The sequence below is a fragment of the Pelophylax lessonae genome (genome assembly GCF_965119305.1).
Source record: "Pelophylax lessonae genome assembly, chromosome: 8".
Classification (NCBI taxonomy): domain Eukaryota; kingdom Metazoa; phylum Chordata; class Amphibia; order Anura; family Ranidae; genus Pelophylax; species Pelophylax lessonae.
The window spans coordinates 182,216,532-182,473,205 of NC_138775.1; the positions used below are offsets into that span (position 1 = coordinate 182,216,532).

At 43.3% G+C, this 256,674-nt stretch overlaps 1 protein-coding gene across 1 annotated transcript; it reads left to right on the top strand.

The window, feature by feature from the left end:
• The first annotated feature begins 42,742 nt into the window (after positions 1-42,742).
• Positions 42,743-233,244, top strand: SLC44A3 (solute carrier family 44 member 3). Its single transcript, XM_082265861.1, has 16 exons — positions 42,743-42,923; positions 43,023-43,103; positions 77,288-77,392; positions 91,123-91,265; positions 101,198-101,334; positions 108,522-108,615; positions 117,058-117,227; positions 123,704-123,793; positions 130,096-130,220; positions 137,771-137,957; positions 151,923-152,088; positions 155,149-155,302; positions 173,798-173,881; positions 216,504-216,641; positions 224,042-224,278; positions 233,105-233,244. Exons 2-16 carry the CDS (start codon positions 43,080-43,082, stop codon positions 233,207-233,209), a joined length of 1,959 nt encoding a protein of 652 aa, XP_082121987.1. The 5' UTR covers positions 42,743-42,923; positions 43,023-43,079; the 3' UTR covers positions 233,210-233,244.
• Positions 233,245-256,674: the final 23,430 nt, after the last annotated feature.

Here is a 256,674-nt window from a genome sequence, read left to right on the forward strand (position 1 = left end):
GGAGGTAATGTGATTCCTCTTAAGGGATTTCCTCGGATCAAATGCACAAAGATCTGTTGAAACAAATCTTCCTCTCCGTCAACAAGAATCTGTGGCGTCTCGCAGCTTGATTCCTGAAGAGGGATCCGATTCAATGAGGGGTTTCGTTCTGAGCTGGGCTTTAAGGAGAGATGACCCATCCGATCACTGTGTCTTTGGCAAACATCATCGTCTGTACCAATCAACGACCTGGCATGGAAGGTTAATCTCTTCCTATTGGATGAAACATACAGTATGAATATACATTCTTATCAATTGACATTTCAATGCGATGTTGGTACCCGAAGCTTTCTCAGAGTTCTCCTTTAATCCACCATGTGATCAGTCTTATTATATAATTACCACAGAAGGTGAGACTATATATGCGACCTTTCCTAAGGCGACTGACTTCTAGGGCTTATTAACATGGGAATGTATTTATCGCCATGGATACTACACATTGGATAATAATATAATGATACAATATTTTGTTAAAAATTTACCTATGTGACAGGAAGTCAGGTAAATCTGTGAATGTAGTCACAGACAGGAGCTACACTTCCACCTGGGTTAGACAAATCACCAATTACTATAGGGTGTCGGCTGCAGAGGTAGCCAGAACTGTCTAAGGAAGTTGAAAGGCCTTCAGCTGTTCAGAATGAGGAAATGAAGGCCTCTATAATTTGTCCAAAAGAAGTCTAATGGTTTGCTGCCTCCTGTCGCCGTGTGGGCTGGGAGAAGGAGGACAGTCAAATGAGTGCCTCCCGAAAAGCTGTGTGGGCATGGGAGAAGACCCCCTGAAGTGATGTGTGCTAAGGAGGGTAACCAAGTGTGAAGACGTCTCAAAGGTGAGAAAACAAACTATTTCTATGTGAAAGAAATAAAGGAATGTTTGCCCTGTGAAGAGACAAGCCAAGAGACATTCTCATTGTGATGAGTTAAGAGACATGTTCAATGGACATTTGTGCTGTGTGAAGAGATTATAAATGGACTATTGAGTGTCCGCTGTAGGACCAGAAAGTCTGCCCAACAGTAGGTTGGAGACAGACTCTTAGGTAGGTTCCAGAGTGAGAAGGTAGCCGCCCACAGAGGCAAGGATTTATTTTTTGTTTTAGTTTATTTTGGATGTTTTTGCTGCCTGCAGTCTGGTGAAGAAAACCCCATTAATAAACCAAACTGTTGTTTGCAAGCACTTGTCGGTTATCTCTCTGGGAAAACGCACCCCCCCCCCCCCCCCCAAGGGGTCATCTACGCCTACCACCGAGCTAATCCCTTACACCTACTACTTAGGAAAAAAAATATGATATATCTCCCCCTATGGGGCATCAATGCAATTTATTGTAGGCAATAAAACTACCTGGCATTGAGGATTCCTTCTTGGTTACCGTATAAAACCTTTAACCTCTTGACATCATTACGTCATTAGGGTTTGATCCTCCTTGGTATCACCGTCATTGGCGATTTTCAAAATGTGTCCGCTTTAAGCGACCTGTTTGAGTCAGAGGGATGAAGTGACCACTGAAAAATAGGAGGGTAGTTAGTATCTAACAACCAAGATCCCCCTGGCAGGGATTTCAGGATCCTCAATGCTGTGACCTGGGATAAAATGGTGTTAGAACCTCTGTATCCTATGCCTTTATTCAGTGTATCCCTTTGATTCCTGCCATTTGGGCATTTAAGGATTTTGTGGCCCTTGGCTGGCCATAGGATTTGTTCCTAAAGAGGAATTTTAATTGTGGGCTGCAGTGCCCTGAGTGAACCATGTGATCAGCTGATCAATTTGGCATCAATTTTTACAGAATTGAATTATTGGCTCCGCCTCCTGCGGTGCCTATGTCTCTCGGGATCAGACAGATGGGACAGATCCCTATCAGAACCATTTACTCGGTTCCTGGCGTGAGGTCTGGGCCTTAATGTCAGTTGATCTTCCCGAGAATTTTGGGGAACCTTAAGATGGTGCAAATCCCTATTTATTTGTGGGTGTCCCCCCCTTGTTGATGGGATGTCCGGTGTCTTCCTTAAGGTATCCGGTGTCCCCTTTGGGGCCTAGGTGGCATATCTTGCTCCTTTGCCAAACTTATTATTATGTACATGGGCAATGCCTCAAAGCACAGGGATTTAAATTCCTGATGGTTGTACTCAGCTCCTTCATTGAAGGGTGTTAGGCACTTTTGAGTACAGCAAAAAAAAAAAATTAATTCAATGGGGCTTTTATGCTGTGTACATTTTAAATTGTAAATAACAGCTCTAGCAGCAGTAACGTTTTTGTATGGGCTGACTTTTAAATGACATCCTGCAGGCACAACACAGAAAGTTGTTTTCATAGGCCTTTTCATGACAAAAATCAGGACAGTACTCTTTTTAAAACTTTTTAAATTCAGGAGGTGTATGGTATCTTTTTAGGGGTGCTAGTCTTTTTGCAGTGACCTGATATGACTCATACCTATTTATGCATGGCTGCCCAATTTCTGCACTCCTATATTTAGAAGATGGCTGGGGTAGGATGTGGACTCTTTGCCTGATTCCCCCCCTCTTTTGTCTGGGTCATAACCAACAGACTGGGAATCATATCTGGGTCTATGAATAATTATTATTTCATATTTAAAATGCAGGACTAATTAAGCATTACCCTTTTTGCACGGACACCATGACACTTATGGAACTCTCCTATGTATTTACTGATGAGTTCCTGTCATGAATTGAACGGTTACATTTTTATTTTATTTTATTTTTATTTTTTTTCCACTGCTGGTTACTCGGCAACTTTTTGCTAGAAACATTTTTCCTTGCTCAAAACTTCCTAATTATTGCATTAATCATTTACATTTCTCTTTCAAATGGTTACTTTCATTACAGCTTCCTTGATAAGACTTCTGCCACAATTCAACTTTATTTTGCAGTTTCACGCTACATTCTCTTGACTGATGTGTCCCAATAGAGGTTACTTTCACCTGCTCAAGGAGGTTCCTTATCTTATTCTCTCATTTATTTGGAGTGGAGATTGGAACTTTACTAAACTCCTTTTTGCTGAGCCTTCTGTTGCAGTTCCTCACAAAAATACAGTAAGATTAGCCATGACTCAAAATGTATGTGATCACGCTTCCTGATGTCTTTGGTGTTAGATAAGCTATTGGTGAGTTCATACATACAGGTTGTCCTCTACCCATGTCAGATGCCCATTATTGGCCTGACATTTGAGGATTTTGATATATGACTCTAACCAGCATTTACATATTCCACCATTTCAGACTCAGAGAGGTGTTTCCACACATTTTTGATCTGTGCCAAATCTACTGGGGTTGTGGCATTACCACTAGGGACTCACACCTTGCCAGAGTTGGCAGCGTGAACATTACCTGCTGTAGACATTTTTAAGGCATTTCTATCACATTCACATTTAATTTAAAAAAAATTCACAAAAATTTTTTTTTTTTTTTTCAAAGTTATTGATTATGTCACCTGATCAATATTTATGATTGGCATATGTAAGAAATCAATAATTATCTCAGCAGTGCCTCTATTATATGTAAGAATATTTAATAATAAATATCTCGCGCTCGTACTTAATTATGTCAGAATATTTATACTGCGCTGAATATAGCAGTGTATTTATTTTTGGTTAATAAGCATCTTTAATAAGATCTGTGCGATAGGAGAGTCTTCACTTATTCCACAAATCAATATCGTGAATTCTTTTTAATTGATTAATTTCTTTTTAAAAGCATATACCAATCTTAGTGAGTACAGTCTACAGTATGGAATATATATAAAAATATTTATTCTCAAGACATGTAAACACAATATATGATCAAACAAGAAATGACACAAAAAGATAACTCTACAGAAAAATACTAACTTCAAACAATCAATGCAATGTGATGTTTAGCTCAATAATGAAAGTGAAAGTAAAACAAAGTGAAAGAGAAACCAAAACGAAAGCAAGATTACCATTTCTTCCCAGGTATAGTATAAGCCATAAAAAAATGTTCTATATAAACAGACTACAATGGTCTGCGAATCACATAGCCCAAAGTCATTCCACTGCAGATGAAATGAGAATAAGCCATGCAAAACGGAAGACTTAAAATTGCAAATAATGCACTGAATCTGATATTAATAAAAATGTATAAAAACAAAAATCAGCTTTTTAGAGAAAAATCTACCATGGTTTATACGGCTGGGATTGTAATCTTATTACCCTTAAATATGCAATATAAAACATATAAGGAAAGAATAAACAATTGTTGAATAAAATCAAATAACATAGCAAGGCATAATTACCACACTTAAGATGGCCGCTAGCTTCAAATGGGCGTTACCAGAGTCCTAAGATGGATGCCTTTCTTAAGATGGTGGATTCCCTTCAAGTTTCAGATGAATGATGGACCAGGGAGTATGTCTGGATGGCGTGTGTGGTGCAAGTGTGAGCTGTGTTGTCAGTAGTGTAATGTGTCTCTCATATCTGGGCTGGTCTTTTATATGGTAAGAACAAAGAGCTATAAAAATTACCATAAGTTAAACCCAGAGGGATGAAACATTATCCCTATTGGATGGGATATTCTATACCTAAACTGGTGAGGTCAGAGACACACCTCTTTTGATAATTAACCCAATACTTGGTATAATAAAATTAAATGATGATTTCTCTATATGTAAGAGTAATCATAAAACATATATAAAACTTTGTCCAAACTCCCAGTACATACATAAATGTCCATCTGTATCTCCATCATTCACCTTGGCAAGTAATGCTATTTCAATAATTATATTATTTAACACAATATAATATTTTTATATGGGAATATCTAAAATTATCTCAAGACTGCACCTGGTATTTTGTCTCCAGAGGGCAGTATCGTACCGTTCATTCGATTTTGTATTTAACATAATTAAAACATTTTGTTATCTGATGACCTATTGACCTCTAGCTAGTGAATAGCCATTACTTATTTGGATTGTGACATAACTGTCAGGCCTAGCTGTCATAACTGACATAACTGTCAGACCTCTAGCTAGTGAATAGCCATTACTTATTTGGATTGTGACATAACTGTAAGTCTAGGTTTGGAAGATCTATAGTGTCATAAAAACTTGCACCAGACCTACACACAAACTTCTCTGAAATGAGGTAATTAGTGACGAGATACTTATGTCCTTACACTTATTAGAAAAAGAATTCTAAGTAAGATTATTACTATGAGAATATAAACCCAAAATGTGATATAACATTCCTAAATATATATGTATATGCCTTACATAATATAATAACATAATTATGGCTAATATCTTCACACACATATAATAATGTATCTATAAAAACATATATATATTTCTCATTTTAAAATGTCTGATGAAAAACACTGAGCCATTGTCTATTGTTAAATACTTATAGACAGACTGGCACTACCATTCCCTTAACATCTGGTATCAGACTGACCAAGTCTTATCTGATAGAGATGTCAAGGTATCAACTTATTTATGACAAAAGAAAATAGAAATGTCTGCTGAAATTATAAGACCCTATTGTTGAAATTCTATGCTCTCTTGTAAGCTTGTAAGAGACATTTTGAAAATTAACTTTATTTCACCCTAAAAACAAGATGGACGCCAGGCTGCACCATTCAGAATCTCTTATGCATAATATGAACTATACATGGCTTTTTAAAATCCATTTTTTTTTTCTATTATTTAATTACCTATTATTATTTGAATCACTCACCCCCAATAGTCCCGACAGGACAACTTTTTCAATTGCAATACTTCTGTTATGACATTGTCCATGTGCTGGGACTATTTGTGCACAGCTAGTACGTCTTTTGTGGCTGCAAATATGATCTAAAGGTTTTCAAAGTTCGCCTCCTATTAAAGACAATGGGGCCCGCCGCGGACTCGCGGTTCGTGGACTTTTGAGAAAATTTGCGGCTGGCTTTCGCTAACCGCCCCGGCCGATGTTCGTCCATCACTACTTGTTAAGATGTTACACATAGCAAGCAACCCCCACAAGGAGAAAATGTTCCCAAAGGTACCCCTTAGGGCTCTTTCACACGGGCGATCAGTTTTTATTCTCCGCTCCGTTTTTTTTTTTCACGGAGCGGATGACACTTGTGTCATCCGCTCCGTATGTCCGCATATCATCCCATCCGTTTGCGGATGATATACGGACATAATGTAAGTCTATGGGCATTGCGGATGTCACCGATTTTGCTTCCTTTCCATTTTTTGAACGGAGGAAAAATAGGGTTCTGTTCCATTCCAAAAAACGGAACAGAACTGAAAGGAAGAAAATCGGATGTCAGCGGATGGTATTCCGCTGACATCCACAATGCCATTGACTTACATTATGTCCGTAAATCATCCGCAAAAAAATAGGATGATTTGCGGACATACGGAACGCCCGTGTGAAACGGCCCTTACTGTGCCTCTCAACCATATGGGGAAAAAATGAGGAAGCAGGCTTTCAAGAGCAAAAAAACTCTAAACAAACCATCTTGGAGCTACATGCCAGATTCATAGCAGCTGGCCTAATATATTCAGATTATCTGGTGTGCATTGTTGACCAGGGAAAAAAACTGTGGTACTCATGGAATCTCCAGGTTCCTGCAGACCACTTCACATACCTTTCATTTAACCCTTTATGGATGTCTAACTTGTTCAGTGGCAGAAATAGATTGTAAGAGACTGTGTCTAAACAGGTCTCACCCCTTCACTAAATGTACCCTTTATCATGTACAATAGGGTTTATTGTGAGAGGCTGGCAACTTAATGTTGCAATAAGCACAGCATCTCCTGAGGTAAAAGGAAGCTGTGGACATTGGTCTAGCTGAAGCTTCTGGGTTATTTGTTCCCAGGCCTAAGGGAAAGGATAGTAGCACCCTCTATTGAGGGAGGGAGTACTATCTCAAAGCCCAGAAACCACCTGGCTGCTATTAGGGATTCTGCTGCTAAGCTCCCAAGACAAAGGGAAGTACTCACCACTGTTGTCTTTCCCCTTTATCACAGCCACAGGGCTTGCTTATCTATCCTCAAGGTCACATGAGGAGGATAGCAGCCAAAAAATCACCCCCTTCCAAGTTGCTGTCCCAAATGGGGAGCTGCAAAGTTAGGTTGTGTGCCTCACACTGCAGCAGAAGTAGCATACACACACACCTCTTCTGGGATCCAAACTTAAAAAAAAAAAAAAAAAGAGGGGGGGGGGGGCTAGCAGACAGCCTTTCTCCTGACTTGCTCTTGCCCGCAGCTGCCCTTCCTCCTTCTCCATGGAGGTGGTTCCAGACAGACTTTGGCTCCTTGCAGCCCGCTAGCTTCAGTATTACTGAAGTCCTATGCCCTCTTCTCGTAGCCACACTGGTTTGGCGTCTCGCCCAGTGCTTCCCTTCATTCTGGGTTGCGCTGTGCTCTGCCTCCTGTTCTTTGAACGGAAACTCCGGTTTTGAGGCTTGGAGCACACGGAGTCCTCCCCTCATCACTGCTTACTTTATCTGGCCAGCCCTTCACAGCATGGAGTTCTGTATGCAGAAGAGGACAGGAGGAGACCCTGGCTGCTGAGCAGGGTGCAAAGGTGGGGGACCACCACACTGTGCCCAAACCACCTGAACAACATCATGAGGTGACCTGTGAGAAGCCTAAGGTGTGCAGGTTAGTGCGGCCCTCACCGGCTTTCCTAAACCTGCCTCACAGGGGTACCATCCGACTCTCTAGGTCTACTGGTCGGAGAAAAAAAAAAAAAAAAGTTTAGCTGTGGGAGAAACACAATCAATACTGAGGGACAAGGGGAAGGGTGGGGTCTTTTAAACAGCTGTGAACTGATTGTGTTTCCTGTAGGGTGGAGCCTCTCATCTCTCAGGGGTTGTCGTCCTCGAAGGTGAAAGGAGAAATATCTTTATTTGAAATACTAATAGTCATAAGACCACCTTGTTTAAAAAATAACCATCCACTTCCAAATAGACCCCTTACTTCAACAGAAACAATCTGGTTCCATATGTAGAACAAAGCCAAAGAAAATTATATGAATTACACATGAAGGTTGCCTCTAAAATCCACATAAGTAAGTCAATGGGACTGATTTACTAAAATTTACTAAAACCGGAGAGTGCAAAAATCGGGTGCAGCTCTGCATTGAAACCAATCAGCTTTTGGGTTAATCTTAACCACTTTACCACCGGAGGATTTTCCTGCTTTACGTCTGGGCCACCTTTTGCAACTTGGCACTGCGCGAATTTAACTGACAATTGCGCGGTCATGCAACACTGTACCCAAACAAAATTTACGTCCTTTTTTTCCCACAAACAGAGCTTTCTTTTTAATAAAAAAATAGCGAAAATTTTGCGAAAAAAAATTAAAGTTACTTACTGGTAACGTCTTTTCCAGTAGTCTTTCAGGACAGGCACTTCTGAGAGAACCTGGCTCCTCCCTTCCTAGGAAACACCGCCCCAATCAATTTGGATTTAAGCCTCCCTCCAGCTGGCTGCCTCAGTTCTTCAAGAGTACCTCAGGCCACTGGGGAGACACAAAGATATATCATACTAACCTCCATCCTCTGATCATCTTATATTCAGACCTTCTTCGGGTGGGTATTAGTGCTGTCCTGAAAGAATACTGGAAAAGACGTTACCAGTAAGTAACTTTAATTTTCCCTTATCGTCTTTCAGGACAGGTACTTCTGAGAGGAAAAGCGAGTACTTACTTTCAGGGTGGGACTACCACTTGCAGGACTTTTTCGCCCAAAAGCCTGATCTTTGGCGGATAGTAGGTCCAGTCTGTAGTGCCGGGAAAAGGTTGTATAGCTGGACCAGGTTGCTGCCCGACAGATCTGCTCCGGGATAGCTCCAGCTCTTTTTAGACAGTGTCTCCCCACTGGAGGAAACACCAGAACTGAGGCAGCCAGCTGGAGGGAGGCTTAAATCCAAATTGATTGGGGCGGTGTTTCCTAGGAAGGGAGGAGCCAGGTTCTCTCAGAAGTGCCTGTCCTGAAAGATAAGGGAAAATGGACATTTTCTACTTTGACAGTTAAAAAATATCCAATATATTCAATTTTTGTGTTAGAGGGGATGGGTGTGCTGATAGGGTGTTGAAGCTGCTCCCGGTATTCAGTGCTTTATGAATATGTGATAAATATAAGTGTGTGTAGGGGTGCGCTAAACAACAATATTAATAAAGACCCAAAACAATTTGGGATAAGTAAATAACATAAAAGTTATTAACATATGATGGTGACACAAAGGTGATTCGTGAGTTAAGTCAACTGGTGCTTGAACAAAAAATTTCATAAGTGTCCATTAATGAAGTGATGATTTACACTGAAGATGAAGAAAAATAAACTTGCTTGCAAATCCAAAATAAATCCACCACCAAGTGAAATTTCTCCTTACCGGACGAAAAAAAGTAAGGTGCCACTAACTTAACATGAGTGCTGAAAGCATGGGCGTCCGCAGAACTTTTTTCAGGGGGGAGCAACATTTTAAGGTCACCCATGCTCCGCCCCTTTTCAACAATGTTGTGAAGGGGAGGGGCTTAGTCATTATACTTATTTTAAATATTTATTTTCAAAGAGCAAACAGCAGCATTTATTTTTAGAGCATTTGTTAACCTAAAGAAAAAATAAATAAATTGATCCTGTTCCTTTAAAGCATGTTATACAGCACAGTGCTTTGCTGTGTGATTTGGCCCCTTCAATCACCTAAAATACCTGGCTTATCCTGCCTGGCTATGCCCTCCCCTCTGTAAACTGACCACGGTATACCATGGCGGCTGAGCCCTGACACTGTGGTTAGTTTACGTGCCTCCGTCATGAGCAGCCCTCCTGTCCTCCTCTGTCCTCTCTCCCCCCTCTCTCCCTGCCTGTCTGCTCCTGTGTCAGTGCCCACCCCCCTCCCTCCCCTTCTGCTGTTGTATTTTTATTTAAAGTTTCATATTATGTCTACAGTCTGTTTAATAATCCTGTGTGCCCCTGTGTCTGTGTTTTATAAAAATAAGCCATTCTTTACAAGTTTTCAGAGCGCCGCTCACGTGACCCGCCGCCTCTCTCCTCCTCTCCCCCTCCCCTCCTCCTCTCCCTCCTCCTCCCCTCCCGACTGACATCAGTAAAGGAATCCTTGGCCCCGCCCACTGCAGGCAGCTGTCAGATAGGGTGAGGAGAGAGCTGACGGGTCACGTGAGCGTCGTTCAGCCCTCTGAAAACTGGTAAAGTACGGCTTATTTTTTTAAAACCCGTACACAGACACACAGGATTATTATACAGACCAGACAGGATGGTATAAAGTGGCTTAACAACCACTTGAACGGGGGAAGTTGAGATTCCAGGGGGGGGGCATTTGCCCCCCCTTGCCCCTACCTGCGGATGCCCATGGCTGAAAGCAAAAGACAAATTTCCGTAGTGATCCAAAATCACCTCGTGAGAAACACCTGAATTGGCCTCTTACCAGATGGAAATCAATAAACGCTTGAAAACTGGCTCTCAAGGAACACTATCTTCCCTGCCTCCTTTAATTCACGTAAGTCTCTCCAGCAAGCCACACTGCCGATCAATCACCGCTCTCTTCTATCTCCGCGCCCAAGTGAGAAACCGCTCCTCACTACTCGTAACATTTTAGGCCAATTTGTTTTCTGCTGCATATTTTTGGTAAAAAAAAAAATCACAATAAGCGTATTTTGATTGGTTTGCGCAAAAGTTATTGCGTTTACTAACTACGGGAAAGATTTGTCATTTTTATTGTTTATTTTTTTTTTACTAGTAATGGCGGCGATCTGCGATTTTTTTTGCGGGACTGCGACATTGCGGCGGACAGATCAGACGCCTAACTGACATTTTTGACACTTTTGGGGGTACCAATGACATTACTACAGTAATCAGTGCTAAAAATATGCACTGTTACTGTAATAATGACACTGGCAGGGAAGGGGTTAACTTTATTGGTGATCAAGGGGTTAAATGTATGCCTCATGCTTACTGACGTGTGTGGGGGGAGGGGATTGTATGACAGAGACACAGATCGCAGGTTCAGCTACGCTGAATCCTGTAATCTGTCCCTGCCTGTCACATAGGAGATCCGCCCGCTTGTGTAAAGTTTCCTCACTCGATTCCCCTTCTGTTAAAGTCCTCAATGCAGTTAGAGATTTTGCAGAGCAGTGTTGGCAGCTCTGCACATGCTCAGTTTTTCAGAAGTTTTGTATGCTGAGAATTTCCTCCCTATTACATCTGAGCAGCCTATGTAACTATAGAGCCACACATGTGGGCATATACATAAAATTGTAAATGTCAGCCCACTCCCTCCCTCCTCCTCCACGTCCACTAACCAGCTAAACCTAAATGGGGGTGATATATTACATGTAGATTGGTGAAGGCTTCACCTCCCTGTTATTCTAAGACACAGGCTGGAGGGGTGTGACACAGTCAGTGACTGGCAGAAATCTGCCCACACCATGTTATTTCCACAAAATAAAGATTTAATTTCAAGTATATAATTGTATGACAATTTAAAATAGTTTGATATTAATTATTTATTTTTACTCTGTATCCTAAAGGCTGTTTAAATAAATATTATTCTTATTATTATTTATAATATTCATAATGTGACCAGCAGCAGGGGGCTAGAAGCTCCTTCTGCTCATGTTTTCCTGCAGACAGGCTGGGAAAGAGTTGGATCACGTGACAGCTGTATATCGATTAGGACAAAGGTACTTCGATTTTTTTTTTTCTTTAAAATAATTACAGTGCCATCTTCCATATACAGAAATAGAAGGGACAATATAAATTAAACAGTATGTGCTTAGTATCACTTTAATTGAACAAGTTAGAAGCTGATTGGCTGCCTTTCACAGCTGCACTAAAGTGCACTCTCCAGTTTTAGTAAATCCACCCCATTATGTTGTCAAAGTTTTTTTTAGGTATGCCTTAAAAAATAAAAAAAAAATAAAAAATTATATATATATATCTTTAAAAGTTAAGGATATTTAGAAGTGCAATACCATTGCCTTTATATCTATCTATCTATCTATCTTAATAAAGATGGTCTTCACCCTTACTTACAGTATCAATAATGTTATATTATCTATGAACTTTTGAACATGAGCAGGTAGGTATGTTACTTGAAAAACCTTTAAGAAGTTAGAAGCATAGTCTCATTATCCTTGTATGTTTGTCATTAAAGAGGTTGTAAACCCCCCTTAGTGACTTTTGTCTATAGGTAAGCCTATATTAAAGCTTACCTATAGGTACTGTAAATATCTCCTAAACTTGCACCGTTTAGTAGATATTTACATTGCATGCAGTCGATGATGTCATCGGCTGCATGCACTCTGAAGGAACAGCCACCCGTGCCGTTCCTTCAGCGCCCTGTGCCATGAACGGCAGCTCCCGCGTGCATGCGCGGGAGTGACGTCAGCGTGCCTCCGTCCAATCAGATGGCCGGAGGACACGGACCAGGAAGAAGGACGGCCGAAAATGTCTGCCGTGTTACCTGTGTGTGGGCGGCACTGCGGGGGGCTTCGTTCTAAGGTAAGCATTTCATAATGAGCTAGTATGCGATGCATTCTAGCTCATTATGCCTTTGTCTTTCAGGTTTTTCTTTTTTTTACATTTTTTTTTCTGAGGTTTCAACCTCTTTAAAGAAAATCCTTACCCCTGTACTGTGTTGGCAATGCTCTGTCCTCAAAGAACTTCCATAATCTCTCCCGTTTGTCTCAAATAGGGGAGTAGCAAACAAATATACGTCCTTTGTTTCCAAAACTGCAATATCAGGCAAGCAAATCAAATGTCCAGCAAAAAAACAGCATGAGACCATGAATTCAAAGACATGGTGGAGAATAGCATGAAGCATGGCGAACAGTGTGGTCAGCCATAATCCCATGCAGAAGATATATAGAGAATGTCCTTTCAATAGTTAATAATAATTAGTGAATTACAGGAATATCACAGCATAGTATATGCAAGAGCAGGAAGCTTCACATAGAGCTCTTAGATACAAAAGGACTATGAAGTAATTCAGAAGTATGTGTTACCAACTTCACAAAGAGCACAAAATGTACACAAATATCTCAGACATTGTTCTGTAATAGTTGAAGAATGTGTTGAGAAATAACTTTTAGACATGCCAAACCTGAAAAGGTTGAAAGCTTGAGAACTTAAAAATAATGCTATGGATGCTTAAGATAACTCCTCAGTGTACCAGGGTTTAAGGTTAAAATAATGTTAGCAATTGCTAACGCGTAGCATGGAATATATCATATAGCTCATATAAACAGTAAAACCTTGGCTTGCAAGCAAAATTCTTTCCTGAAACATGCTTGTAATCCAAAGCAGTCGTATATCAAATTTCCCCATAAGAAACAATGGAAACTCAGATAATTTATTTATTCATAAATCCTTCAGTTTATCGTCCATATAAAAAGTTTGTAGTAATGTGTTAGGTGGTGTAACCATAAAATGTCCATCCACAAATGGCAGCCTCCACAAGGGGATTAGAAGCAAAATACAGCAGGAGCTACAGTGTATAAAAGAGAAGAGAGGCGCCTCTAAGTGTAGCAATATGGTTAAATTTAATGAAGGCTCAACATTTAGCAACTCACATGGCTGATGATTAACAGAGCCACCTCTAAGCACGCAGGCTTCTGGGGTAAAGCTGTCAACATAGACCAACCTCCTCACCGCTGGATCTCACCATAGTCAAGTTTTTTATCAGTTAGAGCGTTTTTACAGCTAAAAAATTCCTCTCAAAACCCACTAGTTCTGGGGGGTTTTTCCAGCCAGAAAATGCCCCTGCCAAAAACTGCTGATAACAGTCTATGTGTGCATGGACACACAGAATAACATGCCAGGGAGTGTACTGGCTGCAGAAAAAAACACCTGACATTAAAAACAGCCGCTGTAAAAACGTCCAGTGTGTATGAGGCCCTATACTCAGTTGTGACATGATGCTTCTTGTATATCAAGACATCGCTTTTTTATCAAACTTTATTTAAAAAAAAAAATGTTTGCTTGTCTTGCAAAAACGCTCTCAAACCAAGTTACTCTCAATCCAAGGTTTCTGTATTATAAAGAGTTCATCACCCAATCAAGTGCAAAGTTGGACACTGCACGCCACCGGTAAGAAGGGCCTTAGACCACTCAGGCAGGACTGACCACCCACTGGATATACCAGATATAGCTATCAACAATTCTTCCCAAATAACAGGGCATTGAAATGAAAGAAGCTTGGCTGAAGGAGGACAACACTGTGACCAGGGCCATCTTATCGATTGGGCACACTGGGAAGTTGCCCAGGGGCCCCACCTGCCCAATGACTCAAGCATTAGCCCCATTTCCCATGTGCATCCTGCCGCCAAAGTAAGCAGGTGGCAAGCGCCTGTTGGCCCTGCACTAATGTCAGGCCACTTGGGCCATGGAGGGGGGAGCCCACAACTGCAGGAATGCCTGTCCGCCTCCACGGGAACAGGCACACACAAGACAGTCCAGTCTGACTCCCGTCCATGTGTGTGTTCACTGGACCCAGCCGCCCAACCTAGAGGCTGTCATTAGCCTTGCACTGCTGTACCAATAGAATATAGCCTTATCAATAATTTGCATTTGTTTTCCCGTGGGTGATTGTGTAGGCAGGGCCCCAGTGCACTGCATTGCCTGGGGCCCTTTAATGCTCTTAAGATGGCACTGACTGTGACCACCACAAAGCATTTCGTCATCTGCTTGACAACTTTCTCAAGTGTAGAGGCAGCAGCCAAAAAGGTGACCTCAGCAGCTCTTAAATGCGTCCCAAGATGCCACTTGATAACATCCTAGAACGTACATGTGTACACTGTATTATTCTACAACATCAAGCAAATAAATCTTCCATGATTGTTTTTTATGTTCCCAATTGGAACGTAAGCCAGGGACGTAGTGGAAAAATAGGGAAACAATGTGTGACAGAATGTTAAAATAAAATATAAAAATATGCAAAAAAGAAAAAGAAAAAACAGGGCAAAATAGAAAAAGGTATTTGTGGGAAAAAAAAAAAAAGTATTCAAAAATGTAATATAATAAAAAAAAAAAAACACAACACACAATGAGCGCAAACCAGTAGGATAAAGAAACAAATACAGATTTGTGATTGTGCATCAAGACCAAAGATATGCCCAAAACAAATAAGAAATACAGCCAAAAGAGAGATCAAAAAGTAACAGATACTAAAGAATTAAAGTACATAAAATAATAATTGTATAATATCCAAATTTAATATACATCTCAAAATACAAAACAGCTATAACATGCATAATATAACTAATTTCCTACTCCTATAGAAAGGAGCCAAAGTTTCCTGAATCATGTAGTCCCAATGAAATATGAGTTAACATGTAAACCCACTTGCTTTCTATTACATTCCTCCCTCTGATATTTAGAATTATTATGTGCAGCACTTAAATATGACCTAAAATGCTGAGCTATTGGGGAATACAAATCATTAGAGGCTACATAATTAGAGTTCTTTACCTTTAAATTGGGATTTTATTTTACCAACACAGTATCCAACACATTGACAAAATAAATCCTCTATTGATCTTTTGTTGTAATTGACAGTATAGGTATTAGAAATTGGGAAATCACTGGGTCCTCCAAGGCCAATGTCAGTGTTGGTCCAGAATTTTCTGTAGATCTATTGACTGTTTCATAAATTTGCTGATAAACCAGACAAACCTGTGCACTTTTTCATATAAGAACCATTAGGTTATTTCTCGGATCACACATCATCATGTGTTTAGATTGGCTCTTCATAGCCCTTTATCCTTGCAACTGCTTTCTTTAAATCTTGCCTGTATTTGTTTTGCTTTATATTCACAAAAAATAATATTTTAAGCAATTTTTTACACATTCTTTTAATATTGGCCAATAGGAATGCACCTTATTAGACCTGAGGGGTAGTGAAAACATTATGTGTGTAGGAGTATATTGCCTTACATTGGTTTGCACTACAAAGAGAAAGAGATTAAATCATCTGATCCTTTTAGACAATTACATCCAAAACAGGTTCTCTTCTCATATTATTGTGAATTAGCTTTGTTTGTGTTCAAGTTCCCCCCAACATTTGTGCTTACAAATATTAGCAATTTAAATATTTTTTTTTTTTTGTAGGGTCCTTTCACACGGCCGCTCCGTGTGTCCGCAAATCATCCTATTTTTTTGCGGATGATTTGCGGACATCAATGTAAGTGAATGGCACTGCGGATGTCAGCGGAATACCATCCGCTGACATCCGATTTTCCTCCTTTCAGTTCTGTTCCGTTTTTACGAATGGAACAGAACCCCATTTTTCCATCCGTGTAAAAAACGGAAAGGAAGGAAAATCGGATGTCAGCGGTGTCATCCGCTGACATCCCCAATGCCATATACTTACATTATGTCCGCATATCATCCGCAAACGGATGGGATGATATGCGGGCACACGGAGCGGATGACAGAAATGTCATCCGCTCCGTGAAAAAAAAAAAAAAAAAAGTCCCACAGCGGACTTAAGCAGCGGAGCGGCCGTCTGAAAGGAGCCTATTTCTTTTTTACATTTATTATTGGGAGTATCTGACAGAGGATAATCCTTCACCAAACAAATCATTTTTAACCTGAATCTGATTAGCTTTTCAATATAACTGTAAGCTAGGCTTTAATTCAGACTATAATGTTTATATAAAAGTAAAAAGTACAGTATATAGTGCATGTGATTATATATAATTATATATTATACTTACAGCATATCACTTTAAAGCTATATAAGACAACTAAGACTGAGGGAAGGCTTAATATAGTTATTAAAAACTTGGACATCACCTACTCCACCAACGATGACAACAGTCAAAAATTAACTAAAGGCTATTGTATATCGAAAGGTTAGACACAATAGTCCAATCCTTTGGCTCAACCAGTTGTTTCTTTACAAGATGAAAACTTTTTTAGAGTGAATGCTCTCGATTTCAGAAACCACACAACTACTGACCCTGTTTCGGTACACGGACTGGTACCACAAAGCAACCCTCTCAAACTCTTTGGGCAGATTGAAACTCCAATTCATCTGCCCCACATTAATTCAGTAACAATTACATTTATTAATGATAGTTACAGTTTGAAATTAAAGGGACTCTATTTTGTATTTCTTTTTCCCCTGGGCAAACTGAACCATACTTTCATTTTAATTTGATTGTTTTCATTTTTTTTTTTTTTTTTCTCTCATGTAATTCTTCTTATGAGTATCCTGCTATAAATGCCTTACTAAAGCAATCCTAATACTATGATACATTACCTTAGTACATTTATTCTTCCATGCTTCGAGACTAACCATAGTAATATCTCAAAAATCAGTTATTATTTTGGTATGCAAACCTTTTGAAAAGCTAAAAGGAACATATATTGGTGCTTGTACCTTCAGATAGCTTGTTCTAGCTTCTTTGTAAATGTGATATTTTATTCTATTTTCTGTTGCTATTATAGTAATATTTACTATTCTAATTTCTTGGAAAATAATAAAAATGGCTATATACATATACACACACACACACACACAGACACACAGACACACACAGTATGTATATATTTTTTATTACAATGGCAAAAAAAAAAAAAACAACATTACTTGCTTCAACTTTTTTGAACCATATCTAGGGTTTAAATGTTTCATGGGCATCACCTCTTAAACTTGGCATAACATTGATTAAGGCTGAAAGGAGACACAACACCATTTTTGAAAAATGATGTGGCTTGAGCTGTATCCAGACTCTGGTCTTAGAATGTAATATGTATATTGGCTGGTTCAGTGTTGGCTAATGTGGTTGCCTAGGGTAAGCAGTGATATCATGCCCTCTGCCATGTAACAGTACTTTCTAGACTTCAGCACTTTATGATGGGAGAAGGTCACCATAAGAGAAGGTTTACCATAGATAGAAACACAGGGTTTTTTTTTCAGTGGCCACTATGGAGTAGTGGGAGAGTGCTGGAGAGGTGAGTGGAGGGTTGTTTTAGGCATTGGGCAGTTGCCAGGGCACCAACGATCAGCCTTCAGGAAACCTCTGACCCATGACACTCAAGTGTGAAGCTCAAAGTAAGCATAGTTAAAATAAGGGTCAAATATCTTTAATAGGTAAGCCAACACATACCTATAATAATTTATAATAAGAAATATTTAGATTAGTTCATATGTGCAGTTATGGGAGGTTTTCTTTCATGTCTTCAGCGTAGTTTCTTCCTAAACCGAAGGCCAACAACTCCCTCCCATCTCCAGTGAGGTCACACTGCTGGCTGAAATGGGTACAATGCTCACATTAGTGTTTGGCAGGACCCTGGGGTTACACAAGGCCGTGAAGCTTGTAAAATACAGCCATTCACCACACACTTTAGAATTTTACAATGTTGGCAATCCTATATAAAAACTTAAACCAAGGATTGTGAATAAGGTTATTGGGAGGTTATTATACTATATACTTTTATAGAAACAGATTTTTATACCTGTAATTTGTTACTTTACTTGTAATGCTTCGTGCTCTGCTATGATGCTCTGGTTAGAATAACTGAAATGGATTGGCTTTAGCCCCAGACAGCAAATACACCTCTATTACTTTTTGTGGAATAATAGTGTAACTGTCCATATTTTCTACATGACATCAAATTTTAGAGACATTAACCAGAGAGAGCAGACAAAAGGACATTATTTTAAAAACACCAAAAATAACGTCAAATTTAAGAGATAAATATAGAAAAACGTAAATAATGCTTTTGGTAAATAAAGCATGTTTTATAGTGAATTTACTACTTTTGAGATAAATACTGCAGGAGTTATTTTGACTCAAAAATTCATACAGTATTTATCGCTTAGTGAATTGACCCCAGGGTCAGAAGCAGGAGCTAGGGGTTGACAGCGAAAGCAAGTGGTCAGGGAGGCCAGGGGTCATTGCCAGAAATTCAGTCCAAAAAACTAAGGCTAGCCATAAACGCATACATTTCACTGGGCTAAATGAGCGAAATCTAAAAGACTCCTCCATCCACACTATACACGTGGATAGAGAAATTTTCCCTGCTGGCTAATGTATTCAGACACCCGGCTGCCACAGCTGCCTGCATGCCTGAATAGTGGCTGCATCTGATTGGATGCAATAACTGTTTGGCTGAATACTTTCCCCCAAGCTATACTTTAATCATTTCCTCAATTTTCAATCAGTATGTGAATAAAGTGCTTTTTCCTAGGGTTTATCCACAATTGATTATATTTCCCCCAATTAAAGTGTAAAAATTGTTAAAAGGGTAACTCCACTTGTGGGGGGAAAAAATAGCAAATAAAGAAAAAACAATATAGCGTATACGATTGCGACACAAATCATATTGTAATTGAATTTTATTTAAAATTACCTTTTCTTTTCAATCCGCAGCTGTTGTAATCTTCTGAAAATGCAATGCAATATGGTTACCTGGAGCTGTTCTGTACACAGAATGTGTACTGACCACATCCCAGAAACATAATTTCCTGCTTGTGTGATTGGCTCCCCAATGTTCCCAGAAATCTGCCTAAGATACAAGTCAGATTTCTGGCATCCCCTGCAACAAAAGTGTCATTTTTGCTGAGATATTCCCAATAGGAACATGTCTAAAGGGATGCAGGCCAAGCAGTTTTCCTCATTCGTGCTCTGCAGCTTCCACGGCTGACAGATAATTATGAAAGCACTCCTATATGACCCACTCAGCACAGCGGAACAAACAATGATTTCTTTTTAGAATAACAAAAAGGTAGGAATCTGTAACAAAGTTTGTTATAATTTATGTAATGTACAGAGATCATCAAGAGGGAAACGTTTTTTTGCTTTAACCACATAACGACCGCCCACCCCAGATATACTGCGGCAGGCAGCCGCTGCTGGGCAAAGTGACATAGGGGTACGTCACTCGCTCCACAGCCTGTAGGGGGCAAGCGCGCGCCTCCGGAGGCGCGCTACAGCCACCGCTCGTTCACAGGCATCCCCGCGCGAGTGACCGGTGGCTCTGATGTCCGCCAGTCACTCGCGATCTCCCGCAAGAGGAGGGAGAAAGGCAGACGGCTGATGTAAACAAAGCCGTCTGTCATTCTCCCTGATGTAACTGCAGAGACTATACGATCCTGCTATGTAGGATCGTATGTCTCTGTGGTTACATCACAAGCCACGCCTCCCTACAGTTAGAATCACGCCCCTAGGGACACACTTAACCCCTTGCTCACCAATAAAGTTAACCCCTTCCCTACCAGTGTCATTTTTACAGTAACAGTGCATATTTATAGCTCTGATTACATTAGTAATGTCACTGGTACTCCCAAAAGTGTCAAAAATGTCAGTCAGGGGTTCGATCTGTCCACTGCAATGTCGCAGTCCCGCAAAATAAATAAATAAATCGCAGGTTGCCGCCATTACTAGTAAAAAAAAACCAATAAAAATGACATAAATCTTTCCCGTAGTTAGTAAACGCAATAACTTTTGCGCAAACCAATCAAAATACGCTCATTGCGATTTTTTTTACTAAACATATGTATCAGAAAACAAATTGGCCAAAAATGTTAACAAATTTAGATTTTTTACATTTTTTTTGAGAATTTCATATAAAAAAATGTGAAAAATATTGGTATTTTTTTCAAAATTGTCACTTTTTTTGTTTATAGCGCAAAATCGCACAGGTGATCAAATACCACCAAAAGAAAGCTCCGTTTGTGGGAAAAAATGACGTCAATTTTGTTTGGGTACAGCATCGCACGACCGTGCAATTTTCCATTAAATTCACGCAGAGCATAATCGCAAAATAGGCCCTGATCTTTGAGCAGTCAAATTCTCCGGGGCTTAAGTGGTTAAATGAATAGGAACCCCCAGCAATTATTACCAATACAAGTGCTAATCAAATAATGTCCATAAATATCATCCATACGCTCCACTTATAAAGTGAATTGTGGAACATCTAAATCTGAAATTAGCTTGAAGTACAAAAAAACAGTCCGAAGATATTTCCAATAAAATGAATTGTGCAACAATTGCTGTGTTCTTTCTTCAAGATGATCCCAAAACACCAGTTCCCCTGAACACTAAACACTTACCTGCTGCGCTGATGTTTATAATAAACAGATAACACTTTTTGAGCCAATTACCATGACAAGCCTTTTTACAGAGACTAACTTTGACCTTTTGTTGAATTATATTAATGATTAACTGAGTCGTGTCTTACACCTTCCTCTGTCGGTCATGCTGTATTTTAAACCTAGCCTGCAGCAGTGTTCCTGTGCTTCCAAATTTATCTCACCGAGAAGGCATCTTTCCATTATTATGTTGGAAACTTGGCATACAAAATACATTTAAGAATAACCTGGCTTTACTGTTTACTTTATATTAGCACAAGGGAAGCAATTTCATTATGTAAAAAGAAGGACTCCTTTAGAAAATATAATGCTGCAACAGTGAAAGCCTAAAATGTACCTTTCAAAAAACAACAAAAAAAAAAAAAACACTAGATCAAATCAAGGTACATAAAAACGTTGTTTATTTAATGCCTTAAGTGTGTCTTTAACTTTAATTGTACATTAGTGCCAGCCCAAAAGTAGGATGAAATTAGTGGTTTGCTTTAGAGAAGGGCAGTAGTGTAAGAAGACAATGACCTTCCCAGCCCTGTCTGGAAAGTGAAACTAGACAGTTCCGCAGCAAAGGGGCAGGTAGTGGCTAGTTAAATACTATATCAACCAGCATCAAAACAAGGGCACAAAAATAAACAGGCTCCTGTGCAGTGGCCGCTGGTGCGTTGGGGGCAGGAGCGCCGCCCCCCCCACCCCCCCATCCATGCGTCCGGCCCCCTAATCTACATGCGGGGCGCCGGACGCATGGAGTTCAATGGTTTTTTTTTTTTCTGAAGCACGTGATAAGAGCCAGAGGCTCTAATAGGCTTCAGAAAAGGGTGGACCTGGGGCGCAGAGCAGTGCGCCCTGAGCCCACCCATTGTGTGACAATAGCGAATGAATATTTGCTATTGTCACATGGATCCTCCTCCTGGCCAATCAAGAAGCGGGTCTGAGACCCGTTTCCTGATTGACCGAAAGGTGAACCTTTGCCATTGGCCAAGGAGGAGGACTTGAGGACTCGGGAGACGCGGAGGACTGAGGAGAAGCCGCCGCTGCATCAGGTAAGTGCACTGGTCTCTCTGCACGCTGGTCACTCTGCATTGATGGGGGCACGCTATGGTCACTCTGCATTGAAGGGGGCACGCTATGGTCACACTGCATTGATGGGGGCACGCTGTGGTCACTCTGCATTAATGGGGGCACGCTGTGGTCACTCTGCATTAATGGGGGCACGCTGTGGTCACTCTGCATTGAAGGGGGCACGCTGTGGTCACTCTGCATTGAAGGGGGCACGATGTGGTCACTCTGCATTGATGGGGGCACGCTGTGGTCACTCTGCATTGATGGGGGCACGCTGTGGTCACTCTGCATTGATGGGGGCACGCTGTGGTCACTCTGCATTGAAGGGGGCACACTATACTTTGATTACTCAAGGCCCCTTTCACACTTTTGTGACCTCAAAGTCATGCAATTTTTTGCTGCAAAGCAATACCTATTATATTTTTCTGTATGGGCCCCCCCCCCCAAAAGAAACTTTGAGCACCAACCGCCACTGCTCCTGTGGCAGAACAGGAACCTTGTTTATTAAATGCTCTGTCATCTGCAAAGTCACAACAACTTCTCTTCCTTCAGAGGCATTTATGGGTTAATTTACTAAAGGCAAATAGACTGTGCACTTTGCGAAGTGCAGTTGCACTCTGCCAGTGCAGCTGCTCCACAGCTTAGTAAATGAGGTAAAAATTCCCTTTGCAAAGAATACTTAATCACGTGCAAGTCAAAAAAAAAAAAACACATTTTTGCTTGCATGTGATTGGATGATGGAAGTCAGCAGGGCTTCTGCTCATTTACTAAGCTCTGGAGCAACTGTTCCTTCAGAGTGCAACTGCACTTTGCAAAGTGCACAGTCTATTTGCCTTTAGTAAATTAACCCATAAATGCTTCTGAAGGAAGAGAAGTTGGTGTGACTTTGCAGATGGCAGAGCAGGCCGTTTTACAGTAAACTAACCCCTTACATTTCATATGGATTGGAGAGAGGTAGTTGTGATTGTTAAGAGGGTTGGAACCCTGAAGATAGGCTGCTGCTTTAACACAGAGGGCAGTGATCCTTATCTTCACCCTGTGGTAAGGATTCTCACTCTTGAGCCAGTACAGAAGTACACTTATATAAACTGACATAAGACATTTAAAAGACAACAGTCTGTTTATTTTTGTACCCTTGGTATGTTCCGCTGTTCCCCTAAGTATGTGCTGCTCTTTGGGACAGTCTTTAGCTAGGCACTACCCTCTTAGCTCCTGAGCTGTCTAGTTTCACTTTCCAATTAGAGATGGAACTGGGAAAGTCAGTATCTTCTTACATTTCAAAGGACTGGAAATGTATCCTCTGTACTGCACACTTTTTCCTGCATTTCTCTGTACTTACCTGGGGTAACTATTTTGGATTCAACTGTGTGAAGAGTTAAGCTGTGTGTGGATTCGGCTAATTCAGCAAGTGGTCATACTATAAACACCGACTGGGGACATTTTTCATTGCATACATCGGCATTTGAAACTGTTTTTTTGTGCCCTGGTTTGATCTACTACATTTTCAGAAAATGTTTGCAGCCTCCTTCAAACTGGATATTTTATCAGGCATTTTGCTACATTTTCTAGCGCATTGAAAATACATGAAAAAGTTAAAGCCCATTGTTCAACAGAACAGAACAGTAGAAAGGAATCAGTATCAGGGTGCAGGATTCTCAAAACACTATAGGTTCTCTAAAGAGCGCACAATAGACATAATATTTGTATAGCATATAATATATATATATATATATATATATATATATATATATATATATACACATACACACACACACACACACACACACACACACACACACATACATACATACATATATATATAACAAAGCATATCCCTCTATAGCAGCCTTTCTCAACCAGTGCCGCAGCACTGAGATCCTGAGGTGTGCTGCTGAATCATGGGAGAGAAGTGCTGTCAGATGAGGCCGATCTCCCAATCCCCTGCCAAACTGTACATTGGCACTGCGAGGGAGCTCCGTCAGCTTCAAAAGTGAAAGAAAAAGGGAGGAGGAGTGTGCTTTGCGCTCTGCTTCCCCCAAAAGTGCAGTACCCGGCTGAATGAGAAAAAGGTACTGTGCTAGAACGTTTTAAAAGGGCTTTATACAATGCACACAGTTGCAGGGTGGTTGCAATGCAGCCCCATTCACCCTGGGTATACCTCCAGCTGTAGCCACAGCATGTGTACACCCCCAGCTGTTGCCTCTGCAGCTAAAGGGGGAGAAGTTGGGGGTGGTAAAAACAGCTCAACCATGTGGTTTTATCACCCCTCCAACCTGACATGTGAACAAGCCCTTGGTTCACGTCTGCATGGCTGCATGCGAAGTGTAGGGCAGCCCATTCATTTCAATGGGCTTCCGTACCCACAGAAATGCAGGGAAAGAAGTCCCTGGCCCTTTTTTTTTTTTTTAATTACGACGCACCAAAAGCACCCTATGTTTGCCAATGTGTGGGGTACCATCAGTGGCGGCTGGTGCTCAAAATTTTTGGGGGGGCGCAAAAAGAAAAATGTAATAGGTATTGCTTAGCGTCAAAAAACGCAGTAAAAAATTGCGTGACTTTGAAGTCATGGTATAGGCATGGCACAGGTGATGGTATAGGCATGGCATAGGTGATGGTACAGGCATGGCACAAGTGATGGTACAGGAGATGGTATAGGCATGGCACAGATATGGTATAGGCATGTCACGGGTCATGGTACAGGAGATGGTATATGCCCCCTTTCAATGCAGTGACCAGCGTACATGCCCCCTTCAATGCAGAGTTCAGCGTGCGTGCCCCCTTCAATGCAATGAACCTTGTGCTGTGCCCCCTTCAATGCAATGAACACTGTGCTATGCCCCCTTCAATGCAATAAACACTGTGCTGTGCCCCCCCAATGCAGAGTTCAGCGTGCATGCCTTCTTCAATACAACTGTGCTGTGCCCCCTTCAATGCAATGAACAATGTGCTGTGCCCCCTTCAATGTAATGAACAATGTGCTGTGCCCCCTTCAATGCAATAAACACTGTGCTGTGCCCCCCTCAGTGCAATAAACACTGTGCTGTGCCCCCTTCAGTGCAATAAACACTGTGCTGTGCCCCCTTCAATGCAATAAACACTGTGCTGTGCCCCCCCAATGCAGAGTTCAGCATGCATGCCCCCTTCAATACAACTGTGCTGTGCCCCCTTCAATGCAATGAACAATGTGCTGTGCCCCCTTCAATGTAATGAACAATGTGCTGTGCCCCCTTCAATGCAATAAACACTGTGCTGTGCCCCCTTCAGTGCAATAAACACTGTGCTGTGCCCCCTTCAATGCAATAAACACTGTGCTGTGCCCCCTTCAATGCAATGAACACTGTGCTGTGCCCCCACAATGCAGAGTTAGCGTGCATGCCCCCTTCAATGCAACTGTGCTGTGCCCCCTTCAATGCAATGAACAATGTGCTGTGCCCCCTTCAATGCAATAAACACTGTGCTGTGCCCCCTTCAATGCAATACACACTGTGCTGTGCCCCCTTCAATGCAATACACACTGTGCTGTGCCCCCTTCAATGCAATAAACACTGTGCTGTGCCCCCTTCAATGCAATAAACACTGTGCTGTGCCCCCTTCAATGCAATAAACACTGTGCTGTGCCCCCTTCAATGCAATAAACACTGTGCTGTGCCCCCTTCAATGCAATGAACACTGTGCTGTGCCCCCACAATGCAATAAACACTGTGCTATGCCCCCTTCAATGCAATAAACACTGTGCTGTGCCCCCACAATGCAGAGTTCAGCGTGTGTGCCCCCTTCAATGCAACTGTGCTGTGCCCCCTTCAATGCAATAAACAATGTGCTGTGCCCCCTTCAATGCAATAAACACTGTGCTGTGCCCCCTTCAATGCAATACACACTGTGCTGTGCCCCCTTCAATGCAATAAACACTGTGCTGTGCCCCCTTCAATGCAATAAACACTGTTCTGTGCCCCCTTCAATGCAATAAACACTGTTCTGTGCCCCCTTCAATGCAATGAACACTGTGCTGTGCCCCAACAATGCAGAGTTCAGCATGCATGCCCCCTTCAATGCAATAAACACTGTGCTGTGCCCCCTTCAATGCAATAAACACTGTGCTGTGCCCCCTTCAATGCAATAAACACTGTGCTGTGCCCCCTTCAATGCAATAAACACTGTGCTGTGCCCCCTTCAATGCAATAAACACTGTGCTGTGCCCCCTTCAATGCAATGAACACTGTGCTGTGCCCCCATAATGCAATAAACACTGTGCTATGCCCCCTTCAATGCAATAAACACTGTGCTGTGCCCCCACAATGCAGAGTTCAGCGTGTGTGCCCCCTTCAATGCAACTGTGCTGTGCCCCCTTCAATGCAATAAACACTGTTCTATGCCCCCTTCAATGCAATTAAAACTGTGATATGCCCCCTTCAATGCAATTAACACTGTGCTGTGCCCCCTTCAATGCAATAAACACTGTGCTGTGCCCCCTTCAATGCAATAAACACTGTGCTGTGCCCCCTTCAATGCAATAAACACTGTGCTGTGCCCCCTTCAATGCAATAAACACTGTGCTGTGCCCCCTTCAATGCAATGAACACTGTGCTGTGCCCCCACAATGCAATAAACACTGTGCTATGCCCCCTTCAATGCAATAAACACTGTGCTGTGCCCCCCTTCAATGCAATAAACACTGTGCTGTGCCCCCACAATGCAGAGTTCAGCGTGCATGCCCCCTTCAATGCAACTGTGCTGTGCCCCCTTCAATGCAATAAACACTGTGCTGTGCCCCCTTCAATGCAATAAACACTGTGCTGTGCCCCCTTCAATGCAATAAACACTGTGCTGTGCCCCCACAATGCAGAATTCAGCGTGCATGCCCCCTTCAATGCAACTGTGCTGTGCCCCCTTCAATGCAACTGTGCTGTGCCCCCTTCAATGCAATGAACAATGTGCTGTGCCCCCTTCAATGCAATAAACACTGTGCTGTGCCCCCTTCAATGCAATAAACACTGTTCTGTGCCCCCACAATGCAGAGTTCAGCGTGCATGCCCCCTTCAATGCAATAAACACTGTGCTGTGCCCCCTTCAATGAAATAAACACTGTGCTGTGCCCCCTTCAATGCAATAAACACTGTGCTGTGCCCCCTTCAATGCAATAAACACTGTGCTGTGCCCCCTTCAATGCAATAAACACTGTGCTGTGCCCCCTTCAATGCAATGAACACTGTGCTATGCCCCCTTCAATGCAATAAACACTGTGCTGTGCCCCCTTCAATGCAATAAACACTGTGCTGTGCCCCCTTCAATGCAATGAACACTGTGCTGTGCCCCCACAATGCAATAAACACTGTGCTATGCCCCCTTCAATGCAATAAACACTGTGCTGTGCCCCCCTTCAATGCAATAAACACTGTGCTGTGCCCCCACAATGCAGAGTTCAGCGTGCATGCCCCCTTCAATGCAACTGTGCTGTGCCCCCTTCAATGCAATAAACACTGTGCTGTGCCCCCTTCAATGCAATAAACACTGTGCTGTGCCCCCTTCAATGCAATAAACACTGTGCTGTGCCCCCACAATGCAGAATTCAGCATGCATGCCCCCTTCAATGCAACTGTGCTGTGCCCCCTTCAATGCAACTGTGCTGTGCCCCCTTCAATGCAATGAACAATGTGCTGTGCCCCCTTCAATGCAATAAACACTGTGCTGTGCCCCCTTCAATGCAATAAACACTGTTCTGTGCCCCCACAATGCAGAGTTCAGCGTGCGTGCCCCCTTCAATGCAACTGTTCCGTGCCCCCATCAATGCAGAGTTAAGCGTGCGAGCCCCTTTCAATGCAGAGCGCCACAGCATTGTTCCCAATCACTGCAGAGCGCCACAGCATTGTCCCCAATCACTGCAGAGCGCCACAGCATTGTACCCCAATCACTGCAGAGTGCCACAGCATTGTCCCCCAATGATTGCAGAGCGCCACAGCATTGTCCCCCAATGGTTGCAGAGCGCCACAGCATTGTCCCCCAATGATTGCAGAGTGCCACAGCATTGTCCCCCAATGATTGCAGAGTGCCACAGCATTGTCCCCCAATGATTGCAGAGTGCCACAGCATTGTCCCCCAATTATTGCAGAGCGCCACAGCATTGTACCCCAATGATTGCAGAGCGCCACAGCATTGTCCCCCAATTATTGCAGAGCGCCACAGCATTGTCCCCCAATGATTGCAGAGTGCCACAGCATTGTCCCCCAATTATTGCAGAGCGCCACAGCATTGTACCCCAATGATTGCAGAGCGCCACAGCATTGTCCCCCAATTATTGCAGAGCGCCACAGCATTGTACCCCAATGATTGCAGAGCGCCACAGCATTGTCCCCCAATTATTGCAGAGTGCCACAGCTTTGTCCCCCAATGATTGCAGAGTGCCAGCATTGTCCCCCAATGATTGCAGAGTGCCAGCATTGTCCCCCAATGATTGCAGAGTGCCAGCATTGTCCCCCAATGATTGCAGAGTGCCACAGCATTGTCCCCCAATTATTGCAGAGCGCCACAGCATTGTACCCCAATGATTGCAGAGCGCCACAGCATTGTCCCCCAATGATTGCAGAGCGCCACAGCATTGTCCCCCAATGATTGCAGAGCGCCACAGCATTGTCCCCCAATGATTGCAGAGCGCCACAGCATTGTCCCCCAATGATTGCAGAGTGCCACAGCATTGTCCCCCAATGATTGCAGAGCGCCACAGCATTGTCCCCCAATTATTGCAGAGCGCCACAGCATTGTCCCCCAATGATTGCAGAGCGCCACAGCATTGTCCCCCATTTATTGCAGAGCGCCACAGCATTGTCCCCCAATTATTGCAGAGCGCCACAGCATTGTCCCCCAATGATTGCAGAGCGCCACAGCATTGTCCCCCAATGATTGCAGAGCGCCACAGCATTGTCCCCCAATGATTGCAGAGCGCCACAACATTGTCCCTCAATTATTGCAGAGCGCCCACAGCATTGTCCCCCAATGATTGCAAAGTGCCCACAGCATTGTCCCCCAGTTATTGCAAAGCGCCACAGCATTGTCCCCCAATGATTGCAGAGCGCCACAGCATTGTCCCCCAATTATTGCAGAGTGCCAGCATTGTACCCCAATGATTGCAGAGCGCCACAGCATTGTCCCCCAATGATTGCAGAGTGCCACAGCATTGTCCCCCAATGATTGCAGAGTGCCACAGCATTGTCCCCCAATGATTGCAGAGTGCCAGCATTGTACCCCAATGATTGCAGAGCGCCACAGCATTGTCCCCCAATGATTGCAGAGTGCCAGCATTGTACCCCAATGATTGCAGAGCGCCACAGCATTGTCCCCCAATGATTGCAGAGTGCCACAGCATTGTCCCCCAATTATTGCAGAGCGCCACAGCATTGTCCCCCAATGATTGCAGAGCGCCACAGCATTGTACCCCAATGATTGCAGAGCGCCACAGCATTGTCCCCCAATTATTGCAGAGTGCCACAGCATTGTACCCCAATGATTGCAGAGTGCCACAGCTTTGTCCCCCAATGATTGCAGAGCGCCACAACATTGTCCCTCAATTATTGCAGAGCGCCCACAGCATTGTCCCCCAATGATTGCAAAGTGCCCACAGCATTGTCCCCCAGTTATTGCAAAGCGCCACAGCATTGTCCCCCAATGATTGCAGAGCGCCACAGCATTGTCCCCCAATTATTGCAGAGTGCCAGCATTGTACCCCAATGATTGCAGAGCGCCACAGCATTGTCCCCCAATGATTGCAGAGTGCCACAGCATTGTCCCCCAATGATTGCAGAGTGCCACAGCATTGTCCCCCAATGATTGCAGAGTGCCACAGCATTGTCCCCCAATGATTGCAGAGTGCCAGCATTGTACCCCAATGATTGCAGAGCGCCACAGCATTGTCCCCCAATGATTGCAGAGTGCCAGCATTGTACCCCAATGATTGCAGAGCGCCACAGCATTGTCCCCCAATGATTGCAGAGTGCCACAGCATTGTCCCCCAATTATTGCAGAGCGCCACAGCATTGTCCCCCAATGATTGCAGAGCGCCACAGCATTGTACCCCAATGATTGCAGAGCGCCACAGCATTGTCCCCCAATTATTGCAGAGTGCCACAGCATTGTACCCCAATGATTGCAGAGTGCCACAGCTTTGTCCCCCAATGATTGCAGAGTGCCACAGCATTGTACCCCAATGATTGCAGAGTGCCAGCATTGTCCCCCAATGATTGCAGAGTGCCAGCATTGTCCCCCAATTATTGCAGAGCGCCACAGCATTGTCCCCCAATGATTGCAGAGTGCCACAGCATTTTCCCCCAATGATTGCAGAGTGCCCACAGCATTGTACCCCAATGGTTGCAGAGCGCCACAGCATTGTCCCCCAATTATTGCAGAGCGCCACAGCATTGTCCCCCAATGATTGCAGAGCGCCACAGCTTTGTCCCCCAATGATTGCAGAGTGCCAGCATTGTCCCCCAATGATTGCAGAGTGCCAGCATTGTCCCCCAATGATTGCAGAGCGCCACAGCTTTGTCCCCCAATGATTGCAGAGTGCCAGCATTGTACCCCAATGATTGCAGAGCGCCACAGCTCACTTACCGGTGGTGATCGAGTCTTCTCTTCCAGTCCAGATGACCTCCACTCCTCTGGAGACGCTGCGCGGCTGCGGCCTGGTGACGTGACTGCCTGGTCGGGTCGTCCGTCTCTCTGAAGCCGATTCCGGTGTCCGGTCTGCTCTCCGAGTCTCCGCTGACTCTGAGTCCGCTCCGCTCTGCTGTGCCCATCCGTCCACCGCACTGACTCGTGACTGACGTACGCGACGTCAGCGGGGTCACGGGTCAGCATCGGATGTCCTGGATGATGATTGGTCCAGGCTGGAGACTGGACCAATCACAGCCAGGACATTCCGAAAGTGGGGGTTTCCTAGCGCTGTACCCTGCGCCCAGGTTACGCCCCAGAAGGCAGCCAATCGGCGCCTCTTCTGGGTCGTAAACCCCACCCCCCCACAGCCTCCACATAGGCCGGCGAACACAATTTTTTTTTTTGAAAACTTTATCGATTTTTTGTAATTTTTTTTTTTTTTTTTTTTTTTTTTAATTTTTTTTTCTTTTCTTTTTTTAGGGGGGGGGGCGGCGCCCTGGCGCCCCCTATGCACAGGCCGCCACTGGGTACCATTAAGAATTATTGGCACCCCTAAAGAGCAGAGCATTTGTGCGCGTGTTCCGTGACATACAGTAATCAGAACTGAACCTTGGGACAGGGGTGCCTCAGGACTGAAAATACTTTTCATGGGCGTCCGACTTGAAAAAGGTTGGGAAACACTGTTCTATAGTGTGTACTTGTCTCAATTAAGAGCATTAAGTGCCATTTCTGTCTGCTACTTCATTCCTCTGCTATCAGCATGAATCACTTCTAACAAGTTTTCCTGATACCAAGAGAAAAAAAATGGTTACAGGGGAGGGAGCTCCAGGTGATTGACAGCCTCAGCTCTATTCCTGTCTGCTGTGTGAAGGGGGTGTGTCCCTTTTCTCCAATCAGCTCTCAGAGCTCTTGTCCTTGAGCTCTGCAGAATGTATATGCAGCTCTCCATCCCCTTTTTTCTGACAGCCCAGACAAGCTTAATAAATTCTGGACTTTGAATGGATGTAGAGAAGAGAAACTGCAGATAAACAGCTACAATGTAGGAGGATTTGTTTCATCTCTGTAGATCAGCTGAGGATAGTGACTTCCTTGGGTGTACATAAATGTTTTCAACCACTTTAAAGGCAGGCAGATCAAGAGGATAGGTGATGCGGCGCTAGAGATCAGGTTTGTCTTCAAATTTGTTCCTGTATTTTACTTTTTTTTTCTATACTAAAACCTGTTTGTTCCATGCAGCCTGGCAGTTCAGTGTAGAGTAATAAGTTGAATGTTCCTTTACTCTCAGGTATCTGGTCTCCATCTCTACTAATGGTAGCGTTTAACTATGCAAAAGTTTACCTCCTCACATGCAGTGTACAATCAGTTTGCATTGGTGTGGAATGAATAAACTTCCATACGCATGTGTGGTATTCCCGTCATCTCAGGTCAGCTAATCAAGGTGGGCAAGACACTGAACCTGGAAGAAGACCAGGCAAGGAGTCAACAGTAACAAGCGAGCTTACAGATGTTGCATAGCTAAGGAGGAGCTGAACGCTGGACTTCAATTCCCCTTTAAGAGTCTGTGTCGATGGGCTTTGGGCTTGTTTTTATGAACAAATGTGCACATTCTGCTTGCATTTTAAAGATGTTTCAGAAGCTTCTGAGATCATTCATGGTGCTTTGATGGGCTCATTTGATCTGCAGTGTGGTCAGACTTTCATGGGAAAGAAGCATTTCTGATGCAAACAAAAGCGCGTAGATATATGGGAAATATGGGAATATGTGTGGCGTGTGGGCATGAAGGTCCTTCCTCTCTGCCACCGTGCATATGTGTTACATGGTCCAAAAGAGGTTAGCCATCAGAAAATACCAGGCCTCAATAAATAATATCGTACAGGTACTTTTAGGGTCTAGTCATATCAGGTGCGGTAGGACTGCATTGGGTGGCTATTCCAGCACAGTCCCACTGCAAGGCAAAATGCCTTGTCTCCTACATGCCCTGTCGCCCATCCTGTAAGCACTGATACCGGTATCAGAGCCGATACGAAGCATTTGCACAAGTATCGGTACTCGTTCAAATGCTCTAATATCTGAAACCGATACTTTCAGGCTCGGTTCTTTCAGCTGTTAGCAGGATTCCCCCACTGACAGCTGAAATGTAAAAGAAAAAATAAATAAATAAAAAAGGCTGTAAAACATTACCGGTTGTTAAGGAGCAGGGCCGCCGAGTCCATAACAACCTATGACTCATTCAGCTGTCACTGGGGTTCCCCTGTTGACAGCTGAAGTGTAAACATATTCCCGGCAATTGGAGCGATCAAAAAAAAAAAAAAAAAGCAATGTTTATCAACAACATTGCTCAGCCACTAAAACAAAAAAGAAACATTGTTTAATTTTGTATTTTTCTGTTCATTCATCTACAGATCAAAGGGATCAACTACAATCTGCAGATGAAGTCAGTTTAAAGCAACTTGTCAAATTAAGAATCCTGGGGCTCCCCCTCCTGATTGGCTGAGATACAGTTGCGGGGCCATTGGCTGCTGCGGCTGTCAAAGTCAGTGAGCCAATCAGGAGAGAGGGGGACGGGGCTGAATGGCAGCTCCACATCTGAATGGACACACAGAGTGGAGGCTCGGCTTGGGTGCCCCCATAGCAAGCTGCTTGCTGTGGGGGCACTCAATAGGAGGGAGGGGCATGGAGCACTGAAGAGGGACCCGAGAAGAGGAGGATCTGCAGAGTGATTTGAATTTTAAATAATTTTCCAATGCTGACGGCTGAAGTGTAAACAGAACAGTTGCAGTAGGTATTGGCAAGTACTAAAAAAAAAAAAATGTATCAGTACTCATACTCACGGTGCATCTCTATTATCCTGCATTGCAGCACAGTGTGAGGCAATTCACCACCTTGCTGCACACAGCGGCTAATAGCACTTAACGAAATGCTACTGTGTGACATTTTAATAAAGTTTACTTTAGAAACCACTTGCTGACCGCCTAACTGTAAATGTACGTCATTAGTTTGACGTTAAATACCGGATTCATGGTTGCAGCTAGATGCCATCACCCCAACATCTTTTTTCTTCAGGCAGTTGGCTTTCAGATAAAAGTAATCCCAGTAGCAGATTTGCCACAGGATCACTTGTACCCCTATATCGCTGCTTCCCGCTCTTATCTTACAGATCAGCGAGACCAGTAACCATCAGGCATCAGCTGTATTTTCACATAGAGGTGGACGATAGCAAGATGGCGACCGCTCATCTTAGTTTGGCAGCATTTCATGAGCTTGCGCAGTTTTAAAGCATGACAAGTTAGGCATCTATTCACTTTGCGTAACATCATCTTTCATGATACAAAAAAATTTGGGTATACATTAGGTCTTGTTTTTTTTAATTCATTAAAGTGTACTTTTTCCACAAATATTGAAAAACTGCTGTGCAAAAACCATGTGACATAAAAAATGTAAACAACTGTCATTTTATCTTCTAAGGTCTCTGCATTTTCACTTAGGGGTGTACTCACTTTTGTTGCCAGCGGTTTAGACATCAATGGCTGTGTGTTGAGTTATTTTGAGGGGACAGCAAATTTGCACTGTTATACAAGCTGTACACTCACTACTTTACATTGTAGCAAAGTGTCATTTCTTCAGTGTTGTCACATGAAAAGATATAATAAAATATTTACAAAAATGTGAGGGGTGTACTCACTTTTGTGAGATACTGTATGTCAGGGGTGTCAAACCCAATTTCATTGCAGGCCACATCAGCACTATGGTTGCCCTCAAATGGTCGGTTGCATCTGTAAAACTAGATGTCCAGAGCCAGTGGTCCTCAACCCTGGCCTACAGGGCCCACTAACAGGCCAGGTTTGCAAGATAACTGAAATACATCCCAGGTGATATCATTTGCTGCTTAGTGATTGCAGTACTCTAGTCTGCATCTCCCCAAGGTAATACTTAAAATCTGGCCTGTTAGTGGACCCTGAGGACCGGAGTTGAGGACCACTGTTCAGAGCAACTCACCCCCCCCCTTACATCAGATGTCACGACCCCCCCCCCCCCCACCATCAGAAGTCGAGTTCCCCCCCCCCTTACATCACAGTGTAGGGTCTGGAGGAGGACCTGAGGAGGGCAGGAGTCAGCTGCTGGAGTGTGCTGAATGCTGAAACAAGGGGAGGTGGAGATGAGGGGGGCTGCGGCTGCACAAAAAGGTGCAGGATCTGTAGGAGTTCTGTTGTCCTCTCTGCTGAGACAAGGTGGGGGGCAGAAAAAAGGGGGTTGCCACAGCAGCTGCAGGAGATCTGTGAGGGACACATGAAATGGCCTGAAAGGCCAGATTCGGCACATGGGCCTTGTGTTTGACACATGCAAACATGTACACACTTCTAGATGCGGTATCATAACTGCTGTGCCAAGTTCGCAGTTTGAACACTCTAAATAGTGAATTGGATCTCCCCTACTACTGCTGTGTCTTTTCTAAGGAGTCCCACTCGGTTTAGGACCGCTACACATTTGTGACTGTTTGCAACCTTCATTAATAAATACATTGTTACATTACTACAATTGTTACAACGTGCTCAAGAGTAGATGGCATATCTGGAAGCGTTCAAATGTTTTCTTTTTTTCCCCAAGTAAACCACTAAATGAATTGGAGTTAGGCTCCATTTACACCTGAGCAATTTACTGGCAGTCAATCTTGTGTGCTGTGCTGTTAGGGCTCCCCATGATAGCGTTGGGGCCTGCAAGTAAACTCTCTAGGAGTGCTGGGAATGGCAAGGGAAGTGAGATCCATTTACATGGTTTTAATGCATGGTGTCTCTCTTGAGAGGGTGAAGTACTAACCTGACGGCTCCAAGTTTAAGCATCGGGAACGGTTTTAAGGCCTCTCACATGGTTGTAGTACAGTATATGCCTGTGCAAGGGCCATGTTTGTCTGCACAGGTGTTTTATACATCCCTGTGCAGGCAGTCCTATTCATTTCAATTGGGATGCAAGCGCTGTGTCCCAATTTGACAGCCATGTGGATATGGGTCCCCAAACTCACACGGACGGTGTTCAGGGCCACACAACTACAAGGATGTCAGATTGGGAACGGTGCTGGTGTTCATGCAGCTGCTGCTTTCCAATTAAAATGAATGGGACTGCCTGCATGGAACACGGCCCTTGAATAGGCATATGCTGCAGTGGTGGCGAACCTTGGCACCCCAGATGTTTTGGAACTCCATTTCCCATGATGCCCATGCACTCTGCAGTGTAGTTGAGCATCATGGGAAATGGAGTTCCAAAACATCTGGGGTGCCAAGGTTCGCCATCACTGTGCTATAGTATGCCCATGTGAATGAGGTCTAATGCAGGGTTAGTTCCTTTTTCATCAAACCATGATTCTTATCACTTTGAGAAGATTTCCTCTCACTTCTTGTTGTGTTCCTGGGAGAGGAAGTCATGGGACCTCCCTCAGTAAACTTGTGACAGAGGTGGTTTCCCTTCTCAGTACTAGGAGAGAATACTTTGTGCAGGACAGGCTCTATTTATATCCCCTCTTCACCATTCTAAAAACGGCTCTCAGGTCACCTCATTGCTGGCACCAAACGTGTCCGAGGATTACAGACATGTGTGCTCAGGATGTATCCACCAAGCGGATACTGCGTGTATGGAGAGTGTATAGAGGATGCATATACAGAGCAGACACTGATGCATGGAGGGTGCATAGAGCAGTGTTTCTCAACTACGGTCCTCAGGGCACACTAACAGGCCAGGTTTGCAAGAAAACTGAAATACATCACAGATGACATCATTTGCTGCTCAGTGATTGCAGTATTCTTGTCTGCATCTCCCCAAAGTAATACTTAAAATCTGGCCTGTTAGTGTGCCCTGAGGACCGGAGTAGAGGATGTAGGGGGTAGGAGCATAGAGGATATATCCCAGTTGTATGGAGGGTGTATAGAAGGTATATGTCAGTTGTATGGAGGATGTATAGAAGGTATACGTCAGTTGTATGGAGGGTGTATAGAAGGTATAGGTCAGTTGTGTGGAGGGTGTATAGAAGGTATATGTCAGTTTTATGGAGGGTGTATAGAAGGTATAGGTCAGTTGTGTGGAGGGTGTATAGAAGGTATATGTCAGTTGTATAGAAGGTATAGGTCAGTTCTACGGAGGGTGTATAGAAGGTATATGTCAGTTGTATGGAGGGTGTATAGAAGGTATACGTCAGTTGTATGGAAGGTATAGGTCAGTTCTACGGAGGGTGTATAGAAGGTATATGTCAGTTGTATGGAAGGTATAGGTCAGTTGTATGGAAGGTATAGGTCAGTTCTATGGAAGGTATATAGAAGGTATATAGAAGGGATACAGTCAGGTCCATAAATATTGGGACATCGTAACAATACACCGCTCTATACACCACCACAATGGATTTGAAATGAAACAAACAAGATGTGCTTTAACTGCATACTTTCAGCTTTAATTTGAGGGTATTTACATCTAAATCAGGTGAAATGTGTAGGAATTACAACAGTTTGTATATATGCCTCCCACTTTTTAAGGGACCAAAAGTAATGGGACAATTGGCTGCTCAGTGGTTCCATGGCCAGGTGTGTGTTATTCCCTCATTATCCCATTTACAAGGAGCACCTTTTAGGTCCAGAGTTCATTTCAAGTGTGCTATTTGCATTTGGAATATGTTGCTGTCAACTCTCAATATGAGATCCAAAGAGCTGTCACTATCAGTGAAGCAAGCCATCATTAGGCTGAAAAAACAAAACAAACCCATCAAAGAGATAGCAAAAACATTAAGTGTGGCCAAATCAACTGTTTGGAACATCCTTAAAAAGAAAGAAAGCCCCGGTGAGCTCAGCAACACCAAAAGACCCAGAAGACAATGGAAAACAACTGTGGTGGAGGAACAAAGAATTCTTTCCCTGGTGAAGAAAACACCCTTCACAACAGTTGCCAGATCAAGAACACTCTCCAGGAGGTAGGTGTATGTGTGTCAAAGTCAACAATCAGGAGAAGACTTCACCAGAGTGAATACAGAGGGTTCACCACAAGATGTAAACCATTGGTGAGCCTCAAAAACAGGAAGGCCAGATTAGAGTTTGCCAAACAACATCTAAAAAAAGCCTTCACAGTTCTGGAAAAACATCCTATGGACAGATGAGACCAAAATCAACTTGTACCAGAGTGAAGGGAAGAGAAGAATATAGAGAAGGAAAGGGACTGCTCATGATCCAAAGCATACCACCTCATCAGTGAAGCATGGTGGTGGTAGTGTCATGGCCAGGCATGTATGGCTGCCAATGGAACTGGTTCTCTTGTTTTTTTTTGATAATGTGACTGCTGACAAAATCAGCAGGATGAATTCTGAGGTGTTTTGGGCAATATTATCTACTCATATTCAGACAAATGCTTCAGAACTCATAGGACGGCCCATCACAGTGCAGATGGACAATGACCCAAAGCATACTGCAAAAGCAACCAAAGAGTTTAAGGGAAAGAAGTGGAATGTTATGCAATGGCCAAGTCAATCACCTGACCTGAATCAGACTGAGCATGCATTTCACTTGCTGAAGACAAAACTGAAGGGAAAATGCCCCAAGAACAACCTGGAACTGAAGACAGTTGCAGTAGAGGCCTGGCAGAGCATCACCAGGGATGAAACCCAGCGTCTGGTGATGTCTATGAGTTCCAGACTTCAGGCTGTAATTGACTGCAAAGGATTTGCAACCAAGTATTAAAAAGTGAAAGTTTGATTTATAATTGTAATCTGTCCCATTACTTTTGGTCCCTTATAAAGTGGGAGGCACATATACAAACTGTCGTAATTCCTACACCGTTCACCTGATTTGGATGTATATACCCTCAAATTAAAGCTGGAAGTCTGCAGTTAAAGCACATCCTGTTTGTTTTAGTTCAAATCCATTGTGGTGGTTTATAGAGACAAAAAGATTATAATTGTGTCGATGTCCTAATATTTATGGACCTGACTGTAGGTCAGTTGTGTGGAGGGTGTATAGAAGGTATAGGTCAATTGTGTGGAGGGTGTATAGAAGGTATACGTCAGTTGTGTGGAGGGTGTATAGAAGGTATAGGTCAGTTGTGTGGAGGGTGTATAGAAGGTATACGTCAGTTGTGTGGAGGGTGTATAGAAGGTATAGGTCAGTTGTATGGAGGGTGTATAGAAGGTATAGGTCAGTTGTGTGGAGGGTGTATAGAAGGTATAGATCAATTGTGTGGAGGGTGTATAGAAGGTATATGTCAGTTGTGTGGAGGGTGTATAGAAGGTATAGGTCAGTTGTATGGAGGGTGTAAAGAAGGTATAAGTCAGTTGTGTGGAGGGTGTATAGAAGGTATAGGTCAGTTGTATGGAGGGTGTATAGAAGGTATGGGTCAGTTTTGTGGAGGGTGTATAGAAGGTATACGTCAGTTGTGTGGAGGGTGTATAGAAGGTATAGGTCAGTTGTGTGGAGGGTGTATAGAAGGTATAGGTCAGTTGTGTGGAGGGTGTATAGAAGGTATAGGTCAGTTGTATGGAGGGTGTATAGAAGGTATAGGTCAGTTGTATGGAGGGTGTAAAGAAGGTATAAGTCAGTTGTGTGGAGGGTGTATAGAAGGTATAGGTCAGTTGTGTGGAGGGTGTATAGAAGGTATAGGTCAGTTGTGTGGAGGGTGTATAGAAGGTATAGGTCAGTTGTGTGGAGGGTGTATAGAAGGTATAGGTCAGTTGTGTGGAGGGTGTATAGAAGGTATGGGTCAGTTGTGTGGAGGGTGTATAGAAGGTATAGGTCAGTTGTGTGGAGGGTGTATAGAAGGTATAGGTCAGTTGTGTGGAGGGTGTATAGAAGGTATAGGTCAGTTGTATGGAGGGTGTATAGAAGGTATAGGTCAGTTGTATGGAGGGTGTATAGAAGGTATAGGTCAGTTGTATGGAGGGTGTATAGAAGGTATAGGTGAGTTGTATGGAGGGTGTATAGAAGGTATAGGTCAGTTGTGTGGAGGGTATAGGTGAGTTGTATGGAGGGTGTATAGAAGGTATAGGTGAGTTGTGTGGAGGGTGTATAGAAGGTATGGGTCAGTTGTGTGGAGGGTGTATAGAAGGCATGGGTCAGTTGTGTGGAGGGTGTATGGAAGGTATAGGTGAGTTGTATGGAGGGTGTATAGAAGGTATAGGTCAGTTGTGTGGAGGGTGTATAGAAGGTATAGGTCAGTTGTGTGGAGGGTATAGGTGAGTTGTATGGAGGGTGTATAGAAGGTATAGGTGAGTTGTGTGGAGGGTGTATAGAAGGTATGGGTCAGTTGTGTGGAGGGTGTATAGAAGGTATGGGTCAGTTGTGTGGAGGGTGTATAGAAGGCATGGGTCAGTTGTATGGAGGGTGTATAGAAGGTATAGGTCAGTTGTATGGAGGGTATAGATCAGTTGTATGGAGGATGTATAGAAGGTATAGGTCAGTTGTGTGGAGGGTGTATAGAAGGTATAGGTCAGTTGTATGGAGGTTGTATAGAAGGTATAGGTCAGTTGTATGGAGGGTGTATAGAAGGTATAGGTCAGTTGTATGGAGGGTGTATAGAAGGTATAGGTCAGTTGTATGGAGGGTGTATAGAAGGTATAGGTCAGTTGTGTGGAGGGTACAGGTGAGTTGTACGGAGAGTGTATAGAACGTATGGGTCAGTTGTGTGGAGGGTGTATAGAAGGTATAGGTCAGTTGTGTGGAGGGTGTATAGAAGGTATAGGTCAGTTGTATGGAGGGTGTATAGAAGGTATAGGTCAGTTGTGTGGAGGGTGTATAGAAGGTATAGGTCAGTTGTGTGGAGGGTGTATAGAAGGTATGGGTCAGTTGTATGGAGGGTGTATAGAAGGTATGGGTCAGTTGTGTGGAGGGTGTATAGAAGGTATGGGTCAGTTGTGTGGAGGGTGTATAGAAGGTATAGGTCAGTTGTGTGGAGGGTGTATAGAAGGTATGGGTCAGTTGTGTGGAGGGTGTATAGAAGGTATAGGTCAGTTGTATGGAGGGTGTATAGAAGGTATAGGTCAGTTGTGTGGAGGGTGTATAGAAGGTATGGGTCAGTTGTGTGGAGGGTGTATAGTAGAAGGTATAGGTCAGTTGTGTGGAGGGTATATAGAAGGTATAGGTCAGTTGTATGGAGGGTGTATAGAAGGTATGGGTCAGTTGTATGGAGGGTGTATAGGAGGTATAGGTCAGTTGTATAGAAGGTATATAGGAGGTATAGGTCAGTTGTATAGAAGGTATAGGTCAGTTGTGTGAAGGGTGTATAGAAGGTATAGGGGTCAGTTGTATGGAGGGTGTATAGAAGGTATAGGTCAGTTGTGTGGAGGGTGTATAGAAGGTATAGGTCAGTTGTGTGGAGGGTGTATAGAAGGTATAGGTCAGTTGTGTGGAGGGTGTATAGAAGGTATGGGTCAGTTGTGTGGAGGGTGTATAGAAGGTATGGGTCAGTTGTGTGGAGGGTGTATAGAAGGTATAGGTCAGTTGTGTGGAGGGTGTATAGAAGGTATAGGTCAGTTGTGTGGAGGGTGTATAGAAGGTATAGGTCAGTTGTGTGGAGGGTGTATAGAAGGTATAGGTCAGTTGTGTGGAGGGTGTATAGAAGGTATAGGTCAGTTGTGTGGAGGGTGTATAGAAGGTATAGGTCAGTTGTGTGGAGGGTGTATAGAAGGTATAGGTCAGTTGTGTGGAGGGTGTATAGAAGGTATAGGTCAGTTGTGTGGAGGGTGTATAGAAGGTATAGGTCAGTTGTGTGGAGGGTGTATAGAAGGTATAGGTCAGTTGTGTGGAAGGTGTATAGAAGGTATAGGTCAGTTGTGTGGAGGGTGTATAGAAGGTATAGGTCAGTTGTGTGGAGGGTGTATAGAAGGTATAGGTCAGTTGTGTGGAGGGTGTATAGAAGGTATAGGTCAGTTGTGTGGAGGGTGTATAGAAGGTATAGGTCAGTTGTGTGGAGGGTGTATAGAAGGTATAGGTCAGTTGTGTGGAGGGTGTATAGAAGGTATAGGTCAGTTGTGTGGAGGGTGTATAGAAGGTATAGGTCAGTTGTGTGGAGGGTGTATAGAAGGTATAGGTCAGTTGTGTGGAGGGTGTATAGAAGGTATGGGTCAGTTGTATGGAGGGTGTATAGAAGGTATGGGTCAGTTGTGTGGAGGGTGTATAGAAGGTATAGGTCAGTTGTGTGGAGGGTGTATAGAAGGTATGGGTCAGTTGTGTGGAGGGTGTATAGAAGGTATAGGTCAGTTGTATGGAGGGTGTATAGAAGGTATAGGTCAGTTGTGTGGAGGGTGTATAGAAGGTATGGGTCAGTTGTGTGGAGGGTGTATAGTAGAAGGTATAGGTCAGTTGTGTGGAGGGTGTATAGTAGAAGGTATAGGTCAGTTGTGTGGAGGGTGTATAGAAGGTATAGGTCAGTTGTATGGAGGGTGTATAGAAGGTATGGGTCAGTTGTATGGAGGGTGTATAGGAGGTATAGGTCAGTTGTATAGAAGGTATATAGGAGGTATAGGTCAGTTGTATAGAAGGTATAGGTCAGTTGTGTGGAGGGTGTATAGAAGGTATGGGTCAGTTGTATGGAGGGTGTATAGAAGGTATAGGTCAGTTGTGTGGAGGGTGTATAGAAGGTATAGGTCAGTTGTGTGGAGTGTGTATAGAAGGTATAGGTCAGTTGTGTGGAGGGTGTATAGAAGGTATGGGTCAGTTGTGTGGAGGGTGTATAGAAGGTATAGGTCAGTTGTGTGGAGGGTGTATAGAAGGTATGGGTCAGTTGTATGGAGGGTGTATAGAAGGTATAGGGGTCAGTTGTATGGAGGGTGTATAGAAGGTATAGGTCAGTTGTATGGAGTGTGTATAGAAGGTATATGTCAGTTGTATAGAATGTATAGGTCAGTTATATGGAGGGGGACTCTCATTTGGGACAGCACACTCCTGCTCTGAGGACAGCGGGAGGGCGCGCATTGCTCGTGCACGGCGCAGTGTCGGAGGCGTGCAGCAGATTCTTGCCCTGCAGTGACGGGAGTTCCTCACCTGGCCGGAGAGAGTACCGGGACTCCGCCCCTCCGCGCGTGTCACCCCGGGGTTCCTGAGCGCGTTCCCGGGACTTTCTACCTGTTTCCCACAAACTTCACCCGGCTGGGTACTTGGCACAGTAAGTACATAGCTGGGTCCAAGGCACGGTATGTACTTGGCATAGTAGGGTACTCCGGTGCTGTAAGTGACCCGTCCTTGTCTTCTGACTGTGTTACAGGAGGAGCGGTGAAGACCCGGCATGCCCCCCTCCCCGGTGCTCCGGTGATCCTCCGTCATGTCGTGCTGTGGGGAATATCAGGTAACGAGTGACGTGCCTGTGTGTGTCCTGTATATATGTATATATACCACCTATATATCCTTCCCTGATAGGTCATCACACCCTGCCACCTGCTGACCTCCTGTCCACTTTACTCTGGATCCCATGGCTTACACTATATAGGGGATCCCATCCCATGTCATGTACTGTATAATAGATCCTGAATCCCATCCCATGTCCTGTACTATAGGAGATCCTGGATCCCATTCCATGTCCTGTACTGTATAGGAGATCCTGGATCCCATTCCATGTTCTGTACTGTATAGGAGCTCCTGGATCCCATCCCATGTTCTGTATTGTATAGGAGATCCTGGATCCCATCCCATCCCATGTCCTGTACTGTATAGGAGATCCCGGATCCCATGTCCTGTACTGTATAGGAGCTCCTGGATCCCATTCCATGTTCTGTACTGTATAGGGGATCCCATCCCATGTCCTGTACTATATAATAGATCCTGAATCCCATCCCATGTTCTGTACTGTATAGGAGATCCTGAATCCCATCCCATGTGTCCTGTACTGTATAGGAGCTCCTGGATCCCATCCCATGTCCTGTACTGTATAGGAGATCCTGCATCCCACCCCATGTTCTGTACTGTATAGGAGATCCTGAATCTCATTCCATGTGTCCTGTACTGTATAGGAGATCCTGGATCCCATCCCATGTGTCCTGTACTGTATAGGAGCTCCTGGATCCTATCCCATTTCCTGTACTGTATAGGAGATCCGGCATCCCATCCCATGGCCTGTACTGTATAGGAGATCCTTAAACCCATGTCCTGTACTATATAGGAGATTCTGGATCCCATCCCATGTCCTGTACTGTATAGGAGATCCCGGATCCCATGTCCTGTACTGTATAGGAGATCCCGGATACCATGTCTTGTACTATATAGGAGATCCCAGATACCATGTCTTGTATTATATAGGAGATCCCAGATCCCATGTCCTATACTGTATAGGAGATCCCATGTCCTGTACTGTATAGGGCATCCCATGAGCAGGGACCAGGGAGGTGGGGAGGGATAAGTAGAGCAGGGAACAGGGAGGTGGGGAGGGATAAGTAGAGCAGGGAACAGGGAGGTGGGGAGGGATAAGTAGAGCAGGGACCAGGGAGGAGGGGAGGGATAAGTAGAGCAGGGACCAGGGAGGAGGGGAGGGATAAGTACAGCAGGGACCAGGGAGGAGGGGAGGGATAAGTACAGCAGGGACAAGGGAGGAGGGGAGGGATAAGTACAGCAGGGACCAGGGATGTGGGGAGGGGGGGGATAAGTACAGCAGGAACCAGGGAGGTGGGGGGGATAAGTACAGCAGGGACCAGGGAGGTGGGGAGGGATAAGTACAGCAGGGACCAGGGAGGTGGGGGGGGGGGATAAGTACAGCAGGAATCAGGGAGGTGGGGGGGGGATAAGTACAGCAGGGACCAGGGAGGAGGGGAGGGATAAGTACAGCAGGGACCAGGGAGGTGGGGAGGGATAAGTACAGCAGGGACCAGGGAGGTGGGGAGGGATAAGTACAGCAGGGACCAGGGAGGTGGGGGGATAAGTACAGCAGGGACCAGGGAGGTGGGGGGGGGATAAGTACAGCAGGGACCAGGGAGGTGGGGGGGGGATAAGTACAGCAGGGACCAGGGAGGTGGGGGGGGGATAAGTACAGCAGGGACCAGGGAGGAGGGGAGGGATAAGTACAGCAGGGACCAGGGAGGTGGGGGGGGGGATAAGTACAGCAGGGACCAGGGAGGAGGGGAGGGATAAGTACAGCAGGGACCAGGGAGGTGGGGAGGGATAATTACAGCAGGGACCAGGGAGGTGGGGAGGGATAATTACAGCAGGGACCAGGGAGGAGGGGAGGGATAAGTACAGCAGGGACCAGGGAGGTGGGGGGGGGGGATAAGTACAGCAGGGACCAGGGAGGTGGGGGGGATAAGTACAGCAGGGACCAGGGAGGTGGGGAGGGATAATTACAGCAGGGACCAGGGAGGTGGGGGGGGGGGGGAGATAAGTACAGCAGGGACCAGGGAGGTGGGGAGGGATAATTACAGCAGGGACCAGGGAGGTGGGGGGGGGGAGATAAGTACAGCAGGGACCAGGGAGGTGGGGAGGGATAAGTACAGCAGGGACCAGGGAGGTGAGGAGGGTGTAAGACGTTAATTCACCTCTACATTTTCACTGAAAAGTTGAACTATACGTTAAAGTGAGACTCAGCATAATAAAAAATCTATCATATTTTGTTTTTTTAAATAGTTTTTTAATTATTTTAAATCAATGACATGATTGTACCTGTAGCAGTTTTTCCAGGCATTGGGCCTGATATGGGTCTGCCATTATTACCGGTAACACTTCCAACACATTTAAGTTGTGAACCCAGGTGTGAGAACTGAGACAATGACCATTCCGGCATCTTTGTTTTGTTTTGTTTATTTTATAATGGGATGGGAGAAGGGAATGAGTGGGATACTCCTCTGGTTCAACTAGGTTCAATTAGGACACTGTACAAAAAGATGCCTGTTAGCGCTGTCTTGACGCCAGCTGAAGGCCGGCTAATGCTCCCTGGCGCTTGAAGATGCTATTCTGCTGAACTGTGCTGAAACTTCTGCTGCTGTAACTCTCAGGTTAACTTGGAAGATCCAGGACTGTAGGACATTTGACTCCTGACAGTCTGTTTAGCTCAAAAGTCCAGTGAACAGCTCCCTCCAGCCCTTCACTGACTGAGGTAGCTCCTTGTAACTGCTTGTGCTGCTGCAACTCTCAACACTGTACACTGCACACTGCACGCTGTACACTTTAACTCTTCAGGGCCCAACCGCTGGTGCCCCCTTTAACACTTCAGGGTCCTCTGACTAGGCACCCCCTTTACTGCTAGCTAGCTTCTGGATCCCTTGGACCTTCACCGAAGTGGTCCCCTCTACGCTAGGCAGACCCCTCAAGGGCAATTTGCAGTACTCACGACCTTGGAAGGCTTTCCTGGAACTGAACCCCTCTTTCTCCGCTGGTCCTCAGCACACCGGATCCCTTCTGCAGCTCAGCTCTCACTCTGCACCCTCAGGCAAGCCGCCCGAAACACCCGATTTTTTTTCTGACAGGAGGAGAGACAGCCGTACCCTCCCTCCTGGGACTCTACTTCCTGCCAAAGATGCTGCATCATGGGTTCCCCCTCAAACTTATACCCACTCCCAGAATCCTCTGCAGCATAATCTGTCTTCTGGGGTAGATACAGGCCTGAATGAGCCCCTGATTGGGTTTCCTCCACTGCCCAATGAGAATCCTATCATGGAGCCAGTGGGTAGACTCCCCTCTCAGCAGCCACACCGAGGTCCACACAGAGCCGAGGCTGTTGTGCACCTTGCTGGATCGAGAGGGGGGTTCAGGTAAGTTTTAGGGGGTGCTGGGGGGGACTGCTGAACACAGAAGGATTTTAACCTTGAGCCTTTAGAACAGTAGTTCTCAACTCCGGTCCTCAGGACCCACTAACAGGCCAGATTTTAAGTATCATTTTGGGGAGATGCAGACTAGAATACGGCAATCACTGAGCAGCAAAATATATCACCTGTGATGTATTTCAGTTATCTGGCAAACCTGGCCTGTTAGCAGGACCAGAGGTCCAGAGTTTAGAACCACTGCTTTAGAACCACTGTAAGCTGGCCAGCAGCGCACTAATCTCATCCATCACATGGGAATCGTATTCCCTGATGGCAGTGCCCTCTTTCAGCAGGATACTGCACCCTTTACACTGCAAAAAGAGTTAATGAATGGTCTGAGAAACACAACAACGAATCTGTGGTGTTGAATTGGCCTCCAAACTCTCCAAATCTCAATCTAGTCGAGGATATGTGGGATGTGCTAAAAAAACAGGTTTGATCCATGGAGGCATTACCTCACAGCTTACAAGACTTAAAGGATCTGCTACTCATGGCTACACTATTCAGATATTACAGCATGCCTTCAGAGGTCTAGTGTGTTCATGTCAACAGGTCAGTGCTGTTTGCCAGCAAAAGGGGACCTACTCAATATTAGGTGGGTGATCGTACAAATGTGGCTGATTGGTGCATGGTCAGCTATAGACCTGCCATTGTCTCCCAATCCACACACTAATTATCTCTGTGTCTGTGGGTTAACTATGGCAGGCCCCACATTATGCAATTTTCTTTCCTTTAACCACAGGTAAGAAAATCGCTCAATTCCCCATTAATACAGTCAGTGTTGATGAGGGAATCCCTCCTGTTGAGCTATTGTATTCTGACAGCGTGAGGTTTCCTAGCCTTCAGAATATAATGATCACTGTTTGCAGCTATAGCCGCTGGCAGTAATCAAATGAAAAAACCCCACAGGCTAGTTTTACTGAAGTCAATCGATAAATCAACTTCGTTACAACCAGCGTGCCCATTGCTCATGAATTTTGCCAGCTTAAAGTTTTTTTAAAGGCTTTTTTTAAAATTAAAATAATAAACATGTTGTCCTTACTCGCTTTGTGCAGTGGTATTGCACAGAGTGGCCCCCGAACCTCCTTTTCTCGGGTCCTCCGCCAGCTATCATTTCTTCTCCTCTCCATGTGCCCCTTGCTATGGGGGCGCATGGAGAAGAGGAGGAGCTTTCTGTGGGGTGGGGGTGCTCGCTCCAGAGCTGTGTGTGTCTATGGAGTCAGGGTCCATTAACATACACAGTGCGGCTTGGCCCTACCCCCTGGCTTCCTTCTAAGAACATTTGATTTACAGCAGCCGGAGCCAATGGCTCCCACTGCTGTTCGTGTCCCTGTGTGAAGAGAGGAGAGAAGAGATCCAGCTGTACACAGTGCTGGATCAAATAAAGGAATTGGGTAAGTATTTAGGTAGGTGGGGAAGGATAGAAAGCGGTAAAATGCTATTTACCTTAATGCAGATAATGGCCTGGTTCACACCTATGCAGGTTGCATTTGATGCATTTTCTGGGTGCGCCTTGCGTTTTTCACACATTTTTTTTTGTTGCGTTTTGCATTTTTGGGAGGTATCTGTTGTTTTGTAGAAACCAGCAAAAACACAGCAGAAACAAATCCATGTCTGCTGTGTTTCCATTGAGGTCTTCGGAACCAAAAACGCAACTATTGGCGCCCACTGCTGTCAATCAAAATCAGTGAGCCAATGAGGAGAGAGGGGGGGAAGCTGAGCCATGGCTCTGTGTCTAAATGGACACAGAGAGCAGCAGCTTGGCCCGGGTGCTGTGGGGGAACTCTGCAGGAGGGAGGGGCCAGGAGCACCGGCGAGGGACCTGAGAAGAGGAGGATCTGGGCTGCTCTGTGCAAAAATTCTGCACAGAACATGTTTGGTATTTTTAAACAAAAAACCCTCAAAACTTTAGTATTACTTTAAGGTAAAAATAGTTTTGGCCTTAGAACCACTTTCACCCTGTAATAGTTGTAGTTTGACATATGCACACAGTATCTGAGTATCGGGAGAGTTGACAGGATTGTTTCTTGGAGTTGAGCAATGGTTTGAGTTGAGCAATCATGTTTCTTAACCACTTAAAGTGATTGTAAATGATCACCTTGTAAAACATCCCATTCATTTTAAAATAGAAATGAAGGGCAAAACATTTTTTTTTATAGATATAAAGAAACATTATAAATGATCACATTTCCTCTATTCTCAGCTGCATAAGAGCCGGTTCACACTACCACTACCAGAAAGTCGCCCCGTGACTTGTTTAGAGACTTGTTTAGAGACTTGTTTAGAGACTTGTTTAGAGACTTGTTTAGAGACTTGTCTAGAGACTTGTTTAGAGACTTGTTTAGAGACTTGGAAGAGACTTGTGCACTACTTTGAAGAGACAGGCGACTTTGTCTGTGGGGAATGCCTGGCTAATCTCTTTCTTCTTCCTGGAAAGTCTGATAACAAGTCGTGTCAATTAAGATAAGGAGGCAACTCCCATTGAAGTATATGGGACAGTCGGATCACAGGTCGCCTCAAAGTAGTACAGGACCCTTTTCTGAAGTCGGAGCAACTTCAGTAGTGCCAATTAAGACGGCACTGATTGATTAACATTGCTTTTGTTATGTCAAGCTACCTGGGGCAACACAAGTTGCCTCACAAGTCGCTCTAGTGTGAATGGGCTCTAAGAGCTGGGGAGGAAGAAGCAGCAGTGCACTGAGCTTCCCAGTGAATGGCTGTGCAGCGGGGGGGGGGGGTTAAGTTCCCAGCATAGCTAGAGAACTAACCATGGTGTGCTCTCCTGCTTAGTGTGGTCAGTTTTTAACAGGAAAGCAGAGGGGCTGGCAGGAACATCAGGGATTTTACACAAAGGTAGCAATACAAAAAGAACAGGATACTTTCTCATACAAGTAAATGGTACAGCAGACACATATCAGGAATATAAAGTGTTGGGGTAACAAACAATTTAAGTTCCAGCCTGTACCCTTTGATTAATCAGGCAACTTTCCAGTTTTCGGTGATGTGATAATTTTACTAATAATAACTTCATCATGCAACATCGTACTCAAATAAATTGTATTCATTTTTTGTGAGACAAGTAGAGCTTTCTCTTTCTCTTGGAGATTTTTAATTACCCCTGGGTATTTTTTTTTTTATATATAAATGGGAAAGAAGACCAAAAATGTTTAAATGAAAAATGGGGTTACCCTTACTTTCTGCTTTTGAATAAAAATGGCAGGACACAGTATAAAAACCCCTAAAATTACCTCTTTTTAGAAAAAAAGACAACCCCAAGGAGATCTAATTTTTTGGCGCTTTTTTTTTTTTTTATGACGAAACATGCTGGTATTGTGGTTGGTATGGTGTACTTAGCCTTTACAAGTCGCCTGCTGAAGCCAATTAGTAGCAATTAAATTCCCAAATCCCCCAATCATTGTTGGTAAGTGGCATCTTAACCCCCCCCCCCCCTCTTAAATTAATAAAAAACAATCTCACAATCATTGGTGGTCAGTGGCATTTTAACACCTCCCATCTTGAAGCTTTTAACACAGACGGAGTTTATACTTGTGATCACTGTGATGTCTATGCTGTCTAATGACAACACAATCACAGTTATTTCTGTGCATAAGGCAGCCCATACGAGACCTGGGGTGGCTTGTTATTGAAGGATAACCAGCCATGTCGGATCCCCTATGGCACATTTTTTGGAGGTGATCTGACACATGCTCCGTATGTGATCTGGCTTGGCTTTGTATTAACTAACAAGTCATGTATGGCAAAACTCATACATCACATGCAGAAGATTTGATAAGACTTCTCTGGAAGGCACTGGTGATGCAACCTTCTCAGGAGGCACCTGTGAGGCCAGGCCTTTGACACCAGTGCCTCACGGAAACTGGGGTGTAGGAAAAAAGTGCAAGTTTCTCAAAAAGTATTTGATTTCACAAAATACTTTTATGAGCTTTTGAAGCATGTACAGTAGTGCTTCGTGCACCATGACTTTCTGGGTTTTAGGGGGGTAAAGTCTACTTTAAATCCCAACTCCAAAGCTGGGTGTTGCTAGATGCCATTTAACCCTGAAAGAGGAGTGCCACTGAATCGCTGGAGTGGGAAGTCTGTCGAGGGGGGGACGGCCATGGAGATAGGGACTAGTATTGCAGCCTGAACTGCATTTTTACTTTAAGAGCCGGTTCACACTAGCGCGACTTGTCAGGCGACTTGTCAGCCTGACAAGTCATGCTCCCTCGCGGTCCATTGACCGCTACAGGACCCGTACTAATAGGAGCGACACAAGTCGCTCCGACTTAGAAAAAGGGTCCTGTACTACTTCGGGGCGACCTCGGAGCGACTTGCATAGACTTCAATTATGTGAAGTCCCTGCAAGTCGCTCCGAAGTCGTGGTGCATGGTAATGCACAAGTCGCCCCCGAAGTAGTAAGGAGTCGTGTCGCCTCAGTGTGAACCGACTCTTAATCCATGCTGGTCAGTAGATTGTTTGTTTTCTTTTTTGCTCCATCTGGAGTTGGGCTTTAACCTTTCCTTACAAGCCTTTTGGAAAGGCCACTTTTAGTGAGAAAGAACAGTTAATACCCTCCAGGTGAACAATTTCTATTAGGAGAGTGTTATCAAACTCTATTGAGGATTCGTATCGTAACATAGCTTTTGTCAAAAATACTGCTGAGTGGTAGGTTCTGTATTCATTTCATCTAATCAGTCTCAGTTTTGTAATAAACAGCACATCTGGCAACTCTAAAGCCATGCAAAGAAAATGAGTGGAAGTCCAGTTACAGTGGATGCCAGCGATGTGATTTCAAGCTCTGTGCGAACCAGTGAACCAGTCAGGGGAACAGGAATACTTTTTAACAGTTTTTATAGGCTCATTCACATTGGCACTGAGTCCTGTATAGCATGATGAGCTGTTTTTTTTTTTTTTGTGATAGGGCTGAACTGCATGTAGGTAACCTATATAAGGTCAGGGCTTTTTTTCTCAGAAAATAGGTGCAGGAGTTCCTCCCTTCTGAGCCCCCTACCCACCTCCGAGCACCATTCCTTTGTTCCACCCCTTACCCACCTTCCAGTGCTACCCTTTTAGAGAATACAGAACCAAGTATCATTTAGTGGTGTATGGAATGTGTTAAGAAAGGCCGTAAAATAGATCTAGCAACAATGGACACCCCAGAGACAATAGATCCACCCCAGCAACAATGGACTCCCAACAGCCAGCATCAATAGACCCTCCAACACCCAGCAACATTAGATCCCTACCTCCACAGTAGATCCCTCCCAGCAACCCCCCCGCAACATAAAACCCACCCCCAGCAACAATAGATCACACACCAGCAACAATCGACCTCCCCAGCAACAATAGACCCCCGTGCATAATAGATCCCCTCTAGCAACAATAGATTCCCCAGCAGCCAGCATCATTTGCCGCTTCAGCAGTTAGCAACAAAGACCCATCCCTCAACAGTAGATACCTCCCAGCAATGATTGACCCCCCAGCAACATAAGACCCATCCTCGGCCACAACAGATCTCCCACGAGCAACAGAAGGCCTCCCCAGCAACAAAAGACCCCCTTCCTCCGCAAAAATAGATCCACTCCAGCATTAATAGACTCTCTAGCACACCTCAGTATGCCTTGCCATTACATACAATCAGTTCTGGAGGTGCCGGAGCTGCGTTCCCCCTGCGTTCCTGCTGAAAAAAAGCCCTGTATAAGGTGAATGAATATGCATCAGTTTTATGAATGCACCCGCACATCCGAATTTCACAGGTACACATGGATGGGTGCATGGACCTGGCCAAATAGCCTGGGCAATCAATGCAGCTATATTGTATAGTAACCTGAATAGATCTAACTTCTGATTGTAAGTGAGTAGGGATTGTTTAAATATTTGTTTAGGTTAATGGCTGTGTTTACTTTTACTCAGTAAATGAGAAGGGTTTGGTCTGCAGAAATATTTTCTGTTTGATTATTTTTAAATCATTGATATAACGTGGTTTGATCAGGAAGCTAATGTGAACCTCTTTATTGTATGTACAAGGCGTACTAACCAGCTTACCCTAGGGACCCATTCACACTTTGCTATTCCTGTGTGATGTGTTATGTGTATTGCATTACGCAGTCTATTAACCCACCAGTGGGCGAAAAATCTACATGGCATGGTAGTGCATTGCTGTGACTTGTGGTGCGTGAAACACATGTTGGAGCATCATTGCCCAAGTGCATTGAGGTGATATTTAAAAGGAATGGCACCGCAACATGCCAATGCATGTAACATGCGTTAGTGTTCATTGTGGCAATGTACAACATTGGAGAAAACCCATTGAACACGAGGCCGCCCCACTGCAGCGCGTCACTCCTGGTGTTTTAGCATATAGGTGTAGGATCCAGCCCCACTGCAGCGCGTCCCTCGTGGTGTTTTAGTATGTAGGTGTAGGATCCAGCCCCGCTGCAGCGCGTCGCTCCTGGTGTTTTAGCATGCAAGTGTAGGATTCAGTCCCGCTGCAGCGTGTCGCTCCTGGTGTTTTAGCATGCAGGTGTAGGATCCAGCCCCGCTGCAGTGCATCCCTCGTGGTGTTTTAGCATGTAGGTGTAGGATCCAGCCCCGCTGCAGTGCGTCACTCCTGGTGTTTTAGCATGTAGGTGTAGGATCCAGCCCCGCTGCAGCGCGTCACTCCTGGTGTTTTAGCATGCAGGTGTAGGATCCAGCCCCTCTGCAGTGGGTCCCTCCTGGTCAGAGGCGTAACTAGAACCTTCAGGGCCCCGGTGCAAGAAACCATGAAGGGCCCCCCGGACCCCTGGTCGGGGCCCTTTCCTTCAGGTCTGGGGCTCTTCCTACTGATCCTGGGGCCCTTTACTCTCGTTGCGTGCCCCTTATTACGGTCCCACAGCGGACCCTTTCACAAGTCCTGCCATCTTGGGACCTCCCCACAGTGGTGGAATGCTGGGGCCCAGTCGCAAGTGTGACCTTCGCGATCCTGGAAGTTCACCCACTGTTGTCAGTAGTTTTTATTTTTTGGTATTTTAATTGTATTATTTTTTATCATTTTATTTTATTTTTTTTACGTCACTGACTATGACTCTGTCCATTCAGAAAAGGAAGGAGCTGGAAAATTACAAATTTACCGACCCCTTTCTTGTTCTCTATTGTGACACATCACCTGCAGCAGCCGGTAGGAGAGGGAAGGGGGCACAGTGGGGGGGGGGGGGGCAGCACAGTGGGGGGGGGGGGACCAGGGGAGCACACAGGGGCCCAGAGACAGCAGAACACAAGTGATCTGGATAGAAGGAGTGGCGGGGGCAGCATACAGAGGAACCAATCTCTTCCATTTTCCTCCTGAAGCTACAGGAGAAAAAAGGACAGTGATTTCTCTACTTCTGCCCCCACCGCTCCTCCTATCCAGGTGTACAGGGGAGCCGCACAGGGCCCCTGGAGCATGGGGCCCAGTTGCACTTGCAACCCTTGTAGTTACGCCCCTGCTCCTGGTATTTTAGCATGTAGGTGTAGGATCCAGCCCCGCTGCAGCGCGTCCCTCCTGGTGTTTTAGCATGTAGGTGTAGGATCCAGCCCCGCTGCAGCGCGTCCCTCTTGGTGTTTTAGCATGTAGGTGTAGGATCCAGCCCCGCTGCAGCGCATCCCTCCTGGTGTTTTAGCATGTAGGTGTAGGATCCAGCCCCACTGCAGCGCGTCCCTCCTGGTGTTTTAGCATGTAGGTGTAGGATCCAGCTTCAATGCAGCGCCTCCCTCCTGGTGTTTTAGCATGTAGGTGTAGGATCCAGCCCCCCTGCAGCACGTCACTCCTGGTGTTTTAGCATGTAGGTGTAGGATCCAGCTTCGATGCAGCGCGTCCCTCCTGGTGTTTTAGCATGTAGGTGTAGAATCCAGCCCCACTGCAGCGCGTCCCTCCTGGTGTTTTAGCATGTAGGTGTAGGATCCAGCCCCGCTTCAGTGCATCCCTCCTGGTGTTTTAGCATGTAGGTGTAGGATCCAGCCCCGCTGCAGCGCATCCCTCCTGGTGTTTTAGCATGTAGGTGTAGGATCCAGCTCCACTGCAGTGCGTCCCTCCTGGTGTTTTAGCATGCAGGTGTAGGATCCAGCCCCGCTGCAGTGCGTCACTCCTGGTGTTTTAGCATGTAGGTGTAGGATCCAGCCCCGCTGCAGCGTGTCCCTCCTGGTGTTTTAGCATGTAGGTGTAGGATCCAGCCCCGCCTCAGTGCATCCCTCCTGGTGTTTTAGCATGTAGGTGTAGGATCCAGCCCCGCTGCAGCGCGTCCCTCCTGGTGTTTTAGCATGTAGGTGTAGGATCCAGCTCCACTGCAGCGCGTCCCTCCTGGTGTTTTAGCATGTAGGTGTAGGATCCAGCCCAGCTGCAGCGTGTCCCTCCTGGTGTTTTAGCATGTAGGTGTAGGATCCAGTCCCGATGCAGCGCGTCCCTCGTGGTGTTTTAGCATGTAGGTGTAGGATCCAGCCCCACTGCAGCGCGTCACTCCTGGTGTTTTAGCATGCAGGTGTAGGATCCAGCCCCGGCCCGCTGCAGCGCGTCCCTCGTGGTGTTTTAGCATGTATGTGTAGGATTCAGCCCCCCTGCAGCGCATCACTCGTGGTGTTTTAGTATGTAGGTGTAGGATCCAGCCCCGCTGCAGCGCGTCCCTCCTTGTGTTTTAACATGTAGGTGTAGGATCCAGCCCCGCTGCAGCGCCTCCCTCCTGGTGTTTTAGCATGTAGGTGTAGGATCCAGCCCCGCTGCAGCGCATCCCTCTTGGTGTTTTAGCATGTAGGTGTAGGATCCAGCCCCGCTGCAGTGCATCCCTCCTGGTGTTTTAGCATGCAGGTGTAGGATCCAGCCCCGGCCCGCTGCAGCGCGTCCCTCGTGGTGTTTTAGCATGTATGTGTAGGATTCAGCCCCCCTGCAGCGCATCACTCGTGGTGTTTTAGTATGTAGGTGTAGGATCCAGCCCCGCTGCAGCGCGTCCCTCCTTGTGTTTTAACATGTAGGTGTAGGATCCAGCCCCGCTGCAGCGCCTCCCTCCTGGTGTTTTAGCATGTAGGTGTAGGATCCAGCCCCGCTGCAGCGCGTCCCTCCTTGTGTTTTAACATGTAGGTGTAGGATCCAGCCCCGCTGCAGCGCATCCCTCTTGGTGTTTTAGCATGTAGGTGTAGGATCCAGCCCCACTGCAGTGCGTCACTCCTGGTGTTTTAGCATGTAGGTGTAGGATCCAGCCCCGCTGCAGCGCGTCCCTCCTGGTGTTTTAGCATGTAGGTGTAGAATCCAGCTTCGATGCAGCGCCTCCCTCCTGGTGTTTTAGCATGTAGGTGTAGGATCCAGCCCTGCTGCAGCGAATCCCTCCTGGTGTTTTAGCATGTAGGTGTAGGATCCAGCCCCCCTGCAGCACGTCACTGCTGGTGTTTTAGCATGTAGGTGTAGGATCCAGCTTCAATCCAGCGCGTCCCTCCTGGTGTTTTAGCATGTAGATGTAGAATCCAGCCCCGCTGCAGTGCGTCCCTCCTGGTGTTTTAGCATGTAGGTGTAGGATCCAGCCCCGCCTCAGTGCGTCCCTCCTGGTGTTTTAGCATGTAGGTGTAGGATCCAGCCCTGCTGCAGCGCGTCCCTCCTGGTATTTTAGCATGTAGGTGTAGGATCCAGCTCCACTGCAGTGCGTCACTCCTGGTGTTTTAGCATGTAGGTGTAGGATCCAGCTCCACTGCAGCGCGTCCCTCCTGGTGTTAGAGCATGCAGGTGTAGGATCCAGCTCCACTGCAGCGCGTCCCTCCTGGTGTTTTAGCATGCAGGTGTAGTATCCAGCCCCGCTGCAGTGCGTCACTCCTGGTGTTTTAGCATGTAGGTGTAGGATCCAGCCCCGCTGCAGCGAATCCCTCCTGGTGTTTTAGCATGTAGGTGTAGGATCCAGCCCCGCTGCAGTTTGTCCCTTGTGGTGTTTTAGCATGTAGGTGTAGGATCCAGCTCCGCTGCAGTTCGTCCCTCGTGGTGTTTTAGCATGTAGGTGTAGGATCCAGCCCTGCTGCAGCGAATCCCTCCTGGTGTTTTAGCATGTAGGTGTAGGATCCAGCCCCGCTGCAGCGCATCCCTCCTGGTGTTTTAGCATGTAGGTGTAGGATCCAGCTCCACTGCAGTGCGTCCCTCCTGGTGTTTTAGCATGCAGGTGTAGGATCCAGCCCCGCTGCAGTGCGTCACTCCTGGTGTTTTAGCATGTAGGTGTAGGATCCAGCCCCGCTGCAGCGTGTCCCTCCTGGTGTTTTAGCATGTAGGTGTAGGATCCAGCCCCGCCTCAGTGCATCCCTCCTGGTGTTTTAGCATGTAGGTGTAGGATCCAGCCCCGCTGCAGCGCGTCCCTCCTGGTGTTTTAGCATGTAGGTGTAGGATCCAGCTCCACTGCAGCGCGTCCCTCCTGGTGTTTTAGCATGTAGGTGTAGGATCCAGCCCAGCTGCAGCGTGTCCCTCCTGGTGTTTTAGCATGTAGGTGTAGGATCCAGTCCCGATGCAGCGCGTCCCTCGTGGTGTTTTAGCATGTAGGTGTAGGATCCAGCCCCACTGCAGCGCGTCACTCCTGGTGTTTTAGCATGCAGGTGTAGGATCCAGCCCCGGCCCGCTGCAGCGCGTCCCTCGTGGTGTTTTAGCATGTATGTGTAGGATTCAGCCCCCCTGCAGCGCATCACTCGTGGTGTTTTAGTATGTAGGTGTAGGATCCAGCCCCGCTGCAGCGCGTCCCTCCTTGTGTTTTAACATGTAGGTGTAGGATCCAGCCCCGCTGCAGCGCCTCCCTCCTGGTGTTTTAGCATGTAGGTGTAGGATCCAGCCCCGCTGCAGCGCATCCCTCTTGGTGTTTTAGCATGTAGGTGTAGGATCCAGCCCCGCTGCAGTGCATCCCTCCTGGTGTTTAGCATGCAGGTGTAGGATCCAGCCCCGGCCCGCTGCAGCGCGTCCCTCGTGGTGTTTTAGCATGTATGTGTAGGATTCAGCCCCCCTGCAGCGCATCACTCGTGGTGTTTTAGTATGTAGGTGTAGGATCCAGCCCCGCTGCAGCGCGTCCCTCCTTGTGTTTTAACATGTAGGTGTAGGATCCAGCCCCGCTGCAGCGCCTCCCTCCTGGTGTTTTAGCATGTAGGTGTAGGATCCAGCCCCGCTGCAGCGCGTCCCTCCTTGTGTTTTAACATGTAGGTGTAGGATCCAGCCCCGCTGCAGCGCATCCCTCTTGGTGTTTTAGCATGTAGGTGTAGGATCCAGCCCCACTGCAGTGCGTCACTCCTGGTGTTTTAGCATGTAGGTGTAGGATCCAGCCCCGCTGCAGCGCGTCCCTCCTGGTGTTTTAGCATGTAGGTGTAGAATCCAGCTTCGATGCAGCGCCTCCCTCCTGGTGTTTTAGCATGTAGGTGTAGGATCCAGCCCTGCTGCAGCGAATCCCTCCTGGTGTTTTAGCATGTAGGTGTAGGATCCAGCCCCCCTGCAGCACGTCACTGCTGGTGTTTTAGCATGTAGGTGTAGGATCCAGCTTCAATCCAGCGCGTCCCTCCTGGTGTTTTAGCATGTAGATGTAGAATCCAGCCCCGCTGCAGTGCGTCCCTCCTGGTGTTTTAGCATGTAGGTGTAGGATCCAGCCCCGCCTCAGTGCGTCCCTCCTGGTGTTTTAGCATGTAGGTGTAGGATCCAGCCCTGCTGCAGCGCGTCCCTCCTGGTATTTTAGCATGTAGGTGTAGGATCCAGCTCCACTGCAGTGCGTCACTCCTGGTGTTTTAGCATGTAGGTGTAGGATCCAGCTCCACTGCAGCGCGTCCCTCCTGGTGTTAGAGCATGCAGGTGTAGGATCCAGCTCCACTGCAGCGCGTCCCTCCTGGTGTTTTAGCATGCAGGTGTAGTATCCAGCCCCGCTGCAGTGCGTCACTCCTGGTGTTTTAGCATGTAGGTGTAGGATCCAGCCCCGCTGCAGCGAATCCCTCCTGGTGTTTTAGCATGTAGGTGTAGGATCCAGCCCCGCTGCAGTTTGTCCCTTGTGGTGTTTTAGCATGTAGGTGTAGGATCCAGCCCCGCTGCAGTTCGTCCCTCGTGGTGTTTTAGCATGTAGGTGTAGGATCCAGCTCCGCTGCAGTTCGTCCCTCGTGGTGTTTTAGCATGTAGGTGTAGGATCCAGCCCTGCTGCAGCGAATCCCTCCTGGTGTTTTAGCATGTAGGTGTAGGATCCAGCTCCGCTGCAGTTTGTCCCTCGTGGTGTTTTAGCATGTAGGTGTAGGATCCCGCCCCCCTGCAGTGCATCCCTCCTGGTGTTTTAGCATGTAGGTGTAAGATCCAGCCCCACTGCAGGCAGCTTGTCAAAGTCTACAGCAGACTGTGGCTTAATGCTGTACTGTCCTGTCCATTCTGGGATGAAGGTCCAGGACACAGAAGGCCGGAAGGTTTGGATGGCTGGTATTCTCCAGATCTACTTTTCCTTTGCTTAGTCCAGGCAAACCACGTTACAGGTTCACTTTACTATTTTGGTAATGATTAATCCTTATTTTTTATGCTTTTCACTGAGCTTCTTTATTAGTAATTTTATGCAGTCTGCTTCAGGCCGGGTTTACACTAGCTGCGGCCACAGCTCACAGCAGGGGGTCCAGTGCATTCCTGTTCTCAGTTTTAAGTGTGAATCAGGTCCAATTTTTTTGCCTGAATTTGGACCTGAAACTGGGCCAAAGACGCACAGGACCCTTTCCCAATGCAGTCCACGGCCGCCCTTGAGGTGTGTGAACCGCCTCTATTGAGAGCCGGGCACACTCTCCTGTCATGTGAATTAGATGCAGAGAAACCCATATTCCAATCCGCATCAGTGTGAGCCCAGCGTTAAAGGGTAACTCCACTTTCGTGGGGGAGAAAAACGGCAAATAAAGAAAAAACAATATATCGGATACGATTGCGACACAAATCATATTGTAATTAAATGTTATTAAAAATTACCTTTCCTTTTCATTCTGCAGCCGCTGTCATTTCCTTAACCACTTGCCGACTGCTCACAGTAGATTTACTGCGGCAGTCAGCCCCGGCCAGGCAGAGTGACGTAGGTCTACGTCGCTCGCCTGTCACTCCTTTTAGAGCCAATAGTGGGCCAGCGCGCGCCCGCCTCGGCTCGTTCACAGAGGAGTGCGGGAGTGTGACTGGCGGACCCGATGTCCGCCGGTCACACTACGATCGCCGGTACAGCGGGAGAAAGACAGAGCGGCTGATGTAAACAAGCCGCCTGTCATTCTTCCCTGTGTAAAAATGAAGATCAGACGGTTCTACTATGTAGAACCGTTGATCTTTGTTTTTACACTAGGAGACCTGTCCCCCTACAGTTAGAAGCACGCCCCTAGGACACACTTAACCCCTCCCTGTCCAATACAGTTAACCCCTTCCCTGCCAGTGTCATTTTTGCAGTAACAGTGCATATGTATAGCACTGATTACTGCAGTAATGTCACTGGTACCCCCAAAAGTGTCAAAAATGTCAGTCAAGGGTCCGATCCGTCTGCCGCAATGTCGCAGTACAGCAAAAAAAATCGCAGATCGCCGCCATTACTCGTTAAAAAAAAAAACACCAAAAATGACAAAAATCTTTCCCTTTGTTAGTAAACGCGATAACTTTTGCGCAAACCAATCAAAATACGCTTTTTGCGATTTTTTTTTTTTTTTTTTTTTTTTTTTTTTTTTTTTTTACCAAACATATGTAGCGTAAAACAATTTGGCCGAAAATTTTAAAAAACTTTGATTTTTTTCATTTTTTTTGGGGTGAATTTCATATTAAAAAAAGGGAAAAATATTGCTATTTTTGCAAAAATTACGCTTTTTTTTTGTTTATAGCGCATGATCAAAAAATCGCACAGGTGATCAAATACCACCAAAAGAAAGCTCTGTTTGTGGGAAAAAAAGGATGTGAAATTCGTTTAGGTACAGCGTCGCACGACCGCGCAATTGTCCGTTAAAGTCACGCAGTAAAAAATCGCAAAAAACCCCCTGGTCATTAAGCATCAAAATCTTCCGGTCTTAAAGTGGTTAAAATGCAATATGGCTACCTGGAGGTGTTCTATACACAGAATGTGTACTGACCACACCCCAGAAACATAATTTCCTGCTTGTGTGATTGGCTCACCAATTTTCCCAGAAGTCTGCCTAATGGTAGATACACACTATACAACTTTTGTTGTTAGATTTCCTTTAGATTTACCTTCAACTATGTAGTACAATGGCCTGCCAGATTGCATACAAATTGAAAGTGTTTAGATTTGACCTCATATTATATGGTTTTGGTAAATCTAAAGGAAAAAATCTAAATACAATTGTATAGTGTGTATGGCCCATTAGATGCAAGTTAGATTTCTGGCATCCCCTGCTATAAAAAGTTAAATAGTTCAAAATACTAAATAGTTCATGTGCTTACAAGAAGCATGCTGACAGGAGCAAAAAGCAGAGTGATAGAGAGATGAGCTAATAACTGTGTTGCTGCTCTTTTCACTGTCCATTACCAGGCTAGGGTGGGTCCAGGAGAATCTGGGCTTAGTTGAAGGGGGTTGAATGAGGCCAGCTGGCCATCAGCTTGAGCACAGCTAGCAGCTGAAGAAAGTCATTGCGGTGACAATTTTGGATTAAAGCTGACTATTGCATCAAAAGCTAGTTTTTGGTTTTTTATCTTCTAATAGGCAATTTATTTACATTTTTTTATTTTGGTTAGAATATTGCTTTAAAGTAAACTTGTCACAAGAGAAAAAGAACAGAAGGGTCTGTCATTGGTGCCCTTATTCTGAAAATACTATTTGTCTGGCTGTTATGCTGACACACTGGCTTCAGTATTTTCTGAGACGCTAATTTAGAGCAAATATTCAAATCAGGAAAGTCAGACAAACATCAGAAGTCTTTATATGAAGAATTGTTTAGTATCCTAAAGCGGCACTCCACCCTAAAGGGGAAGCTCTGCTTGTTTGCACCCTCCCTCCAATTCCTCCACTGCTACATTTGGCACTTTTTGGGTGGGAGGGGAAGCAGGTACCCGCTCCAACTTCCGGATCAGATTGCTGAGGAAGTTTGGACCCTCCTCCTTTTCTCTGCAGATTTCTGGGATGCACACAGGCCCAGAAGATTGTGGCCCATTCACAAAGTGCAGCGTGACTTGTGCATGCGCAGTAGGAAACCGGCTGTGAAGCTGGAAGGCTTCACTACTTGTTTCTCTTACATAAGCTCCGGTGCTGACACCGCTGGATCCCTGGTCAGGTAAGTGTCCTTATATTAAAGTCAGCAGCTACAGTATTTGTACTAGCTGCTGACTTTTAATTTTTTATGGAGAGACTGGAGCTCATCTTTAAAGACTTCGATGAAGAGGGTCATCATGACAGCCAGGCACCTTGCATTTGTTTCTCAGTGGCCTCTGTTCATATTCTAATGACTTGAAATAGCCACAATCTCCTTGTAGCCAGACTGTGAGGTCTGAGCTGTAGCATTGGTATGATGTCATATTGCTCAGTAATTAAAATCTATTCATAATGCAGTGGTTTCTTTGATGAGGCAGTTGTGGGGTTTGTAAAGGAAGTGCCAAAAATAAAGTTGTGGGTAATGTTTTTCATTGCCACCTTGTTTATTCAGGCAGGCAGAGCGGTATTTTAGTTCTTTAACCACCTCCTTCCCAAGCCTATTCTGACACTTCTCTCCTACATGTAAAAATCAACTTTTTATTGCTAGAAAATGACTTGGAACCCCCAAACATTATATATATATTTTTAGCAGAGACCCTCGAGAATAATATGTTGTGTGTTGCAGATTTTTATGTCACACGGTATTTGCGCAGCACAATTTTTTTGGGGAAAAAAAACACATTAATGAATAAAAAAATAAACAAAAAAACAGTAAAGTTAGCCCAATTTTTTTGTATAATGTGAAAGATGATGTTACGCCAAGTAAATAGATACTGAACATGTCACGCTTTAAAATTGCGTCTGCCCGTGGAATAGCGGCAAACGACGGTGCTTAAAATTCTCCATAGGCGACTCTTTTAAACGCCTTTACAGGTTACCAGTTTAGAGTGGCACAGGAGGTCTGGAACTAGAATTATTTCTCCCGCTCTGACGTTTGCGACAATACCTCATGTGTGGTGCAATCACCGTTTACACATGCATGTGGGAGTAACGAATGCGTTCCCATTTGTGCGTAAGCACGGTGGGATGGTGACGCTTTAGTTTTTTTTTTTTTTTTTGTTTTATACAAAAATTTTTTTTTTGTACAAACTTTATTGCTTTCACAAGGGATGAACAACATCCCTTGCGATAGCTTGTGCTGTGACAGATCCTCTTAACCGGTTGCCGACCGCCGCAAGTACATATACTGCGGCGGTCAGTCCCAGCCAGGCAAAGTGACGTATGGGTATGTCACTAGCCTGGGAGCCAATAGTGGGCGGGCGCGCGCCGCCGGAGGCGCGCTCCCGCCTCGGCTCGTTCATGGACACCTCCGTGCGTGTGACCCGCGGACCCGATGTCCGCCGGTCACTCGTGATCGTCCGCTGTAAAGGGAGAAAGGAAGGCGGCTAATGTAAAGAAAGCCGCCTGTCATTCTCCCCTGTGTAAAAGCACTGAGCACTCGGTCCTGCTATGTAGGATCGTTGATCTGTGCTGTTACACACACAGCCACATCCCTGCACAGTAAGAAACACGCCCCCAGGGACACACTTAACCCCTCCCTCTCCAATAAAGTTAACCCCTTCCCTGCCAGTGTCATTTTTACAGTAACAGTGCATATGTATAGCACTGATTACTGTAGTAATGTCACTGGTACCCCCAAAAGTGTCAAAAATGTCAGTCAAGGGTCCATTCTGTCCGCCGCAATGTCGCAGTCCCGCAAAAAAAATCGTAGATCGCCGCCATTACTCGTTAAAAAAAAAAAAAACAACAAAAATGACAAAAATCTTTCCCTTAGTTAGTAAACGCAATAACTTTTGCGCAAACCAATCAAAATACGCTTATTGTGATTTTTTTTTACCAAACATAGGTAGCAGAAAACAAATTGGCCAAAAATTAAAAAAAAAATTGATTTTTACATTTTTTTGAGGGGGGAATTTCATATAAAAAAATGTGAAAAATATTGTTATTTTTGCAAAATTGTCGCTCTTTTTTTTTATTATAGCGCATGATCAAAAAATCGCACAGGTGATCAAATACCACCAAAAGAAAGCTCTGTTTGTGGGAAAAAAAGGACGTCAAATTCGTTTAGGTACAGCGTCGCACGACCGCGCAATTGTCCGTTAAAATCACGCAGTGACGATTTGCAAAATAGGCCCTGGTCAGGAAGGGGGTAAAATTTTCCGGGGCTTAAGTGGTTAATGGAGAGATTTGGGGTCTATTAGATCCCAAATCTCTCCTCTAGCCTCCCATGCAGCCGATCAAACCAAGATCAGTCCGTTCAGCTGCTTCTCTGGCCGCTGGTGGGCAGGAAAACAAAGAGGCGGAACCAGAAGTGACAAATACTCATCGCTCCTGATTTCCAGGATTACAGAGAGAGAATGGCATCAGTTCTTCTCTCTCTGTCCCAGGCAGCCATCGCCGCCAGCCGCATCGTTCCTGGCCTCTATGATGGGACTGAAGAGCCCGGGAGAGGCGGTGGCAGGGACCCCATTCCGCCATCCGCAGAAGTGATCGAGTGTCTAATTAGCCACTCCGATCACTTCTGCTTCTACAGAATCACCGGCTGAAAATAATGGTACCTGTAGGTGCAGACATCATCCTGGTATACCCCACTGAATCCTAAGGACATACAGGTACGTCCTTGGGTGGGAAGTGGTTAAAGCTGAACTCCAGCCTTACATTTAGTGTAGCACAGTTGTGCACGCTCCTCTCCTGTACTAAAATTGCTTACTCTGATTTCCCTGTATGCTGTTAGCTTTTCCCAGTGTACATTAGAAGCTGCAGCTATTCAGATATATCCCAACTCTTTTCCCAACTGGAGGACGTCCATCATCATCTAGCCCAGAGGTGTTAAACTCAATTTCTTTTCTGGCCTCCATTAGTATCATGATTGCCCTTAAAAGGCCAGTTGCATCTGTAGGACTGATGTCCAAAGTCCCCCCCCCCCCCTTTACATCGGATGTCAAGAGCTCCCCCTTCATCAGAAGTCAAGAGTCCTCCACCCTCCCTTACATTTGAGTGCACCCTCTTTACTTTGTGCTGCTGCTTACAGGCAGAAGCTAGGGGTGGAGCTGAGAAGCAGAAAGTGCAGGGTCTGGAGGAGGGCTGGAGCCAGCTGCGGAGTCTGCCGAATGCTGAGACCAGGGGAGGCAGAGACGAGAAGGCACAGGATCTGTAGGAGGAATTCTGTCCTCCTCTCTGCTGAGACGTCACATGAAATGGACTGATGGGTCAGATTCAGCCCACGGGCCTTGGGTTTGACGCATGTGATCTAGAGCCATTCTGACTGTTTCTGGCCCTCCCCTTTCATTCATTGAACTTCAGTTCTTTCAATTATGGAGCCTCAGCACCACATGTGGACAAATGCAATCTTCTTAAAGTGTTTGTTACCCCAACACTTCATATTCCTGATATGTGCCTGGAGTACCATGTACTTGTATGAGGAAAGTATCCTGTTCTCTTTTTATTGCTTCCTTTGTGTTCCTGACAGTCCCTCTGTTTTCCTATTAAAAACTGACCACACTAAGCAGGAGAGCACACCGTAGGCAGTTCTTTAGCTATGCCTGCTCTCCTCCAATGATCAGACTTGTCCTGACAAGCCCCCGCTGCACAGCCATTCACTGGGAAGCTCAGTGTACTGCTGCTTCTCCTCCCCCAGCTCTTATGCAGCTGACAACAGAGGGAATTTTTTCCCTACTTACCTTCACCTATAGCCAGCGGATCCAACTTTGAGCTACTGGGATCCTCTTGTCTGCAGCTGCTGCATGGGTCCAGTGCCGCCATGTTGCCTGTTACAGCTCTTCTAAGTGCAGGCGCCGTTAGGCCCACCCCCCTCCACCTTACTGAACAGGACAGCAACGTTATGCATCCCAGGAGGCATCAGGAGCATAAGCGAATTCCAGAAGTTGGGGGGCAGGCTGAGCCTTTTAATTAAAAATAACCCAGTAAGTAAACAAACAAAAAGAAAAGTAACCCAATATTGGCACTGCGGGGGGTTATGGAGAGGAGGAGAGTGCCGTGGGAGGGTGAAGGTCTGCATTAAATCCTCCCAAGAGCCCAGGGTTTGCATTATTTCTGATCGCTCTTGAAAAGAATCCTGGGGCAGGGTTCTGTGCTGCTTTGATGACGGGGTGTACAGCACCCTGCTTGCCACTCCCACCAGTCATGATCTGCCTGCATTGCATAGGGAAGCACAGTAACCCAGTGAAATCACTGAGTCTAAAATAAGGTTTGTACTGAAAATTAAAAAAGTTTTATTGAAATGAATGGAGGAACCAGGGAAGATAAAATCTAAGCAGATGAAAGTTCAGTTTTAAGCAGGCAGAGCAGTGTTTCAGTTTTCTTGTGTGGTTTTCCTTATGTGGCAGCCGGCAGAGAGCCAACACAGACAAACAATCCACAGGCTTCAAATATTTTTACTCTGGCTGGGCTCATCTCATGTGGGCATGTGCCCAAATACCTGCCAGTAAACTGTTACATTCCCCTCGGCACTGATAAAAGATTGGCCTCTTCAGCTGCCTATTGGTATGCAGTTATCTTCCCATGTTATATAAGATGACATAAAAGAATGAAAACAATATTTCCAACCCTTAAACTGCACTCATATGTTTGTATTTTATGAGAGTGTGTGCACACTGCTGGGCCTGAGCTTCAGCTCTGTTCTGAAATGTATTATGTTTGGTTTTTTTGTCTGTGTATGTTTGTAGACAGGTCTATACACTGGTATAGAGAATACAAGCAGAGATGGGCAGCACTAGGAGACTATCAGGCTCTACTGCGCTTCGCCATGTGTCAGAATGATGACTTTATCAGTGCGTTGCTTCTTCATTCTGCAACCATCAGGTGCTGTAGGCCATGTCTTATTGCTTAAAGTGACACTAAATGATGGTTCAAAAAAGAATTCAAATATATATTCTTAACTCAGAAAAATACCTTTATTGCTCCAAATTCTTTTTTTTTTTTTTTTTTGCTGCAGTGGTCGGACTTCTGCTTAGATTGGGGTTTTTCAACCAGGGTTCCGTGGAGCCCTAGGGTTCCTCCTGAGGTTGCTAGGGGTTCCTTGAGCAATGGGCAATTTCTGCCTCTCCGATAAGTTTCCAATGACACCATTGTTCCTTTTAGCTATCTATGAGGGGTTAATTCTTCCCAATGATGGCAAGAGTAATGGGTCATACACACTATAAGATTTTCTGAAGACTTTTTCCTTTAGACTTACCAAAACCATATAATATGAGGTCAAACCTAAATACTTTCAATTTGTATGCAATCTGGCAGGCCCTTGCACTACATAGAAAAGGTAAATCTGAAGGAAATCTAACCACAAAAGTTGGATAGTGTGTAGTTCCACCCTAAAATAATACTTACCTCCATCTTCTCGCTCCGGGTCACCTGAAAAACAAATGGATAATCGCAATTTTTTTTTTTTTTTTACTTACCTCGTTTAGAAGATAATATACTCACCTTACTTCCTTCTTCCTCCCCTCGGCGGCCACGGCGATTCGTCACTTCCTAGCATGCAATTATTCCTGGGAGCTGAACGTCATCGCTCCCAGGAATCAATGCGCCTGCACCGGCCCCGACGTCAGTTCCGGTGCAGGCGCTGTCATACCTTGCTAAACAGCTTCTGGACATGCCCAGAAGCTGTGCAGGGATGACGCTGCGGCCCCGGAAATGACGGCGGGGCCGGTGCAGTGCATCGTGGGACCGAAGAAGACTGAAGAGGACACAGAAGAGGATCGCGCTGGCTTCAAGCTGCCCACACCTGAGATGGCAGCGCTGGACAATACATTTTCAAGGTAAGTATTTCTTCTTGCAGGTAAGTGCAACCCGGGACAGATCAGAGGCTAGCCATTGTGGAATGTACTAGCCCTGACTGTCCCGGGGGTATTTTTATTAAAAAAAAGGATCACTGGGTGGAACTCCGCTTTAGGAAACATTCTTCCCACTGACTGTCACACTGTGTCATGAGTTGTAGATTTTTAATTTTTAGCAGGGGTTCCCCAAGACCAGAAATTTGTTTCAAAGGTTTCAAAAAAGAATTCAAGCATATATTCCTAACTGAGAAAAATACAGTTTTATTGTTTCAAATTCTTTTTTTTTTTAATTTGCTGCAGTGGTCGGACTTCTGCTTAGATTGGGGTTTCTCAACCAGGGTTACGTGAAACCCTAGGGTTCCTCCTAAAGTTGCTAGGGGTTCCTTGAGAAATGGGCAATTTCTGCCTCAGATAAGTTCCCAATGACACCATTGTTTTCTTTTTCTATAAACTATCTGTAATCTGAGTTGTAGAGTTGTAGATTTTTAATTTTTAGCCGAGGTTCCCTGAGACCAGAAAATTATTTCAAGGGTTCCTCTGTGTTTAAAAGGTTGAGAAAGGCTGTCTTAGAGGGTGACTACATTCACTGTCCATGGTCTCACTGTATGTAGGATTGTAGCCACCTTCTCTTGATCGCTTCTTAGATTACCTATGGGCTTTAACCACGTCAGCCCCAGAAGTTTTCACCCCCCTTCCTGACCAGAGCAGAGCGTTTTTTTTCAATTTAGCACTGCACTAATTTAATTGGTAATTGCGCATTCATGCAACATTGTACCCAAACAACATTTATGTCCATTTTTTCTACAAATAGAGCTTTCTTTTGGTGGTATTTGATCACCTCTGCAGTTTTTATTTTTTGCGCTATAAACAAAAAAAGACCGACAATTTTGAAAAAAAAAAAAATGTTTTTACTTTTTTCGGCTGTAAAACATATCCAATAAAAAGATAAAAAAAAATCTAATTTCTTTATCAATTTAGGCCAGTAAGTATTCTGCTTCATGTTTTTGGTAAAAAAAAAATCCCAATAAGCGTATATCGATTTTGTGAAATAAGATGCACTGTTTTCCACTGAGATATTATCCTAAAAATGATTAGGTAACAGATGCAATAAACAATGTGCAATAAGCAAAATCAAACAATAGTGAATGTTCAAATGGCAAAGTGTCACTTAATAAGTGAAACTCTTGTTCCCTGGAATGGTGTGTCAAGTGAATCACATTAAAAATAATTTTTGTGAATAAGTAGCCACAATCTGTTCACAAAAAATGGGAAAAAGTTAATAAATAATCCAATGCTCCATAATTCATTGTGTTTAGGAAAGGGGTGATTCTCCAAGTTTCCCACATGCAAATACAACAAATTGTTTGTAGTGCAGCTGAAATAATCAGCAATGGAAAGTGTCATCGCTGTGCTCTATATGTGAAAATTGTCCTACCAAATCAAATGATCCCACCGAGAGATCATATGTGTGTGAGTGGAAGCGCCTCTGAAGACAAGTGGTCAGCCAGCTCCAGGGAATGTATCCAGGATTATGGTGCTCCTTAATCTCGTTAATCACATCATGTGGTTATAAAAGATAATCGAAGACGCTTATAGTGCATTAATGCCTATAAAGGACAATGAATTCAGGCGATATGGGATAAAATCTTGCACAGCCGCTTGCAGTGCAGTCCACGCTTGTTAACGTTGCGTTGCTAGCTCCGATCCAACGCGTTTTATCTCAGAAAGCATCATCTGGGATGGAGGCAAGCGTATATTGATTGGTTTGTGCAAAAGTTATCGCATCTACAAACTATGGAATATTTTTTATGCCATTTTTATTTATTTATTTTTTCTAGTAATGGCGGTGATCAGCGACTTATAGCAGGACTGCGACATTGCGACGGACAAATCTGACACAAACTGACAATTTTTTGGGGACCAGTGACACTAATAAATTGATCAGTGCTAAAAAATATGCACTGTCATTGTACTAATGACACTGGCAGGGAAGGGGTTAAAATCAGGGGTAATCAAATGGTTAAATATGTTCCCTGGGAGTGCTTTCTAACTGTGTGGGGGTCTTTGACTGGGGAAAGACAGAGATCCATGTTCCTTCTTAGCAGAAACCCCAGATCTCCATCTGCCCCTCTGATAGTTCGGCAGTCTGTCTTATTTACATAGGCAAACCGCCGTTCTGCCTCTCTCTGGAGAAATGGCCAGATGCCAGTGAACATCGGGTCTGCTGGACCCGCCGATTGGCTCCTGCTTTGTCCAATCACAGCACGAGCGGGCCACCAGCGGCGCAAGTGCGCGCCCCAGAATGGGGAAAAAGACGCAACGTACCTGTACCTAATTTCGTGCAGTAAAAGTAAGTGGGGCAATCTGGAAGCGGTTAAACTGAGAGATTTGCAGTGTGCTTAGAGTTGTGCAGATTGCCACAACTAACATGCACTGCCCATTCCAAGCAAACGGGAGTGAGGAAATAAAGAGGAGGTTCGGGAGCTCAAGGAGGATGTTACAGAGAGGCAGGAAAAAAAGATACAATTTCATGAAAAATAGATTACAGGGCCATTAAGTAGCAGGTGTATATCAATTATTTTTGGAGAATAAGGATATTGTTTAACCACTTAAGGACCAAGCCTATTTCTGACACATGTTCTTTACAAGTTAAAATCTGTATTTTTTGCTAGAAAATTACTTAGAACCCCCCAACATTATTTATTTATATATATATATATAATTTTTAGAAAAGACTCTGGAGAATAGAATGGCGGTCGTTGCAATATTTTTTGTCACGCGGTATTTGTGCAGCGGACTTTCAAGCGCAGTTTTTTTTTTCTTTAAATATACATTTGACTCCATTTTAAAAAATCTAAACAGTAAAGTTAGCCCAATTTTTTTGTAAATTGTGAAAGATGAGGTCACGCCGAGTAGATAGATACCTAACATGTTATGGTTTAAAATTGCGCACACTCATGGAATGGCGACAAACTACAGTACTTAAAAATCTCCATAGGCGACGTTCAAATTTTTTTAACAGTTTAGAGTTACAGAGGAGGTCTTTTTCTTGAATTATTGCTCCCACTTGCGTATGCGTTTTCTTTGGTGCGCAAGCTCATGGGGATGGGAGCGCTTTAAAATTTTTTATTTTTTTTTCTATTTATTTTATTTTTAACACTGTTTTTGAAAAAAAAAATCTGCTCACTATTGCTGTCACAAAAGAATGTAAACTAATCCCTTGTGCCAGTAATAGGCAATGACAGGTACTCTTTATGGAGACCCCAGACCAATCCACTGCACTTCAAAGTATTCAAAATGCCGAAATCGGCACTTTTGAATACTGACACGTTTTTTAAAATTAGCGCCATTTGCAGCCGAGTAAACTGGAAGTGACGTCCTGACATAGTTTCCGGATTACATGATCAGAGATCCGATCGAAACGGAATCCGACTTCGTTTGGGACTCCAACCAGCCGGCGCACATGCCGACTGGTAGCTTGGGTCTCCCGTCCCACCGGGCAGAGCTGCGGCAGGAGGGGGGACGTTCCCTCCCGCTTGCTGGGATAATGGCTGAACAGCTGCTGAGCGGCATCGGTTTTCATCTCCTGAAAGCCGACCGCCAGCTCTACAAAATGACACGGGTTGATGTCTGCAGCTGCAGGCATCGTCCCGGTATGACCACTTTTTTAACCACTTTACCACCCGAGGATTTTGCTGTCGTATGTCTGGGCAACTTTTTGCGATTCGGCACTGTGCGACTTTAACTGACAATTGCGCAGTCATGCAACGGTGTACCCAAACAAAATTTACGTCCTTTTTTTCTGACAAACAGAGCTTTCTTTTGGTGGTATTTGATCACCTGTGCGATTTTTACTTTTTGCGCTATAAACAAAAAAAGAGCGACAATTTTGAAAAAATAACAATATTTTTCACATTTTTTTTATATGAAATTCCCCCCAAAAAAATGTAAAAATCTAAATTTTTTTAGTTTTTGGCCAATTTGTTTTCTGCTACCTATGTTTGGTAAAAAAAATCATAATAAGCGTATTTTGATTGGTTTGCACAAAAGTTATTGCGTTTACTAACTAAGGGAAAGATTTCTGTCATTTTGGTGTTTTTTTTTTTTAACGAGTAATGGCGGCGATCTGCGATTTTTTTTTTTTTTTTTTTTTTTTTTTTTTGCGGGACTGCGACATTGCGGCAGACAGATCGGACCCTTGACTGACATTTTTGACACTTTTGGGGGTACCAGTGACATTACTACAGTAATCAGTGCTATAAATATGCACTGTTACTGTAAAAATGACACTGGCAGGGAAGGGGTTAATGTATGCCTGGTGCTTACTGACATGTGTGGGGGGAGGTGACTGAGTGACACAGGGACAGATCGCAGGTTCAGCTATGCTGAACCCTGCAATCTGACCCTGCCTGTCACTAAGGCTCCATGTACACGGGACGCTGGAAATGGCCGTTTTGGAGCAGTTGGGCGTTTTTTTCAGAAGCCCCTGAACCCATCTACATTTTATCTTATCTGTCCATGTACACAGGGTCGTTTACAGTCATTTGCAGGCAGTTGCGTTCAGGGACTGTTTTTAGAACGCAATTATTTGCGTTCGAACGTGTGTTTCCCGGCGTTTCAAACGCACAAACGCGATGACCCACGTTTAGCATTCGCGTTTTTCCATTTTAAAGGGGAATAATTTTTTTGACCTCTGGGAACGCTTCTAAACGCAAACGCCCGCAAACGCCGCTAAACACGGGTACAAACGCGACCGAACGGACGTTTCAAACGTTCTAAAAATTCCAGCATTCAAAGGGACTTTTAACAACGTCCCGTGTACATGGAGCCTTAGGAGATCCGCCCGCTCTGTTTACACAAGCGGGCGGATCTCCAGACTTGATTCCCCGGCGATCGGGGAAGAGCAGCTGCTCCTACCCTGGCCCGACTCCCGCTGTGACTGAATACAGCGGGAGCGAGAAAGGGGAGAGACTTGGCTATGCTTTCTTGCAGTGGTATCCTGGTCAAAAGACTAGCCGATTTACAAACCTTTTGGCTGGTAAAATTAACAAATATGTATTTCAAATTTGTGTCTAGTTGTTTGCCTGGAGTTCAGCTTTGGGCTGGTTCACACCAGATGAAGTCCCGTGTATTTAATCTGCATGAAGAATGCATGGACAGTGTTTAACATGAAATCCAATGGCCCGAGTTCACAGCGGTGCACTGGAGTGCAGTCAACAAAAGTAGAACATGTTGCTTTTTTTTTCTGTACGGAACACATCTGGAACAAGGAACAATGCATCAAAAATGCACTGGAACACATGTCCTCAGTTAAGATGAATTAAAATAAAGAGGGGAAAAATGCACTGGACTGCATAAAAAATGCATCGGAATACAGCAAGTCCCCTACATACGAATGTTCAACTTGCGAACTTTGAAAGACGCAAACATGCTCAACCCAGTGGACTGAACGAAAAAAAAGACTGACAGATGGCCATACCAACACAAGCGATCTCCCCAGCTGTGCTTTAGTGTTCTGACAGGGGGAGTTCCCTCCGCCAGAACACACTGATCAGTGCTCACAACCCTTGTCTGCAAGCGCTGATCTTTGTTGGACTTACAAACAAGTTGGATCATTTTAATCATCCCTGACAGTGTTAAGTGGTTTGTCTCATCCATGCAAACTGATACATCCTGCTGGAGAGCTTGAGCTTGTGAAAAACAACAGCCTTGCTGGATGGATCACCAGATGAAAATAGAAGAAAAAGAGACTAAAAAAGTGAACTTATTCAGCCATGGCATCTAATTGGTAAGCTGCAATATAATAAATGTTTTCTTTTGGGTTTAATACTACTAAAGTGGATACTCTGAACATAGTTCTCCTTTAATACATGGCTGACCATATAAAGTGTAAAGGGGTCTCAGATATCTGTCATAATCTATAGTTTCTACAAAAGGGGATATTAGAAACCTTGGATAAAAGATTTGGAATATATGCAAATGAAATGTTCACACATTCAGCTTCTGCTAGTAAATGCTTTGGCCGGTCTCCGTCCAGTTTATTTACTTGGGGTCTGGGAATCCCAGCCTTGGCAGTTCTCAGACCAGGTTCCTACCAGTGCCAAGTTCAAGGTTTTTACTTGCTCATCCAGATGCTGGTTGTCAGGGCAGCAGGATATTTCTGTGAAATAGGACCAGTTGTCAGAAGTGAGAAGGATATGGCTGGTGGTTGCTGGCCTCCTATTTCTTCTGATGTTTTTGCAAGGCTGACAGTTATAAGCATGACTCCCATTGGCAGAGGCATGATGGGACTAGTAGTTCGGCAACAGCTGGAGGGCTGCCAGTTTGAGACCCCTGCTGTAGAAGAAACAGATCTGGGTTAAAGTGATTCTAAAAGTTATAATTAAAAAAAAAAAAAAGGATCAAATATGTTATACTTACCTGCTCTGTGCAATGGTTTTGCACAGAGCAATCCTAATTCTCTCCTTTTTGGGTTCCCCGCTGGCAGACCTATACCCCCCCCCCCCCCCCCCAATTTGAGTGCCCCTTATAGCAAGCCTCTTGCTATGGGCCACTGGAGTAGACTCATTCCCGAGCCATGATCCTCTGAGTGGACATTGTCCATTCACACACAGAGCACGGCTCTGCCCCGCCCCCTGCTCTCTCCTCATTGGCTCACTGGCTATTATTGGCAGGAGCTAATGGCTCCCACTGCTGTAGGAGCCAATGAGGAGAGAGAGACCCGGAAGAGCTGCTGCGCTCATGCACACTGCTGGATCAAGATGGGGCTCAGGCAGGTATAAAGTGGGGGGGGGGGGGTTGATTACATTAAGGTAAAAAAAACCTTCTGCCTTTAGCAACACTTTAAATGACCTTACAAAAAATAAACTGTCTAACGCAATTATTTTGGCAGCTTACTGCACTGTTTTTGTACTTTAACCATTTAAGGACTGGAAGGTTTTACCCCCCTTAATGACCAGGCCATTTTTTTGGGATTTGGCACTGTGTTACTTTAACTGACAATTGTGTGGTCATGCGACGCTGTACCCAAATAAAATTGATGTCTTTTTTTCCCCCCAAAAATAGATTTTTTTTGGGGGGGGTATTTGATCATCTCTGCGATTTTTATTTTTTTGCGCTATAAACAAAAAAGAGTGACAATTCTGAAAAACACAATATTTTTTTACTTTCTGCTATAAAACATTCCCAAAAAAAATGAAAAAATGTAATCTTTTCATCCTTTTTGGGCAATATATATTCTGCTGTGTATTTTGGGTAAAAAAGAAAATCCCAGTAAGTGTGCATTGATTGGTTTGCGCAAACGTTATTGCGTCTACAAACTAGGGGAAGATTTATGTAATTTTTATTTATTTATTTACAAGTAATGGCGGAGATCAGTGATTTTTAGCGGGACAGCAACGTTGCGGCGGACAGATCGGACACCTAACTGACATTTGTGACACTTTTGGGGGGACCAGTGACATTACTACAAATATGCACCGTTACTGTACTAATGACACTGGCAAGGAAAGGGTTAACACCAGGGGCAATCAAAGGGTTAAATGTGTGCCTGGGGGTTGCTTTCCAACTGTGTGAGGGATGGGCTCACTGTATGACCATAGAGACTTGTGTTCCTAAATAGGAGGAACACAGAATCCCTGTGTTTATCACTCACAGAACAGCAGTCTGTTGTGTTTACATCAGGTGGACCACCGTTCTGACTCCATGGGAAGCGATCGCCGGTGCCCGGTGGACATAACGGCTCCCCCTCTAGCCAATCGGCGAGTGCCCCCGCACTAACTGCTACTCGAAGCGACATACATGTATGTCGTTTCGCATAATAGACCCAACCTGCCGCTGTAAAACTACAGCAGCTGGTCGGCAAGTAGTTAAAGGGTTAGTTCACCTTTGCCAAAAAGCTGCCTATACAGATAAGGGGCATCTGTAGATAAAAGAAAAAATAAAGAGCTTGGGCTGAAGTTGAATAATGCCCTTGCCATAGGTATAGCCCCTTTACGTATCTCTTGAAGCCTGGCTAGAAAACTCACAGGACGTTGCTGAGAGAGACCCAGTCATGACTGCTCACCTCCAGCATCACAGGAGGAGCTCTCAAACTCTAAACTTTTTTATTTTTGTTAACATTGGAGTGATTCTAAATGGAAATTTTATTTTAAATTATAAACGTCATAATTACCTGCTCGGTGCAATGGTTTTGGTTTCAGATTCTCCTCTTCTGGGGTCCCTGAGCAGAGCTCCTGGCCCCTCATCCTGCCATGTGCCCCCATAGCAAACCGCTTGCTATAGGAGCACTCATGCGGGCTTGATCACAAGCCGTGCTCTGTGTGGCCATTGACACTGCTGCCTCGATCTCCAGTGAGGAGAAAGAGCTGCTGCTCTTAGGCAAAGTGCTGGATTGAGATCAGGCTCTAGTAAATATAAGGGGGTACTGGGGGGAGCGCACACAGAATGAATGCATTAAGGTAAAAAAAAAAAAAAAACATTCTACCTTTTTAGAACCACTTTAAAAACCCCTTATCACTGAGGTAACCAAATATGCGTCCTTCCGTCCTTCGGCTTCAAGGGGTTGTTCTGGGATGATGCTTGCAGCTGCAAGCATCACCCGGTACTGTTTTTTTAGACCAGACGGTCAGCTTTCTTGTAATAGCAATTGATGCGGCTAAACAGCTGCTCTGCTGTTATCACAAGCAGCGGGAGGGGACATCTCCTCCCCCCCCCCCCCCCATTGCCTTCCGCTGCTCTTCCGGGAGACCTGTGCAAGCGGCTGGCCGGAGACCTGAACTGGCTTTGATCAGGTCTCGAATCTAGTAACCCAGAAGCAATGTCATGACATCACTTCTGGGTTACTAGAGCCACAAAGGCGCCAGATTAAGAAAAAAAAAATTACATTATTCAAAACAGCCAAACTTGGCATTTTTGAATGCTTTTAAGTGCAAAGGAGCGATTAGGGGTCTTATAAGACCCCAGATCCCTCCATAAAGAGTACCGGTCACTCCCTTGTACTGTCACAAGGGATGTTTACATTCCTTGTGACAGAAATAGAAATAATAAAAAAAATGCAAAAGGTACAGTGTAAAAGAAATAAAAATGAATAAGAAAAAAAATTTAAAGTGTCCCACCCCTCCGTGCTCGCGCAAAAGCGAACGCATATGTAGGTCGCAAGTGTTGCCTATTGAGATTTTTAAGTACCGTAGTTTGTCACCATTCCACAATTTTAAAGCATGACCTGTTAGCGATTTATCTACTTGGTGTAACATCATCTTTCACGTTATAAAAAAAAATGGACTAAAATTTACTGTTTTTTTTTTCTCTTTAATTCATGAGTGTGTATTTCTTTGAAATAAATTCCACTTAAAAGATTGATGCAAAAAATACAGTGTTGTATAAAATATTGCAACAATCGCCATTTTACTCTCTAGGGTTGCTGCTAAAAAAATATACATAATGTTTGGGGTTCTAAGTAATTTTATAGAAAAAAATACGGATTTTTAACTTGTAAGCATCAAGTGTCAGAAAAAGGCTTAGGCATGAAGGGGTTAAAGTACAATGTGGCTTATGTAACAATTGTATATATGCTATATTTTGTTTTTATTTGCTTTATTTTGCTTCCACAAAAGTGGAGTTACCCTTTGAAGAGTAGTATGTAAAGCACTATGTAACTTGTTGAGGCTATATAACAGCCTGTAATAAATAAATAAATCCCTTGTTAAGCTATTGTGTAGTTATTATTTCCCCATCATTGCAAATGGAAAATGCATAGATGTATTGTCACTTAGCGTCATAATTGGCTCTTCTACTTACAAAGTGAATTCTCTGTTTCAGGTGTCAGGTGAAAATCCCACACCAAGACAATGGAGGCCTTCACTGTACAGGAAGTGTACAGATATTCCGTGGCTGGTGTTGTTTTTTCTTTTCTGGTCAGGTTTGGTAAGTCATTGTTTTCAAGCAACGTGTTCTCAGCTACTTGAATAACTATACTGTATTGGGTTGGCATTTATCAAATAGCAGGCGTAAACACCATTGTGTTGGTTAAAGGAGAAGTATAACCAAATCTATTTTGGCTGTACTTCTATGGATCGCAAGAGTGCAGTTTATTCTGCAGCCCTGTGACCCGTTTTCAGCCGACAGTGAGCTAAAGCCCGCTGTTGGCTGACAAAACGGCGCTGGCCCAGACTCTGAAAAAATCCCAACCATATGGTCGGGATCCACACAGATGACTGGACTGGCAGCTGGCTCAGCCAGTCAGCTGCTCCCGCTGCCTCCACAGCCCAATGCTGCAGTGAAAGCTGGAGGGGAGAGCAGGGAGCCAGAGACTGTCAGTCACCAGCTTCCTGCAGGCTGAAGACCAAGAACCGAGTGATCAGCAATGTTTGTTTGATCGCTCAGTTCTCGGTCTTAGACAATGGAGACAGATGCAGCTGGGATCAGTGCTGCAGCCATCTAGGTGAGTATGACTGTTTGTTTTTTAAAGCCATACTTCTCTTTTAAAGTGGCAGCAGTAAAGAATCCTTGACCCCGCTTAGTGGAAAGTTATATGTTTGTTCTCTTTGCCTGTTTCATTGCCTTTTGCACTGAAAGTTTCTGCTTTATTTTAGTGTTATTTAATAGACAAAAAAGATACATATGTTTAGTTTGTAAGATATATACGATACTTGTTTTTGCTCCCTACCTCCAACTCTACCTTTTGAAGTGTATGTATGGTATTTTTTTTTTAGTTTTGCATAGAGTAGGGAAGGGGTTAAACCCCTGCCAGGATATTTTTTGCTTCCTGTCCCTGAGATGCAACCGTAGGTAAGAGGACGTCTCCCAAAGTGAGGAGAATCCCCCTAGACAATTGTCCCTGGAGCAGGTAAAATTTTGGAAAGACTTAGGACAGTGAGGACATCTCCTAAAGTGAGGGGAATCCCCCTAGACAATTGTCCCTGGAACAGGTAAAATTTTGGAAATACTGAGGACAGAGGTCACCACCACAAATAGAGGGGTGAATCACCCCAATGGGGGCACAGACCGCAATAAAAAATTGTCAGAGTATCTAATCTTTTCTCATGCTATTCAAAATTAAAGAAAAAAAAAGTTTAGCCTAGAGATACACTTAAAGAGGTTGTAAACACCCCTTAATGACTTTTTCCTAAAGGTAAGCCTATAAAAAGGCTGCCCTATAGGCAGCCCTAAAAATTTTCCACTAGCCTGCTCGCATTTTGCGAGTGGAAAATTATGTAGGGCGAGCTCTGGGAGCGAGAGGAGAGAAAAGCCGGCCAGCCAACAGACTGAATAATGTCAGAGCGCGGATCATCCAACTGTAACAGCTTTAATTGTAATTGCCGGGCGCTCGTCGACACACACAGTCCCGCCTCCTAGCCTGTCTTCTTTGATTGACAGAACACCTGGCCAACCAGGGCGTGTGACGTCTATCACATAAACCGGGCTAGGAGGCGGGACTGTGTGTGTCAGCGAGCGCCCGGCAATTACAATTAAAGCTGTTACAGTGGGATGATAAACGCTCTGACATTATCCGGCCAGCAGTGGCATACCAATGGGGGGTGTCAAGCCGATACTCACGTCGATCATCTCCTCATGTTAAGGCAGCTGCTCCCTCGGTCTGTACTGCGCTGCTCGCGGGGGCTAGAAGAAGGTGAGAGCCCAGGGATTGAGCAGCCTCCCTGTGTGACTGGATAGGAGGAGCGGTGGGGCGGCAGCATATAGAGGAATTGATCTTTCCATATTCCTCCTGCAGCCGCTGGATGCCTGATTCTTCTCTCTGCAGGCATTCAGCGGTTGCAGGAGGAATATGGAAAGATCAATTCCTCTATATGCAGCCGCCCCACCGCTCCTCCTATCCAACTTCTTTTTTTCTTTTGCTGGCCCCCCCAGTGCTGTACAGCCCCCCCCCCTCTCCAGCCCCTTAGTGCTCTTCAGCCCCCCCTCCAGCCCCCCCAGTGCTCTTCAGCCCCCCCCCCCAGCCCCCAGTGCTCTTCAGCCCCCCCCCTCCAGCCCCTTAGTGCTCTTCAGCCCCCCCTCCCCCCAGTGCTCTTCAGCCCCCGCCCTCCAGACCCTTGATGGGCACTGATAAGGCTGCACTGATGGGCACTGAAAACGTTGTTATTAATATTTATTTTTGTAACTTCTGCATTAATGCAAAAGCATTTAACAGTGTAATTTTATGAGGGCGTGTTTAGGGGTGGAGCAGGGTAGGAGTTGGGTGGGGCAACTGGTGGTGAGTAACCCTTAAGTCCTGGCTAGTAGCTCAGGACTTTACATTTTGAGCCCTGCTATTGGTACTATAAATATCTCCTAAACTTGCACAGTTTAGGAGATATTTAGGTTGCATGCAGCCGATTACATCATCCGGCCAACCGTGCCGTTCCTTCAGAGCCCTGTGTCATGAATGGCGGCTCCAGCGCGGGAGTGCTGTCATCGTGCCTCTGGCCAATCAGATGGCCGGAGGACGCGAACCAGAAAGTGTCTGCCGTGTTACCGATGAGCGGGCGGCACTGTGGGGGCTTAGTTTTAGGGTAAGTATTTCATAATGAGCTAGTATGCGATGCATACTAGCTCATTATGCCTTTGTCTTTCAGGTTTTTATTTTTATTTTTTTATGAGGTTTACAACCTCTTTAATTACTCCTATAGTGGTTGTAAACCTCACACATGAAATATGAACAAAGCATATCCTTCTATAGTCTGAACTTGTCTCAATCCAGAGCACTAAGTGTCATTTCTGTCTGCTGCTTCCTTCCTCTGCTATCAGCATGAATCACTTTTGACAAATTTTACTGATACCAAGAGATAAGAAGGTGACAGAAGAGGGAGCTTGAGCACACAGCTTGTAATTGACCGCCTGAGCCCTGTGTGTTGTGTGAAGGGGGTGTGTCCCTTTCCTCCAATCAGCTGTCAGAGTTCTCACTGAGCTTTGCAGAGTGTGATTTCATTATTCCGTTCCCTTTTTTTCTGACAGCTAAGACAAGCTTTATGAATTCTGGACTTTGAATGGATGTAGCGAAGAGAAGACTGCAGATAAAAAAGTACAACTTAAGTAGAAAGATTTGTTTAATCTCTGTGTATCACTTGAGGCCAGTTACTTCACTGGGTATATGTTAGGGTTAGCAACCACTTTAATGACCCTCTCGAGAGAGAGACGGCTCCATGCAAGTGTATCAGAGTTTACTATGCAAGTGCAGATAATGAAAGTTCAACCATCTCTATTTTTGGTAATCTACAAACCTATTTGTTTTAGTATTTTTCTTTTGATTTTCTTGTATTTCGTTCGTAAGAAAATGATTGTTATGATATTCCCGAATGCGTACGGAGTGTGTCTGCAAAAGATATAAAATAGGCTGGATATGCTCATGGCAAGAGGTGATAAATTCCCCCTGCTTGTGTTAAGTTAAACAAATATATCCCATTACTTCATTTCTTTAAATAGATACCCCATTCACAGGCTGACACATCCTTGGTTAACTATTTCAGCACACCCGCAGCGTGGTGCTTGTTCATGGTTTGTAGACACTAACCTGAAACTGTTGAATCTTTTTATTTTTGGATATAATAAAGCAAACATAAATGAACAACCACAGCCATCTTTTGGAATTGATTCTCAACTTCTTTTTTTTTCTTTGCTGTTCTTAGCCCTGTTTTGAAGACTTTCACCTCACTTCCTGTAGTCGCCAAGACAGGCAGTGTGGATAGTGCCGGTGTAACGTTAGAAAACCATACCTCGTTAGATTTCCATACCCTCGTCACTTCCTGTCCGAAACAGCTGAGCAGCATAGCAGTGCGCATGCTCAGAGCCCCGGAAACATCATTGAACAGCTGTGAAGTTGAGAAGTGCGCATGCTCGGAGGGTATGAAATTATAACGGCAGTGTGTGGAATGTTATACTTGCGGCGGTTACATAAAAACAGTTCGGCTGCAACATCAATCATCTCCTCTCCTATCCCTGTCACTTCCCTGACGTCGGCTAGTAAATGTAAAAGCGGCGGCGGGTGTATGAGATGTAAATGACGGAGATGTCGGCTCCGTGATCCGCTTTTATATTTATTAGCCGAGAGCAGGGAGGTGACAGGGGAAGGAGCGGAGATGATTTATGTTGCAGAGGAGCTGTTTTAATGTAATGGCGGCAAGTGTAACTACCGTGAGAAATCCATACCCTCCGTAGGTGCACCGGAAGTGACGAGGGTATGGTTTTCTCACGGGTATGGTTTTTTCACGGAACACCGGGACAAGGTCATCCAGCGCCCAGGGCAAGGATGCCAACCTGCGCCCCCCTTCCCTTAGGGTTAGGGACAAGGTCCCCCCCCCCATCCCTGCAATAAACCATTTCGCCCAGGGCAACCGCCCCTCCTGCCCACTCCTTGTCCTGGCCCTGAGTGTGGATACAATGGGGACACAACCCCAAATACTTTTTCTTTAGTAGGGGGAAAATAATTAGTCAGGATTTTATGTAGTCTGTGTCCTTACATGGGAGATTCCTCTTGCTTCCTGTCCTATTGACCACTGTCAGTAAGCCAGGGATATATACTGAGAGGTACACAGACAGCATTAAAAAGCCTTCCTTTGCTAACCTTTTAAAATTTCTAAGTGGCCTTAATGTCCCTGGCTTCTGCACACTCTGGGTCACTGGCATGGGACAAATATACAGCAAGTCAATGGCTTGAAAGATTTTAATAATCATCAAAGTCAGTCAATTATTATTTTAAAAGGAGATGTCAGAAAAGCATTCCAGATATTTCTATGAGCACAGGTTTTCTATATGGTTTGGAGTCTATTTTTATTTTATTTTTTTCTAAATACATTTTTAAATAGTTCACTATTTTCTTTAATTATTCTTTGTTTTCCAAATACAAATGTATTACATGACAAACTAAGTTATCTAAGGCTCCGTTCACATGTCAGCGTTTGGATCGCGGGCAGAACCGCCGCGGTTCCGCCCGCGATCCGGAGATTTATTGCAAATCGCGGGACGCCTAGCGTTGCCCGTTGATTTGCAATAGCCCCCCAAACGCCGAGCGATGTTGCCGCGATTTCCGCCTGCCGAATCGCGGCAACATCGCGCAAACAAAATCGCGGGACGCAATACGCTCCAAAGAAGCTCTTGTACTTCTTTGGAGCGTATTGCGTCCCGCGATTTTGTTTGCGCGATGTTGCCGCGATTCGGCAGGCGGAAATCGCGGCAACATCGCTCGGCGTATGGGGGGCTATTGCAAATCAACGGGCAACGCTAGGCGTCCCGCGATTTGCAATAAATCTCCGGATTGCGGGCGGAACCGCGGCGGTTCTGCCCGCGATCCAAACGCTGACATGTGAACGGAGCCTAAAGAGTGGTCACGGGAGTTTGCTTTGCATCTCCTTTTGTGTGGATAGAAACCTCAGAATTTTTAAATTGTCAATGTCAAATACAGTCAGGTCCATAAATATTGGGACATTGACACAATTCTAATCTATTTGGCTCTATACACCACCACAATGGATTTGAAATGAAACGAACAAGATGTGCTTTAACTGCAGATTTTCAGCTTTAATTTGACGGTATTTACATCCAAATCAGGTGAACGGTGTAGGAATTATAACAATTTGTATATGTGCCTCCCACTTTTTAAGGGACCAAAAGTAATGGGACAGATTAACAATCATAAATCAAACTTTCACTTTTTAATATTTGGTTACAAAACCTTTGCAGTCAATTACAGCCTAAAGTCTGGAACGCATAGACATCACCAGACGCTGGGTGACGCCTGACTGTATGTGAAAGAAAACTATAGCAATGGGCCATTGCCATCTCTTGCAATGGGCCATTGCATTTGCCTCCCCCTATGCTTTTTTGCTTTTTAGAGATGTTTGGCAGGCCTCTGAATGGGTCTCGTTTGGTGGAGGTACTGCCTGCCCATTACTCCAGGGAGGAACAATTGAAAGTGTAAATAAGTTTTTGCAGTTAGAGAATGGGTGTGGAAGCAAAGGAAGCTCCAGGGCAGTGGTGACATTGGACCACATGGCAGAGTAGAGACTAAAGCTGGCCATGAATGGATCAAAATGCGGCTGGTTCAGTTCTGACAGTAACCTTTCAGTCATCGTTTCTTGTCTGACGAAACTTTGCATTTGCCAGATATTAAATCAACAGTTAAATATAAAAGATATGTAATCAGTACCTTTAGCTGTAAGCTAACATTGTGAATTTATAAAAATGATATCTTTAAAGTTCTTCTTTGGTGGGAATTTATTTTCTTCAGTATTACTTCAATGTGTATGAGCAGATTTTTCCATATATGATTCAGTAGTCTGTTTTTCTCCATTAGCTACACTTTTGCAAGTGTACAATGTTCATGTTTTCCATTTGGTCATCTTGGAAAAGGCAAGCCCTCTATTAACTCCCTCATATTACTTCCTAGAGAGTTGCTATTTTACTTCGCCATTCCTATTTTAAACTTAAAGGCAAAGTTCTGGATGATATGAAAGGCCACCATTCAGTGCAGTTATCAATTTTGTACCACAACATACAGCTGGCAAAGATACTGAAATCTGTCTTGATATCACAAATCTGTAAACCTGTGCACATCTGCAATTAGACAGGAAGAGGAGAGGGTAAACTAGGAGGCAGTGTCCTGCTCTGTGTGATGGTACAGTTTGGGTACCGGCCTAGACCAGGATGTATTACTCAATTACAGCATAGATATTACAGAGTTCTCAGGGCGTTCAGGACATGGCTATGCAGGTGAGTGCAATACCCCCTTTTTATTCTTACACTGAACAAGCTTATAAATGCAACTCTTTTGTTTTTGCTTGCGTTTTTCATGAGCCGAACTCAAAGTTCTAAGACTTTTTCTATGTACACGAAAGGCCTATTTCTCTCAAATATTCACAAATCTGTTTAAATCTGTGTTAGTAAGCACTTCTCCTTTGCCGAGATAATCCATCCACCTCACAGGTGTAGCATATCAAGATGCTGAGTAGTCAGCATGATTATTGCACAGGTGTGCCTTAGGCTGGCCACAATAAAAGGCCACTCTAAAATGTGCAGTTTTATCACACAGCACAATGCCAAAGATGTCGCAAATTTTGAGGGAGCGTGCATTTGGCATGCTGACTGCAGGAATGTCCACCAGAACTGTTGCCCGTGAATTGAAAGAAAAGCCATCTCCAAAGGCGTTTCAGAGAATTTGGCAGTACATCCAACCGGCCTCACAACTGCAGACCACGTGTATCCACACCAGCCCAGGACCTTCACATCAAGCATCTTCACCTCCAGGATCGTCTGAGACCTGCCACCCGGACAACTGCTGCAACTATCGGTTTGCATAACCAAAGAATTTCTGCACAACTGTCAGAAACCGTCTCAGGGTTGAAGCGTGCGCTATGTACAGAGTGCAGGGTTGAGGACTGAGCTATGTACAAAATGCAGGGTTGAGGGGTGCACTATGTCAGGCGTGCTGGGTTGAGGGGTGCAGTATGTACAGAGTGCAGGGTTGAGGGGTGCGCTATGTAAAGAATGCAGGGTTGAGGGGCACACTACGTATAGGAATGTAGGGTGGAGGGGCACGCTACGTATGGAATGCATGTTTAAGTGGTGCATTATGTAAGGAATGCAGTGTTGAAGGGTGCGCTATGTAAGGAATGCAGGGTTGAGGGGTGTGCTACATTTGTAATGCAGTATTGAGGGGTGTGCTACGTATAGAATGTAGGGTTGAGGGGTGCGTTCTGTAAGAAATGCAGGGTTGAGGGGTGCACTGCGTATGAAATGCAGGGTTGAGGGGTGCACTATGTATGGAATGCAGGATTGAGGGGTGGGCTACGTATGAAATGCAGGGTTGAGGGGTGCGTTATGTAAGGAATGTAGGGTTGAAAGGTGCGCTATGTATGGAAAGTAGGATGGAGGGGTGCGCTATGTATGGAATGAAGGGTGGGAGTGGTGCGCTATGTAAGGAATGTAGGGTGGAGGGGTGCGTTATATAAGGAATGCAGGGTTGAGGGGTGAGCTACGTATGGAATGTAGGGTGGAGGGGTGCGCTACATATGGAATGCAGATTTGAGGGATGCACTATGTATGGTATGTAGGGTTGAGGGGTGCATTATGTATGCATTGCAGGGTTGAGGGATGTGCTACGTATGTAATGTAGGGTTGAGGGGTGCAGGATGTAAGGAATGCAGGGTTGAGGGATGCGTTATGTATGGGATGGGGGGTGGAGGGGTGCGCTAAGTATGGAGTGCAGGGTTGAGGGATGCACTATGTATGGGATGTGGGGTGGAGGGGTGCGCTAAGTATGGAATGCAGGGTTGAGGGATGCGCTATGTATGGGATGTGGGGTGGAGGGGTGCGCTAAGTATGGAGTGCAGGATTGAGGGGTGCGCTATGTATGTATTGCAGGGTTGAGGGATGTGCTATGTATGTAATGCAGAGTTGAGGGGTGCAGTATGTAAGGAATGCAGGGTTGAGGGGTGCATTATGTAAGGAATGCAGGGTTGAGGGGTGCACTATGTATGGAATGTATAAAAGGAGAGGAGAGCACCTCTGAGTGCAAATGATATTTAATAGAAAAAATGAAAATAGTAGTAACGCACATAGAGGTATTAAACTTAGCGTGTGTCCAGCGTCAGGTGCGGTGGTGTTCACTCACATCAATTCGCGGGGCCCAGGATGGTCACTCCGCCAGCCCGCCCGGAAGACATCACTATGCCGGCTTCTTCTGTCTGCGTGACCATCCTGGGCCCCGCAAATTGATGTGAGTGAACACCACTGCACCTGACGCTGGACACACGCTAAGTTTAATACCTCTATGTGCGTTACTACTATTTTAATTGTTTCTATTAAATATCATTTGCACTCAGAGGCGCTCTCCTCTCCTTCTTTTATCCATTATCCATATTTGGCTTCACTCTTCCAGAGAGCTTGCCCTTTGTAGCAGACCATCATATCCTGGAAATGTCATGGACCCCACAGATGGACTTTGATACAGTCCTTTTTTATGTCCCCTATCCTCTGTGCATGCATATGGACACTGTATTGCCCCTTGTTCATGTTATGTTCCCTGGCCCCTTTTACTTTGCTCTGTTGTGGTACATCTATATATATCCTAAAGCGCCAACACCCCATATGTTTTTTACCTATGTATGGAATGTAGGGTTGAGGGGTGTGCTATGTATGTATTGCAGGGTTGAGGGATGTGCTACGTATGCAATGCAGGGTTGAGGGATGTGCTATGTATGGAATGCAGGGTTGAGGGGTGCACTACGTATAGAATGTAGGGTGGAGGGGTGCGCTACGTATGAAATGCAGGGTTGAAGGGTGCCTTATGTAAGGAATGCAGTTTTGAAGGGTGTGCTATGTGCAAAGTGCAGGGTTGAGGGGTGAGCTTTGTATGGAGTGCAGGGTTGAGGGCTGTGTACATCCAATTTCTCCATCCCCCTAAGTACAAAACTCTCCTCCCAGATTAAAGTTCGGAGCTCTCCCTCCTCCCCCCCCCAGTGTAGAGCTTTTTTCTCACCCCAAATTCTCTTCCAACATCTAGAAAACCTCACAGAGTGCAGCTACAGAAGAGCAGCTAAACTTACAGGGCTAAAACAAAGACAAAGACAGACAGAGGCGCCTCTAAGTGTAGACTTTATGCAACAGGTTTAATGAATAAAATTATGCACTCACGTTAGTAAGTATATATTCATGGCCATAAAACAAGCCTCGCTGTCAAGCAAATACACCGAGCCTACTTCCTGGTCCTAACCTTGCCGTACAAGCCGGCCACGGCGAAAGGATTTCGGCTTCAGCAGGACGGATGTCCATGACCAGATGATGTACACTTCTCCACACTGGAACTTTGTTTTATGGGCATGAATATATACTTACTAACATAAATTTATTCATTAAACCTGTTGCATAAAGTCTACTCTTAGAGGCCCCTCTGTCTGTCTTTGTTTTAGCCCTGTGGAACCCCTGGCTTTTGGTTTCTGGATGGCTGCCCTACTTGGTGGACTTTTTTCTCCCCCTGTGCCATTAATGGCTTTTAACTCTATGGACTTTTGGTTAGATATGTGATCAAGCGCCTGTTAATATTGTGTAAACTTACAGGGCATCTGTGCAGGATGCTGGCTTCACGAGGAGCTTCTGCCTGTGTACATTCACTGCTCCCCTCCCCCTCCCTCCTCCTGCTCTCATATAGAGATGTCTAGAGCAGAGAGGGATCTGCACGGCCGCCAATAGAAAAGCGCTGTCACTTGTAAATACAGAAGTAGCTCTTCTGTATTTACAACTGACAGTAGTACAATCAACAAGCTGCGGAACTCTGGCGGCAGCAGCATGGGCTCAATTGGCAGATACTTTGGGCCCCACAACAATCATTGGGCCCTGGGCAGCTGCCCCTTTTGTCCTGCATTAAAGACGGCCCTGATTGGACCCCCAGTGATAGAGGAAAGGTCATTAGAACAAATAATACCAGAAGGGGAACATTTCCTGCAAAGTACAGGAGAACAGGAAACCACAATGATGGGTAGAAGTATAATGCAAAGAAATGCAAGGTTCTTCAGCACAGTTAGGGTACAAAAAGTCAGGAGGGTGAATTACTTAGCTGATATCTTGAACGCAATGAAAGATGCCAATAGCACGGTAAAGCCAGAGGGGCCTCGGCGGGTATCCAACCAGGCAGAAGCGGCTTCAGGAGTGTCAAAGAAGCGGGTTCAGTCTCCGCCAGTTCTCATCCTGCTAGAGTAAAGGAGGCTGAAACAAATCCCCTGTTCTCCAAGTCTCTTGCGCACCTCCATGAAGGACTTGCGTCGTTGCTGGACCTCCTGGGAAAATTCTGGGAAGAAGAATAGCTTGGCATTTTCATACTTTCTTTCAGGCAGGGCGCGGGCTGCTGCCAAGACACGGTTACCGTCCCGGTAGTTAAGTAAACGCAGCAAGAAGGGGCGCGGTGAAGCCCCAGGTTTAGGCAGAATTGGCGGGACTCTATGAGCTCTTTCCACTACGAAGGTGGGCAGCATGCTATCCAAGCCAAACAAGGTGGTCTGGAGTTGCTTTGTAAATTATGCAGGCTTAGTGCCCTCATCCCTTCAGGAAGGCCCAGGATGCGTATGTTATTCCATCTGAGACGGTTTTCCGTGTCTATGGCCCGCTCCTGCAGTGCATAAACCTGTTGCAGCAGAGCCCGCAGGTCTCTGGAGTCAGACCTTACCACATCCCCCACTGTGGATACCTGATCCTCCAACTCTGAGTCCCTGGACCGAAACTTATCTAGGTCCTGGCGGAAAAAGCTGACATCCGAAATAAACATAATTAATTGCATCGTCCATGGGAGTGCTGCCATCCTTCTTTTTCATTCTACATACTATTGCAGCAGTGACAGGGCATGCACCCCTTCACAAGCTTGTTTAGTTTTAGATTATAGCCTTACCGGCTCACCTGGAGCAGCTAAACTCCCTCGCTCATCCGTGATGAGGTAGTCGATTTTGGCAGTCAGGCTCGCTGCTAGGATGTCAGCTATGAAGAGGGACAGGGAGCACTCGGGCTAGGCCATGTAGATCCCGTCTTGGGTGGACCCATCCAAATAGTGCCAATTCGCTGGTGTGGTTCCTCTGGAGCCAGGATACAGGGTGGTGGTTTCCAAATGGAGGAACCAGGGCTGGAAGGGGCTGGTATATGGATGACAGGATTGAAACTCCAGCAGTGCATGTCTGCTCCATCTAACATGCTAGCCATGCCCCCAGCCCCCTGTATTCTAAACTTTACCCAAAAGTTCTAACTTCACTTTTGTTGATAAAAAAAACATTCCCCTCTGAGTGATCTATGTACATTGCAAGGATTTTAACTAACTTGGTTGTAGATTCCTACCTTTTGCTATTCTGAATAAATAGCTTTGTCTGTGTCCTTGTACAGAGTGAATCTCTATGGAAGTGGTTTTATAATTATCAAAAAGCTGCTGCACCTACAGGGCTCCATTGAAGAAATTGGCAGGGTCTACATCCCTTTATATGTGATTTCCCTTTGGGAGTATCTCACCAAAAGTGGAATCTTTGTTGCAAGGGATGCCCAAAATCTGATTTGTATCTTAGTGCAGACTTCTGGGAAAATCAGTAAGCCAATCACGCAAGAAGGAAATGACATTTCTGGTGGGCGTTCGGTAGACTATCTGTGTACAGGACGCCTCCAGGTAGCCATATTGCATTTACAGAAAATTACAGTGCTGCAGATTGAAGAGGATAGAGAATTTTTAATAATATTACCGTATTTATCGGCGTATAACACGCACTTTTTCCTCCTAAAAATGGAGGAAAAAGCAGCAGTGCGTGTTATACGCCGGTATGAAAAAAAAAAAAAAAGTCCGGGAAGCAGCGCCGAGAGCCGAAGGGGCGGGCCGGCCGAGGAGAAGGAAGGACGAGCTGTCATAAGAGCAGAAGGGGGCGGGCCGGGCCGAGGAGAAGGGAGAACGAGCGAGCGCAGTCATCGGAAGTCCCGCCTATGACAGACGTCACACGTCTCGGCAGAGGAGGCGGGACTTCCGATGACTGCGCTCGTTCTCCCTTCTCCTCGGCCCAGCCCGCCCCCTTCTGCGCTTATGACAGCTCGTCCTTCCTTCTCCTCGGCCGGCCCGCCCGCCCCTTCGGCTCTTGGCGCTGCTTCCCGGCTTTTTCTAAAAACAGATTCTGATAGTTCACTGCTGATGAGGCTGCATAATATAGGGACAGACACTGCTGATGAGGCTGCATATAGGGATAGGGACAGACACTGCTGATGAGGCTGCATAATATAGGGACAGACACTGCTGATGAGGCTGCATATAGGGACACTGCTGATGAGGCTGCATATAGGGGCACTGGTGAGATGTCATTTGATTAAAAATAAAAATGTTCTGAGTTCAAAGCTGTTTATTTTAAATTCAAGCTTTTTTCCTGAAATTTCTCTCCAAATATTGAGGTGCGTGTTATACGCCGATAAATACGGTAAATTACAATATGACTTGTGTCTCAAATGTATACGCTATATGAAGTTTTTTTTTTTATTTTTTATTTTTTTTTTTCCCCACGATAGTGGAGTTAGCCTTTTAACATTATTACTTTCACACTGAGAGCAGCCTGCCATTTAAAATACTTACCTTCCTTACAGTTCAAACGATAATCAATGTGTAGCCCTGCCTGGTGCTGCACAGCCTCTGCTTGGAAAATGTCCCCCGCTGCATCTTCACAAAGTCTGTGCGGTGCCCAGTGCGGCCACACACAGTATCACTGGAACTAGGAAGAAAGTAAATATTTTACATGGTAGGCTGCACTGGAGGAGAGGAGGGGTGTGGACACAAATGTAATATTTGCTTTTCCTACAACTGTTGGGTGGGCAGCTTTTGTCGAGCTGTGCAAATTCCTCAGCGCTTTGCATTGGGACCCCTTTTCTGACCATATTATCTCTTCATCACCAGCAAGTAATGAATGCTGCCCACAAGTGACATATTTATTATAGTATTTCTCATGCTACTTTGGGAGTGGAGGTTAGTCAAGGCTGAAGATAACATCAGCAAAAGTTCTTTGGTGTTTATTTAACCTTATATTCCCTATGGCTTTGTTTGTTTAAAACCTAATACATCACAGAGTAATAGTTTAAACACCATGTATTGTTTGAAAGTAACTTGGTATAAGATCGGACTGTGCATTTAAAGAACAGATAGTGAGTGTTTTCTTGATTTTTTGCAGATGTTCATCAGTGGATATTCCTTAACGGCTGGAGCTGCAGAGAGACTTGTATTTGGTTATGATAGTTATGGAAATGTGTGTGGGAGAAGAAACTCTCCTATCTCTAATGCTCCTTTTTCTGGAAAAGATATGACTAACAGAAAGTACGTATTGGAATCGCCTCTTTTCTTCTTGGGTCAACCTCCCTTGAGTAAGCATCCCTTATCATGTTCTGTGAATCCGGAAAGAGGTCATCTCTGTTTTAAGTGAGACGTTGCAAACTCTTATGGCACTTTTCCACTGCAAGTACTGGCTCGGCTCTGTTTGGTTTTCCACTGCATGGTACCGCATGGTACGGTGTTGGAACGGTTCGATACGGTTTGCTTTTCCACTAAAGTAAAGTGGGTGGGATAACAACTTCTCTGACCAATCAGTGGCTAGTAGTGACAAACAGTCAAGGCTGCATGCAAAGGATTGTGGGAAATGGTACCGGTACGGCCCTCTTGGAACCACAACTGAGGTGGTACTGTTTAAGAGAGCCGTACTGTTCAGTTCCATGTAGTGGAAAAGCGCTGCTGTACCGTACCGAACCGTTCCAACACTGTACCATGTGGTACCATGCAGTGGAAAAGCGCAAAAGCGCAAAAGCGTGCCGAACCGTTCGGTTCCATGCAGTGGAAAAGCGCCATTAGTAAAGTTTGTACTAGGGTAGGCTTGACTTAGTGACTAAGTCCTTGGTGGGGGTGTACTATGTGGGAGGGATTACTATGTAGTAAAGGAGTGGTCACTAGGATTACTTCCTTACAATTAGGGAAAAATGTAAGAAGAGTATTTTTGCATTCATTAAAACGTAAGATTAATACTTTACATCTGTAGATACTATTTCATAAACATTTTGTGAACTTGTGACTTCAGTATCCTAAGGCCCCTTTCACACACGGAGTCCGTCAGGGGGACTCCGTTTTTCTCAGCAGGGGATCGATCCGCCGATCCCCCACTGAGCAGGAGGATGACAGCTGTGTCTCCGCGCTGTGTGCGGAGACACAGCTGTCAGGTCCCCATGCATCTCTATGAGGGAATCGGATGGGAACGGACCGTCGGTCCGTTCTTATCCGATTCCATCCTATCCGATCCGCTGGACTTATGGAAAATAGGGTTTCCATCTGTCCAGATTTGACGGATCGGATAGGATCGTATGTATTACTATAGCCTGTTTAGAATATTCTAGAGATTAGGTCAGAATTCCCAACTCACCAAATCATTTTTATTTCTCTTCCAGTGAGGGGCACAGGAAGTCCTTAATTTTTGGGTTGTACTGCGGCATACAGGAGGACTGAACATTGGCAAACAAAAAGCTGTAAGCCAGCCCAAGATAGCCCCTCCCTCCACCAGCATGCCTCAGTTTTTTTTTTTTCTTTGCTAGTGTCCAAGGAGGATGGCCATCTTTTCTTCAACATCTGCTGTTTAAAAGACTAACCTATATTTCTCTTTTGTTCACTGACGGACACAGCTCCATGTCTTCAGACCATTGGGCTTTATGCTGCTCTCTCTTCAGGAGCAGGACTAGGTGGAAACCTTTTTGGTTATGCCCCTGGAGCAGTCCCAGAGATTATACCATCACTTCCTGCTATAGGACTTCAGTTTTTTTCTGCCTAGTCAGGATTAAGGACCTGGCTGTCTGCTGGGATCTGCGGTCCTGGCATTTTTTCCTTTTTTAAATGGAATTTTTCACTTTTTCTTTATTATTTTTGTTCCTTTGTGAACTACAATCAACAGCTGGACTGGGCAATGCACTGGATATTCTAAATCTTTATGGTCTTCTGAGTCTGGCCTGCGAGCGTGACCCAACTATTAGCTCTGCACTAGGTCGGCTGCGACATAGCCCCACTGGACAGGGGCTGGCCTGCGAGTGAAACACCTCGCGAGGTCACATAGTCCTGATCATGACAGCAGTCAGAGTCGCAGTGTACCTCAGGCCGCAGCACCCCCATTGCAAGATGGTGCGGTGGAATGCTGGGAGTAGCACCCACCTGGTGCCGTAATATAGTGAGTAGTGTCCCTCCTCCTCCAGAATTGCTGGGGTGGTCGCGGGCCCTCCCTGGGGATGTTAGGCCCCCTCCTGTGTCCTTCCTCCCCCTCATGTCTTTCCCCCTTCTCCACAGCGGGGTTCCCCCTGCGTAGGCTCCTCACCTGCCCCCTGTTCCCCCCCCCCTTAGCCTCTTTTGGGGGGCATGGGTGCATTTAGGAGGGGGGCTTGTTTGGTGTTGGGCCGGAGAGTAGTGGGTGGGTGCCACTGTCAGCTGTCCGTACCTAGGTGCTGTGGGAGGGGGTCCCCTCCTGCCTGGGGTCTGTTTTTTTTTTTTCCTGGGGTCCAGTGGGGGTCAGGGTCCTGTGCAGCGCCGCGTAGTGCTGCCATTTTGCTGTGGATTCTGTATTCCCGGCTTCGGATGCCATTTTGTGTAGTTCAGCGGCCATGTTTTTGGTTTTCCCATAGAGATTAATGGCAGCCATTTTCTTGTAGTCTGAGTGCGGTGATGTGCTGCCGGGGCCTCTAGTGTCAGTGTTGGTGCTTCCTCTTTCCATCGCAGTGTGGCAGGCTGTTTGGCGCTCTCCAGCTTGGGTGGTGAGTCTCAGGGTATACACCATCTTTCTCTGCTATATTCTGCGCCGCGGGTGTGCTGACACTTGTGGTACCCCAGCAGTGCGGCAAAAAAAACAACAACTTTTTTTTCTAGTTTGTGCGTGGCTCTGATTAACCCTTTTGTTTACCACAAAGCCTCTGGAGCGCGTATCACCACCTGACCCACTCCTGGAAGCTGCGGGACCCTCTGGGTCTCCGTCTGCCCATGCGGCCATGATGGCAGCCCTGCATTCACTAATATCCAAAGTAGATATGTCCTTACAAAAGAGGCCTAGCAAGAAGCACCCCCCGCCTTCACCTGCCTTCCTCAGAATCTGAGGTGGATCTGGCTGCCGCAGATGAAAATCAGCTCACTGGGTCTGAGTCCACGCACGCTGAGTGCTCTAATAGTAAGGATGAGTCCTCCTCCTCTGCAGCCGCACATGAAAAAGCGCTGGTGGAGGCCCTAATTTTGTCTTTGCTGGAAACTTTAAAGTTGGTGGACTCAGCTAATGCTGAGTCGGTGACGCCGGTGCAGTTTGGCATCGGCAAATCTTCCAAGGTAACTAAGATGTTTCCCTTTCCTTTTTTTTTTTTTTTTTACGAGCTTGTCACTAGCCAGTGGGGTTCCTGAAACTCATGGTTGGAATACCCAAGCATTTTGGTAGAAGATATCCCTTTGAGGAATCTCTTCTGAAAAAAATAGCGGTTCCACCATCGGTGAACTCTCAGGTTTCCAGGCTAAATAAGGCCACACTTTTGCCGGTGGAGGATTCTCCTTCCTTTAAGGACCCCGTGGACAAGAGAACTGAGTCTCTGGTCCGGTACCTTTTTCACCGTGGCTGGTTCAGTTTTGAGACCGGTGTTTGCTATCACCTTGGTATCTCAGACCTTAACAGAATGGGCAAAGATTTTACGCCAGGATCTGGAAGGGAGTTAACACCCTCCTGAGCTGGCAGATCAGTTGAGCCAGGGGTTACAGTTTATTTGTGATGCATCCTTGGATGAAGCCCCCTTGGCCTGCAGGGTATCTGTGACGGCGGTGATCCTTCGCCGCATGATGTGGTTAAAATACTGGTCGGCCGACCAGGCTTCTAAAAAGGTGCTGACTGATCTTCCTTTTGTAGGTGACCGTTTGTTCTGTGCCCCTATGGAAGAGATCATTAAGGATCTTATGGGAGGTAAGAGACCATTACTTCCACAGGTTGCTAGGGGCAAGGAACCTCGTTGTAAACGTGGTCCTTTCTTCTCGGCTCACAACTGGCCCTTTGGTCCGTCTGGATCACAGGAAAAGGGTTGGAGATCCACCCGTAATTTTGCAGGTGTCTCCAAGAGACCCTTGAAAGTTAAGTCCAAAATGGGCACTTCTGGTTCCACAGACAAACCTTCACCAGCCTGAAGGGGTGCCCTCACCACTCTGGGGTGGGGGGACGTCTTCGTCTTTTTCCGGATCTGTTGACCTTGCTCATTCAGGAGAAATGGGTCCACGAGTTGATCCAGTTTGGTTACAAGATCGAGTTTCAGTCCTTGCCTCCAGCAAGGTTCTTTCCTTCCAACTTACCCATGTCTCACGAGCGGCTACAGGGCCTCTATGGAGCAGTGCAGGACCTGTTAGCACAAGGAGTTATTGTGCCAGTTCCAGAGTCGGAACGGTTTCAAGGTTTTTATTCAAACCTGTTTACAGTTCACAGGAAGGAAGGCAAGGTTCGTCCGATCTTGGATCCCAAGGCTCTGAACCACTTTCTGTGGGTTTTGAAATTTTGAATGGAGTCAATCTGCACAGTAGTAGCTTTCCTTCATCAAGGAGATCGTCTAGCCTCTATCGATCTCAAGGACGCTTACCTTCATATTCCAATACATGTCGGGCATGTTCGTGGCATTACCTTTTGGTCTCACCTCAGCTCCTCGGGTGTTTAGAATGGTTCGAAGGGGATCGGGGTACTGGGTTACCTGGACGATCTGCTTCTGGTCTTCCTCAACTCTAGAAGCCAATTTGGACATTACGGTGCGAACGCTACAGGAGTTTGGGTGGACACTGAATTTTCAGAAATTGCCACTGACTCCATCCACCAAGCTGGACTACTTGGGTCTGACGCTGGACCCAGCGTCAGCCCAGGTTTTTCTTCCTCATTCAAAACTTCTGAAGCTACAGGATGTGGCTCGGCTACTGTTGTCCAACCATCAGTCATCATTCAGGACCTGCGTGCAAGTGCTGGATCTGATGGTTTCCACCTTCGAGGCAGTTCCGCTTGCGCAGTTCCACCCTAGACCTCTGCAAAGAGAGATTCTGACCAAATAGGACAAAAAATCCGCTGTCATTGGACAATCTGATCCTGTTCAGTCAGGGTTTGAGGGAGTCTCTTCTCAGGTGGCTTCGCTCCCCGGCCCTGCATCTGGGAAAATACTTCCTTCCCCTGAAATGGACTGTAATTACCACGGATGCCAGTCTGTCTGGACGGGGAGGTGTCTTGGGAGTGTGTTCGGCCCAAGGTATCTGGACTCGGGAGTCCAGGCTGCCGATTAACATCCTGGAAATTTGGGCAATCAGACTTTGTCTGTCTCAATGGACGGATCGTCTACAGGGACGCCCTGTGCGGATACAATTGGACAATGCTATGGCTGTGGCATATGTCAATCATCAAGGAGGCACAAAGAGTGCCCTGGCGGCCCGGGAAGTGCCTGATATCTTGATGTGGGCAGAACGATATGTTCCAGCCCTCTCTGCTGTGCACATTCCTGGGGTAGAGAATTGGCAATTGAACTATATCAGTCGGCAGACGTTGGATCCGGGAGAATGGTCTCTTCACCCAGAGGTATTTCTTCCGATGTGGACCTGCTGGCCTCCCGTCTCAACAGGAAGGTGCAGAGGTTCATGTTAAGGTCTCGGGATCCTCTAAACGATGCTGCAGACGCCCTGGTGGCCCCTTGGGGTCAGTATCATCTGATTTACGCCTTTCCTCCAATACAACTTGTGTCGAGACTGCTACACAGAATCGAGGTAAAAGAGATTCCAGTCATTCTGGTGGCACCAGACTGGCCTCGCTGGTCTTGGTACGCAGGTCTGGTAAGGCAGGTAGCAGAGGTCCCTTGGAAACTCAGGGAAGATCTTTTATCTCTGGGACCAATCTTCCATCTTGCTTTACGGTCGCTGGCTTTAACGGCCTGGCTATTGAAAGCCAGGTGCTGAAGGACAGAGAGTTGTCAGAGTTGGGGATTCCTACATTGTTAAAAGCTAGGAAATCTACTTCTAGGAAGGTCTATCATAGAGTTTGGAAGGCGTTAATTACTTGGTGTGAGTCTCGGGGGGAGGGGGGGTTCTCCCAGCTCCTTTTCTGTGTCTCGCCTGCTGGAGTTTCTACAATTAGGTGTAGCTCAACATTTGGCTCTGGGCACTATCAAGGGCCAGATTTCCACCTTGGCTATATTATTATATTTTGTAAGGACCCTGTTTTTTTTTTTTTTTTAATTTAGACAGTTCCCTACATTGCTGCTGAATCTTTTTATTTTGGATTGTAACTTTCCAGCATGGTCCTCCTCAGCCTGGTTTTTGGAGTACCATGTCTGGACCCCGCTAGACTGGAAATTGCCAAGATATCCTCCAAGTGGCCCTTCAGGCATCTGGTTTGGCAATGTTCAGTCCAGCGGAATCTGGAAGCTGGACTATCTAGACTCTCTGTTATCCTCAGAGCACTTTCAAGGTCTAGAGCAGATAGCATTGTCTTGGTGCTTGCCCTGTCTCTGAAGTTATTGAATGTGTCTGTCAGGCCGGGCATCAGCAGTTACCTCAATTACTTAGTTCATTGGATGTCTTAATCTCCTGTTTCTACTCATTTTGCTGCAGAATGCTGAGTTACAGAGTGCTGACGACATCCACTAAATAGAGTGGTCACGCAAAAAATTTGGGCAAAAAATTTAGGCCGCTGCTTTGCAGCCTACTCGTGGCTGCTGGCCAAGCTGTCCGAGCTGCTGACCAAGCTGTCCGAGCTGCTAAAGCTGACAGAGCTGCTGACGGGCATCCGCTGCCCTGAGGTGGGTCGGCTCCACTGCCCTGAGGTGGGTCGGCTCCGCTGGGGCTCGTGTCCTGGCGGCTGGGCATCTTCACAAATATAGGCCGCATCCTGCGGCCTACGGCCTGCTGGGCCATGCGGCCGCTTTGGGCGCCGCTGTGGGGGGCAGCCTCCGTGAGTTTAGCTGAAGCCCCCAACTCTCTCTCTGGGCATCTTTCGGACTGTGAATCTGGGCAAATGCGGCTAGGCCTCCACTGAAAATTTAGGCCGTGGCCTGCTACCTGCTGGGCCACATGTTCAGCCTGGCACATCCCTTGAACCTGGTGGCACTGTGGGGAAAACTTTTAAATTGTAGGACACAGCTACTGCTGCACCGGTACATTTTAGTACCCGCAGAGCCTCAAAGGCGACAAAGGTATTACCTTTCCCTCCTTTTTCAACAACATTGTCGCAAGTCAGTGGGGTTCCCCAAACTGCACGGTCCGGGTCCCTAAGCGTTTCACTAAAAGGTATCCTTTTGAAGAGTGCCTGTTAAAAAAGCGGACGGTACTGCCTGCCTAGGTTTTTAGGTTAAATAAAGCCACCCTAGTCCCGGGTGGAGGACTCTCCGCCCTTTGAGGACCCCTTTGACAAGAGAGCTGAATCTCTGTTCCGATACCTTTTTTACTATAGCCATTTCCATTCTGAGGCCAGTGCTTACCATAACTTTGGTTTTCCAGACCTTAATGGAATGGGCAAAGCTCCTGCGCCAGGATTTGGAAGGGGACAGCCTTCTCCTAAACTGCCGGAGCTAGCGGAGCAGTTGGTCCAGGGGTTGCAGTATATCTGTGATGCCTCTCTGGATGTGGCACCCTTAGCCTGCAGGGTGTCCGTGACAGCTGTGACCCTTCGGCGCATGATATGGCTGAAATATTGGTCTGCGGACCAGGCTTCCAAGAAGGTACTGACTGATCTCCCCTTCGTAGGAGATGTTTGAAGCTTTCATGGAGGAGATCATTAAGGGTCTTACAGGAGGTAAGAGTACTCTGCTTCCGCAGGCTAGCAGGAGCAAAGAGTCGCGTCACAAATGTAGCCCTTTCTTCTTGGTTCACACCTTTGTTCGGGGAGTCTGCCACCTGGCTCCCCCGGTGAGGAATCTGTTACCTCTGGGACCTCAATTTGGTACTGTCGGTTCTTCAGAAACCGCCTTTTGAAAATACGTGTGAGCTTCCTCTGCTTACTTTGTCACAGAAGGTGGCCTTCTTGGTGGCTATTACTTTTGCACGCAGGGTATCGGAGTTGGCTGCGTTGTCTTGTCATTCACCTTACCTGGTGGTTCACAGAGACAAAGTGGTGCTTCGTCCCTGCCAGTCGTTCCTTCCTAAGGTCGTCTCTGGTTCCTATTTAAATGAAGACTGTGTTGCCTTCCTTTTGTCCTAAGCCTAAGCACCCTAAAGAGATTGCCCTACATTCTTTGGATGTGTTTCGGGCAATCAGGGTGTACCTGGCGGCGACTCAGTTATTCCGAATATCGAATTCCTTGTTTGTCCCTATGGATGGTTTCTGTAAGGGGCTGGCTGCGTCTGCTGTAACCATTTCCAGATGGATCAGGCAGACAGTGGTGCAGGCTTATTCCATTAAGGGTCAGGATCCTCCTTTCCCTGTTCTATGAGGGCGCTTAGCGTCTCTTGGGTCTTCCATCATCAGGCAGTCATCAGTGGTGCGGGTTTGCAAGAGGCCACCTGCTCGTCCATGCACACTTTCACAAATTTTTATAAGGTGGATGTGTTGCCATCTGTGGATGCTGCCTTTGGCCGCAAGGTTTTGCAGGCCGCTGTTGGAGAGAATTAGTTCTCTTTTAGGGGTGTATTTTTTTTGTCAGGTGAGCTCCAGTTGTTTCCTGGTTGAGCTGCTGTTTTGCCTGGTTGGCTATGTTTAGCCTTTGGGGAGTATGTTTGTTTATTGTTTTGTTCTTCCCACCCCTCATGTTGACACTGCTTTGGAACATCCCAAGAGTCAAGAAGATATGGAGCTGTGTCACTCAATGAACGATAGAAAAAAAATGGATTTTTGTCTTACCGTAAAACCCTTTTCTCTAATGTTCATTGACAAATACAGCACCCACCCCTCTATTGAGTTGGGTTATATGTTTTTCTGACACTGCTTCTTACAAAACTGAAGACCTATAGCAGGAAGTGGGAGTATACCTGCCTGGGACTGCCCTATAGGAGTAGTCAATCTTTTTTCCACCTAGTGTTCTACTCCTGTAGGGGGCAGCATAAACCCAAGGGTCAAGAAGATATGGAGCTACTGTATGTCCGTCAATGAACATCAGAGAAAAGGATTTTACGGTAATACAACAATCCAGTTTTTTTTTTTTTTTTTTTACTGTCGTCCTTTGATTATATGTAAAAACATTTTTTTAACATGCAGTTTTTGAACTATAGGTTTGTTTTTAGGACTTGTATATAGATTTGCATAGAAAAATTGTTGGTGTTGCAATTGCAAGTTATCAACAGTTAGTTTATTCTTTTCATTGGGATAGGACAGGTCAGAAAGTGAAAGGAAAAGCTAATCGGTTTCCAGTAGCAATACAGGTGGTTGTTTTGTTCTTATAAAGTAATACGTGCAAAAAAAAAAAAATCACAACATTAAAGGGGACTCTGTACGATATAGAGCAACCATGATTCTACCACACTTGGCCACCACTGTATCACTATTGACTTAAAGTGTGAAGGAACTCTTCCTACTGCCTCAGTCTGCCTATAAACTAGCAGTGATAACATTGTATAACATTTAGGCATTGCTTGGCTGACCACAAAGAGTAACGTCTGTCTGTGGTGCATGATGCACATGGCTATTGTTTTCTAAAGCTAAGCCAGCCATATCTCTAACTTGCCTATGTCAATGGACAAATGCAGTCATTTTAACATTGGAGTTAGTTGGAGACACTTTGCAGAACAATCGACATTCGTTTATAGGTGCATTTAACCGCCTCCTGACATACATATTACTTGCTTTAGGCTGCTTTTGCATTCCCAAGACTTGCATGTGTAGACAAGCAGTTCTGATGTGAACAAAGGCCCATTGACACATGCCCCATTTTTTATGGGTGGTAGGTAAGGTGACCAGTGCAAGCGCCAAATATTCTCAATGTAATGGCTTTTTTGTTAATTTTGAGCACCGTAATGTTCCTTCAGATTGTTTCCAAGTGAGCTTCTTCTTACAGCAAACAGAATTATTGTGCACAGCAAAATTGGGAGATCACTGGAGAAAACACATCCCCTGATCTTTATAGCAATTTTACACATCAGTTTTTTGGGGGGAGGGGGGCGCTGACAGCCCTAGCCTCAAGCATCATCCATCTAGTACATTACTGGAATAGTTTTTGGTGCAAACTTGGACCAATGTATATCAATCTGGGGGGGTGGGGGGGGGAGAGTAACCTCAGAAAAATATAGACCATATCAATGCTTGTATCTTTTTACAGACATGTTTTCTTTTTGAATTCATGCAACCTGAAATTCAAAAACCTTAAGATCAATTCCACTGCACTGTGTGTAAGAAGTTGCCCCCAGGAAAAGTTGACAACTTTGCAGGACCTGCAGCACTTTGCTAAGAATAATGGTAAGCAGAGATTATTCTGGGTATTATGATTCAAATGTACTAAGGTTTATGTGATTTGTGTTTTATGAATGTTGTTTGGGACGGAAGTGGAAGAAAGCAAATTTCCCGGTAAATCATAGGGGAATGTGTCTCATTGTGCTCAGCACAAAAATGGGGATTTATAGGCTTTTATTAATTCTTCATGGAATTTTAGGTGATTTTGTAAGGAAATGTGAGGTTCCTCAGTTGTGTGGTAAGTCCACGTATGTAAAAAAAAATAAATAAAAAATGATTCCCTGGACTCTGGGCTGCAATAACTTTTCCTGTATACTGTATATAAATAGCAACAGGGGCTCACCTCTGACTTGTTTTTCCCCAAAATACTGCATACATGTGATTTGGGGGAACATAAGTTTTAAGCTCCATGAAGTGTAGATCCAAAACTCCCTAAAATGAGCTAAAATATAAAGTGACACTAACACTGTTACCACTTTCTTCCTAATACATAACCCTCCTCAAAAATGTAACCTGTAACCCAGCTCTTGCCACCTTTTTTGAGCCCTAACATTTAACTTTAACACCTAACCTGACTTTTAAATTTTGCCCTCAAAGCAAATCTAAGCCCCCAAGCAAAATTGTAATATATTGCAGCTTACCAACCGTTAAACAAGGTGGCTGCTTTATTTTATTTATTTATTTTTTCTGTTTTTCACACTTTTTTCCCCATTATTTTGACCTGGTAACCTTTTAAATAACACACTTTTTGCTGCTGGGTGGCTACACTCACTCTTCAACTCTATTTGTGGAGGGAGCCTTGGCTGTTATGCAGGCTGCACTTCAAACATGTCTGCATTTATTTATGAACTTCGGGTACTTATATTGCGCTGTCAGTTTACACAGCGCTTTACATATATTTTGTACATTCACATCAGTCCCTGTCCTCAAGGAGCTTACAATCTAAGGTCCCTAACTCACATTTATGCATACACATTCTGTAGCCAATTAGCCTAACAGCATGTCTTTGAAGATGGAAAGAAATCGGAGTACACAGGAAACCCACGCAGGCACAGGGAGAACATGCAAACTTCAGGCAGGTTGGTTGGAATTCAAACCTACGATCCTAGTGCCTTTGCTCAGTTTCATTACATTGGGTGAGGGTGATGGGATTAGTAGATTTACCCCCCTTCCTGACCAGGCCATTTTTTGCTATACAGCACTGCGTTAATTTAACTGACAGTTGCACACTGTACCCAAATAAAATGTATGCCTTTTTTTCCCCACAAATAGAGCTTTCATTTGGTGATATTTGATCACTTCTGTGTTTTGGTTTGCACTATAAACAAGAAACGAGAGTCAATTTTTTAATAAATAAATATTTTTTACTTTCTGCTATAAAAGGTATCCTATAAAAAAAATGTAAAAAATCGAATTTCATCAGTTTAGGCCAATATGTATTCTGCTACATATTTTTGGTAAAAAAAAAAATCCCAATAAGCGTATATTGATTGGTTTACGCAAAAGTTATAGCATCTACAAACTATGGGATAAAATGTAATTTTTATTTATATATATTTCTTATTAGTAATGGCGGCGGTCAGCGATTTGTGGCAGGATTGCGATATTGAAGCGTACAAATTGGATACTAAATGGCACTTTAAACACTTTTTTTGGGGACCAGTGACATTAATACAGTGATCAGTGCTAAAAATATGCACTGTCACTGTACCAATGACACTGGCTTGGAAGAGTTTAACATCAGGGGCGATCAAAGGGTTACCTGTGTGCCTAACTGGTGTTTTATTGTAGCGTGGGAGGTGCTTTTACTAGAGGAAGGCATGGATCCATGTACCTTCTTTGCAGGAATGCAGGATTCATGCCTTCCTTACTGACATAATATATAAACAAGGCAGATTGCTGTTCTGCCTGTGTACTGAAGATCAGCGGGTGCCGGGGAACATCGGGTCCACAGGACCTGCCAGTGGCACGCACTTGCTCCCTATACCCAAAAGTGCAGGATCACGAGTATATATAGATGATTCGGCACAGCGTGGCCTCCCTGTAGCGGTAAAACTGCTATAGGGTGGTCGGCAACTGGTTAAGTAATATAACATTGTTTTTGCGTCCAGTTCATCTCACAGAAAGTGACAACTACACTGCATTTCTAGCAAGATCAACAGGTATTTTCTCTACTTGCTAAAAATGTTCTTAGCATCAAAAATGAACCCTAAAGGGCCATACACACTATAAGATTTTCGGAAGACTTTTTCCTTCAGATTTACCTTTTCTATGTAGTGCAAGGGCCTGCCAGATTGCATACAAATTGAAAGTGTTTAGGTTTGACCTCATATTATATGGTTTTGGTAAGTCTAAAGGAAAAAGTCTTCAGAAAATCTTATTGTGTGTATGGCCCATAATGCAGCCACCACATCTACCAAACGCTAAGCTTTGGTATATTAAATTCTTGCTTTTGGGTTTAGTTACACTTTAACATTTTCCCTTGCCCCAAGTACTTAACATGAAACAAAATCCTCTAATCCCTCAGCTAAAACAATCAGAAAAAGGAAGTATATGGAGCTTAGTGTATAAGTGTTCAATGGACCATCTGCCACATACCTAATGTTAAGACACAAAAAGAAAAGAGGGAACCCCTAGGTGGGACTTTGAGGGCAGACAGAAAATGAAGTATCAACGTAATAAAAATAGTATATTTATTTCACGTCATAAAAAAGTGACAATATCACATGGCAAGTTAAAATCAAAACAATAGACCATCTGTTAGAGTACAAGTGTACCATGGGTTAAATCAGAGGGAACAGGAGGGTGCTAGGATGTAGCGTCCAGCCCAATAGTGTTCACACTGACATATCCATATCCAACATGTTTCGGAATATACAAAGTTCCTTCTTCAAGGGATAAATGGGAGCAAGGTACTTGGGTTTACAGGATACAAAGTATAAATATCAATATATACATCATCAATTATAGTATCTTACTTGAATCTATACAATCACATTTGGCAAAAATGTTACTATATACTGGTATATATACTATATACCAGAAATTGCAGGGGTTTGTGCTTACAGTTCTGAATGCATGTCTCATCAAAGTTACAACACAGATTTTAGCCCCCAATGTGAGGGCAAAATAATGTGGGCCAACAACCTATGAAGAGGGTGGAGGGAGGGGGACTCTATGCAGAGTAGTGCTCATAAGCCTCGGCCATACAGGACACCTTCGAGGATCGCCCTAAGGCACCAATCGGTCCTATTGAGATAATAAGAGGGTAGGTATAATGAGAGGTAATATAGAAATTATATATGTCTGGATTGAAGAGGTCTTAGGCCAGAGTGCCAGTTTCCTTATGCCTAGCAAAAACTAATATCAAAAATCTGTTGGGCCTGTGGGTTTGAAGCTCAATGTCTAGAATGTTACTACCAGAGTGATGTTGGCTACATGCAACTCCAATTTCCATGTCAAATCCAGAGTAATCTTTGAACACTGCCGGTAGGGAAAATTACATCACTCCCTCTTATGCCCTGTACACACTATCAGATTATCTGAAGACTTTTGTCTGCAGACTTACCAAAACCATATAATATGAGGTCAAACCTAAACACTTTCAATTTGTATGCAATCCGGCAGGCCCTTGCACTACATAGAAAAGGTAAATCTGAACACAAAAGTCTTCAGATAATCTGATAGTGTGTACAGGGCATTACCAACAGGGTGAGTTGCCTGCTAGCAGTAAATGTTATATTGGTGGGCGGCAAGTGGTTAAAAAACATTAAGAAATTATTACACAATGATATAATGTAAATCCAGCTTAAACCACATCCTCCAGTGATGTAGAGCCACATCGATATGATGATTAGTGGCACGTTGATGTAGACCCCCACTATGCCTGATGTCATAATGCTGCTACACTTTTTACAATGAACAGATCGTCGGGGGCCTGTTGAATGTAAACAAACAGACCAGGCATGCTGAAAAACATAATTGTCCAAAAATCACAAACCGAAACAAACTATTCGGCATCTGTCATTTCGTGGTGGTATCGCTATCGCTGTGCCACTGCAGCTAACTAATGCTAGCCTAGCATGCAATGCTAACGCCACTGTAGTGCTACCGCCACTAAAAGACAGGTAAACAAATGGTCTGTTTACATTTAGCAGCTGTCTTTTGCAATGGGTGTGGTGGTGGGTAAATATCGGGCGCAACACAGCGGCAGGTCTACATCATTGTGACCGACATGGAACTACATTGCTTGACAACATGATTGACGTTACCACAAAGCATCCTACCAGCAGTGTGCATTAACTTTTGTGGGAGTGCATGGAAGCGTCTGCTGTGCAGGATGATTCTGCATAGATAATTGTGGAGGGCCTACAACGCTAATTGGAACTGTAACTTCTATGCAGCAAAACAGTGTAGTCAGCCCTGCAACAGAAATAGGGATGACAGGTGTGATCATCTGGCAGGATGAACAGGTAAATTTGAGTTATATATAAAGAAAAATAAACAAGGTATAAGCAAATTTTTTTTTTTTTTCTTTTTTTTTTTTTTTTGTGCCTGGAATTCCTTTTTCATTTAGGATTAGGAAGACAGGATAAAGTGTGAAAAAAGACAGCAGCTGGTAGATGACAGAATGGCGTGTCTGTTCAAAAATGAAAACTTCCCCAGGCATTTCAAATGGGTGTGACATAAATTATTTAAGTGGGACTAGCCTTAGAGAGATTTTTTCATGTTGAAGCAAAGTTCAGGGATCCAGACCAAACACATAGTTGAGTAGGGAACTGAAAACCTCTACTTGTAAAAATGAATAGTAAAAGTACCTAAAGATCATCTTCTGAAATGAGTTCACATGATCCTGCTATCCTGCTCCAATTTAATAGGATGCAGCCAGAAAGGATGGATCACTGCAGAGGTTAATACATTTATTAGGAGACTTTCCTTGCAAAGTTTTTAGGAATGACATAGGGACGTACTATGCTGTTACTTAAAATGATCCCTCTCTCCTACTCCTACCTATTCTGTCTAACCTGTATAAAACAGATTAGTATACGTAACTATTTTTAATTTGCTCTTGTCCAGTCACGTATTCCTGCAGCTCTGAGTGCTCAACAACAGCTTCAAATTCCAGGAGCCATGATGTCACTTATAGCCTCCCATAGCTAATCCTGCTCACTGACACAGGCGAGCTGGAGCTGGGGTATCATGAGATTGGATGGGAGTGGATAAAAAAAACAAAATTTTTTGTGTAGGTTAAGCAGGATAAGTTAGAGTAGGGGGAAGGGAACATTTTAAGAGTAGATTTATTTAGGCTTTTCTCCCACCTTTACCACTTGTGGACTACCCGTGCATCGCTGCCTACTTCCAGGTTTAAAGCTACCGCTTGGCTCCCGCTGTGATTATACACAGCAGGAGACTGTCAGCAAGTCCCAGGCCAATGGTTTGTTGCCAGGACCTGCTGATTGGCTGTGTGCAATCACAGCCCAGAGCTCTGTGTTGGTTAACACAGAGGTCTGTCTGTACAAAGGGAGTGATCTGTCAGTTTCTCATCCCTGCAAAGCAGGGATGAGAAACTGAAAGATCAGGTAATGAAAGTAGCATATTGTGCACACATTATACATAGGCACATATTTAACCCCTTGATCACCCTAGATGGTAACCCCTTCCCAGCCACTGTCATCAGTACTGAGACAGTGTATTGTATTATCACTGATGATGTCAGTTGCAGTTAAAGAGGAAGTAAACCCTCCTCAGGAAGTTGTACCTATAGGTAAGCCTATGTTAAGGCTTACCTATAGGTACTGTAAATATCTCCTAAACATGTACCATTTAGGAGATATTTACATTTGATGCAGCCAGTGACGTCACTGGCGCATGCGCTCTGAAGGAACGGCAGATCGTGCCGTTCCTTCAGAGCCCTGTGCCGTGACCGTTGGCTCCCGCGCGCGTGCGCGGGAGTGACGTCACCGCGGCTCCAGCCAATCAGATGGCCGGATGCCGCGATCCCGGAAGACGGGCGACTGTACATGTCGCCCGTCATAGAGGTAAGAGAGCGGCGCGGCGAGGGGTCGTTCTAAGGTAAGTATTTGATAATGAGCTAGTATGCGATGCATACTAGCTCATTATGTCTTTTATCTTTTAGGATGTAAAGAAAAGAAAAAAAAAATTATCGGTTTACAACCTCTTTAAGTAAAACCGCGAAACAGCGCTGTTATTTGTATCTGCTTAGAGTTTAGCTAGATTTCTATTTTCGACTGATAATTTGATTAAATATAAAATGATTAAAGTGATTTATGTTCTGTGTATGTTACCAATGAAGAAGTCTATAGAAATGTAGGTCTATAGCTGCTTTTATTTCTGTTCTTAGGACCTTTTCACACAGATGGCCAGAGAGCAGTAAATACAGGGGGTTGAGCCATGAAATTTTCACCCTCAACCGCCCAGCTAAATTCCTACATTACAGCTGGGCGGGACTGTACATATTTTGGGGCAGCGAGGCTGTGCTTGGCGGATGCAGCAATTTTAGCTTGGCCTGTCAAAACACAAACCGTTAAAGCGAAACTATAATACCCCCCCCCCCCCCAACACTTTTGGACATTTTTTTTTTTTTTTTTTGAGGGAGTGCTACCGGGAACATACTTGCTCCCACTTCCGGTCAGTTGCCTAGTTCAGGCCCAAAAGCATTTGTAGCTGCTGACTTTTTTCAAACAGGCTCAAGATCCTGTTTAAGGTCAATTAGAGCATGCCACAGCCACAAGCCAAATGCTTTGCTCGCGGTTGCTGTGCAGTATTATACTATAAAATACTCCTTGGTATTTAAAAAAATAAAAAACTCTGACATTCAAGAGGAGGCAGGATCACCTTTTGAACATCTGCCGGCTGCTGCTCTGCCTCCCGCTGAAAAGCAGTCCACCACAGATCACTTTTCAGAGAGCAGTATACACTGCCTCGCATCTGAAAGACATTTAATAGTGGCTTACTGGCTACTGAGGCTGAAAAAAATAACTTTTATTGCACAGGGTTATTTTGTAAAAGTGGACAGTATTGTTTTTCTACAGGCCCACGGGAACATTTTCTATAAAATGTGACTTGTCATGCCTTCATTTTTCCACTTTGTAGAATGGCTATAAAAAATGATTGCTGCTAATAATTTTGTTAAAGTTGAATAATAAGCTTATTTTTCTATATAATTAAATCAGGCTCTCACCTATGTGTATATAAACTGAACTACACAGAATACACAAACCATCCCATGGCTTCAGAATGGTGTCCTGTGCTGCCGGTATCACCAAGGTGAGTTTTTCTGTTTCTCTGTTATTTAAAGTAAACCTAAACCCAAACTGAATTACATTAAGTTAAAGTAATAGTAAAGTCCACAGAGAAAAAGTAAAAAAAATGGGCTCCCTGCAGGTTTTAGCCATAATGTACTAGTATGCACCACATACTAGCACATTATGACAGACTTACCTGCAAACAGTGCAGCTCTATCACAGCTTCCTTGGCTCTTCCCTCTTCGCCAGGTACTTTTTTTGGGTCTCATATGCTCAGATCACATTGCCGCTAACAGGCAAGGGGGACATTTATGACAGAAGAGACCTCTAGGGTCATTTTGACTTTGCTACCAGCATTATGTATTTGCTATGTTTAAATAAACTACTCTTTTTTTCATGATTTATTACTTCTCAGTGCTGCTGATCTCCTGCACCCTCTTTGCAGCCAATTTATGTCTATATGCATTGTGCATGTGCTTTCTGCACAATGTGTTTTGGAGCCAACACAGGCACACAGTTGGGAGACAGGGACATTGCTTTGTGACTTCATAAAAGGTAGTGCCTGAACAAGAACTTTTTTTGGCAGTATCACCAAATGATAATTTAGCACACTTGTCTCACCTGGTCGTAAACCTATAGTGGCCAGGCAGGACATGTGACGATTCAGGAGGACGTACCAGTACTTCCTCCTGTTCTGGCTCTCGTGCCCCAGCTGATCTATAATCTCATTGGCCCTGTACCATGTGACTGCTGTGACTAATCACAATGATTACACATGTAAGCAATGCTGCAGCCTTTGAATTCTTTCCTACCACAGTGATCGGCTGAAAAAGTAAAAAAAAAATATATATAAATGAGGATCACTGTCACCAAAGCACTGGTGACCTTGTACTGCTCTGGTAAGTGATCAGAGACACAGAATGCTATTGCAGAGTACAGTGTGTCTGATCATTGGCCAGAGCAGTACAATGTCACTATAGGGCTCATTCATACTTACAGAGCTTTCTGAAGAGTCTGTTAAGATTGCTCTTCAGAGACCATCTAATAGGTGGTGATGGGGCCCCCATATTTGGTTATGTTTGTCACTAAATGTAGTAGAATACAGTTTGGTTTAAATTGATGAAGTAAGATTATTATCTGCAAAATTTTATAACCAAGACTAAGAAAACTATTTTTTTTTTCAAAATCTTTTGTCTCTTTTCCTTTTATATAGCAAAAAAAAATAAAAATAAAATAAAAACAGCGTTGATTAAATGCCATCATAAGAAAGCTCCATCTTGATATAAATAAATGAGTAATTGTCATTCAAAATGTGACCTCATTGAAATCTAAAAAAGGGCATGGGCAGGAAGGGGGTGGAAATGTTTTGAAGTGGTCAATTAAAGTTTTAGATTTTCAAATATTAAAAATTGCATATAAAATTACTTTATTACGTTAAAGAATATATGAGATTTTAGTGACTGGATTTACACCTACTTTGACTGTAAAGATCTAACTGTTGTATTTTCAGCCAGAAGACTGTAGCGCGCCTATTGCTTACTTATAATAAAGTCAGCCTTTATTGTGGGATAAACAACAATAATTTCTCATAGTACCTATCCATACATCCGTGCAAAGGGCCATCTTTGCCTGCATGGTTCTTCTGATTCAGGTAGTCCCACTGATGTCTATTGGAACACAGGTGTATGTTTAGGTATGTCCATGTGAATGAGGCTAAAAACAATGTAGGATTAGTGTTTTTGCTGCATCTTGTTGAGTTTACATAAACTGTTTAAGGATAAGTCTACCCACAAAATGAAAATTTACAACAGTTATAACAGTTTTATTTAGAACTTAGAGCTATTTCCTAGTATGCACTATGAAGATAGAGAGTTCTCATGATTTCAAAAGACCCAGCAAGCAAAAGGAACATTCAAAAAGCTGTACAAGTAGGATTTAAGGGCCCATTCTCACCTTAGGCTGCGGGATGCGTTTTTTTTTAATGCATTCCCAATGCTTAGAAATTCTAAAACCAATGTAAGCTAATGAGCTTAGTTCACACTTTGTTGCATTTTTCTCAACACAAACATGCATGTAAGTGTCGGTTCACACTACCGTGACTTGTCAGGCGACTGGTCAGCCTGACAAGTTGCGGTCCATTCTGTGCTACGGCAACCGTTCTAATAGGAGCGACTCAAGTCACTCCGACGTAGAAAATAGTTCCTATAATACTTCGGGTCGACATCGGAGCTACTTGCATTGACTTTCATTATGTGAAATCCGTGCAAGTCGCGCCAAAGTCGCAGTGCACCCGAATTCACAGGTCGCCCCCGAAGTCGTGCCGCGGTAGTGTGAACCGGCACTAAATTTAGAAATGTGTGAAAAATGCCTAGTTTCTGGAATAAAATAAGTTTTTTTCTTTCCTGGTCGTCGTCTTTTTTTTTTTTCTATACCTGTCATTAAAAAACATGGTGTACAATCCAGGGGTGTCAAGCCTACAGGTTGCATGCAGCCCAAGAGAATTAAGGATGGGGCCCGGGCACGTCAGGAGGATATGGGGATGCCGCATTTGGCATAGCATCAGCGGTGGCGAATGCAGGGACTCCTGCTAGCACCAGGCAAGTAAATGCCGCATGGCTGGATCACACCCCCAAAACCCCCCTGCCCAAAAACCCCATTCTACCTTCCCACACAGCACTTAGTTGAAATCCGATTGTTAACTTGTTATCTGCTTGGCATTTTCTGCTTATCAGCTGTTAAGCTGGATACACATACTTCCAGTGGGCTGAACGGAAAAAAAAAATGGACAGATTGCTTTACTAACATAAGAGAGCATGGTGATCTCCCCCACTGCGCTATTGCGTTCTGACAGGGGGACTGCCCCCTTGCTGGACGGATGCTGGTTTTCCTCCATGCCTGTGCGACAAATGCCGGTTGTGAGACAGGTCAGACAGGCAGCTGCAAAGACTGACCCAATGTTGGTCGTTTCTGTTGAACCCGCCAATGTTCGGATCGTGTGTACCCAGCTTTATTTTTAGGGTATTTTATGTGTGGTCCAAGACAATTCCTCTTCAAATGTTGCCCAGGAAGGTCAAAAGTTTAGACACCCCTGGTGAGCACTATTGTGGATCTCATATTATTCGACTTGCCTGATTTCTAGACTTACTTTGTTGCTGTAATACCTTGACTTACTTGCCTCTAACTAGTATACAGATCAGAAGCCATAGCTTTACTAGTTGCATACTTGTTCTTTATCCGAGAAGGTGTAGCAAAGGCCGTATTTTGCTAATGACATGTACTTTCATTTTGATGGATAAATACAGATCACAAGAAAAGCAGTCAGTGTATCTTGGTACGGTGCAGTTATATGCATATGGCCACTTTAAAACAATAGATTTTACAGATACATTGTTTGTGCTTGTGATGGAGGAAGGGTTTGCTGCACAAAACCACCTCTGGTGTCAACTTCACACTTGTTTTCAGTAAAGTAAATCTAAACCCAATTACTAAAATTTCATACACAGTTAGCTTTAACATTTTTGGCCTAAGTCTACCTAAAACTTCAGCACAAGGGACATTACTTACAGTGAGGGCTGTATTGTGTGCTGCTGTGTCCTCCTTTTGCTGAAATAGCCCTCCCCCAGTTTTCCTCCGCCCCCACCAACATAATCTTTTGATGCGGCAGAGGTTAGTAGAACTAAGGGGCTGTCAGTCACTTATCGAGAGAGCCTGACTTTGCCTGCCATTTCCACCCAGCTGCTGTATTCAGAGAAGCTGTAAGTGAAACTGGATTTATGAATGGAGGGGACAGACCTATCAATCATCTGTTCGTCCTCCATTCTTAGATCCTAATTAGCTGTGGCTGGAGGGGGCATGCACACCTTCCAGCCACACTGCTTGCAGCCTGTGAAGCTCTATAAAGCCTGACAGCTGATGCGGCTGGACGGAGCTGGGAGGTGCACTCAGCAGAATGCATGCATTCCAAGCATTTTCCCTGGGAGAATACTGCCCTAAATGTACATACTACTAGGAAAGATGCCCAGCCTTGTCCAGCCGCAGCAGCTTTTCGACTCTCAATTGACAGGCTGGTGGCAGCTGGACTGGGTGGGGTGCTTGTGCCCTCCAGCCACAGCTAAACTCTGGAGCCTCATACATTGGGGCTAAAAGCCCAGTGTGCATGAGACCTTAGTGGAGACTGCAAGGGGCCATGCTAAGACATAATTTAGCAGGTGTTGTGTTACTTTGGTGAATATCTAGGAGATCCAGAGCAAGGATGTGCAACCATTAGTGAATCAACTGTGTGAAGACCAGAAGTGGCTGAAAGAGACCGAGGGAGATCAGCAAAGCTGAGATGCTCAAAAGGATGATAAAAGGGTGAAAACATTATTGTATTACATTGTTGTATTACAAAAAGAATGATGTTCAGAATGATAAACCAAGTTTTTAAATGACTCATTGGATTAGTAAAAATGTGAACACAATTGCTTTTTACTTTTACTAAGAAAACATATTCTTTTTTTTTTTTTTTTTTTTTATGCTCCTCATTAATCACAGTTGTGCTAAAAGGATTGCATACCATGGTAGAAATTGTGAAATGTTGGCATTGATTTTGAAAATATCTGATCATGCCAAAAAAAAAATGTGTTTTATTTAAAGATAGTGATCATATGAAGCCATTCATTGTCACATTAAATCCTAATAATAACATAAATCACCCAAATGCCCCTGATCAAATGTTTACATACCCTGGAATGTTTTGGCCTTGGTACAGACACACAAGGTGCAACACACAGGTTAAAAAGGCATTTAAAGGTTCATTTCCCACATCTGTGGCTTTTTAAATTACAATTACGGTCTGGGTATAAATTGTCAATTCATTTTTTGGCTCTCACGTGGATGCACTGAGAAGGCTAGATACTGAGCCATGGGGAGAAAAGAACTGCCGTAAGACCTGCATAACGAGGTAATGGAAAATGATATCCAAAGCTTTGAATATGCCAGTTGGTACTGTTCAATCACTTATTATGGTCGAGTTACCAGAGAGAAGGCTTTTACAAGGCCAATGCCAAAAAAAAAGCCCGATGAGGCGTGTCAAGATGTTGTTGGGCATATTGTAACCAGGCTTTTTGGTGGTATTGATGCAGTAAAGGCTTCTTTCTGTCAACTCGACCATGCAGCTAATTTTTGTTCAAATATCATCGTGTTGTGCATTTAATAGGTGATCGAACAGTACTGACTGGCATATTCAAGGTTTTTGATATCTTTTTTTATATCCTTTTCTATCTTTATAAAGTTCTGATACCTTGTTATGCAGGTCTTTTGAGAGTTCTTGTCTGCTCCCCATTGCTCAGTATCTAGCCTGCTCAGTGCATTCACGTGAGAGGTAACAAACTCATTGACTATTTGTACACAGACACTAACTGCAATTTAAAAAACCACAAATGTGAGAAATTAACCTTTTATTGCTGTTTAAACCTATGTGTGTCACGTTGTGTGTCTGTACTAAGGCTAAACATCCCAAAGTATGAAAACTTTTGATTAGGGCCATTTGGGTGATTTTTTTTTTTTTTATTGGATCCATCAAGGAGCTAAACTATGTGATAATACGTGACTTCATATGATCACTATCCTTAAATAAAAAAGTTTTTTTGCATGATCAGTCATATTTACAATATTAATGCCAAAATTTAGCGATTTCTGCATGGGTATGTAAATTTTTGAGTACAATTGTATGTTTAAATTACACTGCCTGGCCAAAAAAAAAAGTCGCCACCAAAAAAGAAGGTCACACACTAATATTTTGTTGGCTTTGATTACTGCATGCATTCGCTGTGGCATTGTTTCGATAAGCTTCTGCAAAGTCATAAGATTTATTTCCGTCCATTGTTGCATATATTTTTCACCAAGATCTTGTGTGGATGATAGGAGAGTCGGACCACTGCACAAAGCCTTCTCCAGCACATCCTAAAGATTCACAATGGGGTTAAGTTCTGGACTCTGTGGTGGCCAATCCATGTGTGAAAATGATGTCTCATGCTCCCTGAACCACTCTTTCACAAATTGAGCCTGATGAATCCTGGCATTGTCATCTTGGAATATGCCCGTGCCATCAGGGAAGAAAAAAACCATTGATGGAATAACCTGGTCATTCAGTATATTCAGGTAGTCAGCTGACCTGAGTCTTTGTACACATGCAGTAACTATCCAATAGGACACTTACTGCATGCTTAGTTTAGTTAGTTACTTAGTTAATTCCAGGTGGCAACTTTTTTTTTCACCAGGCAGTGTATATCTATAGCCAATTTTTTTTTTAGTTTTGGATAGATAATTTTTTGCTGTCTGTGCCCTATTGTGGCAGTTCCTTTCTACTTCCTGTCCCAGCAACACAACAGGAAGTGAAAAGAAATCTCTCCAAAGTAAGAGGAATTCCCCATTTAAACAGTTTTCACAGCCAGTTGCATCAGAGGAAAGAGTTGCGGAATTTTGAGAAGGCAGTGCATTTATATCGCCACCCAGTGTCTGATTTGTTGCCAGTAGTGGCACTCAACTTTGACAGCTAGGTGGCACTTTAGAGGGACATTTGACAAGAATGAATTGTCATGATAACATTTTGTTACGCTCATAGGGTTTAATGGACACTATAGCAAACCAGTATGGAAGATTATTTGGCTTAAATACTATACATCAATACTTAAGATGTCCTTAATCTAAAACCCCATCACTGTGCTTCCAATGTTGAAGATGTTTCATAGTAGAACCTAGTTTTGTAATATGAAAGACTTTTAACCAGGAGACTGGGTTTTTTGTGATATTTTACAGGTCACATCAACTTTACTGCCAGCCAGCCTTCCTCATTCACTCATACTATTACTGGACTTAATTAAAATGATTAAGACAGACAAATATCTTTCCAGGCAACTTGTATAAGGACTTTACTTGCTATGAAAAGTGAAATAAAAAAATAAATAAATTAGAAATACTGATCCAGGATATCAGGATTCTTTTGTGATCTCCATAAATAAATTAGAGGTGCTCAAAAGAGCATCATTATTATCCCTTTAGATGTGAACACTATCTGATATAATATAAATTTGAGCTACAGGAGCCAAAATAATTTTGATAACCCTATACGGCTCTCATTTATTTGTACCAAAGTGAACATTGTGTGCCTATTTTACACATACACCTTACAGAGTACCATATCTCTGGGACCTTGGAGATATCAGGGTACAGCAATCCACCCCTGTCCAACCAAAATACTTCTATATGGCCAGTACGGGCAGTGGAGTGACGATTCCTGCTCTTAAGCAGTACATTTTCTTTATAAAGTCTAAAGCGCAGCTCTCCGCCACATATCTGTTAGTTGTGGATAATGTGGGGCTGGTGCATCTGTCAGGCATTTACTGCTGTCTAAGTTCATGCTGGGAAGATTTTTCCATACTTGCTGCCAAAGTGACATTCTTTCACAGTGGCTAGGTGTCACTGGCGCAGAAGAAAGGCAAATAACCCCAGTGGGGGGAACGCAGAAGAATAAAAACCTGACAGAGGTTCTAATCCTTATTTAGTCTGACCAAAATGGAAAAATAAGATTGGCTGGAGTTGAGCTTTTTAGGCCTCTTGCGCACTTCCCTAAAGTACAGTGTATGGGCATACAGTGTAATACCTTTGTTGTGGAGCCCTGAAACCAAAGCTGCAATGTATTTTTTCCCATAGGAATGCATTACAGAGAACGATGTGCACATGTAGCCATCCCTCGGCGCTCACAGCGGGCATCAGCGTAGCACAGCGTGGGCTCCGGTCCAGGAAGCGGCCGCACACCGGACCGTGTGAGCCCCTACCTTCGCTGGGACCCGCTCCTCTTTCTCACTGATCTATGCCATTTCCATCTGCCAGCTTTTTCCTTCCCCTGGGATTTACATCAGGGAGTCGTGCTGAGGCAGCAGTGATATACAGAGGCTTCATGGACTGGTAGGAGGAATCACTTATTTAACACATTGCTTTTTATCTTTGGATTCATGGAATAAACTTTTATTGGATCATTTATCTATGTCTCCTTTGGGGTAATTATCAGCTATTAACACACTTGAGCGCCATCCTTTAATTTCTCTTCATCACATTTACAAGCTATCCAATACTTAGGATTGGGCGAACAGTGTTCTTATGGATATTTGTGTTCTACATGTTTGCATGAAATTTTCAGGAAACTACCTGTTGGAGTAGCGCCAGAACTCTTTTTTTGAGCTACATGTAGCCATGTACTTATGCATGTGTATGGGTGTAATACCTTCATACATGTGTACAAGTACGGTGTTTTATGTAATGCATTCCTATGGGCAGAAGTATACTGCAACTAGTATTACACATATTACATATCTGTTGTCACTAATGAAAGCTTTTGTGCAGTTAGTATTTTGTGGAAAAATTAAAATAGTTGTATTGTGAAGCTTACTAAGTCTCCCTTTCTCTCTCTCTGGTTGTCCCACAGCAAATCTTTTCCACTTTTCAACCGTTGCGTTCCTCAGAACCCTGACTGTTACAATCACTTTGCCTCGGTTCTCATCGATGTGGTTAATGAGGTGGACTTGTTTCATCGTGTCCTTAGTGGGATTATGGCTGGAAGAGATAATGTCATAGGATTGAGCATCCTCGCAGTAGGTATGGAGCAAATCTTGGTTTTCTCATTTTCTTTATGAATCAGGTATTTCCATGCAGTTTTTTTAACATGAAAGGGGGGAAGCATTTGAACCTCTGTAAGCTTTTGCTGCTATCTCACTTTTTGTCCCAAGGACACAGTTGTCAGTAGGATAGGAAATGAAGGGGACTTTCCCCTACAGCAGTGGTTCTCAAATCCGGTCCTCGGGACCCACCAACAGGCCAGGTTTGCAAGATAACTAAATTACATCACAGGTGATCTCATTTGCTTCTCAGTGATTGCAGTATTCTAGTCTGCATCCCCCAAGGTAATACTTAAAATCTGGCCTGTTAGTGGGTCCCGAGGACCGGATTTGAGAACCACTGCCCTACAGAACCGCAAACAGTAGTAGAAATCTGACAAAGGGCGCATTTACATTAGTGGTTAAGGGACAGTAAAACTCAGGCGTTAGGCCATGTTTTTACTGCCTTCCTAACTGCTCCCCCTAGCCTCTTTTGGAGACTGAATGCTTTTCTTTTTACCCACAGAAGGTCGCATACCCCTGCCTCTTTTGGAGGCCTGCCAAGCATGACCCATACAAGCGAATGGGGCTACTTCCCATTTTTCCCAGAACTGGAAATGTTTTGGCTGCAATTACACTTTAGCCACCTTTAGTACATTCATACTATATTGGCACTGTGCTGTACACAAAAAGACTTACAGTATTTGTAAAATAAGAACTTGATTTACAGTATCTCACAAAAGTGAGTACACCCCTCTCATTTTTGTAAATATTTTACTATATCTTTTCATGTGACAACACTGAAGTAAAGCATGATCCCCTTCCTTCGGGCAGTATCCCAACATGATTCCACTGCCTTCCTAAAGAAGCTGAGGGTAAAGGTGATGGACTGGCCAAGCATGTCTCCAGACCTAAACCCTATTGAGCATCTGTGGGTCATCCTCAAATAGAAGGTGGAGGAGCGCAAGGTCTCTACCATCCACCAGCTCCGTGATGTCATCATGGAGGAGTGGAAGAGGACTCCAGTGGCAACCTGTGAAGCTCTGGTAAACTCCATGCCCAAGAGGGTTAAGGCAGTGCTGGAAAATAATGGTGGTCACACAAAATATTGACACTTTGGGCCAAATTTGGAAATTTTCACTTAGGGATGTACTCACTTTTGTTGCCAGCGGTTTAGACATTAATGGCTGTGTGTTGAGTTATTTTTGAGGGGACAGCAAATGTACACTGTTATACAAGCTGTACACTCACTACTTTACATTGTAGCAAAGTGTCATTTCTTCAGTGTTGTCACATGAAAAGATATAATAAAATATTTACAAAAATGTGAGGGGTGTACTCACTTTTGTGAGATACTGTAGTTTGCTATATCTTTTTGAAAAAAATGAAACTTTTTGGACATAGCTGAGAAAAATCAAGTTGTTATAAAACAAAACCAACAAACTCCTAAAGCATAACTGAATTCATAGTGTCCCTGCAGCATTTGATATGCTTTGCACAGCAGGCTTGCACATTATGGCAATGTTACCCTCCTCTAGTGATACAAGGTCTGTACTCCCTCCCCTGTGGCTGCCATCTATTCCTTTTCTGTCTTGGTGTCTTCTTTGTATTAAAATAAAAAAATAAAAACCTTACCTGCTAGCATTTTTTGTGAAAAGCTATAGTTCCAGTTTAATTTGACCGCGCATATTTGAATATCTGAATATGAAGTCCAAGTGATATATAATAATATTAATTATATTATAATTGATTTACAATATATACATTTTTTAAGTAGGCTTTTACAGTACATTGTTAGTAATACAATCGGATTGCAACACTCGACCACATTTACAAAGGAAGAGAGAGAGCGTATTTATTAAAAGTGATAATGTATGTCACTGTTATGATGGCATACGTTTTTTTTTTTTTTTTTTTGCTAAATGCCAACCTTTCCACATATATACATCTACCTAATTAAAAACAAAAAAAATCTGAAACTTAAGGATCAAAGAGTGGAGAATTAATTAAATTGATACTAAACTATATTGCTATTTTCCAAAAATAATCCATATATATCCACTACTTAATAGCTCTGTCTTTTTCATTAAATCCTTTCTTAATGTGTTTTTCTGCCTCTTGGTAACCTCCTCTGTGAGTCCCCAAACCTCTCCCTTCCCCCTCACTTCCATTTGTTTGGAACTCACAGTGAACGTTAGTTGCAGTCATGTGCACTGCTCTTTTCACATGTCCTTTTTATGAGCGAGCAATGGGTGGTGGCTACATTCTTACATATAGAAGGACCATGGAGAACGAATCTAGCCACCCTTTGGCAGGAAGCTAGGAAACAGTGGCATAAAAATGGAATTTGAAGAAATTGAGGAAGCTGAGAGCAATCCTAGGTACTTTTTTGAGTTAAAGCGGGGTTCCACTCATTTCCGTGTTTATTAAAAGTCAACAGCTACAAAAAGTGTAGCTGCTGACTTTTAATAAACACACACTCACCTGTCCCACGATCCATCGATGCGGCCCCCCGAAGCCTCACTCCTCTCCTCTCGGCAGTGTCGGTATCTCCAGTGTGGGCACCCGGCTGTGAAAGCTTGCGGCTTCACAGCCGGGTGCACACTGCGCATACGAAAGTCGCACTGCGCATTGTGAATGGCCGGGCAATTTTCTGGGACCTGTGACGTGTCCCAGAAGATTGCAGGGAGGGAGGGGGAGAGGAGAACTTCTGGGAGCGGGTACCTGTCAAATCTAGGTACCCGCTCTCCCCCCCCCCCCCCAAAAAAAAACAAATGACATGCCAAATGTGACATGTCAGGGGGTCAGCAGTATTTAAAGCGGAAGTTCCACTTTTGGGTGAAACTCCACTTTAAGACTACTGTACATAATATCTAATAGAACAGTTTTTTTTTTTTTCAAACCAGGTTGCACCAATACCGTTTTTGTTATCAGTGAGTACAACTATTGATACTTGTGCTCAAGTATTCGCCATACCAAGTTCCGATACCCTTGCAGTGTGATTTGAGCCCATACAAAATAAATGGGCTCAAATTACAATGCAAAGAATTACACCCCTCTTGTGTGAACCCAGGCTAAGGTTACTATGACAAGCCTGGGTTCACGCAGGAACAGTGAGGGGGAAAACCTCATGTGATTTGGACAGGAATCACACCACATTCCTATTCAAATCACATGCGATTCTTTACAGTGCGATTTGACCCAATTAATTTGGTTTGGGCTCAAATCACACTGCAAAGGTTTTCGTTTCAGGTATCAGAGCATTTGCACAAGTACAAGTACTTGTGCAAACACTTTGGCACCGATATCTGTATTTGTGCAACCCTAGTATTAATGTAAATAGAGAGTACAGCATGCGACAAGAGCTTTTTTAAATATACAATTATATACAATTATTTTTGGTGCAGTCGTTTTTAGGAATTGAATAGGGGCGCTAAAAACAACTTTAAATCAAGTAGTTCCCCTGAGTATCAATTAAAAAAAAAAACTTTCCCCACTTAAAGCTTGCAGGGGGTTCCAATCTTCCCACACTCTGTTCAAAATTTAAGTTTTGGTTGGACAAACACTTTACCATATTAGATGTTCTTGATAGGACAGAAAATCTTCTCTTTTTGAGTATAGGTCCTAAGTCTTCAACCCCCAAACTGTTGCACCTAATTTTAAAAAATAATTCCAAGTATGGATATTTTTTCATAGCTACATTGGTAACATTTGTTTCCTATGTGTCCCATTCGCACTACAATGCAGCCTAGCTCTGTGCAGCAACGTGCTGTGCTAAAATGCAGACATGCTACATTTCATCACAGCGCACTGGCCCGAATCGCACTGCAATGTCAGGCAGCACAGCGCACTGCCGGATATTGCTGTGAATGAAGTGTACATTTTTGTTCACTTTAAATAAAGCTCATGCAAAACAAACAAAAATAAAGGGAGCAGTGGGATGCAATAAACCGTGCACCACACTGCCCCTTAGCACAGCCAGCAATGCAGAGCTGCCGGTCCTCAAAATCACTCCAGCCTCTGTGCGTTGCAGTGTGAATTGGCCCTGATTCAGACACTGCTACTCAAGTGATCTCCATTCTCCACTTGCTTCTGGGTCCTGTCCCAAGCAGCTACCCTACGCATTGTGAAAACAGGAGGTTGGCTGCTTGACAAGGCCACCGTTTGGAGAATGCAAAATTTTCTGATTTTGATGGCAATCAGAGAGGCAGGAAGATGTAACGCTGTCTAACTCATCCAAGCAGAGAATTCCTTAGAGGATGCAAAGGATTCTCTAAATGGTGCCCATGCTGAGCGGACAACCTGCTCGGTTTTCAGAATGCAGCAAGACACTTGACACCGGACCTGGAAACAAGTGGTGTAGCAGTGTTTACTTTAGAGATTTCCAGGGGGATCGGCCAGGTATGGTGTATGCATAGTTACATTGGTTTAAATGGGACCAATATTTCTATGTATAAAATATCCATACCTGGTATTCCTTTTTGACCCTAACACTCATCTAACTAAAGCTGGGTACACACACATTTTGTTTTTCTCTTGCAAGGCAGCAGCTGGTATGAACAAAAAACTGACAGATCCTCGCATCAACACAAGCGATGTTGATGTGGGATCTCTCCCGCTCAGAATTTGTATTCTGACAGGGGGACACCTCCCCTTCCTGCCAGAGTACACTGATTAGTGCTCATTGCCATTGGCTGCAAGCGTTGATCGAATGCTGGTTTTCCAGCATGCCCGTTTGACAGAAGCCAGTCATTAGACCAGCTTCAGTTTAACAGACAGCTGTACACCCAGACTAAAAGGAGGTTGTTTCCTCCTGAACTTGCCATTTTTCTGGCCATGTGTACCGGGATTAACACCCTACATAGAACGTTTGCTTAGCAGTGTTTCATTCATTTCACAAAATGTATTGATTTTGTTTGCTACACTACATTTTTTTAGCTATATTTATAGTGTCAATAATGATAAATAAATATAAATATAATATAAATACAGCACAATCTCATCTCATCTGTGTATATCCAAAGATTGTTACACATGTGTAAATATTTCTAAAGTGTGAATCAATATTTCTACATACTGTAGTGACTGAATCACATACACAAACATTACAATGTGTCAGTTTGAAATGGGACTATTAACAAAACAAAGCAAATGGAGGGAATCAGAGTCCTCCAGTAATGTTCAATCAGTCCAAAAACTGAACGAGTATTCTTGCCACCTCTGTGTAAAGTGGTTAAAGTGCCCACCCCACTGAAGAAGTCTTTTTTGAAGACGCAACACGTCTGGAGGCTGGAGCTGACATTTGATTTTACCCACGACCATCACCGATCTGACGGCTGTGAGCCAGTGGATTGATATCATGACCCTTATACAGCTGGCACGGCTTAGTGCTGTACTATGTGAGTGATCTCTTTTTATATTTGTTTCCAAATAAACATTTTTAGAGAGCACTAGATATGTTGTTTTTGTTCCCTATGATCGACTGTTATGTATGAGGATACAGTGGGATCTTGACATAGCTAAAGACATCCATCCATCCATTCTGAGCCAGGTTATCCCTAATGGGGAACAGCGTACTTTGACTCTCTGGTAAAACAGGAGTCAAAGTTTGAGGTGAGCTTCTAGGAGTCACTGGTGGTGGTTTCGAGTTAATCACTTCACACAGAGGTGACAGGAATACTCGTTCAGTTTTTGGACTGATTAAATATCACTGGAGGACTCCGATTCCTTTCGTTTGCTTTGTTTTGTTAATAGTCCCGTTTCAAACTGACACATTGTAATTTTATATCACTCTGAGTTTGTGTATGTGATTCAGTCACTATGTATCAATATTGATTCACACTTTAGAAATATTTACACATGTGTAACAATCTTTGGCTATACACAGATGAGATGAGATTGCGCTGTATTTATATTATATTCATATTTATTAAAGCAAACTCAATTTTATAGTGGGCCGCATCAGCATTATGGTCGCCCTCAAAGGGCCAGCTGTATCTTTATTACTATATACATTTATCCAGGGATTTGTTCTCATAGAATAGGTGCAGAAACTCAACCACACCCCACCCCAGAGTACTGGGGTTTGATAGGTACATAGTGCAGAGTTCAGGAGTGCCCTATGTACAGAATGCAGAGTTCAGGCATGTGCTGTGTAAAGTGAGCAGGGTTGAGGAGTGCACCACATACAGAGTGCAGGGATTAGGGGCTTCACCACATTCCGGCTGCAAAAAAAACTCTGGGTGTGAGGGCCACATGAAATGGTCTGGAGGGCCGAATTCAGGCCGGGGGCCTTGTGTATTAGAGTGTAGTGAGAACACTTATCAATCAATGTTGCACTTTTTTTTTTTACTGTATTTTTTCACTGGATATTTTATTTTAATTTCATTTTTTTCACAGTATATTTTGTTTGCACTTGGGACACAGTATTGCGCTGATTAAGATATATTATAATATAAATAATTTGTCTTTCAACAGCTTTATCTGTAGTGATGGTCATATCATTCCGGTACATCAGCACTCTCATGGTCCACATTTTTGTAACTTTACTGATGTTTGGGCTACTATGTAAGTATCTTTATAATTAAAATACATAATGTCTATTGTGTGGGTATGAGTAACTTTCTTTTTCCTTCATTTAGCGACACAAGAATAGCAAAATATAGACAAAACGTGGACTTTGAGGGGTCTATTTATAAAAAATGTGTTTAACATTCATACAAGTGTAACGAATAATGCTTGGAATTTTGTAATGTGTGTGTAATGATTTCCTTCTTGCCTTTTGCCAGGCAAATTACCTAACTTTCGGTCGTAATAGAAAAATAACTATAAGGGCCTATTTACACTTTCTTCAAAACATTGCTACAGACATGCTTTTTTAAAGCTATCTGAACTCCATTTAAAGCCCATGTTACTAAATAAAATATTTAGCTTACAGTCCTGTTTACACCTTGCTTTTGCTTCAAAACTTATACCCCATGTTGCTTTAGTGGTACTTCAAAGCGTCTCCAAAGCCTCCATAGAAATCTATGACAAAGCTTGCTTAAAGCACCTGCAGCTTTTGAGAGGCTTTAATTCAGATTTAGCTTTTCTTGGTTTTGAAGATATTGCAGGTAAGAGATATTAACATACCCACACACAGGGCATCTGCCAAGCTTCATTAAAGCTTTAAAAAAGCCCCACCAAAGCACCACCAAAGCATCATTGAAGCACCACCGAAGCATCATTGAAGCACCACCGAAGCATCATTGAAGCACCACCGAAGCATCATTGAAGCACCACCGAAGCATCATTGAAGCACCACCGAAGCATCATTGAAGCACCACCGAAGCATCATCGAAGCACCACCGAAGCATCATTGAAGCAGCACCAAAGCTTTGTCGAAGCATCGCAGGAGCATCAAAAACACACAAAAAGCATGTTAAAGCGGTAGGCGCTTTAATGCGAAGCAAATGTAAATGAGCCCTAAGAGCATTTGACTGTGAGAATTAACATTTACCAGCAGAGAAAACAGCCTAACACATTTAACCAGCAGAGGAAATAATCTGATTGAGACTTCTACATTGTGTACAGTGTATTATGAATCTTGTTTAGATGGCTGAATGAATGAGAGTTCGGCCTATTGAGCCTCAAGCTTCAGTGTGACGCAAAACATTTAGCATTGGTATTACTACCACTTCTAAATGTGACAGCGTCTTCCTGGCTGTTAAGGAGTCAGCTCCTTCATAGTACCCACTACTCATTCACAAGTAGTAAATTGACTGGTGCTTGACTAGCGGTCTCCTCGGGTGGAAATGGCATCAGCAGGGGACCTAGATGATGAAGGGGGGGGGGGGGTGCTCAGGTGAATATAACTGACTTCAACAGGTAAGGAAAACAGCTGACAGGACGGATTAGAGAGGGAGGGAAAAGGGGGAATAGGAAGAAACAGTTTTTGCCTGCAATTAGCTTTTTTTAAAATGTGCTCAGTGAAACAATATGTCTGTTTTGATAAGAACCAATGAGATATTACTAGGAGGTTATTTGTTTAGATGTGTTTGGCATGATGTAAAACATTCTTTAATAGCAGGGTTTTATGTTAAATTGTTAATAAATATTAATTTTATTTAGGCAAGGCTATGTTAGAGACTTGTTGCTTCTGATTGTACCATACATTTATTGGCACTACTAAAGACCCCATATTTTGTCTATTTTTTGCAATTCACATGAGTTAGGTTGTTGGTGCATTATACAGATACAGTACATTACTATTCAGGTAATATATTGGGAGCATAAGAGGTTCTAAACATTAGCATTATACTTTTTCCTACAGGATGATTAGATTTTGGCAAAAAAAAAAAAAACTTTAGGCCAGCCCAGGGTTAACCCTCCTACCAGCATCCCTTAAGCCCCGTACACACACGCAGATCGTCGTCATACAAACGTCGGCGGACGAAAGATCTGCCGATTGTATGCGTGTTAGTATGGTGCCTCCGACAGATGTCTGCACACAATCCGCGGACAAGAGTCTTTCTTGCAAACATGAAAATTTTTGTCTGCAGACACCAGAACGGACGATTGTTCGCCTGTCAGTACAGAAATCAGCCGACAGACCGCAGATTTGCAAGACTGGGCATGCTCAGAAAATAAAAAACACAGGGAAAGTTAACCATTACATGACATCACTTCTGCAGTCAGCTGAAGTCTGCGGACAAAATTCTTGTGCTGTCCTTGTGCTGTCTTTGCACTTTTCAACAGACACCGACATCCCGGGGAGAAAAGACGAACATTTGTATGACGACGATCTGCGTGTGTGTACGGGGCTTTAGTTATAGCTAGTGTCTTAGAAGAATGTGGGTCTATTTTCAGCTTGTCTGATTTAGAATACTTTTTTCTCCCAACATTTTTCTCTTCATTTAAGATTTATCTCCAGGTTGCTGCAGAAGATCTCCTCACTCCTTTGCTGTGCTTACCTGTCATAGTTGTCCTCATTTTTGACTTTTGGTTTTAATGTGACCATATCTTGCTGGATTGGATATCTATGGGTGAACCTGAAAGTGATGTTTAAGCACTGTTTGTATGCTTCTGTCAAAGTTATCTACAGAGCGCTTTATAAGCCCAGAGTTGTTAGCATTGCTCACGGTGTTTGCTCGGTCTCTTAATACTCACTTCTGTGAGGGGGCCATCTGGTGTGGGGAACCCTGGGCCTTCCTCATTTTAGTCATTCCTTGATGGGACAGATCCTTTCTTTCCAGCAGTTGAGTCTGGACCACCATTTGGCCATTAGTACCCTGAAGAGCCAGATCTCTGCTCTTGCCATTCATTTCCAGAGACCACTGGCTTCCCACTCTCTGATCAAGACCTTTGTGCAAGGGTTCTCCAATATGGTTCACTGGGTCAAATCCCCTCTACATCCATGGGATATGAATTTGGTCCTTCAAAACCCCCATTTGATTCTATCAGAGACATCGCTCTCTGCTGTGACCCACAAGGTAGTTTTTCTTGTTGCTATTACCTTGGCTAGATCTGAATCTGGCATCTGAACTGGCAGCCTTATCCTGTGAGGAAAACTTTTTCAGCCTACTGAGACAGGAAGTCAGGTAAATCTGTGAGTGTTGTCACAGATGGGAGATACACTTCTGCTTGGTTTAGACAATTCACCAATTACTATAGGGTGTCGGCTGCAGAGGTAGCCAGCAGGAAGGTTTAAGGAAGTTGAAAAACCTTCAGCTATTCAGAATGAGGAAATTAAGGCCTCTATAATCTGTCCAGAGGAAGTCTATTGATTGCTGCCTCCTGAAGCTGTGTGAGCAAAGGAGAGGAATGCCTCCTGAAGTGATGTGCGCTGAGGAGGGTAAAAAGACTGAAGACTTCTCAAGGTGAGGTCTTGGATGTTTTCTATGTGAAGAGAAAAACAAAGGGATGTTTTCTATGTGAAGAGAAAAACAAAGGGATGTTTTCTATGTGAAGAGAAAAGGGACATTTTCTGTGTGAAGAGAAAATAAATGGACTATTGAGTGTCTGCTGTAGGATCAGCCAAGTCTGCCCAACAGTAGGTTGAGGACAGACTCCTTAGGTAGGTTCCTGTGTGTGAAGGTAGCCGCCCACAGTGGCAAGGATTTATTTTGTGTTTTATTTTTATTTTTGATGTTTTTGATGCTTGCACTTGTGTGAAGAAAATTGCAAGAATAAACCAAACTGTTGTTTTCAACCACTTCTCGGCTATCTCCCTGTGTAACGAATCCCCCCAAGGGGTCATCCACACCCGCCACCGAGCTAATCCCTCACACTACATTAGGACAAGGTGGTACTTCCATTCTCAAGATTGTTTCTGCATTTCATCTTAATCAGGAGATTGTCTTTCCCTCTTTGTGTTCAGCTACATCTCACCAGAAAGATATTTCCTTATATCCAGATGGACATTACTCTCCTCTGTCTAGATTTGTTTCAGGCTATTTAAGTGTACCTTCCTACTGCTTTATCATTCCGCAAGATGGATCCTTCTTTTTTTTTTTTTTTTGTCATTTCAGATGGGTCCAAAAAAGAATGCCCTGGTCCAACCTAGGTGTCTTTTGGTCCCAGGGTTCCCCTCTTTCAATCAAGCCACATTTCCTGAGGCTGTTAGTGCTTCTTGGACATTTCACTATCAGGCCTTAGTTACCCAGGTTTGCAAAGGTTGACACTTGGTCTACTGTTCCCATAATTTCCTTGTTTTACTAGGTCAATGTTTCGGCATCTTCTTATGCCAGCTTCGAGTGTAAGGTCCTTCAGGCGGCTCTTTCAGCTGCATGCAGTTCCCAGTTTCTGTTGTTTCTGTTTGGCCTTTTAGCCGTTAGACAGCACAGCAGTAGTACTGTGTTGCCCACACTTCAGTTGGGCTGCTTTTGGATGTCCTGAAGGCTCAGAAATTTTTGTGTCCCTCAATAGATGAGAAAAAAAATAGGATTTTGATCGATTTTTTTATTTTATCATTATTTTATAATTCTTGACATAAGCTAGCTATTAAATGTATGACGTTTGATTGACTTGTCTGAAGAAGTTAAAGCGGAACTACATTGTATCTGAGGACCACAATCCAAAAACACTATTTCATTCATTTTTATTTTCAAAGCAAACTGACCAGTGTTTTAATTTTTTTTGCTGAGAAATCACTTTAAAAAAACACCCCCCTAGCATTTCTAGCCATGGCCATCCTGAGTAAGGGCAGATGATTCATGGATCATTCACTTCCTGGAATTCATCTACCCTTAGCCCAGGCATGCAGACAGGGATGTGTGCTTCGCTAAATAAACCCCTTCTCCCCTCCTGAAGACTCATGGGTATACTCATGGTATAACATCAATTGCCTAGGCCCAAAAACCAGAAGGTAACTGAAGAAATGTAAAAAAAATTAAAACCGGTAACTATTATAAACTTTCCTGTCTATTTACTAATGCTAGCAGCATAAGAATTAAAATAGTCAATGCTGAATGAGAGAGTAAAGTTCAACTTTAACTTAAAAAGGTACCTCACCGAAAAAGTTCTCTTCTCGCTTTACATAAAGTGGATAGGCGATCAGATCATCGGTCAAGTTTTCATTGCTGTCTGCCAACCTACTAAGGGTCCTTTCACACAAGCGATCCGATAAGATCCGCCTGTCAGTTTTTTAGGCGGATCTGATCAGATCCCCCATGCATCCCTATGGGGCAGCAGATGTCAGCGGAGACATCTCTACTGACACCCGCTGCTATCCGATCCGATCCTGTCCGTGAAATCCAGACGGATGGAAACCCTATTTTTCATCCGTCCAGGAGATCGGATCGGATGAGAGCGGACAGGTGGTCCGCTCTCATCCGATTCCCCCATAGAGATGCATGGGGCTCTGACACCTCCCTCTCCGCACACAGAGCGGAGAGGGGGCTGTCACCTTCCTGCTCAGCGGCGAGGTGTATATCGATCCCCTGCTGAGCAGCACGGATCTGCTTAGGACACAAGAAAAACAGTCTCCCACTCCATTCGAACCTAGAAATAAATCAGTTTAGCTGGTGTTCTACGATAAAGAATGTTTGTCAAGTACTTTTTTTCTGTATCGGTTGCAGAGAATTCCCTCATAGCCTGTCCTGGTGACTGGGAAGTATCTCCAACAGAGACACAGGCTGCAAAAAAAAGTGCTGTAGGTAATATTGTTTTGCCATTTCATCCAAAAGACAACAAGTTTGGGTTGATATGCAGAGACAGTTCTATAAAATGTTCATAGTTCTTAGTGTTTTTAGTCACAGCATAGGGGAAGATTTTCTTAGCCCCTGTTTCCACCAGACAGATCAAAGTCGCATGACAAGCCGCATCTTATTTCTGGCTATTGAACTGTTCAACTGTCTGACTGGCACCGACTTAGAAAATGTTCCATCACTATTTTTGGCGATTCCATGTGCGGCTTGCATTGACATCTATGCATGAAGTCGCACAGATGTTGGCAGCCGTACATGAAATCGAACTGACCAGCGGCATTGAAATCGCAGTAAAGTAGTGAAATTTCAAAGCTGCATAGGTGTGAATCGGGGCTAAGACTGGTGCCCATAAAATCTGGTGCAGCTGTTCATAGTGACCAATCAGCTTTCAGGTTTTATTGTCAAAGGCCTAATTAAACAAGCTGAAGTTGGAAGCTGATTAGTAACTATGCACAACTGCACCAGATTCTGTGTGTACCAGTTGTGGTAATTATCTCCTTTAGCGTTTTCAGAAATCTGCAAATGATTAATGTACTCGATTGTGTCTATAGAACTGTTATTGTTTTTGGAGCACTCAAGGACTTAAAAATAAATGGACTGTGATTTAATGTACTTGCTTTCCTGCTTTACCTGCTGTTATTTATATTGTGTAGTTAGCATTTTCTTGTATTCTGCTTTATCTAGTTGTCTCTGGAGTGCTGTGGTGGCTGTATTATGATCATATTAATGGCATTAGTTATCTGCTGGAAACTGAGAAGGAAAATGCTAAATTTCTACTCGGATTCTCTATAGTATCTACATTGGTGTCTGTAAGTATGTACTTGAACTTGCTGCTAGGGGGCAGTGATGGATTGCTTTTCTGACTTGCAGGGTTACAAGTCACTGTTTGTCATAATACAATCTGCTTTGCTGCCTCTACTGCTTTATGTGTGTGTGCACTGAGTGTGTTTGACATGCCCTTACTTGAACCATGTTTAGAGGTAGCTCATGCATGAAATGTGTCCTAAATGGTCCACGTCTGGGCAAAGATGCTTTATGTACAAATGTTAAATCCCAGCAAAATTGAAGTGCTTACTTCCAGCAGTAAAATAGCAATAAATGCTTCCAGTACAATCCTTATGGCTTAAAATGTATGTGCACCATTAGTGTAAAATTTGATTAGAGGCTATCTGTGATATACTGAGCCAGTAATATCAAATAAGCTTGAGCTACTGACCTTTAAACCTGAAAGTGAAGTTCCACCCAAAAGTTGGACTTCTGCTTTAAGTACTCCTTACCCTCGGACATGCCACATCTGGCATGTCATTTTTTTTGTGGGGGCGGCGGGTACCTAGTTTTGACAGGTACCCGCTCCCACTTCCGCTCGGAGTGCTGCAGCGCCCTGAGCAAAAGTTATTTTCTCCCCCTCCCTCCCTGCAATTTTCTGGGACTTATCACAGGTCCCAGAAGATTGCCCGGCCATTAAGGACGCACAGTGCGCACCCACCATTAAAGCCGCAAGCTGTCACAGCCGGGTGCCCAAAGTTGTGATGCTGGCGTCACCAAGAGGAGAGGGAGAGAAGCGAGGCTTCAGTTGGCCATATCGCTTTATCGTGGGGCAGGTGAGTGTGTGTCTTTTTGTAGCTGCTGACTTTTATTAAACACAGGAAAGGCTGGAACTCCTTTTTAAAGTATTATATGAAACCCAATCACTGAACCTTTATATATGCCTGTGTTAATGTCAATTCAAAAGTATTTTTCTAATATTTTTAAATCTGCAGGTCTCATTAAAATAATACCTCTTAATCCTGCAAAGAAGGTTGTTGTTTAGGAAATACCTATGTAGCATTATCCCCGGAGGGCTAGCTGTGTGATGACTTGTTGGGCCTCCTCTGATTACCACCTGCAAACAGTCACTTAGGGACAGTTCACGCATCCATCCTTACTCCCAATGGCTCGTCACTCAATAAACAGTCCAGGGGTTTTGTTTTTTTTTATGTTTATTGTGGAACTTGGATGGGAGAAGGGAATAGTATTGTGGAACTTGGATGGGAGAAGGGAATAGTGGGATACTCCAACTTGAACTATTTACAGTTGATAAGGACAACTCTCTAACTTGGCCTCACCGGGTTACTTGTGGAAGCAGTCATACTGCTTTAACCATACTGCCACGTGTATGGAAAGGGTTAGGTCTCCTTGCTCTCTCTCTCTCTCTCCAGCAACAAATTTGATGAACTACATTAACTTCAGGACACTCTCTAGCATCCCCTTTACTGACTCCCGTCCACTGACAATTCTAGCTGAAGGGATGGCCCTCCTCAGGATAGGCCCTTTGACACAGATCTGTACCCACTGAATGCAGAATCTGATCCTTTCCAGTGTCCCTCTTCCAGTCAGTTCTGCAGGACCTCTGGGTTCAGTTCCTCTCTAACTCTTTAGGCCCTCAGGTCGACCACCTGAGTCCGCAGGGCAAATTCTACAGAGGAGGAGGCAGTCACCCCCTCCCTCCAGGGCTCCGCTCTCCAGCTGAAAGCCCCCGAGCACATGTGCCTTGGCATCTATACAGTATTCCACCATGCACCAAGGCACCTTCCTCTGCCAATCACCAGGGCTGTACTAAATGACTGTGCACTCATTTGTCAGGTTTCCTTCCACTGTCCAATACGCCTCCCTATTGGACCAGTGTGAAACACTTCAGACAAACTGAGCTGCACCTGAGCACAATGAGCAGACTTCACCAGCAGATCCTGCCCTCTGATAGGCAGAGAACAATATAGATTCACCTGACAATCCTTCTGGTAAGCAGAAATGATCCAAAACTATACTCTCTATCTCTCTAGCACCTACCTAGGAGGGTGCTACACCTATTGTAACATTAATCTTCTTTTCCTGTCCCAAGTCTACCCCTGCATTGTTCCCAGGTGTACTCCTGTGTTGTCATCCTGTCGCATGGTAAAATTAGAATATCATCAAAAAGTTAATTTCAGTAATTCAATTCAAAAAGTGAAATTCAAATATTTTATATAGATGCGTTACACACAGAATAATATGTTTCAAGCACTTCTTTCTTTTAATTTTGATGATTATGGCTTACAGCTATTGAAAACTCAAAATTCAGTAGTTCAGAAAATTTTAATATTACATACGACCAATAAAAAAAAGTTTTTTTTAATACAGAAATGTTGGCTTTCTGAAAATCATGTCTATGCACTGTATAGTATGCACTCAATAAATGGTCGGGGCTCCTTTTGCATGAATTACTGCATAAATGTGGTGTGGCATGAAGGCGATCAATGGTGGACAAAAAGCCGCTCAGGTCTGTGTAATGAAAGTCGAGTGCTCATCTAGGTCCATAATCCAAACAGCAGTGAGAACAAGAAAAGATTGACAGTACTCTAAATAAAAGGCAATTAGGATGTTTATTGAGCAAAAGTATCCCAAATAGCAGACGACATGGACATACAGGCAGCAAGATGGTTAACACGTTTCACGAAAAAAAATTGCTTAAACATAACCATCTTGCTGCCTGTATGTCCATGATGTCTGCTATTTTGGATACTTTTACTCAATAAACATCCTAATTGCCTTTTTTTCGGAGTGGTGTCAATCTTCTCTTGAACTCCCTGCATGGAGGCGATCAGCCTGTGGCACTGCTGAGGTGTTATGGAAGCTCAGGTTGATTTGATAGCGACATTTAGCTCAGCTCAGCTTAGCTCTTGACAATACCCCATAGATTCTCTATGGGTTTTAGGTCAGGGGAGTTTGCTGGCCAATCAAGCACAGTGATACGATGATCATTAAACCAGGTATCGGTACTTTTGGCAGTGTGGGCAGGTGCCAAGTCCTGTTAGAAAATTAAATGAACATCCTCATAAAGCTGGTCAGCAGAGGAAAGCATGAAGTGCTCTAGAATTTCCTGGTAGAGGGCTGACTTTGGACTTGATAAAACACAGTAGACCAACATCAGCAGATGACATGGCTCCCCAAATCACCACGGACTGTCCAAACTTCACACTAGACCTCATGCAACTTGGATTCTGTGCCTCTCTAGTCTTTTTCCAGACTCTGGGACCTTGATTTCCAAATGAAATGCTAAATTTTCCACAGTCCATGAAGATTTCGGGAGCCATATCATTTGCTGGTGTTGGTCCCAGGGCTGCTGTTAGAAATCGCGGGGCCCCATACAGACTACCTGGCAGGGCCCTCCCAAGAAAATATTAAAGATATATTTAGCTAAAATTACAACAAAATCACTATTAGCAGACACAAATATAACAAAACTCGCATTATTCCTGCTAAATCTAAAAAAAAACTACTGGTATGTTAAATAAAAAAGAAGATGAGATGAGAAAAATATACAGGCTGGGCAATTGGAGCTCAGTGATCAGAGAGACAGAGAGAGAGCAACAAAGTTAAAATTTACAAATAAACTCCTGAACAGAGATAAGTGCTGGGAGGGGAGTCCACACAAGGGAGGGGGATTAGTGAGGGACAACTGTCTCTTTTTCAACAGATAAAAGCTGATAGCAGAGAGAGGGACAGATCAGATTCAGGTGCTGGAGGAAGATTTCTGTATTTGTTGTCCATCACTAATCCCTCTCTTTGTGTGGGCCCCCCTGTGTGCTCGGGCCCCCTACAAGAGGGCTGGTGGTCCCCCCCTATCAGCGGCCCTGGTTGGTCCACTGTGTTTTATCAAGTACAAAGTCAGCACAGCCCTCTACCCAGAAATTCTTGAACACTTCATGCTTCCCTCTGCTGACCAGCTTTATGGAGATGCTGATTTAATTTACCAGAAGGACTTGGCACCTGCCCACACTGCCAAAAGTACAAATTCCTGGTTTAATAATCATGGTTTCACTGTGCTTGATTGGCCAGCAAACTCGCCTGACCCAACCCCCATAGAGAATCTGTGGGGTATTGTCAATAGGAAGATGAGAGACACCAGACCCAACAGTGCAGACAAGCTGAAAGCTGCTATTAAAGCAACCTGGGTTTCCATAACACCTCAGAAGTGCCACAGGCTGATCACCTCCATGCCACATGGCATTGATGCAGTAATTCATGCAAAAGGACCCCGACCAAGTATTAAGTGCATACTATACTGTTCATGGACATACTTTTCAGTAAGCCAACATTTCTTCTACAAAAAATCCTTCTTTTTTTTTTGGTCTCATGTAATATTTTAGTTTTCGGAGATACTGAATTTTGGGTTTTCACTAGCTGTAAGCCGGAATTCTATAAAATTTAAAGAAATAAATACTTCAAATATATCACTCTGTGTGTAACGCATCTATGTAAAATATATGAGTTTCACTTTTTGAATTGAATTACTGAAATAAATTAACTTTTTAAGAATATTCTAATTTTATGAGATGCACCTGTTAGTGGTTGTTTATACACACATTGCACAGGCATAGTCCACCTTTGCCACCATCAGGAATCAAAAACCAACAAAAATTCACAGCTCACTTACCAGCTAGCCTGTAGCAAAACCGAATTGACACTGATTAGCAATTAATGTTAAAAACAAGGGGTTTAGTGGCACACATTTGCAAACATATTGTAACAGGAAGTCAGGTAAATCTGTGAGTGTTGTCACAGATCGGAGATACAATTCACCAATTACTATAGGGTGCCGGCTGCAGAAGCCAGCAGGAAGGTCTAAAGACGCTGAACAGACTTCAGCTGTTCAGAATGAGGGAGTTAAGGCTTCTATAATTGTCCAAAGGAAGTCTGAGGATTGCTGCCTCCGGAAGCTGTCTCCTGAAGCCATGTGGGCTGGGAGAAGGAGGACAGTCAGACGTGTGCCTCCCGACAGGATGTGTGGGCCTGGGAGAAGACCCCCCGGAGTAATGTGTGCCAGGGAGGGTAACCAAGTGTGAAGACGTCTCAAAGGTGAGAAGACGAACTGTTTCTGTGTGAAAGAAATAAAGGACTGTTTTGCCCTGTGAAGATATTATAAATGGACTATTGAGTGTCCGCTGTAGGACAAGAAAGTCTGCCCAACAGTAGGTTGGAGACAGACTCTTAGGTAGGTTCCAGAGTGAGAAGGTAGCCGCCCACAGAGGCAAGGATTTATTTTCTGTTTTATTTTATTTTGAATGTTTTTGCTGTATGCAGTCTGGTGAAGAAATCACCATTAATAAACCAAACTGTTGTTTGCAAGCACTTTTGGGCTATCTCTCTGGGAAAACGCACCCCCCAAGGGGTCATCTACGCCTACCACCGAGCTAATCCCTTACAATATGTGTAAGCCACAGAGGCCACCTGAAGGCACCCCAGTTTAATGCGGTCCTAATGCTATCGTTTTGAGAGTCTTCCAAATTGGAGCACATATATAGCAGCTGGATAGATTAAGGGCAGGTGTGCCTAGAGGGAGCCCACTTTTCCTTAAATGTATAGGGACGCATGGGACGTTTGTTTGCACATGTCACAATCAGAAAACCTGCCATGAGAAATGCCTTGCAGCCATTGTTTTAGTCCATGAACGTAGACACAACATGGATATAAAGATGGCAATTATTTGTAACACAGCAATGCTTTAGCAAAGTAAATGCCATTTTGTGAGGGTTTTACATATAGTTTAAGGAAACATGTTGTGAGAGAAACATCAAGGCTCACATCTCTTACATATCCTTGTGAAAATGCTAGTAAATTGATTCTCATACAGGTCCTTTTGCTTCATTTCATTAAGTCACTGATCAGGTACAATTATGTACATAAGAACTCAGGTGCAGATGTCTTATTTTTCTTTTTACAGGTTTACTTGAAATAATTTAGGCCCCAGGTCACCTAAAGATCCTTTGGGGCTTCACACTGCCTTTCTCTCTGCACCTTCCACTTGTAATAGAAAGCACATATTTAAGTGTTACTAAACTCACAACAGTAAAATCAGTCTGTAAATGCAGTAAAGCATGCTTGTTCTACTCACTGTAGAACATAAGGGGTTAATTGTGTAAAAAGGCTGTTTGGTCCTGTCTTCTCTGCTCCTGCCATTCTTCCACAGTCCCCAATCCATCTGCTGATAGTACAAAGCCTTTGGAATCACTCTGCACATGCTCAGTTTGGTGTGTATTGCTAGAGACTTTTTCTTTTTTTTTTTTTGGGAGGGTGCATGTGATCAGCACAGTGCCAATTGGAGTAGTTAGAGTAGAATGAAAACTCCTCCTACAAGATTTAATCAGACACTGATAGAAGTCACAAGATAGCTATATACTGCTGATGAGAAAAGGTATTTAGCAGTTTATATGTACTAAAATAATTGCATTTCCATGTTCTCTGTACTGTGGGAGACCAGATATAGTGAATGCAGTGTCTTGGGTTTAATAACACTTCAACTGTCTGCCCTTTTAGACCTCATTTTTACTGGGCATTTAGCCCCTGTGCATGACTTCTGGCATTTTTGTGCGGGAAGAAAGAATCTGGCATTTTTTGTGAGGGAGAAGGATAGTGTGAAGGCACCGGCCTGCACCAGCCAGCCCTGCTGCTGACAGCCTATAAAACTCTATTGGAAGCTGAAAGTTGCTGCAGCTAGACAGGGCTGGATGGTGTACCAAGTAGTACTAATGTTTAGGGCAGTATACACCCAGTGAAAAATGGTCAGAACACAAGAAGTCTGCATTCCTGACATTTGTCTCTGGGTGCATACTGCCCTAAACGTTAGTACAACTTGGTGAACTGTCCAGCCATAGCAGCTTTCAGCCTCTTATTTCACGAGCTACCAGCAATGAGGCTGGACAGTGTGCCTGTGCCTACTACCTGCATGAAAACTCAGAAAAACTCGTACACAGGTGCTAAATGCCCGGTGTGCATGAGACTTTAAAATCTCTGTGGCCAGACCTTCTTTTCATGTGATTTCCACTCTGGACCTCACTAGCCAGTCCAGTCAGTGAAGCATTACCCTTGGTTATGTTCAGCTTCATCTGTCCTGATGAAGGAACTGTGCATGGTTCCTAAATGTCTCAATTGCTTCCATGAAATTCTGATTTAAATGTGTTCTGATTACATAATTATACTACAATACTACATACTTCAATCCAGATTCAATGCCCGCACACAGATTTGTTTGCTATGCTCTGCAGATTTGCAATTAGGTCAACTGATTTGGACTTGTACAGTGGCTGTTTTGGACCCTTTTCCAGCTCAGAGTGTAGGTTATCTTGGATAACCTACACTCACTGTTTGCAGGGCCTCCTGTAACAAATGTGATTAAGTAAAAGACCCCTTTCACAGTTCTCCACAGTGTCTGTGAATCAACAGAAAATACTGCCAGTGCCTTCAGTATTTGGCCAACCGTTTACCAAATATGCCTGTAATATATGGCTTAGGGTAGGACTGTTCTACAGACATCTTGGATTTTTAGTGTTATTTCTGTTTTTAGATCATCCTGTTGATTCTAATTTTTGTAATGAGAACAAGGATCCAGATGACCATTCAGCTCTTCAACGTTGCAAGCAGCTTTATCAGCCAGATCCCATTCCTGTTGGTGCAGCCCCTCTGGACTTTTCTGATTCTCCTCTTCTATTGGATGCTATGGGTGGCTGTGCTGCTTAGTATGGGCACTTCAGGTAAGTCAATGTGTGTATGTACATGTTTATGTCAATGTTATTTGGCTATACTGTCATCTACACTGTAATTCTTCACTCATTGTCACTCACTTGCAGTGGCGGAGCTAGACTTTTAAAACAGGGGTGGCAAAGGGGTGGCAAGGTATTATTTTGGGGGGTCAATATACATGCGCGTGTGTGTGTGTATATATATATATATATATATACACTTTTATAAATAAATGTAAACAAACATCCTAAGGCCCCGTTCACACTGGGGTGATCCGACTTGCCGGGGCGACCTCATAGGTCGCGGCGCGCTGCTCGCACCGCGACCTCGGAGCGGCCGGCACGGACTTCATAACATTGAAGTCTATGCAGGTCGCTCCGGGTCGCCCCAAAGAAGCTCCGGACCCTTTTTCTAAGTCGGAGCGACTTGTGTCGCTCCTATTAGAACGGGTCCGCAGCTTCTCTATGGCAGGCGACCTACGGCGACCTGTCAGGCGACCAGGTCGCCTGACAGGTCGCCCCAGTGTGAACGGGGTCTTAGCGGTATTAAAACATTCTTAATTAAATAAACAATTATCAAAGTAAATATTATTCTTTTAAGGCCGCACACCGATCACAGGGCTCTGCTCTAAAGGGGATCTATGGGGACCCTGCTCTGAAGGGGGATTTATGTCATAGATCCCCTTTAGAGCAGGATCCCCATATATCCCCCTTTAGGGCAGGCTAGGGCAGGTCCCCCATAGATCCTCCTTTACAGCAGGCCAGGGTGAGGTGAGGTCCCCGATATAGATCCCCCCTTACAGCAGGCCAGGGTCCTCCCCCAGACAGTCCCTCTCAGTCTCCGCACCGACAGGATTGGGTTCGGGAGCTGAGCAGCCAGGGGCAGAGAGCAGCAGACACAGCGGCGGCGGCCATGGCAGAAGCACTGCACTAAGGGTGATTAGGGTGTGCCTAGGCACACCCGGCACACCCCATGCGCATACCTATGAGTAGGGCTGCACAATATTGCCCCCCATCAATGTAGTGACCAGCATGCCCCCCCATCAATTGACAATGTACTAACCAGCGTACCAACCCATCAATGTAGTGACCGCCAGCGTACCAACCCATCAATGTAGTGACCGCCAGCGTACCAACCCATCAATGTAGTGACCGCCAGCGTACCAACCCATCAATGTAGTGACCACCAGCGTACCAACCCATCAATGTAGTGACCGCCAGCGTACCAACCCATCAATGTAGTGACCACCAGCGTACCAACCCATCAATGTAGTGACCACCAGCGTACCAACCCATCAATGTAGTGACCGCCAGCGTACCAACCCATCAATGTAGTGACCGCCAGCGTACCAACCCATCAATGTAGTGACCGCCAGCGTACCAACCCATCAATGTAGTGACCGCCAGCGTACCAACCCATCAATGTAGTGACCACCAGCGTACCAACCCATCAATGTAGTGACCACCAGCGTACCAACCCATCAATGTAGTGACCAGCATGATTGCTAACCTATCAATGTAGTGACCAGCGTGCCGTGTCCCCTTCAATCATGCAGAGACCAGAGAGAGAGAGACTTGCCTAAGGTTACAGGTAGAAGAAGTGAACGAGAGGGCGCCTGTGCAGCTATTTCTTTGTGACTGTCTGTGACTGAGCGCGGTGAGCAGCAGCGGCGCCGTGAGCCGCTGCACAGCTAACCAATCACGCGTGCCTGCACACCTGATTGGTTAGCTGTGCAGCGGCTCACGGCTCCGCTGCTGCTCACCGCGCTCAGTCACAGACAGTCACAAAGAAATAGCTGCACAGGCGCCCTCTCGTTCAGGTTCATCTATGTAATGTTATAAGCATAAGCAGTGCTGGGACAAGGTCATCCAGCGCCTAGGGCTAACATGCCAAACCGAGCGTCCCTCCCCAGGTTGTGCATGATCAGTCATCTTACCCGGGCCATGCCTGATAACCACACTTGATAATTACACCTATGTATAGAGTGCAAAGGTCAGGACTGAATAATTTACCCCTATGAGGCATTTCATACTGTATATGCATGATGCTGTGTAGAGGGGTTCATCTACTCACGTGTGCATGTTACCTGAAGGTGGTCTCTGAATATAGAATAGTCCTGTGGCTGATCAGCTGCTGATTTTATATGATGGTTTTAATGAATTTGTATGATTAATACATTTGCATTTTTATAATACTTTGTGTGTAAATCCCTAATCACAGTCAATAATAGAAGAACGGTGGCCCATTCATCCCTTCATACTATATAGAACTTTTTTTTTTTTTTTTTGGAATCAGTCACCTCTGGAAAGTCTTCATGGTCAGATCTCCCTTCTGCCAGGAAGTCCGTCGTAGCTCTCCATCCCCCCTGCAGTTCTGCCGCCGGGGTAGAGAGGTAATAAATAACCTGGAGAGAGAGAGAGAGTGAGCCGAGTCTGCTGCAGACAGACAGACAGACAGGGAATGCGAGCTGGAGGCTGCCAATAATATAACCTCCCATATACCTGTCAGTGTGATGTCTGTCTATGCAGTGCTTAGTTCTTCCTCGGCTCCTCTAGGTTACTTGCAGCTCAAGCAGCTCTCCTCTGCTCCTCCGAGTCCTTCCAATCACGCCTCCAGCCGGCTTCTCTGCGAGTGACGTCACGCAGTGCCCGGCCGGGTCTACGAAGCATCTGTCAGGGGGGGGGAGTATCTCCGCTTACAGGAAGGAAGGGAAATGAAAAGCTGGTCTGTTGTATGCTTGTGCCGGGTGCAGGAGCGCACTCGGCAAATTGTTGCAGGTACTGTTAGCGGCTGGGGTGGCAACAGGGGTGTCAAGGATTTCATCTGGGGTGTCAATTGACACCCCAGCTAGCCCTCTGGCTCCGCCACTGGGGAGTATCTCCGCTTACAGGAAGGAAGGGAAATGAAAAGCTGGTCTGTTGTATGCTTGTGCCGGGTGCAGGAGCGCACTCGGCAAATTGTTGCAGGTACTGTTAGCGGCTGGGGTGGCAACAGGGGTGTCAAGGATTTCATCTGGGGTGTCAATTGCCACCCCAGCTAGCCCTCTGGCTCCGCCACTGCTCACTTGTCCTGTGCTTAGTTTACTGCATAGTCCAAGTATTGTCCTGGGACCTACCAACTAACACAGCATTTAGGGGGACGCTATTGAGGGGGAAAAAGAACAATTCTAGAGAAAGTGTTGTGTTCAGTGATAAGCTCAGGCATGTTCAGAGTAGCATTCAAACCCATGTGTTCATGCATGCCAGGAAGCTGTCACTTGTCCAGACCAATCATCTGCCACACATATACATGCCCTTTTGTATACATGTATCTGCGAGGTGGGGAATGCCTTGGCCATAGAAGATTGGGCGGTACAAGTAACAGATTCCTGGTGGGTTTGCACATATGTGTTCAGATCCTAGTCCAAACAGGCATGCGCTTATCACTACTTCTGATGCTTTCAAATTACACATCTCAGGTAGAGCATGCTATATTACCCTCCTTTCTTCTGTGATAAAATAGCTGCATCATTTAGTAGCATCATGCAAAAGACAAGCAGCCTGTCTTGAAGTGTCTGTCACTAAAACAAAACACCGAATAAATGGTTACCCTGCAAATAAGAGTGTTCATACTTGCCCCTCCTGGCCATGTCCTGTTGTGATGCAGGGGTTCGTGGGAGAAACAACTGACTATAAAGAGGGATCAGTAATCCAACACTCCCAGAAGTGTTTGTTTCTGAAGGGGCTTTTTTTTTCCTAGTAGAGTAGTAATCAGTAGTGTAGGCAGTGGGAGAGGTAAGTATCTACTCTTTTGCAGTGAGCCCATTTATTCAGTGACTGATATTAGTAATAGCGACACCATAGTATAAGTCTTGAATTTGATGACCTGTTAAGGAATAGTTTTTTTTCACAGCTTATCCAATAAAACCAATATTTGAAAATTATGTAAAAAAAAATTAGGTTAGCCAGCATTCTCAATTTTTTATGCATGAAAATATTATTCACAAGCAAGTGAAGTGTGCCCATTTGTTGAAAGGTCTGAAACACAGAATTTCTAAAATAATTCCTAGTTGTTTAAATGTACAATACACCGTATATAATTTTGTAGTCTGGGGAATGTAATGTATAGTACAATGTACAAAGTGCAACAGTTCTGTGCATGTATTGCATTGCACAGCGAACAGACTGCAAATGTCCACCAGATACAACAGAAGTTTATTTTCTTCTATAATTTTTATACTTCTACAGATAGGAATCTTTACTCTGAATGCATTTATGCAGGATGCACTGCTGAATGCTGTCTTGTTATGTTTCTTTGCTGCATGGTGAATAAACCAGTTATGATAGTTAAGGATGCCACTACTCAGTGAATCACAATAATTGTGTAATTTATTTGTCCTAAAGTGTATAGTAAACCCTAATAACGAACAACTTCTGTTTGTCCCCTGTTCTGTGAAACATACCGTTGAAACTTTTTATAGTTATATCTGTTCCATGGGTGCAGAAAATACCTGTTAATTCTGCCAGAAATCCAGTGAGCTGATAACTTCCAGCACACTCTGCTTCTGCTGCAGCGTTATCAGAACACCACCTCACTTTTTTGGACTGGGGGAGGTGTTTGTAACACCCTTCATATTCTATGGTGACAATGCCACTGTTTTGATAGATACAATGCAGCGAGTGAAAGTTTCTGGGACTGGAGATACTGGAAGGATCACCATGTGAAAATTTAAAATAAAATAAAAAAACGAAAAGTAATATTATGGTGATGCAAAATGCTGGCACATCTCAGATACTGATTTTTGCACCTCCTCTTCACTAGAGAGTAAAAAAAAAAAAGTATGAATTGTTAGCCCAACAGTTTCTATATAACTTCATTTTCATTATTTAATGTTTATATCATGTACAGGTAGCAGTGCAAGTGCAAAATAAATCAGGATAGAAATGGCTGCCTGTGTTAGGTACATTATAGTTAGTTTCCACTGCAACTGTAGTTTGTATGGTTGTGGTATTGCTTTGGTGTTTTAGGCAGTCCAATTATACAATATAAATATAAACGTAGGAACAGATTATATTGTCTAATTTATGGCACAGGACTCCAGATTACTAGTTGTCCCATAACTGTATTGCAGCTGTGTTTCTTTACCGCTAGATGTCACTTTTATACAACATTTTATAGCATTAAAAACTGAAATATGTAGTGCTGTTGTGGTTAATATATCCTGAGGGTTTTGCTTGTATCATGGAGAAAATGGGGGAAAAAAAAGATACAGTGCAATGTATGTGTTCTTAATACGTACTGTAGTAGTGGCTATTAGGAGTTTATTAACGTTAAAGTGTATGTCTGACCAAAACCTTTTCATAGCTCTGGTTAAGGTGGAGAAGGGGTAAAACAACTGCTAACACGGGCTTAGTTAGCAAGAGTTTCACTTGAATTCTATTCTGGTGACAACTGTTTGACCGGAAGTGGGGAAAATCTGCAACAAGAACACAGAAAACACTAACAAAAAAGATAAGAGGAGGAGGACTATGTCGGACTTCACTGGCCAGAAAGGAGTAAACCAAACAAAAAAAAAAAAAAAAAATATATATATATATATATATATATATATATATATATAAATAAAATATCACAATTTATTTGTACATATTAAAATTTAGGGATGCCATTGTGCATCTCATAAACAGCATAACACATTTATAATAAAACAAAAATCGTGGTTCTCAGGTAAGTACTGTGGTAAAGATCTTTAATGGCCAAAGCGTTTTGCTGCATGCTTCCTTACGTTGACTGGAGAGATTTGTGGCAATAGGAGAGACCGTTCCTATTGGTTGGGCCTGGCCTCTGGACGATAGGTGTAATTTCACTGCGCATACCAAGCTGTACTAGGACGGCTACTTGTTTCCTTCTTTTGGGGGGGGACTAAAGCACTTCCAGTCTGTCTGCATATATATGCACGTACATTTCAGTGCTCATTAAGGAATTGTAGGAATCTATCTACTTGCAACATAAATTCCCCTGAGTTTCTATTCCTCGACCTAAGGAGGATTTGGATATATCCAATCCCCAAACAAGATCTCTACGGTCAACCAATCCCTATATACCCCAGCGTCCGTTGGAAATGAACCTATACATACATGTGGTATATTGTGAGATGAGTACTGTTGCAGTACCCTAGGCCCTGAGGAAGCATGCAGCGAAACAGGTTGGCCTCTGAGGAATCTTTACCATAGCACTTACCTGAGAACCACAATTTTTGTTTTATTATAAATGTGTTATGCTGTTTTCACCACTTGCCGACCGCATACAGTATATTTACTGTGGCAGTCAGCCGCTCCTGGGCAAACCAACGTAGTACTACGTCGCTCGCCCCCGCTCGTTCACTGACATCCCCGCGCGAGTGACCGGCGGCTCCGATGTCCGCCGGCCACTCGCGATCTCCCGCAGGAGAGGAAGAAAGGCAGATGGCTGATGTAAACACAGCTGTCTGTCATTCTCCCTTAGATCATGACAGAGGCTATGCGATCCTGCTATGTAGGATCGTATGTCTCTGTTATGATCTAACAAGCAACGCCCCTTGACAGTTAGAATCACGCCCCTAGGGACACATTTAACCCACTGATCACCAATAAAGTTAACCCCTTCCCTGCCAGTGTCATTTTTACAGTAATAGTGCATTTTTATAGCACTGATTACTGTAGTAATGTCACTGGTACCCCCAAAAGTGTCAAAAATGTCAGTCAGGGGTCCGATCTGTCTGCCACAATGCCACAGTCCCACAAAAAAAATCGCAGATCGCCGTCATTACTAGTTAAAAAAAGAACAACAAAAATGACATAAACCTTTTCCGTAGTTAGTAAACGCAATAACTTTTGCTCAAACCAATCAAAATATGCTTATTGTGATTTTTTTTTTACCAAAAATATGTAGCAGAAAACAAATTGGCCTAAAATGTAAAAAAATTTAGATTTTTACTTTTTGAGAATTTCATATTTTTTTTGTTTATAGCACAAAAAGTAAAAATCGCACAGGTGATCAAATTACACCAAAAAAAGCTCTGTTTGTGGTGAAAAAAAGGACGTCAATTTTATTTGGGTACAGCGTCACACGACCGCGCAATTGTCCGTTACAATCACGCAGTGCCGAATCGCAAAATAGGGTCTTGTCTTTGAGCAGCTAAATCCTCTGGGGCTTAAGTGGTTAAGAGATGCACAATGGCATCCCTATATTTTAATATGTACAAATTAATTGTGATAATACATATATAGATAGTTTGGTTTGCTCCTTTCTGGCCAGTAAAGTCTGACATAGTCCTCCTCCTCTATCTTTTCTGAATTTACCATGGATGAGGGCCGAGTGACTGCCCCATGTTTTTATATTTAAACACTAACAAACCAATAAGGTCCTAGTTTTCCCCTATTCTACTAAACAAAAAGATTCTATTCTGTCTTGCTGGAGTTTTCTCATTGCTTCCTGTCTGTTGTAAGTAGGAAAATAGCCTTCGAATAGTGATAAAAACCTGGAGGTTTTACCCATTTTAGCAGTTGAACAGAAATGATTAAGCACACAGTCAGTGTGTGAAACTCGTCTACCTTGTCACGATTGTCATATTTGGATGTCCAGTCAATAAATCTGGATTTCTCTAGCGCTCATTGACAGACGTAGTCCTCGGTGATACACCACCTTCGGGTTATGTTGCCTCCACAGGAGCAGGACTAGACAGGAAATTAAAAAGCTCTGGCCACACCCTAGGGGCAGTCCCAGAGGGTATATCCTCTCTCTCTCTGCCTCAGCAAATCAGTTATTTTCTGTCTAGTTAGGAGTAAGGACCTAGATACCTTGCTGGGATCTTAGGTCCTGGCAAGAATTTTTTTCTTAAAGGATTTTTAGACAGCTTTTTTTCTCCAGTGTTCCTGTGAGATCTTCAAGCAAGAAAGCTGAACTGGGCGACGGGCTGGATGTTGAGATCCGGTGGTCACCCCAGTTCAGCCTACGAGCGCGTGCAGGCCATAGCTCCGCGCTGGGTCGGCCGCGACAAAGTCCCATTAAAAGGACTGAACCCGCGAGTTAAACGTCTCGCTGAAACGCCAAAGACCATGAGTCACGGCGTCCGTATCGGTCGACAGCCCTCCCACCCCGGTGGAGAGGGGTACTGTCAGGAGTTGGTGCCCGCCTGGTTCCGGTATGGTGAGTAGTATGTTCCCCCTTTTTCCCTGACGGGGTTTGTGGTGAACGCGGGCCCCTCTCTGTATGGTAAGAAAGAGTCCTTTCTATCCTATAACATGTCACAAATCCTCCTACTTTGAGTGTGATTTTATGTGTGCAAAAAGCCAGGAGGCTTGGTTTGGGAGCTAACAATCTATTGTATACATGTTTTAAAGATGTAATCTGTGGCATTCTGGGAATCTTATGGGTTAAGTATAAGCTACCTACCAGTCAGAAGCCACGGACATGTAGACTGCCTTCCAAATCAGATCTCCAGCTATTAGCAGGCCTCCCGAACGGCCATGCGGTCCGCCAGGGCCGGTACCGCCAACCACGCCATATCCCCATGCAGAGAGAGTGTTGTGTGCCTTGCAGCACACCGCTAGTCAGTACAGGCCGCCGCCATTTTTTTTGCTGGATCGCACGAGCCGCCATTTTGGCGTAGCCTCGTGTCTCCAGCATGGGGGCGGCCATGTTTGAGGTGATCCTACACCTCGTGGAGCTTGGGGGAGGCGCCGGAAGGCGTGCAGAGGGGCGGAGCCGCCTCCTTTCTTCCTGGGCAGCCAGCCAAAAGACTTCCTGTTTGTCAAGACAGCGCTGTAAGCTGTTGCAGTTTAACTCTGAGCATCAAGTGGTGAGCCTGGGGGTCTATCTCTCTCTCTCGATCGATAGGGATCCCTAGCAGGTAACACTAAGGGGCTTTTTGTGGCGCTGGGGGTCAGAAAAAAAAAAAAAAAAAAGTTTTTTTCTTTTGAATTATATTATCCAGGAAGTAACTGGAGTTATCATGGACCCTGCCACACATATTCCCCCACCTGTTTCCCTCGAGGGGGCCTCGGGACCCGCCGGTGCACAGAGTATAGAGTCATTTACAGCAATTTTGGAGTCTATGGTGGCTCGGGTGGAGGCGGCCTGTCAGGGACGGGGGTCAAGGAAGCGACCCCCGCCTACCCCTATACCATCTGACACCTCTGACTCAGATTCAGAGATGGTCACGGCAGTTGCAGGTTCCTCTGCCAGGGCTGTTATCCCAGGTAAAGCCCCCTCAGACAGTGAGGAGGACGCTTCTTCTCCTGCTATAATTCAGGAAGAAGCATTGGTGGACGCACTAGTTGTGGCAGTGCAAGAAACCTTAAAACTTGAGGCTTTACCGGCAGAGGCAACTGAAACAGAGAGGCCTTTTGGTACTAATAAGCCCATCAAGACGGCGAAGGCTTTTCCTGTACCTAAATGTTTTGGTAATCAGATTAAAGGAGAATGGGAGCATTCTAAACGTACCTTTACTATTTCCAAGCGTATTGCTAGACGCTATCCGTTTGAGGAATCCATCATTAAGAAATGGACGGTACCACCAGTCGTGGATCCGCCTATTTCCAGGCTGAATAAAGCCACGGTTATTCCAGTGGAGGACACTTCGTCCTTTAAGGATCCGGTGGATCGAAAGATAGAAGCAGAGTCCCGCACTATCTTTTCTCTGATAGGGTCAGCATTTAGACCAGTAATTGTTATTGGTCTAGTTTCCCAGACACTTACGGAATGGGCGAAAATGGTACGCCAAGATCTTAGGGGAAAAGATATTCCCCAGGAGACATCTGATTTGATGGAACAGATCATACAAGGGCTACGGTTTATCTGTGACGCAGCCTTGGACACAACTCCCTTATTAGGGCATGCATCTAAGTTAGCAGTGATTCTCAGACGTGTGCTGTGGTTAAAATGCTGGTCAGCTGACCTAGGTTCCAAAAAGACCTTGACCAATCTCCCTTTTCAGGGCAATCGTCTATTTGGGGCCAACCTAGATGAAATCATTAAGGATGCCACTGGGGGCAAGAGCACTTTTTTGCCACAGGCTGCAAAAGCTAAGGGACCTCGCAACAAGCGAGGACCTTTCTTTACCGCCCATAAAGGGCGCCCGGCTGGTACTAGCGGGAAAGGCAAGACTCCTCCAGGAGGGTTCAAGAAGGGCTGGTCGGACAAGCAGAGGACCAACCCAGCCAAACCCGAAGCAAAGGAGTACACAGCCTGAAGGTGCGCCCCCACCCGGTTTCAGGGTGGGGGGACGTTTTCACCGGTATTCAGGACATTAGATCGAGTATCAACCACTACTACCGGTGCGATTCTTCCCTTCCAACATTTAAGTACCACAGGAAGCGGTAGTTACCGTTCCCTGAATAGATCTTTTCCTTTACCTTTTCCTAAGATTAGTCCCGATACCTCACAGGAATCGGATCTGGTTGACCAGATAGGCCAAGTAGCCTCTAGTTGGGTGACTTCGGTCCCTGAGGTTCAACCAGAAAAGATCACCTTTCCTGATAACTATCAGGTATCTGATAAATGTGTGGAAACAGAAAACGACCAGACTTTCTCGGATGGTCGGGGCCAGATAGCTCTAGGGACGCCTGGTTCAGATCCAATCAGCGCCAGTGGTCCTAGAAATTCTAGGCTGGCCTCCTCAAGCCGGCCTGGCCGACTTGGACATGCTAGTCGCAGACGTTCCGTGGGAACTTCGTCTCAGGGAGTGTCTGTGGTCTCAAGGACCAATTTACCTTCGTGCTTTACAGTCGCTGGTTTTAATGGCCTGGCCATTGAGACCCAAGTACTGAAGGACAGAGGTTTGTCTACTTCAGTCATTCCTACCCTTATTAAAGCAAGGAAAGCGACTTCCAGCAAAGTCTATTATCACACATGGAAGACTTATATTGCGTGGTGCGAATCTTTAGGATTTCCTCCACGTACCTATTCGGTGTCTCGAATATTGGCCTTTTTGCAACAAGGGGTTGAGCAGAAGCTAGCCTTGAGCACCATCAAGGGTCAAGTTTCAGCATTAGCAATCTTCTTTCAGAAGCCTTTAGCTACCAAATCCTTGGTGCGGAATTTCATCCAGGGGGTGCGGCACCTGGCTCCTCCAGTCCGCGCGCCCTTACCGCCTTGGGATCTTAATTTGGTTTTGTCGGTTCTACAGAAACCTCCCTTTGAAAACATCAGGGAGATTCCCTTGCTTACTTTATCCCAGAAGGTGGCCTTCTTGGTGGCTATTACTTCTGCTCGCAGGGTGTCAGAACTGGCTGCATTATCATGCCAGTCCCCATACCTAGTGATTCATAGGGATAAGGTAGTACTTCATCCTAAAGCCATCTTTTCTTCCTAAGGTGGTTTCAGATTTTCATCTGAATGAAGATATTGTACTACCTTCCTTGTGTCCTCAGCCCAAGCATCATCGGGAACATGCGTTGCATTCCTTAGATGTGGTTCGGGCAATCAGGGTATACCTGAAAGCTACGGAATCATTCCGTAAGACGGATTCACTTTTTGTGATCACGGATGGCCCCAGAAAGGGTTTGCCTGCATCTGCCGCGACCATTGCCAAATGGATTAGACAAACGGTGGTACAGGCTTATTCTATTAAGGGTCAGAGTCCTCCGTTCCCTGTTAGGGCGCACTCCACTCGAGCGCTCAGTACTTCCTGGGCCTTTCGCCATCAGGCCTCAGTGGTCCAGGTATGTAAGGCGGCCACTTGGTCGTCGGTACATACCTTTACAAAATTCTATAAAATTGATGTGACGGCATCGGCGGATGCCTCATTTGGCCGCAAGGTTTTGCAGGCCGCAATTTGAGGAGACCGGTGGTCTACCTCAAGGGTTTTTTCTGTTTGAAAAGAAAAAAAAAAAAAAAAGAGAAATTTTTTCTCTCTTTTGTTGAGTCTCATCATTAAGGATGAGCATTGTAAACGTCTAGTTGGCACCGGTTGGGCCTTCTAGATTGGGATTTGATTTCATTTTCACACCCCTCAGTTGTGATACTGCTCTGGGACGTCCCGAAGGTGGTGTATCACCGAGGACTACGTCTGTCAATGAGCGCTAGAGAAAAATGGATTTTTGTAAAATCTTACCGTAAAATCCTTTTCTCTTAGCTCATTGACAGACGTAGTCCCCGCCCCTCTGTTTTTTTGAGTTGGGTTGGGTTAAATCTCTAAAGACTGCTTTTTCACATAACTGATTTGCTGAGGCAGAGAGAGAGAGGATATACCCTCTGGGACTGCCCCTAGGGTGTGGCCAGAGCTTTTTAATTTCCTGTCTAGTCCTGCTCCTGTGGAGGCAACATAACCCGAAGGTGGTGTATCACCGAGGACTACGTCTGTCAATGAGCTAAGAGAAAAGGATTTTACGGTAAGATTTTACAAAAATCCATTTTTTGACTCAACCTGGAGTGCTGCCAATTCCTTTTCTTTTATCAAGTTTTCACGGAGGCGAGCCGGGGCATGCACCTGTGTGAGTCATCAGGCAATTACACCACCTTGAGCAGTGAGTCCTTGTCTGTTCATTTTAGCAGTACAACTCTTCCCCACTCTGTTTAGAGTAAAAAAAAAAAAAACTGTCTGCACATACACTTTAAAGGCTAAGTTTTCCTTGAACAAAAAATAGTACATTCACATTTTACAGGTAAATAAAAATGCATTTATTATTCTTTTACACAGGAGCCTGTTAAATATTGCACACATGAACAGTGGATCGCCGGGTGTCCAGGGTGCTGCGGACACTTCCTACAGCTCTCTGAGACGTACAGGCTTTCCAGTCACTGATCTGCAGATATGCCAAATGGACTAAGAGTGCTTTGATTAGCATACTTGTAGTCCATTGAGACCTACAAGTCTGTGTGCCACAGTGGAAACAGGACTTGTAGTTTATTCATTCACAGATCTCCATGAATGAATGACGTGACAGTGAGGGCAGGGCCCCACATAGCTGCATCAATTTTTCAAGTGATAGTGGCTGCAGGGGAGAGTAAAGGGGTGGGTTCAAGGGGTGAGGATTTTGGTGCTTGGCAACATTATAAATGGCACACCCTAAATACGGGCCTAGCGTGTTGCTAAAAGTACAGATGGCCTTTAAAGTTAACACCTTTTATCTAGCAGGATGCAAAGAAAGGTATTGATGATGCCCATTGATAATACTGAAAACTGGCCATAGACTCTGAAGGGCAGTTGAAGATGAAGACATGATCCCTCAGGTGTCTGTGTATACTGGGCCCCAAAATATGAAGGGCATAGGTGCCAATATTTAAAAAAAAATTGAGTAGATGCTTTGCTGCATGTAGAAAAAAATATATGGTCCTTCACATGCTACCCACCACATCAGCTTGTGTGCTGTCCTCTGCCTTAGGGCTCAAATCGCACTGCATCACACCAAAAGTAGTGCATGCTGTACTTTTGGAAACGCACTGCACCTGGATCGCATGGTACTTGCGATCTGTTCCAGGATAACACACTGCATTTTATGACCTGTGTTTTGGGGTGTCATTTTGAACGCAGTGCAGGAATCACTCACGGATTGTAGGTTTTGTGCCGCGTTCTAGTGTGAACCCAGCCTTATAAATATTGTGTGACTGGAAAGAAATTGCGGCATTCAGCAGAAATGGAAAATCTTTCACTATAAACGATCGATCATTTGCTGTGGCAATGCTGAGAATGAATAGCACGACAGGTACAATCTAGTGTACAAAGCTACTGTACATAGTGCAAATATTCAGAAAGACTGACCAGCCAAAATCACAAGAGCTGCATAAAACCAACCAGAATATGTGTTCCTGTCATTCATTCACTAAGACAGTTTCTTGAAAGTTTGTGGACCCTTCCCAGTAATGTTTCATTTCAAGGCCATCTTTAGTCTATGGAGCAAGGCAAAAAAAAGGCACACTGCAGACATGTCTGCTGCAACTTGTATGTTGTGTATTATGCTATTATATTATGACTACCCATAGTTATGTATTTATTATAAGCATCTATGTCTTTCCAGGCAGTGCCCAGGTATCATCAGATGGGCAAGTGGAATTTAAACCTCTGGCCGGAATTCGATATATGTGGTGGTATCACTTATTTGGTCTTATATGGACCAGTGAATTCTTCCTTACATGTCAGCATATTATCATTTCTGGGGCAACTGTTTCACGGTTCTTACATCGGTATGTTCTGTAGATTTGTGCTTATTTTGGAAAAAAAACCCCTGATTTTTTCATTTGTTTTGTTCTGATATTTGGTTGTAAAGGTGTACCTAACACAGCGCTTCTTACATTTTAGAACACTTAAAATAGCAAAGGGGTGTTTCTGCGCTATAAATGATGAATAAAAACATGAAAACAATTGGTTGCAAATGAAAAAAAGCAGCTAACACAAGATCTACAGACAGTGATCAATAATGCAATAATTATATAAAAAAGCTTAGCGCTAATACAAAACATAAATAAATGATATAATAACAATGAATCTTCATCCAGAGAAATTGAAGAAGAATGCCAAAGGAAAATTATAGTGAATAAAATCCCAAAAAGCAATCAGAATAATGGTGAAAGTCCAAAACGAATCCAAATAGAAATAATGTGATAACGATCCTTTCTGTGACACCCAGGGAATTGTGTAGATTGGGGACACCACAGTGCACAAGAAAAGGGAGCAGCTTACCAGAGCGCCATGGCTACTCAAATGAATTAGAAAGCCTCGCCAAGCAAAAGGATGTTTCACATAAACCTCACAAACTCCAAGGGAAAGTGGATAGCGCCATGGAGGGGTCAGTTCCTCATAATCACTCTGTGATGATCAAGTGGGTGTATGGAGGAAAGTAAACAAAGGACCATAGCATAATCCTGTAAACACATATACAAAAATTTATTAAAAAACTACTCACATTGGTACAGTACAAGCAGGCACATAGAATATAGCAGCTGAAGATCCGGCCACGGCATCCCGCGTGTATCCAGTCAGCATAGAAAGCAGTAGGCCGGCTCAGTAAGGGGGCGTGTGGACGTTGCGTCTGGTGTCGCCGACGCGTTTCATCATCAAAAGACGTCGTCTGGGCGTGACTACCAGAACACACGCTTCTTATCCCCCACAACATAGATGAGCGGCATGCATCTCTGCCAATAACAGAAAAGCGAAGGCGGGGGCAAGTGCGCCACGTCATCGGAAACACTGGATGAGTGACACACAACTCCGCCAACCGCAACACTGCAAAGACGGAAGTGAAGATCTGCATCATCACAGACGAATGAATGAGTCCTTTGTTTACTTTCCTCCATACACCCACTTGATCATCACGGAGTGATTATGAGGAACTGACCCCTCCATGGCGCTATCCATTTTCCCTTGGAGTTTGTGAGGTTTATGTGAAACATCCTTTTGCTTGGCGAGGCTTTCCAATTCATTTGAGTAGCCATGGCGCTCTGGTAAGCTGCTCCCTTTTCTTGTGCACTGTGGTGTCCCCAATCTACACAATTCCCTGGGTGTCACAGAAAGGATCGTTGTCACATTATTTCTATTTGGACTAGTTTTGGACTTTCACCATTATTCTGATTGCTTTTTGGGACTTTATTCACTATAATTTTCCTTTGACATTCTTCTTCCATTTCTCTGGATGAAGATTCATTGTTATTATATCATTTATTTATGTTTTATATTAGCGCTACACTTTTTTTATAATTATTTTAGAACACTTAGTTAAAATAAAATAAGTATTTTAGGAAAGTTCTGAACTAAGCCTAGTACTCACAAAGAGAAAATCCGACGAAAATACCGCTTTCGAATCGATTGTGCGATAATCTGATAGTACACAGTTTTCGAGAGCCGATCACCACAGTTCATCCAAAATTATCCGAAGGGACAAACACAAAAAATGCTCCCGTACGATACCAGATCATACAATTTTTGTTTTAATCCGTACAGTTTTTGGCTAACAAGAATCGAAAAAGCAAGACTACGCATGCTCAGAAATGAAAGTATACATTACAATCCAATACATGACATTACTTCCAAAGTCTTATTCTGCGAGAATTTTCGTAAGTTGAGTAACCCCCTTTAGATGCACAGTGAAATATCTCAATGCCAAATGAATAAATATATAGTGTCCATAAATGGGGGGGTTAAATCTTCGTACGGCAATCCCAATTATCTTCGTGCAAAAAGGAGGGTGCCCGAGGTGGTTGTAATACAGATTGCACTCTGGTCATAGACGTCTTCAGCAGCCAGCGTACCGTACAGCGTAGTTGCCTCACTTCCTGATCCGGAGCCGCCGTGGAACGCATTGCGTTCCCGAGCACTATTCGTTTGGCTGTCAGCTCGGATCGTTCCCCCATACATCTGATGCTGTTCTATATATGTTCTGCTCCCTGACCCCTGCAAACATTCAGCTTGTCAGTTGGGTTGAATGCCTGTGACCCCATCGCACGCTGTTGTTTCCCTGCAGCTCGTATGCCTTTAGATAGGGGTGCAGGTATTCTTCACGCCTGGAAGTGTGGCATGGATGTTGTGGTCGGGTAACAGCAAGCACATAGGCCAATGGTAAGGTAAGTATATTGCTTCTTCTATTACAGGGTCAAGTGGATTCCTAAAAAATCTGAAAGGTCATTTTTGATTAAGGACACTTTTATACAGTCCAAGCTCTCCTTTTATCATGGCGTCTAGGTTTTACTTGACCAGGGAGCTACATTTTAAAAATACATAAATATATACAAACAAAAAGGCCACACTCAGTGAATCAATTGGCAGCTAGCACAAAAGCCAATATGCCAAAAACCTCTTAGGTAAGTATATGTAGACGCTGCACTTTACATATACTTACAATTTTTACTAGTATTACCACATGATATGGGAAATTGTGCATTTTACTGGCTGAGCTCCAGTCCATGAAGTAATGTAAATAACAGCTGCATTAGGTTTCCCTTGATTACAAGAAGGTCTTTGGAGGTCAGAGCCCTTGTGTTTCTACATAGAGGAAAATCAGAAATTTCCATTTGACTTGAAAACTCCATCTAGCTTACATTAGTTCTGTAAGGGAAATAGATGTTTCGGTGGTGCAGAACAATAATTGATGTACAAATATCAAAGGATGGTTGGTTTTATTGATTACATTAAAGATTGTGCCTCCTGTATGGTGTTTAGATGCCTTTAAAACAATGCATGGAGATAATAGTGCTAGTGTTTATTTTCAATTTCATGGGATTTTATGTACTGTGTCTGCTTAATATTTACAGAGATAAAACAAAAGTCAAGAACCCTATCCTGTCTTCCTTGTCTCTTCTGTTCTGGTACCATCTTGGAACAGCAATTATGGGTTCCTTCTTGCTGGCCCTTTTGAAAATCCCAAGAATTATTGTAATGTATTTGTCTCAGCTACTATATAAAAAGGTGAGCATTAGTAAAACCTGTACATTTTTGGTGTAAACCATTTTGTATAAATTCGGTAAAGAAACAAGTGAAAAGCTGTGCAAGCCAAAGGCCTTGTTCACACTTAAGCATATATTTGTGTGAAGGGTCATGTTTGCCCACATGGAATTCACAGGTGTTCATTCCATCAGTGTGCAGACAGTCCCATTCATGTCTATTGGGATGCTGTGGCTGCACAGACACAGCCGCTGGTCCCAATTTTACAGCTGTGTGTTCGGGACATGCACCTGCACGGCTGGTGAATTAGGACCAGCGGCTGTGTCTGTGCAGCCATAGCATCCCAATAGGCATAATTGGGATTGCCTGCACGCTAATGGAATAAACACCTATGATTCTTGTGAAAGCAAACGTAGTCCTTTGCACAGATGTATGCTAAAGTACACCCATGCGAATTAGGTCTAATATGCCATGCAGGGTGCGAATGTGAAAAAAATGTATCTATAAGGAAAGCAAAATGTTTTTTTTAATAAGCACATTTTTTTTGATTGTTGTAGTGTTTACTTAATAGTGTTTACATTTTTGAAGTGGCTCTCAATTTGTACATTAGCCATTAGAAGCAGAGAAATGCTGGGGCATGTGTCCAACAATTATTTGAACTGAGAAAACTAGTTAGATGAGTGGGGAAATGTCTTTAAACTAGTTCAGGTAAAAGGGATTCTCTACTACTACTTATGGACAGTACTGTTGTTCATTACTCCTCTAAAACTGCACCCGGGAGAGACCACTCATACACTCCTATGGGATTTTGTTATCTGTATCTGCAAGGGTTGCTGGGATATGTAGTTGAAGTATGTCAAGTCAAAATAAAAAAACGAACACATGCATTTCATCCCTGCAATACACCCATTTTCCCAGGTTTTATCCATTTTGCTGCTACTTCCAGAAGTGTTGTGGCGGCGTCAGTACCAGCATGCAAATGAACTCTGGGCCGCTAAAGCAGCCAGGAATTGCCAGCTGTCTAGTAGATCTGGTTCAGGCAGCTCTAACTACATGTTTGGGAACTTGCTGCCTTACCACAGCCATGTGTCCCTTACCTGCGTGACTTACCTGTCTCCCCTGGGTCCCTGGGATCTCATGTCATGGTGGGTGTCAGAAAATCCTGAGAGTGAAAAAGTAGCTGTTTTTCTCAATAGACAAGAAAGCTAAAATTATTTTCCTACTTGCCCTTTTGATTGTCTTTAGAGGGACACAGGTCCCACCCCTCTGTGATGATCATACTCTTGATACTGCTTTGCTACAAACTGAGGCATACTGGTAGTAGTTATCCCTACAATTTTTTTTGCCAATTTCCAGACTTCCTATAGGCGACAATATAACCTATATTGATATAATTGTTCTACGCCTCTTGTGACACTAAGTTGACTCAAAAAAAAAAAAAAAAAAGGTTTTACAGTCAATTCAAAAATGTTATTTTTTCTGTACTTACTGAAATTGCCTGTTAAAAGAAAAATCAATGCAGCCACCACATCTAAGGACCGATATGCCTCAATATTTTACATTTTTGTTTTTGGGTTGCGTTATCCTTTAAGGGTACTGTTAATGCACTAACTGTGCCCTTTGGGTAGAAATTGCAATATTTTAGGGTGAAAGGTCAAGTCAAAGTGAATGATAAAAGGTCCATTAAAATAATTTCTGCATGCAGGTTTTGGTTGGAATTTCCCTAAAAGATTAGCTTTATTTGATCTTTCTTGGCAATTTTGTGCAGTTTTGTGGTTGTGAGTAGTATTAATGTGCTATACATGTTTGAAATAAATAGGAGGAAAAAGCCTAGCTCTGTTGTTTGGGTTTGAATGTGCACAATAATCACACAAATTAAAAGGAACCAAGAAATAGGACTTTTATTGATCACAGTCACCTCCTGTTTGGCACTACAACCTGCAGTTGTCTGTCTCCTGAAAGCAATGTTAATTTGAGGACAGAAACTACAGAGTGGATGATCCTGAACAGGTGTGCTGTGCCATGGAACTAGCAGAGCTTCTAGTGGTGAGGAAACAAAGCCTTTAGTTATGAATGTGGAAGGATTGATGGATGTCCGGTTAACACAGGTCAGTGTTTCTCAAATTTGTTAACATAGGGGTGGCGCAGTGGCTAGTACTTCCACCTAGCAGCAGTAGGGTTACCGGTTCAAAACCCAACTATGACACTACCTGCCTAGAGTTTGCATGTTCTCCCTGTTCTTGTGAGTGTTTCCTCCTGGTACTCCGTTTTCCTACCATACTTCAAAGACATGCTGGTAGGTTAATTGGATTCTGTCTAAATTGGTCCTAGTAAGTGTATGTATGAATGTGAGTTAAGGACCTTAGATTGTAAGCACATTGAGGGCAGGACTGATGTGAATGTACAATATATACAGTATATGTTTCTGAAGCGCTGCGTAAATTGACAGCGCTATATAATGTAAGTTGCCTGCTTTAACTGTAAGCTGATTTGATAGATTTACTAGGCATATCTACCGAACCTAGGTGTACACCCAGGTGTACTGTGATTTCAGTGAATCAGTCAAGTCATTAGAAATAGTTCACTCTTCATGTGGCTGATATCTCAACAGCCGTATCAAAAATGTGAATGAATAAGCATATAAAAATGTGAAGAGCATATCAAAGATTCATTTAGACACTTTTCACTATGCCCATGCAGGGCAGAGTAACAATGTGTTTGTAAATGGCCCCTCCTGCTCCAGTTATTCTCACCTTACCTTGCCTGTGTCTAGCTATTGACTGCTAAGATCAGAGTGCATACTTGGAAGTCTTGGGTATTTTTTCTGGCTGCAGTTGGAGGCAGGAGTGGCGGAAGAGCACAGGAAAGGTGACTATAACTGGGGTAGTGGAGGCTCTTTATAAACACACAGTTTTGCTTTTTTGGCAGAGACTATGTTTATTATTAATATTATACAGAGTTTATGTAGCACCAACAATTTCGACAGCGGTTAACAACAGAAAGGCAGACAGTACAATTAAAATACAATCTAATACAGTAGGAACCAGAGGGCCTTGTTCGTAAGAGCTTACAATCGAAGAGGGAGGGTCAAGAGATACATAAGGTATTAAAGTGGTTGTTACCCTAAAGAGAAAAAAAAATGCCCGGTTCCTTTAAAGCATGATCAGTAGCATAGTGCTGTTGTATTGTCATTTTGTCCCTTTGTTTTATCAGAAATACCTGGTTGATCCTGCCAGTTCCGGTGTCCCCCTCTGTGTGCTGACCACAGTATTCATGGCTGTTGATCCCTGACTACCATAGTCAGCCTGCGTGCCTCCATCATCCGCAGTGTTCTGAGTGTCTCTTCCTCTCCCCCTCCCTCCTTGCCTGTCAGCTCCAGTCTGTGTCTGCAGAGCCGATCCCCTCTGAGCCTCCCTCTCCTCCTGCCTCTATTGCAATGCATTGCATAGCACAATGCCTTGTATCTTCTCTGTTTTAGCAAAATATTCACTGCAGTATGTCAGTTTTTTAAAAACTATAATCCTAAATACCTTTTTGCACAACTTCTCTGTTTGGCCACATGATCTGCCTCTGCTGGCTGGCTGACATCACTGAGGAATCTAAGCCCCTCCCACTGCTGTTCTTAGATTGAGGAAGCAGAGCAGAGGGAGATCATGTGACTGCACAGAGGAGCTGTGAAAAAAGGTATTTAAGATTATAATTTGAAGTAAACACACACACTGCACTTTATATCTTGCAAAAACAGATGACACAAGTAATTGTGTTATATGACTTTACAACCTCTTTAACTGTGGGGGATGGGCTAAAGGAAAAAATAAAAGTACAGTTGTTAGGTGGAGGCGGGATAGGTCTCTTTGAAGAAAAGGGTTTTCAGGGATTATCTAAAAGTGGACAGAGTAGGAGATAGTCGAACAGATTGGCGTAGAGAGTTGCAGAGGATGGGAGAGGCTCAGGAAAAGCCCTGGAAGCGAGCATATGAGGAGGTGATAAGGGAGCTAGAGGTAAAGGGTTAATGCAATACATACTAGTAATGTTTAGTCGTAAAGTATCCAGGAAATTTTACCAATGTGCTAATTTCAGAAAGTACCAGCCAGCACTTTACCATAATCAGGTTTTATAGCTTTCTGTCTGGCAGATTGAGCTGTGCATTCAGATTTCAGATTGGGGATTTCTGGAAAACCAGACTACTGATAACCCTAGTGATATATAAAGTTAGATTGGCCCATGGCAGAGCAAATGAAGGGGAAAATGGAGGCACCAAATTGGCTGGTTACCTTGCATCCTTCTAAATAGCAATTTTTTTTGCCTTGCCTTACCAAAGTCTGAATGTCTTTGTAAACTAGAAGTCGGAATCCTGGGATTGATTGGCTAGGAAGGGTGAATAAATGTTCCCTGAGAGTACAAAATAATTATCGTCATCAGAAGTGATTTGTTTTATACTATGTGTACTGTTCATTTAATATTAATAGTTCGGTTTTGCTTCAGTCCTATAACTCCTGCCAGTTTGACACATCTCTTTTTGACAAGATGAGGCACAAAAAAAAAAAGCTGGAGAAAACGCATTACCTTGGTATTTTCATAATTATACAAAGATTAGCAGGTCATATTAATTTGTTTGTAATCTGATTTGTCATGGAATATTTAGAAAATGTAATTGGATTTTGATATTGCTTAAGGCAATCTGTTTACTTTTTCCAAAAGTGAATGTGTCAAGGTATATAGAGGTTTATCATAACCTTCTCAAAAGTACATGACATACCCCCCCCCCCCCTTTTCTCTAACTTTTTTTTGCTAAAGTCATTCTTACTATGAACACCTGAAGTTTTAACCCTCACCTAATCTATCCAAAACTGAAAACCACTTTTTGGCTGTAACTTGGTTTCATCATTTTGCACCAGGCACAGTTAATACATATTGCCAAAGACCAAAGCTATAATCAGATTCACTACTATGGGGTTGATTTAATAAACCTCGAAAGTGCAGTCTGGTGCAGCTCTGCATAGAAACCAATCAGCTTCCAGGTTTTTTTTTTGTCAAAGCTTAACGTGGTAGTAAAGTCCAGTCCTAAATTTAAAAAGCTGGTTCCCATGCAGGTTTAAGTCATAATGTCCTAGTATTCACCGCATACCTGCACAATATGACACTTATCTGCAAACTAAGCCCTCCAGCAGAGAGCTGTCTTGGTTCCCCCCGCACTTTCATCTTCCCCCAGTGTTCTTTCCAGGTTTCCTATCTTCGGCTGCTTGAGAGGCCGAGCTGCAGTGGCATCACTGCTGCGCAAGGCAGATTGCCGTTCTGACAGGAGGGAAGTCATGGATCCTGTGTCTCTAAAATGCAGGGACTAGGATCCATGGCCTCCCCTAGTAAAGGCACCTCCCACAGTACACAGAAACACTGGCTAGGCACACAGGTAACCCTTTAATTACCTCTGTTAAACCCCTTCCCAGCCAGTGTCATTAGTAACAGTGCATATTATTTAGCACCGATCACTGTATTAGTGTCGTGGTCCCCAAAAAGTGTCAGTGTCCGAATGTCCACCACAATTTCGCTATAAGTCACTGATCGCCGCCATTACTAGTAAAAAAAAAAAAAAAGAATCCCATCGTTTGCAGAAGCTATAGTTTTGTACAAATCAATCAATATACGCTTATTGGGATTTTTGTTTACCAAAACTATGTAGCAGAATACATATTGGTCTAAATTGATAAGGAATTTTTTTTTTGTTTTTTTTTTAATTTTTTTATTTGAAATGTTTTTTAGCAGAAAGTAAAAAATGTTGGTTTCTTTTTTTTTTTTTTTTTAAATTGTCAGTCTTTTTTTGTTTATAGCGCAAAAAAAAAAAAAAAAAAAAGCAAAATACAGAGGTGATCAAATGCCACCAAAAAAAGCTCTATTTGCGGGGAAAGACATTTTATTTTAAAACAGTGTCGCACGACTGCGCAATTGTCAGGTAAAGTAATGCAGTGCCGTATCGCAAAAAATGGCCTGGTCAGGAAGGGGGATAAATCTTCCGGAGGTCAAGTGGCTAAACACACAGACTTTACTATCACTTTAAGGGTCCTTTCACACAGGCTTTCTGCCTGGCGGACTCTGTGTTGCTCATCGGGGATCGATCCACTAATCCCCACTGAGCAGGCGGATGACAGCTCCGTCACTGCTCTCTGTACAGAGACAGACCTGTCAGATCCCTGCTCTCCTCTATGGGAGATCGGATGAAAATGGACCACCTGTCCCTTTTCATCCGATCCTCCAGATGGATGGAAGATATGGTTTCCATATGTCTGGACTTCAAGGACCGGATCAGATTCGGATAGCTACGGGTGTCAGCAGACATGTCACCGCTGACATCCGCTGCTCCATAAGGGTGCATGGAGCATCCAATCAGGTCCGCCTGAAAAACTGACAGGTGGACCTGATCGAAAAGCCCGTGTGAAGGGGCCCGTAGGCTCCTTTCACACAGTGTGTCTGTCAAACGGACTCCGCTTTTCTCAGTGGGGGATCGAGCCGCCGATCTCCCGCTGAGCAGGAGGATGACAGCTGTGTCTCCGCGCTGTGTGCGGAGACACAGCTGTCAGTTCCCCATACATCTCTAAGGGGAAAATCGGATGGGAATGGACCGTCGGTCCGTTCTCATCCGATCCCATCTGATCCGCTGGACTGATGGAAAATAGGGTTTCCATCCGTCCAGATTTGACGGACAGGATCGGATGTCAGCCGACATGTCTCCGCTGACATCCGATCCCCCATAGAGATGCATGGGGGGACCGTTCAGATCCGCCAAAAAAACGGACAGGCGGATCTGAACGGTCCGCCTGTGTGAAAGGGGCCTTACTGAAAAAGCTGAAGTTAGAAGCTGATTAGCTACAATGCACAGCTGCACTGGATTTTGCACTCTCTAGTTTTAGTAAATCAACCCCTATGTGTTCCATATTTTACAAAACCTTTTTTAAAAAAATGTCGACACAGTCAAATCTGGGGTTTATATCATATATTGTCAGTGACAATAAACTCCAAACCCTGTTTCATAATCCTATTGTACTTATTTAGTTTTCCCGATTTTCCTGATTTATGTTTTGGCATAAATCCATTGTGAGGTATAATCATTCTAATTCCAAGGTTGTTTTTACAAGATTTTTCGGAAACCAGCACAGTAAGAAGAATTCTTTTTAACCTCTGTCCGTAGGATGGAACTTCCTCTGAGGCTTTGGGTATTCCTGACTATGGAGTGATAATAGAATTTCAGACTGCAGGAAATGGAGTTAATTTAATTTTAAGTACAGTAGAATGATGTGCAGAGGATGTCCCCCAACTGCCTTAATAAAAAGAGTGATGATAATGTCTTAGCAGCCAAAAGTGCTGGCCCAGCATGTTCACAATCTATTATTTAGTTTTGCTGTTATTACATCTTTTAGTATCAGTGACTCAACTCGGTTTATCTACTTGTTTCCCTCTTTACATTTATAATTTGGCTTGAATTCACGTAATATGTGTGCCAAAGATAGATCCGCCAATCCTGTCAAAGTAATAAAACGATCATTTTTTATTCATCCAATGTTTTCTTGGCAAGAATGGCTGTGGCCTTTGTAGTGACTAATGTATAATAATACTGTTTCCCTTTTGAAGCAATAAAAAACCATATCATACTTTCCATTGGAAGTATATTTACATTGAGCTGCCAATGTTTCTTGTCATTGAGCCTTGTTTCTTTCTTTATATGGGAGCCACACTTTCTAATACTTCATACGGCTCTACCATAAATATGTATTTCTATAAAACTTTTTCTTTTAAGTGTTCTAAAAGGTGAAGTCCCTGGCTAGCACCGACACCATGTGACGATGTCCAATTGTGGTGTTATGGTGCCAAGGTTGTTGTATAACTAGGAAAATTGGATCCCCATGTGGAATATGTGCCAGGGATAGTTGCTGATTTGGTATACTGCATTTACATTATGAGTAGTAGTTTTTTGTTTTTATATATATTTTATAGAAATTCGTTAATTTAGGTAAAGTATCCAAATGAATGCAAGTCAAAACATTTCCAGGCCTTCACATTACTTTTTTTATCATACAGTCTTAAATGGAGAAATGTAAAAAACAGGAGGGGAATTACTAGAAGGATTAGCAACAATGGGGGGAACAGAGCTGGGTATTGGTGAGCACAGAGCCTCATTATTTTGCATTGTGAAACACACAGAAACCAGGTTCCACCTAAAGCTTTGAGCAATACTAAGCTGAGGACCAGGATTGCGGTGTCGAAAAGGAAGAAAAATTGTGTTTATGCTATTTTTTTAGTTTGCGATTTCTATTGCTCATTAATTTGGAACCTGACCATTACATCTAAAAGGGTGTAGAACTTTTACAGACACTTTAATGTATATTTAGAATCTAGTCCTTCTGAGACCTGAAACCAATCACAAAGCGCATTTTTTTCTGCTTTGTGCCATCATATGATTTAATTCCTGTGAAGGCAGAACAGCCACTTTTTAAGCAAGAAGTTCGGGAATAGAAAAAAAATAAACAATCATATTAGCCTAGATGGCTGCAGCACCGGTCCCAGCAGATGCTGTCCCCTGCCGCTCTACACCAGGAACTGATAGAGCAAAGGCCACTGATCAGTCAGTGCTTGGTGTTCAGTCGGCACAGAGCTGGTGAAGCACTGAGCTGAGGAGGGGGCGAGTGTGGCTGGCTCAGGAGCACACTGCGAGGCTGAGCCAGCTGCCAGTCCAGGCATCTGGGTGGACCCCAGCTGTAAAAGGCCAGCTAAGTGACTTTTATTTATTTTTTTTGTGACAGTTTTAGGCTCCATTCACACCTGGACGTTTTCAGCTCCAAAAACGCTCAAAAGAAACGCTTCCAAAACGCCCAACAAGTAAAACCCCATTCATTTAAATGGCCCCTGTTCACATCTGAGCGTTTTGCAAAACGCCTGTAGCTGAAAAAAGTACATGAGCTTCTTTTTGGGCTGATTACCAGCGTTTTTGATAGATGTCAATGAAAAACGCCTGAAAAAGTCGCGGTAAAATCGCGGTAAAATCGCGGTAAAAAACGCTACGCTCAAGTGTGAATGCAGCCTCAAAGTTGAACTCCAAGCACAAAAACTATTATTTACCGTAAGTATATTTATTAATATCCAGAAGCGATATAAATAAACCTAATGTGCACCAATGCCTTTGCAAACACAGTTATTATCTTGTAAAATTAGCAGCGACATTAGCAGGCCCCCCTCACTACAGGCTGCCAGAAAAAAAATGACAGAAAGGAGCGGATACAAGACAAGTCACCCTGCACTAGGAGAGAGAGCAGCAGTGACCAGTCTGTATTACAGGAAGCTCCTGCACAGAGGCAAGGTTGCAGGCTGGACGTTCTAGTTTTTCCTGAAGGAATACAAACACATAAAGATTACAGTTCCATTTTTCCCTTGTTATACTGTATACAGCCTTATATTGCAAATCTGGGTGTGAATCCATACTTTAAAAAATATTTTAAAAATCCCTTAAAATGTTGCCGCTTTCCCTCCCCAGGCACTAAGTAAACTTTTTTTCCTCTCCCCTTTTTCCCCCGTTTCCTCCTACATTTCCTTTCTATATCTTTTCTACTTCTTCTACCCAACCACTTCACTTGCCTCCCTCACAGGCTAAATCCACAACCCCTCACACACACACTCCCCTTCTACTTCATCATTCTTCAGTAACTATAACTTGACTCTCTAATGAAAGTTTTAAAATAATTGTACAGTCTGGTTTTTTTTTTCTTTTTTTTTTTTTTTTAAATAAAAACATGTTTTACTTACCTGCTCTGTGTGGTTGGTTTTGCACAGAGTGCCCCAGGTCCTCCTCTTCTCAGGGCCCTCTTCTGTGCTTCTGGCCCCTCCCTCCTTTTGAGTGCCCCCACAGTAAGCAGCTTGCTATGGGGGCACCCAAGCCGAGTCACAGCTCCCTGTGTCCATTCAGACATGGAGCTGCGACCCGGCTCCTCCCCCTCTCTCCTGATTGGCTGACTGACTTTGACAGCAGTGGGAGCCAATCGCGCCACGCTGCTGTATCAGTCAATGAGGAGGGGAGTCCCGGGCAGCTGAGACACTCCTGCAACATTGCTGGATAAATATGGCCTCAGGTAAGTATTAGGGGGGCTGCTTTACTCGAAGAATTATCTGAAAAATATCCCCCTTGAGACATTTTAGGTCAGAACAATAAAAAATAAAAAATATTACTATTATTCTTACTATTTTTATATTGTATTCTTATTGTATATTTTTTATTGTTCTGACCTAAAATGTCTCTAGGGGGAGGCACCCTCCACAATGCATATGACTTCTACATTGCCAATTGATGAGGTGGGCGGGCGCTTTCTGCACACGCCCCACAGGAGCAGGGTCTGACCCCAATCTGTGTCTTTGTTTCAAATGTCATTGTATAGTATTTAAGCAAGGGCTTAGACATGCTTTTTCAGGCTCTGAGGAAGAGGCTAATTCTCGAAACGCGTTAGCCATTACGAATTCAAGGGACAACTTACCCTCGCATCCAATTACTGAGGACTGCGTTCCTTATGTGATATGCTTTTAACCAAGAACTCGTTTGTGAGTATTTTTAATCTTTCTACTTTTAAATATACCAACCAAAGGATAATGCACTAGGCCTGTGCTCACCAATACCCAGTGTTTGTTGTTTATAAGCTGACAGCAGCCAGCAAGGGCTGTAACCACTGCATCCCTGGAAGTTGGAGCCCTTGCTGGCTGCTGTCAGCTTATCCCTGGTGTTCTTCTGCATGCATGAGTATCTTGCAGAGTTTAGTGCTGCATTAAGAATAGTAAATGTTGTTTTAATGCATAAATCAGCCAGCCAAAAGCAGAATTTGGTTTAGTATTTACTTTGTGAAATGTTGCTTTGTAACAATGTAAATAAAAATTAGAAAAATATTACTGTTTCCAGTTGATCATATGAATAGGCAAGAGTGTTTTTTAGATTTGGATTTGGCCTCATGCACGCTGGACATTTTTTCTGCTGCTTTTACGGGTGTCTGGCTTTTTATTCTGCCTCTAAACGCTCCTGCATGTTAGCCTACATGTCCTTGCACACATAGACATTTAAAGGAGCTTGGAGGCCGAAAAAAACCCACAGCCAGCGCGTCCAAGAGAAGTGGTATTTTGGCAGAAAAAATGCGTGGTGTGTGTAAATGCATCTAAATGCGCGTGCACGTTAATTATAATTTTGGCCAATGAAATAAATTAATGCCCAAGCACTTGACGCACCTAAACGCATAACAAGAGTTTTGTCTGTCCAAATTGTGCAGCCAAGAGGAAAGGAGTCTAGGAGAGTTAGCATAACGTCCAGTGTGCATGAGGCCTAATGGGTATATTAGAATTTCAGAATTAGTCTAAACTTATTTTCATTAAAGCTGCTTTGGACTTTTCACCCCTGAAGATGTGGGTGGCAGACATGTTAAGCAGTTCAAAAAAATAGGACAAAAGAGTCTTTTACCAAAGAAAAAGAAAAATTATTTCCAAATCTCTATACATTTCTTAACCACTTCTGGACCGGAAGGATTTGCCCCCTTAATGACCAGGCCATATGTATGTGTTATTTTAATGGACAATAACGCTGTACCTAAATAAAAATTAATGTCCTTTTTTTCCCCCACAAATAGAGCTTTCTTTTGGTGGTATTTGATCACCTCTGCGATTTTTTATTTTTTGCCCTATACACAAAAAAAGAGCGACAATTCTGAAAAAAAAAAAAAAAAAAAAACAATATTTTTCACATTCTGCTATATAACATTCCCAAAAAAAATGTAAAAATTAAATTTTTTTAACATTTTAGGCCAATTTTGTTTTCTGCTACATTTTTTTGGTAAAAAAAAATCGCAATAAGCCTATTTTGATTGGTTTGCGCAAACGTTATCACGTCTACTAACTACGGGAAAGATATATGTCATTTTTATTGTTTTTTTTTTTTTTTACTAGTAATGGCTGCGATCTGCGACTTTTTGCGGGACTGCAACATTGCGGCAGACAGATCAGACCCCTGACTGACATTTTTGACACTTTTGGGGGGACAAGTGACATTACTATAGTAATCGGTGCTAAAAAATATGCACTGTTACTGTGATAATGACACTGGCAGGGAAGGGGTTAACACTGTGATTGATCAAGGGGTTAGATGTGTACCTAGGGGCGTGTTTCTAACTGGGGGGGCGTGGCTTGTGAAATGATCACAGAGACCTGTGTTCCTATATAGAAGGATCACAGGAGGTCTGTGATCATTCCAGGGAGAATAACGGTCAGCTGTGTTTACAACAGTTGACCGTTCTTCTCTCTCAGCGGGGAACGATCGCGGGTGTCAGGCGGCAATCGGAGCCGCCTGCCCCATGCATCAGCTTCCCTGCTGATGAGCGGGAGCGCGCCACTGGCGGCGCGTGCTCGCCCCCTAGCTGCCTGCGCGTGACCGACATATACCTATGGCGGTTCGCGCAGGAGCGGCTGCCTGCCGCAGTATAACTGCGGCGGGCAGGCGTAAAGTGGTTAAAAATAAACCGCATTACTAACATGTAAGGGCTTGTTCATGCTTTGTGTCCTAAAGGATAAGTTAACTTTTCATAACATGTTACACCCATATTCAGGGTGTAACATGTTACAAACGGTCCGTCCCCCGCACTTCCTCATCTGACAGCTAGCGAGGATCTTCTTAAACACTCTCTTCCAGGTATATTGTATCTGCTTGTCCATACGGGATGTACATCCACACAGATAAACTGGCATATCTGCTGGAGACCTGTATGGCACCAGTGTTCTGGTGATCGTTGGTGCCATGCTTTGCAGATTCCAAAAACAAAGTAAATAAATGCACATTTTTTTACCTGCATTTATTATTTTGTTTCTAAAAAGTGAACTTATCCTTTAAATTCTTACTGGAAAACTTACTGTATCTTTTTAAACAACTCATTTTCATTCAGTAGGTTCACCTCTTCATTACTACATAATCCATGAACAAAAAACAGTCATCAAAGATACATGTCTTTAAAACTTAACTCCAGGCAGATATTAAGGCCCCATGCACACTGGGGATCTTCGCAATGCTCTTCTCCTAGCAGGAGAAAAGCAGCTTAAAAAATACACGATATTGTCAAAAGTACAGGGAGTGCAGAATTATTAGGCAAATTAGTATTTTGACCACATCATCCTCTTTATGCATATTGTCTTACTCCAAGCTGTATAGGCTCGAAAGCCTACTACCAATTAAGCATATTAGATGATGTGCATCTCTGTAATGAGAAGGGGTGTGGTCTAATGACATCAACACCCTATATCAGGTGTGCATAATTATTAGGCAACTTCCTTTCCTTGGGCAAAATGGGTCAAAAGAAGGACAGGACAGGCTCAGAAAAGTCAAAAATAGTGAGATATCTTGCAGAGGGATGCAGCACTCTTAAAATTGCAAAGCTTCTGAAGTGTGATCATCGAACAATCAAGCATTTCATTCAAAATAGTTAACAGGGTCGCAAGAAGCGTGTGGAAAAACCAAGGCGCAAAATAACAGCCCATGAACTGAGAAAAGTCAAGCGTGCAGCTGCCAAGATGCCACTTGCCACCAGTTTGGCCATATTTCAGAGCTGCAACATCACTGGATTGCCCAAAAGCACAAGGTGTGCAATACTCAGAGACATGGCCAAGGTAAGAAAGGCTGAAAGACGACCACCACTGAACAAGACGCACAAGCTGAAACGTCAAGACTAGGCCAAGAAATATCTCAAGACTGATTTTTCAAAGGTTTTATGGGCTGATGAAATGAGAGTGAGTCTTGATGGGCCAGATGGATGGGCCCGTGGCTGGATTGGTAAAGGGCAGAGAGCTCCAGTCCGACTCAGACGCCAGCAAGGTGGAGGTGGAGTACTGGTTTGGGCTGGTATCATCAAAGATGAGCTTGTGGGGCCTTTTCGGGTTGAGGATGGAGTCAAGCTCAACTCCCAGTCCTACTGCCAGTTTCTGGAAGACACCTTCTTCAAGCAGTGGTACAGGAAGAAGTCTGCATCCTTCAAGAAAAACATGATTTTCATGCAGGACAATGCTCCATCACACGCGTCCAAGTACTCCACAGCGTGGCTGGCAAGAAAGGGTATAAAAGAAGAAAAGCTAATGACATGGCCTCCTTGTTCACCTGATCTGAACCTGTGGTCCATCATCAAATGTGAGATTTACAAGGAGGAAAAACAGTACACCTCTCTGAACAGTGTCTGGGAGGCTGTGGTTGCTGTGGCACGCAATGTTGATGGTGAACAGATCAAAACACTGACAGAATCCATGGATGGCAGGCTTTTGAGTGTCCTTGCAAAGAAAGGTGGCTATATTGGTCACTGATTTGTTTTTGTTTTGTTTTTGAATGTCAGAAATGTATATTTGTGAATGTTGAGATGTTATATTGGTTTCACTGGTAAAAATAAATAAATGAAATGGGTATACTGTATCTTTGATTTTTGTTAAGTTGCCTAATAATTATGCACAGTAATAGTCACCTGCACACACAGATATCCCCCTAAAATAGCTAAAACTAAAAACAAACTAAAAACTACTTCCAAAAATAGTCAGCTTTGATATTAATGAGTTTTTTGGGATCATTGAGAACATGGTTGTTGTTCAATAATAAAATTAATCCTCAAAAATACTCATTTGCCTAATAATTCTGCACTCCCTGTATTGGGACACCTACCTTTACACGCACATGAAGTTTAATGTCATCCCAGTCTTAGTCCGTAGGGTTCAATGTTGAGTTGTCCCACCCTTAGCAGCTATAACAGCTTCAATTCTTCTGGGAAGGTTGTCCACAAGGTTTAGGAGTGTGTCTATGGGAATGTTTGACCATTTCTACAGAAGCGCATTTGTGAGGTCAGGCACTAATATTGGGCGAGAAGACCTGACTCACAGTCTCCGCTCTAACTCATCCCAAAGGCGAGTTTGGGGTGAAGGAACTTGACTGGCCTGCACAGAGTCCTGACCTTAACCTGATGGAACACCTTTGGGATGAATTAGAGCGGAGACTGCAAGCCAGGCCTCCTTGTCCACATCAGTGCCTGACCTCACGAATGGGCTTCTGGAAAAATGGTCAAACATTCCCATAGACACACTCCTAAACCTTGTGGACAGCCTTCCTAGAAGAGTTGAAGCTGTTAGAGCTGCAAAGGGTGGGCCAACTCAATACTGAACCCTACGGAATAAGACTGGGATGCCGTTAAAGTTCATGTGCATGGATATATATATATATATATATATATATATACAGTGCATCTCTTTACTGCATAATCTGCATATAAGATAATCATGTTTAGTTGATGATAGTTATAGTTCAGGCCTTCTTGGTGATTTTTAAATACCCAGATGCTGGATTCAGAGATGCTAGTTGACAAATTAGGAAATTCCCTAATGCTCCCCTTCTATATTCTTTCTCTTTCTTTGTCTTATATTTGCTCCTTATTGAGTTATTGTTCACGCTTAAATTTTACGTTCTTTAATTGCCAGTATAAATGATTAAAGCTCAAATAATCGCCCCTCAAGCAATAGGATAGTTGAGGCAATTCTTCAATACTCCAATGAAAGCGTAAATAAAGAAAATATTATTAGTATGATCTGTTGGAAGTGTTTGAAGACTGGAGTCCAGAAAGAAAGAACAACATAACTCTTTCTGAATAGAATGACTTTTGAATGCCATTGTTTGTCATTTGGAAATATGGAGCAAGGGTTAATAGACTATTCAAATGAAAATTGCAAGGCAGCACAGGAAATGATGGCTGGCAGTATTGTATTATGTATAGTGATAAGAGCATTGTCATACAGAAAATGTAATAATGTGGGATCCCTTTCTGCAGAGCAGGAAAATGTCATCTATTCTATAGTAAGACTAATTCCGTTAAAGACAAGTTAATGAAATACATGGTCACAATTTAAAAGGGTTGAAAAAAGTTAATCATTCAAGTTTAGCTAAACAAACTATCTGCATTGCCTCAAAGCAACCAGTTAGATTCTCACTTTCTTTCTCCGACATCATTTCTCAGTGCAGGTTTGTTGAAAATTAAGTTTTGCTCTGAGTCTTCAATATTCAATCTTATTGTTATTATTATGCAGGATTCATAAAGTATAACACCAACAGTTTGCGCAGCGCTTTACAACATAAGGGCAGACAGTACAATTACAAAATAATTAAATACAAGAGGAATCCTGCTCATCAGAGCTTACAATCTAGGAGGGAGGGTCGAACGATACAAAAGGTAAAAGTTGCAGGGGGTGAACTGATGGAGAAAAACCCAGTTCTTTCATAATCAGTGTGCAGCACAAGAGCGGAGGCGAGCTCCTGGGCTTCGGCACCCAACTTGGAAGGTCTAGCCAACATGACATCTTTATCAAAACACTTTGTAATTACCTAAGTGTAAAATTAACTTATATATACAAGAATATGATTTATTAAAAATGGTACATAACTCTAAATGTAATTCAACAGTGTATGTCATCTAATCTAGGCCTCGGGTTTTTCTATTGTAATGCAGTGTGAGCATGGATAATTGGAACACTAGCAGGGAGTACCTCGAAAATCTGGAGACCCGGACAGCTGTGCATTGTGTTGAGCTGCACACCAGCTTTCCAGCATGTTGCTAGCAGAGGGTATTTTAACCCAGCTGCAGCAAATAATAAATAAAACAATTAGGTTCTGCAGTCATATTTGTTCTATTTATAAGGCATTTTGCAGTGTCTCTGGGGAGGATTGCAGGATTTTGACGTTATGCAGTCTCCCTCTCAAGCTTTAGAATAAGGTAGGTGGACAAGGCTACAGTGATAGGGAAAAACTTAACTGTAACTTGGATTGCATATTCGCTGTGTAATTGTTAAAGCCATTCAGGATCAAACAGAAGGAAACAACAGCTATGGGAATTTACCTAGCAAGGCACCTGGGTGTGTACAGATGCAGAAATGGAAAATAGAGATATTCCGCAAGCAGTGTTCTTGCATCAATATTGCCAAGGGGTGTATTTGGATTAAAAAAACGCATAGTTTTTCAGTCCAAACCAATAAAAACGGCTCAACATCCGGCTCAACCAATAAAAAACAAAAAAAAAAAACAGTAAAGAAAACCCAACCATACAATCCCATATATACAATCCTATACCCGCAGTTGATCCAGAGGAAGGCAAAAAAACCCCAGCAAAGCGTGATCCAATTTACTACAGCAAGGGGAAAAAAATCCTTCCTTATCCCCCGAGAGGCAATCGGATATTCCCTGGATCAACTTTACCTATAAATATTAGTTCCCATTTATATTATGTACACCCAGAAAATAATCCAGGCCTTTTTTAAATATTAGTTCCCATTTATATTATGTACACCCAGAAAATAATCCAGGCCTTTTTTAAAGCAATCTATTGAGCTAGCCAGAACCACCTCTGGAGGGAGTCTATTCCACATTTTCACAGCTCTTACTGTGAAGAAACCTTTCCGTATCTGGAGACGAAATCTGTTGTCCTCTAGACGTAAAGAGTGTCCCCTTGTCCTCTGTTTTGACCTTAAAGTGAATAACTCAACACAAAGTTCACTATATGGACCCTTATGTATTTATACGTTGATCATATCCCCCCTTACTCTACTCTTCTCAAGAGAGAATAAATTCAGTTCCTCTAATCTTTTCTCATAGCTGAGGTCCTCCATGCCTCTTATCAGTTAGGTTGCCCTTCTCTGCACTATCTCCAGTTTCCCGATATCCTTTTGAAGAACTGGTGCCCAAAACTGAACTGCATATTCCAGATAAGGTCTTACTAATGATTTGTACAGGGGCAAAATTATATCTCTCTCTCTAAAGTCCATGCCTCTGTTAATAGAAAGGACTTTGCTTGCTTTGGAAACCACAGCTTGGCATTGCATCCTATTATTATTGTTTACATTCATTCTGTGCAAAAGGGCAAAATCAAATGTCTGGAGGCTAAATTTCTTTAGATCGAATGTGAAAATACCACATTCTGCCCACTAGATGGAGTTGAGGAGCATACTTATACATATTCTCGATCTGCACAAAATATAGCCTGAGAACATTTGATTTTGCCTTATTTGTTCATATCGGTTCATATGCAGTTTCAATGCACAACAGCTATGCATTTTTTTCATGAATACACCCCTAATTGTTTTTGTTTTACCAGAGAAAACATAAGTACATAATTTGTGATCTGCTTTTGAATGAAGCAACAGCACTATTATTGAATTTCTGGTTTATTAGATGGCCATGTTATTTCCTGTTTGGCGTGATCACAGAGGTTATTGCTCTGCAGATTCTCGCAGCTGTCGAACCAGTTGTTTTCCTTCCAAAGAAGCATGTTCTGCTTGGTGGGAAAAACATTCACTTCATTATCTCTACTTTCAAAATAGTTCCACCATGGCAGGAAAAGGGTGTGAAAAAAAATGCCCCTGTTAGTATTTGTCATGAAGACTTTTGTTCCTTTTGTGGCATGCTGTGCTGAATGATGCAAATAAATGTTGCTTTCTTTTTGTTTCCAGGACAATGCATGCACCAGGTGTACGTCAAAGTGCTGTTTTGGCTGCTTTTGGATCTATAAAAAATGGCTGAAGTGCTTGAATCAGGTAAAGTACTTGTTGTCTGTCTTAATCCCTGAATATCTGACATCTCATTTAACCACTTGATCTCTGGCAGATTTACCCCCTTCATGGCCAGCCCATTTTTTGCGGTACATCAATGCTTTACTTTAACTGGCAATTGGTGGGTTATACGGCACTGTACCCCAAAAAAATGTATGTAATTTTTTTCCCACAAATAGAGCTTTCTTTCAGTGGTATTTGATCACCTTGCTATAAACAAAAAAAGAACAGCAAATTTGGAAAAATAAAAACATTTTTTACTTTCTGCTATAAAACCTATCCATATAAATAAAATAAAAAAAATCAAATTTACTCATAAATGTAAGCCAATACAGTGGGGAAAATAATTGTTTGATCCCCTGCAGATTTTTGTAAGTTTGCCTACATACAAAGAAATGAAGGATCTATCATTTTTATCATATCTAGTCTCCCTCCTCAAGAAGACACATGTACAGTCATGCCAATGAACATCTAAATAATTTTAAGAAAGATTGGGAGAAAGTCCTGTGGTCAGATGAGACCAAAACTGAGGTCTTTGGCATTAACTTAACTTGTTTGGAGGAAGAAAAATGTTGACTATGACCCTAAGAGCACCATCCCTACACCAAGCACGGAGGTGGAAATATGATGCTTTGGGGCTGTTTCTTTGCTAAAGGTACAGACCGACTTTGCCGCATTGAGAAGCCAATGGACGGGCCATGTATTATAAAGTCTTGGATGAGAACCTTCTTTTCTCAGCAAGAGCTCTGAAGATAGGTCGTGGATGGGTCTTCCAGCATGACAATGACCCAAAACATTCCACCAAGGCAACATAGGAGTGGCCCATGAAGAAGCACATTAAGCTCATGAAGTGACTTAGTCAGTCTCCAGACATTAATCCTATAGAAAATTTATGGAGGGAGCTGAAACTTTGAGTTGGCAAGAGACAGCCAAGAAACATTAAGGATTTAGAGAAGGTCTGTAAAGAAGAGTGGACCAAAACCCCTCTTGAGATGTTCGCAAACCTGGTCACTAACTACAAGAAACGTCTTACCTGTGTGCTTGCCAACAAGGGTTTCTCCACCAAGTACTAAGTCATGTTTTGTTTGGGGATCAAATACTTATTTTACTCACTAAACTACAGCCTAATTTATAGCATTTGTTTTATGTTTATTTCTGGATTTTTGGCTGATATTATGTCTCTTTCATTTAAAATACACCTAGTATAAAAATTATAGACCCTTCATTTCTTTGTAAGCGGGCAAACTTCTGCAGGGGATCAAAAATTATTTTCCTCACTGTATGTATTCTGATGCATGTTTTTGGTAACAAAAAATAAAAATCTCAATAAACAGATATTGATTGGTTTACATTAACTTTATACCATCCACAATCTATGGGATATATTTATGGAATCTTATTTCATTTTTTTATACTAGTAATGGCGGTGATCAGAGATTTATAGCAGGACTGCAATATTGCAGGGGACAATCAGACACTAAATGACACTTTGTGGGAACCAGTGACACTAATACAGTGATCAGTGCTAAAAATATGTCACTGTACTAATGACACTGGCTGGGAAGGGATTAAACATCTGGGGCGATAAAAGGGTTAACTGTGTGCCTAGCCAGTGTTTTTGTGTACTGTGTGCTGCCTTCACTAGTGGAAAAGATTGATTCTAGTCCCTGCTTTGCAGGAACACAGGATCGATCCCTTCCCCCCTGTCAGAATTGTTTACATAGGCATATCTTAGTTTTCTGTGTATTGCCGATGATGGGCAGATGCCGGAAGACATAGAGTGCCCGGCACCCATAGATCAGCTTCTGCTGGGAATTATCACAACACAAGCAACCTGTTGGCGGAAGTGCAGAATCACTTGTATATATACGTCATCCTGTGCCCAGCTAATGCCCTGTAGTAGTAAAAGTGCTATAGGGCAGTCAGCAAGTTGTTAAAGAGAAAATTAATCCTTACAAAAATGTGTACAAGAGCTGCCAAATTATCCACATTGTGGTTAACCAACCTGTGTATACCCTTCCAATATTTCGCACACCAGAAGAAAAGACTAATACACAGCCACAACCATGCAATGATGTTAAAGCAGGCGACGAGGATGTGATGCAACAGCTTCTCACCACCTGTCAAATTCTCTCTGAAGAGCGATCGGTACGCAAATCAGTCTTCAGAGAGCACGACTAGTGTAAACAAACTCTACAACCCTGCCAAAATGCACTTCAGCACTGTAAGTTCATGTGTTACAATAGATACAGAAAACACTAAGAATAAGAAAAAAAAAAAAATCAAAAAACGTCATGCCTAGTGCCTAACCAAAATTCCAAAATTGAAATTCCAGCAACTACTCCCTAGTGCATCAAAGGAAAAAATCGGATTTTTACAGCAATGGTTATTATTTGAAATACATCTTTTTAAATGAAGATATAAATGTGTAAAGGTTGTTTCAGGTGAGAATGTGTAACATAGTAATTAAATATTTAAGGCAAAGTACACCCACATGTTAGAGGCAAAGTAACAAACATTTAATTACTGGGTTAATGGAAGAATGACTTTATTTAGTGACAGCAGAACGACAGCTAACATGAAAACCTACAACTCCCAACTGGTTATACCTGAAATATAGAATTACTGGCTATTGATCTTTTTTTACAATTTATTACCGTGTTTCCCAAGCTTTCATCACAACTATTCAGACTCTGCCTGTAATTTAAAAGTACAGTTAGTCTACCAACCTACATTTTTACAGCTCTGTTTGCTGTACTGCCAGTCATTATACAGCTCAAAATGGTGTCACTTTCACAGCAAAAGTCTAGAAGTGCTGGGTGCAGGCACCCTGCATGTGATGCCAATAAAATCCTTAACAGAAAATGAACATCACATACATACCATCCATCTGGCTTTTAGTTTGTTTTAAATTAATAAAAAAGTATAAAATTCCCCATAAACAAAAAGGTGATATATTGCAGCTTATCAGTCCTTAAGATTTGGTGGCTGCATTAATTTTCATTTTTCAGGCTAAGAATCTTTACAGCAAGTACAGAAAATACCTGCTGATTTTGCATGAAATACAGAGGGTGGATTATCAAAACTGGAGCATAGAAAATCTGGAGCAGCTGTGCATGGCAACCAGTCAGATTCTATCTTCAGCTTGTTCTGTTGTGCTTTGGAAATGAAAAATAGAAACCAATAAGTTGCCATGCACATCTGCACACGATTCTGGCTGATCCAGTTTTTATAAATTCCCCTCAGAGTCATTGTCACTGGAACTGGAAGCAGAAACAAAGTTAATTTTTGTGTAAACTACTAAATCTATCACCCCATATGTAATCAGTGTTGGGGTAGTTACTCAAAAAATGTAACTAGTTACTAGTTACTTCTGTAAATTGTAATGAGATTACTTTACTAGTTACTGCATTTGAAAAGTAACTTCACTACTTATTACTTTACTTTACTTTTGAAAAAAAATATGAACAAATTGCAATGCGCATATTTATTTGTAGTGCACGAAAAAAACAATACAATATTTATTGTTTTATTTATATATATATATATATATATATATATATATATATATATATATATATCCACAGCGTGCCCCCTTTCAATGCCAGAGTGACCACAGCGTGCCCCCTTTCAATGCCAGAGTGACCACAGCGTGCCCCCTTTCAATGCCAGAGTGACCACAGCGTGCCCCCTTTCAATGCCAGAGTGACCACAGCGTGCCCCTTTCAATGCAAGAGTGACCACAGCGTGCCCCCAGATTGACCACAGCGTGCCCCCAGAGTGACCACAGCGTGCCCCCAGAGTGACCACAGCGTGCCCCCAGAGTGACCACAGCATGCCCCCAGGTTGACCACAGCGTGCCCCCAGATTGACCACAGCGTGCTCCCCAGTGACCACAGCGTGCCCCCCAGATTGACCACAGTTTGCCCCCAGAGTGACCACCGCGTGCCCCCAGATTGACCCCAGTGTGCCCCCTTTCAATGCCAGAGTGACCACGCAAGAGAGACCAGTGCACTTTCCTGCAGTGGCAGGCATCTTCTCCTCAGTCCTCCCGCTCTCCTCCTCGGCCACACGTTCCCCCGCGTCTCCTCGTCCTCCCGCCTCCTCCTCGGCCACATGATCCCCCGTGTCTCCTCGTCCTCCTCCTCGGCCACACGATCCCCCGGGTCTCCTGGTCCTCCTCCTCGGCCACACGATCCCCCGCGTCTCCTCGTCCTCCCTCCTCCTCCTCGGCCACACAATCCCCTGCGTCTCCTCGTCGTCCACACGATCCACCGCGTCTCCTCGTCCTCTCGCCTCCTCCTCGGCCCGCGCGAGATGTCAACGGCTTGGGTAACGCAGGAAAGCGTGTTACTCAAGCTGAGTAAAGTAATTTAGTTTCCGATGTTATGAATGTAACGCGTTACATTACTACATTACCAAAAAAAGTAACGTAGTTAACGTAACGCGTTACATTGTAACTCGTTAACCCCAACACTGTATGTAATGGAGATGAACAAGGACAGATATGTTTGAAGTCCAGCCTGGGGGACAACCATGGCTCCCTCTATAGATACAGCGGAGGAGTGAATTTAGCCATCCAGGGACATGAAGTGTGCTATTTCCAGGATTACCAGGTAAAAATACAAATAAAAAATGAACCATTTAACACTGACAGGGGTGCTTACAATGGTCAGCCTTTTTTATATGTACAGTATATAAAACCTTTATCCCAAAAGGGGAAAAAAACTTGTGAACTTGCAACTGCTTATGAAGTTTTAAAGTGGTTCTAACCCTCACATATACCTAGTGAAGTGACTGGCCTCAGGTGATGCACAGAGATTAAACTAAGCCTCCTACATAAGTTGTAGCTGTTTATCTACTGCCATTCAAAGTGCTGAATTTTTAAAGCTTGTCTGAGTTCAGAAAAAAGGGATCGGAGAGCTGAAGTTATACCCTGCAGAGCTCAGTGGGTAAAGCTCTGAGAGCTGATTGGAGGCAAGAGAGACACCTACGTCACACAGCACACAGGAACAAAGCTGAGACTGTCAATCTGCTGGAGATCCCTCCCATCACCATTTTTCTCTTGGTATCAGGAAAACTTGGCAGAAGCAATTATTGCTGATAGCAGAGGAAAGAAGCTGCAGTTAGAAATTACACTTAGTGCTGTTAATTGAGACAAGTACAAGTAGAGCAGTGTTTCTCAACCCTTTTCCAGTCGGGGCGCACTTGAAAAGTATTTTCAGTCCCGAGGAACCCCTGTCCAAGGTTCAGTTCTTGTTACTGTATGTCGCAGAACGCGCGCAAAATTGCGCTCGTTCCTGACACACACAAATGCTTTGCTCTTTAGGGGTGCCAATAATTCTTAATGGTACCCCACACATTGGCAAACATAGGGTGCTTTTAAAGCGGCGTAATAAAAAAATAAAAAAAAGGGTCAGGGACTTTTTTCCCTGCATTTCTGCGAGCTGACGTAACACTCTGCAGAGCTCAGTGGGTAGAGCTCTGAGAGCTGATTGGAGGGAAGAGACACACCTTCACACAGCACACAGAAACTAAGCTGAGACTGTCAATCTACTGGAGGTCCCTCCCATCACTATTTTTCTCTTGGTATTAGGAAAACTTGTCATAAGCGATTATTGCTGATAGCAGAGGAAGGAAGCAGCAGTTAGAAATGAAACAAGTACACACTATAGAGGGATATGCTTTATTCCTATTTCATGTCTGAAGTTTACAAACACTTTAAGTGGAGTTCAGCTTCAATGCGTTAATCAACTCCATCTAAATCTGCTAGTCTAACACAACCCTCTCCCCAGATAGACAATGCTGCTGTTCAAAGGTGTATCTTTTTCTCCTCCTTCCAGCGTGGAGACATCCTAAGACAGTAAGTGCCGGTTCACACTTATGCGATCACAGACATCACATATGATTCATAGCGCACTGCTCCTAAAATCACATGCAATGTCTGTGCGGTGCAAATTCAGCCATACAGTTTGTATGGCTGAATTCGCTCCGCAATCGCAGTGAACTCACACAGGAACCTTTTTTTGGTCTGCAGCAGAATTGGATCGCATGGTGGTTCACACTAGTGTGATCTGATTCATGTGCGAACTGTCAGATAGCACTGCGATATGCGATCTGATCTGGGGTTGTCATTAACTTTGAATTGACACCCCCAGCGTATCGCATATGGCAGTGTGAACTGCCTGTTCTGCGGATGCGATGCGGGAACAACGCAGTATATTCGCAGTGTTCCCGCATCGCAATAGTGTGAACCGGGACTAAGTGTGCTACAGACTGATCTTTAGGGGAAAACAAGTAGAAAACAAAACCAAATGCAGCTTTCACATTTAAGGACTCGTAAGATGCAATATATTCCAATATAATTGACCTGCGTACAAGCATAGTGGGGTTATTACTGGGCACCTATGAGTGTCATATTCACAAGTGACTTGTCATGCACAAATAAATAGTTTACTTTTGGAAATCTGCTTTGCCAGCTTGAGCTGGAAGCTGTGTATGGTTTTGCTGATTGAGGTGTTGTTTTGCAGTGTCTTGGTGATCAGTGGAGTGGAGTAATTTTCTGTCATTAGGTTTTGTTGGAAATATTATGACAAATGTCATTATCAAAGCGAGAGTTGACTTGCTGGAGCTAATCAGCAGAGTAAATATTTCATGCTGTGAGCGTGTATGAAAAGTATGATAAGTGCAGTCCTGTTGGCTCAGCTTGGGTGAACATGTAGCATGGCCCATGTTCAGCTTTCTGTATTAGCTAAGTGGACCGTGTATTCAAGAGCTTGTGCACACAGCTTTTTGTTACGAGACGTTTCTAAAGGAGGAAAACCCGCACCCTGAACTGTGTGTTTAACATGCGGCTACTTTTCACCTGTGCTGTATTGAATTGTATTGCTTCTATAGGGAGGAAAGGTGCAGTGGCAAGAAAAAGTATGTGAACCCCTTGGAATGACTGATTTTCTGCCGTAATTTGCCATAAATACGATCTGATCCTCATCTACTGTAAATCACAATAGACAGACACAATATGCTTTAGCTGATAACATACAAACATTTCTAATTTCTCATGTTTTTTTTTTTTTTTTATACACCCACTATACATTCAAAGTGCTGGAGGAAAATTTAGGTGGACCCTTAGTGTTTATAGCTGGTCAAACCTCCTTTGGCAGCAGTGACTTAAAGTGTTTTTTACCTTACATTGCATGTCTGCTGCCAGCCCCTCCCTTGCATCCAGCTATAACATGCAGTGTAAGTGTTTGTGGAAAACAAAGTGTCTAAATAACATTTTTGCAGATACCTTCAGGCTGGTCACATGACTTCTGGCCGCTCTCCTACTCCGATCCAGGGCTACAGCGGGAGGAGCCAAGATCTCCCGGAGGTCACATGACCGCTGTGCTGGCCGCTTATCTCCTCCTGCTGTAGCCCTTAGATGGGGGTGGAGAGTCAGGAGTCACGTGACCGGCCTGAGGTTATCTGCAAAAATGGTATTTATACGCTTCCTTTTCCACAAACAATTCTACTGCATGTTATAGCTGGATACAAGAGAGGCGCTGGCAGTACATTTTTTAAAAGGTAAAATTACTGATAGCTGCAGGAGGGGAGGGGCGGCCCTCACACACATACAGGAGCTGACAGGCAGGGAGGGGGGAGAGGACAGAGGAGAGAGAGCGTATGACTGAGGCATGTTAACTGACCACAGTGTCAGGGCTCAGCACCCACGATAAACGTGGTCAGTTTACAGGGGGGAAGGCAGCACCAGGCAGGATCAGCCAGGTATTTTAGGTGATACAGGGGGCCAAATTACACAGCGCAAGCACTGTACTGTATAACATGCTTTAAAGGAACAGGTCCCTCTTTTTTTTTTTTTAGGGGAACAAACACTTTAAAGCAAATGCTTTTGGTAGTTCTGGATCAGACCTGCACAACATTCAGGAGAAATGTTTTTTCCCATTCCTCTGTACAAAACTGCTTTAGACACATTTGTAGGATATCTGGTGCAAACGGCTCTCTTGAGGTTATTCCACAGCATCTCTATGGGGTTAAAGTCTGGGCATTGACTAGGCCACTCCAAAAGACGCATCTTATTTTTCTGAAGCCAGTCTTTAGTGGGTTTACTTTGATGATTAGAGTCATTGTCTTGCTGCTTTATTAATTTATTTATTAAAGGTGCTTGTATAGCTGTGAATTTACACAGCGCTTCACATATATATTGTACATTCACATAAGTCCCTGCCCTCAAGGAGCTTACAATCTAAGGTATTATTAATAATATTATTATACAGGATTTATATAGCGCCAACAGTTTGTGCATCGCGTTACAACATGAGGGCAGACAGTATAGTTACAATACAACTCAAAACAGGAGGAATCAGAGGGCCCTGCTTGTTAGAGTCTACAATCTAAAAGAATGGGCGGTGGGGGTTAGGTGATAAAAAAAAAAAATAATAATTTATGGGATGATCTGTTAGGTGGAGGCAAAATAAGCTTCTGTAAATAGAAGGGTTTTTAAAATCCAGTAGAAGATAGTCAGACAATTTGGGGTAGAGAGTACCAGAGGATGGGAGAGGCTTGATAGAAGTCCTGGAGGTGAACATGGCCGGAGATGACAAGGGTGCTAGAGAGCAGGAGGTCATGGGAGGAATGATTTGGTTGGTATTTTGAGACTAAGTTAGAGATATAGCTGGGGGCAGAGTTGTAGATGGCTTTGTAAGTTGTTAGTATTTTGAATATTATTTGTTGAGTGATCAGAAGTCAATGCAGCGATTGGCAGAGAGGTATGAGGGACACTGAATAGTTGGTATATTGGATGAGTCTGGCTGCATTAATTATGATGGTGTTAGGGATACAAGTGGTAGCCTGATGGCAGAGGAAGGCCCCACGTGTGTCGGAGGGCAGAGCTTAGACGGAAACCCCCAAGGTAAGTGACAAAGGCTAACCTGAGGTGCAGAATCTAAGTATCCACCGGTTTTCGCCAGAGCCTCTAGTGATGAGGATGGACTTCGCTGCGTGTGGATACCAGGTCGCGGTCCTCAGGGTCGCCCCACCAAGGGAGAAACCGGTCAAGATCCGAAGGCGGATAAGCAGACAAGGGAGCTCCGAGAGAATGGCCAAACAAATCGAGGGTCAGGACGGGCAGCAGGTCAACGAGGTTAGGAACAAAACGGATATCAAACAGGTAACAGGACACAGGCTTTAGGAACACAGGAGGAGCTGCAGACAAGACAGCAAAGACACAGTGCTGCTGAGCTGTTTACATAAAGCAGCCTGTTTGCCAATTATTGCAATTAGTCTGCTCTAGGTTAGCCCTTTAGTTTGCAGACTCATGACAGCACATCGGTGTGCTCAGGAAGCGTTCCTAACAGATGGACTGAAGGGAGGGAGGATAGCCTATGTAAAGGTAATACAAAGAAGAGGGAGTTGTAATAGTTGTGGCGAGAGATAACTAATGAGTTAGAAGCATTGTGGTGTCATTAGTTAAGAGGGGGCGTATTTTGGAGATGTTGCATAAGCTGAGGTAGCAAGTTTTGGACAGTCGTTGGATGTGGGGCAGAAAGAAAGATTACACCCAGCACCCTGGCATGCGGGGACGGTTTGATAGTTGTGCTAGAACAGAGAAGTCAGGGGAAGGGACATGTGGGGGAAGAAATACTTTGAGCTTGGTTTTGGTTAGACTGAGTTTGAGGAAGTGGTGTGACATACAGACTGATATGTCTTTAAGTAAATTAGTGATGCCTGAGGAGACTAATGGAGTGAGCTGAGGGGTAGAGAGATTTGGATGTCATCAACGTAGAAACCGTATTGATCAGCTGATCCAGGGAGGACACTGACGGTGTAGTTGGATAGGAACGATGAGAACCAACAAACAATACAGTCACTGTGACTAAACAAGTGGAGGTTTTTGAGAGAGAGAGATCCAAGAGTAGGAGTACAGAATAGTGACCATTAGTTTTAGCCAATAGTAAATCATTTGTGAGTTTTAGGAGAGCAGTTTCTGTGGAGTGTTGAGGGTGATACCCAGACTTAAAGCGGTTGTAAACCTAAAATAAAAAAAAAAAAAAAAAAACCTGCAAGACAAAGGCATTATGAGCTAGTATGCATCGCATACTAGCTCATTATGAATTACTTACCTTAGAACGAAGCCCTGACACGGACCCCCGGACACCGCTGCGGGCGCTGACATGATCCCACGGCGTCTCTTTTCCGGGTTCGGCGGCTCCGGCGATGTGATCGGCCGGAGCCGCGATGACGTCACTCCCGCGCATGCGCGCGGGAGTCATTTTCTGGCAAGCTCCCGGCAAGGAAAGCTTGAAGGTCCACCGGACCTTCAGAGTGTATGCGCCGCTCGCGTGAGTGGCTGCATGCACTGCAAATATCTCCTAAACCGTGCCGGTTTAGGAGATATTAATTGTACCTACAAGTAAGACTTATTATAGATTTACCTGTAGTTAAAAGTGAAAAAAAGCGGTATACTACCGCTTTAATGGGGTCAAGTTGGTTATTCTCAGTGAAGTGGTAGCCAAGTCGGCGTTCAAAAAGTTAAAGGTAAAGGGGAGCAAGGAGATAGGTCTTAGGTTGTTAAGATTGGTCAGATTCAACAAGGGCTTTTTAAGTATGAGGTGACTAGTACATAATTTAGAGAGTTGGGGAAGATGCCAGAAGAGAGAGAGAAAGATTGAAGATGTGAGTTAGAGTGTGTTGGATAGAGTCAGAAGGGTACCATTAGTATTTGCAAGGGAACAGGGTCTAGAGGCCAGGTGGTTAGGTGAGCATTGGAAAAACCTTTAGCTACCTCCTCTATTGTGGCAGGGTTAAATGAGGGAAATATTGAGTGTACCTGTGTACATGAAGTGTTAAGTAGGGGGGATATATGTACAGAGGAGAGCTCATTATGTTTTTGTGTATACATATACAAAAATAAATTTTAAGTGATCATGTGACCTGTGAGTCACTGTTCACTTATCTTCCCAGTAAACAGTGTGTCAGCACAGGTCTGACCATTATAGCACAGACAGGCGGTACTCCCAAGAAGAATGCAAAGAAGAAAACTGACCATGCTGGGATGGATCTGCTTCCATGACCTGGTGTGGTCAGTTTGAAATAGGAAAGCAGGAGGACTGGAAGGATCACCAGGTATTTCATACAAAGGAATTATTGCGATGAGAACAAAATAATTTTTAATACAAGTACATAGTACAGCAGACATGTATCAGGAATATGCAATGTTGGGGTAACACAAAATGAATGGAATGCCTTATAGCAGCATGACTTAATGCATAAAAACTAGTTGTGATAAAGTGGACCTATTATCTATTATTATACATGGCATATTTTACCAGCCTGTTGCCCTATATCAAACTGTTAGCATAAGCTTTTTTTTTTATCACTTTCTGTCTCTGTTTGGGCTTGTTGATAAATGTCTGCCCACTGATGAGATAGGGTCATATTCTTGGTTCCAAAAAGGAGCACCATCTTTAGGCAGAGCTGTTGTAGACTGACTTTGTCAAGACAGAGCCCAACGTAGCCTTTAGGAAGTATTAAGCACTTTTGTAGTATTTAGTCTACTAATTATTATTCAGTGAATTTGTCTATCAGTGATAACCCGATACTGCTTGTTTTTGGTATGGGTAACAGGTGGTTTTGTGAGAGATCCGAACACAGGAGGGGTAAGCAAGCAGTTCTGGTTAGACATTAGCATGTAACTGTTAGATCAGAGCATGTACGTGGACAGCTTATCAGCATATTGAAAAATCTATACTTTCCTGCATTGTTCCATAGTGCAAAGTTTATGGTCCCCGTGTCCTGCGATGCTATGGAGTACACAATGCACAGTTCGTGGTCCACATGATTTGTGATGCTGTGGAATGTGTGGCTCAATGTCCCTATGTCCTGTGATGTAATGGCGTGCACAGATCATGGTCCCCATGTCCTGGGATGCTTTGGAGTTTACAGTGGCGCTCCTTCTGCTCTGTTAATCATAGAGATTCAGGACTCTGCCACTTATACAGTATACTGCAGGCTGAATTTTTTGAATGGACCCTAAACTCTACCCACTATAAAACAAAAAAATAAAGACATTTTTAAACTAGACTCCTAGTAATGTATTCTTTTGCCATGGACGTTAAAGCAAGGAGATTTTTTTTTTATTCTCTCTTTAGGATTTAAAATAAATAAGTTAGGGGAGTTTTAATTCTTTTGTCTATCTGGCAATAAAATCATTCTATCATTACAGGAAGTAAAGCTTCCCAGATTTGTTTTACAGCGTATTATATATTGCCTATTATTCTTAGTATGTAGTGATGAGGAAACCGAAGATTTCACACAGAGTATTACTCGTATTTCATGACAATTTAATGATATCCTTGTAATACACAAACTGAAAATCCTATTTAGTAACACTTTATTGATGTTTACTAGTTAGTACATAGATGTCAGAAAAACAGGACCTAAAGCTGTATTTGGCTTAAAAAAAAATAAAAATGACAGCAGTATAATAAAAATGACTGTAAAGGACTGCATTATGTGGCAGTATGTCATTGTTCTGCCCCCATCAAAGAAGATCCAAACTCTAGCTGCTCTACATTTAGTATAAAAAATGCCTTATACTACCACCCCAATTCCAAAAAAGTTTGGACAGGGCAACAAAAAGCTGGCAAAATAAGTGATACTAACAAGGAAGTGCTGGAAGAATCTTTTTCAACTGATTAGGTTAAATGGAAACAGGTCAGTAACATGACTGGGTATAAAAACAGCATCTTAGAGAGTCAGAGTGTCTCCGAAGTAAAGATGGGCAAAGGTTCACCAATCTGTGAAAAGATGCGTCAAAAAGTTGTCAAACTATTTCGGAATAATGTTCCTCGATGTAAAATTGCAAAGACTTTAAACATATCAGCATCTACAGTACATAATATCATCAAAAGATTCAGAGAATCTGAAGAAATCTCTGTGTACAAGGGACAAGGCCAAAATGGACATCACTGCACGGATTTAGGGAAACTTCCAAAAATTTTGCTGTGCCAATCAAAAAATGCATGTTAATGCTCTATCATGCAACGAAGAAGCCATAATGAACATGATTCAGAAACAGCGCCATCGACTCTAGCACAAAGCTCATTTAAAATGGTCTGTTGCAAAGTGGAAAATTTGTTCTGTGGTTAGACAATTCAAAATTTGACGTTCTTTTTGACAATCATGGGTGCTGCATCCTCCAGACAAAAGAAGAGATGGGCCTTTCAGCTTGTTATCAGCACTAGGTTTAAAAGCTTGTATCTCTGCTGGTATAGTGGTACATTAGTGCGTATGGAATGGGCAGCTTTAACATCTGGAAAGGCACCATCAATGCTGAAAGATAAATGCAAGTTTTAGTGCAGCATATGCTCCTATGCAGACCACATCTTTTTCAGGAAAGTCCCTCTCTATCTAGGCAGGACAATGCTAAACCGCATACTGCATCTATGACAACAACATGGCTTTATAGTACAAGAGTCTGGGAGCTTAACTGGTCTGCCTGCAATCCAGAGCTTTCGCCAATTGAGAATATTTGATACATCTTGAAATGAAAAAAAAGACAAAGAAGACACAGGACTGTTGAGCAGTAGAATCCTATATCAGGCAAGATGGGATAGCATTCCTCTCCAGAAACTCCAGCAACTGGTCTCCTCAGTTCCCAGACATTTATAGAGGAAGGAATGCTACGCCATGGTAAACATGGCCCAACTTTTTTCAAAACGTGTTGCTGCCATCAAGTTCAAAATTACCTTATTTCTTTCTTAGTAGTACATTTTCTCAGTTTAAACCTTTGATTTATTTTTATTTTTTTCTATTGTCAATGAAATATGGGTTTAAGAGATTTGAAGATCATTAAATTCAGTTTTCATGTAGATTTTACACTGCGTCCCAACTTTTTCGGAATTGGGGTTGTATTTCTTCAATCTTTTTCTTTTTGAAATTTAGTATTAACATTTTTTGTCCTTTGTTTCATCCAAAGCAGCCCAAAGATTAGTAATTTTTTTCATTCAACCAGTGGGTTGAACTGAAAAAATGATCCACTGTGTCGTATTCTGACAGCAGGGAGACTTCACTGCTATCAGAATATACTGATGAGCGCTGACCGCTATAGCCTGCAGTGCTGATCGAGCAGGAAAAACTTGGCAGGCTGATTGTACAGCCTGTGGGTAGATCAACTTCTGTAAAACCAGCCTGCCTATACATGGATAAAACATTTGAATTTTGATCCATGTATGGCCAGGTTTAGTTGAACCCCTCTAACCCCTTTCAGCCTTGTCCTGTCTACATGTACTCACCTCAGTGTTGACTGCAGATGATTGCTTTGAACAGGCTTCCTGATAGTGATAACAGATACCTATGCTTGTGCAAGGTGTGTGTGCACAGCGACTTTGTATGTTCCACTGGTGGAGTATGTGATAGTGTGACAACGCAGGAACAGAATTTGGTAGGCAGTGTCTGAACAAGGACTTTCATGGCATGATTATTGGATATTATATTTTAAAACAACTTTTGAAGTTTCAAAACTCGTTAAAACTCCTACAACATTTTAGTGATTGGGGTTAGATCTCTAGTATGTCCAGAGTCTGAAGAGAGTAAAACAAGTTGCTGAAGCAGCCATGAGCTTGTTTTAGTTTTGTACAGTCACTTCTTGGCTTTTCAGTAAAAGTAATCTGGAAGCTGAGGGCGGAGGAGACATTAGGGGTCTAATAGACCTCTGATGTCCCCAGAAAGAGTACCTATCACTATCACCTGCCCAATGCTATCACATAAATACCTTGTTAGCCACCTTGTGATAGCAATACATTTAAGTGAAAATAAAAAGGGGCAAAAATAATAGGAAAAGAAATATATACATATGAATACAAACACACTTGTAGGGCACACACCTGTATATAAACAATTGTGCAACACATATTGGGTATTACCGTACTGAAATCATTTTAGGTCTTTTTTTTGGTGGTTTACCCTAAACTGATTAGCTGTAATGGCATAAAAAGCTTCAAATATTGATAATTTTGGAAACCATAATTTTTAGCAATTTTGTGGGTGCACTTTAGATATCTGTTTATTTGACACTACCTCAACTTTTATTTTGTACAAATAAATTAGGGGTTAACCACCTCAATACCGGACATTTTCACCCCCTTTCTGCCTAGGCCAATTTTCAGATTTCAACACAGTCACACTTTAAATGACAACTACCCAGTCATGTAGCTTTCATCATCATCAAGCTTTCTTTTGGTTTGTTTGTTTGGTTTGGTTTTTGTTTTTGCACTATAAACAATAGAATACTTAACATTTTGAAAAAATAACACGTTTTCTAGTTTAGTTTCTGTTCGTTTCACATCTTCGATTCTGTTATAAAATTTTGCAAATAAATAGTCTTCATAAATGTACACCAACATGTATTATGTTACCCAAATCAGTGTATATTATTTAGTCTGCGTGAAAGTTGTATAAAATTTTCAAAATATGGTATATACAGTATGCGAAAATTGATCAATCCTGATGTACTGACTGCCTATCTTATTTTAGGCCCTAAAATGGCAGGATACTACAAATACCCCATAAATGGCCCATTTTGGAAAGTAGACACTTCAAGGTATCTATTAAGAGATATAGTGAGTTTTTTAAAAGTAAACATTTTTGTCACCATTTTTTTGAAAATGAAGAAATTAGATAACATTTTTTTTTTCACAATGTTTTCATTTTAACAAATTATTTCTCACACACCGTATAGGCATTCTTAGAATTACACCCCAAAACATATTCTGCTATATCTCCTGATTATAGGGATACCACATGTGTGAGGATTTTTCACAGCCTAGATACATAGAGGGGCCCAAAACCCAAGGAGCACTTTTGGGCTTTTAGAGGGCATAAATGATGCATCTAATTTCCTGGCTACATATCACATTAATGGAGACCCTGGAGCATCAGGAAAGCAGAAACACCCATAAAATGACCCCATTTTGGAAAGCAAACACTCCAAGGTGTTCAGAAAGGCATAGTGAGTCTTTTGAAAATTTCATTGTTCACCACAAGTTTTTGGAAAGTGCAGGAAAGTAAATGAAAGTGTATTTATTTCAAACAAAGTTGTCAATTAATAAGATATTTCTAACACACATCATAAGCATTCTTAAACTATTATCCCAAAACACGTTCCGCTACTCCTCCTAAGTATAGTGATATTACGTATAGGACTTTTTCACAGCCTAGCCATATAGATGGGCCCATAATCCAAAGCGGCACCTTCAGGCATTCTAGGGGAATAAATTATGCTTCTAAGTTTCTGACTACCCATTAGAGGACTAGGCCACCCTCATTAAGTCTGTTTCTGATTGTTTGGTCAGAGACATTCACACCAGTGGCCTGCTGGATGTGTTTTTGTAGGGCTCTAGCAGTGCTCATCCTGTTCTCCCTTGCACAAAGGAGCAGATACCAGTCTTGCTGATGGGTTAAAGAGGAAGTTAACCCTCCTCTGTAACTTGTACCTATAGGTAAGCCTATGATAAGGCTTACCTATAGGTACTGTAAATGTCTCCTAAACATGTACCGTTTAGGAGATATTTACCTTACATGCAGCCAGTGACGTCACTGGCGCATGCGCTCTGAAGGAACGGCCGCTCGTGCCGTTCCTTCAGAGCCCCGTGCCGTGACCGTCGGCTCCCGCGCGCATTCGCGGGAGTGACCTCACTGCGGCTCCGGCCAATCAGATGGACAGCACGGCGGGGGCTCGTTCTAAGGTAAGTATTTCATAATGAGCTAGTATGCGATGCATACTAGCTCATTATGTCTTTCTCTTGCAGGTTGGTGGTTTACAACCTCTTTAAGGAGCTTCTATGACCCTGTCCAGCTCTCCTAGAGAAACTGCCTGTCTCCTGGAATCTCCTTCATGCACCTGGAGGAGTTGGACGGCCTGTGCACCTGGAGGAGTTGGACGGCCTGTGCAACCTCTATAGGGTCCAGGTATTGTCTCATGCTACCAGTAGTGAAACTGACCCTAGACAAATGCAAAACTAGTGAAAAACAGTCAGAAAAGATGAGTAGGGGAAAAAAAAGTCAGTGGCCTCCACCTGTAAAACCATGCCTGTTTTAGAGGTCATCTCATTGTTGCCCATCTAATTTCATTACCACCAAAGCAGCTGAAACTGATTAACAATGCCCTATGCTACTTAACTGACCAGATCAATATCTCAGGAGTTTATTTCACTTGATGCTATACTCTGATTGAAAAGTGTTCCTTTAATTTTTTTGATCAGTGTGTGTGTATGTATATGTGTATATATATATATATATATATATATATATATATATATAAAGGTGGTGATGTTGATCATAGCAACCAACCAGTGCAAAGTTTGGGATCAAAGTTGAAAAAAAAAAGTTTGAGATCAAGCAAAGACATTTTCTTTCTTTATTTCCAAATACATATAAATGCTTTTGTTGAATTTAAAGGGTTAATCCAAATTTTACCTTCACCTATGTGGCTTAACCTGGAGTGTAGCTAGCCATGTTAAATGATTAGTCATTGGTTGTTTTTCAAGTCTGCATTGCCATGGTCACCAGTTTTTCGGTGTGATTCATATTGTTACTGCAAGTCTTTAAACTGTGTACTGAATTCATCCGTCACACAAAGGCATGATTATTCCAGGCCAGCAAGCTGTGTCCAAAAAAGAAAAAGCTATGCAGGGAAAAGCATGGCTCTGCGCCTCAGCATTTCCTAAACTTCTGACATTTAATCGCTGGTAATGTCAAGCACACAATGGTGTCTTGCTAAACTGTAATTCTGTTCAGTGCGTGCAAATAATGAGCGGGTTTAGAAAAGAAGTGTGGAATGCTGCTGAACTCTGTGATCAATACTTGGCAGTGTTATGTGTTTTCCCCTTCTTGTATAGCAGAAGTTGCTCATTACTTCTGACAGCCGTGAAGAGTACTGTGTAGTACATTGAAAACAGAAAAAAATATGTGATCTCGATTTTTTCATTGTTAGGCCTCTGGATTACATGAGATGATTCATTGATAATTTACTGGAAGACAATTACTCTACAGTATCCACACGTTTGATTTATTATGGGAACACAAGTGTCAATGGTGCTTGGATTGTACCTACCATCTTTAAGGGGTCTATTTATTAAAAAAAAATAAAAAATCCATGTGCGAATGTCTCAGCATTTGCATAGCCATCGCCAGTAATCCTTGTTACATGTCCAGTATGTGTATTTCCTTTGATCATCTGCTCCGTATAGTGGCCATAATGTGGTATTTTCCAGAAATACCTTAATCAAGAAAATCATGCTTTATGGCCACTAGATGGCACTGACACTCATTGTAAATACACATATTAGACACATTACAGGGACTATTTAGGGTGGCTGTGAGAATATTGAGGCATTCCAGCACCACACTTTTTGTAAATAAATAGACCCATAAATCTTAATGAAAATGCTAACACTTTATCTGTAAAGACAAACACTGCTTAAAATCATTAGAAAACCAGTAGAGTTGTAAGACCTAAAGGGGTTGTAAACCCTTGTGTTTTTTTTTTATATATATATAAAAATAACAAACATGCCTATATTTACCTGCTCTGAGCAATCGTTTTGCACAGAGCAGCCCCAATCCTCTTCTTTTGGGCTGCCCCCTGGCGCTCCAGGCCCCTCCTTTTTATCAGGTGCCATTTTCCCTGGAAGCTCGCTCCTGAGTCCTGCTGGTGTGTTCATTGACATAGAATGCGGCCCACCCCCCGCTCCCTTGTCACTGGATTTGATTGACCGCAGCAGATGGCAATGGCTCCCACTGTTATCAGCCTGTCCAATGAGGAAAGAAACAGCGGCTGGAGGCACTGTTCTTGTGCACATCGCTAAATCGGATCGGGCTCAGGTAAGAAAAAGGGGGAGAGGGGGTCTGGGTATGAGTTGCAGCACAGAGGGTTTTTCACCTTAATGCATTAAGGTGAAAAAACTTGAGGCTTTACAACCACTTTAAAGTATAACTCTTTATTTTTTTTTAGAGGAATTAGAACACCTGTCAGTTTTTATTGCATCTGTGCCCCCATTTAAAGGATTCACCCTCTCTATTTGTCCTATTTACCATTATTTTTAAAAGTGAAAGTATAGAAAATCACACATTTTGGGTTGTCCCTAGTATAGTAATGGAGTGGAAATCTTCCAATGGGGAACTGGGGGGCCCCAAGGGATTCCCTTAATCTGTAGGGATCTATAGGCAGCATAACGTTCTTCACGGTTTCTCCAGACCCTTTCACGTCTGTAACATGCTCAGGGTGAACCTGCTCCCATCTGTGAAAAGGTAGGTACCAGTGGCGGACCTGTCAATTTTGGTGTTCAATGGTAAATGCCATTTGAGCTCCGCGGTGCGGGACAGTGAGCACAGCGCCCACTAGAGAATGGTGGGCCCTCAGGCCACTCACATGCAGCCTGTTTCTGATTGTTTAGTCAGATACATTCAAACCAGTAGTTTGCTGGAGGTCATTTTGTAGGGCTCTGGCAGTGCTCATCCTGTTCCTTCTTGCACAAAGGAGCAGATACCGGTCTTGCTGATGGGTTAGGGACCTTCTACAGCCCTTTCCAGCTCTCCTAGAGTAACTGCCTGTCTTCTGGAATCTCTTCCATGCTCTTGTGCTGGGAGACACAGCAAACCTTCTGGCAATGGCACATATTGATGTGCCATCCTGGAGGAGTTGGACTGCCTGTGCAGCCTCTGTAGGGTTCAGGTATCGCCTCATGCTACCAGTAGTGACACTGACCCTAGCCAAATGCAAAACTAGTGAAAAACAGAAAAGATGAGTAGGGAAAAAAACGTCAGTGGCCTCCACCTGTAAAAGCATTCCTGTTTTGGAGGTTGTCTCATTGTTGCCCATCTAGTGCACCTGTTTTTATTTTCATTAACACTAAAGCAGCTGAAACTGATTAACAACCCCTTCTGCTACTTAACTGTCCAGATCAATATCCCAGGAGTTTAACCGACTTGATGCTACACTCTGATTCAAAAGTGTTCCTTTTTTTGTGTATAATTGATATATAGGTGGGTGGTAATATAATTTATGTTTAGGTATATACTAGCATTTTTTTTTTTTTTTTTTTTACATATTGAAATAATAATGTACTTGCATAGAAAGTACAATTTTTGTCAAAAAGTAAGGGGTATAATTATAAAGCAGTGAATGACATCTAATGCAGGTGTATCTTCCTGATGCATGTGTTTTAAATTGCAGTGAATGTTTGGTACGCATCCCATAGTTACATAGTTGGTAAGGTTGAATAAAGACACTGTCTGTCTAGTTTAACCTGTGGAGTGTAATTATCTCAATAGTAATTCCCATATCCCTGTATGTTGCGATCGTTAGGGGGGCCCAGCTAATGTTTTTTTTTAATTATCGACGCTCCCTGCTGATACCACTGCTTGTGGAAGGGAATTCCACATTGTTACCGCTCTGACAGTAAAGAACCCTCTACGCAGTTTAAGGTTAAACCACTTCTCTTCCAGTTTCAATGAATGGCCGTGTGTCTTTTTAAACTCCCTGTCACTGAAATTTTTTTTCCTATGCTAAAATCATCAGTAAGGTATTTGTACATCACTATCATCTCCTCGCAAGCGTCTCTTCTCCAGAGAGAATATGTTTAGTGCTTGTAGTTGTTCCTCATATCTGAGAGCCTCTAGTCCATTTATTAGCTTTGTTGCTCTTCTCTGGACTGTCTCCAGTTCCAGCACATCCTTCTTGAGGACTGGTGCCCAGAACTGGACAGCATACTCAAGATGCGGCCAGACCAGAGTCTTGTAGAATGGCAGAATTATCGCTTTATCTCTCGAGTGAATTCTCTTTTTAATGCATGCTAATATTCTGCTTGCTTTGCTTTCTGCAGCTTGGCATTGCATGCTGTTGCTGAGCCTGTCATCCTCTAGGACCCCCAGATCCTTCTCCATCCTGGTCTCCCCCAGCGGTTCTCCCCAAAGCAAGTAACTTGTGCTTGTGTTTTTAACACCCAAATGCATTACTTCACATTTTTCAACATTAAACCTCAGTTGCCATGTAGTTGCCCACCCCATTATTTTATTTAGGTCTTTTGTAAGGTTTCCACATCTTGTTGTGAAGTTATCCCCTTGCTTAGCTTTGTATCATCAGAAAACACTTAGATTGAGATTTTTATACCAACCTCTATATCATTTATGAAACAATTTAACAGAATTGGTCCCAGGACAGATCCTTGGACCACACCAGACCATTCTTAGTACTCATTATCACCACTATTTGGACATGCCCCTGTAACCGGTTTTCAATCCAGGTACTCGCCCTATGGTCCATGCCTGCAGACCTCAGTTTGTAAAGTAAATGTATATGGGGGACTGTATCGAATGCCTTTACAAAATTCAGGTATACCACGCCCACAGGTCTACCTTTATTTAGATGGCAGCTCACTTCCTCATAGAATGTTAACAAATTAGTCTGAAAAGAAATATCCTTCATAAATCCATGCTAATTTCTACTAATGATATGGTTTTCATCAGCAATTTCTTGTTTACAAACTATCGAAGTTAGGCTAACTGGTCTGTAGTTTCCAGGGATATATCTCTGCCCTTTTTTAAATATTGGTACCCCGTTGGCTTTTTTTCATTCAGCTGGTACCATTCCAGTCAGTAAACTGTCCATAAAAATTAGGAACAGCGGTCTAGCTATCAACTGGCTGAGTTCTTTAAGGACTCTTGGGTGTAAGCCACCTGGTCCTGGTGATTTATGTATGTATGTTAAGTTTTGCAAGTCTATTTCTGACCCTGACTTTTGTTAGCCACGAGGGTACATTTTGTGGCGTGTTATTAACATTACTGTCTTGGTTACTATATCCCCCTTTTGCTTTGAAAACTGAGAGGAATGCATTTAAAACATGTGCATTCTCCTTGACTTTTGTAACTAAATTCCCTTCATCATCCTTTATAGGGCCTATATGCTCTGGCCTCACTTTCTTCCTGGTAATATATTTAAAAAATGTATTGGGATTTTTTTTTTACTCTCCTCCGCTGTGTCTTTTAAGATCTTTTAGCAGCCCCGATTGCGCTCTTACATTTCTTATTGCATTCCTTGTAGTGTTGGAATGCTGAAAATGACCCCTCAGACTTATATTTTTTGAAGGCCTTTTCTTTTTTTCGTTTATATGCATATTTATGGTAGAGTGTAGCCACCCAGGTTTAATCTTTGCTTTTTTATGTATTGTCTATTAGAATGCACTGGCCAAAACCTTTATTTAATATGCTTTTAAAGCACTCCCGATTTTTCTCAGTGTTCCTTGTTCCTGGGATTCTATCCCATTTAATATCATGTAGCATGGAGTGCAGTTTAGAGAAGTTGGCTCTTTTGAAATTCAGTGTACTTGTTTATTACCCTTGTGCTTTTTATTTCTGTGATATATACTGAATTAATTATTAAATATTAACCTGTTATTACTTTTTCCTAAGTTACCCCATATTTCCACATCTGCGATCAGGTCTGTGTTGTTTGTAATCGGTAGGTCTAGTAGTTCATTATCTCTTGTTGGTCCATTCACCAACTGACCCATGAAATTATCCAGTAAAATATTTAGGAAATGGTGAGAAATTGGCAAAATTGCCCTGCCTTGCTGCCATTCCTAGCTGTGATAGGAGGTCAGACTCCTCCTCATGTCTCAGACTAGGGGGCCTGTAGCATATCCCCACTTTTACTTTCCCATTTGTTTCCTCGCTTTGGAGCTCCAACCACAATGATTCCAATTCTTCCCTTGCTCCATTAGTAATGTTGTGCCTTACGTACATCATTTTTGATTTACAGGCATACCTCTCCCCCTTTCCTACCCTCCCTGTCCCTACAATATGGGGAATACTCTAAATGGTTGCCAGTCAGTCATTTCAAAATGGAAATCCTCCTCGTAAATTAGCAGCTCCAGTTCTGACGGTGGCACTAATCGATCTGTAAGAACCCAACAGGCTACAACCAGCCTGCCTATACATGAATTAGAAATGCAGCCAGTCCTTGCTGAATTGGCTCAATTTTAATCCATGTATGTTGTCTTTATTCAGCTTAAGTTAACTAGCTCTGTATTTTTGTTTTTTTCCCAGCAAAAGTGAAATAGCTATCCATGTGAAAAGGAGATGAGCTCCACACACTGGCTTAACAAAAGCTACCTAAATAAAATAAAACAATATTTTTATTTCTGCAAAAAATTATAATAAATGAAGCAAATGTGTAAGAAAAGAATATATAAGTTGAAGACTTTGTGCTGAATTACAGGTACATTATAACTACATAGTACAGGATAGGGCATTTTACGATCTTTCATTCTGTACATTCCATGTGGAATTTTTGTGGAGATATATTGCTAAAATGAGCTGCTTAATAGCATATGAATACATCGAGAAATTATGTGTTTAATGCTGATTGTCAAAAGTGCTGCCTTTTTCCAAAGAATGTAAAATGATTCTAGGAAATTGCAAGAAATGGCATGCAGCCTTTAGTTACTGCCAGCATCATACAGAAAATATGACATACAATACATCTAGCAGTACAAGAAATATGCCATATAGCCCTAAATTATACTCTGCAGAAGAAAGATGACTTGGAAGAGTGATTTGTGGCTTTTTAAAACCTGAAAACAGTTTGTAATAACACCTACTCCTCCTAAACAATTCAGAATGCATTCTACCTTATTTAGCCAAGTAGCTTCAGACCACAGGCTTCTGTTTGGAATGGCTAATGCAGTTTAAAGAAATAAGCTGCATCCCTTCTGTATGTGACTTGTGCAGCATATAATATATAACTATACCAATGCCATGTCGCAGCATAAATCTGAACTCCGGTCACTGCTAAAGTAGATCTAAACCCTAAGTAGTAAAAGTAGTGTCTAACAACAAAAAGTGTTAAAATGCACAAAACATTTCATCCAGACTCTAAATTATTGCATTTTATATTTTAACCACTTCCATACCGAGTCATAGTAATATGACGTCGGCATGGTGGTTGTGCGGATCCGGGCGGCCGTCCTATGACGTCCGCCCGCTCTAGCTGCTACTGCGCGTCCCCGGGGGTGCGCAGCGCGGCGATCGGGGGTGAGGCTCGTCCCTCGGACATAGCCCATCCCTGATCAAGGTAAACAGCCAATAGAAATTGGCTGTTTACCATGTGATCGGCTGCCGATCACATGAGCGGCTTCAGCACGAGCCGCTCGTTCTCTCTGCAATGCGCGCCCCCGGGGGCGCGCAGAGCAGCGATCGGGGACGAGGCCCGATCTAGGTAAAGAGCCAATGAAATTGGCTCTTTACCACGTGACCGGCTGTGTCCAATCACAGCCGGTCACAAATGTCAACAGAGAACACGGTAACTAGCTGTCACCGTGTTCTCCTCCTCACACACTGATCCTGTGTGAGGAAGAGAGTGTGGTAACAGCTAGTTACCAATTACAGTGCACACTAAACACACTGATTGCCCCCCCCCCCCAATAAAGAGCACCTGTCACTAACCTATCAAAGTACCCGAGTACCTGTCACCAGCCCATCAGGTACTCTGATGACAGGTACTCGGGTACTCTGATGGGCTGGTGACAGGTATTCGGGTACTCTGATGGGCTGGTGACAGGTATTCAGGTACTCTGATGACGGGTACTCTGATGACAGGTACTCGGGTACTCTGATGACAGGTACTCGGGTACTCTGATGACAGGTACTCGGGTACTCTGATGACGGGTACGCAGGTACTCTGATGACAGGTACTCGGATACTCTGATGACAGGTACGCAGGTACTCTGATGACAGGTACTCGGGTACTCTGATGACAGGTACTTGGGTACTCTGATGACAGGTACTCGGGTACTTTGAGTACCTGTCAACGGAGTACCCGTCATCAGAGTACCTGAGTACCTGTCACCTACCCATCAGAGTACCCAAGTACCTGTCACCTACCCATCAGAGTACCCGAGTACCTTCCACCTGCTCATCAGAGTACCTGACGCCTGAAGTACCCGAGTACTTGCCGCCTGCTCATCAGTACCCATCACTACTCATCAGTACTCATCAGTACCTATCACGTATCAGTACTGATCATCAGTACCCTTCAGTACAGTATCACCTATCAGTATCAGTACTACTCATCAGTACCTATCACCTGCCTGTCACCTGCCCATCAGAGTACCCGAGTACCTGTCACCTGCCTATCGGAGTACCCGAGTACCTGCCACCTGCTCATCAGTACCAGAGTACCTGTCACCTGCCTGTCACCTGCCCAACAAAGTACCTGAGTACCTGTCGCCCTTCATACAGCCACCATGTCCAAGTCCAAAAAGGTTTATATACGTCCTCCGTTTAAACCTAAATACCGGTGTTATGGCAGCAGATAGCTGCCATAACCCTGGTATTTTTTTAAACCGTGGACGGTTGGCTTTACGATAAGGGTGGTCCCAGCGGCAGATTCACCGTGGGATCACCCTTCCGGGATGGCGGAAGAGGTGCCGCCCCCCTCCCGCCGCGTCCGGTCCTTTTTCCCCGCTTACCGGACCCACCGGCAGCGGGGAAAACGATCCGGTCCCGAATCCTCACAGACAGGATGTCGAGTGAGGGCAAGCTTGCCCTCACTTGACTCTATGGTCTTGGAGGACCGGAGCTACGGAAAATGTTGTTGCCTAGCAACCGGTTTAAAGGTCCTTTTTTTTTTTTTTTTTTTTTCATTTTATATAATTTTTTTTTTTTTTTCTATCTTTTAGTGTACTTGTGAGATCTGAGGACTTTTTGACCCCAGATCTCACAAAAAAGCGGTCCTGTCGTGCCTTTTTCTATTACAAGTAATGTTTACATTTCTTGTAATAGAAATAAAAATGATCCATTTTTTTTTTTTTTTTTGTTAAACGGTGTAAAAATAAAAAATAATAAATAAAATAAATATTAAAAAAAAAAAAAAATTAAAGCGCCCAGTCCCCGTTAGCTCGCGCGCAGAAGCGACGCATATGGAAACCCCGCCCACATATGTAAACGGTGTTCAAACCACACATGTGAGGTATCGCCGCGATCGTTAGAGCAAGGGGAATAATTTGAGCCCTAGACCTCCTCTGTAACTCAAAGATGGCAACCTGTAGAAATTTTTAAATTGTCGCCTATGGGGATTTTTAAGTACCAAAGTTTGTCGCCATTCCGTGAGCGTGCGCAATTTTGAAACATGACATGTTGGGTATCTATTTACTCGGCGTAACATTATCTTTCACATTATGGAAAAAAATTGGGCTAACTTTACTGGTTTCTTATTTTTTAATTAAAAAAAGTGCATTTTTTCCAAAAAAATTGCGTTTGGAAGACCGCTGCGCAAATACGGTGTGATAAAAAATATTGCAATAATCTCCATTTTAATCTCTAGGGTCTCTGCTAAAAAAAAATATATAATGTTTGGGGGTTCTAAGCAGTTTTCTAGCAAAACAACTGATTTTAGCTTGTAAACACCAAATGTCAAAAATAGGCCTAGGCAAGTGGCTAGGATGCATGATGATGCTCCTTGGATGTTGGGCCCCTCTATATGGCTAGGCTGTGAAAAAGTCTCACACATGTGGTATTGCCATACTCAGGAGGAGTGGCAGAATGTATTTTGGGGTGTCATTTTTGCTGTGTACATGCTATGTGTTAGGAATATCCTATAAATTGACAAATTTGTGTAAAAAAAAATTTTTTATTTTTTTCCCACATTTTCCAAAAACTTGTGGAAAAAAAATGACATGTTCAAAGGACCCATAATGCCTCATAGAATATACGTTGGAGTGTTTGCTTTCCAAAATGGGGTCATTTTGTGGACTTTTCCATTGTATTGGTGCTCTAGGGCCTTGAAAAGTGTGATAGGTAGTAAGAAGGTTTTATGTGTATTTATGCTCCTAAAATGCCTTATGGTGCTACTTGGACTTGGAGTCTCTTTTTGTGGCCAGGTTGTGTAAAAGTCTCACACGTGGTATCACCATACTCAGAAGGAGTAGCAGAATGAATTTTGGGGTGTCATTTTTGCTGTGTACATGCTATGTGTTAGAAATGGCTTATAAATTGACAACGTTTTGGAAAAAAAAAACATTTTTTTCTTAATTTTCCCAAGAATTGTGGGAAAAAATTATAACTTCAAAAAACTCACCATGCCTCTTACTAAATACCTTGGACTGTCTACTTTACAAAAAGGGGTCATTTGGGGGGTATTTGTACTGTCCTGACATTTCAGGGCCTCAAGAAAGGAGATGGGCCATCAGTACATCTGGTGTGATCAATTTTTAGTAATTGGTACCATAGCTTCTAGACTCAATAACTTTCACACAGACTAAATAATATACACTAATTTGGGTTAATTTTACCAGAGATATGTAGCAGTATACATTTTGGCCCAAATGTATGAAGAAAAATTAATTTTTTGCAAAATTGCATAATAGAAACTAAAAAAAGTGGGTTTTTTTTTTCAAAATTTTTGCTCTTTTTTTGCTTATATCACAAAGAAAAAAAAACCCAGTTGTGATCAAATACCACCAAAAGAAAGCTCTATTTGTGTGAAAAAAATGATGCAGTTGTCATTCAAAATGTGAGAGTGCTGAAAGCTGAAAATTGGTCTGGGAAGGAAGGGGGTCTGACTGCTCTGCATGGAAGTGGTTAACAAGGTAATACAATGGAAAAATAGATTGTGACCTTTTGGCACTTGGTTCTGAATTTGGTTCTTTCCAGACTTGAGTGTACTGTGCTAGCTACAGAGTGCTTTCCAGGTCCAGAGCCATGGCACAGCCCTAGGTGTGACCTCATTTCTGAAGACTTACTTCTTGGTGGACTGAACATCAAGAGCTTCATGTTACTAGGGTAATTCGGCACTAATTACCACTCCTGCTTCCAGTCCATTCATTGCAAAATGGGTTAATGGTGAGGGACTGAGCGCCAATGTCATCCACTTGGTGGAGTGTCACACGTGCTCTGCACCTTTTTTTTTTTTTACATGATAGTCATATTAGACTAAGTGCCTTCCATTGCTGCTCCAGATTGCAAGTGAAATGTGGATCTATCCTCTGCTGTCCACCTATTGTGACGTGGCCACCTTTGGCCACCCTATCCCCCTAGGGCTACCAGTCTGTTTGTGACTATTGAAGACATAGTTTTGTACCTGGAGCTACACTGCCACCTACCTTGTAGTGCAACATATCAGATCACAGATGCATGGGGCAACAGTCTGTCTGCCTGCGTGCCTCCAGTTCTCAGCTCATTAACAGGAGGTTGGGATCACAGAAGTACATACCACTGCAAACAGGCTTAAATATTAGTCCTTCACAATGTATGGAGTCTAGTGCTCATTTTCAGTCACTGGTAAATAAAAAGTTATAAAACCTAAGTACAACAAGAGACATACCCACAGGAAAAAAAATCACCAGATATGTATGCCAGGTGTAATGTGCCACGGCTCAAGTGCTAACTGCTAATATAGGTCCATAGGGTCCAGACTAGAGGAACTCCATTCAGTCAAGTTACAGTACCTAAATAAAAATGACTAACTTGTTTTTAAAAAAGTGTCAAAACTCGAATTATAACAAGCTTTTTTTTTAAAGTTTTTTTTTTATTTATGTAACCTAGCTGGATTGAGGTCCTCTAGTCTGCACCCTACTATACTAGTTTAAAAAAAAGTTCACTATTCTCACTTCTTGTTGAAGCTATGAATGTAATAACTTTAGTCCAGTCTTTGTCAGGCAAACGCAAAATAAAGAATCTCTTACCTGACTAAATAGAGTACGCTAAACCTATGTCCACGAATATGTTTATATAGACCTATGGACCTATTCATATAAGAGAAAATATAGCAGAACTTTCTGGAATTTGTTGAAAGAAGCCATGATATATTTACTTTATTGGAGGTTGGGTTAGGGGCAGGGCAAAATGGAAATTCATGATGGGGACGTGATTGCCAAATATCCTTAGTAATTAGTATTTATTAGTTGTGGAAATATTGTGACTACAAATTGTCCTACAATACTCAAGAATACTGAGAACTTGCATGTATGTATGCATGTATGGTTACAGCAGACAATCCTCAGTCATCAGAACATGGACTGGACTGGTTAAAATATTGTATTTTTATCACTAAAAACCTCAGCTTGGTTGCTACAGACTGTATGCATTTCTCTTTTTTCATGCAGTGTGGATTAGCATGAATACACAGCGACTAGCATTTTCAGAATGAGGTCCCCAATAGCATCTTACATATTTCTCCTAGCACAGATTCAGACTTTCTAAGACAGGATGCATAATGATTATCAGTGGGGTTGGCAACAGGGTTTGCAGGGAGAGTACCTGAAACTGGATCCTAAATGAAGAACTTATACTATAAGCTCCTTCTGTGTTGCAAGCCTCCAATGGCTTGGCTTTCCTCAACATTATCAAGAGGTCCTTCCCAGGATCTCCCCTCCTTTCACCAGATATTTTACTTCTCTATACAAGTACCTCTGTATTACTGTTACCACGGCCAGTCAGCAAGAGGGAGCAGATAGACCACTCCGCAATGACGAGGTGTCACCACAATAACGGCTTTCTTATTAAACAAAATCCGTACATTTCTCACAAATTTTGAAGTGTTTATTATATGTACTGAACAAGATTAGAACTATTATCATTTCTGTATTTTCCAGTCCTTTATTTCTATGTGACTCACACAGAAAGTTCATAGCTCTAGCCCTTTGATGCTTATAGAGATTATCAGAAGGGGCTGCATAGTTACACAAGTTCCCATAGTTTTTTCCCATCTAGGAGAACAGTTGGGCTATTGTAACATATGGGCTTCTATACTACACTTGTTCTCTTACCTAATTTATATAATAATTGTAATATATTTAGATTGCAGAGAGTAGTTATTATTGAAAGGATGAGAGATCTGTGCCATGCATTGATTAGTAAGCTCTATAAATATCTGAAGTGTATTAAATTTCCTTCAGCCTCTCTGTAACAGGAGATTCTGTGGTCTGGTTTCTATACTAGGAACGTGTTTCAGCATCCTCAAAGCAGGGTCTGTATTCCTGTTAATCGCCATACTCTGAGCATTCTGCCAATTGGAACAACTGGGACAGCCAGCTACGTGTTTTAGAGACAGAATATAATATAATTTGCAAAATTTTTCAATGGGTAAATATTTATATGAGTGCATTAAGAGCTCAAGAGGGATTTTCTCACCATCTGCCATATGTTTTATTGATGTCACTGGCAAATATTGACTAGTGTCAAGAGGATAAACTGTAATTTGATTAGAAGATAATAGCCTCCATAGTGCCAGATTTCAAGGACTTTACATATGTAACGGGTAAAGAACTTAACAAGTTAGTCACTTTGCAAAAAATCTATATAAAATAATCTGTACATTAGCACCTGAACAACAGAAACCACGTATGAATTGTAATTGTCTGTTGACCCCTTCTTGGTACACCTGCTCTTAAATCATATATACTCACTGGCCACTTTTATTAGGTACACCTTGCTAGTACCGGGTTGGACCCCCCCATTTTTCCTTTAGAACTGCCTAAATTGTTCATGGCATAGATTCAACAAGATGTTGGAAACATTCCTCAGAGTTTGGTCCATATTGACATGATAGCATCATACAGTTGCTGCAGATTTGTCAGCTGCACATCCATGATGCGAATCTATTGTTCCTCCACATCCCAAAGGTGCTGTATTGGATTGAGATATGGTAACAGTGGAGTACAGTGAACTCATTGTAATGTTCAAGAAACCAGTTTGAGTTAATTTGAGCTTTGTCTGATTTATTGCATAGGCACACACTACATGATTTAACATAATTTCTGCAGTCCTACACCAAGTCTGGCCACCAGGATGAACAAAAAATGAAATTCAAAGTTTTTTCAAGCACTGAAGTGACCTGGCAGAGGGTGGTTATGACAGGTATGAAGAACTGTAGTCCAGAATTGTTTAGGGACAAAGATCCATCTACTCTGAAAGTAAAGACCCTCCTTCAGTTCAAGATGTTGTTCCTGAGGAGGAGGATGATCCGTGACAGCCTCCTTCACTTGTGAAACGATGTCAGCCTGGAGCTGCTAAAAAATCTTAGCAGGTATAATAGTATCAGGTTCAGAAGGCACACAACTGTATTCTGAAATACATGTGAGAGGGCGTCTGGTTTGCCATTTGTCGATTTAGGACGGTATGCGATATGGAAATTGAATTGAGAAAAGAAAAGTGCCCATCTGGCCTTTTAAAAAATCCTAAACATCTACCTGTCCTTAATCACTGTAGGTGCTTGTGGTCCATAAAAAGAAGAATAGGATGTGAAACTCCCTCCAACAGGCCAATGCCACTCCTCAACGGATGATTTAATAGCCAGTAGCTACCTGTCACCCACATCGTAGCTTCCTTTCATTGTGATAATATGGCCTCACAGTATTCTCGAGTGCATCTACCTCCAAGACATAGAGTGATGCAGGATTGGGATGTTTTAAAATGGCCACTTAAGCCTACAACTTCCATACAAAAGACATGTGCTATTTTGCTTAGCTGTGTGATGGGAGAAATTACACCAAAAAGGTTTTTGTTGTGTTTTATGTAAAAATTGGTAAAGCCCACAAATCACTGAACTGCATTCCCTGGAAGTGGGCCATTTAAGTATAGCGTACACTTTCTTTGAATCCATAGCAATCCCATCAGAAGAAATAATAATCCTGAAAATTGGATGTTATGTTTCTCAAATTAATAAAAAGAAAAAAAAAACACCTGGGCTCAGTGCACAAAAATGTAACGGAACAGCAGCATACTAAAATATCTGAATACTAGATAATAAACCATGTTACTAAAAAAAGGTGCGCTATCACTTTAAGGTGCTATTAGGGACAAAACAATATCATCCAAGAATAATATAATACAAATCAGTGCATAAATTCAGCAAAGGAGAATAGTTGAGATTACACAATCTTCTAGGAGAGTTATCTAGATTGTGGGTGGCCAGGGTTTGGTGCGATATCCCCAGAAGTTAGGATTAGTAGGAGGGTGAGGGAGGTGAGGTGGGAGCAGGATTTATATGTATGGGCTATGGGGTGGAGAAGAGGGATAGAAAAATGAGAGCTTGAGAAGAGAGGGCATTATGCAAGAAGGAAGGTTAGAGAGAAGGTGAAGAGAGCGGAAATAAATATTTTTATAGTAGTATCCAACTGGTATTGAACCACTATTTATGAACCATAATCCTAAGATATTTACTCCAAGCTTTTAAAAGCATGTGAAAATAGCATTGCGAAAATATGTTAGATGTGGTCTGGAAGATTTGCATTTCCCTAAAAATGTACAAATGAGAACTTATTAAAAATTAATAATAAGCATTTTTCCCATGCAGTTGGTTTGACCTTTGCTAGACCAGTATTAAATCCCTAAAATGTGACATTAAAGACAGAATGTGGAATGTTCCCACTGAGTACAGTTTGTATATAAAATGGCCATATAACACATCTTAAAAAAACCACAATGTTTTCTGTGGAATAAACTCATGGTTTGTGAAGTCCTCATAACTCAAGCTTCCATCCATTTACAAAGATTCATGTGTGTTGTCATCACTGCCCTGATCAGGTCTGCCATAGAGATGTGGTCTTCTCAATTCCTTGCAACAATTTGTCTGGTAGCTTGGAATTTTCTATTTTTGGTTCATGAAGAAAGGTTCTATGCCTTCCATACACAAGTGTGCAGACAGCCCTAAGAAAATGTATTTTCTGCCCATGTGATTGGCTCATGGCTTTTTGCAGATGACTGCACAGACCCCAGGGGCAAATTACATGTATACTGTCATAGTAGTGTTAATTTATGGTGAATTTTTTTTAAGGCTCCAAGTTAATGCACACGTTCTTTTCTTTTTATATTCAGATAATCTTTGACAACTTATCCTCACATGCACAAATTGGCCTATATAGACCCAGCTCAAGTTGATGTATTAACCACTTTACCACCGGAGGATTTTGCTGTCTTACGTCCAGGCAACTTTTTGCGATTCGGCGCTGTGCGAATTTAACTGACAATTGCGCGGTCGTGCGATGCCGTACCCAAACAAAATGTACGTCCTTTTTTCCCACAAACAGAGCTTTCTTTTGGTGGTATTTGATCACCAGTGCGATTTTTACTTTTTGCGCTGTAAACAAAAAAGAGCGTTTATTTTGAAAAAATAACAATATTTTTACAATTTTTTTATATGAAATTCCCCCCAAAAAAAAATGTAAAAATCTAATTTTTTTTAAATTTTTGGCCAATTTGTTTTCTGCTACCTATGTTTGGTAAAAAAAAAATCATGATAAGCGTATTTTGATTGGTTTGCACAAAAGTTATTGCGTTTACTAACTAAGGGAAAGATGTATGTCATTTTTGGTGTTTTTTTTTTAACGCGTAATGGCGGCGATCTGCGATTTTCTTTTGCGGGACTGCGGCATTGCGGCGGACAGATCGGACCCTTGACTGACATTTTGGACACTTTTGGGGGTACCAGTGACATTACTGCAGTAATCAGTGCTATATATATGCACTGTTACTGTAAAAATGACACTGGCAGGGAAGGGGTTAAATTTATTGGAGAGTGAGGGGTTAATGTATGCCTGGTGCTTACTAACGTGTGGGGGGGGAGGTGACTGGGTGACACCAGGACAGATCGGATGTTCAGCTATGCTGAACACTGCGATCTGTCCCTGCCTGTCACTTAGGAGATCCGCCCGCTCTGTTTACACAAGCGGGCTGATCTCCTCACTCGATTCCCCGACGATCGGGGAAGAGCGGCTGCGATCGCCGCCGCTCCTCCCCTGGCCCAACTCCCGCTGTGACTGAAAACAGCGGGAGCGCGCCGCCTACAGGGGGAGGAGTCCAGCGACGTAAGTCTACGTCGCTGGACGATAACGAGCCACATTGCTGCAGTAGCAACAATGTGAGCGGTGGGAAAGTGGTTAAATGGAGGATGGTACAGACACCTAGAGGTGTATGCCTAAAACAAAATTTGCATATCAATTAGATATTTGAAAGTGCATGTACTTTCTTTCAAAGCAAATGGGAAAAATATTGTTATTAGGCCATTTCCCATGCTGGACAAATGTTTTTTCATTGATTTAAAATGGAAAATATCACATATGGCACTAGATGGCACTTAGAGATCAGTTAACTGAACAATATTGCATTCGATATTTGGACCACTTGACTCATTTGATCCAAATATCTCATGCGATAATGAAAAACGTAATTTACTATCATATTATGATAGGGGTGTCCAACCTTTTGACTTTCCTGGGCTACATTAGAAGAGGAATTGTCTTGGGCAACACATAAAATACACTAACAATAAGAATACCTGATGAGCAGAAAAAGTCAGGCAGATCACAAGTTAACGATGACTGATATAGGATATAGATAAGATACCTATCTGAGAAGTAAAACTTTTTTTTTTTTTGTAATATTTTTTATTCTAAAAGGAAAAGAGGGTAACCTAAAGCTAATGCTAGAATTATAAAAAATAATAGATAATGGGATCCGATTTCAACTATATTATATAAAGTCTGGGTGACAACAAATAAATTAATGCACAAGAATTTTTGTACGAATGTTTAATCCAAAATCGACTAGTGTATAGTCAGCTTTGGGTGGAAACACACATTTGTTTAACCACATGCCAACCAGGCCAATTTTGACACTTCTCTCCTACATGTAAAAATCAACCTTTTTTTTTTCTGCTAGAAAATTGTTTAAAACCCCCAAGTATTATATATGCACTGCTCAAAAAAATTATACCTTCAAAACGAGAATGGTTTTACAGGTGGAGGCCAACAGTTGGAGGCCACTGACCTTTTTTTCCCTACTTATGTTTTCTGACTGTTTTTACTAGTTTTGCATTTGGCTAGGGTCAGTGTCACTACTGGTAGCATGAAGCGATACCAGGCAGTCCAACTCCTCCAGGATGGCACATCAATATGTGTCATTGCCAGAAGGTTTGCTGTGTCTTAAGAGCAGGGAGTAGATTCCATGAGGCAGGCAGTTACTCTAAGAGAGCTGGAAAGGGCCGTAGAGGGTCCTTAACCCATCAGCAGGACTGGAATCTGCTCCTTTGTGCAAGGAGGAACAGGATGAGCATTGCCAGAGCCCTACAAAATGACCTCCAGCAGGCCACTGGTGTCAATGTCTCTGACCAAACAATCAGAAACAGACTTCAGGAGGGTGGCCTGAGGGCCTTACGTCCTCTAGTGGGCCCTGTACTCATTGCCCAGCACCGTAGAGCTCAATTAGCATTTGCCATTGAACACCAGAATTGGTAGGTCCGCCACTGGCGCCCTGTGTTTTTCACAGATGAGAGCAGGTTCTGGAGAAGCCGTGGAGAACCTTATGCTGCCTGTAACATCGTTCAGCATGTCCGGTTTGGTGGTGGGTCAGTGAGATGTGTTTAGCACTGGGTGGACAGCAGCTGCATACATTTTAGAACCATACAGTTTTACACATAGCGTGAGTATTTATATGTTTTCTATTAAACATTTTTTACCTTAATGCACTCCATCGATTTTTGTCCCCTCAACCCCCCCCCCCCCTTTCCCCCTTATACTTACCTGAGCCCTTATTTTATCCAGTGCTGTGCATGCCTGTAGTTCTTTTCTCCCCTCACTTCCGTGTCTCACTGGTTTGGCTGGGGCATCAAAATCTAGTGGCTCCCAAAGCTGTCAATCAAAGCTCGAATGTAATCTAATAGGGGTGCCAACACTATGGTGTCTAGCCCAATAATTATTAGTGACTAGGTTGCTACTCCTTTAACAGTGACAAAAACTATTATTACACTATATATCAAAAAGTGAAAAGAAGGGTGCTACCTATAAATTAAATGCAATATAGTAAAAATTAACAATAAATTGTACATCAATTAATACAAAATATCATATGTAAATCCGTATAATAAATCAGTCCAGAAAAAATAAATCTCCAAAAATAAGTGTCCAATCACCATGTTCCTAAATAATGAATATACAGTGAAAAGTGCTCCAATCTTCATAAAGATGCTTCACACAAAGTGCAAAAAAATCAATATGCACTAACCAGAACTATTCGGCCACCACGTGACCATCAAGCATGTATATATTTATTTAACCTTCTTAAGGATAATAGGCAATTCCTCCACTAGATATCCAAACTCCTCTTCCCCAATTTTGGCACTGTAAAAAGGCTCCAAAATGGACCACAAGAGGGACGTATAGAGTGTAATATTGTTTAATAAAAGCAACACATTAAAATCGCAGTTGTATCCACTCACATGTTTAAAGGAAAAACAGGCATTAGGCATGTGCAGCTTCCCCTGGCCAATAACTCCTATCCCATCCACTGACAATAGGATCCAGCATGCATTCCACTCAGGGGAAGTGATGTAAGGAATGGCTCCAGTCACTGCGTGTCACGCCTACGCTTCAATGCATTTTGCACATGCGCGTGTCATCAGGAAGTGAAAGTGGTTGTGCACTGGTGCGCAGTCATGTTGGAACAAAAAGGGACCATCCACAAACTGTTCCCACAAAGTTGGGAACATGATATTGTCCAAAATGTCTTGGTATGCTGACGCCTTAAGAGTTAATGAATTAGAGCTGAGAATGCGAGCCAGGCCTTCTTGTCCATACTAGTGCTTGACCGCACAAATGCGTTTCTGGAAGAATGGTCGAATATTCCCATAAACACAGTCCTAAACCTTGTGGACAGCCTTCCTAAAAGAGTTGAAGCTGTTATAGCTGCAAAGGGTGGGCCAACTCAATATTGAACCATAAGGACTAAAGCCCCGTACACACACACAGATCGTCATCATACAAATGTTCGTCTTTTCTCCCCGGGATGTCGGTGTCTGTTGAAAAGTGCAAAGACAGCACAAGGACAGCACAAGAATTTTGTCCGCAGACTTCAGCTGACTGCAGAAGTGATGTCATGTAATGGTTAACTTTCCCTGTGTTTTTTATTTTCTGAGCATGCCCAGTCTTGCAAATCTGCGGTCTGTCGGCTGATTTCTGTACTGACAGGCGAACAATCGTCCGTTCTGGTGTCTGCAGACAAAAATTTTCATGTTTGCAAGAAAGACTCTTGTCCGCGGATTGTGTGCAGACAGCTGTCGGAGGCACCATACTAACACGCGTACAATCGGCAGATCTTTCGTCCGCCGACGTTTGTATGACGACGATCTGTGCGTGTGTACGGGGCTTAAGACTAGGATGCCATTAAAGTTAATGTGTGTGTGTAAAGGCAGGTGTCCCAATACTTTTGGTACTATAGTGTATCATGTGACATAAAAAAATTGCAACTATCTTTTAATTCTACAAGTCCTCTGCTTTCAGCAAATATATAGTGTTCTGGGGATTTTAAGTAATTTTATAGCCAAAAGTGCTGATTTTTACATGTGTGCAAACAATGGAAAAATTGTTGTGGTTAAAGGGCCAGTGGGAGTCTGTGCCAAGTGGTTAATAATTGAACATTACTATATCTATAATAGTTACCTTTCGGGGCTTGTTCACACTAGAACGTGGTGCCTAAAACCCACTTTCTGTGCGTGTTTCCTTAAACGCGTTCAAAACACACTGAGTGTGTGATCTGCTGCAGGTGTTAATGTATTCTTAATGGCACCCCAAATGCAGATTGCAAATGCCATGTATTTGCCTGCACCAGATAGCATGGTACTGCACTACCATGCCATCCAGTGGCAGCGGGTTTTTAAAAGTAGTGCATGCACTACTTTTGGTGCAATCTGAACACTCAAATGAATAGGTTGAAAATCGCACCACATTACACAGGAACATGGACTGTATTCCTGTGTCATTTATGTGTGAACCCACCCTTAGGCTAAACGTACTCCTAACCACTTGCCGACCATAGGACGTCCATTAATGTCCTCGGTTGCAATGGTTATTTAGTGATGATGCCTGCACCTGCAGTTATCATCCCAGTAGGAAAATTTTCAGCTGATCATTCCTTGTACTGCGGAAGTGATTAGAGTGTCTGAACACCCACTCGATCACTTCTGCAGGTGGCGGAAGGGGGTGCGACCGGCGGCGACGGCTGCACAGAGAGGAAGAGGAACTGACATTGTTCCCCCCCTCTCTGTGAACCCGGAAATTTGAATCAATTAGTATGCTGTCACTTCCGGTTCCGCCTCTGTTTACCTGCCCGTTACGGAAAGCTATGGCCAGGAAAGCAGCCCATCAGATTGATCTGTGTCTGATCAGCTGCATTGGAGGCAAAAGGAGATTTGGGTTCTATATATATATATATATATATATATATATATATATATATATATATATATATATATATATATATATATACAGTGGGTACGGAAAGTATTCAGACCCCCTTAAATTTTTCACTCTTTGTTATATTGCAGCCATTTGCTAAAATCATTTAAGTTCATTCTTCTTCCTCATGAATGTACACATAGCACCCCATACTGACAGAAAAACACAGAATTGTTGACATTGTTGCAGATTTATTAAAAAAGAAAAACTGAAATATCACATGGTCCTAAGTATTCAGACCCTTTGCTCAGTATTTAGTAGAAGCCCCCTTTTGATCTAATACAGCCAGGAGTCTTTTTGGGAAAGATGCAACAAGTCTTTCACACCTGGATTTGGGGATCCTCTGCCATTCCTCCTTGCAGATCCTCTCCAGTTCTGTCAGGTTGGATGGTAAACGTTGGTGGACAGCCATTTTTAGGTCTCTCCAGAGATGCTCAATTGGGTTTAAGTCAGGGCTCTGGCTGGGCCATTCAAGAACAGTCACAGAGTTGTTGTGAAGCCACTCCTTCGTTATTTTAGCTGTGTGCTTAGGGTCATTGTCTTGTTGGAAGGTAAACCTTTGGCCCAGTCTGAGGTCCAGAGCACTCTGGAGAAGGTTTTTGTCCAGGATATCCCTGTACTTGGCCGCATTCATCTTTCCCTCGATTGCAACCAGTCGTCCTGTCCCTGCAGCTGAAAAACACCCCTACAGCATGATGCTGCCACCACCATGCTTCACTGTTGGGACTGTATTGGACAGGTGATGAGCAGTGCCTGGTTTTCTCCACACATACCGCTTAGAATTAAGGCCAAAAAGTTCTATTTTGGTCTCATCAGACCAGAGAATCTTATTTCTCACCATCTTGGAGTCCTTCAGGTGTTTTTTTAGCAAACTCCATGCGGGCTTTCATGTGTCTTACACTGAGGAGAGGCTTCCGTCGGGCCACTCTGCCATAAAGCCCCAACTGGTGGAGGGCTGCAGTGATGGTTGACTTTCTACAACTTTCTCCCATCTCCTGACTGCATCTCTGGAGCTCAGCCACAGTGATCTTTGGGTTCTTCTTTACCTCTCTCACCAAGGCTCTTCTCCCCCGATAGCTCAGTTTGGCCGGACGGCCAGCTCTAGGAAGGGTTCTGGTCATCCCAAACGTCTTCCATTTGAGGATTATGGAGGCCACTGTGCTCTTAGGAACCTTAAGTGCAGCAGAAATCTTTGTAACCTTGGCCAGATCTGTGCCTTGCCACAATTCTGTCTCTGAGCTCTTCAGGCAGTTCCTTTGACCTCATGATTCTCATTTGCTCTGACATGCATTGTGATCTGGAAGGTCTTATATAGACAGGTGTGTGGCTTTCCTAATCAAGTCCAATCAGTATAATCAAACACAGCTGGACTCAAATGAAGGTGTAGAACCATCTCAAGGATGATCAGAAGAAATGGAAAGCACCTGAGTTAAATATATGAGTGTCACAGCAAAGGGTCTGAATACTTAGGACCATGTGATATTTCAGTTTTTCTTTTTTAATAAATCTGCAACAATGTCAACAATTCTGTGTTTTTCTGTCAGTATGGGGTGCTATGTGTACATTCATGAGGAAGAAGAATGAACTTAAATGATTTTAGCAAATGGCTGCAATATAACAAAGAGTGAAAAACTTAAGGGGGTCTGAATACTTTCCGTACCCACTGTATATATATATATATATATATATATATATATATATATATATATATATATATATATATATATATATATATATATATATAATATATTGGACTCCAGATCTCTCCATAAAGAGGACCTATCACAGCCCATGCTGTCACAAGGAATGTTGTTCATTCCTTGTGATAGCAACATAGTAGTTAAGGTTGAAAAAAGACAATAGTCCATCCAGTTCAACCTGTGTAGGTGTGTGTGGACGTATTCATTTCCCATACCCCCGAATGTTTTTATCCTTGAGATGTACGTCCAAGAGTCTTTTAAAAGTAGCCATGCTCCCCGCAGTAACTATCATTTGTGGTAGAGAAATGCTCTGCTAAAAAAATACACTGTTAAAAAAAAAAATAAAGGAATACTTTGAAAACACATCAGATCTCAATGGGGAAAAATATCATGCTGGATATCTATACTGATATGGACTGGGTAATGTGTTAGGAATGAAAGGATGCCACATTGTTTGATGGAAATTTACATTATCAACCTACAGAGGGCTGAATTCAAAGACACCCCGAAAATCAAAGTAAAAAAATGATGCAGCAGGCTAGTCCATTTTGCTGAAATTTCATTGCAGGAACTCAAACATAGTAGTTTGCATGGCCCCCACATGGTTGTATGCATGCCTGACAACATCGGGGCATGCTCGTAATTAAATGACAGGTGGTGTCCTAGGGTATTTCCTCCCAGATCTGGACCAGGGGATTTCTGAGCTCCTGAACAGACTGAGGTGCAACTTGGCGGCATTGGATGGCCTGAAGCATAATGTCCCAGAGGTGTGTTCTATTGGCTTTAGGTCAGACGAGCATGGGGGCCATTCAATGGTATCAATTCCATCATCCTCAAGGAACTGGCTGCATACTCTCACCACATGAGGCCGGGCATTGTTGTGCACCAGGAGGAACCCAAGACCCACTGCACCGGTGTAGGGTCTGACAATGGGTCCAAGGATTTCTTCCTGAAACCTAATGGCAGTCAGGATGCCATTGTCTAGTATGTAGAGGTCTGTGTGTTCCTCCAAGGATATACCTCCCCAGACCATCACTGACCCACCACCAAACCAGTCATGCTGAACGATGTTACAGGCAGCATAACGTTCTCCATGGCTTCTCCAGACCCTTTCAAGTCTTTCACATGTGCTCAGGGTGAACCTGCTCTCATCTGTGAAAAGCATAGGGTGCCAGTGGTAGACATGCCAATTCTGGTGTTCAATGGCAAATGCCAATCGAGTTCCATGGTGCGGGGCAGTGAGCACAGGGCCCACTAGAGGATGTTGGGCCCTCAGGCCACCCTCATAAAGTCTGTTTCTGAATGGTCAGAGACATTCACACCAGTGGCCTGCTGGAGTCATATTATAGGGCTCTGGCAATGCTCATCCTGTACCTCCTTGCACAAGGGTGCAGATACCAGTCCTGTTGATGGCTTAAGGACCTTCTACGGCCCTTTCCAGCTATCCTAGTGTAACTGCCTGTCTCATGGAAACTCCTCCATGCTCTTAAGACAGTGGCGGGAGACATAGCAAACCTTCTGGCAATGGCAAGTATTGATGTATCATCCTGGAGGAGTTGCACTGCCTGTGCAACCTCTATGGTCCAGGTATTTCTTTATGCTACTAGTAGTGGCACTGACCCTAGCCAAATGCAAAACTAGTGAAAAATCAGAAAAGATGAGTTGGGAAAAAAAACGTCAGTCGCCTCCACCTGTAAAAACCATCCTGTTTTGGAGGTCATCTCATTGTTGCCCTGTTGTTATTTTCATTACCACCAAAGCAGTTGAATCTGATTACCAAACCCCTCCGCTACTTAAATGAACAAATAAATATCCCAAGAATTTAATTGACTTCATGCTATACTCTGATTACAAACTGTGCCTTTCATTTTTTTTGAGCAGTGTATATATAATATTTAGGGGTTCTGAACAATTTTCTAGCAAAAAAAGGTTGATTTTTACTAGTAGGAGAGAAGTGTCAGAATTGGCCTGGTTGGCAAGTGCTTAAACAAATGTGTGTTTCCACCTAAGCTGGCTATACACTAGGAGATTTTCTTTTTTTTCTTCCAAATACACTAGGAGATTTTCTATTAAACATTCATACAAAAATTTGTTGTGCATTCTATGACCAGACAAATGTTGTTCAAAAGCACTTCAAAATTTGGTTTGCTTTTAATATTTGATTTTGGAACGAATGTCATTTCCTAGTTACATACACTTTTAGAAATTAGTTAAAGAGACATTTTCCATCCTCTTCCTTTATTGTCATTGTGGTCAAAAATAATTGTTGTTTTGACCCCACTAGTGATTAGAAAATCAAATGAATGTTCTTTAAACAAACAATATTGAACACAATTCTACTGGTGTATAGCTGGCTTTATGCTGTCAGTGTGGTGTCTGTTCACATTGCTGCAAATAAGTAAAACTGCTTTGCTGATTGAATGTCGAGTTCTTTAAACTCTAAATATAATGTCAAGGGACGGCAGTGTAAACTTGATGAGGTTGGTGGTAGGATCTGAAAGGCATATAATTATGGCACACTGAGAACGCAGACAAGGGTTACGCAAACAAAACTCCTCTGTTTATGTTCACTGTTTGAGAAAATTTCACTTTCAACATATCCCTCTTCATCTCTTCAACTTCTAGAATGCGTACACAGCAACTGTAATTAATGGAACTCCATTCTGTACCTCTGCCAAGGAAGCCTACAGTCTTATGGCGAAAACCCCCCCCTGTGTCTCATCACTGAAATGCTCTGCGGTATTCATTGTTTTTCTCGGAAAGGTAAAACGTTTTCAACAATGCTTGGTATGGTGTCCAATGTCCATCATAGTGCGTGTCATATTATTTGGGAACGTGGACATACTCCCTCGGGCACTTATAGGTCTACAGCTTTTCTATTATAGACTATAAAATGAACTTCTTCTTTCCTGCAATATCTGTAATAGACAAACTACCCATGGCAGCAAAGGTATTGGTCACTAATGTGGGTTCATATAATAAGACAAAGTTATGTCTTAAGTGTGTATAAATAAAAAAAAAAAAATGTGCAGAACTATTTTCATTATTATGCAGATATTATATAGCGCCAACAGTTTTTTGTCCTGTTAAACTGCATGCAAATGACAGGAAAAACAAAAGTTATTAGGCTATTTCCTCTTTAGGTCAAATGTTATTCTTCATACAGAATACAGTGGATCAGGAAAATAATGCATTATGGGCGCTGGATGGAGCTGATGATTACAGTAATTAAAGTTAAATCACTTTAAAAAAAAGAAAGGAAAAAAAAATGTCATACTTACCAGCTCTGTGCAATGGTTTTACGCAGAGCAGTAGAAAATAAGTGTAGCGCTAAATACGTGTCAAATAACTAATGTCCATGTCCAAAAGGAAAGGCAAGTGCAGAGATAGTGTCCAAACGTTCATATCTTCTGTGAATGATATAGGGACCAGCACCCAATTGTAAATCCTCTTACCGGACTGTATTTACCCTCATTACAAAGGTCAGTATAAAGCAGGAACACCTATATACAGCTGGTATGATCTTAGGATTCCCCAACAGTCCCCTCGTGGTTCTTTACTATGTGCCAGATGTTGATGACCTCAGACCATAGAGAAAGAGACACTACTCATAGTGTAGTAAGCGCCAAAAATTTTTTAATAAAAGATAGTAGGCAACTTACATGTAGATTGTAAAAAGCAAACGTTTCACATCCAAACCACCGGTTTGATAACCAACAAGATGGCCACCGCATCCTCCACTGGTGTATACGTTACACGGCACTGGCTCCTCCCTACGTGTTTCGTCTGCTGACATCGTCAGGGGGTGCGTGACGTATACACCAGTGGAGGACGCGGCGGCCATCTTGTTGTCCTATATCACCACCCGGAGCTCAGGAATTTGCACATAACAGAATGCAGGCAGAGGGAAGGCCACATAGCTAAAAAGTTGAAGATTAAACTGACAATAAATTCAGCTTTTTATATTGTACCTACAGGTAAACCCATAAGACTGCTTACCTGTACAGTAAATATCTCCTAAACGTGCACAGTTTAGGAGATATTAACGTGTAGCAGCCGGTGACGTCACCGGTGCACTGCGTTGTCACTAGATGGCATGTCGTCCATTGGGAGATGTGTTGCAGGCATGACTCCCATGCACATGTGGGGGAATGACGTCATTGCAGCTTAGCCATTCAAACGGCCAGAGCCCCGGGTCCCAAACGGAAGACCAGGTGAAGATGGAATCCCTGTCAGCGGTGACAGCATGCAGATGGAGGAATCCATTTTTTGGTAAGTCTGTCATAATGTGCTAGAGCAGTGCATAGTAGCATATTATGATATGAGTCGGCAGGAGGGGGGCAGTCTCTTAGTCTCTTTTTTTTTTTTTTTTTATATATACACGGTTTACTTCAGCTTTATTCCAGAGGAGAGATATGATGTTTCTCCCTTACACTTTAACCACTCATTCATTGCAGGCTTATTCATTAAAGCAATGCTGAAACAATGATGATGTGTAAAGCAGCAAGGCATATTTCTGTTTACTGTGGTCCAGCCATTTATTAAATATAGTCTCCTAGGTTTAGTGGGTTATACTGAGACAGATTATGTTCACACCTGGCTGCAGTACTGATTTCTCCTGCTCAGCTTTTGTATTTGTTGGCAAAATAATTCTGAAAACCCCAGATAACCTTTGCTGCAGTCTGTTACAGATCTTTGTAATGGATGTTATGCATGCAGACTAGTTCAAATAAGACAGAAAATGGGGCTTGTGATCAGCTGTCTTCAAGGCTGGTTCACATACCCTCCATAATGCACTCCAGCACAAGTATTATGCATGGATTTTCCATTATCCCTCAGTTGCTCACACCAATGGTCTGCACTAAAACACATTTGGAAAATAAACCTGCCTGCTGTGCTGACCTTTTTTTTCCCTATTCAAGTCAGTTTGATGGAGCACTTTACAATTTATTTATGCTGACATACATTAAAACATGTGTGTTCCATTAACATAATGTTACAGTGGATATAAAAACTCTACACACCCCTGTTAAAATATCAGGTCTCTGTGATGTAAAAAAAATAAGACAAATAATTTTAGAACTTTTTCCACCTGTAATGTTACCTATAAATGGTAAGACTCAATTGAAAAACAAACTGAAATCTTTTGGAGGGGGGTAAAAATAGCTACGTTCAAAATTAAGAAATCACATTCAAACTCATGTTAAATAGGAGTCAGTACACACCTGCCATTGAGAGAGCTTCCAAAGCATCATTAGTCAGGAGACGGGAACAAAAGAATTGCCAAGGCATTAGATATACCAATGAACACAGTGAAGACAGTCATCATCAAGTAGAGAAAATATTGCACAACAGTGACATTACCAAGATCTGGACGTACCTCCAAAATTGATGAAAGACAAGAAGAAATCTGGTCAGGGAGGTTGCCAAGAGACCTACAGCAACATTAAAGAAGCTGCAGGAATATCTAGCAAGTACTGGCTGCGTGGTACATGTGACAACAATCTCCCATGTTCTTCATATGTCTGGGCTATGGGGTAGAGTGGCAAGACGGAAGCCTTTTCTTATGGAGAAAAACATCCAAGCCCGGCTAAATTTTCCAAAAACACATCTGAAGTCTCCCAAAAGCATGTGAGAAAATGTGTTATGGTTTAATGAAACCAAGGTTGAACTTTTTGGCCATAATTCCAAAAGGTATGTTTGGTGCAAAAACAACACCATACCCACAGTGAAGCATGGTGGTGGCAGTAGCATGCTTTGGGGCTGTTTTCTTCAGCTGGAACAGAAGGTAGAAGGAGTTATGAACAATTCCAAATATCAGTCAATATTTGCACAAAACCTTCAGGCTTCTGCTAGAAACCTGAACATGAAGAGGAACTTCATTTTTCAGCATGACAACGACCCAAAGCATTCATCCAAATCAACAAAGGAATGGCTTCACCAGAAGTTTAAAGTTTTGGAATGGCCCAGCCAGAGCCCAGACCTGAATATGATTGAAAATCTGTGGGGTGATGTGAAGAGGGCTGGGCAGGAGATGCCCTCGCAATCTGACAGATTTGGAATGTTTTTGCAAAGAGTGGGCAAATATTGCCAAGTCAGGATGTGCCATGCTGAAAGATTCATACCCAAAAAGACTGAGTGCTGTAATAAAATCAAAAGGGGATTCAACAAAGTATTAGTTTAAGGGTGTGCACACTTATGCAACCATATTATTTTAGTTTCCTCCACATAAAATATTTCAGTTTGTTGTTCAACTGAGTTGTACAGTTTAGAGGTCACAATAAAGGTGGAAAAAGTTCTGAAATGATTTATCTTTGTCTAATTTATTTACATCAGAGAAACCTGACATTTAACAGGGGTATGTAGACTTTTTATATCCACTGTATTTTATACCCACACACTTTCTATCAAATAATCAGCTGCTGTAGCCCACACTTCTAAGTGCCTTGCATATATATCTCTACTACAGCGCTATATTTTCTCTGTTACTTGTAACCAAGATATACTATATATGTATAATTCACACGCCAAACTCAATAAAATTGTATCCCCCTGTTCCTCCATATCTAAAGTGCTCAGTACCTATATTTCAGTGCCCTCAGTACAACAAATATTGTATTTCTGTCAGAAAATAAACAATAAAGTGTCCAGTGTTATAGCAAAGTGCCACAATTTCAATAATAATGTTTCCAATGCAAAGCAGCGATCAATAAGTGCTTAATTTTACTCCAAGTGCTCAGTGAAGCGAAGACTTCGGAAGATGAAATGCGTAAAGGTGGAGCTAACAGGTGCTGACATCATCACGCATTTAACTGCTGAGCTCACACGGGATGAGAGTGGAGCCAGCACAGAGTAATAACAAGCATTTTATCTTCGTGCTGGGACACAGCACAGTTTATGTGATTTTATAAATATATAAGGATTTTGTGCTATGTGGACTATTTTACTTTTGTTGCCTGAGGCTGTGTAGTAAGTGTGGTGTAATATACTGAACAAGATTGGTGGAGGAGCTTAAAGGAACAGCATCACCTTTGAGAAAAGTACTTATTGACCCACTTGCTGAGAAAAGGGGGTCAAAGATTTCTGGTGAGTTCTCGCTGGTATGCAGGCGTTGGCACAGAGGAGGAAACACTGGTGGCACAGAGTGTAGTGTGGAACACTTTGAATGCAGAGTTAATAATGGGCGTCATTAGAATTGGAGACACTGAGCCCTTCGAGTAATGTGAAGCACTTATAATTGCTGCTTTGTACTAGACATTTTATTATTGAAATCGTGGCACTTTGCTACAGCATTGGACACTTTATTGTTGAAATTTAAGCACTAAACAATTTCTGTGAAGAAAATATTTGTTGTATATAGAGGCACTGAGCACTTTATATATGGAGGAAAAGGGGGTATGTAATTATTGGGTTTGGTTTGTGAACTAATTATTATATATCTGCATGTTACAAACCACAGAGAATACTGGTGTTAACAGTTTCAGGCAACAATTTCAGGAAATGTACCATGTATGTAAAGCTAAAATGTATTTTATTGTAGATAATATGTAGAAGGGTTCTAAGCTCTGTCAGGTTTTCATTGTCTTCTGTGTCCCTGGTGTGGAGATTCACCCTCTGTATTGGTCCTGATGCCCATTGTCTCTGGTACTGAAAGTGGTGGGAATTCCAAGTGATGAGAAAAAACAGGAGATAAAGGAAAATCTTAAAGTAAATGAATCTTTATTTTTTTTTTTAATTAATTTTTTTTAGTTTTCAAAGTTAAGGTACAAATGGAGCCTATTGGGCATACCCAGACTCGGTACATATACAGTGGGTACGGAAAGTATTCAGACCCCCTTAAATTTTTCACTCTTTGTTATATTGCAGCCACTTGCTAAAATCATTTAAGTTAATTCTTCTTCCTCATGAATGTACACACAGCTCCCCATATTGACGGGAAAACACAGAATTGTTGACATTGTTGCAGATTTATTAAAAAAGAAAAACTGAAATATCACATGGTCCTAAGTATTCAGACCCTTTGCTGTGACACTCATATATTTAACTCAGGTGCTTTCCATTTCTTCTGATCATCCTTGAGATGGTTCTACACCTTCATTTGAGTCCAGCTGTGTTTGATTATACTGATTGGACTTGATTAGGAAAGCCACACACCTGTCTATATAAGACCTTCCAGATCACAATGCATGTCAGAGCAAATGAGAATCATGAGGTCAAAGGAACTGCCTGAAGAGCTCAGAGACAGAATTGTGGCAAGGCACAGATCTGGCCAAGGTTACAAAAAGATTTCTGCTGCACTTAAGGTTCCTAAGAGCACAGTGGCCTCCATAATCCTCAAATGGAAGACGTTTGGGACGACCAGAACCCTTCCTAGAGCTGGCCGTCCGGCCAAACTGAGCTATCGGGGGAGAAGAGCCTTGGTGAGAGAGGTAAAGAAGAACCCAAAGATCACTGTGGCTGAGCTCCAGAGATGCAGTCAGGAGATGGGAGAAAGTTGTAGAAAGTCAACCATCACTGCAGCCCTCCACCAGTTGGGGCTTTATGGCAGAGTGGCCCGACGGAAGCCTCTCCTCAGTGTAAGACACATGAAAGCCCGCATGGAGTTTGCTAAAAAAAAACCTGAAGGACTCCAAGATGGTGAGAAATAAGATTCTCTGGTCTGATGAGACCAAAATAGAACTTTTTGGCCTTAATTCTAAGCGGTATGTGTGGAGAAAACCAGGCACTGCTCATCACCTGTCCAATACAGTCCCAACAGTGAAGCATGGTGGTGGCAGCATCATGCTGTGGGGGTGTTTTTCAGCTGCAGGGACAGGACGACTGGTTGCAATCGAGGGAAAGATGAATGCGGCCAAGTACAGGGATATCCTGGACAAAAACCTTCTCCAGAGTGCTCTGGACCTCAGACTGGGCCTAAGGTTTACCTTCCAACAAGACAATGACCCTAAGCACACAGCTAAAATAACGAAGGAGTGGCTTCACAACAACTCCGTGACTGTTCTTGAATGGCCCAGCCAGAGCCCTGACTTAAGCCCAATTGAGCATCTCTGGAGAGACCTAAAAATGGCTGTCCACCAACGTTTACCATCCAACCTGACAGAACTGGAGAGGATCTGCAAGGAGGAATGGCAGAGGATCCCCAAATCCAGGTGTGAAAGACTTGTTGCATCTTTCCCAAAAAGACTCCTGGCTGTATTAGATCAAAAGGGGGCTTCTACTAAATACTGAGCAAAGGGTCTGAATACTTAGGACCATGTGATATTTCAGTTTTTCTTTTTTAATAAATCTGCAACAATGTCAACAATTCTGTGTTTTTCTGTCAGTATGGGGTGCTATGTGTACATTCATGAGGAAGAAGAATGAACTTAAATGATTTTAGCAAATGGCTGCAATATAACAAAGAGTGAAAAATTTAAGGGAGTCTGAATACTTTCCGTACCCACTGTACATCACAACTAAAAAAAACAATACACCAAAACAGTGCCCTAACTGGCACTGGAATTAAAAAACGTGCACCAGTGACCTTCAGTGATGCTATATGATGGAGGGTATCAACTGCTCAGGGTATTATTGAGTGAAGCTAAAACAAGGTGGAATTCCCAACTCCCAACACTTGGAGTGCGGATTGGATATAGTCCTTAAACCATACTGACATATTGGTCGGGAACCTTTCAAGGCAATTGACTAGGGGGCTCAGGTTCAGTGAATGAATCTCTTTTAAGCGGGAATATCCCATCCCTTTGGAATGATCTCCTTGGACAGAAAGTGAAGCGAAATCTCATGAGCTAATTTCTGGTGGAAGGAATAGATTCATTCATCCACACACACACGTGAGATGGATAGCGAAATCCTCCCCACTGTGACATTGTGTTCTGACAGGGGATTCCCTCACTCAGAATACAGAATACACTGATCAGTGGCTGCCGCCGCCGATCGACAGAAATTTTTTCAACATTCCAATTCAACAGAAGTCAATCCTAACAGTCAACTTCTGTCGAACAGCAACGGCCATAAATGGATCAAAATACGGCTGGTCCATGCTGAACTGGTTGAATTAGGATCCATCTATGGCCTGCTTTAGCCTTACAGTTACGGTTTGTCTACCTAATGGCATATTTGTGAATTAAATGTAATGTGCTTAACTTTTTTTGGTTTTCCCCTAGGTCTTTGTTGTGTGTTTCACAGTATTTGGAGGACTAATGGCTTTTAATTACCATCGAGAACTGCATGTTTGGGCCATCCCGCTGCTCTTAGTTGCTTTCTTTGCTTATCTGGTTGCCCACAGTTTCTTATCCCTGTTTGAAAGTGTTGTACATAGTCTGCTCCTGTGTTACGCAATAGACATTGAGACCAATGATGGCTCATCTGAAAAACCCTACTTCATGGATCAGGAGTTGATGGTGAGTAAGAATTCATGTGTGCAACTCTTGGGTTCACTGATACTGAAAAGACACCTTCACTTTTGGTGGATTTGTCTTTCCCTGTTCGAGGGCAAAAAATGAATATTAGAAAATGTACCCAGTACACGGGCAGGGGGTCTAAAATGCAGATTAAGAGGGGACACCCCTGCTGGCCAGTTAAGATGGGGCCAGAGATTCTCCACAGTCTTCCCGAAACTGGAAAACAAACCACATGAAGAACAGATGATTAACAGATTTTACAATGCATCAGCAGAAACCTCTCCAACTGCATTACAAACTTTTTTTTGCCAAAGAGATGTTTCATTCCTAATTACAGCAAATTAGCAGAGGAGTAGTGAACCATGTTTTATTATAGCTGGGGGGATCTTGTTATGATTAAACTTGCTGACTGTAGCCAAATCCAGCCTACCTGTTCCTGGAATCAAAGCAAACTCGCAACAAAAAATGTGTCCTCCCCCATTGCAAGAGACAAGTGGCATTCGGCCAGAGCTAGAAATATGAACAGAATCATACGGTACAGCTGAAATTTTTAGGGGATTATTTGTGTTTAATAAAAACAATATAATACTGTATTATGAGGCACTTATATTTTGTATTTATGCAGGTGTAGCACTGTCCCCGTAGGACTTGCTGTGTGATGACTTCTTGGGTCTCCCTCTGATTACCTGCAGACAGTCACTAGGAGATTTTTCACACAATCATCCTTACTCCCGTTTGCTCGTTACTCAATAAACAGTCCAGGGTATTTGGTTTTGTATTTATTGTGGAACTTGGATGGGAGAAGGGAATAGTGGGATACTCCAACTGAACTATTCACAGTAAATAAGGACAACACTTACTTGGCCTCTCCAGATTACTTGTGGAAGCAGACACACTGCTTTTACCATACTGCCACTTGTATGGAAGATTTAAATCCTCTTGCTCTCTCTAGCAAGAGGCTTGATGCAATTACATAATCTTCAGGACACTCTCTAGCCTCCCCTTGACTGATACCCATCCACTGACTCTTCCACTGAAGGAATGGCCCTCACATGACAGGCCCCATGACACAAATCTGTACTGACTGTAGGCAGAATCAGATTATTTCCAGTGTCTCCCTTCCGGTCCGCTCTGCAGGACATCTGGGTTCAGCTACTATCTGACTTTCAGGCCCTCAGGTCGACTACCCGAGGCCGCATGGCAGCTTCTACAGAGGGACAGCCGCCCCTACCTCCGGGACTCCGCTCTCTAGCCAAAGACCCTGAGCAGATGTGCCCTTGGCATTGATACAGTCACCCAGAATGCACTGAGGCACTTTCCTCGCCAATTACCAGTGCTGTAACAATGCCTGTGCCCTCACTTGTCAGGTTTCCTCCCACTGCTCAATATGCCTCCCTATTGGACCAGTTTAAAACATTTCAGACAAACTGAGCTGCACCTGAGCACCATGAGCAGACCCTACCAATGGATCCTGCTCTCTGGTAGGCAGAGAGCAATCTAAATGTACCTGCCAATCTCTCTGGTAAGCAGAAAGACCCAAAAATGATACTCTCTTCTAGCACCTACCTAGGAGGGTGCTACATCGGCATCAGTGAGTTATTGTAGCAAAGTCCTTACGCCTAATGAGATTATCCAAATTATAAATAACCATATTATTAACTAGAATATGATGGAAGATCTAGGATTTCCTAGTTACACAAAAGCTTGTAAATATCCTAAACAAAAATTTAGAGTAATATTGGAAACTGCTGGTGTATTCAGGGGTATTTTTCTTGCTGTAGCTGTCAGGTGTGCTCAAAGCAGAGATTTTCAATGCTACAGATTTCAACTGCAACATCTACTGCTAGCGGAGAATGGTATTGTGGCAGAATAAAAAGTACAATAGTTCTCTATGGTAGTGTTTCCCAAGTGTGTATAATGTGCCCCTGATGGCGTATAGCCTAACTTCTTTCTCATCTATTGAGATACACAAAAATACATATATTGTCTAGTTATACTGCTACCTGCTGGAGGATTGGGCATTGAGAAGACAAAAAATAGTATGCAAAGCACCAGTAGATTTTGCTAGGCTCTTTTTTTTTTTTTTTACGTTCTTTTTTTGGATTCTTCTTCTACTGATTTTAGTCAAGATTCCTCATTACAGCCCTGACCAAAAGTTTTGAGAATGACACAAATATTAATGTTGACAAAGTCTGCTGCCTCAGTTTTTAATATAGATTTTAATATGGCAATTTGCATATACTCCAGAATGTTATGAAGAGTGATCAGATGAATTGCAATTAATTGCAAAGTCCTGCTGTGCCATGGAAATTAACCTAAACTGTTACTAAACCCAGGACCCTTTCTCCCACAGTACACAGAACATGGAAATGCAAATATTTTAGTAAATCTAAAACTGCTAAATACCTTTTCTCATCAGCAGTTAGAGCAGTCTTGTGACTTCTATCAGTGTCCAGCCAAGCACTGGTTAAAGCTTGTAGGAGGAGTTTCCTGACTGTCCTTTAAGACTGCAAGACCCCTGACCCTCTGCTTGGACAGTGCTGATTGGCCCTGTGCTCATCACATGCACTCTCCCAAGAAAAAAAAAGAAACTCTCTAGCAATACACACCAAACTGAGAATGTGCCCCAGTTAGGACTGGGGTAAAGTCATTTTCTCTGATGAATCCCCCTTCCAATCTTTTGGGGCATCCGGTAGAAACCTTGTCCAGAGAGGAAAAGGTGAGCACTACCATCAGTCCTGTGTCATTCCAACAGTAAATAATCCTGAGACCATTCGTGTGTGGGTTTGCTACTCAGCCAAGGGAGTGGGCTCACTCACAATTTTGCCTAAGAACACAGCCATGAGTAAAGAATGGTACAAAAACATCCTCTGAGAGCAACCTAAAGAACAGTTTGGTGATGAACAATGCCTTTTCCAGCATGATGGAGGCCCTTGCCATAAGGCAGAAGTGATAACTTAGTGGCTCAGGGTACAAAACATCGAAATTTTGGGTCCATGGCCAGGAAACTCCCCAGACCTTAATCCCATTGAGAACTTGTGGTCAATCCTCAAGAGATGTGTGAAACCCCCCCCCCCCCACAAATTCTGACAAACTTCAAGATTGATTATGCAAGAATGGGCTGCCATCAGTCGGGATGTGGCCCAGACGTTGATTGACGGCATGCCAAGGCAAATTGCAGAGGTCTTGAAGAAGGGTCAACACTGCAAATATTGACTCTCTGCAAAAACGTAATGTAATTGCCATAAAAGCCTTTGACACTTTTGAAATGCTTGCAATTATACTTCAGTATACCATAGTAACATCTGACAAAAAGATCTAAAAACACTGAAGCAGCAGACTTTATGAGAATTATTATTTGTGTAATTCTCACAACTTTTGGCCAGGGCTGTACATGTGCTGTGCTGAGCCTGTCTTTAAAGTGCCAGACCCAGACCCCGCTGGACTGGACATGTGGGGCTAAGTCTTTGTGTACTGGTAAAAGTTAGTGGCAGAACGCTTTCTAGGTCCAGAGCCATGGCATTGTCTCTGGGTTTGCCCTTTCTCTGTTGACTAGGCTAATTAGGCTAAATCACTGGCAGCTACCTCTTTTTTGTGCACTGCTGAACACCTTTTGAAATTTCATGTTACCATGCTCAGGGGTTAACTCTGAAGAACTGAGTGCTGACATCATCAGCTGGGTAGAGTGTTGGAATTCCAATCTCTGCTCTGTTTCTTCTGTCTCCCCTGGACGACTGACTCTTATCAGCTACCTGGATTTTTGAGTACTTGAGGCCTTGTCTTACACTTTGTGCCAAGTTTCATCACTGCCATGTGGTTGCAACAAGTCTGAACATAGAGAGGGGACAATCGGGCTGTTATGGGTGTTCCCAACCCATTTCCTTCAAACAAATTCAGGAGTATCTATCTACCTGGTATCCAATATATGTCTGTAATCTTAAATCTGTAATCCTCTTGACAAAGTTTCATTGGATGACTTCTCTTGCCCTCCTAATAGGTGAAAGTTCTGCTAAAATTCATATCCCTTTCTCCATGGCTGTTGACTGTTTTCTTGATCTAAGGGATCAGGCACTGTCTTAGACCTATAGCAGGACAGTTTATAAACAGGATCTTCTGAAGTATGTATATATGAGCTTTATCATCGGTTTTATCTGGTGGTTTCTATCTCACCAGTTTAGGGCTAAGATCTCACTTCCATTTCCCTTGTGGGGGGTCTCCCATGCACCTTACCCTTCAGTCACATTGACTTTGTGGGATCTAACCCAAGTTCTCTCGCTTTCTTATGAGTCAATTCACACCCATGGTGGTCTGTTGGGTTTTAGCACTTCCAGGGCTTTCCCTGGTAAATCTAACAAGATTTCTTGTCTGACCAGACAACCTTTTTTTGTCTCTTTGGTCCTATGAAATCAGCAGTGTAAAGGCTTTGGGCCTTCCCATGTAGACTAGCAGGTCTTTCTTACCTGAGCTTGTTTTGTCCTAGGTACCCTTCTGACCTGTTCCTTCCAGGGTTATCTACTTTTTTCACAACCACATCAGTAAGGTTTCTTTTTTCTTCCTTGCATGAGAATTTGTTGTTCTACCTGTTTTGGTGAGTTCTGGTTGGTCAGATTCTTGCTTGACCCAGGTCCGTTTTTAGTTCCATGTGGCATAACTCTCCCTCTGGTGGTGACCTTCCTTTTTTGTTCTTGAGCATCAAGTAGATCTCATCAGGTGTCCGATTTGGGCGTTAGTCCTTCAGGCGGCTATGGGCTGCAAGCAGTCCACAGTTCTGCTCAGTTGGGCCTATTAGGCAATGTTGCTCTGTTACCCACCCCTCAGTTGGGCTGCTTTTGAACATCACAGCAGTATCTAAATTATTTTTTTTTTCCCTAAATGGACAAGGAAGAAAGTAGGTATTTTGTACTTGCAAAAAAATAATCTTTTTAAAGCTCATTCTGAGACATAGGTCCTATGTCTGTTGTGTTTATGTTCATGCTCTTGGTACTACGTGTTACAAACTGAGGTATTCCAATTGGAAGGATGATTATCCTTGGGCTGCTCTTATCCAATTTTGTGACATAGATAAAAAGGAAATAATTTTTGTGTAATTTTGCCACTTTTCTTAGATACACCCATTCTAAAGTGACATAGATAAAAAGGAAATAATTTTTGTGTGATTTTGCCACTTTCTTAGACACACCCATTCTAAAGTGACTTTTCCTTAGAGTAAGTGCGTAAATATTTAAACATTCTGTGGCGAGATATGTACCTACAATGAACTTGGTCTGTCTTCCACAGTCTAAAGCACACGTGTCGAAAATTGGCAGGGAATTTTCGGCCAACGTCCAATCTGCCAATTTTCGGCTTGTTAGTATGATGCTTCCGAAAAAAATCTGGTGTGCAGACTATAAAATTTTTGTTGGCCGTCAACACAACGGCCAATTTTCGTGCAGTCAGTACAGATTTCGACAGGGAAAAATCTGATGAGCAAGTCTGGGCATGCTCAGTGAAGAAAAAACACAAAGAAAACAAACCAACACATGACATCACTTCTGAAGTAGAATTTTGTTGGCCGAGAAAATTTGTGTGCAGTCTAGGCACATTCCAACCAACAAAACACAACTTGGACAAAAGTCGGACGATCGGACGGCCGATAATCGTTGCGTGTATACGAGGCATAAAGCTGGCCATACAATGATTGACATTCAAGGGGGGAGCAGCCGAATTTCGATCAGTGTGTGAGCTCCCCCTCATCAGAAGTTTTTTGTTTAGCCTTTGTTCACACTGGTGCAATTTGTCAGTTCCAAATCACATGACAAGTTGCACCTCGTTGCCACTAATAGAATTGCAGTGACTTTGAAAAAGGTTCCTGCACTACTTTTTTCAGATTTCATTGTAACTTGCATAGACTTCTCTTAAACTATGTTGCAAGCCGCAATGAAATCACAGGTGCAAATTGCACTGATCTGCGACTTTGAAATTGCGCAGAAGTAGCGTGATTTCAAAGCCGCACTGGTGTAAACCAGGGCTTCTATTGGAAAAACCACTGATCAATACAATGGGGATGTTACATCTTGTTCAATGGAGGCTTCACCTCCCTATTATTGTAAGACACAGGCTGGATGGGCGCCCACACCATGTGATTGCAAAAAATATAAAGATTTGATTTCAAATATATTTTTTTATGACAATTTAAAACAGTTTATTGATATTAATTATTTATTCTTACCCTGTATTCCAAAGGCTGTTTTTTGAACATGTGACCAACAGCAGAGGACTAAAAGCTCCTCCTGCCACTGTTTCCCTACAGGCTGGGAAAGAACTGTGTCATGTGACAGCTGTATATCGATTAACCACTTCAATACAGGGCAGTTACACCCCTTTCCTGCCCAGGCCAGTTTTCAGCTTTTAGCACTGTTGCATTTTGAATGACAATTGCGTGGTCATGCAACACCAAATTTATGTCATTTGTTTCCCAGAAATAGAGCTTTCTTTTAGTGGTATTTGATTACAACAAGGTTTTTTTTTTTTTTTTTTGGTACACGAATAAAAAATGACCGAAAAGTTTGAAAAAAAAAAAGGTTTCTCTGTCGCTCATTGACAGACGCAGTCCTCTTTGATTAATATCAGTAGGGTTATACTGCCCCCTACAGGAGTAGGACACTAGGCAGGAAAAACATTCTGGCCACACCTTAGGGGCAGTCCCAGAGGGTATATCCTCTCTCTCCCTGCTACAGGATGTCAGTTATGTCTTTCAGAAGCCTCTGGCTACTCATTCCTTGGTGCGGAATTTCATCCAGGGGGTGCGGCACCTGGCTCCGCCGGTGCGCGCGCCCTTGCCGCCCTGGGATCTTAATTTGGTGTTGTCGGTTCTTCAGAAACCTCCCTTTGAAAATATTAGGGAGATTCCCTTGCTTACTTTATCCCAGAAGGTGGCCTTTTTGGTGGCTATCACTTCTGCACGCAGGGTGTCAGAACTGGCCGCATTGTCCTGTCGTTCCCCATATCTGGTGGTTCATAGGGAGAAGGTGGTTCTTCGTCCGAATCCATCTTTCCTTCCTAAGGTGGTTTCAGATTTTCATCTAAATGAGGATATTGTGCTACCTTCCCTGTGTCCTAAGCCCAGTAATCCTCGGGAGTTTGCGTTACACTCCTTGGATGTGGTTCAGGCGATCAGGGTGTACTTGACTACTACGGAATCTTTCCGTAAGACGGATTCACTTTTTGTGATCACGAATGGCCCTAGAAAGGGGTTGCCTGCGTCTGCCGCGACTATCTCTAGATGGATCAGACAGACAGTGGTACAGGCTTATTCTATTAAGGGTCGGGTTCCTCCGTTCCCTGTTAAGGCGCACTCCACTCGGGCGCTTAGTGCTTCCTGGGCCTTCCGCCACCAGGCGTCAGTGGTTCAGGTTTGCAAGGCGGCTACCTGGTCGTCGGTTCATACCTTTACAAAATTTTATAAAGTTGATGTGCTGGCATCGGCGGATGCCTCTTTTGGCCGCAAGGTTCTGCAGGCCGCTGTTTGAGGGGACCGTTGGTCTACCTCGAGGGTTTTTTTCTGTTGGGTTTTCAGTTGAGTCTCATCCCTTTGTTCGATGAGCCTTTAAGACTTCTGGTTGGCACCGATTGGGCCTTCTGGATTGGATTTTGATTTCCGTTATCCCACCCCTCATTTGTGGCACTGCTTTGGGACGTCCCTACTGATATTAATCAAAGAGGACTGCGTCTGTCAATGAGCGACAGAGAAAATTGGATTTTTGACTTACCGTAAAATCCTTTTCTCTTAAGCTCATTGACAGACGCAGTACCCGCCCCTCTATTTTGGAGTTGGGTTGGGTTAAATTCTCTGACACTGCTTTGTGACATAACTGACATCCTGTAGCAGGGAGAGAGAGGATATACCCTCTGGGACTGCCCCTAAGGTCTGGCCAGAACGTTTTTCCTGCCTAGTGTCCTACTCCTGTAGGGGGCAGTATAACCCTACTGATATTAATCAAAGAGGACTGCGTCTGTCAATGAGCTTAAGAGAAAAGGATTTTACGGTAAGTCAAAAATCCAATTTTTTTTGTTTATGTTATAAAATTTTGTAAATAGATACGTTTTTTCCTGCACTGACAGGCACTGATGAGGAGATACTGATGGGGTGGCACTAATATGCAGCACTGATGGGCACTGATATGTGGTACTGATATGCAGCATTGGTGGGCACTGATAGGCAGCACTGATGGGCAATAATGGGAACTGGTTGGGCGGCACTGATAGATTGCAATGATGGGCACTGGTGGTCAGCACTGATAGATGGCAATGGTGGGCAGCACTGATAGGGAGGGCACCACTGGAAGGCTCCCTGAGCCCTGATTGCCATCCCTGGTGGTCATGGTGGGCACCCCTGGTGGCTCTAGTGGCACCCCCCCCCCCCCAGGGTCTACACTGGTAATCAATTCTCTGATTACCAGCACAGACGTCCCCCCACCTCCTCTACTCGTGCCTGTCAGCCACAAACTGAGGAAAGCCGGTCAACGGCTCTTCCTATTTACTATGTGACCAGCTGTGACTGGACACAGCTGGTCACATTATAAAGAGCCTATGTCACCGATCGCTGCTTGGGCGTGCAGAGCGCATTATCCTGCACGATGTCATATGATAGCATGGGATAATGTAAACTATACAGTGTGTTGTTTAGTATTACTTTAACGTGTGATGGTAACCCTAGCCCCAATCAAATACATTTTAATATGCCTTTACATAAGCCTGCTTTGCGTTTATGCCCATTCAAATTTGTGTTGGATTTATTGAACTGCACTTTTAAAATATATCTTGTGGTTTAAAACATTGTTTTCACAGACATTAATACACCAAAGTAGCAGTGACCCAGAGGCAATAAAGAACAGGCCACTGCAGAACGGAGAGGATGGAACCGAGCTGCGACCAATAGCAAGAGCGGACTGAGTACCTGACATGTTCTCTTTAAAAACAGTAAGCTAAAGAAAGGTACCTTTCCGGTACATTACCTAAAACAACAGCTTCTGCTTCTGGCAAATGGGAGAGGCCTAGCCACAAAATTCTTCCGTGGATCCTTGAACTCGAAGGACCGTGTCCAGTGTCATTTCATCCTGAATTATACAGTGCCTTTTACACTCTACACCAAACTATAGGGAGTGCTGTTTGTTAAATTGTAATATACACTAAACAAAAGCTTTTTGTACTTGCCATCTTTATATTGCTGTTCATTATTTTCTTTAAGATACTCATATTTTTAAATATTACTATAGAGAACTATTTGAAATGTGTGCAGAGCCTGTGTTTTATGTGCTTTTCACATTATGTAACACAATGAAAATCATTCTATTTTTATATTTCATAAAAGATGTATGATATAAATGTTCGACCAGTATATTTTTTTTTTTGTGTCTTTGTATTGTGTCAAGGAGCATATCCTACAAGGGTGTGCTGGGAGACCACAGGTACACTTTACATAAAATTGTGTGATTGCCAATCTCTGTGCTAAGAATTGCCCTTCTGTTGGTACAGGGTATGTGACTGCTAGAGAACATCATTTTTGCTGAAATTAAGGATTGATTGAGAAGAGTGCCAATCTATGGAGAATTAAGTATTTATTCAATCAATGTAATGTGTATAGCCATGCTTACTGTGAAACAAAAGGAAAGTCAGTTCACAAAAAAAATTCCAATTCTGTGCAACTTGTCAGAAACCTCTGCAGCTTACATTAAAAGTGGTTGCAAACCTCAGACATGAAATCTAACAAAGCACATATTTCTATAGTGTTTACTTGCCTCTTTTCAAAGCACAAACGGCAAACCACATTGAACAAAGCTTGTCGCGCGAAAAAAAAGACGCTGCTGATTCTTTTTTTGGGCAACAAGCCCTAGGCGCTGTGGCTTGCCGGGATTGCAGCTCGTTTTATCTCGGCAGACTCGCACCACATTTTTAGGTGTCATTCCAACTAATGGCAGCTGAAATGTGCGTTGTGCGATTTGTCATTTTAGCAGAGCATTTTAAAATTGCAGGTAGAATCATGGCGATTCTGCCTGCGATTTAACCACTTGCCGACTGCCTAACGCCGATCTACGTCGGCAGTCAGCCCCTCACAGGCAAAGTGACGTAGGGCTACGTCACTAGCTTGTGAGGGTCTAGGGAGCGAGCGCGCGCCCCCGGAGGCGCGCTCCCGCTCCCGCGTGGTCACGGACCCCCCCGCGCGTGTGACCGGCGGACCCGATGTCCGCCGGTCACTCGGCGATCGGCGGGGGAGAGGGAGAATGTCAGGCAGCCTGTGTAAACAAGCTGCCTGTCATTCTCCTTGCTGTTAGGATACTGATCACTCGGATCTAGTATGTAGATCCGTTGATCAGTGTCCATACAGCTCAAGCCCCAGCCAATCACAGTAGAAAGCACGCCCCTAGGGATACACACAGCCCCTCCCTCCCAAATAAAGTTAACCCCTTCACTACCAGTGTATTTTTACAGTAACAGTGCATATATATATAGCACTGATTACTGTAGAAATGTCACTGGTAACCCCAAAAGTGTCAAAAATGTCAGTCAAGGGTCCGATCTGTCCGCCCCAATGTCGCAGTACCGCAAAAAAAATCGCAGATCGCCGCCATTACACGTTAAAAAAAAAAAACAACAAAAATGACAGAAATCTTTCCCTTTGTTAGTAAACGCGATAACTTTTGCGCAAACCAATCAAAATACGCTTTTTGCGATTTTTTTTTACCAAACATAGGTAGCATAAAACAAATTGGCCGAAAAAGTAAAAAAATTTTGATTTTTAAATTTTTTTTGGGGGGAATTTCATATAAAAAAATGTGAAAAATATTGCTATTTTTGCAAAATTGACGCTCTTTTTTTGTTTATAGCGCGAAAAGAAAGCTCTGTTTGTGGGGAAAAAAGGACGCCAAATTCGTTTAGGTACAGCGTCGCACGACCGCGCAATTGTCCGTTAAAGTCACGCAGTGCCGAATCGCAAAATACCCCCTGGTCGGAATGGGGGTAAAATCTTCCGGGGCTTAAGTGGTTAAAATGCCCAGGTGTGAATGCAAACACATACAAGCAAATCCTGGCGCTGAAAAACAATTCATCAGAGATCCCAAAAACTGTAATATCAAACTGTGTGGGATGGACGGATTTTAGTCAAAATGCCGGTAAGTCATGTCAGGGTTGCAGCTGACCCATGCCCAGATCCAGCTGAGAAACATGTGACACAACAAATTGATGGGTATAATAGCGCTCCCAAAACTAATGACAGGTAGGCACTTGGAATCACAATTGAAAAGAGAATAGTCACAGTGAAAAATGTCACATTTATTAAAATTGGTAAAAACGGTAAAAAACACTGTTTCAGCAGTAAAAAGCTGGGAATTTGGACAGTTGATCCCACCCTATCCCTGGGTCCACTCTTCCACTCTACAGGTATTGTCTCACTGCTGGATGCACCCTGCTGAAACAGTGCTTTTTACCGTTTTTACCAATTTTAATAAATGTGACATTTTTCACTGTGACTATTCTCTTTTCAATTGTGATTCCAAGTGCCTACCTGTCATTCGTTTTGGGAGCGCTATTATACCCATCAATTTGTTGTGTCAGATGTGAATGCAGCCTAAGCATCATTTCTCTCTGCTTCTTTGTTCGTGTTATCTGCATTAGTCACTTCTCACAAGTTTTCCTGACACCATAAGGCGATGGGGATCTCCAGCACACAGCTTGTGATTGACAGCCTCAGCTCTGACCCTGTATGCTGTGTGAAGAATGGAGGTGGGGGGGGGGGTCATTTCCCTCCAATCAGCTTTCAGAGCTCTTGTATGGCTGCAGATATACAGGTACAACTTGTGCAGTAGGATTTGTTTAACCACTTTAGCTCCACTTTGTTCAACCAAGAATTTATAAATGATTCTGGCTACATTTGTTTTTTTAATCTTAACCACTTGCCAAACGTCCACTGTAGTATTACTGCAACAGAGCGGCTCCGCAGTACTATGTGATTTCGTGCACAAGGTCTCAGCGGCATGCGTGCACCGCCAAAACCGCACTTCTGCTGTGTTTAGACACAGTGGGAGGCGGGCTGCGGGAGGAACAGCAGCGATTGCCACCGGCCTCCCGCGATCATCAGATAAACTGACAGAAGTCCCGCCTGCTTATGTAAACAACATAAGTTACTTTAACGAAAAATTGCGCAGTCGTGCAATGCCGTACCCAAATACAATTCATGTCCTTTTTCCCCACAAATAGAGCTTTCTTTTGGTGGTATTTGATCACCTCTGCGGTTTTTAGATTTTGCGCTATAATTAAAAAAAGAGCAACAATTTTGAAAAAAACGCCATATTTTTTACTTTCTGCTATAAAACATTCCCAATAAAAAAAATTTAAAAATCAAATTTTTTTTATCAGTTTAGGTCAATTTGTATTCTGCTACATATTTTTGGTTAAAAAAATTCCAAAAAGCATGTTAATTGGTTTGCGCAAAAGTTATAGCGTTTACAAACTACGCGATAGATTTTTGGAATTTTTATTTATTTTTTTTGTTTTTATTAGTAATGGCGGCAATCAGCGTTTTTTAGTGGGACATTGTGGCGGACAGATCGGGCCCCTGACATTTTTGACACTTTTTGGGGACCAGTGACGTTAATACAGTAATCAGTGCTAAATAATATGCACTGTTACTATATAAATGACACTGGTAGGGGAAGGGTTAACACTGGGGGTGATCAAAGGGGTTAATGTGTGCCTAAATATGCTTGCTGACTGTGTAGGGGGAATGGTTCTGTGACAGGCACAGAGAGATCGGGGTTTCAGCTTAGCTGAAACATAATCTCTCCCTGCCTGTGTGACAGAAGACCCCCCTGCTTTGTTTACATTAGCAGGCGGGTCTTCTGTCAGTTTATCTGACGATCGCGGGAGGCCAGCGGAAATCGCCGCCGTTCCTCCCACGGCCCGCCTCCCGCTGTGTCTAAACACAGACCTTGTGCATGAAATCACATAGTACTACGTGATTTTGCGCAGCCGAGCCGCCCTGCCACAGTAATACTACAGTGGAGGGTCGGCAAGAGGTTAAGATTGAAAAAACAAATGTAGCCAGAATAATTTATAGTTTCTTGGTTGAACAGCAGCGAAAGGGAATACCCTACAGGGGGTGGGCTTGGGAATGCACAGCCTGTACATTCAGAGTTCCCAGAGCACCAGGTTACTGGTAATAAGGGGATTTTAGCAGTAGGGGGTGTCCTGCACAGTAGTAGTGCCTGGATGAAAATCAGACATCTTCAGCCGTTAGACAGTGTCTCCTTTATGACTACGCAAGGCTTCGTTTTTTTTTTCTAGCTAGAAGCATACCTGATTATTTTATGAAGGCTATAGTTACTATGGATTTCTCTGAGGAACTTTCTCTTTGGATAAACAAATTCATCCAGGGTTTCGTACATTTTCCATTTGTAAAAGCTTGCCAAGCTTCCTGATGGACACATACCATCTGAGCACGTTAGCTAAACCTGATACAGACTTATTTTTTATATAAACCTGCTGTATTTACGTAAGAAATTCCTTACATGCCAGGAATGTATTGATTTAGGTAAAAGGATGTGGCCTAAGCCTCAAAATCTCCATAGCATTAGGCACTGCAGTGGCCGCTGAATGCAGTACAAATCTATGCAGGAGCTCAGAAGACTTGTAATGTAGAGAAATTATCTTTTCCCAACAGGACAGTAGGTTTCCTTAGACAGCCTGATTAGACAGAAGCTTCAAACGGCACAGTGATTTAAAGGCAATATTCCTGTTGGCATACCGCCCACCATTGGATATGTATTCGTGGCAAGAGTTACTGGAGCAGAAAAGACAAGACTGGAATGCGGACTCTGCCCAAATTTTCATATCGAATCCCACAGAATACATAATGAAAGTGCCAGTTCACTGAAGGAGCTAGCGCTGGAATGCCACCTGGTTCTCTTATCTGTAGGGGCTGACTGGCAACTTTTGGCCTCTCCCTCTTCCTGACCCCCATTCCAGGCTGAAGCTCTGCTCCTGGTACTCTCTACTCTCACTACTGATCGAATCCAGGTTCACCCGGCCAACATGGGGCAGTTGGGGGGAGCTGGGACAGCTCGGTTGGGGCTGGCTGGGGGAGGAGAGACTCCAGTGGGGCATTGAACCAGCCTCTGCTCAGACACAATTTACACCATCCATGCTGGGGGGGGGTCTACGCTTTGTCCTTGTCTTCATCCCGCACTCAGGTCAGCGGTGGGAACTTTTTACTTCTCTTCACCAGTAATCCTTTAGGCATGTCTGTAGCAGAAGCAGTGCAGCCTTTTTACGGGGCATCAGAGCAGCCCAGGGGGCAATTGCCCCACTGCCCCCTGGGCCAGTCCTCCCCTGTTTGTCTGTCATATCGATCAATTATATTTTCCACTATGCATTTTCTTTTTCTGGTATAATTTATTACCACCTTTCTTATAAGTGATTCCAGTTCTGTCCTAGTCCCGTCCACTGTTTCAAAATTGGATACATTTTAGTTGACAGAATTAAACGTGTATCTCTAGACAAAACCTTATTTTTTTTTTTTTTTTTTTTAAGTTTTGAAAAGGGGGGGGGGCGAGTTATACACTATATTGTCAAAAGTATTGAGACACCTTTCTTTACATGCACATGAACTTTAATGGCATTCCAGTCTCAGTCCGTAGGGCTCAATAATGATTTGACCCATCCTTTGCAGTTTTAACAGCTTCATTTATTCTGGGAAGGCTGTCCACAAGGTTTAGGAGTGTGTCTATGGGAATGTTTTACCATTCTTCCAGAAGCACATTTGTAAAGTCAGGCACTGATGCTGGACGGGAAAGCCTGGCTTGCAGTCTCCAATCTAATTCATACGAAAGGTGTTCTATCGGGTTGAGGTCAGACCACTCAATTTTCTCCACCCCAAACTCCCTCATCCATGTCTTTTTGGACCTTCCTTTGTGCATTGGTCCAAATCATTCGGTGGAGGGGGGATTATGGTGTGGGGTGGGTTTGCTCCCTTAGTTCAAGTGAAGGAAACTTTTAAGGCTTCAGCATACCAAGAAATTTTGGACAATTTCATGCTCCCAACTTTGTGGGAAAAGTTTAGGGATGGCCCCTTCCTGTTCCAACATGACTGCGCACCAGTGCACAAAGCAAGGTCCATAAAGACATGGATGGGTGAGTTTGGGGTGGAGGAACTTAACTGGCCTGCACAGAGTCCTGACCTCAACCCGATAGAACACCTTTGGGATTAATTAGTGTGGAGACTAATGGGCCATACACACTATAAGATTTTCTGAAGACTTTTTCCTTCAGACTTACCAAAACCATATAATATGAGGTCAAACCTTGCACTACATAGAAAAGGTAAATCTGAAGGAAATCTAACCACAAAAGTTGGATAGTGTGTATCCAGCTTAAGAGCCATCAAGCCTAGTCATGTCTGTGAATGTTAGAGTTTTACAATACCTCATGGGATGTGTAGTTCGGCAACAGCTGGAGGGGCGTAGTTTGAGGATCCCTGCTAAAGAAACACTCCTAAACCTTGTGGACAACCTTCCCAGTGGAGTTGAAGCTGTTACAACTGCAAAAGGTGGGCCAACTCGATAGTGAATCCTATGGACTTAGACTGTGATTTTATTAAAGTTCATGTGTGTGGAAGAGCAGGCATCCCAATACTTTTGACAACATAGTGTAAGTGTTTATTGCAGCTTATGTCCCCATGTAAATGATTTGTCCTGATGACCATTGTCACCATAACAGGTAAGGAGGGGAAATCCAAACTTTTAGTGTTGTCCCCAGAACGTGGTGAAAGGTGTCATCATTAGAAGGTTTTAATTCAAGGACAGCCGTTGAAAATTCCTCTCAGTATGGAAGGTTTTCGGTAACTTCCTGTTGTTCTCTAGGACAGGAAGTAAAGTAAAATTCCCTAATGGAGCAAAAACAACCTGGTGGGGTTTAAATCCTTTGCTATAGGTCTACCCAAAACTAAAATAAAAATAAATAGGTAAAAATATTTTAAAGCGTATTAAAAGCCAACTATTTTTAGATAGGAAATGATTAATATTCCTGTCTGAGTTTTTCTTCTTTTTTTGTTGTCGGTGTCCTGTAGGGGAGATTTCCCTTAACTTCCTGTTCAAGCGACACAGCAGAACATGATAGAAAATTTGTTTAAAGTGATAAAAAAATCCTTCTTGTTATCAAAATGTGTTAAAAATAATAGAAGTCCAACATCACTAGATCAATCACTGTTTTTGGTATAAAGAATACGTTGCCTCCAAAAAAAAAAAAAGGTCACACACTCTAATACTTTGTTGGTTTTGATTACGGCACGCATTTGCTGTGGCATTGTATTGATAAGCTTCTGCAATGTAACAAGATTTATTTCCGTCCAGTGTTTCATTAAATTAAGATCTTGTATTAATGATGGGAGAGTCAGACCACTGCACAAAGCCTTCTCCAGCACATCCCAAAGATTCTCAATGGGGTTAAGTTCTGGACTCTGTGGTGGCCAATCCATGTGTAAAAATGATGTCTCATGTTCCCTGAACCACTCTTTCACTATTTGAGCCCGATGAATCCTGGCATTATCATCTTGGAATATGCCCGTGCCATCAGGGAAGAAAAAATCCATTGATGGAATAACCTGGTCCTTCAGTATATTCAGGTAGTCAGCTGAGCTCATTCTTTGGGCACATGCAGTAACTATCCAATAGGACAGTTACTGCGTGTTTAGTTTAGTTAAGCCTCGTACACACGTACCGATCGGCCGTCTTTTGTCCAGGGCTGTCGTGTCTGTTGAAAACTGCAAAAGACTGCACACGAATTTTGTCGGCCAACAACAGCCGACTGCAGAAGTGATGTCATGTGATGGTTAACTTTCCTTGTCTTTTTTCTTTTCTGAGCATGCCCAGTCTTGCAAATCTGCTGTCTGACGGCCGAAATCTGTACTGACTGGCGAACAATTGGCCGTTCTGGTGTTGGCCAACAAAAATTTTAATGCTTGCACGACCGATTCTTTTCGGCCGAAAATGCGCTGTTGGCTGTCGGAAGCATCATACTAACAAGCCTACGATCGGTCGTCGGCCGAATATTTACGGCCGACAATCGGTACGTGTGTACGGGGCTTAAGTTGCTTAGTTAATTCCAGGTGGCGACTTTTTCTTTGGTTAAGACAGTGGATTTCTACATGGCAAATAATTTACTAGTAGGTGTAGAAGTAGAGTAATAGAAAATCAACAGACCCAGCAGTCATGACATGCATGCTGCTGATTCTGTGTAATTGAATCATTAATTGAAAGGGGCGTGTTCAAAATAATAGCAGTGTGGAGTTCAATTAGTGGGGTCATTCAGTCTGGTGTCAAATAGGCCGCCCTGATTAAAGGATGAAGGCATCAAATGTACATGGTGAGTATAGTGCATTTCTCTCTGAAAATCTGACTAAAATGTGTCGTTCCAGACATTGTTCAGAAGAACAGCGTGGGGAAAAAATATAAAGAAGTGCAAAAACTGAGACTGCAACCAAAACCAGAAAGACTACCATTCGAATGGATGGAAGAACAGCCAAAATGGCAAAGACTCAGCCAATGATCCGCTTTAGGGTGACCAAAGAAGGTCTAAAGTTACCAGTGAGTACCGTTACAATTAGAAGACACCTATGTGAAGCCAAGCTATCAGCAAGAAGCCCCCACAAAGTCCCATTGTTGAAAAAAATGACATGCTGAAGAGGTTACAGTTTGCCAAAGAACACATTGACTGGCCTGAAGAGAAATGGTGCAGCATTTTGTGGACTGATGAAGGCATGATTGTTCTTTTTGGGTCCAGGGGCCACAGTTTGTCAGATGACCCCCAAACACTGAATTCAAGCTACAGTACACTGTGAGGACAGTGAAACATGGTGGCGCAAGCATCATAATTTAGGGATGTTTCTCATACTATGGTGTTGGGCCTATTCATCGCATAACAGGGATCATGCATGGATCAGTTTGAATACATCAAAATACTTGAGAAGGTCATGTTGCCTAATGCCAAAGAGGAAATGCCCTTGAAATCTGTGTTTCAACAAGACAATGACCCCAAACACAGCCGTAAGCGAGCAGCATCTTGGTTCCAGACCAACATAATTATTGTTATGGAGTGGCCAGCCCCATCTCCAGACCTTAATCTACTAGAAAAATTGTAGGGTGACATAAAAAAAAAGTGATTTTTGACTTCCATTTCTCTGATGTTCATTGACGGACACAGCTCCTGATCTTCATAACCATTGGGTTATACTGCCCCCTACAAGAGTAGGACACTAGGCAAAAAAAATAATCTGGCTATGCCTATGAGCAGTCCCATGGGATATACTCCCTCTCCCTGCTATAGGTACTCAGTTTTGTTACAAGCAGTGTCAGAAGAATTACAACTCCACAGAGGGGTGGGTGCTGTGTCAGTCAATGAACATCAGAGAAATGGATTTTACGGTAAGTCAAAAATCCCATTTTCTCTTTCCTTCATTGATGGACACAGCTCCTGATCTTCATAACCATTGGGATGTCCCAAAGCAGTGTTAAACAGCAAAAAAAAAAAAAATCCCCAGGCTAAACAGTAGCCAACCAGGCAACAGGAGCTCAACCAAAACAACTGGAGCCCACCTGATAAAACTTTGTGAAAGTGCACCGACGACCAGGTGGCTGCCTTGCAAACCTGTGTCACTGACGCCTGATGACAGAAGGCCCAGGAGGCACTGAGCCATAGTAGAGTGCGCCTTGACAGTGAAAGGAGGAACATGACCCTTGATGGAATAGGCCTGAATCACCGTCTGTCTCATCTATTGACCTGGGACACAGGGAAGGCAACACAATGTCTTTATTCAAATAAAAAACAGAGACAACCTTTTGGAGGAACGACGCACAGGGGCGGAGAACCTCCTTATCTCTGTGAATCACCAAGTAAGGTGAACGACAGGATAACGCCGCCAATTCTGACATCCTACAAGGGTGATAGCCACTAAAAATGCCACCTTCTGAGACAGCGTAAGCAAAGGAATCTCCCAAAGATTCTCAAAAGGAGGCTTCTGGAGGACCAAAAGCATCAAATTGAGGTCCCAAGGCGGCAAGGGGGACTGCACTGGAGGAACCAAATGTCAGACACACCAAAGGCAACACACTCAAGGCCAATGTCTGTTCAAACCTTCAAACCCCCCCCCCCCCATTGATGGAAGGTCAAAATCTGAGCCACCAAGAGAGCAAGGATGAACCCCAAGAGACTCACGCCACGCAATGTAAGTCTTCAACGTACGATGGTAGATCTTCCTAGAAGTCGATTTCCTAGCTTTTAACAGCGTTGGAATCACCGACTCAGATAAACCTCTATCCATCAGCACCTGGCATTCAACAGCCAAGCCGTCAAAGCCAGTGACTGTAAAACAGGATGGAAGATTGGTCCTTGGGACAGCAGATCCTCCTAGAGAGGAAGCTTCCAAGGAAAGTCAGCAACCAGCCGCACCTGATCGGCGACCAAGCCCGGCGAGGCCAGTGCGGTGAACAGAATCCCTTCTGCCTCTGCATTGTCCGATTGAATGCACACTGAACATCCCTTAAGATGATCCGTTCAATGGTCCAGGCACAGTCTGATCGCTCAGAGTTCTATGACATTGATAGGTAATCTGGAAGTCATTCACCAACTTAGAGTTGGTGCCCATTTTTTTTCTCCATTTAGGGAGTTTTCTTTTGCCATTCCTACATAGACTGTAGTGGGTGCAGCATGGCTCAGCGCCATAGACCCAGGGACTGTGCAGTGCCAGAGGGCACCTGTGGTGGTGGTGGTGCTGCTGTTGCACCTATCGCTTTTTTCTGGTGCTTTACTGCGGCCAGGTGCTATGGGGCCTGCACTGCCTCATTTAAAAGGAGGGTTCTGGGCCCTCCTGTCGCTTTGAACCTTAGACGCCAACCCATGCACATTTCCTGGTCGTCTTAAGGCTCATACACACACACACTAAGAAAAATGGGCGAACATTTTTGTCCGATGGAACCTTCATACCATTTTTGTATAGTGTACACAACTTTCTACAGCTGATTCCAACCGTTCGAACAAAAATTTCCAAAGCGACAAGCTCCAAAATGTTTCTTGTACGGGAACAGAACTAACAATTTTAGAAACAAAAGACTGCGCATGAGCAGAAACAATAAAACAACAAAAAAAAAAAAGCCTGCCATGCGAGAATTTTCGCGTCATCGGTTTCAATTTGCTGTGAAACGAGAAAAATCAGGCCCTATTTTCTTATAGTGTGTACCCCACTTTAGGCATAGTTTTAGCTGTGATGCTTCTTACACTGAGATTACAGCCTAGGCCTACAAGTGTTGGCACCAAGGCAACCCCCCTCCCACCGCAGATGATGAGTACGCTTTTGAGGATGTTTTTTCATATCAAGCAGGAACAAGGGGCCCAACAGGATCAGTTGCTCAGATTCAGCCTTGTGTTCCAGAGCCGGGGCACCTTGTCCTTACATGACCACCACACCATTCTGATTCTTTGCCTTTCTCAGGTCAGTCAGCCAGCCCGCCCACCCGCCTGCTATACCAACCACCTCCTTTCTTTCCAGTAAGGAATTTTCTGCCACATTGACAGCATTCATGGAAAGAATTCTTACCTTTATAAGGCCATGGATAGATTGTAGGTCACAACCATGTCCCTCCAGCCTCCCCTCTGAATTGTCTTACATTTTGCTTTTTAGCTAGGCAGTTTCTGAGGCATCAGATCAGGACACCACTAGTTCTGAAACATTTCCTAAACTGAAGGAATCTATGGGGTTGATTTACTAAAGGCAAATAGTCTGTGCACTGCAAATACAGTTGCTCTAGATCTGAGGGGAACACGTAAGGGAAAAAAAGAAAAAACTTTTTTTCTTGCACACGATTGGATGATATAAATCAGCAGAGCTTGGAGCAACTGCACAGTTTTTTTGCCTTTAGTAAATCAACCTCCCCTGCTACTCTTAGAGATGCTGTGTGCTTTAGCTTAAAGTTGACGCTCACCCTAAGGTGTCCAGTAAGGGGAGCTCTGAAAATCCCAAAACTAGCCAAGACCTTCCTGGTCCTGTCCTGCAAGGGGATTGGCCTCACCCCAAGATATTGCCTTCACTAAACCTGTGGGGTCAGTGTCATTTTCAGGGCCACAAATTGGAGTTGGCACTCTGACTCCCCCTCAATTCATGTGCTAAACATGCTGCATTCCCCCTGTCTATGGGCAGGTCTCCAGGGTTTGGCACTGGGTTGCAGTCCTGGACACCTTCTTGGTGCAGAAAACATGGTTGGAGAAGTTCATCTTCCCATCAAAATTCTGGAGCTCCTCCTGCAAGAATACCCAATGAGTATCCACTCAGACAGGTGGGGGATGCCAGATGTGGCTTTCTGGGATCAGTTCAGCCTGATCTATGCCTTTCTGCCTACCAAATTCTCCCTTGTCTAGTTTGCAGGATCGATATGAGGGTATTCTTGTGAATTTCATCACACCTAACTGGCCCAGGAAAGCCCGGTACTCAGACAGACATACTCAAACCTGGCAGACGAATTTCCAAATCAGATCTTCTGTGCTAGGGGAAAATGTTCCATCCTTTATTTAAGTCCCTGGCTTTAACAGCATGGCTGGGGGACTTATAAGGATGACAGCAGCATCTGGGGATTGATGTTCAACTTCCCCAATGCTCCCATGTTTCTTAGACTTCCCGTTACCAATCCAGCTTCCTTCTGCCGATTCCGACATTTGCTAACTCTTACAGATTTTGCCTCTGGTCACCTGTCTATGACACTTGCTCATTTGACTACCCTCTTGACCACTTGCCTGGCTCCTGTGCATGACCTTGGCTTAGTTTTGCCTCCTCCTATGCTTGGTCCTCTGTGCATAACCCCAGCTCTGATTCGGACTCTGCAACAGACATTTCAGCAAGCAGTCTTTAGCAGGCAGCTCATGCTTCTTTTAGCCCTGCACTCCCTTTTATCACCTTAAGGGGTGCTCATTTGCAAGGGAAGCCCTCCCATCACTTTGGCCTCCAACCAGGTATGTGACACATCTAGAAGTTGCCCTGGGATATATATATCTCAGCCTTGCGCTTTCACACTCCAGTTATGGCCCTTGCTCAGGGTGTAGCTCACATCTCTCCTACTACCTGGTCTCCTTGGGCTCACAACAGAGATTCCTTGAATTCTATTCCACCATTGGTAGGTTACTGTTGAAGCCTATGTCTTCCATCCCTGTCAATGCACATTCTGCCCGATCTGTTTGTACTTCATGGGCTTTTCAGCAGCAGTCATGTGTTTGGTTTGTTTTTTTAGATTTGCAAGGGTGCTTCTGTAGAATTGTTAAATTCTAAAAGGTGGACATTCCAGCCTTTTACGATGCCAGTTTAAGCATAACATGGCACAGGCTGCTCTCCGAGCAGTCTTGAACGGTTTTGGTATGTGGATCTGTTATCAATGTTTGCCATGGTGCCCACACCTGAGTTGTGGCTGAGCTTAGATGAACCAGTTGTAAAGATTAAAGAAGCTTGAAGGTACCAGCCTATAATCCAGGGTCTACAAATATCAAGCCTATGTCCTGGCTGAGTTCCTAGAGTATAGTATGGTGGCCCAAGACCCCTCTCCCTCTTTTTTCTTATAGAGGGTGGGGAGGCAGTTGCTCAATACATTAAAAGGAATGTGTCACACACACTCACTCTATCTTAATGAAATGGAGCTCTCCAAATGTAGAGAGCTAAAGAAATGTATATGTGATTTTGGAATTACTTGCTTTTCTGCTGTTTGCCAGCTACCTACACACAGCTCTGTGTGACATTTTATGAAAATCAGAAGCCAGCTACTGTTATTAGCAGCTTATAATGAACCTTGTAAGAATTTTCCAGATTACTAACCTATGAAAATACTGAAAGCAAATGTATTTGAATCACTTTCTATGATATTACTTCTTGATTATATTTTCTCAGAAATGGACCTTACATCCCTCAGATCCAAGTATGTTCCTTACACTTAAATGAAGGCCTTTAACCCTTTTACTGCCAGTGATTCTGGGGTTTGGTAAACATGTGTTTACCAGCCCCCCTCCCTGTAGTACAGCGGACACAGGCAGCGATCACTACCGATCACTACTGTGTCCACTGACAGCTGATCACAGTAAACCAAGAGTTTACTATGTGTCAGACTGGCAGTTTATGAATGGATAATGAGTCTCTTTACAGTTCCCCCCCCCCCCATCTCATTAAAAACAAAAAAACAAATATAAAATTGTAAAAAAACTATGGAGCGAACTCTGTCGCGCAGATCTGCCTGCTCAGCGGGGGATCTCTCTGCTGATCCCCGCTGAGCAGGTGGATGACAGGGTTGCGTCCGCCCTGCTGATTCAGAGCAGACACAGACCACTGTTCTCTATGGGGCAGTCGGATAGAAACGGACCGCCTGTCCATTTCCATCCAATCCGACCTGCTAGATGGATGGGGACTGGGATCCCCATCCATCTGTTTTTAGTGGGCGGGATGGGATGCAGGCCGGTGTAAATGGACACGTAATAAGCCTCTCCATAGAAAACAATGGATGGTCCGATTGGGCCCACTTAAGAAACGGACAGGGAGATGTGATTGGTCTGCTTGTGTGAAAAGGGCCTAAAGCTTTATTTACACCGGGCATACACAACATACCTTTATATAAGGATGCACAGGCGTTCCATGCATCTCTGTGCAGGTAGGCCCATTGAGGTCATTGGGATGCAGCAACTGCATAAACAGAGCCGTTGCTTTAATTTGACATCCATGTAGGTTTGCGTGCATGTCCCTGAGCTCACACTGTCTGTGTGCGAGGTTGTGCACCCACACGGAGATTGGGAACAGAAGCACTACCTGTGCATCCCTGCGTATACTTTAGTATGCCACATGTGAACGATGCTTTAGTAGTAATTTAGCAAGTTATGTTGTGTTTATATGTACTATTAATGATGATTTTAGTGTGTATTTTTTTTTTGGTGAAAGTAGCAATATGATAAACATTTGCGCAATTATTTCCGGGGGCCAAAATAATCTGTAGCGCTTTTTTTTAAATTCTACAAGTCATGTGCTTCCAGAAAATGTTTGGTTTGAGGGTCGGTTCACAATGGGGCGATGCCAGACATTGCATGCGATTCACTTTGCATTGCTGTGCAGATCACATACGATGTCTGTGCAATGCAAATGCAGCCATACAAACTGTATGGCTGAATTTGCATTGCGTTCTGACCAAACTCATGCAGGACCCTTTTTGTCCGCACCAGAATCGGATCGCATCGCACCCATGCGATTACATCCCTGTCCGAATTCACAATTCGCACTGTGATCTGCAAACAAATTTAAGGGTGTCATTAACTTTGTATTGACACCTGCAGCAGTTCGCAGAGGGCAGTGTGATCTGCCGGCGATTTCAGTGCGATGAGGGAACCCACATTGGATTCGCAGGGTTTCCCCCACATTGCACCAGTGTGAACAGAACCTGAGGAGACTTTTCAAATTATGAAAGCTGTAAGTGAAAAATGGTAACCTCTGGCTTTAGAGTAAATTGTTTTTATTTACAGTTTTGCGTACATTCAGTTTTCACCATTTCAAAAAAAGCTGCAGTTTAAAATGTACAAATATTTGTTCATTTATTAACTCAATACAGTTTTCACTTTTATATTTAGGAATTTTGTACATTTTGCAATGTATGAATTAATGATTTTAATGTATTTTTAGCGAACATTTTGGTTTGATAAACATTTGCGCAAATATCACGACGCCTTAAAAACCAGTAACACTTTTTTTATTCTACTGGCCATGTGCTTTCAAAAAAATATATAGTTTGGGGGGGGTCTTTTATAAATTTAGAGCTGAAAATGAAAAAGGAAAACCTTCCAGATTTTTTAGAGAAATGTGTGCGCATCCAATTTTCACTTTCTCTAAAAGGCACAATTTAAAAAAGTGCAAATATTTGTTATTTATTAACTCAATAAAGGTTAAGCTTTTATATTTGGTAGCAATTTAGCAGCAATGTTGTAAAATTTGCAATGTTTGTATCTGCCAATAATGATTTTAGTGTATTTTTAGCGAAAAATTGGATTTTTGTACTTACCGTAAAATCTATTTCTCCGAGTTTGACAGACAGAGCTTCATAAATCATAACTACTGGGTTATATTGCCACCTCCAGGAGTAGGACTAGGCAGAACAGAAACACCTGGCTACGCTCATGGGCCGTCCTCAGCTTGGTATATAACCACCCTTTCTGCTCTAGGTGATCATTTTAGTAGCAAGCAGTATTAGAAGTATCAGAACTACATAGAGGGGTAGGTGCTGTGTCCGTCAATGAACTCAAAGAAAATGGGATTTTTGACTTACCGTAAAATCCATTTCTCTGATGTTCATTGACGGACACAGCTCCTGATCTTCTTAACCATTGGGTTATACTGCTCCCTACAGGAGTACAACACTAGGCAGAAAAAAAAAGTCTGGCTACGCCTATGGGCAAACCCAGGGGATATACTCCTCTCTCTCTGCTATACTACAGTAAAACCTTGGTTTGAGAGTAACTTGGTTTAAGAGCGCTTTGCAAGACAAGCAAAATTTTCAAATAAATTTTGACTTGGTTTACAAGCGATGTCTTGATATACAAGTAGCCTCAAGTCACAGCTGAGTATAAAAGAGAAGAGAGGCGCCTCTAAGTGTAGCAATATGGTTACATTTAATGAAGGTACAACATTTAGCAACTCACATAGTTGATGATTGGAACAAGCACATCTAAGGATGCAGGCATCAGGGGTAAAGCTGTCCACATAGGACCATCCTCCGCATCGCCATCTACGTCATCCCTTCCATGCTGCCCCTCGCTTTCAGATCGCTTTACTGCAGGGTGGTCTTCAGGATTACAGACTGGCAGCCGGCGGTGCAGAAGATAGTCTATGTGGACAGCTTTACCCCGGATGCCTGCGTACTTAGATGTGCCTGTTTTATTCATCAACCTTGTGAGTTGCTAAATATTGCACCTTCATTAAATGGAACCATATTGCTACACTTAGAGGTGCCACTCTTCTCTTTGATACTCTGTAGCTCCTGCTGGATTTTGCTTCTAATCCCGTTGTGGAAGCGGCTATTTGTGGATGGACATTTTATGGTTATATAACCTATCGCAATGCTATAATCTTTTTATATGGACTATAAATTGCACGATTTATGAATAAATGGTTGTGGAACGAATCATCTGAGTTTCCATTATTTCTTATGGGGAAATTCGCTTTGATATAAGAGTGCTTTGGATTACAAGCATGCTTCCGGAACGAATTATGCTCGCAATCCAAGGTTTACCTGTATAGGTTTTGTTACAAGCATTGTCAGAATTACGACTCCAGAGGGGGGTGGGTGCTGTGTCTATCAATAAATGTCAGCGAAATGGATTTTATGGCAAGTCAAAAATCCCATTTTCTTTTTCGTTCATTGACGGATACTGCTTTGGAACGTCCCAATGGTTAAGTACATCAGGAGTTGTGTTAAAAATGAGGGGTGGGAACAGTGAAAAAGAAATTCCCAAGGCTAAACAGTAGCCACCAGGTAAACAAAAGCTCAACCAAAACAACTGGAGCTCACCTGTAAAACACAATACACCCTCTAAACAGGAGCCAGCAAAACCCTGCGGCCAAAGGAAGCATCCGCAGATGCCAACACATCTACTTTATAGAACTTTGTGACAGTGTGCACTGACGACCAGGTGGCCACCTTGCAAACCTTTGTCACTGACGCCTGATGACAGAAGGCCTAGGAGGCACTGAGCACCTAAGTAGAGCACGCCTTGACAGGGAAAGGAGGAACCCGACTCTTGATGGAATAGGCCTGAATAACCTTCTGTCTGATCCATCTGGAAATGTTGCAGAGTTAGTGGAGAACACTTTCCGAGGCCCATCCAAAGCACAAACAGGGAGTCTGATTTCCTAAAGGACTCCATAGCTGCCAGGTACACCCTAATCGCCCGGACCACATCCAAGGCACGCAAAGCATTTTCCTTCATATGTTTTGGCCTGGGACACGGAAGGCAACACAATGTCTTCATTCAAATGAAAATCAGAGACAACCTGAGGAGGGAATGACGGACAGGGGCGAAGAACCACCTTATCACTGAACCACCAAGTAAGGTGAAAGACAGGGTAATGCCGCCACCCTGCAGGCAGAGGTGACAGCCACCAAAAAGGCCACCTTTTGGGATAGTGCAAGCAGGGGAATCTCCCGAAGTATCTCAAAAGGAGGCTTCTGGAGGACTGAGCACCAAATTGAGGTCCCAAGGTGGCAACAGATACTGCACTGGAGGGTCAAGGGCCTAACTCCCTGAAGAAAAGTACGGACCAAGAGTATGTGGCCAAGGGCCATTAAAAAAAAAAAAAAAGACCACTAAGGCCGACACCTGACCCTTGATAGTACTCAAGGCCAGTTTTTGCTCAACCCCCCCATTGAAGGAAGGTCAAAATCCGAGCCACCCAAAAAAAAGAGCGAGGATGAACCCCAAGAGACTCACACTATGCAATGTACATCTTCCACGTACGATGGTAGATCGTCCTAGCAGTAGCTTTTAACAGCGTTGGAATCACCGATGCAGACAAACCCATCATCAGCACCTGGCATTCCACAACCAAGCCCTCAAAGCCAGTGACTAAGCAGGATGGAAGACTGGTCCTTAGGACAGCTGATCCTCCCTGAGAGGTAGCTTCCAAGGAACGTCAGCGACCAGTCACACCAGATCGGCGTACCAAGCCCGGTGATGCCAGTCCGGGGCCACTAAAATTACTGTAATCCCTTCTGCCTTGATCCTGCATAGAAGTCTTGGCAGAAGCTTGAGAGGAGGGAAAGTGTAAAACAGACTATACTGACCCCACTGGGCCACCAACGCATCTGTGGTGTCCGCCAGAGGATCCGAGGCCGAGTCACAAACTTCTGCACCTTTCAGTTGAGCAGGGACGCCAACAGATCCACCTCAGGGATGCCCCACCGGAGACGCAACTGATGAAACGCCTCTGGATGATGGGACCAATCCTGTTGGTCCAACACCTGCCAACTGAGGTAAACCGCCTGCCAGTTTTCCACCCCGAGAATGTGTACGGCGAAGAGGGATGGAACAAACCGTTCTGCCCACCTTAGAATGCAGGCTACCTCCAGAGCCACCAGGACACTTCTTGTGCCCCCCTGGTGATTGACATAAGCCACAGCTGTGGCATGGTCTGATTGAATGAGCACTTGACAACCGTGAAGACCATCTGTCCAATGGTCCAGGCACAGTCTGTACCAAGACATTGATCAGTAGTCTGGACTCTTCCATTGTCCAGATCCCCTGGGCAGATTTTGCAGAGGACGCCTCCAGCTAAATAGGCTGGCATACGTGGTGACTACTGTCTAATACCATGGGAGGAAGGATTTTCCCAGCCGAAGCACGATGCCACTATATTAGGGACTCCTTTGTTCCCCAGCCTAGCCAGATCTGGTTGTCCAGAAACTGAGGATTCTTGTCCCATTTGACCAGAACCTTCCTTGTATGGAACTGTGCAAACTTAACCGCCTCGAAGGTAGACACCATCAGGCCCAGCACCTGCATGCAAGTCCAGGGGGATAACCATCTGCGGGACAGCAGGAGACGAATTACAGCGTGCAGTTTCTGGAGCTTATCCAGAGGAAGGAGCACTCTGGCTAAGGCTGAGTCCAGAGTCAGACCCAGATAGTCCAAACTTTGTGGACGGAACCAGAGCGAACCTCTGAAAATTCCGGAATCCAGCCAAACACCCTCAAGCTCGTATGGGGATTTCCAGGTTTTCCACCAGAGCAGTAGGAGACTCCGCTCGCAGAAGGAGGTCGTCCAAATAGCCCAGTACCCACTCTCCCATTGGCGTAACAATACTAGCACCGGGGCCAACAATTTCGTGAAGACCTGAGGAGTAGAAGCGAGACCAAAGGGTAAAGCCACAAACTGATAACGCTCCTCTCCCATGGCAAAGCAGAGGAAGCGCTGTAGACGAACACATATTGGAATGGGAAGGTAAGCGTCCTTGATGTCGATGGAGGCAAGAAAAATCCCCCTGATGCAGCGAAGCCACCACCCGCACAAAGCACTTTAGCGCCTTGAGGTCCAGAATTGGACACACCTTGCCTTCCTTCCTGGGGATTGTAAACAGGTTTGAGTAAAAACCCCTGAAAACGTTCCAAAGTCGGTACCGGGACCATCACCCTTTAAAGTAAAAAGATCTTGCACCGCCCCAAAAAGAGCCTGTAAGCGGATCAGGGACGTTGGAAGGAAGAACCTTCCCGGAGGGTAAGAATGAATCTCGATCTTGTAGCCAGATCGAAAGATCTCATGGACCCAGCTGATTTGTACCAGGGGAGTCCACGGGTCCAGGAACCAGCAAAGACATCCCCCGCCCCAGATACAGGTGAGGGCGCACCGTCATGCTGAAGGGGCGTTGTCTAGAGAAGACCGCTCGACTTGCCAGACCAAGTTCCCTTGGATCCTACAGAGGAGGCCCCGATCCCTTGTCAGTCAACCCTGAGGAACGAAAAAAAAATGTATAAGCTGAGAAGGAGGGCCCACGTCTACGAGGGTCCTTTAGTTTAGTAGCCTACGGAAGAAAGGTACTCTACCCCTGTAAGACTTGATGTCATCCAGGGTAGCACCAAACAGGCGATCTCCTTGACAGGGAAGATCAAGTCAAGACCTTTTTAGAAGTCTGTTCCAAAGAACAGCATTTGAGCCAAAGGACACGCCGAAGTACCACTGCCAAAACAGAGAGCCGATCCACTAGGGGAGCCGCATGCAAAGAGATCACTAAAGCATCCCCTGGACCAGCCAGCTCCGCAAAGGCAGGGGGAGCTACTCCCCCTCTAGGTCACGGTGCAAAAGCCTAGCCTATTTGGTCAGTCTGCGACACCAGGGCAATGGGGAATATCAGCCTTAGTGCCGAACCAGCCAGAGTGTACATATTGCGGGCCACTGCCTCTGCCTTCCTGTCAGCCGGGTCCTTAAAGGCCAGGGACTCTTAAAATCCGGAATCATGGTTGCCTTGTTTAATCTGGAAACCGGAGGGTCCACCACTGGTGGAACAGTCCACTTCCTAAGAAGGAACTCCTCATAGGGGTATCGCCTAGCAAAATTGCTTAGGGACCCCAAGGGGATGCTTTGGTCATCCCCATTATTTAGTGACAATTTTGGCCAGACTGGGGTGACCACTCGATCTATATTGTCCAGCCCGTTGCCCAGTCGGGCAGTTGATTGTAGATCTCACAGGAAAAAATCCAGGAGAAAAAAAAATTATTTTTAAATAGCAAAAAACTGCCAGGACCAGAGAGCCCAGCAAGGAACTAGGTCCTTATTCCTGACTAGGCAGAAAAAAAAACCTATAGCAGAGAGAGGGAGTATACCCCCTGGGATTTCCCATAGGCGTAGCCAGACTTTTCTGCCTACTGTCCTACTCCTGTAGGGGGCAGTATAACCCAATGGATAAGAAGATCAGGAGCTGTGTCCAGCAATGAACGAAAGAGAAATAGATGGTTTGGGGGGTCTTTAACGCTGAAAGCTGTAAGGGAAAAATAAAAAAGCAAATGTAAAAATTGCAAAAATGGCATGGACAGCTAAGTTTAAAGCAGCGTACTCTAAAATTTAAGTTTAAAGTGGAGCACAGGGCCTGGCAGCGAAAAGGGAAAAAAAAAAAAGTCCAAAACATTTTTACTAGCCAAAATATCAATATATCTATATATTAGTTTTTAAATTAATGGTTACTTTAAGCTGTCATACTCCATTTTTATTGAGGAGAACATAGAAGAGGCTTTTTGACATCATTTGATGCCTAAAGAGGAGCTCCAGGATCCCCCCCAAAAATACTTTATATAAATGACACTTACCTGTCCAGGGATCCAGTGATATCCTCACCCAAACCGATTCTTTAGTAGGCTTTGGGTGCAGGCAACAGCATCTCCAGTAAAGAAAATTGAAGTACAGGCTATTTCCTACTGCTCATATGCGAGTCGTGCTGCGCCTTGTGAATGGTCCCGTCTTCTGGGACCTGTGATGTGTCCCAGAAGACTGTGGGGGGGAAGGAGGGGGCCCAACTTCTAGCTCAGACCTCTCAGCGATCTGAGCCAGAAGTGGGAGTGGGTACCTGTCAAAACCAGGTACCCTCTCCCCTGAAAAGAAGTGCCAAATATGGTAGTGGAGGGGGGGGGAGGGTGCAAACAAGCAGAGCTCCATGGATCTTGTGGACAATTGTCTGGGCTTTGCTCCTTCCTTGGCAAACTATTCTATCCATATTTCAGATTATTCCTGTCAACAGCTTGCTTTGTTTGTTTTTTCCTTTCATTTTCATTGGTTAGAAGAAACTTCATATAAAATGGGGTTTTTCTTCTTTAACCCCCTATGATCTTTAGGTTTTGGGCCTTTACAGAGTAGGTAAGGTGTTGAATTAACTAATACAGAAACAAATGAAACCGAGACAGTTTGAGATCTCAAAAGAAAAAAAAAAATATCAAAATTTATTTATAAAAAAATACAATGGGGTCGGTTTGAGCTGAGAAATGTGGCAATAAATACACATAAAAGAAACTAAGCACATCTACATGGGTACATTATGGCACAGACAACTGTAAATGCACTGTTCTTAAAATCCTTTTATGCCCAATGGGTTTCTACAACATGACTGGCTGCAGGACCTTTGGAGCAATAGAGAACATAAGACATCTGCATGGTCCAGATTTTGTACAGGCTCCCTTCATAAAACAACTTAACATTGCAGGGCAGATTACAAAGCACAGGATTTTCCTACCAGCAGCACGGGAATATAAATGGTACACTTTCTGCATCCCTGAACATGTGGTCCCTAACTTGTCATAACCTTCAAATCATCCTGCCAGGCCAAGTTAGAACATGATTTACCATTTTAATTCTGGAATGTTGTGTACACAGGTAAAAAGGATTATGTGCATAACACATTAAACTGTTATTAACCTATCTGAATCTTCTAATGGGGTGGCCAGCAACCACTAGCTGCTCTGCTGTGTGGTTTAATTTTTAATATGGGTTAAACATTTTACCCAAGGAATTCTAGCAAATATCACAGGTCTTCGCTTGATTTAAAGACCCCAATAAACTATTCAAAAAATAAAATTAATTTGTACTGTCTTCACCGGAAGGTAAAACCTCGCCTTTCAAACTATAATCACAAGTTGTTTTTGTCACAGCACTGGCATGTTGCTAGCCAATCACCAACATAAAATTGCAGGCAGCCGTTTTGTGGGTGGAACCATTGCTTGATGACTTCATTATGTCACTAGTCTAAATGAAAATGGATGACAGCCATGCCAATTCAGCCGGTGCAGCACCATTATTAATAAGAGGTTTTCAGTTGGGTCATTTACCTTTCACTA

What these genes read in the sequence shown, in the direction of transcription:
- SLC44A3 (XM_082265861.1), top strand. Translation starts at nt 43,080, where the DNA reads ATGTCGTGCTGTGGGGAATATCAG. An exon ending in AAAGATATGACTAACAGAAA is followed by an intron (nt 91,266 to 101,197) that starts GTACGTATTGGA and finishes ATCTTTTTACAG; the next exon opens with ACATGTTTTCTTTTTGAATT. An exon ending in GTTTCACGGTTCTTACATCG is followed by an intron (nt 152,089 to 155,148) that starts GTATGTTCTGTA and finishes TAATATTTACAG; the next exon opens with AGATAAAACAAAAGTCAAGA.